The sequence below is a fragment of the Onychomys torridus genome, chromosome 1 (assembly GCF_903995425.1).
Source record: "Onychomys torridus chromosome 1, mOncTor1.1, whole genome shotgun sequence".
Taxonomy (NCBI): Eukaryota; Metazoa; Chordata; class Mammalia; order Rodentia; family Cricetidae; genus Onychomys; species Onychomys torridus.
In genome coordinates, this window is record NC_050443.1 from 79306117 (window position 1) to 79579397 (window position 273281).

A 273281-nucleotide genomic window follows, 5' to 3' on the forward strand; every position below is an offset into this window, starting at 1 on the left:
TCTAAATGGACAGAATACAAAATGTCTACTACACAGGAACTTGTGTGTAGCTGGTTCTTTTACTCTTTACTCTTTGAGGGCCTGCTACCAGCTCCCAACTAAATACACAGAGACTTATTCTTACTTATGAATGCCTGGCTTTAGCTTGGCTTGTTTCTAGCCAGCTTTTCCTATCTTAAATTATCCAGTCTAACTTTTGCCTCTTGGCTTTTACCTTTCTCTAGTCTATGTTTCTTTCTTTCTTACTTTGTGGCTGTTTGTGTAGCTGGGTGGCTGTCCCCTGGTGTCCTCTCTCCTCCACTCCCTTTTTTCTCCTCCTCTCTGTTTCTTCTTTTTATTCTCTCTGACTCACAGCCCTGCCTATCCCTCTCCTGCCTAGCTATTGGCCCTTCAGTTCTTTATTAGACCAATCAGGTGTTTTAGGCAGGCATAGTAACACAGCTTTACAGAGTTAAACAAATTTAACATAAAAGAATGCAACACATCTGTAAATGGAGGCTTTTCTCTGTCCCACCCTGTCTCTGCTTCCAAATAGTCACTCAGAGGCTTGTATTAATTATAAATGCTTGGCTGGTAGCTCAGGCTTATTACTAACTTGCTCTTATCCTTAAATTAACACATTCCTATTAATCTGTTTATTGCCACGTGGTCCATGGCTTACCAGTCCTCCAGCATCCTGCTTCTTGGGTGGCTCATTGCGTCTGTGTTGATTCCACTCCTCTTCCTCTGAGTCCTAGTTTGATTCTTTTACTTAACCTTATCCTGTCTTGCCATAGGCCGAAACAACTTTATTATCAACCAATGAGAGAAATACATATTCACAGTGTACAGAAGGACCATCTCATAGCACACATCTTTTCATCAGTAAACAATTATTCCACAGCATAAATAAATAGAACACATCTTAAACTAAATTCCACAGCACTTGTGCATGAGCATTTATGGTGGCAGCTTTTCATCACAGGGAAACATGTAGAAACACCCCAAATGGCTATCACCTGGTGAATTGACGGATGAACAATATAAGGTACACAATGAAATATTATTCAATATACCAGAAGAATAAATGAAATACAGATGCACGTTACAACATATATAGACCTTATAAACAAGCTAAATGAAATCAGCTAGCTATAATGACTCTTTGAACTACATGATTCTATTCATAAAAATCCAGAATAGGGAAATAGTGCAAACAGAAGTAGATCAACATTCAGTGGCTGCCCAGGGCTGAGGATACAGTGAGGAGGGGTGGGAAATGCTCTTTCAAGGGTGTAGATGGGGTTTCTAAAATGACCAAAATGTTTGAAAACTGACTATGACAAGTGTCAAAAATGTCTGTGACTAAATTAAATTGTTGAAATGGACACTTTAAATGGGCATATTATACAGCATGTAAAACTGTGATTCAATGGAATTTTCTAAAAATGGCACATACAAACACGGCAGCCTGTGGTGGTGCACACCTGTATTCCCAGCATTTAAGAGGCAGGAGGTTCTTCCCAAGTTTGCAGCCGGTCTAGACACCACAATGAGATCCTATCTAACAACAGCAACAGAAGTACAAACAAAAGAAGACAAAGCAGGTACAAAGCTAGCCTGGGTCATCTAGAACCAACTCAGGAAGGCAACCGCTGCCACCCCTAGCCTGGTCTAGAATACCCAACATAGACGCCACCTCTAATCTGCTGGTCTTACTGTACCCCAAACTAGAAATTACTGGCGCTTTCCCCGCCACTAATAAAAAGAACCCCACTCTTCCTGTTTCACTTTGGTTTTTATTTTAATTTCATCATGTCTTGTTATTGTTTTGTTTTGATTTAGTGCTGGAGACTGAACCTCTGGACCTCGAGCCTCACAAATGTTAACAAGCTTGAAGTCACCAAGCCACACACCCCCTCCCCCCACCCCGGCCTCCCGCTTACTCAAAGATCACCTACCACCACCGCCCCTGCTTCTCATTTTAGTTGTACAATAATTAATGAACAGCACTATTGATAAACATTACACACAGCCTAGAACCACTGAGGTACATCTTCAAAACACACTAAGTGGGGTTGGGGATTTAGCTCAGTGGTAGAGTGCTTGCCTAGCAAGCGCAAGGCCCTGGGTTCGATCCTTAGCTTCAAAAAACAAACAAACAAAACCACACTAAGCAGTGCTGGCTAGCAGGCAAACAACACATCATCATCATCACCATCATCATTATCATCATTATCATCATCATCATCACCGTCATCATTATCATCATCATCATCATCATCACCGTCATCATCATCACCATCATCATTATCATCATCATCATCACCATCATCATCGTCATCATCATCATCCCCCACCCCGCTCAATGTCAACCCACCTATTTACAAGATCATATTCCTTCCAGCCCTTCCACGGCCACAGTGGTAGCATTGCTCCTAATAACTTTCTGGAAAAGGAGCTTGGATGTCCTGATGAGCAATTTCCATGACCAACAGGATCTTGGAAAGCCCCTAACAGGTTCCCCCTAACTCTTCCATGAGGAGTCAGGTTTTTTAGTTCCCAAGCTTGGGAATCCAGTTCCTTATTGTCTTCCCTCCAGACCATGAGTATGCCAACCTGATAGGGGAAGTTAGAGGAAGCCAGGTGTGAAAGGGTAAGCTTGGCTCTTGCAGAGCACATCAGAAAATGGGGAAATTCATTCAAAAGAAGCCATTGAACACTAGCAACATAAAAACACAACTCTGGCAGCTAAAAATGAGGTTGTTTTCTCCAAAAGATAGCATGCATTTTTTTTAAAGCAAAAACACAGCTCTCACCTCAAGGGGGATAAAAGATAGTTTATTCTATAATCAAATATGAGTGGCCATGGCCTGGCAATGCAGACTTAGGTCTCCCTGAATTCCATGTTCCAACGTGCAAGTGGTTTCATAAAGTTTTGATAGGAACAGAACGAAGAAAACCGTAAATCAAGACTCTTTTCAAATACACTGGTGGGTGCGTCGGATCTGCAGGTCACAGGATGTTAGGTCTAACTCAGAGGTGGGCAGGGAAGGCTCTGGAAACTGAACCAAGATAAATTAGCATTAGGCTCTGGGCCACATGGCAGAAGCTCAGACACAGCTCCTTCCTTCCAGGAACTCTTGTTCACAAACTTAGAGCTCTGTTCCTGAAAGTCCAAGTTTTTAACCCAAAGGATTGATCTAAGTACATAAGCCATAGCTGCTGCGTCTTTTTGTGGTGTGTGTGTGTGTGTGTGTGTGTGTGTGTGTGTGTGTGTGTGCATGTGTGTGCATGCGTGCGTGTGTGCGTGTGTGTGTGTTTGTGTGTGTGTGTGTGTGTTGTTGTTGTTGTTGTTTGTTTGTTTGTTTGTTTGTTTGAGACAGGGTCTCTATATATAGCCCTGGCTGTCCTGGAACTCGCTCTGTAGACCAGGCTGGTCTCAAACTCATACCTGTCTTTGCCTCCCAAGTGCTGGGATTGAAGAAGTTGCACCACTATGTCTGGTCCATTAGATTTTCCTTCTTAAAAGAAAATGTTAAAAGCCAGGCATATGCTTTTAATCCCAGCACTTGGGAGGCAGAGCCAGGCAGATCTCTGTGAGTTCGAGGCCACCCTGGACTACAGAGGGAGATCCAGGAAAGGCGCAAAGCTACACAGAGAAACCCTGTCTCGAAAAACAAAGAAAGAAAGAAAGAAAGAAAGAAAGAAAGAAAGAAAGAAAAGGCGTTAGACAAAATACAAACTCTACTCAATCCCAGAGGCAAGAAGATGTTGTTATACTCAATCCCAGAGGCAAGAAGATGTTGTTATGTTAAAACCATGCACAAACTAAGGGTTTACATTGACACATGACAATTTTGAAACTCTGTTGGAATATTCCTGGCAAATCACACATAAGAATCGAAGGAATTAGGTTGGGTGCATTGGGACACATGCCTCCAGAGGCAGGAGAATTGCCACAAGCTTAGGAACCATGTGCTGAGTTCCAGGCCAGGCAGGGAGATTTTGACTCAAAAAGAGGAAAACAAAGCCAGATGGAACCCCAGCACTTGGGGGATAGAAGAAGAACACCAGGAGTTCAAGGCCAACCTCAGCTACAGAGGGAGTGAGTTTGAGGCCAGCCTGGAATACATAAAACCCTATCTCAAAAAATAAACAAACAAAAAATTCAAGCAATTATTTAGTATCAGGGGCCAAGTTCCAAAAAGTAAAGGTCGTGTGTCCTTATATTCTAGCTAACAGTTAGGTTAGATAAGGAGGGTGCCGACAGTTAAGGTACTTCCTGAATGCCAGGCCAGTTGACAGGCAGGGTTTTTAAAAGGCTCACTAAAGAAAAAGCTTCATTTCAGTTTAGTCTTTGTAACTGTAACAGGTCCAAGAAGGACAATTTGGGGAGACTTTTTTTGAATTTTGGTTTTTATTGAGACAGGTGCTTTCATATTCCCATGCTGGCCTGGAACTCCCGGTATATCTGAGGATGACCTTGAATTTAAGATCCTCGGGCCTTGACTTCTGGAGTGCTGGAATTACTGAACTTCATCACCAGACCTGGCTTTTCTTTTGCTTTTATGTGGCTCATGTTTCTTAAATTTCTGGGAAAATGTATTTGTTTGATTACGCCTGGATCATATGTCAAGACGTATGCTCATATGTATATGCATAATAATAGCTGTGAGGGGTTTGGGGAAACCAAATAGCTGTCTTTTTTCACTTCTACTAAGACAGACAAGATCTGGCACCTTCCAATCATCATATGGCAGAGAATTCTTCATGTAAGAAAGGGATTTAGAATAACAACCACAACTGACTGTTAAACCCTGCAGTCTACATCCATAAAACTCCAGTTCAAATGCAAATATTTAACTTGTCATTTAGACGCTCACCCAGCCGTGTTTGCCTACAGACACTGTGAGAATTTATTAAGCACCTACAAACTCCAGGCCCACCGCAAAGCCCCATAGAATCAGAAACAAAAGCCACTCTGTGAAGCCTTCTCTCCAGATACTCCCTCACTTACAGAGAGGCAGCTGAGGATTCAAAGCCGCACTTCGGGCCCAGGACAAAGTATGAAGAGCACAGAGGGGCAGCCTGTCAGCTTTGCTTAGGGGGTGGGGTTAGAAAGTTTTTTACAGAGATGATATTGAAGAGAGTCTTAAAAAACAGTACTGGTATTTTGCTAGGCATGAAAGAGTCAAGTGTGTTGGGGAGAACTATGTGGGCAGAGTGGGAAGAAGTTCTTAGAAAGAAGTCACACCTTATGCCAGAGGATTAATGACTGTGGGGAGGTAGGAATGTTGCCAGTCCAGAGCTTTAATTAATGTATCCTGGGCTGTCTTCAGGCCCCTTAATAGCCATTTCTTGCTCCACCTCTATGCGTGACCTAACTAACACCCTTGTGACTGACATATGAAACCTTTTGGAAGGTATCAACTTAGCAGACCACGGGCTTCCACCCAAAGCTTAAGAATGTCATCAGGTTTGGAGATTTAGCTCAGTGGTAGAGCGCTTGCCTAGCAAGCGCAAGGCCCTGGGTTCGATCCTCAGCTCCCAAAAAGAAGATAGTGTCTGAGACCTATAGCAGTGGTTTCTCACTCTGCGGTAACCTGCCCTCCTGATATTTCTACTGATGTGTTCAAAATGTCTGGATTGAAAACTTTCTTTGGTCCATTACCACAAAAGTTTCCTAAACTGTTACTATTTTGAAACTTGGTATTTGGGGCAACTTACATCCATCTTCCTGGGCCATGGTCACTCATATTTGGCTCTAAAATAATCACTTATCCCCTTTGAGGATAAGTGTTGACGTCATCCCCCATGCAGCTAAGGCGTGACATGTGCCAGGCTACAGTACTGAGAGCCACAAACCAGACACAGCTGTGCTAAGTGGATTCAGAACAGAAATAGAGGGGCAGGTCAGGTTGCAGAATTAATGTGGGGGTGGCTGGCAGTCGATTCTAGGGTCGCGTATCCCCACGCCGCAATCCATATGGTAATATATGCCAGAGCAGTGGCTGTCATGTGGGTGCTGGGCCAGTTCTAGATGGTAAATTCAGGAGCTGATTCCATGGTTCCAGGAGATGCTGAGCTGAGAAGGCTTTTCCTTCTCATCTTCAACTAGCCAGTTTCCGTTTCTGTTGCCTGCAGTAAAGAATGGAGCTTGATAGTGAAGTGATGTGAAGACGGACTAGAATGAAGAGAAGTTAAGATGGAGAATTTAGAACTGCAGAGATGCCTCAGTTAGTAACGTGCTTGCTAAGCAGGCATGTGGCCCAGTATCCGTGTAAAAGCCAAGTGGAGAACTCTGACCCTACAAATGTGCACCCACACTTGGACACACACATGCTCTTCCCACACAAACATGTTTACCACACACACAAATGAAGAAAACAGAAAAGTAAGAATGTGTTATGGCATGGCAGTCCTTCTTGAGCTCAGGAACCAAAGGACTTACATTTGTATCTTAGCCCCTTGCCTGTGACTTTACCAGCTTGAGCTGCTATAACAAAATACCACAGGCTGGGTAGCTTAAACGGCGAATATTTATTTCCCATAATTCTGGAGGATGAGTGGCCTAAGATCAGGATGCTGGTGGATTCGGTGTTTGCTGAGGGCTATCCTCCTAGCCTGGAGACAGTTGCTCTTTTAAAGTTTCCTCTCGTGGCAGAGACAGTGAACTCTGATCCTTCAGGCTCTGATTTCATCACGAGGGTGCCTCCCCCACCATGTCATCTAAACTGAATTCCCTCACAAAGTCTTCTCTTCCAAATGCCATCTTGTTGGGAGTTAAAGCAGTCTTCCATAGGCACTGGAGGATACAGTAGTGGACCCGGAGCAACACGTTAGCTGAGTGAGCACAAGTCTATCACTGCCAGGAGCCTCACCTATAAATTGTGGAGATCCAAATGGGGATTCCTCTGTCGGGCTGTTGTAAAGATTACATGAGATCATGGGCTTGAAAATACTTTGTACACTTGTGGTGGTTTGAATGAGACCCCCCGCCCCATATGTCTGCATGCTTGGTTCCCAGTTCGTGGACTGTCAGGAAGGAGGAGCAAGAGGTGTGGCCTTGCTGGAGTAGGTGTGTCACTGGGGATGGCTTTGATGTTTCAAAAGATCAGCACCACTGCCACTGCTCCTTCTCTGCCTTCCACTCGTGGATCAAGATTCTCTGCCCTCCGCATCCCCACCACACTCTCTCACCCCACCCCCACCCTCGTGAATCATGGTGTAAAGCTCTCAGCTACCTCTCCAGCACCTTCCTGATTGCCACCATGCTCCTAGCCGTGATGATCATGAACTAATCCTCTGAAACTGTAGGCAAGCTCCCAGTTAAATGTTTTCTTTGTGAGAGTTGCCTTGGTCACGATGTCTCCTCACAGCAGTCAAACAGTAAGCTCCATCTTAACAGTGCCCAACACCAACTATGGCAGACGGAACTGCTCCTTCAACACTGAGGCTAGAAGAAGAAAGAATAATCACTTTTGAAATAATGACTCTCTTCCAAGGACTGTGAGAATTGCTTTGTCAGCACGATCGTCCCAACAGCCTAAGGTGACAGCCATTGTCTGCCCCCTGCAAACCGCTGATAAGATGTGGTCCCCCAGGCAATTAGGAGGTGGTGGGACCTTTAAGAAGTCTTTGTTTAAGTGGTGGTTGGCGCATTAAGAGAGATCACACAGTTTCTGAGAGGTTAGATCAATTTCAAAAGGGTGAGTTGTTATGACCGTGAGTTTGGCTTCCGGCTCCTGGCTGCTCTCTCTTCTACTTGTGACTGTCTGTCTGTCCTTCCTGCTCTCCACCATGAGTCACAGCACAAGACCTTCATCAGAAGCAGAGCAGACAGCATTCAAATAACCTCTCTCCTTCATAAGTTACCCCGTCTTGGGTGTTTCATTAGGGCACTAGAAAACAGACTTACACCACCACCAGCGTTCCCAATTTGCCCCGCTCTATGAGCTGGTCCTGAGTCTCACACCTTGGCAGTCTCCTCAGATATGGGCAAAGGTCTGTGGTGCTTATCTCACAAAAGAAAAACAGGGCTGGGCAGTGGTGGCACACACCTTTGATCCCAGCACTCGGGAGGCAGAGGCAGGTGGAGCTTGGTGAGTTCGAGGCCAGCCTGGTCTACAAAGCAAGTTCCAGGAAAGGCGCAAAGCTACACAGAGAAACCCTGTCTCAAAAAACCATAAAAGAAAGAAAGAGAAAAACTGACACTTGGAGAGATCTTACAACATGCCACAAATAACATTTAGCAACAGAGTCCAAAATTAAACCTAAGTCCATCAAGATTAAACAACAAAACCCATAAGGGTGGAGAGTGAGAGACGCTGGCGTATGTGGAAACCCTGCTCTCTCAGCTTGGTCTGGGAAGCTCTTCTGGAAGACTGCCCAGAGGAAATCTCAGCACCCTAAGTCCCTCAAGGGCAAGTCCCTGGAAGGGCATGGTGCCTGCTTTTTGTGTTTATCCACAGAAACTGCCTTGTTTCTGTGGGGTGATTTAAGCCTCTCCTGCTTGATCCTGTTTATATTTTCCTTTGTGTTTTGTTTTCTTAAGCGTGGAGGAACAATTTAGCCTTTCTAGTTCCAACTGCCTGATCCCCAAAGCAGGTGGCTTTGAGTCTTGAACAATAGATTTCAATAACACCTTCGATGGAGATGTGTGAGGAAACTGCCCAGTCTGCATCAGAAACAAGTGCTTCTCAAATGCTAGTGTGTGAGTCCTGAGTAAAAGGACAATAGTTAGGAGAAAGAGAAAACCTGGCAGCTTCAGGATTGATCCACCTGATTCCTCAGTTCCCCCATCTAAACTGCCTCCCCCCTGCCCCCCCTCCAGTTTGCTCTCCTGCTATGTTGAGAAACTGGAGTCTGGAGGCTAGCCTGTGGTCCCCAACTCTGTTCCTCCCTCTCTGAGGTATAGTTTTCTCATCTGCCAAATGAAGGGGTCACGTGATTAGGTCACATGCTTCCCTAGCCGTCCTTGTGAGGGTGACACTCTAGGATTCTATAAAGGACGCCCATAACCCAGCTACTGCAGCAGGCCGGCCTGGGACTGGATGGCGTGTGTAAGTGGTTGTGAAGGTGAGAGAGTGTGAGCCAGGGTGTTCCATTGTGAATGTGGTGAGTGTGCCTATAGACCAAGGGTCTCTCTAGGCTCTCTTGAAATTCCTGCTGTGGCGCAGGCCCCCTCAGCCCCCACCCCTCCGACTCTCAACTGCCTTCCCACCTATGTTTCTCCTGGGTGGAAGAACAGACACTGACCGGAGAGGTGGTACTAAGTACAGGATTGGCAATAGCCCTGGAGTTGGGCTTTGGTTGGAATCCTGACTCAGTTCTGTACTCAGTACAGTGACCACAGCACATTATTTACATAACCCTAAATTTCCTCTGCGAGGTCAGGCTCCTAGCTCAGCACAGCTATGGGCTCAGCATGAGAAGAGAGTGTCCAACCAGCGGATGCTCAGTCAGGACCAGCCATTGTAGGGCACGGAGCAAAACAAGAACATAGGTTTTCTTTCTGAAAAAGATTTGAATTACATTTATTTATTCGTGTGTGTGTGTGTGTGTGTGTGTGTGTGTGTGTCCCAGAGCATGGGCTGGAAAGATGGCTCAGTTATTAAGACTGTACACTACTTTCCCAGAGGACCAAGTTCAGTTCCTAGCACCCACATCAGACAATTCACAACCACCTGTAATTCCAGCTCCAGGGGACTCAAGTTCCTCCTTTGGGTCCCACAGGCACCTGTATTCATATGTATATACCATGCACAGAGCTACACACCCATAAACATAAGTTAAAAGTATAATCTTGAAAAACAAAGGAAATTTTTATTTTTGTCCCCTCTCAGGCACCCTCAAACCCATGAGCTTCCTTCATTGACAGTCTGGGCCCCAAGTGTATCTGGCCAGTTTTGCTGTTCCAATAAATAAATAAAGTAAATGGTTTAGCTGTGGGACTGAGAGTGTAGCTTGGTGATACAATGTCCCCTTAGCATGCTCAGGTCCCTGGGCTCTAGTTCTGCACAGAATACGTTTACTTGTGAAAATGCTCTCCAGCTACTATGTGGACTGGAGAGCAGTTCCTTGCACAGAAATCCTAGTGGGAAGGTGAGAGAGGGAGGGAAGGAGGGAGGGGAAGGAGGGGGGGGGGGGGGGAGAAAGAGAGAGACACAGCGACAGAGAGAGAGCACACCTGTGGTGCCATGTGTACACACAGGAAGCTCTCTGCCACCAAGTCACATCCCAGGCGTTGTTTTCTTGGATTTTGTTTGTTTGTTGCTTTGTTTGGTTTGGTTTGACTTTCTACTCAGCATATTATTTATATTCTGCTGACTCTTTCAAGTAAGTTAACTATGCTATTAGAAGAAAGGTAATGGATAGAAGTGGGTGCCATGGGTAAGGGTCCCCGAGGAATTCAACAAACAAAACCTATTCCCAGCCCCTTTCCGAACCCACTGTGGCCCTGGGATGGCCAGTTGGAGGTCAGAGCAGCTGAGTCACTTGCTTCCTTAATACTCAATATTTTCCCACGCCGTTCATTCACCTTCCCTCCCTCCCAGGTGCCAAGGCGTAACCGAGGATGAGGACATCCTACATCCTTTCTCAGACTTAGTCATCTTTTCACCTACCTCTTCTGCGTCCCCTGAGTCCTCCTGGATCCCCAGGAAAGGAACTGAGGGCCTAGGGCCCAATGGCAAGGAAGGAGCTTCCGAGGAAGGTCCCTGTCATTGGGTGGAAGGGATGCTCTGGCCAGCCTGGCTGCATGCTTGGTGCTGGGAAGCCAGCCAGTATTTCATCTTTTGTTTTTTCCTCTTAGGGCTTCCTGTCTCGGAGGTAGCTGGAGAGGGGTCATGGGGACTTCCTGGCCCCTACAAACAAACCTTTCCGTTGTCGTTGGTAAGGCCACACTTCCAGGTCAGACAGACCAGGTTGGTGGGCAGTAGCGGACAGCAACGCAGCTCTCAGAGGAAGTGCCCCTCTCCAAAGGTCCCATCGAAGATTCCTGCATGAGGAGGCTAACCATCGCTGCCTCGGAAGATCAGAAATGACCGGCTTATTCTCTGATGAGTCCCAGTGCCTGCAATAGTCCCTGACCATAACTGGAGCTCCACACGCTTCTAAGTAAGTGGTAGCGATGCAGTCCAACACCAGCACTTCATTGAGCTTGGGGCGATAGACCCAGACTGAAAAAGTTTCTGAAGAACACACAATGAATTAGTGTCAGAACCCAGATGAGAGCTACATTTATTATTGCTTTTTCACTGCTTTAACAAAATACCTGACAAAATCAAGTTGGAGACAGAAGGAAGGCTTTAATTTGGCTCCCAGTCTGAGGTGACAGTCCTTCATGGCAGGGAAGACATGGCGGCAGTGTGAAGTAGCTGGTCACATTGAGCACAGGGTCAGAGCAGAGATAGATGAATACCAGCACTCAGCTGGCCTTTCCTTTTTTATTCAGTCCTGGACTCCAGCCTAAGGAATGGTGCCTCCCACAGTTGAAGTGGGTCTTCTGACCTCAGTTAACCTAATCTATATCTCAGTTAACCTGATCAAAGGCATTCCCAGAGGCTTGTCTCCTAAGGGAGTCTAGATGCTACTGTGTTAAGGATCCAACCTTAACTATCACAGGAGCTTATAGTTCCTAAATCCTGCACCAGTGTTCTTCGTACTTGATGATGACCCACGCATAGGAAGAGAAGTATTCTCTTTCTCTAAGCTAATAGAGTTAGGACACTTCCATGAAACCCCCAGAGAGCTTGACGTCTGAGGACACTGCTTAGGAATCACAAGCTCCACGGTAGTGAGCTGAGCATGTGCTTGGGGAATTTAAAGATGAGAGACTGGACGGAATTTTTAGGACAAGGGGTGAACTAGTTGTGCCAAGAGTGAACTCTTCTCCCAGGACTATGAGGCAATAAAGGGTGTTTTCTAGGGACTAGTGTGGACCTGGCTGAAGGGAACTGACTTACAGTCTTAAAAGGGACCCTCCACCAAGGTGCTTAGTCTTGATATGCCCTGCTTTGTTGATAATCATGGGGGGCCTGTCCCTTTCTGAACTGAAACGGGAAAAATGGATTGGGAGGGGGGCTCACGGAGAGGAGGGAGGGGAAACTGTGGTCAGGATGTAAAATAAATTAAAAAAAAAAAAAACTTTTTGAAAAAAGGTCACCCTTCATCAAGTGTGGTTGCACATAACTGTAACCCCAAGTCAATAAGAGAAAAAGCATACACATGATTTTTTTTTTTCTTTTTGAGACAGGGTTTCTCTGTGTAGCTTTGGAGGCTTTCCTGGAACTCACTCTCACTCTGTAGCCCAGGCTGACCTCAAACTCACAGAGATCCTCCTGCCTCTGCCTCTGCCTCTGCCTCTGCCTCCCGAGTGCTGGGATTAAAGGCATGAGACACCACCGCCCAGCTGCATACACATGATGTGATGTTAGGGCAGTGGTTCTCAACCTTCCTAATGTTGTGACCCTTTAATACAGTTCCTCATGTTGTGGTGACTCCAACCATAAAATTATTTTGTTGTTACTTTATAACTGTAATCTTGCTACTGTTATGAATTGTAATATAAATATCTGATATGCAGGACATCTGTGACCCTTGTGAAAGAGTTGTTTAACCCCCTAAGAGGGTCATGACGCATAGGTTGAGAACCACTGTATCAGAGTTTTCTTTAGGAAATGATACCCTCCCTCCCCTATATGCAAATCTATGTGTGTGTGTGTGTGTGTGTGTGTGTGTGTGTGTGTGTTAAGATTTATTTATTTATTATGTATACAGTGTTCTGCCTGCACACATCCCTGCAGGCCAGAAGAGGGCACCAGATCTCATTACAGATGGTTGTGAGCCACCATGTGGTTGCTGGGAATTGAACTCAGGACCTTTAGAAGAACAGCCAGTGCTCTTAACCTCTGAGCCAACTCTCCAGCCCCAAATCTATGTGGTTCTGATGCTAATGAAGAAGCAGATATTTATAGAGAAGTATTTGTGCATGAAAGTAATCATGGTAATATGCTGGGGGGGGGGGGAGGGGGTGTTGGCAAGACCCATTTGTTCAGACTCTCCTCTGTAGCCACAGAGATAAGGCCATTTGTCCTCTTTTCCCTTAGACATTGTAAGGAGGGCTCCTTTCAAGTGAGGATCTCAAGGCCTGCTTTAGAGAGAGGTCAGAGACTTTCTCCTACTTTAGAGAGAGGTCAGAGACTCTCTCCTGCTTTAGAGTGAGTCCAGAAACTCTCCTTTGCTTTAGAGTGAAGTCAGAAACTTTCTCCTAGTTTTCATGGCCGGGTTCTGAGAAGATGTCAAGGAAGCCCGTGAGAGAGCTGCCTCATTCCTGCTGTCTTCTCAAATGCAAGGTGCTGTGTTTGGAGGGGCATGTTCTGAACCCCACTATTGTTACGTGAAGAAATGAACAGCATTCCCCACTGTGGGTGAAGACATAGTGTGATACTATAATTGTCTAGAAAGTATTCTGGAACAATCATTTACATTTTAAAATACAAGTCCCTTTGGATCAGGCATATCTCCTTTAAGATACTAGAACAAAAGTGTCATTACCTAAAAGTACAGGTTCAAGGATATTTATGAGAACATTGCTTGTGGTGACAAAATTGGAAATAACCTGGGCTTCTGATAGCAGGAACACATTTGAATAGACTTCGGTGCATTTGTTTTACAGCATGGACGATGACCTAGCTATTCAAAAGGAAAATCAAATCTTCCTCAATGTGTCTGAAACAAGCTAAACATGCGGAACTCTAGGACCATAGCTGTGATGCTGTGGTAGGTAAAAGCAAACTGCCCAGTAATGTATTAGCAAAAGTGTGGGCAAGTCACAAAACACAGTGCTTACACTGTTTAGCTGGGGTTAAAATGGGAGCCGTGGCAAGAGAGGTGGAGGTGAAGAAAAGGGAAATGGCTAACATGTCCAATGTGCTAACTTTGTGTTGGACCTATTAAGAGACTATAGTACACTTGTAAGTTTGTAAAGTTGTGGTTTTATTTTATGTGTATGTGTTTGTGTTTGTGTACGCCACGTGTGTGTGCAGGTGGCCAAGGAGGTCAGAAGAGGGCATCTGATCTCCAGGAATTAAAATTATAGGCTATTGTGAGCCATCCGACATGGGTGCTGGGAACCAACCTCCGGTCTTCTGGGAAATTAGTGAGTGTTCACAAGCGCCCGTACTTCTAATCTTAAAAGTGTGCTGAAGAAATAAAAGGGGAGCAAAAAGGCACAGACAGATTCAACAGGAAAAAGCCAGCTTTGGACTCCAGTCCTATTGCTTACTAGCTGGGTAAGCACAAACTACTTATTCAAAAGCCTCTCAGTCCCAGGCTTTCTTATCTGACATCGCGGAGGTAACACCTAATCTTCTGAGTCATTGTAAAGATTAAATGAGGACTTGGGGTGTAACTCAGTGGTAGAGCACTCGCCTAGCGTGCACAGGGCACTGAGCTTGAACTCCAGTACAGAAATAAAGAAAATAAAAGAAATCTGTGAGCTGGGTATGGTAGGTAGCAAGTGCCTATAATTCTATCAGAAGGCAGAATCCCGAGTTTGAGGCCAGCCTGAACTACAAAACAAGACCTAGTCTCCATTTAATATAACAAAAGCCTGAGGGAGGCCCTGGGGACCCAGCCAAGGAGAAGGTGTGGGTGACTTCACTGGGTGGGAGCTCACAGCCAGGGAACACTCGTTTGCTCCTTAGATAGCTGGCAAGCCGTCCTCACTCCCAGTGGGTGTGGCCCGTAAAACCACTGTGAAAAAGCTGATACATTTCTATAGTCCCGGAGGCCAGACTCATTCTTACTAAGGATATCCTCACCAGAGCTAAGCTGTCTGCATTGCCCAGTGTACCCAGTCTAAGTTCTTTGTGAACTACACAGCAAGGCAAATGGCAAATAAAACCACCGACCTTATAAAACGTAAACATTTTCAGTGCCATGCATCAAAGGCATCGTTTTTAAACAATATTGTTTTCATTTTTAAATAGATGTGTAAGGGATGGGGAGTTACGGCTTTGGACACATGCATGCAGTGCCCATGGAAGCCCAAACCATCTTCTGGGATGGGGCCAGATACCCTGGGGCTGGAGTAGCAGGCAGTGATGAGCTGCCCATCATGGGTGCTAGAACCTGAACTTGGGTCCTTGGCTAGAGCAGTACAGGCTCCTAACCACTGAGCCATCACTTGGGCCCAAGAAGGCATTGTTTCGTTGAAAGAAAATTTTCTGAGTACAGACTGCTTTGGCCTGAGTATTTGGAAGTTTACACACCGATAGTTCTGTGTACAGCAGGAAGCTCCTACCAAGCTTCTCCGGCCAGATTCCTGAGAAATCTTCACTCTAAACACACAACTGCTGTTTGACTTTCACTTGGCACGTGAAAAGGGTCATACCAATCGTGCCCACCTCCTGAAGCTGTCCCGGTTAACAAGGCACCAAAATTATCTGTTATCTGGCACCAAAATGCTCACAAACACGAAGGTAATATCAAAGTGCCAGGGCAGGTGAGCATTTTCCCAGTGGCGTTAGCTTTCAGTTGGCATTATTATCAAAGTGGAATAGAACATTAAAACATTTGTATGGATAAGTTCAGGCCCCTACAGGAGTTTCTGTAAACCAGGCTTTGAGAAACTCTGCTCTAATCATTGCCCAAACCCAGGACTGTCTTCACCTGAAAAGCTATAAAGCTGGGCCCTGGTGCTGTGGGATTAGACTACAGCCACATGTGCTGGACTGCTGTTTCCCCTACTAACTGCTGGCAAACTTCTCCTTACCCTTTGAGTAGACTTTTCTGGAAACTGTTTTTGGCTCCCACAAGTTGAGCAGGTCTTAACCTCTTTTGCACCCCTATCTACATGACCTCAGTTCTTAGGCATGATTGTTTCACTTCCTGTCTGGTCCCACATCTCCTCTGTAGCCTAGACTGCGAGCTCCATGAAAGCCAGGTCAGAGTCTGTTCATTTCCAGGCCCCCACTTCCCTATGCAGGGGTAGGCTCAGGAAGGAATATGAATGAATGAATGAATGAATGAATGAATGAATGAATGAACGAACGAAGGGGTGAATGAATGAATGAGTGAGCTAGATGTCCCTCTAGATTCTCTGTCAGCTCTAGAATATTGGGCTCTGCCATCAAGCTTAGCATTTCCTTTCCTCTTTCCAACTTCCAGTTTGGTTTCTGCAAAGGCTTGAAAAGAGCACCTCCATAAACTGGCTCTTCATGGGCTCCCCCACAGGGCATGAGAGCACCCTCACTTTGCTCTCGAACAGAAATGCAAACAAGGAAAATCATTTGCCTTAGGGCACCCAGGTCAGATATAATTGCATCAACCCAGAAGCTGTGTGCTGGCTACTTCTGTTTCTTCCAGGACATTGTCTGTTTGTTGCTTATTCGTTTAGATGTTTTTGGTCAGCGCTGCCATAGGGAAAAGCAGTGTTCCCTGTGACCTCACCTCCCAGTGGCACTGTTATGAGAACAAACTGGATTCTCACGGTTCTCCCAATGGTGGCAGGGTGCCCACGCCAAGCAAGGTATTTTTTCATACTGAAAAGAAACAAAGATAGCGTCAGCCCTCATTTGTAATTTCCCCAGAGCAGCTGGAATCTAAAAATCTCTTTGTTTCCCTTCTCAGCTTATAATGCTGTCTTTTGTCCTTGGTAAAGGGGAGCAGAGAGGTGCAGGTGGGGGCAGGGGACTTAACTTACGTATATATTTATTTCTAGACACTTTTTTTTTTCAACATGGGCCAAAATGGACATCCTGAAATCCCCACCCCCCCTTACCTCCTTAATATAGATAGATACCTCATTTCTCTCCCTTGGGCAAAAACACTAGTGTCATCCCTAGCCCGGACATCCTTCTTCCTTCCAGACCGGGAGGCCACTCGCCTCCTCGTGCCTAGCCTTCCCAGTGGGCATCCTGGCTTAGACCTCACAACCACCAGACACTCGACATTTAATCACTTCCGCTCCCAACACGCGGCCAGCTCTCCCTCACCTTGTTTCTTGGCCACGGCCCTGGAACCCAGTGGGAGAGAACTCTAGAAGGGAAGAAGAGGAGAATGCAGCCCCATCGCTGAGTGTCATTTATGGACATACACCATAACAAACTACACATGGCGATATTGAAACATTGAAATAAATGTTTTGACAATTAAAAATACAGATGACAAATTTTAGTTTTCGCCTCCACTTTGTCTTTGTTAGGACTATTGCTGTGATAAAACACCGTGACCAGAAGTGACTTGGGGAGGGGAGACTGAGTAGTTTTAAGTATGATGGTGGTATAGCTTCATGTAAATGATGGTAAAGACCAACAACTTCTAAGTGACCTTTGGGGCTTTCCACGGTCTGGTCATTTCACAACAGCAGTAGGCACCTTTCTGTGTGTCTTCAGCCCGTCAATGCCCCAACCCTTCACACACGTTCTTCTCTCTGCCTGGAATGTTCCTTGGCCATCACCAGTTTGGCCTTCAGCCTCCTCAGAAAGACCTTTCTGTGGACATTGTCTCAGAATACTCTCCCATTTTCCTCTCAATCACTAACCCAACAGACTGATGAACTACCTGACTTAGCCAGAAAGACAGGGACTGCCATATTCATGAATCTGTCTTGTTGATTCTTTGGGGCAAAGTTCATGGCTCCCTATCTCTGTGTATTGCCTCGGCATTGTCTGTGGACATGTCTATCTCTGCCCTAAGATCGGCAGCTTCTTGAAGACAAGGACAAAAAACACACTTTCATTTACTTTATTTTGTGGATTTTTTTTTTTTGAGGCAGGTTTTCGTGTGGCTCAGGCTAGCCTTATCAAACTCGTTATGTAGCCCCAATTGACCTTGAGTTCCTGATTTTACTACCTGAATTTCCCAAGTGCTAAGATTACAGGTATGAGCCACCATATCTAGTAAAATCATGTTTTGAATTCCTGTCACCTATTATGGGATAGCGAAGTGTAGAGTAGGACGGTATTTCCTTGGATGGATGCACCCACATGCTAATGGGAAAGGCTGGGCTCAATAGGTACAAAAGAACGCAGGGCAACTCCATTCCCTTTAGACACTCGGCTTCCTGTAGTAACCTATTTATTCACTTACCCAGCAAACATTGTCTGCCTATCACATGCTAAACCAGGGATGTGTGTAAGAGGATCTGTAAAAATCAATCAGTAAGAGAGGGGTAAGGCAACGGATTCTGGCACCTGACCATCTAGATTGGAATCTTTTCCTTGCTATCTTCTAATAATCAATGATAAACAAGTAAGTCAGACACAAGAAACCTCAGTTTCTCCAGCTGTTATATGAGTACAAAATAGTATCTACTTTACTTATTATTTAAATGAATTATTAAATAAAAATTAAAATTAATGGAAACATATTTCCTGATCTTTTTGTACAAAGTTCATGGTTCCCTCTTCTGTGTATTACATTGTCATTGTCTGTGGACTTGTCTATCTCTGCCCTAAGACCGGCAGCTTCTTAAATATTAAATTAAATAATTAAATTAAATATTTAATTAAAAATTAAATGTTGCTAACATCAGACTGTGCTATTGTGGAATAATCCTATTATACACTGTGAAGAAGTATCACTCTGATTGGTTTAATAAAAAGCTGAACGGCCAGTGGCTAGGCAGGATTTCCAGGCACACAAAGATGCTGGGAAGAAGAAGGGCATAGATGCAAGGAGGCACAGAGGAAGCAGGAAAGCAGGATGGACAGTGCATGATAAGGTACATGAGCCTCGGGGCAGCACATAAATTAGTAGAAATAGGTTAATTTAAGTCATAAGGACTAGTTAGAAACAAGTCTAAGCTAACAACCAAGCTTTCACAATTATTAATAATTCTCCATGTCATGATTTGGGAGCTGGCTGGCAGGACAGAGGAAAGACTTGCTACAAATGGCACCCAATATAGGGCACGTATTTCCACACAAGACCTGAGAAAGCTTAAAAAAAGGTCCTAAACGCACAAAAATGGATCCTAATGCATCTTCCTAGTACTGCAGTCTCTCATGTGGGGCCACAGTACAGAGACATCTCCTGGCCACTGCCTCAGGCTTAAACTACCAGCACACGATGAGCTCAGCTGCATGGCAGTATAAGGTTTCACTCATGCAGACAGAAAAGGTTACAGATACACAATAAAGCAGGTTCAGACATTTAAAAAAACAACAACCCTCCAAACAGGTTACAGTGTGTTAAAAAATGTGCATAGGCTTTAAAAAGAAAATAAGGGATGGGGATTTAGCCCAGTGGTAGAGTGCTTGCCTAGCAAGCACAAGGCCCTGGGTTCAATCCTCAGCTCAAAATAAATAAATAGATAGATAGATAGATAAATAAAATGGATATAGAGAGTCATAGAAAAATAGTTTATAAATAATTAAGGTCTTTTTTTTCTAAGAAAAAGCAAAATAATATAAAAAGAATAAGCTGTGTAAAGATGGAAAATACACAGACAGTCTGGATCCTGTACAGCATTGCATTGAATTAAATTTTTTGATTGCTGATGAGCAAACAATAGCTGTTAAGAGACACTGGATTATGGAAACTGCCATTAAACCAACCTATATTTTTTTTTAAAAGTCTTACCTTCAAAATGGAAGTCCAAAAATAAGTTACATTGGGGGAAGAGGTTATGCTTTTGTTTCCACAGAAAACGAAAAGCTGTGTATTCATCCAAAGTTAATAGAGATCAGATTTGACTGGGGAAGACCCCCTGAAAATCCTGGTTACAGACATAAAGAAATAAATCTGAAATAACTACAAGACAGAACAAGGGGACCAGACACCAATATAAGTGTGATCCAGCCTCTCAGAGTGCCTCTGTTGCAGTTTCCTCAGAGTTCTGCATCCAGAATAGTTTCAGGTCTGCTGGCTGAGATGGTCCAGCCTCACAGACGACTACAGTCAGACTTCAGATAAGCTCTACATTTTCTCATCACACTGCAACTAGACAATAGCTAGCTTTCTTAGGACTTGAACATTGTCCCAATTTTCTCAGGGTCCCCTAAAGATGTCAGTGCCCCCAGATAACAGGAAGCAGTCTAGAGAACACAATGGTCACATTCCCAAGAGGTGGGGGGACCCTGATCTTCAAACACTTCAAATACCTACAGAATATGGCACTTAAAATGTTTTAATAAAATGAGGCTTTTCATGATCATGAGCCATGTCTGCTCCTGGCAGCACCAATTTACTTCAAAAATGGATGATGAGCATTGAAGAATTTCTATATGGAGTTTGCTTTCTTTGTAGCAAAAGTTAGCCACTGGGCAAAGAAAGTGCCATTGCCTCAACTGCTGACTGTATGCTGTCCAAACTGGACCAGCAGGACACAAAGGAAAGCATCTGTCAAACTTTGTCAAGACAAGGTAGGACAGTCCTTCAAAGTTACCGCTTCACAGAAAAGTCTGTCAGGTATTCTAGGTCTGTAGGCTGAAGATGGACGACCCAACATTACAGAGGAACCCTAGGGTGACTGTTCAGGCAGCCAGAAGTCTCTGCCATTCATAGTTTTGGAAGTTGCTTGCTCTGCACTTCCTGTTTACTCCGGTAATAATATATCCTTCTCAGGTCTCTGATGGAGTTGAAGACTAGATAGTTATAGTTGTAGTTTTCTTTCGTTATGAAAGAAAGTAAATTATGTACAAAACTTTGTACTCATCAAGAGAGGCTAGTTAATGAAGTATTTTCTTTGAATTTGCCAAATACAAATGGACTGGACATTATAAATGTAATTCTTACCTGATCATTGCTCTTATTATATATAGTTTTACTGTGTTAGATTTAAAGACTTTCCTTTTTATTTAGACAAGAGAGGAAATGTTGTGAAATAATCCTTTTGTGCACTGTGAAGAAGTGTCACTCTAATTGGTTTAATAAAAAGGTGAATGGGCAATAGTTAGGCAGGGTTTCCAAGCACAGAGGACACTGGGAAGAAGAAGAGCAGAGACAAAAGAAGACATGTAGGAAGCAGAAAATCAAGATGGACGGTATATTGATAAGGTAAATGAGCCTCAGAGCAGCACATAAATTAATAGAAATGGGTTCCTTTAAGTTATAAGAACTAGCTAGAAACAAGCCTAAGCTATTGGTTGAGCTTTCATAATTAATAATAATTCTCCATGTCATGATTTGGGAGCTGGCTGGTGGGACAAAGGAAGACTGGCTATATTTCCCCTACTCCATGATCTATATTATGTAAAATAGTCATTCTTCAGCCTGTTTCTAGGCCTCTGAGGCTCCATTTATAAGCAGCCTTTGACTCTATTTTGATTGCAAACACAGGCAGAATGACTCTACCCTTGTTAGGCATTTAAATAACACCATCTGTCTAATACCACCCACAAGTCACAGACAGATAAGTAACTTACTCCTAAAAGTAAAAAGGATGCTAATCCTGTAAACTTACCACAGTAAATTGGGGCTATTGGAGAATACAACATATTAAAATCATATCAGGAAACCCGACCCAAGAACGTAGCAAACACAAAGGAAAGGGTGCAACACCTTTACCTGGATCCCCCACCCCTGAAAAGGAAGGCATCTAACACTGTGATGGCAACCTGTCCTCTGACCACATGGTGTATGCATCGAAAGACCACAGAGAACTCCCAACTGTCCTGGGAACTTCCGTTTGAGTTGGTCCCCACTGACAGTTCTGTTCTGCCCATTCATCGTCTGACCTGACCCTTCTCGTCTCCTCTATGACCTCCGCAGTCCTACACCTTGCTGGATGGCTCAACCTGACCCTGAGGTTTGACATGACTCAGCTAACAGTGACGCGTGCTTTCAGCCGGCTTCATTAACACCTTATCTAAGGACCCTCAGTGATTCTCTTTGTATCTGACGTCTTCGGAACCGCTTGAACTCCACTACGGCCTCTTGAATCCTTTGTAGCCACTCAGTAACCCACATGTATACAGACGTACACAGTTATTTACTGTGTGATATGTAATGTGTGATCCGAGAACCAAGACTAGTGAAGATTGAAATGAAAGAACCTGTGTTTGCCTTGGCCAGCTATCAAGGGAAACTGGCAATGCCAGCAGCAGTCAAGGACACCAGTGTAGCTTAGAAACTTGTTGCTACTCAATAAATTCCAACATGTGGAGAGATACAGATGTGCCTGTCCACCTACATTTTTTTGAAGCTGAGGATCGAACCCAGGGCCTTGCTTGTGCTTGCTAGGCAATCACTCTACCACTGAGCTAAATCCCCAACCCCACCTACATTTTTGATATAGCATGCTCATGACAGCTAATAGTTGCACTGATGATTTAAAAGTTTTCAGAGTGTCCAACACATGACAAGTACTACTCAAGTACTAGCTATTAGTTTGTGCACTGGGGCCACGGGACTGGCAAGGTGGCAGTCCCAACTCAGGATAACCCTAGGTAGATTAGAGAGTCAACAAGGTTCCCACAAAGTGTTGAGGGAAAACATCAGGGGAGGCATGATGGAGGAGGGGCACTCTGAACTGAGCCTGGTGAGTGTAGATTGGATTTGGCGTGCTATGGTGTGAACACTTTTTACAGTGATGACAGCCATAAGTCCTGAATTTGGGGGATCATATATGGGCTTGGAGGCTGCCATGACCCCTAGTGAAAGGTCTCAGTTCATTGACAGGCACAGCAAATTATTTAACATTTTTGCAAACATTTCTAAGGCTCTATAGGTGCCAGACTTTAGGGTAGACGAGGACCCAAGAATCAAACACTGTATTACCTACCCCAAAGGAGCACAAATACAGAGTGACAGAGACAGAAGATGACCCCAGATCCTGGCCTTCCTGCTTATTCTACTTCACACCAGGACACTCCGTAGGCAGGACCTCACTGGGTTCATCTTCTCCAGGTTCATCACTGCCCTTGCTTTTCCCACCCTACAGGCAACTATGCAGGTACTCAGTACAGGGCCTTACCTAAGCCCATTTCCCGATTTCTCTTCTTCTCCAAGACCCTGGGGCTATCTAAATGTCATGTTTATTTTTTAAACCACATCCTCACCACTGATGACTCACAATAACTTTTGTCATCTGCTCTGAAAACTACTATTATGTATGTTTGCCCACTCCTGTCTGTCTGCCTGTTAACTTGGCATTGAGCCTCCCTCTGGCTGCAACTCTTATTCTGTCCTTCCTCTTTCCACTTCCTGCCCCACCCACACACAGTGTTACTGGAGCTATTAAGAGCACTGTGAGTTCGAGGCTAGCCTGATCCACATAGTGAGTTCTAGGATAGCCAGAGCAAAAGTGAAACTCTCAAAAAAGCAAAAAAAAAAAAAAAAAAAAAGCCAGGTGGTGCACGTCTTTACCCCAGCACTCAGGAGGCAGAGCCAGGTGGGTCTCTGTGAGTTCGAGGCCAGCCTGGTCTACAAAGCAAGATCCAGGACAGGTACCAAAACTACACAGAGAAACCCTGTCTCAGAAAAAAACAAAAAACAAAACAACAACAACAAAACAAAAACAAACTCAAAACCAACAACACACAGAGTCAAAGCCTGGGACCTGACAGCTCTGATATGCTAGGCTTGGCCATCCATGCTCTAGGCCAGTTAAACAGGTAAGTGTGAACGTGAAAAGCAGAGAAGAGATTTAACATTGTCACATGGGTAAGAAGAACAGAGAAGTCCTATGATCTCCCTTCACCTCCACACTCCCAAGTCCATCTCGCAGGTCCTGACATGAGACTTTGGTTTAAGCAAGCAGAGTGCAGTCCTGGGCAGGGTGTGGTCTCACCCATCACTGACCCATCCTTGTTTGGACTCAGTCTCCTGCTAGGTGGCCTGACAACAGACAGACTGTGTGAAATCTCTTGCAGGGAGACAAACGCCCCCATCAGCCTTTCCCCTCTCCCAGCATGAGACTCCTTGAGAAATCCTATTTCTTGGGGTCCACTATTCCAGTGGTCTGTTAGTCGAAGGGAAGGTGCAAATGTCTCTTTAGTGTATTTTCATTCCTGCCAAGGTAGTTACCCCAGGACCATGAGGATTCATAATTATGCTTGAGAGACTTCACCCTTAGCCCCACACACTGCACACTGACTCCAACCACACTGTGTACCAGACTGCTTCCTCCTCAAGAAAGGCAGCCAGAGGGAGCTCACTCACTTTCACTCTGTCTCTGTCTGTCTGTCTGTCTGTCTCTCTCTCATTACTCTCCCCACTCACAGAGCTCTTGTAGCCATCAGGCCCAGCATCTTAAGGTGACAAACTTTTCAAGAGCCCAGAAAAACCTGTTAACAACAGCCCCCTCGCCCTTCTCAGGGGCGTATTAGCTCCAGTTCACAGCATCTGCTGTGCTCTGGGTCCTTTCTTGGTGTTACCAGGGGGAATTGAGGTTCCTTCTTTTGGATTCTTAGTCTCCTTAATAAGATAATTTAGAAACAAATTGAGTAGTAGGAGTAAAACAAGCTGACTGAAAAATCTCCTTAGCTGCCGCGGGGGAGGTGGGGGGGGGGGGGGGGGAGGATAAAAGGGACAAAGCCAAGCCTTTCCAAGTGGAGGTGGGCACGGCAGAGGTGGGAGGCTTCCAAGAAAGAGTGAGAAAGCCCAGGGTGCCAGAGAACCAGGCTTTGCTTAAGGCCAATATCTGAAAGGGAAATGAAGAAAAGAGGAAAATATATGCTTAGTGGCCAGTGCACATCGGGGATTTCAATGTCCCAGGTCAGAGGACTGCACCAGAGACATGTGATGTGGTTAGAAACAGACATGAGTTATTAAGGAAAGAAAAACACTCCCAAAGAATGGGAGTGGGCGAGTGAGCCAAGTAAAAAGCCTTGGGGAGTGAGGCTCCGGACTCTTTATAGGACTTTTCCAGGACACCTGCCTCTCCAAATTGTAGTTCGGGGGGCTTTTCTGGCACATGCTCTGTTGTAGGAAGCTCCAGGTGGGAAGCGTTTCTGGGCCAACTGGCTTCTTTTCACAAATTAATCTTGACGTTCTGGCCTTCAGTCCCGTTCTTCCCTCAGCTTCTGCGAATGGGTTGCTCATGAGTCACACCTGAGTTCCCCTCAGAGCTCAGCCTGCCATAACAGAAGCAACCTCCACAAAGGTAACAGTGCCTTCCCAGGGGTAGCCTGTTTCTGAGATTCATCAATGCAGGACGCTCATTTCCGCCCAGTTGCTTTAATCTGGAATAATTCTAGCGTGTCAGGCCAGAGTCAGAGCATTCCTGGGAACAGCTAAGGAAGAACTCTAATGCAGCTGTTTCTCTGCTCAACTACAGCCTCTGCCTGCGTCTATCACGTCTTATAGCTTTTTTTTTTTTTTAAGTTCTACCTGTCCTGGAACTCACTCGGTAGACCAAGCTGGCCTCGAACCCCCGCACTCAGAGATTCCTCTGCCTCCCGGGTGCTGAGCTTAAAAGCGTGTGCCACCACCGCCCAGCTCGTACAACCCTCCTACATCCCACACCACCTCACAAAAAACCTCCTGGTACACTGGTCTTCCTTTCAGTTTCTGAGGAACTCAGAATGCTATTGAGTTCTGGGTTTTTCGGGTTTTCCCTAACACTATAAAACTTTACTACTGGCTTGTCAGTTGTGAACACCTAAGCTCCTAGGCCTGGAATTTCGTTTCTCGCACACTGTACTGCAGGGTCACGCTCCTGGGACCGGGTCTGCAGAATATATAAAGAATGACTACTGGCATGAATGGGAGGATAAGGCCGATCAGGCTGGGTCTCTGGTTACATAGGTGACATAGGTAGGCGGGATCTGGAATCCACTCTGGAGCTGCAGCCCATGGGCGTGGCCCTGAGTCCCCGCCCCGAGCACGACAGGAGGCGGGGCCCACGCACGCCGCTGCCCTCGCGATGCCGCTGCCCGCGGTCCGCCTAGTGTGGCTCGGGCGGGCTCGCTACTCCGAGCTGCTGGCCCTGCAGGAGCATTGGCTGCGGCAGCTGCAGGCTGACCCTCGCCCGGGGACCCCATCGGGGACGGAGGCGGGCGCGCTCTTGCTCTGCGAGCCAGCGGGGCCCGTGTACACGGGCGGGCTACGAGGCGGCCTGACGCCGGAGGAGATTACGCGGCTGAAGGCCTTGGGCGCCGAGGTGCGCGCCACCGGCCGCGGCGGCTTAGCCACTTTCCACGGCCCGGGCCAGCTGCTCTGCCACCCGGTGCTTGACCTGCGGCGCCTAGGCCTGCGCCTGCGCACCCACGTGGCGGCGCTGGAGGCGTGCGCCGTGCGCCTGTGCGAGCTCCGGGGCCTTCGGGGAGCTCGCGCGCGGCCGCCACCCTACACCGGTGTCTGGCTGGGCGAGCGCAAGATTTGCGCGATCGGTGAGCGCGCCAGGGCGGAACCGGGGCGGAGCCGGGGCAGGGCCAACCCCGGGGAACTCTGGGCTGGAAATGTCCCTGACCTGTCTTACGGATATTTTAATATTCCGAGACAGAAGAGTCCTCTAGTTCTGCACTCATGGATGGAGAAACACCAGGTTACTTCCTGTGACTCACAACGGGAGGACAGGATGCCAAATGTCAAACTTCCAATGCAACGTAATCCCTGTATTAAAGGAATCTCGAAAATAGTTAGAGCCGGCTGATGTGTAACCACAGTGCCCAACCCCGTAGACTTAGCCCCCTAACTCAGTCTGTGTTCAGTCCAGGCTCCCTGTCCAGGCCCACTTACCTTGCAGCACTAGTGGGATCCCGAGTCCCCATGGGAGGGACATTTGGCATTCTAAGACATTCTAAGACATTTGGCTTGCTTTGCAGGAGTCCGCTGTGGAAGGCACATCACATCCCACGGCCTGGCTCTGAACTGTTCTACAGACCTCACTTGGTTTGAACACATTGTGCCCTGTGGACTGGTTGGGACAGGAGTCACTTCCCTGAGTGAGGCACTCCAGAGACTCGTCACTGTGGATGAAGTAATGCCATCTTTCCTCGTGGCCTTCCAGGAGACTTTCAAGTGCACGTTAATCTCTGAGGACAGCCCCAGATGAAGGGTGCTCATTCACCTTAGCTGGGGGTTGATGGCCCTGCAATGAAAGTCCTAGTCTGACTTGAGTCCCCCAGAACGGGATTCTAGAACTGCTCTGTGATTTACTGACCATGACCGAGGACAGATCCCGAGCACTGAGCTGTTGCCTCCTGTATCTCTCCACCTACCTCAGGGCTCGATATGAGAACCCCGTGAAAAGTCACATGCTACATAAAGCATCCCTGTGACTATTGACACGTTTCTCCGCTTGGAGATACTCAAGTGTTAAAAACTGTCATTTCATAACTACTTGCTACTTAGTGCTGCGTCTAACAGCGATTTTGATCTGTAGGTCTTTTGAGATCTGTGGGAATCAGATCTGTGACCCAGGTGAAAGTGATTCAGTAAAGTTATTTCATTCTCAAAAGACCTGAGTCTGTCTGCAATAAAGGGATAAGCCTCTTCAAAAACTCAAATGAGATTTTTGCCTTTTTGAGTTGAATCCCTCAGGTTTGATAATTTGCCTGTTTTTTGTTTGTTTGTTTTTGTTTTGTTTTTGTTTTTTCCAGACAGGGTTTCTCTGTGTAGCTTTGCGCCTTTCCTGGAACTCGCTGGCCTCGAACTCACAGAGATCTGCCTGACTCTGCCTCCCAAGTGCTGGGATTAAAGGCGTGCGCCACCACTGCCCAGCTAATTTGCCTGTTTTTGCTTGGGGTCAACAGAGATGGGACAGAGGCTATGGAAAAGACAAGGGTTAATTGCTCATTGCATGCAAATACCATAGAGAAAAGATTTCCTATACAGGATTTCTGGGTCTGTTTGAATGTCAGCTCTTGCTAAGTAATAAAACAGAAACTGTGATTCAAGACAACGAGGACCACAGTACCTCGTGTCTTGTGGATCAGGAGTTTGGAAGAAATGTACCTAGGTGGGTTGGAGTCTTACCAGAGCTTGCATCAAAGGTGTCCGTTGTCATTGGAAGGCTTAACTGGTGCTGAAGGTCAGTTTCCAAGATGGGCGACCCCATGGTGCTGGCTTGGCTGCTTCTCGTTGCTGACAGAGGCCTCCGTTCCTTACCAGTGGACTCCACTGCAGAAGTGATGGCAGAAGGTGGCCCTTGTCTTTTGTGACCTCGCTGTGGAGTCACACAGTCCTTTCTGTACTCTCCCAAATGGGCCTTATTTGGGGTGGGAGGGACATCCCATTACATCCCATTAGTAACCATCTTGGAGACTGGTCCTTATAACTTGTGAAAAGTAGACAGCCTCAATGGAGACCCTGGTGCCACCACACTTGGCACTATGAAGGTTATTTTTTCTATTTCCTCTCTCTAGGCTTCAGTGCTATTCACTAGAAATGCAGTAAGAACTGTGCTGTAGTTGGACATTTTTTTTTTTCACTTTGGTTTTTTGAGACAGGGTTTCTCTGTGTAGCTTTGGAGCCTTTCCCGGAACTCACTCTGTAGTCCAGGCTGGCCTTAAACTCACAGAAATCCTCCTGCCTCTGCCTCCGGAGTGCTGGGATTAAAGGCGTGTTCCATCACAGCCCAGCTTTAAAAGTTTTTTTTTTTTTAAAGGTGATTAGTTTTAATACATTTGCCTCAGTTCATTAAAGAAATCTCTATGAAGTATATAACATTAATATTTTATAGCTATACTGTCATCAAAAATTTGGTGCATGCTTTGTACTTTTAAGGAGCCTCATCTGACTAACCACATTCTGTAGGTGCTCATCAGTCACATGGGGATAGCCTTAAAACTGACTTTTTAAAAAACACTTGATACATGCTCTTATGTAGTCCGGCTGGTCTTGAATTACTGATTCACCTGTCTCTACCTCCTAATTATAGAGATTATAAGTATGTGCCTGAAGCCATTCCTGTCTCCATTTGCTTTGTCCATGGTCTCTAGCCCAGGCTGACCTTCCACCTGACTTAGCAATCTCACTACTAGTTATTGTACTGGTTACTTTCCTATTGTCGTGGTAAAGTGCCACGCCCTAAGGCAGCGAATAGAGGAGTTTATTTGGGCTTATGGTTCCGGAGCGGTGAGAGTCCATCATGGTAGGAAGCATGGCAGCAAGCAGCAGGCCTGACAGCGGGACAAGAAGCTGAGAGCTCCCATCTCAGCCACAGACAGGAAACAGAGAGCTCGCTCACACTGGGAATGACTTAAGGCTTTGATCTCAAAACCTGACCCCAGAGACAGACTTCTTGTCTCATGGCCCACCTTCTAAACCTCCCCAAATATGTTCACCAACTGGGGACTGAGTGGGCTTCAACACTGGAGCCTATGGGTGACTTTTCTGATTCAAATCACCACATGTATGTATGCAAAATAAATTAGTACGCTGTAGAGCTGCTCACTCCCATGCTCACATCAGCACTGTTCACATGGAAAGGAGGGAAACCAAAGTGACCATCAGCTGATGAATGGATGAAGTAGATGTGATACCTGTACAATGGAATACTCTTCAGTCTTATAAAAGGAAAGGACCCTGTTATTTGAATGAACCTGGAGGCCATCCATGAGTGAAACAAATCAGATTCAGGAAATCAAACGCTGTGTGGTCTCGCTTATGTTTGTGTCTTAGCTAGGTTTCTATTGCAGTAATGAAACACCATGACCAAGGCAACTTGTAGAAATAAGGGTTTATTTTGGGCTTATGGTTCCAGAGGAGTAGGAGTCCATCACGGTTACCGCGGGGCTTCTGCAGCCAGCACCAGACATGGCGGCAGGAGCAGCTGAGGGCTCAGATCTGGAACGGAAAACAGGAAGCAGAGGGAGCCAACCCAAGTCTTAAAGCTCTCAAGACCCGCCTCAGTGACAGACCTCCTCCAGCAGGGCCACACCTCCTAAGCCTGCCCAAACAGCCACAAGCTGGGAACAAAGCAGTCAAATGCCCAAGAAGATGAGAGACATCTCATTCAAACCACAAGGCGGCGAGGAATCTTAAAAAGTCGATCTGGTAGAGGTTGAGACTGGAAATGGTTACCAGAGACAAGGGAAGGTGGCAGAAGGGAGGGTGAGGCCAGTCTCGGGGTGCAGGACGAGTAGGTTCTGGTGCTCTGTTTTCACATGGTAGAGTGATTACAGTTAACGTAGTGTATACTCCAAAATTGCTAGGAGAGGATTTTGGATGTTCTCACCACAGAGAAATAATGTTTAAGGTAATTAATGTTTTTCACCCTAATCTGACCAGTATAGAGTATATATGTGTGTGTGTGTGTGTGTGTGTGTGTGTGTGTGTGTGTGAAAGTATCACATAAAGAACTACAATTATTTTAGTCAAATACAAAGTTTATTATATATATCATATGACATGTAAATAAATTAATAAATAAACATAAGAAAATAAGAGGAGCATGATTTATTTATCCCTGGTCCCTAGCTCAGAGCCTGGTACAGAATAGATCACAGGATGCATATGATGGTTATTAATACTCACCCGTAGATTTGGCTCCCTGCCCTCTGGACGCAGGATAGGAATGTACTTCCTGACGCCCTCAAGTTGGGCAGAGCCAGGTGATTTGTTCTAATAAGTGAGTTATGAATAGGGGTGGCATCTCACATCTCAGCTGGAGCACTGAGTAGCTGGTGCCAGACTTCAAGGTTCTTTCCGTATAGAACAGGAACCAGTAACATTAAAGAGGATGGCTGCTTCCTGGGGGCTGCTGAGTGCAGACGGCCCACCTAAGTGGGGAGGTTGTCACTTAGCACAGCATAGACTCATCTATCCAACTACCGTTTATGTTACTCAGGGGCACTTGTATCTGCAAGTGTAGGAACCTACTGTAACATAAGCAAAAACAAAACAAAACATCTGGACGCAGTGGCCTACACATTTAATCGCAGCACTCGGGGGGGGGGGTGGGGCAGAGGGTTCTCTGTGAGTCCAAGGCCAGCCTGGCCTACATAGCTAGTGCCAGGCCAACCAGGGCTTTGTAGAGAGACCCTGTTCCTGGAAAAGGTTCCGGAATCTTAGCGGTCTAAGGGTGGTACAGCAGGGAAATGCAAGAAGAGGCCAGAGCAGAACATGAAGCCTTTGAGAATGAGAATTCCTGGGAAGAAGCCATGTCTGTAAAGGCCAAACAACTGATTAAATTCAACGATAGATAGAGGTTAGAATGTTGCAGGTCCAGAACCTGCTGACAGTTTGTCTGGAGTTAGCTTTAGCCCACTAAAGAGCCATTCCTTGCCCATCTCTGTGTTGGACATAACAACCTGTGAATTGCAGATAAAGCCAGACACAACGTCCTGACAAACAGGTACTAACCTAACAAAACCCCTTCTCCACTGACCAACCGAAAGGATAAGCATAGTACAGATCACTTCTGGGGCCTTTAGCTGTGTCACAGCAGCATGGTTGTGACCTAGCTCTCTGGGTTTTCTTGATTAGTGGCTTTCTTTGTTCTGTTGCCATAAAAATTTCATGAAACTACTTGCATGTTGGAACATAGAATTCAAGGTGACCTAAATCTATGTTCCCATGGTCATGGTCACTCATAGCTGGCCCCAGAATAAGCCCTCTCTTCTCCCCCTTGAGGTAGGAGCACCGACCCCCTTGAGGGAACCCAGGTAGCCTTTTCTCTGCTATTGTTTGCCGTGTGCTTCAGTCCAGCTTCCTCTCATGCCCAGTCCACATCCTAGGACTATGTGAATGATGGGTTGGAGTGAAGTGTTGAATAGGTAGGTCAGTGGGTGCCAGATTTCAAGGTTCTAGAGATACTGACGTGATGGAAGGCAGTGGATGAGAACCAAGTTTAGAGAGGAAAATGCTAAGTTATTGTTGTACTTGTTTTGTTTTGATTTTTTCCATGGAGAAAGGTTTATTGTGACTCACAGTTCAAAGGTACAAACTAATGTGATGGGTTAGTCAAGGTAGCAGAAGTGTAACACTGCTGTCCACATCACATCCACAATCAGGAAGCAGAAAAAGATGAAGGCATGCTGCTTGCTGCTCAACTGTTTATCTAGTGGGTAGATATATGATATCAATTCTCAATAAGACTGACTGATTGCATTCTTTCTATATGAACCAAGAATTAATTTTGTGATTAGAAACACTTACTGAACATGGTCTATGGCAATGGTTATAAACATTTCATTTGACTCTTACAATAACCCTGTAATTTTCAGTTCAGTTAATGCAAACCTAGGATATTTTGGTAGAAAAGTCATGAGTTAATTGAACTACTCAGCCAGTAGATCACACCTGTGGAGACTTATGATGGTTAGTGCTAATGGTCAAATAGACAGGATCAAGAATAATTTGGGAGAACGTGCTGAACTGAAGTTGGCATATTGGCCATAGGTGGTACTGGGACCCTGGACTTAACCAAGTTAAGTTGTTGATGGATCAAGTTTGAGACAGTCATGAGAGATGAACATGGAGAAAGCTCAGAGACAGCTGGATGTATGGATCTGACACATGGGTGCGGTGAGTGATAGTTTAGGTCTGTGAGCCCCAGGAGAGAGAGGAAGGCACATATATGAGGCACAGGCTGAGGAGGAGCAGGCCAAGGAGACTGACAAGCAGGTGGCCCGGAAATGGTACAAGGTGTAGAAGGAGGTAATGCTCTTTCATTTGCCCGGCAGCCTGTCAAGATAGGACTATTTTATGGGTGGGAAATAAAGATAGGCTGAGGCTGGACAGACGGCTCAGCAGTTAAGAGCACATGCTGCTCTTGTAGAGAACGTAGGTTCAGTTCCCAACACCTATAGGTGGTTCACAGCCATCTGTAACTCCAGTTCAGGGGATCCAACACCCTCTTCTGAGCTCTCTGGGCACCACACAAATGGGCACATGCACATATATGTAGGCAAAACACCTAGACACATAAAATAAAACAAGTAGCTCTTTTGAAAATGCCTCAGAGAGGCTAAATGACCTGAATGAGCTCATACAGTTGGTCAGGGGCAGAAGGCTGGACTCTGAAGGGAACTGGGCTAGCATCCTGAAGGAGAGAGTTCCAACAGTGGGTGGGCAGAGCCAGGGAGGATAGGGAGCAGAACACTAGAGTTTAGCTGAGGTTGGCCCTGTGGCATTATGTCAGGCCACCGGGGCAGATCCCTGGACTCTCCTTCCTGCCAGAAAACACCTCACCTTCGGTTTCCCACTGGGGACCTTCCTCCAGGAAGGAAGCTGAACAAGAGGAAGATATGTAGCACCCTGGCTTCCCCCTGGAGAAGGCCCCCTCTTGTTTGTACAGAAGCTTTTCCTCACACGTAAACCGATTGTCCAGGGTCTGTTGGGTCAGTCCTGAGGGTACGAACGTGACTGGCTGAAGTTGATGGTTTGGGATCTTGTTCCTTCAGTGAGGATGACCAGGAAACCACAGAACCAGCTCTGGGAGCGTGACCAGGTGTATCTGCTCCATACAAAAAGCCTCTCTAAAGTTTACTATAAGTTTTCCATGTTGTTATCTGGTCTTTACACTACATATATTTCTGTTTGTTTGTTTTGTTGTTGTTGTTTTTTGAGAAGATTTCAATACACAGCCTAGGCTGGTCTTAAACTCAGTGCAATTCTCTTGCCCTAGGCCCCCCACTATTGGGATTGTGAGTGTGTACAACCACATTTTGCATGTGATTATGTTTTTGAATGATTTAATTTTGTTTTACTAAAAACTTCTTTTAGTTTTTTGTTTGTCCAAGTTTGCTATGTAGCTGCAGATGACCTTGAACTCCTGACCTCCTGCTTTTACCTCCCAAGTGCTTGAGGGGTTATAGGAGTCCGCCACCAGGCCTGGACTTCACCAGCTTTTTAATAATGCATGTGCACAGAATACAAATTTAAATAATGCATGTGCACAGAATACAAATTTAAGGATACAGCATGTTGAAATGTAGGTATTGTTCCAGTCCCTCACCCCTGTAACCTTAGCTCCCTTCCCTGGAAGCTTACAGGACAGTATGTCTTGCTTATATGTTTTAGAGTATTTGTGCATATGTAAATGTATGCATATATGTGTATGTATGTGTAAATGAATGCTTGTGTGTTTGTGCACACCCTTTCTCACACAGAAACACATCATGCAATAGTCCTCTTGGCTGTCACTTCAGATCAGTACATGAAGAACAGTTTGCGCTTTGAAGGACCATTTAGTATTCCATTGAGTGATCTTCTGTGCCATTGTTTATTTAGCTAGTTCCTAGTGGAGACTTTGAGGTCATTGCTAACCTTTTGCTTTTAAAAACAAGGCTGTGGGGCTGGGGGATGACTCAGTTGGTAGATTGCTTGCCTGGAGTCAAAGCTCTGTGCTCATTACCCACCCTGCAGGAAACCAGGTGTGGTGGGGCATGCTTCTAATCCTGGCAGTGAAGAGGTGGAGGCAGGAGAATCAGAAGTTCAATATTATCCTCCAATACACAGCAAGTTCAAGGCCATCCTGGGCTACATGAGACCCTGTCTCAAAAGAACAGCGAAGAGTCACTAGACAAAGGCCATGGTGCTTAGTATTCCAAATTCCCCGAGCCATGAACTTCTCTGTGGGAGAGACTGATTCTGGTGCCTGGCTGGCTTGTTTATTTGAGCCGTGTTACTGTGAAGCTCTGCCTGCCTTTGCCTCCTGAATGCTGAGACTAAAGGTATGTGTCACCACACCACTGTCTTCTGTTTTGTTTTCGATCCATGTTGCTAGCGCAGAGGAGGAAGTGCTGGTTTAATAGCGTGAGGAGTCTTCCCATTAGTCCTTTTGCTGATAGACATGGGGCTGAGTCTGTGAAATGGGCTTCCCCGCCTTCCTCACAGACCTCCAGATGCAAGCAGTTCCTTCTGAGCCCGCCCTTTGACCTTCAGTTAGCACTGCATGGTGTCTAGGGCCTAAAGTGTGGTAAGCAAGCACTCTACCACCAAGCTCAATCCCAGCACCCTTTTCACCTTTCATTTTTGTCTCCTTCTTTTTGAGACAGGGTCTCATGTAGCCCAGGCCCAGACCTTGAATTGATCCTCTTGCCTTCATATCCCAGGTGCTGGATTACAGCCCAACACAATTATGCCTAGCCTCCCCCCCTTTTAAAAAAACATGTGTTATTTATTTATTTGTTTGTTTGTTTATTTGTTTGTTTGTTTATTTGTTTGTTTGTTTGTTTGGCTTCTCACTAAGTTGCCCATGCTGGCTTTCAACTCATTTTATAGCTCAAGCTGGCTTTGAACTTGGATTTTCTGACTTTGGTCTTCTGAGTGACTAGGATTAAGGGTTTATACCACTAGGCCAACTCATTTTTGCATGGTCTGATTGTTAGACAGTTAATCTTCAGAGCTGGAGAGATGACTTAGCAGTTAAGAGCAATTACTGCTCTTTCAAAAGACCCAGGTTTGGTTCCCAGCACCCAAATAATGGCTCAAGACTACCTGTAACTCTAGTTCCAGGGGATCTGATGCCTTCTGGCTCTGAGGGCTCCTGCATGTACAGGGTACACATGTACTCATGCAGGCTCCCACACATATACATAAATTTATATTATTACTCTTGTTGTTGTTGTTGTTGTTATTGCTTTTTGGAGACAGAAACTCATTATGTAGCCTTGGCTGGGCTGGAGCTTTTTATGTAGACCAGGCTTGCCTCCAACTCATAAAAGTGGCTTACCTCTGCCTCCCGAGTGCTGGGATTAAAGTTGTGAATCACCATGCCCAGCCAAACACATACATTTAAAAGTAATCTTTAAAAAAAGAAAGAAAGAAAGAAAGTTGGGGGGGCTGGAGAGATGGCTCAGAGGTTAAGAGCACTGACTGCTCTTCCAAAGGTCCTGAGTTCAATTCCCAGCAACCACATGGTGGCTCACAACCATCTGTAATAAGATCTGGTGCCCTCTTCTGGTGTGTAGGGATACGTGCAGACAGAACACTGTATACATAATAAATAAATAAATTTGCTTTTAAAAATAGTCATTTTTTAACCTAAACTGAAATCTGTTACCAACATTGTCATAACTGGGCCCTCCTGCAGCCTCTTCTCAGAGGTCTTCCCTGAGCAACCCTCATGCCCCTGGTGGTCCTGACTACACTGTGTCATAGTTCTTTATTTGTGTTTCCAACACCATCCAGACTGTGAGCTCTGCTGCTGGCATGGTAGCTGTGCACCCGTGGCTTCCCCATCCCTAGCCCAGGGCTTGTGCAGAGGAGATGCCCAGAAATGATCAGCAAGTGGATTGATTCTCAGACGGGTTCTCTCCAAGCAAAACACTCCTGACTCTTCTATTTTCATATAAGATGGTTCTTAGGCCCCATGACACCCCTCAGTAGGCTTCCATTGGCCAACGTGTCCTCCATCTGTGCTGCCTACAATTGACAATAATAAAGGCATATCAGCCTCTCCTGTACTACTCTGAGGGTACAGAGGTGGGTCAGTTCCAGCCCTTTCTAGGAGTCACAGCTTTGTAGCAGAGACACATCTGTAGACAAAATGAGCAATCAAGTGTTAAGTGGACTGCAAGCAGTGTGAAGAGAAACTGCCAGAACACAGAGGGAGTGATAAATCTAAAACGGCAAAAGTGGGTGAGAAAGCCTCAAGGTGAGACTTGATGGGTTAGGATTCTGGGTCGTGAAGTAAAAACAAACACTCTGCTCATAACAACACCAATCCAAGAGAATGTTTAAAGTGACCCGTGCTGCAATCTCAGCATCAAGAGGCAGGGGCCGGAGCGTTGCTACAAGTTTGCCTGGTCTACTAAGTGAGTTCAGGCTCAACCAGGGTTAAATAGTGAGACTATGTTGGGATACACCTTTAATATCAGCACTCAGAAGCATCGGCAAGTGGATCTCTGTGAGTTCAGGCCAGCCTGATCTACATAGTGAATTGAGACGCTGTCTCAAGAGAGAGAGAGAGAAGAAATAAGGATAGGAAGGAAGAGAGGAAGGAAGAGAGGGAGGAAGAGAGGGGGGGAGGAAGGAAGGAAGGAAGGAAGGAAGGAAGGAAGGAAGGAAGGAAGGAGAAAGGAGAAAGGAGAAAGGAAAAGAAAATAGTGAGACTGTCTTAAAAAAAAAAATGAAGTCTGGGTTGGGTGTCAGGCATAATTATCAGGGTCTCAAATAATGGATCAGGACTAGCTCTTCCTTCTACTCTTAGCTCAGCTTACCTTGCAACTGGCTTCACTCTGTCTTGCTAAGGGTACACCTTATATAACCTAATATTTGAGCCTCCACTTTCCTAATGCATCTCTTCATATATGACCCATTTGTGATCAGGTCCTTGTCTGAAAGCCTTTTTCTGGGAGACCCAAATTCACTTCTGACCCATCCATCAAGTAGGAAAACCTCAGTCAGGACTGATGTTTTGGTTTTTAGTGGCCTTCGTGTGGGTTTACAAATATTTAAAAACTCCAAGGCACTGCCCCTCCTTCCAGAAGCGGCTGGTCTGGTGGGGGAAACCCATAATAATGCCTCCATAATTAGGCTGGCTAATTTCATGTCAATTTGACTTAAGCTAGAGTCATCTGAGAGGAAGCAGCCTCAGTTGAAAAAATGTCTCCATAAGATGGACTGTAGGCCAGCCTGTAAGATATTTTCTTAATTAGTGATTGATGGCAGGAGGGCTCAGCCCACTGTGGGTGGGGCCATCCCTGGACTGGTGGTCCTGAATTCTATAAGAAAGCAGGCGAGCAAGCCATGAAGAGCAAGCCAGTAAGCAGCACCCCTCCATGGCCTCTGCATCAGCTCCTGCCTCCAGGTTCCTGCCCTGCGTGAGTCCTGTCCTGGCTTCCTTCAGTGATGAACAGTGATATGGACAGATAAGCTGAATAAACCCTCTCCTTCTCAAGTTGCTTTCATCATGGTGTTCCATCACAGCAACAATAATCCCAACTGAGGCAATAGCCTTTGGGGTGCTTTGCCAGCAGTGCCTTCATTTGCCCCTCAGAACCCTCCAGGATTTGCAGGACCAAGATTCCTGTTTGGCAGGTAATGATCCCGAGGCTTAAAGTACTGGGCCCAGAGCCGATGATGTCCTCAGCTGACTTTCCCTCCATTGCACCCAAGTCTTCACTGTCTAGGTGGCTTCCAGACTCGGAAGATTTAGGAGATTCTGCCTTTCTGTGTTCAGATGTGTTCCAGTAAAGACAGCCACATCTGTTACCTGTCTTCCAGATATCTGATGACGGTTGAGGTGGATGAGTTGAAGCACCAAAAAAACCAAACAGTGCACTTATGATCCAGGGGCTCCCACATCGCCGCCGCTCGTAGCCTGGAGGCTGCCACAGCTAGGGCATGTTTTCTATCAGTTTGGAGACTTGAGAAGTCAGGGCAAGTCTTCCCACGTCAAATGGCACTGTCCCTAAGAACAGGATTTTAATCAGAGCGATAGGCAAGGAAAGGGGAACTAGATGGGAATGGAACCTAGAAAGACAGAGAAGGACATCTAATTTAGTGCAGGGGACTTTCTGAGAGGAAGCACGTCCCGACGGAGAGAACAGCACAGGCAAAGAAGGCCTGGAGGGATGGAGAGTACATGGGTGCTTTTGAGACTGAAGGTTGTTGTTGTCGTCTTTCCGGGGGGATTCACACCCTCCCCCACATGCCTTAGTTCTCTTACGCCTCCCTACTGCACCCCCTCACCCCCAGACCCGGGCTGGAAGAGAACTGGAGAGCAACCCCTCGTCCTGGCTGTTGTCACTGCCTAAGCCAGACCCTTCTGCACGTCCCTCCGTGTGCGGACATCCTCTGCTCGGCACAGGCCTCGTTGCTCTGGAGTTTGGGTTGAGCCAGCAGGAGGCGGCGGTAGATCAATGGCAGGAGGAGAGAGAAAATGGTATTTATTCCAGCATGGCTGGTTGCAGCTCCAGCCTGGATGCTCTCCCCACCACTGTCCTTCACCAGATTCTTGGAATTCCCCATCCCTTCCACCTTCCAGCTGGTTCCCCTTCCTGCCACAGCTAGCCAGATGCACTGCCCTGCTCCTTGTTGATTTCCTAAGCCCTCATCATACTTTCTTCAAACTGCCCAGTGTCAGGTGGCACTGTTTTCTGCCGGGACTCCCCCCTCCCCCACGTAACACATGGCCCCAATCCATAGTCAGAGAATGGACAGAGAGCCCTGTGGCATGCTGGGTAAATGTCAAGAGTTGTTGATTTTCATTAACTGTTCACCCTTTCCCAGCCCAAAACATCAGAGCCCAGGATATCCAAGATACCTTGTACACAGAATTTTAAAAGCCCAAAGGTTATCGACCCTGTTTTGGCAGAGGAAATGGAGTCACACAAGTTGCCTAACCTCTACCCACAGGTTCCGCCTCTAGTTGGTTGGGGTCACAGACTGAAAATATTCAAGGAAAAAATATTCAGGGGAAAATAAAAAAGGCCTTTGTCCTGATTTTTTTCTTTTGTATTTTTATTTATTTATTTTGAGACAAGGTATCATGTATTCCAGTCTTACCTCAAATTTGCTATATAGGCAAGAATGACCTTGAACTTCTGGTTCTCCTGCCCCCAGCTTTCCAGCTGGGATGATAGGTATGTACTGCCATGCCCAGTTTACGTGATGCTGAGGATGAACTCGGAGCTTTGTGTATGCTATAAAAGCATTTTGCCAATTGAGTTACATCCCATTTGGCCCAACAACACACCAACTCTTTCTTGTCATATTCCCTAAATAATACAGTACAAAGACTCTTTACATAACATTTAAATTGTATTATGTATTGTAAATTATCTAGAGATGATTTAACATATATAGGAGGATGTGCACAGACTATAAAAATGCTACACCATCTTAATAACTTGAGATTTCTTGGTTTGCAGTGTTCACAGGGCTCCTGGAACCAGCCTTTCACAGACACTGGGGGCTGGCTGCAGTTAGAGGCAGGTCCACAGGTTAACTCAAGCCTGGACTCAGGAGGAATGGGTAACTTGATGTAATCACTAAATCTGATTCATTCTCCATTTCCCCTGGCCAAGCACCAGGCTTCTAAACTGTTGAGAGGTCCCATCCATGCTTACCCTATCTCTCCAGCCTTGTCTCCCACCTCCTAGCCACTCTGGGAACACTATGGTAAAAATACATATCTGGATTTTGCTCTGAGAGCTCATAGTCTAATGGGAAGGCAGAACCTAAGTCAACACACAGATCTACAGACAGGTGGGTGGAGGCCCATGAAAAAGGGATGTGGATGGGTAATGGCACCTTTACTGAGAGACAGAGATTGGGGGCAGCTGGAGTTCTGGAGCACGTGTCACTTAGGATGAGTGAGTTGTTAGACCTGGGGTCTGATGCCAGAGGATTTAGCCTAAAGGTTGAAAAGCACCCTGCTGTTCTCCTGGCTTTCTCCAGTTCGATCTTTTCTTGGAGAGTTTTCCTTCAGAACACAATGCCAAGAGATTTCCACAGCCATAACCATCATTCATTCATTCACTCATTCATTTGCTCAACAGATTCATCTTTCCATCTACTCTGTGCTAGATTTGGTTCTGAGATTGACTTGGTACCCTCCAAGAGTTCTGTTCCAGGGTTGGAGCCTACAAAGAAAGCAAATAATCATAACCCAGAATGGAAGGTGCTGGGCTAAAAGGAAGTAGTGCAGAAGCACCAAAATGGGCCTCAGAAGCAGACAGACTTAATACCAGTCACGGAGAAGGCTCTGTTTCAAGATGGTCAAGGGAGTGGACAACCATAAGGGGAGTTAGAGTATCCTGGGACTTGAAACTCTTGGGCATCATTGCCACCCTTAGACCTGATGGGAGAGAGAGAGTCAGGGAGAGTCAGTCAGAAGATGGTGCCTCAGCTGAGGATGTAGCCAGAACCCTAGCAACAGATTAGAAAATAAATGCAGGATGGTCAGTGAGATGGCTCAGCAGGTAAGGTCGGTCACTCATCACCAAATCTGCCAACCTGAGTTCAATGCCCAGAACCCACGTAATAGACAATGCTATTGACAAGCAAAACAGAGAAGGGTATTAGGGAGTATGAGAAGGAAGGGATTTGAACTGGAAAAAGGTGGTTAAGGAAGGACATCACAGGAGGGTGGCATTTAAGCTAAGACTTGAAGGTGGTGTATCTCTAGGAGAGTCTTTCCCCCATCCTAAAGTTAGCTCACTCTAGGCTCAGTCTCCTCTCTCTCTTCACACTCCCCAACTTAATGGAAGACCTTGCACCTGAGGATGAAGGAGCTTCTCTCTCACAGGCTCCTCGGGGACAGAAACTGTTGACTCCTGCTCTTTCTCATCTAACGAACAACGCCTTGACCACACACATCCCGAATGCCAAGCTCTGCATGCATGACCTTCATAGGAAACCTGCACAGCACAGTCAGGACATGAGGCAGTTAAAGCCGTGTTCCAACAGCTCCTTGGTCAGCTGCCTTCTCTAAAAGAAAGATTAGGCTTTCATGTTTCCAGTGCGTGCAAAAACCAAAGGGCAGAGGGAGGCAGCTTGAGATGTGAAGATATCCTGACAATCGGAGGCAAAGAGCTTCCTGATTCTAAAATGTTATTGAAACAGAAGATTATCTGTGTCCTCAGAGCATTAGCAGTCGAATTAACTGCCCAGCTCTCAGTAACTGTAACAAACAGTCCTAGGTCATGAATACAGGCTCTTCCCAAACTAGGGGAGGGAAGAGGACCTTGATGGAACCAAGGCTGCTTACCCAAGGATAGTCTTTTAAATTTTTTCAGATTTATTGATTTTTATTTTAGGTCTATGATTTTTGCCCACCTGTATGCCTGTATACCACATATATACCTGGTACCAGAGGAGGTCAGAAGAGGGCATTAGATCCTTTAAAACTAAATTGGGTTTACAGATGGTTGTGAGATATTGTGTGAGTACTGGAAACCTAACAGGGTCCCCTGCAAGAACAGCAGGTGTTCTTAGCTGTTGAACCATGTTTTTTCCACCCCTGTGGGTTTTGGTGTGTGTGTGTGTGTGTGTGTGTGTGTGTACCTGAGTGTTTTACCTGCATGTATGTCTGTGCACTCCTTGTATGCCTGGTGCTCTCAAGGCAAGTCTTAAGCATCACTGGGAGTCTTGTTTTTAAAAATGCTGGTTTCTGGGCCCCACTCCAGACCTTCTGACTCAGAGCCTCTGTGAGGACCCTGCAGTCTGCTTTACTGAAACAAGCACCTCCTTGTTTTGTGGATTGGGAACTGAGAGTGGGAACCTAGGTGGCCAGGATGGCTTCTCTGACAGGTGGTCTCCAGCTTAGGGAGAAATGACTGGATAGAAACCACATGGCAATGATGTGTTTGGAAGGAGATTAGAAATTATGTGCAAGATGCCCACCGCGTGGCAAGTATTCTTGTTCTCCCTGAGGCTTCTTAGATAATCATATCCTAAAGGTCTGGAATTGAAATTATGTGACTCAGAAACACTGCAGTAGATCTGAATGTGTTAATTGTGTGACCCTCCGCTGGTAAAGAGAGCTTGAGAAAGTGGTCCCTAAGTCCCTGAGAGGCTGGTCCCTGTTTCTGTCGTTTTCCTGTTGGTGGCCTCCCGGCCCTCCATTTCTCAGCTCCCCTTGGCTTCTTCTCTTACGTAGCCTGTAATATCATCAGAAACGATTTGAAGGAGGACCCAGTGTCTGGAGAACGAGTGATCTGGGGCAGACACCAATTAAGATGTGGCTGGACGCAAGTTGATCAGGAATGTGAGGGACTACGGAGGGAGAAGGCACCTGCTGGAGTGTAGTGGATTCTGAGTCTCAGGTCTGACACTAACTTGCTTGGTGAGTATAGACAAGTCACCTCCCCAATTTGGGCATCTGCAAACTGGAAAACAGGGTTTGTGTTAGAATCAGTTTTGGTTTTTTGTTTTTGTTTTTGTTTTTCCCTGGCTATTCCGGTTGTAGTTTTTGGGTTCTGAGAACACGTTTAACCCTACCATAAGCCTGTGAAGAACGCGTGTAAGAATGGTGGTACCCACTGTGAGGAAGCCAAGGCCCCAGTAGGGAGCTGCTCTGTGCCACACGGCCACACAGGTGCCACGCCCAACTCCATCAACCCCCAGCGCTTGGTCTGGGTTTCTGAAGAACAGCTTTTTGCTGGGTTGGCTGAGACATAGCGACACAAAAAATTCGGTCTCAGGTCCAGGAAGCGGGCGGTTCCCCACCACCGGGTGAGGCCAAGGAGCTGGGCGGAGGCACCCGTGGCTAGCCAGCGCTGAAACTGGTGTGCTAGGGCAGGGCGGGGCCGGAGGAGGGGACACGCGGGGAAGGGTAAAGAGAACCCAGAGCCAGTAGGAGTGCAGAGCAGTGAGGGCAGGGAGCGCTGCTGTGCATCACTGCCGCGCTCATCGGAGACAGACCCCAGAGGCAGGTAAGGAGCACCCACAGGGTTTGAAAAGTGCAGGCGTTTGCAGCTCCCTGGAGGGATCCAGGATGTGTTTTTCCTTGACAGGCAGGACCCGATTTGGGATGCTGGTAAAATACTGTGTAGATTCTCCCCAGGGAGAAGAGCGGGTTATGCCCAGGCAGCGCGAGGGAGACGAGAGCTTAGCTGCGCAAGGCCGTCGTGGGAGGCTCGCACACGTCCTGCCAGGACTCCCTCCAGGCAGCCAGAGCTCCTCCCCCTACAGATAGGCAAGAGAACAACAGGTCTGCTGGGGGCATTCGCGGAAACACCATTCCAGGAGTCAGTCTGGCCCGACCAAAGCTGCGGGCTCTGCAGAAGTGCCATGCCCACTCTACTCCACTGTACACTCTCTGCGACCAGTTCTAGGGAAGCCCGGGATTCCCAAAGCATCTTGGGCGGCTGGTAGCAGGTCTACGTTGGAAGGTTCTAGTTTTCAGTGTAAACCTGTGCCGGCCAACCTTGGCTCTGTGACTTGTGCTTTCTTCTCTTAGGTCACACCTGTAGAACGGGTCTCCTTCTCCAGCTGCCCCACATAAACCACATTAGGGCACGGGAGTATTTGAGAGGTCTCTTAGCCAGCGTGGGAGAACCCAGGGAGCGATTCCTCCTAATTCCTGCTTCCTGCTCCTCGTTCATTTGCATGTGAGGAAACTGAGGCCCTTATCTAGGGTCACACCAGGGGCCAAACTGAATGAGAGCCAGTGTCTCTTCACCCTAGCCCAGGACTCTATTTCACTTAAAGACATGGAATAAACCCATTCTCTCTGGCACTCAGCCACTTTGTCCATTCCAAATGGAGGGGTGCTATGCTGCAGGCATTAAAAATTGCCTTCCAAGTCTTGACTCCCTCAGATGAAAAGCAACAAGCAACTTTCTTCACTTCTCACTTCTCAAGGTGCATTTCTGTCTAATGCAGAGGTGCTTGAAGCACCTTCTGAGAGGGAAAGGTCAGACCTCCAGTCTACACATGGCTACACATACTGGCCCAGGAGGGGCAGAAACCCAGGTCTCCTCCATCTCATACTACAGAATGGCACTTCTAATGGCAAGGGCGACAGGGTTCATCAGAAAGCATGGGAAACAGTGACGGAGGCCAACATTTCTGAGATTCACAAAAAGTAGTAAGAAACCCCCGGTGTCTGTGGAGGGCCACAGCAGGCCGTGGCACATGGGTTACCGTTCTTGGTAATATGGGGTGAACTGAGTTGTGGAGAGCTAGGGGAACAATGTGAGCAGGCTTCCCAGTAATGTTCTCTTACATTTGCTGTTTCTAAGACACTTTCCCATCTATTGTCTCTTCCAGTTTTCACAAGGTAAGCTGGGCATGGGTAATTGCCTCCATCTTACAGATGGGGTTCTGAGAAAATAAACGCAGTATTCAAGGTCACACAGCCAGACACAGGCAGGACTGGGATCATGAAAGGCTCCCTTGAAAGGCAAGATCACAGGCTAGGCTGAGATTGGGGCTGTGTGTGTGTGCAGTTTGTGGGTGTGGGTGGCCACACCTTAAGTAGGTACACAGGGAAGAGCATTGCAAAACCATTTATTGGTGTTTGGGGGCCAAGAATGTTTGCCCTTTGGATAAATGGGTTTGGATCAGATGCAGGAAGTGTCTGGCTTCCAAAGGAGGCTTACAATTGCCCTTCCCTGCCCCATGCCACCTGATCCAGGAGCCTCCTCTTTCCCTAAGGCAGCCTGTCCTGATCTACTTAGTTTTTCTTTTAAAGCACTGAAAGCTGTTCCCATGAATCTGTTGGGAAGGAGTTAAGGTGGGGGGCTCTCTTATGGAAGAGGTATTCATTCACTAGTTCTCTTATTCTTCAGTGTTTGCTATGCAAATGGGCCTGGAAAATAAAGGAATGCATGAGGTCCAGGGCCCTGCCCTGAAACCTCCGAGCATAGAGCATATACGCATGAACACACTGGGCCCACAGGTATACTCACCCACAATGGCTGAACAGCAGGATTTTCTAATGAGGCTGTTTCCAAAGCCCTCTCGTAACAAATGAGAGAAACTAAGTAGTTGCTGAGTCTGGGAGGGGAGAGGAGTCTTGGGAAGGATGAATGCTGAGCAGAGGACAAGTGCAAAGGAATTCCTGCTTAAGAAAACAGCATGAGCAAAGGCAAGATTCACGGAAGTGGAGGCAGTGTCTGTCGGCTGAGTTCCCAGCCTGCAGCTCACTGTCATGGGCAGACTCTGGGAGAGCCTTAGGGAGATGGAGCCAGTACAGCTGTTAGTCTTCATTCCAAGCTAGCTCATTGCCTATTTCAAGGAAAGGCCTCTCTATGACAGGAACTCTGCCTCTTCCATCCTGGAAACTTGATAATCAATGACTCTCCAGGAGACAGAAGCCAGAGGCACGTCCTAGGAAACCAGGCTACTCCTTTTTCAGCTCTCTGCTTCTCCTTGCCCCAACAGTATGCCCAGTACCTGGCACCTTATCCCCACCCAGACCCAGCACCTGAGAGTATGTACTGTGGCCTCTTTGTTCCCCAGTCAGAACTCCAAAGGTCCCAAGAGACTCTGACTGGAGGGTCTGATGGGTGCTTGCCTCTCCACTCCACTCAGTGAATTCCAGCCTGCCCTTCACTTGCCTCTTACTCCCTTGTCCCACCCACACTATCTGTCTCTTCCCCTGGACAGACCACCCGTGCGGGTGAGGGGCTAGGAGGAAACGGGGACACGTCAACCAGTTGTCCCTCAGTTTACCTAGGCTGGAATGTCAGGTGTAAGTCGATCCAGAGACTCAGGAGTATCTTAACCTGCTAGGAAGACTGCCGCCCTCTCCATCTGGGGCTTTGAAGGCCTCTAGAAGGCTCCCAAAGGCTGCCTCCACTAGCCAAGCCAATCTCGCAAGATCTCACATGACTCTAATGATTCATAGTCACAGGATATTTGAGCTGACCCTGACCCCCTTCATTTTACAGATGCAGATAGAAGTTGAGATTTAAAAAAAAAAAAAAAAAAGGAAATCACAAAGTCACACAAGTAGCAGCTGGAGCACGACAGCTGTCTGGGCTCCCATTTCCTTTACTGTAAAATGAGGACAGTCAGCCTTCGTGAACACTGAAGGTCTTCCAGCTCCTGTACTACACCACCACCACCATCTGCAGCACTTCCAGCTCTGCCTTACAGAATGCGCTTTAATTTTCACAACAAAGCCATGCTACAGAGTTCATTCTGGGACATGTTCATTTTAATTATTTTATGGCATTTATTGGGAGTGTGTGCGTATATGGAGGTTAGAGGACAGCTTTCAGGAGTTGGTTAGTTCTCTCTTTCCACCATGTAGATTCCAGGATCAAACTCAGGCCATCCGAGTTAGCAGTAGGAACCTTTACTCACTGAGCCATCACGGTGGCCCGCTGGGGCACATCTGTATGCTGTCTGTCCAAATGGATTTGATTAGTAATGCTCCTTCTATTTCTAGGGAACTGCAGACTACCATTTCACAGCTCAGCTCACTCTCTTGGGTTCTAAAAGGCTTCTCCTAAGGTGCCAGCACCCTGGGGAAGGAGAAGGTTTTGAGTGTGTGCCGTTGGCTGGGCCACAAATTAAATTCAGGCTTCCCACAAAGTCACCCACTTAAGATGTTATGAACCTGGGACTGGGAGACAGCAATCAGATGTCCCTTGGCCACCACATAGTTCCTGTAGCTACAACTCTAGGCTGGCCTGGGCCAGCTGTTTCAGGAAGGGGAAAGGAATAGGGGTGGGGTCAGAACCCACAGAAAAATGATTGCACAACCTTTAGGAACTGACCTTGGGTGATCCACCCTTGGTTCTGAGGTTTGTGTGTCTGGTTCCTTTCTTTTCCTCCTCTTCTGCTTCCTCCCTAATTTCTAGCACTTGGCTTTCCTGTCAACGCCAAAACTCTGGCTGTATCCACATCCCTGGAGAGGCCAAGGAACTGAGGAGCCGTGGGACACCCACCAGGAGATTCTCAAAGATGTCTCGGAGCCATCAGAGTTCCTGTGCTATTTGGTGAGTTCTCCAGATCTGTGATGCCTTCCCTGTGCTCCATCAGTCAAAACCCCTTTCCAAGGAAGGATACCCAGGAAAGCTGACCAGGAACAGGGAGACTTCACCTCTGCTGTATGGATGCTTTGGGTCTTCAAAACTGAGTGTATTTGCTTCTCAAAATGAAAAGCATATCCACCCTCTTCAATGCAGTAAAAGAGTGAATACTTACAGAGGCTTTGGGAAGCACAACAGTCTTAGTTAGAGTTAAAAACGCTTACCCCTAAATCTGCCCTCTTAACCACCAGAGTGCATAACTAAGTAGTATTGCCTATCTTTACATTGCCGTGGTATAAATCTCTACATCTTTGTATCCTGCAATAGATACTTTACACTCATTGTTCAACAACTCCCACTGATGATCTTTTTTTGATAGATAAGGAAGCCATGTCCATCACAGAAACTAACCTCCCTCAGTGTGGGCTTGTCTAGATCCATGCTGTTTGTCTGTGTCTATCAATTCGTCTGGGGCTTTTCCTCCTTAGACATCATGTTAGTCATTCCCGCCCCCAAATCCCTCTCAGGTCTTACATCTGTCCTGCTCCCACTTTTTCATGCTTTCTACCTTGCTCCAGAACTCAACACCTGTTCCCAGACATCTTAAGATCCTTATCACCAGCCTGCCTCAGCTCTCTCCCCTGCCAGGTCACATAGCAGTTAGATCATTATTTCAAAGCACAGATCTGCACATTTTCCCTCTTAAAATGCAATGGTATCTTTAAAGCCAACTGTGGGGGCAAGTCTCAACACTCAGCATGGCACTCCAGTCCCCTGTGATTTAGCCCCACTGGTTTCTTCTGTCCCACATCCTGTCTTCTCCTTCTGCCCATCTTACATTCCAACTTCTTGAAGTCTTCTTCCATTCTTCTAGACATTTGTGTACTGTCTTGTTGATGTTCATCTCTCTCCCGTCCTTGCCTTCTCTACCTCTTAGAATGGTTCAAGATCCAGTTCAAATCACTCCATCCCAGTGAACATGCTCTAAGCCCTGATAAGTGTTAATCACCTTAAGTAGCTCTTTTACAGAGCTCCTGGGTTGTCACCTGCATCCTATTAGGCTGGCCTTGAGGATGAGGACTAGGTTTGAACTTTCTCAAGGCCCCAGCACAGACCCTAGTCCAGGAAAATGACCCATTGGGTCATTAATTTCACTGTGGTGTTCCTGCTTGCCAGCAGCCCATGTGGAGGAGAACTCAGGTTTCTTGCCTCTTACATCTTAATTCAGGAAGTCTGTGTTCTTTTCCTCCTTCATCCAGACAAGAGCACAAGTAATGGATGGCAGAGAACCGCAAAGGCCTTTCATGGAGTGTAGGCCAGTCCTGGTGGGCAGTAGGGTGCTGCTATAGTATTTAGATTCTGTTCCTCTAATTCTGCATAGAGCTGTCATGAGTATTTATCATGGCCAGAACTACCTTTTCTAGGGGAGAGACCGGTAGGTAATAATCATGTTTGGTACATACAGGGAATAATAATGTTTGCTGACAGTTCTACCTAGGTGAAAGAGAGCTTTGGAATCAGCCATTGAATTGTGGGTATTTAGACTATTAAAGAGTCCTGAAAATAGACACTGTTTACTACTCCCTGATCATGAATAAGCTACTTATTTGTTTGGGGACTCAGTTTTCCTGTGCATAAAATGGAAGGAGTTAGATGAGATAACCTCTGAAGTTTTTGTAACCTAGTCAATTTATGTAATCCAAGAAAAAGAGAGTAATGTGGCTTCAATGGCCGGGAAAGGCTCTATCCCACACGCCCTGTGGGATGTTTTCATGAGTGCTTATGTACCGCAGGGAGGGAAGCAGGTGTAGCACTTCCTGTCACTGAGCCTGAGGCCTAGTGGAGAAGACAGACAAGCAAAGAAGAGCAGAGAAGAGACATGGAATCGGGGCTCTAGCCTGGTCTGCAAAGTGGGGAGTCGTTCAAGCTGCGGATAACAGAGGCACCCTTTCCCTTTCTTCTCTCACCATCAGATCGCATTCCAGTTCTTCCTGTACCTCAATTGCTGTTGCTATGGAGACTTCCAATGGGACTGAGAGCTGGTACCAGAGCCTCCATGCTGTGCTGAAGGCTCTGAATGCCACCCTTCAGAGTCACTTGCTCTGCCGACCTGGGCCAGGGCCAGGACCTGGGCCAGACAACCAAACTGAAGAGCGTCAGGCTAGCCCTCCTGGCCGTGATGACAACTCCTACATGTATATTCTCTTTGTCATGTTCCTATTTGCTGTCACCGTGGGCAGTCTCATCCTGGGATATACCCGTTCACGCAAAGTGGACAAACGTAGTGACCCCTACCATGTGTACATCAAGAACCGCGTGTCTATGATCTGATGTGAGGTGCCTGAGGATGATGGAAGATTACAATGCCTGAGGATTGTCTTCTTGGGCCTCTAGAATTCAGCTCTGGACCCTATCAAGCTTCAGTGTCTCTATCTATATAAGAGCAACAAGAAACTGGTAAGAGATGTTGTCACTGGGACCAGAGAGGAGGGGCTGGTAGGTCTGGCCTTGTGGATAATACACTTTTTTTCCAGACAAGATAGGCATGATAAACCAGGAGCCCATGAACAAATATATAAAAGTATGGACTACTAGCAAGTAGGAAAAGAGGAAGGCAAAGGGAAATGGAGCAGAAGACGCTCTGGACACATACTCTTTCAATGTACGATCTTCAAACATGAGAAACTTTGATAAAATCGAGTAATGCTACTTATTTGTGTTTATATTTCTTTAAACATACCTAACATATATGGGTTTTGCCTCATCTGCCTACAAAGCAGAACAGGAACCATGACTGGAATCCAGGAACTCTGGTCCTTTTGTCTAGGACTTCTCAATGACACATGGGTAAGATCCTGGCCCAAAGAACTTGAGGCCGAGCTCAGTAGTGCATGCCTGTAATCCTAGTGCATAAGAGGCTGAGTAGGGAGGATCATTTGAGTTCAGGAGTTCAAGACTTGCCTGGGCAAGCCCTGTTTTGGTAGGGAGCTGGGGTGCGCAGGGAGGGGGGAGACAGTGAGAAATATCTTACTTTTACAAATATTACTAAAGACATGTCACTGTGTTAATGTATTGCTCAAGCACTTCTGGGAACTTAAGACAGAAACTGCAAAGCGTAGGGTCCTGAGCATTATATTCATTAGTGACATGGGCATGTACCTCTTAAGCCATGTCACCCGGTCCTTCCCAGTCACGTCTCCAATCCCAGGGACTTGGTTTAACGGGAGAACCAGTGAGCATCTTACTTTTAAAGTGGTGTATAACTTTAACTGGTTGTTCCGGTTGGAAGTTTTTCATTTTTGTTAACTTGATACAATATAGAATCATCTGAGAAGAGGGAAAGTCAGCTGAGAAAATGCCCCCATCAGACTGGCCTGTAGGTTATTTTCTTGATTGATGATTGGTGTGAAAGGTCCCAGGCCACTGGAGTAGTGTCATCCTTGGGAAATGGTCCTGGATATACAGGAATGGGAACTGAACAGGCCAGGATGAGGAAGCCGGTAGGTAACTTCCCCATTGATTCTGCTTCGGTTCCTGCCTCCAGGTTCCTGCTCTTACTGCTCTCAGTGATGGACTGTGACCTGAAAGATGTAAGATAAACAAACCCTTTCCTCCCCAAGTTTCTTTTGGTTATGATGTTTATCACCACACTAACAACCTTAAGTAAAAACAGCTGGTCCTTTTTTTCTCTGTAGTATAACGTTTAATAGCCTTATCAGTTCTGCTCTTACATTCACATGCATTAGATGGAAGCACATAAAATTGCTATTTGTAGGTCAAAAGCAGGTGAGTATCAGTCCTTTTGCATGAGTCTACCTAATTCGTATACCATGGTGAGTAAATTCTTCACCAGCTATTTGCTCCATGTCCCACACTGAAGCCAACCATTGCTGTGTCTGATTTCAATCTCAAGGATCCCTGTGTGTTTCCCAGAAGGCCCACTGAAACACACATACTTGTATTCAGCAACTGCTCAGAGGATTTTTGATAGCAGTTATCTCAATGGCTTGGATTATAGGTGGATTTTCCCTTTCCATTTCAGCAGTGCATGTGATACATGACATATAAGACCCAACATATGATGCTTGCATTATAAAGGGCACAAAAGCTGCTTCTCCCAGTAAAATCAAATATTTCTCAGTTAAAAGCCTGGGCTGCTCTTGCAGAAGACACAGGTTTGGTTTCCACCTCCATGTGGCTCACAACTCTCTGACTCCTGTTCTAAGGGGTCCAGTGCCCTCTTCCAGCCCCTGAGGGCACCAGGCATGCTGGTGATGCATGGACAGGCATGCAGGCAAACAGCCATACACATAAAATAAAAATGAATAAATCTTTAAGAACAATAAGATAAATGCTTCTGTGTTTCTTGAGTGGAGGCTCAAAAGAGCAGTTATGTTGGATCTCTGCAAAAGTACCAGAGCCAGTGTTTTGAGCTCTCTCTCTCTCTTTTTAAAAATCTCCTCTTGAGGGGGAAGGGATGACTTCCTTAAGGACACATGATAAGGCAAGACAGCAGATTCTAGAGTCTACAGCCGATGGGACTCTAGAGGCTATCTAAACACCCAAGTAAATGGTGGGCTGCAGTCAAGTAGAGCTTTGAGTGGCCAGGTGATAAAGGAGAGAGGTGTTTTTGAGAAACGAGATTCACTTGACCTGCAGGATTTGGAGAAAGGGAGAAATGGAGAACAGGAACTGAGTTCCGAAATGTAGAATAAACAGGCAGGGTGAATGGAGAAAATGGGAAGGGGAGCTTGAAGCAGAGACCTTCAAATCACCGTCCTTGGGAACTGGGGACAAGGAGCAGAGATTGCCCCTGTGTGACTCTGTGACTCTGTCCCCATCTGTGAAGAGGTCTCGGCACACACCTATACTCAGCAGGAGATTTAATTCTAATTCCTTTACTTGCAAGGTGCAGAAACCCAGACATATTAATATGAGTACAGGGGATTATGAGAAGCACAGCCCAGCTCATGGGTTCAAACAGGAGCTGCAGAGACTGAGGCAACCGTAGGGATCTCAGGACCAGGGACTCGTCCGAACTCACAAGAGAGGCGGGCAGTGTGTTCCACTATGAGACTTGGTAGTAGACATTCTAGAATTTCAAGTGGCAGATTTAACATCCTAATATGCTCAGATGAAGGCATTCCTCTCAGCCCTCTGTCAGATGGACCTCAGGCCAACTGTGAGGGAGCGGTGTCAGAACATCGCTCAGCCCATCACATTTTTGTCTGCATCTGTTTGCCCTCTGCTGGCCAAATCTCAGAACACAGTTTTGACTCTCAAAGCAAAATTTCAGCCTCATTTTTACAGCTGGTATTTGTTGTGTGCATACTTCACATAGGCACGACTGTCATATATAAGTAAAACAATGCCCAAGGGCATTTGCTATGCGTCAGGCAGTGGCCTACAAACTTATGCTTTTTAATTCAGATTTTAAAATTCTCATGATGATATAACATAGCGGGTACATCCTATAATTTTCAAAAAAGCTCACTTATTTTTGATCTAGTATCTTCAGAACAAACCATTCAGTCATACCTGTGGTGTGCACAGGCCAGATCTGAAGTTCCCTGGAACTAAATGGGAAAGTAATTTGGAAAAATGAGAGCAAAGTTTGACACCAGTGATGCTGAATTTACTAGAAAGAGCACCCGGGACAAATGTTTAGTGGTGAGGAATGCTTGGCAGGCAGAATGTGCAAGAAAAAATGAGGTAGACAGGGAAAGAAAAGAGCCGGACAAAGTGTGCCAGGTTATGTCTGGCCTTGGTCTGACGCACAGGGAGCTGTCCTGTGTGGCTGGGACATACACTGTATAGCAGAACACACACTCCTTTGAGGTAAGGGAACCTTTTGTACCCCTAGTCAGTCCATCATTGGGAAGACCAGAAGAGGAGGGAAGAGGTTCTGGTCAGTGGAGGACAGTTCTGTGGAGAAGGCCAGGCAGCCATGAGCTGTGGCAGGAGAGCACCATGAACACAAGCTAACCAGGATATTCTCTTGGTTGAATTAGCATCAGTTTGGTTCCTGGAGAAGGTTCTGAAGTTTGCCACTGAGTTGGTTCCACCTTTTGTGGCTCTCCTTTTATGGATGTTGGGCCTATGGTGATTAGAGGGGTACTGAACCCCTGCCTTCCCCCCAGGTATGCTTACGTTTGCCTGAGGCCCAGTCTGGGGAAGGTGCAACACTAAGCTAATGATAGCATCACTGCCCCCAGGTGAAGGGTTTTACATAGGACTGCATCAGCATCTACAACAGCAGTGCTAACTGAGAAACGAGCAGAATGCTCCCGCTAGAGAGAGCCTTAAGAAGTTTAAGAAATGAGATGGGAATTGGGCAGGATGGTACATGCTTGCAATCCCAGCACTTGGGAGGTAAGGTAGGAGGATCAGGAGTCCAAGGGCATCCTCAGCTACATAGTGAGTTCAAAGCTGGCCTTGGCTACAGGAATAGGGGTTCTCAAAAATCAGGGGTGAGGGGAAGAACATGAAATAAATAACAAAAACACAATGGCATTAAATAGAAGCAAATAATAAACAAAAAGTTAAGTACCAGAAGGCAGAGGGGACAGACATTAATGCAAAAGTCAAAAAGAGGAAAGGGACAGCAGGACGATGACCTTTACTAGAGGCTGGCATGCTGACTCATTTGCAATCTCAGCACTGGGAAAGTGGAGGCAGGTAGATCCCTGGGACTCACTGGCCATCCAGTCTAGCCTACTAGGAGAGTACCCAGCCAATGAGAGATCCTGTCTCACAAAATAAGATGGATGGTATCTGAGAGACATCAGCCAAAGCAGCCCTCTGGCTTCCACATGCACACATATATACATGTACCTACCTGCATGTAGAAGCATGTACACCACATACTAAAAAAGGAGGAAAAGGAAGTGTTTGTGGATGTTTGTGGAAGTGGACGTTTACTATGACTTGCTTAGGAGGTACAATAGAATGCGGTCCATGGACGGTGACCAAAGTAGGTTGATGGCTCTGCTGCATTGTCACTCAGTGACCCAGGACAATGACTCCAACTAACATGTGTTAGTCAGGGTCATTCCAGTTGAAGCATTTCTACCTAGTGAGGAGAAACAGAGAACAGCAGTCCAGGCCAGAGGTTTACTTGTAAGCACACTTGGCAAAAGCTGCATACATTTCATTTGCTCAGGTCCATTCAGGAAGGATCAGCCTACACAGGCTGCAAGGGAAGCTGGCACAGGAGGTCTGTCTGTCTGGCTACTCACATCCCAGCGAATGCCTGTTACTTTTGAACGAGGGAACAGAGCTTGGTGAACAGCTAATAGTGTTGAGTCCACCCTTCTCTCTCCCAACACAACTGGTCAAGATCCCAACGTTTATAATGCTGCTAGAAGGAAGAAATGTTGCTACTTTAATTGGATCTTCTCAGGAGGGTAATCATGGGAGCCTTAGGAGTATAACTAAGTCTGTCTTGTGAATGTGACTGTGTGACTTTTGATCTCCCCCGACTCCGCCCCCCCCCCCCCCATGGCACCATTGAGTCTGGCCTCTGTTCTCTTTGGGATGGTAATATTAACATATCAGTGTAAGCACAGGAGACACAGACAAAGCAGGGCTTTCAGAGCCAGCCCTCTGTAGAAAAAGGTTCTTCTTTCAAGTGCTACCGAGAATCCTGAACATGATCAGCCTGGTGAAATCAGAGAACCCATCTATAGCAGTGGTTAACCCGTGACAGAGTGTGCCCCTGTGGCTAAGCGAGTTAGAAGTTAGTCAAAAGGAAAGAAGGAGGAAGACAGCCAGTGTTCGATGAACAGATGCATCCTTTGCTACACACTGCCATGAGCCAAAGGTTTCATCTCTTCCTGGGGCTGCTGACAGCCAATGATGAACTAATGTAAACAAGATCTATCACTTCAGCTTCAGATAACTCTGAGCAACCATCTCAGTTCCAGAACTCCAGGGTCAGCTGAGGCTTCTACTGTAACCATACTATGAGTTAGCTTTTGTCCACTGCCCATCCTGCTCCCTTACTTCTTTATCCCCCATCTTCTCAAAGCCTCTCCCCCAAATCTTTTGTACCTAAATCCACTTCTGAGGAGTCAGTTTCTCCTTAAGAACTGCATTAACACTGAGCCCATTTGTGTGTCATAACAGATACAAACTTGGTGTCTGTTAGGACACAGGAATGGGATGATAAAAGAGAAGGAGGCGGTTACTGGTTCCAGCATACTAAAAGTGCTAACAGCCTTGCATCCATTGACTAAAAAGAACTAGCCACTAGGTGGTGCAGCACTACAGTTCTACAGCTCCTCCACAGCACAGACTATTGCCTTAAATATGGTAGTCAGCGTGATTGTCTCTAGGAGGAAAACGCTGGCTCATTCTTTCTTTCTTTCTTTCTTTCTTTCTTTCTTTCTTTCTTTCTTTCTTTCTTTCTTTCTTCTCCTCCTCCTCCTCCTTCCTCCTCCTCCTTCTTTTCCTCCTTCTCCTTCTCCTCCTCCTCCTCCTTTTCCACCTCCTCCTCCTCCTCCTTCTTTCTCCTTTTCCTTCTCCTTCTCCTCCTCCTCCTTCTTCTTCTTCCTTTCTTTTTCTTTTTTTTTTTTTTTAATATTCTAGAGACACGAGTGTCCTAAACCTTAGCATCACACTTTCTGGGCCATTACATATATTCACTGATCTCTACACAAGATTCCCAAGCTGCTATTCCTCCACCTGCCGCAGTCACTGTTGCCAAGGTGGGGCATGTGGGATTCCAAACAGTTGCTATGAGTCTCCCTAAAAATGAAGAGAACTGGCGACATAATCTGTGGAGTCCCCCTCCTTCCCCACCCTTCTCTGCTTCCCAGGGTGCATGAGAATAAGACATAACAGGATCAGTCGTGAAATATAGTGGCTCAGGGAAAGTCGTCATGGGAACCATCCCAGGAGATGGAGAGTTTGAGAAAATTATATAACAGAGTCAATCAGTTCTCTGTTGTGGAGTTCATAAAATGAAATATTCCCTATTTGGAAAAACACTTCGTCTTTGGGAGTCTGGAGGGCTTTCCTTACCCCAGGGGAAAATACCTGAGGATCTTTTTTCCATCGTATAAATTTCTAAAGGAATAGAGTCTGATTGTCCAGGGGAGGAACACCTCAAGAATTATAGGGAAGAGAGTTGGATTCTACAAACTGGGAGGGTACTGTGTTTGGCCTTCTCCCAGTACCCTCCCAGTTTCCCTGGCAGTGATGACTGTAAGATCTCCAGAGGAATGGCCAGCAAACCAAATGAGCAGCTGGAGGTTGGATACTTCTGACTGGTCCATAGCTTCTTAGACAATGAGTATCTTCAACGTAATTTTAGCGAACTGAAGACAGTCCTCCAAGTTTTCCAGGGGAAGCCCTGGAGAGTTTACATCCCCACAAGAACTCTGAAACTGGACACTCTATCTGGTTGATGGAGGTGAAGCTAAATTTAATTTCACCTCTAAATTAAAAAAAAAAAAGTAAATCAGATTTTCCCCTTTTTTTGAAAATGGATTTCTTTTTCACATAATATATCCTGATTATGGTTTCCCCTCCCTCTATTCCTCCCTACATCCCCTCCCATCTGGATCCTCTCCCTCTCCAGGGCGGTGGTGGCACATGCCTTTAATCCCAGCACTCAGGGAGGCAGAGTTAGAAAAGAACAGGATTTTAAAAACTAATATTAAAATATCACAAAACAAAATATAATAAAACAAACTATCACATCAGAATTGAACAAAACAATCAAAGAGAAGGAAAAGAGCCCAGGAGAAAGCACAAGAGACAGAGACCCACTCTTTCGAACACTCAGGAATCCCATAGAAACACTAAACTGGAAGCCACAGCACATACAAAGGACTGGTGGAGACCCCTGTGCATGCTGCTTCAGTCTCTGTGTCCGTGTGAGTTTTGATCATGCTGATTTAGAGGACCTAGTTTCTTGGTGTCCTCCATCCCCTCTGGCTCTTATACACTTACTACTTCCTCTTCCATAGGGTTTCCTGAGCCTAGAGGGCAAGGATTTGATGGAGACATCTCATTTAGGGGTGAATGTCCCAAGGTCTCTCACTCTCTGCATAATGTTTGGCTGAGGGTCTATGTATGTGTTCTCATCTGCTGCAGGAGGAAGCTTCTCTGATGATGGCTGGATAAGACACTAATCTATGACTACACCAGAATATCACTAAGCAGTCATTTTATGCTGTGGGCTTGTTTGTTTGTTCTTTTAGAACAGTTGTATTTCGTGTTCTCCTCGGTCCCTGGGTTATCTAGCCTTAGGTTCTTGGTCACCCAAGCAGTGTCAGATTTGAGTTCCATCTGTTGGAGTAGGCCTTAAATCAAACCAGACATTGGTTGGTTACTCCCACAAGCTTTGTGCCACCATTACACTAGCATATCTTACTGACAGGACACCATTGTATATCCAAGGGCTTTTGGCTGGGGTTAGTGTTTACGTTTATCTTTAGGTAGCATGTAGAGCACTTTCTTGTACCAAAGATACTAGAATGTAGGGGTGAAGGCTCCACATAGGCATCAGCTCGACTTCTCCATGCTCAATGAGTTGTGTAGGTGTTATCTTCAGCAATGGGAACTTGTTGTCAGTTTGTGGAGAGCAATCTATGTAGTCTTGGCAACAGCCTGGGTTAGTTATAACTCAATCTTGGTACTAGAAGCTTCGTCTGATATCAAGAGATGGCCAGTTTGGGCTCTGTCTCCCCTGTTTTTGGTGATTTCGTATATTAGATACCATATATTTATAATATATAATATATATTAGGAAGCTTACAGTGTATCAAGTTTCCATACTACTTCTCACATGTCCCTTAATTTTAGCTGTCTCTCCTGGCATTTTCTCTTTCTCATTCTTTCTCTTCTTCCCCTCACTACTTGATCCTCCCATTCTAAACCTCCACTACCATCCCATCCATCCACACTATCTATTGTATTTCCCTTTCCTAGGGGGATCTGTCTGTCCCCCCAGTCCCTTACTCTATACCTAACCTCTGTGGTTCTAAGGATTGTAGCTTGGTTAGAATTGACTGAACAGCTAATATCCACATATAAGAGAATACAAGCCATATTTGTCTTTCTGGGTCAGAGTTACCTCACTCAGGATAATTTTTCTTCTAGTTTCATCCACTTACCTATAAATTTTATGATTTCATTTTTTAAAAATGTGTAAATGCACCACATTTTCTTTATCCATTATTCTGTTGAAGGACATCGAGGTTGTTTCCAATTTATGATTATTATGAATATAGCAGCAGTGAACATGGTTGAGCAAGTCTCTTTGTGACAGGATAAAGTGTCCTTTAGGTATCTGCCCAAGAGTGGTAGAGCTGGATCTTGATATAGATTGATTCTCATCTTCCGGAGGAACTGCCATGCTGATTTCCATAGCGGCTGTACAATTTTGCACTCCCACCAGCGATGGATGAGTGTTCCTCATATTCTACATCCTTGCCAGCATGAACTGTCACTTGTTTTATTGATCTTAGCCATTCTGACAGGTGTAAGATGAAATCTCAAAGTAGCTTTGATTTGCATTTCCATGATGATTATGGATGTTAAACATTTCTTTAACTATTTCTCAGCCTCCTTCAAAAGCTCCTCTTTTGATCATTCCGTTTAAATCTTTACCTTATTTTTAAATTAGGTTGTCTTCTTTATATCTAGTTTCCTGAGTTCTTTATATATTTTGGATATTAGCCTTGTAATGGATGTGTAGTTGGTAAAAATCTTTTCCCATTTTATAGGTTGCCAATTTGTCTGAATTATGGTGCTCTTGGCTATGAAGAAGTTTTTCTGTTTCATGAGATTCCATTTAGTAATTGTTGATCTTAGTGCCTGTGCTAATGGTGTTCTGTTCAGAAAGTCTTTTCCTGTGCCAATGCATTCAAGGCTATTCCCCTCTTTCTCTTCTATCAGGTTCAGTGTACTTGGATTTATGTTGAGGTCTTTGATCCACTTGGACTTGAGTTTTGTGCAGGATGATAAATGTGGATATATTTGCATTTTTCTACATGCAGACATTAAGTCTGATCAGCACACATTTCCATTGTGTCATTCTGCTTATTTATTAAAACCAGGTGCCTATAGATGTGTGGATTTATGACTGGGTCTTCAATTCAATTCCATTGGTCAAAGTGTCTGTTTCTGTGCTAAAAACAAGTGTAGTTTTTATTACAGCTCTGTAGTGAAATCGAGAATGGCGATACTTCTAGCAGTTCTTTTATTCTTTGGATTTTCTGGGTTTTTGTTTTTCAGTATGAAGCTGAAATTGTCTTTTCAAGATAAGTGAAAAATTGTGTTGGAATTTTGATGGGGATTGCATTTAATCTATAGATTGCTTTTGATAGGATGGTAATTTCTACTATGTTAATCCTACTGATCCATGAGCATGGGAGATCTTCCCATCTTCTGATATCTTTTTCAATGTCTTAAGATTTTAAATCATACAAGTATTTCAATTGTTTGCTTAGAGTAACCACAGACATTTTCTATTCTTTGAGGCTATTGTGAAGGGTGTTGTTTCCCTGATTTCTTCTCAATCCATTTGTCATTTGTATAAAGGACAGCTATTGATTTTTGCAAGTTAATTTTGTATCCAGCTACTTTTCTGAAAAGTGTTTATTAGCTATAGGAGTTTCCCAGTGGACCTCTTAGGGTCACTTATGTCTACTACCATATCATCTGCAAACAAAAGATACTTCTTCCTTTCCAGCTTGTATCCCTTGATCTCCTTCAGTTGTCTTATTGCTCTAACTAAGACTTCAAATACTTTATTGAATAGGTATTGAGTGGACAACCTTACCTTGTTCCTGATTTTAGTGGAACTGCTTTGAGTTTCTCTCCATTTGAGTTGATGTTGGCTATGGACTTGCTGTCAACTGCCTTTATTATGTTGAGGTATGTCCCTTGTATCCCTAAGTTCTCTAGGACTTCCATCATGGAGGGGTGTTGGATTTTGTTAAAGGCCTTTTCTATATTTAGTGAGATGATTATGTAGCTTTTGTCTTTCAGCTCTGTTAATCTGTTTATATGATGGGTTACATTTACCAATATATATATATGTTGAGCCATCCTTGAATCTCTGGGATGAAGCCTACTTGACCATGGTGGATCTTTTTTTGATGTGTTCTTGAGTTAAGTTTTCAAGAGTTGTTTTGTTTTGTTTTGAGAATTTTTATATCTACGTTCACAAGGAAATTTGGTCTGTAACTCTTTCTTTATTGAGTCCCTATGTGGTTTGGGATAAGGGTGAACTGTGGCCTCACAAAATGAGTTGGGCAATGTTCCTTCTATTTTGTGGACATTATTGAGGAATATTGGCATTAACTCTCCTTTGAAAGTCTGGTAGAATTGTGCTCTAAAACCGTCTGGCCCTGGGTTTCTTTTTGTTTTTGAGACTTTTAATGATTGCTTCTATTTCACTAGGGGGGTCATAGGTCTGTTTAAATTGTTTACCTGATCTTGATTTAACTTTGGTAAGTGAGGTATATTGAGAAAACTGCCATTTCTTTTAGATTTTCCAATTTGCTTGGGTACAGATTTTTTAAAAGAATGTCCTTATGATTCCCTGGATTTCCTCAATATCCGTTGTCATGTCCTCCATTTCATCTCTAATTACGTTAATTTGGATATTCTCTCTCCCCCTTTTAGTTAGTTTGGATAAGCGTTTGTAAATCTTATTGACTTACAATTTTGTTTGTTTTACTTTATTAATTTCAGTCCTGAGTGTGATTATTTTTCATTGTCTACTCCTTCTGGGTGTGATTTCTTCTTGTTTTTCTAGAACTTTCAGGTATGCTATTAAGTTTCTAGTACGCAATCTCTCCATTTTTTTTTTTATGTAAGTACTTGTTATAAATTTGTCTCTTAGATCTACCTTCATTACATCCCATAAATTAGGAAATATTGTGTATTCATTTCCATTCAATTCTAAAATGTCTTTAATTTCTTTATTTCTATCTTGACCCATTTTCATTAAGTGATAAGTTGTTCGTTCAGTTTCCATGAGTTTGTAAGCTTTCTGTTGTTGTTGATATCCAGCTTTAATCCATGGTGGTTTGACAGGGTGTTATTTCAGTTTTCTTGTATCTGTTGAGACTTGCTTTGTGCCTGAATATGTAGTCAATTTTGGAGAAAGTTATGTGGGGTACTGAGAAGAAGGTATATTATTTTGTGTTTGGGTGAAATGTTCTGTAAATATCTGTTAGGTCCACTTGGTTTATAATGTCAGTACCTCCAACATTTCTCTGTTTATTTTTTGTCTGGATAACCTAAGTGTGGGGCATTGAAGTCTCCCACTCCCAGTGTGTGAGGGTCAATATGTGATTTAAGTAGTGGTAGTGTATCTTTTACGAACTTGGGTGCCATTGTATTTGTTGCATAGATGTGAAGAATTGCAATGTCCTCTTGGTGGGTTTTTCCTTTCAATATGTAGTATCCTTCCTCATCTCTTAGCCCTTCTAATTAGCTGTAGTTTGAAGTCTATTTTGTAAGATATTAAAATGGCTACACCAGCTTGTTTCTTAGGTCCATTTTCTTGGAATATCTTTTTCCATCCTTTTACCCTGAGGTGATGTCTATCCTTGATGTTAAGGTGTGTTTTTCGGACGCAGCAGAAGGATGGATCCTGGTTTTGGATCTGTTCTGTTAGTCTATGTCTTTTTATTGGGGCAATGAACAGTGTTTATTAATTCCTGTTATTATTCTTGCTGTTGTGTGTGTGTGTGTGTGTGTGCTTGTTTGTTTGTCTTTGTGTGTTGTATTGTGTTTCCTCTCTTTTCATTTGCTGGCCTGGGATAATTTATTCCTTATGTTTTCTTGGGTGTGGTTAACCTCTTTAGGTTGGAGTTTTCCTTCTTGCACCCCCCAATAGGCTGTATTTGTGGATGGATATTGCTTAAATTTGGTATTTATCATGGAATATCTTATTTTCTCCATCTATTGTGATTGAAAGTTTTTCTGGGCTGGCATCTATAGTCTCTTAGAGTTTGTAATACATCTTTCTGGCTTTTAGAGTCTCTGTTGAGAAGCTAGGTGTAATTCTAATAGTTCTGCCTTTATGTGTTACTTGGTCTTTTTCCCTTGCAGCTTTTAATATTCTTTCTTTGTTCTGTGTGTTTAATGTTTTGATTATCATGTGCCGAAGGAGCTTTATTTTCTGGTCCAATCTATTTGGTGTTCTGTGTGCTTCTTGTACTTTGATAGGCACCTCCTTCTTCAGGTTAGGAAAATTTCCTTCTATGATTTTGTTGAAAATATTTTCTGTGCCTTTGACCTGGGTTTCTTCTCCTTCCTTTATTCCTGTTGTTCTTAGGTTTGGTCTTTTCATAGTGTCTCAGATTTCCTGCAGGTTTTGTGCCAGAATTTTTTTAGATTTAATATTTTTTTGACAGATATATCCATTTCTTCTACCATGTCTTCAGTGCCTGAGATTCTCTCTTCCATCTCTTGTATTCTGTTGGTGAGGCTTGCCTCTGAGGTTCCTGTTCAAGTTCCTAAATTGTTCATTTCCTGATTTCCCTCAGTTTGGGTTTTCTTTAAGGATTCTCTTTCCACTTTCAGGTCTTGAACTGCTTTGTCATTTTCTTCCACTGTTTGTGTTTTCATAGATTTCTGTAAGGGATTTATTCATTCCCTCTTTAAGGACATCTATTATATCCATAAAGGCTTTTAATGTCTTTTTCTTGTGCTTCAGCTGTGTTGCAGTACTCTGGGTCTGCTGTGGTAGGGTTGCTGGGCTCTAATGGAGACATATTGTCCTGGCTGTTTGTTTGTTTGTTTTGTTTTTGTTTTTCAAGCAGGGTTTCTCTGTGTAGTTTTGATGCCTGTCCTGGATCTCACTCTGTAGACCAGGCTGGCCTCGAACTCACAGAGATCTGCCTGCCTCTGCCTCCCAAGTGCTGGGATTAAAGGCACCTGCCACTGCTGCTCTGCATCCTGACTGTTTTCTACTGTGTTTTTACACTGCCATCTAGGCATCTGGGTTTGGAAAGATTGTAATTCTGGGTGCTGATATCTGCTCTTGACTTTGTGTTGTCTGATAGGAAATTTTTCTGGGGTTCTGGTAAGTGTGGCCACTGCAGGTTCCAGGTAAAATATGTTTCTAGGTATTGGAAGCTGACACTTAGGAATGGGGATGGGCTGGGGGGAGGTGCTGAGGGGGTCCACAAGAGGGAGGAAAGTAGGGTGTTTCACCAGGATCTACTTAGTCCCCTGGGAATGGGCCAGAGTGAGGAGAGGCCTCAGCTGGTAGTCTGCTACAGAGCTGAGGATGAGACTGGAGAGTTGGGTTTGGAGGAATGGAGGGAGAGGTGAAGATCTGCAGTCAGCCTACCTGCTTCCCTGGCTGGAGTCAGTCTGTTGTTGTTTGTCTTTCTTTAAGTGAAGAAATGTGATGTTCTTGTATGGGTTATCAACAAATCAAATTATTTACAGTAGTTGAAGTCCTAAGATCACAGAAGCCGATCTAGTTTGGCTACATCAATGAAAGCACAGTAATGTCTATTAAGGGATTAAAATGTATTAGGCAATACATTGTTTTGTTTAATCCTCACAACATACCCATGAAGAAACACCAAGACTCAAAGAATTAAAGTGGGCTGGCCGAGGTCACGTGTTAGTAATGGTAGAATGAGGCATGCTGGACTTCATGGCTAACTTCTAGACCTGTCATTCTGATGCTTAGTCTATTACTCATTAATTCACTGAGCCGTCAAGTACTGAGACAGGAAATGGGGTCAATAAAACTATTTTGTCTAATAGACAGATCCAGTAGTTTACAGAACAAAAGATTCTTAGAATTGTAGAGTGTTTCCCCTTGCAGCTGGCGTAGTGGGAGAACAAAGGATTCAGAGGAGACAGAGGAGACTAGAACCCTGGCTCTGCTCATCACTTCTCTTGTGACCTTGAGCAATTTATTTAACAGTCAGATTCTTAACTTCCATATCCACATGCCACAGACATATACATCCATTCTCATTAAATTGATATAAGTATTAGATACAATGGCACATAGACAAACTGTATAATTTCCATGACCATTATAAAATAAAAATGTGGGCCCCCTTTTTGAAAATCATTGAGAAGGTGGTAACAGCCAAGTACCAAGCCAACAGTAGGGATTGGGGTGTACTGGTTCGGGTCTATCATACCAGCATTCTGAAGTGACGGCAGGAGGATCAAGGTTGAAGCCAGCCTGGGTTATAGAGCAAGACCCTGTCTCAAAAAGAAAGGGGCAAGTGCTTGCTGCATAAGCGTGAGGAGCTGAGTTCAGATTTCCAGACCCATATGCTGTGTGAGGCAGTGTGTACCTGTAATTCTGAGGCCAAAGCCAGGCAGATCCCAACAGCTGAATCAATAAGCCTTAGGCTCAGTGAGAGACCCTGTCCCTAAAAAGTTGGCAGAAAGAAGGGAGAGACCCATAGAGGCAAACTCCTGATGCTGATCTCTGGCATCTACATGCATATACTAAAATAACACCCCCCACACAGATAAAGCAGATAAACTAGTGCACAAATAAAGTATAGGGCTCTTACGGTCTGGTGGCATAACCATGTGTTGCCTGGAGCAGGTATGTATAAAGCATAATCATTTCCCCTCAATCATTGATTCTAATTCTCTTGTTTTGCAGATGAGGGAATGGAAGTTCAAAGAAAAGCCAAACTGCAAACTTCGGCAGAGTCAGGACCACCGCTGAGACCTGCTTTGTTCCAGCATTTCCCAAGTGTGTTGTGAGTGATGAGAATAGGTTTTATCTCAACGGAAGTTTCTATCAACAACCAAGTTTCCAAACTTGGGTAGGTGAAAGAGACAGCATTTTCAGAGTTTCAGAGATTTTTCTCTCTGCAGCTTGAATCCCAAAGTCAGATGGAACAGAGAACATTGCCCAAAGGGATTTGATAATATGGCCTTTTAAAGGAGTACAGTAAATGTCTCTTAGATATCTCTCACCAATTCTGTTCTGCAGATGGCTTTAGGGCAGTACAAGTTCCCATGGGCTTTGATCTGTGTGCTGAGGTTGTTCATGGCATAAGTTAGAAGCAAACAGATTCCTTCCATTAGGCAGTTCTCTTGGTATCCTCATCCCAGCTGACTTGTAAGCCTGAGGATATAAAAATAATGAAAACCGGGTTCTAGGAAAAGCTGACTTGTTTAGAGTCACCCAGTTGCATCCAAAAGGGCAAATTTAATATGCCATTCTCCCAGGAGTAAGACTTCAGAAACAAAACACGCATCCTGCCCCTCCCCCAAATTCTTTCCACCCTGGGTGTTCACAGGCACCTCACTAACTGCAGAAGTAACAGCTAAAATCCAGAATCAGGTACACAAGTCAGAAGATCAGGGTTTTCATCTTAGTTCCTACACTTACCAGCCATTTGACTCACGTTAATTCATCCGCTCACCCTTCACCCTCTGAAGTAAATTTAATCACTCCTCTCTTTGAACAACCTTCTGCCTCAGGCTCATGTAAACCTCTACGGAACACAGTTTGGAAAACAGTAGATTGGATCTCTGTGGATCCTTTTAGCTCCAGAGTCAAAACACCTTGCTGTGGCTTTTGTTTGTGTGTGCACACAAGTGCATTCATGCGTGAGTGAGTGAGTGAGTGAGTGTGTGTGTGTGTGTGTGTGTGTGTGTGTGTGTGTGTCCCTTCAGAGGCCAGAGGCATCACCACCTTCCCGGGAACTGGAATTACAGGCGAGCCACCTGACAAAGGTGCTTGAATGCAAGCCCTAGCCGTCTGAGCAGAGCAGCGTATGCTCCTAACTGCGTAGCTGGCTCTCAAGCCCGCTTTTACACCCGTTTGACAGTTTCCAGTAAAACAGCTCTTCTGCATTTCAATGATTTCTTACTCAGCTACAGTCCCCCTCCACAAAGTATTGAACACGAGTCATCGATGAGGTGGTTACAGCGACAGAAACTAAAAGCCAAACCTGCATGACAAACCTGTGATTCTGAGGCTTCAGGTTAGACCCGCATCACTTAGCCTTAGAATGAGTCCCCTCCCAGCAGAGGAAAGCCCCCACCAATTCTGTGTAAACCGGGCTTACTATCTTGGAGTGCCTGTTTGGATCCTCCAGGAAGCAGACACCCAGATGGAGTGAGAAAGTCAAGAAGTCTTACTGAGGGGACAAAAGATGTGGGAAGGGTCCAGGGATGAGGTGTCCAGAGTTGGTGGGAGAGCTTCAGAAGGTGATGTAGTTTTGGCACTCATTTAAAATGCAGAGAAGGAAAATCGGGTAGTGGGAGCCTAAGTCTGCCATACAGTCTAAGAAATCTTAGCGGTGATGATGATGGGGAGCGGTGATGATGATGGGGATCTGAGACTGCTTGTTTGAGGAGCCCCACACTGGGCATGTGTGTGGTGCTCAGTCAGCAGAGACAAAGCCAGGGAGACTGTAGTGAGAGCGGAGTAGGGCTGCTGCAGCAATACTGCAGCCGATTGCAGAAGGCACTGCAGCCAGAGGCCAGCAGCTAACACACTCCCCTCTCTCAGCAGCCGCTCCCTGTGATGGCCACACTGCACGTGCTGTGAATCCCCAAGGTGGACACCATTGAACTCACACTGAGAGGAGTCTCAGTAGTGATTGTGTGGAAAAAAGAAAACACCTAAGGCAGAAAGAACACTGTAAGTGATTTCAAAGCCCCACATCTTATTCCTGGGCTGCTTATGTCACTCAATGCCTCTTGGGGCTGTCTGTGCCCTTGGTTATAATCAGAAGCACTACACCAAATACCAAATACCCTCTAAGGTTCTTCCACTGAGCAGCCTAGCAGTATGTGTGTGTGTGTGTGTGTGTGTGTGTGTGTGTGTGTGTGTGTGTGTGTGTGTGTTTTGAGACGAGTCTCAAGTAGCCCAGACTGGCCTTGAACTCCTGATCTCCCTGTCTCTACCTCCTAAATGGTGGTGGGATTATAGATGTGTGCCACCATTGCCCCACCAACAGTATATTGCTTCTGCTGGGCGGTGGTGGCGTACGCCTTTAATCCCAGCACGGGAGGCTGAGCCTGGTGGATCTCTGTGAGTTTGAGGCCAGCCTGGTCTACAGAGAGAGTCCAGGACAGGAACCAAAGATACACAGAGAAACTCTGTCTCGAAAAACAAAAAAACAAAAAACAAACAATTTAACAGCTTCCTTAAAACAAGAGAGAGGGATGAAGAGGGAGGAGGAGGCGGGGAGGGAGACGAGAATGAAAGGGGTTTCCCGTGAAGCCAGAGTAGGATCTCATTTGTAGTATGATGCCGATCACAACCTAACACACTCAGCACAGCATTATAGTCTAAGCAGGCAGGCATCGTGCTAGGTGGTGGAGTCTGGGAATGAGGGACAGTAACATCCCTGAAGTGGACCTCATTCTGTGATCAAGATGCACAGGCGTTGAAAGAGGACTCTGTCCTATCTTCATCGAGCACGTGTACCAGCAACGTGACGAAGGCTTCTGTACTCCCCTTTAATCTGCATCTGCTGATTCTCCTCACCCCATAAGAATGCTGGGAGTGGAAAGTATGCCGTGGGATCCCCTCAGGCTTGATATTTTAGGATTTAAAAAACAAGCGGAGTTCATGCTCCCTTACTTATTTCTCCCATTGAGGAAAAAAAAGTCACAAAACAAAAAACTGCAGTCAAGGGCATTAAAATAATTAGTAGCCAATCACGAGAAGGCCATTCGGTCCTCAGGTTTCTGATACTCATCCTTGCAGGCGAGGCCCTCCCAGAGCGGATCAGGTTTTCCGTTTTCAATTAAACATCCTTGAGGGCTACAGATGAAAACACAAACTCTTGATCTGGTCCCTGATAAACAGACCTCAGGGGGGAGGAGAGACCAGCAGGGAGGGAGGGAGGGAGGGGGAGAGAGAGGGAGGGAGGGAGGGGGGGAGAGGGAGGGAGGGAGGGGAGAGAGAGATAGGAGAGAGAGGAGGGAGAGAGAGAGAGAGAGAGACAGAGACAGAGACAGGAGAGAGAGAGAGAGAGAGAGAGAGAGAGAGAGGGCTGCAGAGAGGGGAGAAGGGGTGATGGTGTCTGTGAATGACCCCCGAGCAGCTGCAGCAGGGTTGTGTCCAGATCAATAAATAATGGCACTTTGGGCAGCTCACCTAGTTCCTAGACATGCCTGAGGCCTACAGGTTATGGTCTGTTAACTCCTGGATCTCACTCTAAATGTTAGTCCGTCAGGAAGGCAGAGTAAACAAGCACACAGTTGTGCTGGCTACAGGCTGTACTCTGATGATGTGCGTACACCTTGTCTATGAAGCACAGAAGCCAGAGGGGCCATCAGATGCCCTGGAACTGAAGTTACAATGATTGTCAGCAACCATGTGGTGCTGGGAGCCAAGCACGGTCCTCTGGAAGAGCTGCCGGCATTCTTAACTGCCGAGCCATCTCTCCAGCCCCAATTCATACATTGTAAGAACAATTTAGACTTGGACCGCAAGGATACTGAGGAGAGGCAGTGGTCCTGCTGAGAATCCTTCCCTAACTTGTGCTCCCCTCCCAAATTTCCTTCAGAAGGACTTATTCTGCTACCCCTTCCTGTCATTGCCTGTCTACTAGCCATTTACACAGGCCTGAGTGTCAGCTTTGGGCAACCATCCCATTCAACACCACCTAAAATAGCATTTGGCCCTACACAGACGCAATGGTATTTGTTGACTGAGCGGACAAAACACCCTGAGCCACTGCAGTACTGGGGTGGACAAAGGACTGTACTTCCTGGAAACAGTAATAGCCATACCCTAGTTCAAGACCTTGCTTTGCCCACTATGTGACTTGGGATCCCAGGATTTTTTTTAAAGATTTATTTATTTATTATGTATACAGTATTCTGTCTGCACATATCCCTGCAGGTCAGAAGATGACACCAGAATTCATTACAGATGGTTGTGAGCCACCATGTGGTTGCTGGGAATTGAACTCAGGACCTTTGGAAGAGCAAGCAATGCTCTTAACCTCTGAACCATCTCTCCAGCCCGCCCCCAGGACTGATTTATTTATTTATTTATTTATTTATTTGTTTATTTATTTATTTATTTCTATTAATTTTTTATTTATGTACTTTGGGGGTGGGGGGGTATACACAAGCCATGGTACCTACATGGGAGTTGGAAGACAACTTTCAAGAGTCAGCTCTCCTCCTCTCTATGGGCATCATAGATGGAACTCAGATCATCAAGATTGCAAGGAGAGCACTTCACCCACCGAAGCATCTGGCCCCCAGGGTTCTGGATATAAACTAGAAACAACCCTGCCTTGTCTACCTCAGGAGGTCCTTGTGAGAAGCAACTCAGAGGAACCATGGTAGAGCTACCTCCAGCAGAAAATAAAGGACTTCTGGGTCAGTAAATCCTTTTATTTTTTTTGGGGGGGGGAAGCTCTAGAGAAAGAAAATTCAAAATGTGAAAGACAAACTTATTTTTCACATCAGCAAGGCAAAAGTTGTACCTGGAAAATACACACAACAATTTCATAAGGCAAACTTTTTGTTCTTGTTTTGAGATAAAGTCTCATAAATAGCTTAGGCCGGACTCAAACTTGCTATGGAGTCAAGGACATCTTGAACTCCAGATCCTCCTGCCTCAGCTTCCCAAGTCCTGGGGTTATAGGTGTGTGCCACTCTCAACAACTGGATTCCTACTCTTCCCTCCTTCCCACATGCCTGGCCTCTCAGTCTCAGTTTACAGTTACAGACCGGTTTCTTCAGTACACAAAGGGACATGGCCATTAGAAGCCTCTGGTTTCATCTTGAAGTTTTGCCACCTGAGAAAGATTGACTGCTTTATTTCCAAGTGACAAAATCTCCCTCCCTCCTGGTTTGAAGTGTTTCTCCTCTTGCCAAGAGTGAGGGAACGACAAGATTAGTGTGGGGGGATCAGTGTTATAAATGAAGGTAGGGTACTGTTGGAAGCAGAATAGATGGGCATTATGCTGCCATGATTAATGCTCACTACAGCATTCCTAAGATTGTTTTTCTAGCTGGTTACTGAAATGCCACCATTTATAATCAACTACCTTTGGCTAGGGCCCTGTGTCTACAAGATTCTTTCCCTCAGTCTATCTCCCCCAAGTTCCCGATGACAAAAGGCAGAAGGCAGACAGGAAACCAAGTGAATTCACACCATGCTGTCCTCCACAAGTCTTCACTGAGGTTCCCGTTCTAGAACTGGCAACTAGTGAGTTCCTCTGCTCCACATCAGCTACTGCGTTCCTCTGGGCTCTAGCCAGTCTTCGGCTCAAGTGCCAATGTTGCTGACCTGCAGGCCTAGGCTATTCGATGCTGTCATCTGCCTGCTTGGATTTCCAGGCCATAGTGCCTCTTTCTTGTCTTCTGGTCAACCCACACAGCTTACAGGTGGAGAGATCAGAGTCTCTGAGAGGGACAGTCTTACTCCAAATCACATTAAAAAAAAAAAAAAAAAAAGCGGGGGGAGGGAGCTTGGGCTTAGCCAAGATCAGATGCCAGGTTACAGGGAACTTGGTCTTCCCATCATCCTTCCCTTTGTTTTTCTGCACTCTTATGAACGGAGGGATGAACAAACCCTTAACCCACATGGTCCCATTCCTTTATCTCTCTGGGTCATTTTACAGTGTTACTGTTCATTCACCCCAGGCCTCTAGTCTACTAACCTTTGTCTTATTTTCTGTTGACAGGAATAAAATTCTAAACCAGAGGCCCCTTCCTACTTCTGCAGTGCTAATTATCACCCTTATACTGCAGCAAGGGCTCACTATTTAAGCAAACCAGTCTTGACTTGTAAACTAATTTCAGGCATCATCCTGACTAACTCCTACTTACTTCTCTGATATTCTGTAGTTCTTTATTTCAGGAGGAAAAGAATATTTGATTTGGTCTGGTTCCTCAGTTTGGGTCAAGAGTACTTCCTGCAAATTAGCCTACAGTGCCTTGTAGATTTTCCACCTTTTACAGGTCCTGCCCACTTGCTTTGTTTCTTTTCTTCACACTGCTGACATTTCTATTTCCTCTTACCACTACTTGCTCCAGGGCCCAGCAAAGAGTCAGGCACATGACAAATGTTGCATAACTATTTGTTGAATGAAAGACAAGGTCTTCGACTCCCCGGCTCCTGATTATTTACAGTAGTAGATCACAGTGGTATTCAAATAATAATAAAAATGTGAAGGACTTTACTGCTCAACATATAATGGAAGTGCTAAAGACTATTTTTCCTAAAGTAAGATAACCTTCTCAGCATCAAAGATGAAAGAAAATACTGTAGTGTAAGGAGAGAAGGAAGCCATGAATGAGTGAAGTCCTGAATAAATGTATACTTGTAGACATAAGCATTGCCCCAAAGCCTCAGGTCCACGAAGGAATGGTGAAGCCTTTCCCCAGAGTGTGGCTCAGAGGGGATTGGCAAAGCCGTCTCTGCTTGGTTCAGAAAATGGCAAAGCCTTCCTCTGGTCTGAGTGTAAATGTTGATAGTATATGCAGAAAATATCCACCACAGCTCTCTCCTAACATATTTATGGCCTGAAGACTACTTGCCTACAGAGACGGCTCCAATGGGATTAGCTAAATCTTCCTCATTTACTCAGCTGTACACTATAAAGCCCACCTCCTGCTTATCTGTATGTAATAACCCGCCTCCTTGTTCAGCTGTGTGCAGTAACCCAGCCTTCCTGTTCAACCGTGTATACGAAACACACTGCGTGTTCAAAGTGCTTCAGTTTCTCCGGCAGCTGACCCTGGTTTTTCTGTGTGCCCATGTATCCATCTGTCTGTCTTTTCTTCACCCTCTCACCAACCTAGTCAGGTCAAATCCCTGGAGGCCATACATGAGCACGGCATAGCAATCTATCCACAAAGGTTTCCAAACTGTTAAATATTTGTAAGATTTGTGCTTCTGACACAAGTAAATATCATTATCAGGAATGAACGTTGCCTTCTCTCTGGCAGGCTAGATTCTCTGCCCTGCTTCTTCCCAGTCTACAAAGGTGCCCATGTTTTGAGTAACTGTGAGTCTCTATGCTTCGATTTATTTGTATTGCCTTATCTTGTATCTTATATTGCCACTCTTTCTGAAAGGTTCTTTTTATTTTATTTATTTATTTATTTATTTATCTATCTATTTATTTATTTATTTTATACAGGGTTTCTCTGTGAAGCTTTAGCTGTCCTGGAACTCTATAAACTGGGCTGACCTCATGTTCAGAGATCCTCCTGTTTCTGCCTCCAAAGTGCTGGAATTAAAGGTGTGTGCCAACACCCCACCCCACCAAACTCGGAAGGGTCTATTTTTTTAATTACCATTTAGTACCAAGGTGCAGGAGGTCCTATGACTTGCCCAAAGTCACAGAGCTATTGAGTGCTGGGATTAGGGCTCAAAACTGTCTATTGTTCTGAGTCACTATACTATATGACTCTTCTTTCAACTATTTTTTTCTAGAAAAACCCTTTACTTTGTTTGGACTGGCTTACTTTTCTAGACATATCTTGGGACTTTCTCATTCCATGGATCTAGTTAATGTTATTAAGAATATTAATTTAGTTAATTTTATTAAGAATTCAAGGAGCCAGGTGTGGTAGTGCACACCATTAATCCCAGAATTTGGGAGGCAGAGGCAGGCAGAGGCAGGAAGAGGCAGGCAGATCTCAGTGAGTTCAAGGCTAGCCTGGTCCATATATGGAGTTCCAGGGCAGTTAGGGCTATATAGTGAGACTCTGTCTCAAAAAAAAAAAAAAGAAAGAAAGAAAGAAAGAAAGAAAGAAAGAGAGAGAGAAAGAAAGAGAGAAAGAAAGAAAGAGAGAAAGAAAGAAAGAAAGAGAGAAAGAAAGAAAGAAAGAAAGAAGGAAGGAAGGAAGGAAGGAAGGAAGGAAGAAGGAAGGAAGGAAGGGAGAGAGAAAGAAAGAAGAAAAGAAAGGAAGAAAAGAAAAAGAAAAAAAGAGAGAGAGAAAGAGGGAGAGAGAAAAGAAAAATAAAAAAATAAAAAAAGTTTAAAGGAGACTTAAATATTATCACATCTCATATTTAAAAAAATCTTAGATTTCTTTATTTTATTGTATGCGTATAAATGTTTTGCCAGCTGTATGTGAACCATGTGCACCCTGGTGCCTGTGGAGGTCAGAAGAGGGCATCAAATCCCCTGGAACTGGAGTTAAGGATGGTTGTGAGTCACCCACCACACAGGTGCTGGGACCTGTACCTGGTCCTCTGCAAGAGCAAGTGCTCTCACTTTAGAACTGCGGGGTCCAAGCTTATTTACTGGTTCTGAAGATGGAGACAGGGATATACTTACTAAAATGTTCTGGTTCTATGGGATAAGATATTGCATAAACATAAAGCGAGCCACTAGGTACTCAAAACATGTTCACCTAGGACAGTAGGTCAGTGTGTGTGTGTGTGTGTGTGTGTGTGTGTGTGTGTGTGTGTGTGTGTGTGTGTGTATTTTATCAAAATATGTAGGCTGGGTCCCTCCTCTACTTTTTGATCAGCTGCAGAATGGCACAGGGCTAAGCAGAAATATTTGGGAAATGTCCCAGATAGAATCACCACAGCCTCAGACTCTGGGATGATTTGGTGTAATTTGCAGCTGTATACAGACACAGGGAGGAAGCATCATTGTCCTTGTTTCCACATTATTCTGATTACTGAAAGCTTATTGTTATTAAATCAAACCTAATTAGCATTTTCTCAAAGTAAAAGGTGACATCAAAATTCAAATATGTCCTAAGCTCTCTACAGTCTACTTACAAATGCCACCTTGCCAAATTTCCTAACAATATTAAGACTTCCTCCAAGACCTTTGTCCTTCTTTACTGTAGCCAGTTGATAAAAGTCCTTCTTTCTTATTGGTAGGCGTGTGCACGATGCCTTGAAGATAGCGTGATAAATGTTACCACCTCTAGTTGCATCCAAGTCCAATATCCCATGATAATTCACACCAATGGTTTACTGTGTCTGGAACCAAAAGTGCTCACCAAGTACTTCTGGACTAACTTTATTAGAATTATTGTGTTTTTGGTTCTTCGCTAGGGATGTGGAGAAAACCTCAAGCCACTGTAACTCTGGCTCTCAGCAGCTCAGAGGGAAATCTCTTAAGGAAAGTGGCTAAAACCTTAGGGATGTTGTTAACAGTCTAATATTTTCAAATCAGCTGGGAGTATTTAATTTGTTCACTAAAAGGAGCAACACAGTCTCTAGAGTACGGTCCGAACAATGCTGCTTTGCTTATAGGTTACAACGCTGTATTGAACTCTTAACATCTCAAGTATTCTTAGCACAGTAAAACAAGGGTACTAGGAAGAGCGTCCAAAGTAGTAGTGCTTACTGGCCAGGGACGAGGATGTGAGCTCCATCCCCAGATCCTCAATAAGAATAAGCGGGGTGTGCTGGCTCCTGTCTGGAATCTCAGTGCTGGGCAGGCACAGGTGGGCAGATGCCTGTGATGTGTTGCCTGGTCAGCCAGCCTAGCTTACTTAATCAGTTCCAGGCCAATAAGGGGAGACCCTATTACAAAGACCAAGGTGAACAGCTTTGGTGAAACAATACCAGAGGTTTTCTTCTGGCCTCCACACTTGCACCTGCACACATGGGCACCCTTGTACACATGAACACATACATATACACATAAACCAAAAAGGAGCGTTTTCATGTATGTTATTCTTTATAGTTTACAAAATGTTCTCTTGTCTCTCATCTCACTTGAGCCTCCCCGTAATATTGTCAGGTGACAAACGGTATTAACACTAATTTTACAGAAGCTCAAATGGTACCTGGGTTCCATAAAAACAGCTTCCAATAACCAGAACTGTGTCCATGCCTAGGCTCACACAGATAATCAGCACAGAGCTATGATTAGTCCCATGATCCTCCAAGAGGGAAAGGAAAAATGACGTAACTAGTTTAAGCAGGAAATTCCTGGCTGGCTAAGCCACAGAAGACACAGTTATCTCCCTCCCATCCATTCCCTTGCCTGTTAGTAGTTCTCCTGATCTTCATTATCAGCCTCCCAGCTGCTTCCCTACTGTGAGCCCAGATGCTTCTGGGGATGGTAACTACACCCCTGACCGGAGCTCCAGAGCTCAGACTTATATTAATTGGCATAGTTCTACCTCCTTGACTTGGCTACCTGCTCAGGGATAGGCATATGATGCTATCTATGCCAGGGAAAAACAAGGGAAGTTAAGCCAAGGGTGCTGGGAAAGAACAGCCTGACAAAGTACCTGGAAATAAACAGTTACCTCCCACTAAACGTAAACGTGCTTTTGTGTACTTCAACAGAAAACACCCTTATAGTGAGATCTCTGATGGCACTTCTGGGTGAACTCAACTGTCTCAAGAACTCTACAGACTTCTTTTCCTTCTGACTTCCAGTGGGGGCGGAGGGTAGGAAGCCTGGGCATGAGTTCTGCCCAGTTCAGCCGTCTCTGAAGGTGTTATTCCAATCCCTATTTGCCATCTCTGGAGCTACTCAGTGCCTGTCTTACGTAGTTTTATAAGGCATGAAACGACTCTAGCACAGTTTTCTCTTGAGTAACAGAAAACTCAAGCATTAATGGGACTCCTGTTACTTGCCTGTATGCCACAGAGTGTGCAGTTCACAGTAATAAAATGACACTGCTATCTAATAAGGAAGGAAAAGTTGCAGAAACCAGGCCCCTGGGGACTGGCTTCTGAGTCTCCAAAATCAGGGACTTGCTCGCTCTTTTTGCCTGTACTCGTCATTCTCAACCTTTTTTTTTTCTTTTAGTTTTCTGAGACAGGGTTTCTCTGTATAACAGCCTTGGCTGTTCTGGAATGCACTCTAGACCAGGCTGGCCTTGAACCTCACAAAGATCCTCCTGCCTTTGCCTCTCCAGTGCTGGAATTAAAGGTGTGTGCCACCATGTCTGGCCTCTCCTCAACTTTTTGTTTGTTTGTTTTGTTTTGTTTTCGTTTTTGTTTTTCAAGACAGGGTTTCTCTGTGTAGCTTTGCGCCTTTTCCTGGAACTCGCTTTGGAGACCAGGCTGGCCTCAAACTCACAGAGATCTGCCTGGCTCTGCCTCCCAAGTGCTGGGATTAAAGGTGTGTGCCATCACCGCCCGGCTTCCTCAACCTTTTTTATTATCTGCAGGAATCTGATCTCCTGCCACTTCAGCATATTGACGGTGGGTCTCAATAGGAAATAGAGGCCTTTCAGACTGGATAGTATGAGGGGAGTCTAAAAAGGAGACAGTCTTTATATAAGGGTAAAAATACCATAAAGATCAGGGAAGTGTCCTAGGGCAAAAAAGAGCCTGGGTGGGTGAGGAGATATGATCATTTATGAACCTGAAGGGACGAGGGGAGGGAGCTATAGCTGGAACTAGAGATGGACAAGGCTTTATAAAGAGAGTCATCAGACAAGGGGAAAATGAATGAGAATCCAGCCTCTGTGTACACCTCACTCCCGTCACTGCTGGTATTCTCCAAGGCTCCACTACCACCAAAGGGAAGGGAGCTTGTGGGGGAATTCTACACACACCAACCTCCTGAGGCCAAGAGTGGCCTGGAGGATAGGTTTAAGGGTACAGGGGGAAGACAGCCAGTACACTGAGACTAGCAACCTCTGTAGAATGAGAGCATTTCTTTTCCAGAACAATTGAAATGTCAACACCTGAAAGGATTCTAGCCTGGTTTGGAGCAGTGGGTCACTTCTTAGACCAGCTGTATACATGTATAAGCAACTTCTTACTCAACAAATAGTCCATAGAATTGATCTGTGAAGTGTCTACTGCATGGAGGTTTATTATAGCACATGAATGTCATCAAAGAATGCTGAATATTTAGATATTACCTAGTTTTCCACTGACCCTTTTAACTTACAAATATAACACTAGGGCTACCAAAAAGCATAAGAGGTCAATGGGGCAGTGTTACAATGCACATATTTGGTTCTTAAAAATTAAATTATAGCCGGACAGTGGTGGCGCACACCTTTAATCCCAGCACTCGGGAGGCAGAGGCAGGCGGATCTCTGTGAGTTCGAGGCCAGTCTGAGCTACAGAGCGAGATCCAGGAAAGGCACAAAGCTACACAGAGAAACCCTGTCTCAAAAAACAAAAAACAAAAAAATTAAATTATAATTGCATTATGTTTATTGTAATAAATGCTAGATTATATAATTATTTTACTATTTCTTAAATGAAAACCAAGTACTTGAATTGTACGGTGCAGAAACCTTGGAGATGTGATTTCCCCCCTTTTCTGGAGATTTTCTGTGGCTAATAGTGGAGAACTGTAGCCATCTGTTCATTCAGTGCCATTTTCAAGCTATTTTTGTAGACTGTATTCATTACTATGTATGGTCAGGGAAGCCTCTGCTCAATTGCTTCAGTGCTTGACCAATGGAGAGGTCCTTAAATGTCTGCAGCCAAATAAAAAGAAAAGACCACTCTTCCCCTGGTCTAAACTAAAAACATGGCAGCAGAGTACAACACACTGTGCAGCCAAGGGTAGCCTCACGATGTTTTGAAGCAAGCTCTTCCCACATTGCCAAGGCTGGTCTCAATCTCATGATCCTCATGCCTCTACTTCTTAAGTTACTGGGATTGTAGTTTAGCTCACTTTGGCTCATTCATAATTTTAAAAAGTAATTTAAAAACAAATTAAAATGAAAAGCTTTTTTAAAAAGGTTTATTTCTAATCTTGGGTACATGTGTGTCTATGTGAGGGTATATGTGAGTGAGTGCAGGTTCCCACAGAGGCCAGAGGCATCTGACACCCCTGGAACCAGAGTTATAAGTGGTGGTGAGATGCCTGATTGTGGGTGTTGGGAACTGAATTTGGATCCTCTGGAAGAGCAGTACATGCTTTTAACCAGCTGAGCTTTCTCTCTAGTTCCATTAACAACCATTTAATAACAAATGGTACTGGTCAGGATTTGAGATGGAGGAAGGATGAGCTGACTGATGGGAGTGCTGAGACGCCAGTCCTTACAGATAATTATGAAACTCACAATCATTTGGGAGCAATAGGGTAACATGGTAGGAAAAAGCCTTGGATGAAGGGAAGATAACACGGGAGAGACAAAGATAAACTTTACCTAAAATTCACCTGTGTTTACAGACTCTCCTTCCTCCCAATTGCCTTATGACATATTGCCCATTATTTCCAGGGTCCATATCCTCCTTGACTACTTCCCACCTCCTCCATACAATACAAAATGGTTTTAAATGATAAAAAATCATGTGATATATTATATTTTAAAGTGTCTTACAATGTATACTGTACAATGTATACTGTACATATGAGATGTTTGGTCAATAAGTGAGTTTCTGTTAAAGACAGCATGTAGAATATGTAAGCAGTAGTGTTGCCACAAAATAAAACAGATGGGCTATGGGGGAGGAGACAGGGCAACAGATGACCTGGATGGTCGCCCATCCAAGACTTAAAATATTTGCATATTAATTGCAATGAAAATGAGTCATCATTACTAACTCAGCAAATATGAAATAATTTTAAATAGTCCATAATATAGTAAAAAGAAACAAGTAAATGTCACGAAGACAATCCAATAATGCATATCCATTTTTGTTTGATTAAATGAAAACAAAATATTAATAGGCAAAGCCATCAACACAATACAAGTATATCTTAATTATTAGCTAAATAAAAATATTGTTGAGTCAAAAATCACTCATTAGGTTTTTGGTGCCCTAGATTTAATTATCAGAAGCTGCTTCTGAGTGGAATGCATTCAGTCTTTCTGAAATAGAATACTTATCTCCAAGTCTACTACTATAATGCTGGAACAGGACATCCTTCTCTTAGTATGTCATAAAAGCAGCCTCTTTTGTGCATCCTTGCAATTCAAGAGCTTACAGAGCAGTCAAATGAAAAGCCGAGAACAAGTAGAAAAGAACAGAAGCCAAGCATCACAATGCTCAAATTACACAGCGCTGAGAGGCGCGGAACAAATGCACTTTTCAAGGGTTCCGCATCACCAATTCCCTTTCCGCCAATATGAGATTAGGGAAATGAAGGGAAACGGGACAAAAGGGCAGATTTATAATAAATAACTGACGTAATTCAAGTCCGTGATTCCTTAGGAAACAGTTCCTGAGCTTAAATGAGTCACCATCAGCTTTAAGCCGAACAAGTTTCCAGTTCTTATTTCAGGGAGCAAGTATGCTGCTTTTCTCTATTTAAGTCAGCATTGCTATCAGTAACACATAACAAAAATATATTTTGAAAAATACAGGCTGGCAAGGTGGCTCTGTGAGTAATGGTATTTGTTGCCAAGCTGACAGCCTGAGTTAGCTCCCTGGGAGTCACATAATGGGCAGTGAGAACTGACTCCCAAATGTTGTCCTCTGACATCCATACACATGCTGTGGCACACTGCTCCCCACTTCCAAAATTAAATACATTTCATAAAAAATGAAAAATATTTTTCAAAATATAAAATGAAAGCTGGTTCTTTCTTAGTGATGGGTACATACCAGAATCAATTCTAAAACTGCATATTTGCCAGCCAGTCCCCAGGAGGTGGCTGTGCCCAGGGCAGAATTGGATAGAATAAACTGCTAAGTGGGTGTTTGTCTGTATGTATGTCTGTGTGACAGTGTCAGATCTCCTGGGACAATTACAGACAGTTGTGAGCTGCCATGTGGGTGCTGGGAATTGAACCCAGCATCCTCTGGAAGAGCAGCCAGTGCTCTTAACTGCTGAGCCATCTCTCCAGCCTGGCCACAGCCCTCATCTAAGTCAGTCTCAGGTTGGCAGTTATTTCCTGACTCCAGGGCTGTGGAAGGTAAGCTAGTTTAACGTCCCTGGACTGACTACTCTGCAGGTTGGAGACTGCAACGTGACTTCCAGGAGGGCAAATACTGAAGCAGTCATATTCCTGTATTAAAGATACTCTGACGATAGGGAACAGGGTGCAATGGGAGATGCACTGGGTGGACCCAGTGCTCACATTCAGCAGACTAAGGACACTAAAACAGTGTGTGTGTGTGTGTGTGTGTGTGTGTGTGTGTGTGTGTGTGTGTGCGCGCGCGCGCGCGCTGAGGCTACACAGGACTTACCTACTCTGTCAAACATTAGGTTCTCCATGTCTTATTCATGTGATCTGCATTGTGTTATTTAGCATAATATCTGTCTTTTTTTACTTTCCTATAAAATAATGTGAAATGCTTAGCACAGATCTTAACTTTCACTGGTTCCAAGCCTAAAACCATTCTGTGTTTCTACACTTATACCCAAACCTTTCCTGTTGTTCTCGGTCCAGTATTGAAAACAACCCCTTTTCCCTAAGGCTTCTGGTTCCCAATGTAACCAAAAGACATGAACAACAAAGAGAAAAAAATAACAGAGCAAAGCTAGCTGCAGTCTGAGCTATCCCCAGCCGACTTGCTGAGACCATATCCCCTTTCATCTTGAATATATATAATAAATAAACCACACTCTTTGTGGTTGGTTTTAACTATTTAATGTTACAGTTTACAAGGGGAAAGGGAACTGGCTCAACATGTTTTAAAGGCTTATTGCCAATTGTTAGGGTCATTAGCTTTCTTTGTTAAAATTTATTTATTTCTATTTTATGTACATTGGTGTTTTGCCATGGGTGTCAGGTCCCCTGGAACTGGAATTCAGACAGTTGTCAGGTGCCATGTGGATGCTAGGAATTGAACTCGGGTCCTCCAGAAGAGCAGCCAGTGCTCTTAACCACTAAGCCATATCTCTAGCCCTTGAAGCTTTTATTGCTTCAAGTTTTTAATGAAACATTCATTATTATTTGTTTATTTATTTTTATTATTATCACTCTAGACAAATAATATCACCTTTCTAGACCACAGAGAATACTTTTTTAAAAGTAGGTAGTCCACAGAACTGTCTTGGCTAACCCTGCCCTGACTGAGACCAAACATTGAAATAATTTCTCCAAGTGTTTGGTGGGCACATAGCACAGAGGAGTGGGCAAAGTTTATAGCGATCATCTGAATAGGTACTTCATGAGGCCAATTATTTCCTCTGATGTAAGGGTCTGTGTACTCAGCCATAGGAAGAGAGTGATTGTTACCCTTTTCATAAGTTCACTTCCTCTTGAGTTTAAACCTATGGTGTTTTGATGTCTTCTCTAGGATCTTTCTTCCTTCCTTCCTCCCTCCCTCCATCCCTCCCTCCCTCCCTCCCTCCCTCTCTCTCTCTCTCTCTCTCTCTCTCTCTCTCTCTCTCTTTCTTTCTTTCTTTCTTTCTTTCTTTCTTTCTTTCTTCCTTTCTTTCTTTTGCAGTAATGGAGACTGACTCCACCATGTTAGGTAAGTACCCTACCACTGAGCTACATGGCCTCTTTTTATCTTGAGGCTACATCTCCCTGTGTGGCCCAAGCTGATACTGAACTTGCAATCTTTCTGCCCCAAGCTACAAAATAGCTAGGATTGCAGACATTTTGCCCCGCCTGGCCTCTCTGGGGTATTTTGGTGCTGCTGTGGCCTTTCTGTCTTTAGTTCTGCCTTTGGTGTGCTAGTCTCTGCCTCTCTCTCCTCTTTGTCCCATCATTCCCAGTCCTTAACAGACACTGCTGGAGCATCTCCATACACTACTTGTTCCTTTTCTCATGCTGGTAGAACTCCATGTTTATATAGGCTCCATCTTCCTGCCCAAGGCGCCTTAGTCCCAGCTCGCCAGAAGGGAAGCATGTTAAATCTAAGGCACTCATGTGGCTTCATGCGCCTTGCCATGGAGTCATTAAACAGGTGTGTACGTTTGCCAAGGACTTCTGCAGAAAGTTTCTCAGGCTAATAAAAACCACACATCATTCTTTTTGCCCTTGTAAATATTTGGGCTCAGAAATGATGCATGAGAATGGCATGGCTACCTGCATCTAGGGAGACAGAGGTAACAAAGAATTCTGAACCACTGACTAAGCTAATCCTGGTATGGGCTCAATGAAAAACTTCTTGTTTCTGAAAATACTGTCTACTCCTATATAAGCCATTGAGGTTCAGTTTGCATATGTTGCCAAGACAGCCTAACAAATTTTTCCAAGATGGCTAAGGAATTATCAGCTTTCCATCTAATTTGTAACAAACAAAATTGATAGAAGTCATTAACACTAGAATAAAACTGATAATTAAATTAAACATGGATCAGCTAAGCAACTTGACCTGAGAGGCTCAGCCATTTGAGTTTCCCGGGAAGCAGTCAGCTAGGCAGCCTGGCCCATTCCCTGAGGGCCTTAAGGACTCATGGGAAAGCAGTTTAAAGCAGGTCAGCAGGCATATGTAACATGAACCTTTTTCTCTTCACTTTCTTGCCTACAATGTCTACATAATGCTAAAGGTGACTGTGGTAGTTTGAATGTAATTGGTCCCCATGAGCTCATAGGGAATGGCACAATTTGGAGGTGTGGCTTTGTTGGAGTAGGTATGGCCTTGTTAGAGGAAGTGTGTCACTGTGGAGGTGGACTTCAAGGTTTCACACATGCTCAAGATACTGCCCAGTATGTCAGACCACTTCCTGTTGCCTGTGAGTCAAGATGCAGGACTCTCAGCTTCTTCTCTAGCACCATGTCTTCCTACATGCTGCCTTGCTTCCTGCTATGACAATAACAGACTAAACCTCTGAAAGTATAAACCAACCCTAATTAAATGTTTCCCTTGTAAGAGTTGCTGTGGTCCTGGTGTCTCTTCACAGCAATAGAAACCCAAACTAAGACAGTGATGATCATGTTTTGACTGTGAGGACGAGAACATGCCAGATAGAGCCAAAAGATAAAAGGAAACAGGCTTGCTTATGGCTTCTCTTACCATCTACATATGGCCACCCTTTCCAGAGACATCTTGTGTGGCTTAGAAAAGAAAACTGCACCTCTTTTGGGTAGCTCAGTTAGGTTGTTTTGTTTTATTCTAGTCTGATACAGTGGAATACAGCTATTGATGATAAATGTTTTTAGACTCATTGATGACTTTAATGAAAGGATGACCAGAAAGAGTAAAGATAAAACTCATGAGGCTGGAGAGATGGCTCAGTTGGTAAGCAGCTTGCTAGACAAGCATGAGGACCTGAGTTCAGTCTCCAGCAGCCATGTAAAAGCCAGGTGTGTGGTGTGCAATTGTAACCCCAGCTCTGGGGAGGTGAGGCAGGAGGATCCCTGGAGCTTGCTGACCATCCAATCTAGCTAAACCTGTGAGCTCCAAGTTCATTGAGGGACTCTGCCTCAAAAAATAAAGTGGAGCATAGTTGAGGAAGACACCTAATTTTAACTTCTAGCCTCCACATGCATATCCACCTGTACCCCCCATCCATGCATACACACAAATGCATATACACAAAAGATAAACTCCTAAGTATATGTATTACAGATACTATATAATATATATATAATATATATACTTATAATAATGTTTTTATATATGCATATAACTTATTCAAACTTATAATTTTGTGCATATACATACTTAATAGCTTTACAAACTTACAATTATGTACATAACTTATTGGTTTACAAAGACATTTTCAAACAATAAAATCAGCAGGAAATTATAGCTTTTATTCCTCACCTTAAGAGTAATACATAATATTTTTTCCTTCTGTTGAAAAGTAGTCATTTATCCAGGATATTTCAAGCTGAGGAAATACTAATATAAAATGATAGTCCCTAATCAAGAGCTGGCTCCAACAGATTCAATTATCCTTTGTGTACATGCACTACACTGTCCACATATTATAGTAGAAGCCGGATCTTATATTTCATTAGAAAAGGAACCATTGTTAGGGCTAGAAAATTAACTTCATGGATTTTCAAGTTCACACTGACAGATATATTAAAATGTTCTAGGTGAAGAATGCTAGCACAGCACTTCAAGAGGAATTAATTCTGAGATTTCAAATACAGCAGCCTTCTTGAACGTTTTCTTTCGCTAACCACAAAACTTTATTTACTTGTGGTATTTAGAACTGTCACAGTATGAAGCTGGCAAATGCCATCCATTGGGGGCAAACAATCCACGCAACAAGAGTATCGGGGAGCCTTTGGTTTGCTTATCACTGTGTTCCTAAGGTGTGTTCCAGAAGACTGTGTACAGTATAAATTAGGTACACAGTATAAAGAGAATGAACAAATAAGAGAGAATTGGAGTTTTTCAGGAAGAACTGAGAAAGGAGATTGACAGACGGTTAAACAGAAAGAAAGAAAGAGAGAGAGAAAGGGAGGAGGAAGGAAAGAAGGAAGGAAGGGAAAGAAAAGAAAAAGGTGTGTTAGGTCCAGGAAGATGAATCAAATCAGTATGGAAGACATCTGTTTCTGTTTTCGTCTCTTTCATCTGCTTGTTTCTTTCCTTTTCCTTATTCCAGCAACAGGCCTCTGAACTTTCCTGAGGAAAGGCTCCTGTTTCACTTTCCATTTTCTGTGAGTGCTGCAGCATGAGTCACATACAGTACGTCCTTCACCCCATCACCAGAGGAGCAGTGAGCACAAATTTCTTCTTCTGAAGCAGAGGCGATTCTCTTTATTTTATGGTTGCTAGTTGGGATGGCATTTCCTGGAGATGTATGTAGTCGTAAATGCCTTCTTCCGAAAATTAAGTAGGAAAGGCTGGGAGGAACATGAGCAGTGAACTGGAGGATGGAGAAGGACTCTTCTGTCAGGACACAGGCTGCCTGCAACCAGTTCTATCCCTGCCCTTCTCAAGCACATAGGCAAATACATTGGATCAGAAAAACTTGGAGCTGTATATAAAAATAATTATTTTAAAAACAAATGAAATGTAAAATTTACTCTATCTGACGTTTTAAGTGTTCAATGACATTTAAGTACATTTGCACTATGGTAAGAAATTCAGTTTTCTGTTTAAGCTAGGGTGTTTGATTTTGTCATTTACAATAAAAGATATGGCAGGTTTGTTTTTATCTTCATTACTATTATTTCCTGTTTTATTTTATTTTATTTATTTTTTTAAAGATTTATTTATTATGTATACAGAAGAGGGTGCCAGATGTCATTACAAATGGTTGTGAGCCACCATGTGGATGCTGGGTATTGAACTCAGGACCTCTGGAAGAGCAGTCAGTGCTCTTAACCTCTGAGCCATCTCTCCAGCCCCATTTTCTTCTAGAAGACTTCAGCTTCTTGATCTATTTAAAATTAATTTTTATATATGCTGTGAGGTAAAGGATTGAGGTGGATCTCCCAACCTTGACAGATATACAGTGATAGTGCATGGTAAAAACATTCCCCATTTTTCTTGGCTTGTTTTTGTGCTTTTGTTGAGAATCAAAGACCATGAGTCTTCTTGGGGACTCTTCAGTTTGTTACATTGATCTATTAATCTACCCCAATGCTGGCACCACATAGTCTTTTGATCAGTGTAGCTTACAGATAGCTTGATGCCCTTGCTCCCTGCAAAGAGTTTAAACTAACTCAGCATCTAGGTATTATTGTCACGTTATTAGATAAGTCTATCTCTACCCAACAAGATATTGTTATGTGTGCTCAATGTTAAGTATGATAGATTGGAATTAAAAAAAGAAGACTATGCCTTCCTCATTACATTTAGTCACTCAGCAACACTTCATCCATATCAGCCTGGAGGGACCTACAGCAGCTCCCAGCACTCAATGTCTTACCTACTTTGTTCCCTTTGTTTAGAACACCTTATCCCTTTTTGCCAATTCTAGTGTTCATCTAGACTAGAAAACAAAACCATTTATGTATGCATAAAAAGGGTAAAATATTGAAAAATACATTTAAGACTTATAAGACCTATACATTGAAAGCTATGACACTCTACTGAGCAAAATTAAGGAAAGTCTTTAAAAAACAAATATATCACTTTTATGAATTGGAAGACTCAGTGTTTGTATATGTTTGTGTATGTGTATGTATATATTGGTGTGCTCATGTGTGTCTGTGGGTACATATATATGTGCATGTATGTGTGGAGGCCAGAGGTTAACATACTGAACCTGGAACTCACCAATTCAGGCAAACTGGCTGGACAGAGAGCCCCGGGGTCCTCTGTCTTCACATCCCTACCACTAGAATTGCAGGTGCATGCTGCCGCGCTTAGGTTTTACATGGGTGCTGGAGACTCACTCAGATCCTCATGTATGTAAGGCAAGCACTTTAGGGACTGAACCATCTCCCTAGCCCCACCGACTTCGTATTTTTAAGATGTCATTTATCCCTAAATACACTTGAAGATTTAATGTAACTTCAGTCATAATCCTAGCAGCACCCCACCCCATTCTAGCCTTTAGATTCTCATCTTTCAAAAGACCTAGAAAATCCAAATAATCTTGAAAAACAGTGACAAAGTTGGAAAACCTAAGCTACTTGACTTCAAGCCTTACCAAGTTCAGTGGTCTATTCCTCCAGATGCCTTCTATGGCCCTTTACAGTTTGGAGTAAATGCCTGTCCCCTGCAGTCTCATAGTGTGACTGCTGTTATCAAAGGACTCATCGTATTGTTTCTCAATGAAGTCTGCTACCTAAAGCTTTAAAGGGCAGAGCCCAGGCTTGTCATGTTTATCTCTGCATACAGAAGGCCTAGAAAAGGATTGTAAACTTAAGATAAGCAGGTACTCATCATATTAAGTTAAACTTAAATAATTTATGTAAGAGTTAGTATTTTAGAAAGAAATTCAGAAAGATCCACCTTCTGCCTGAGAACTACTTATTCAGGTAGCCAAGATTAATTGACTCTATTTAGTTTAAAAAATATTATTACTTCTGTGACATGACTAAAAGGACTCAGTGGAAGGCCAGACATCCAGGAATACATGGACAGCACAAACTGGACTTGATGAAAATGTGTGTGTGTGTGTGTGTGTGTGTATGTGTGTGTGTGTGTGTGTGTGTGTATGTATGGAAGTGGGTAGATCTGGGAGTAGACAATGAAATTTAATTCCCAAGAAACTAGGTCAATTCTTTGAAATCAAGTTTCTGAATATTTTTAAAATATTGTCCTGTAACTAAACTCTTAATAATCTGGATAAATGCAATGATGCAGAAAACTAAAACAGCTTTATGCACAAAGCATCCGTTTTTGTTTTTTACTTATTGTAAGAGAAAAATGGAGGTAAGTAAAGAATCCTAAAAAATGAGAATCATAAAAAATACAGATCAACTTGACATAATGTTTTATGGCCATTAGTAATTATAAAAATATACTAACCAGCCCCATGAGGTTATTTGTGGTGACCATCCTGCTAATAAAAAGCTGAATAATGCTTTTTAAACTTCTTTAAAGTTATAAAGGAGACATGACAACCAAGCATGAAAAAGCCAGGCCAAAGGTGAAGGGAAAATGTTAGACCAGTGAAGGAATTGGACAAAATGTGGCTTTTGACCTAAAAGCATTCACCAGTTTTGAAAACTTGAACTTCAATTTTAGAACTTCAGTGGGCAAATAACAGACAAGAAAACCCATGGTTTTTGCAAAATTGGTAGTCAGACAGGAAAACCTATTTAAAAATGTCAGGACCCCAATACATGGAGGAGAAACTAGAAGACCAGCAATGTACATGGAATTACAGCTTCTAGAAACGCATGAAAATCCCAGAGAATTTCAAGCCTCAACATGGCTGAACTCCCAGGAATGTGGCAAATCCTCCTGAGAGCTGAGAACATTCACTGAAAGTCTAGATTTACTCCCACAAATGATTTTTCAAATATAATGTCCAACATATACATATACACAAAACAAGACTCACACTCACAAAAACTAAATTTTATAATTAAAGACTAAGAAAAACAATAGGTAAGGAAAAAAACGAAAGCATGGGTATTTTAGATAACAAACAACTATACTAACTATACATATATATTTTTGAAGTTTGAAGATCTCTGCAGAGACTAGGAAGCCATGGAAAATATGATTCCAAATTTGCAAGTCTAAAGTAACTCTATAAATAGAAATATAGTAACTAAAATAAAAAACCTAAAGGTAGAGTTTCTGGGTTGGTGACTATGTCAAGGCATTATGAAGGTGGTGTGTCCTGAAAAGTCATGGAAGCATGATGTCACATTTTCCATCTATCTTAGTTAGGATTTCAGTTGCTGCAATGAATCACTATGCCCAAAAAGTAAGCTGGGGAGGAAAAGTGTTATTTGGCTTACACTTTCATATTCTGTTCATCATGAAAGGGAAGTCAGAACAGGAACTCAAACAAAGCAGTAACTTGGAGGCAGAAGCTGATGCAGAGGCCATGGAGGGGTGCTGCTTACTGTCTTGCTCCCCATGTCTTGCTCAGCCTACTTTCTTGTAGAACTCAAGACCACCAGTCCAGTGATGGCCCCACCCATCAATCACTAACTAAGAATCTTATGGAGACATTTTCTCAATTGAGTTCCCTCTGTTCAGATGACTCTAGTTTGTCTGTCAAGTTGACATAAGACTAGCCAGAATACCATCTAAGTAAGGATTAACATCAACTTTTTGCAAATTATTTCAAAAATCAAAAGAGGAGGGCACATTTTCAAGTCATTTTATGATGATAGTATTGCTTTGAACACAAGCAAATACATCACAAGAAAATATTTTTAAAATCTCATAAATATGGCCACAAAAGTCAACCATAACTAGCAAACAGAAACATACAAAAATACTATGATAAAATGGAAGGAAGGCAAGACATAACTCATAAAATTTTATCTTCACATCAATATTTGAACATGGGATTTTGTTCAGTCATAAACCATTAATATTTTTAACGGTGTTTAGTGGTTTTCAGAATACATGTCTTGTGCTTATTTCATTAAATATATTACTACATTTCATTCTTTTTTTTGTTTTGCTTTGTTTTTTCCAGACATGGTTTCTCTGTGTGGCTTTGCACCTTTCCTAGAACTAGCTTTGTAGACCAGGCTGGCCTCGAACTCACAGAGTTCTGCCTGCCTCTGCCTCCCAAGTGCTGAGATTAAAGGCATGCACCACCAACACCCGGCATTTTTTTTTTTTTTTTTTTTTTTACACATTTCATTCCTTTTGATGCTACTGAAAATTGTTTTTTTAATTCTATTTCCACATAGTTCAAGTGCATAGATTTGATTTTATATGTTCTTTTATCTTGAAACCCTGTAGTACCCATTTATTGATTATATTAAAATTTTATATCTACAAATCATTTCACCTCTGAATAAAGATGGTTTTACTTCTTCTAATGAGGATGATACCCAGTCTTGCATTGTTAAGTAGAGTGTTTTTAACTGTAGATTTCTTGTGGATGCCCTATATCAGAATGGACAAGTTGTTTCCACTGTATTGAATGGTTTTTATCATGAAAGAGTACTAGAGTCTATAAAATACTTTTCTGTATTTATTGAGATACCAACTGAAAAAGAAAGACTTGATCATGCTACAGGACGGACAGACCCTTCTTTTCTTGGCCTGGAACTCAGTGTGTAGCCCAGGCTAGCCTTAAACTCACAGCAATCCGCCTACCTTAGCCTCCAAAGTGCTGGAATTACAGGCGTGAGCCACCATGCCCAGCTAAAATGGGCAAGCCTTAGAAAATCACACCAGTGAGAAGAAACCAACCACAGGAGCCTGTGCATGACATGACTCCATGTAAAGGCAATGTTTAGAATAGGGCAATCTCTACAGAGCTAGGAAATGGAATTGTGGTTGCTTAGACCTGTGGGTGGAGACTTGAGTGGTAAGGGGACTGACAGAGAAGGCACAGGGTTTGTGGGATGGAAAATGTTCTCAAATTGTTCTAAAATTCGTGTGTGTGTGTATGTGTGTGTGTGTGTGTGTGTGTGTGTGTGTATCTGTGAATGAATTTTTTAAAACATTTAATTATATCATTTAATATATTATATGGTATGTGAATCATATCTATATAGATGCTGAAAGTAGAATGAGGTGCGTACACGCATGCACCAACTCTGCACTTCCACAAACATGAGAGCAAGGGCCTCCTTAAAATTTGCATCCTGGGTTTATCACTTTGCTTCTCTGTAGCCCTGCTGGGTCTGCAGCCATTCTCCTTACACAAAGATCCCTTTTATTTGTTGTTATGTCCTAAAAGGAGAACATTGCTTACATAATTCTTCCTTTTTACACACACACACACACACACACACACACACACTTTCTTTTCATTTCTCTTTTTCTTTCTTTCTTTTTTTTTCTGTTTCTTTTTCTTTTTCTGATAGGATTTCTCTGTGTAGCCCTGGCTGTCCTGGAACTGGAACTCACAGAGATCCACCTGACTCTGCCTCCCAAGTGCCGGGATTAAAGGCATGTGCCACAACCACCTGGAATCACACACACACTTCCTTAATGTAAAGCTAACTAGGGTTTATGACACATATCTCTGTAAGCAACAAGAAGAAAATACCCTCTTTTCATAGTGGTCACAGGATGAAATGATGATTTTGTCAAGATTTAATGTCTTGGTTGGTAGGCGAGATGGCTCAGCATGTAAAGGTACTTGCTTGCCAACTAGCCTGATGACCCAGGTTCCATCCCAAGACCCACATGGTGGAAGGAGAGAATTGACTCCTGCTGTTGTATGTTGACCTTTACACATATGCTGTCACACCCCTTCACACATACATACACACACCAGGCACATACACACAATAATAAGCATATAATTTAAATTTTTTGTTTGTTTTTGGAGACAGGATTTCTCTGTGTAGCTTTGGCGCCTTTTCTGGAACTCACTCTGTAGCCCAGACTGGCCTCGAACTCACAGAGATCCACCTGCCTCTGCCTCCTGAATGCTGGGATTAAAGGTGTGTGACACAACCGTCCGGCTATAATTTAAAATTTAAAAGGATTTAATGTCTTGTTTCTGAGTTGTATTTTCTGGTACCACCTCCAAGACCTGTTGAGGTTTTAGAGGGGATGGTTGTGATAGCTCATCATCAACTTGACTGCATCTGGAGTCCAATAAAACATAAGGCACTGGGCACTTCTGTGAGAAATCTCCTAGATTAGATGATCTGAAGCAGAAAAACCCAGCCTAAACATGGCCAGCCCAGACAAAAGGACATGGAAGGAAACTTTTTTTCTTGTTTGCCATCATACTCACTGGGAAGTTCATCTATCCTGTAGCTGGTACATTCCTTCACTAGTATCAGGAGAAACTTCCATTGTATACCGAAGACAAGCCATTCTCCAGGAACCCTCGAGGCCTTCGGTGCTATCCTGGGGCTGCTGAGACATTCAGTTGTGTGAACTGAGCAATTACAGGATCCTCTGCCTCTCGAGTGTGAAACAACCAATGCTGGACAGTTTTAGCTGCAACCTATAGGCCAATCTAATAAATAAATAAATAAATAAACAAGAATTATCAATACTCATTCTATTGTTCTATTTCTTTAGAGAACCCTGACTAATACAACAGATTTGTGGTAAACCTAGATGGAAGCGACAGGTTCATGACCACAACCAGATTTTCTGGTAACTGTTGATGAAGAGCAGTCAGAGAAACCGACAGACCTCCAGTGTTGTCAGTAACCAGTATGGCTCTAGACAGTGTGTATGTCAGCACACACCTCCATGAACTACAGCTATAGACTCTTTGTGCCCCCCCTACACACACCCAAGCACACATAAAACTGGGGAAGATGGACCTTCTGATGCTGATGAAACTTCCTCTTATTGATCCAGGGCCTCAATGCACTAGGCAACATACTCTACTACTGAATTACACCCTTTAGCCCCAAAATTTAATTCTTGCTACTGTAACAGAATGAGAGCTTCCAGTATTTTAATCAGATTTTTCAAAATGACAAGTCATAAAAACAGCACGAGGAATAGCCACATTTGTTTTACCCAGATTTATTAGTAACATTTTACCTGTTTGCTTTGTCATTTACTATTTCCCTAATTATAAGATATGCTTCATACATATATAAATATATATATATAATAAATGTATGTATACAGACAGTATTTTTGAACCATTTAGGTTTTTTTTTTTATTTTGAGACAGGGATGAAAAGAGTGTCTCATGTAGTCTAGGCTGGCAATGAGCTCTGTGTAGCCAAGGATCACCATAAATTCCAAATCCTCCTGCCTCCACCTCCCATGTGCTGTGATTATGTAGCCACCATATCTGGCTCTTAAGGATAAGTTTTATAAACTTACATATTATGACCTATCACATATATATTGCTATATAATATATGCTAGTATATAAATATATATCATAATATAGATGTCTTTACTATTCTACAAAGACTAGACCCCAGTCTGTTGTAGGTTGTGAAACCTTTAGGAGACGGGTCTATAGGTAGGAAATTAGGTCTCTGGGACATGTTCTTGAAGGGCATACTGACACCCCCGAGCCTTTTCCTAGCTCTCACTTCCTGGCCACCTTGAGGTGAGCAGTTTTGCACTACATTGTACTCTCTGCTGTAATACTGCCTTTTCACATGTCTAAAAACAACAGAGCCAAATGACCATAGACTGAAGTCTATTAAGTTGGAGACCTAAATTAACCTTTCTTTCTGATAAGTTGATTTATTTTAAGCATTTTGTCACAGTAATGGGAAGCTGAATAATGCAATGCCTCAACCATAATTACAATTGCTATATGCATACATCACAATCAAAAGGTACACATATTAATTATATTATACAGTTATGTACAATGTCATATTTGTGCCAATGGAGGAGTCCTATATAACAGTGATCCCACACAATTTTATCACATAGTGACATTATAGCCACTCTGTGATGGTCACCTAATGATAAAATTGTCCAACAATTCATTTCTCAGAATGCATTTCCATTCTGAGAACCAAGAACCCACTTTCATAATCACAAGGTTGACAAACTTACCAAATAAAAACACAGGAAAGATACAGGATGCTTTGGACAAACCCCAATAGAAAGGATAGCTTTTGAGTTTTTCCCGGCCCCACCCTTCTGGACACACTTAAACAATGTTCTTAGAGTTGATGTTTTGTGTCTAAACAATAAGCCTGACCCGCTGGGTAAGAGTCAGGTAACCAGTTAATATGTCAGGATTTTACTGATGAAAGTAAGAGAAGGCTGGTTAGAAAAGATAGTAAATTACAGCCTGTATTCCTCCTGTCTTTACTACATGTCCTATATCATTTCATCTCTTGAAAGTTGTTGATGCAGCACTATTACTTGGTATTTAAAAAGAATTTGTCTCAGCTGGGTGGTGGTGGCACACGCCTTTAATCCCAGCACTTGGGAGGCAGAGCCAGGCAGATCTCTGTGAGTTCGAGACCAGCCTGGGCTACCAAGTGAGTTCCAGGAATGGCACAAAGCTACACAGAGAAACCCTGTCTCGAAAAACAAAAACAACAAAAAAGAATTTGTCTCATAAGAACTATTACTTACAATATTTAAATATAAATTACTAGACTTGTTAAAATGTAAATCTGCCCTAGTAGAACTTTATTGAGTACTGAAAATTTGCATTTCTTAATGTGTTCCCAGGGGATGCTAACACATTAAATTATGACCACCTAGGTCACAATCAATAGATATTTTTATGGAGCTACCGAGGCCTTCTCCAAATTCAGAACCTCTGGGAATTATGTCCACTAGTCTAAGGTATAATTTAAACAATCTCCAAGTAGGACTTGAGAATCACTGATGAGTGGGGTTGAAATGCCCTCTGCTTTTTTCTTGACTTACTTTCTGTTCTTGAGATCCCAGGGCAGGTCCCTCCTGCCTGGTCCTTCCACTGATCACTTCAGACAAATGGACTCCCGCTCTTCACAGCAAGCACCTGCTCTTTATCCCAGACCAAACACCCTTGCACACATCCTCTCTCTCTAGATTTCATCTCTTGGCATTTTGGTTGTTAGCCTAGCTTTAACAACTGAAACATCACTCTGACCCCAGATTTTATTTCTTGAATACAAGTATTCTTGTAGCATCAGCTCCTACAATAATTCTTGTCTTGTTGATTGTGAGCCTAGTCCCTAATAGCTGAGCCATCTTTTTAGCCCAACTATCATAATTCTTAACACACAGTAAATGTTTAATATTTGCTATGAATAATAATTCTGATTATAGTGGACAAGTAATTTCTTCCTGGGACACATGGTCGTTTCCCAGGTCTTGTGGGGTTAAAAGAGCCCTATCCCCTTAAAATTAGCACTCGATTTTTAAGGCAAAAACTGCAACTTGCAACTAGGGCATACTATTTTTCAGAAACTGTACAATTTTTTATGATAGTACTCTGAAATGTATTTTAGCAAATGGCACTTTAATAGGATGAAAGGAATACTTTAGACCTATTATGCCTTTTATCTGTGAGCCTCAATACACTCTAAAAGCACTCTTAAATTACTATACTGTCATCCCAGCACTTGGGAGATAGAGGCAGGCAGATCTTTGTGAGTTCGAGGCCAGCGTGGTCTACAGACAGCCAGGGCTACACAGAGAAACTCTGTCTTGAAAAACAAACAAAAAGAATTACTATACTGTCATACTATAAATATTACATGCTCCTTACAAGAGCAAAAAGCTGATGAGGGTCTTAAATCACTCTGGAGGCAGAGCAGATGATCTCTGTGAGATACAGAGTGAGATCCATGACAGCCAGAGGAACACAGATAAACCCTTCCTCAAAACAACAACAACAGTAAGAAAAATGCTGATGAGGGAGAGTTGTAACAGCCTTGATCTAATCACGTGCATCCCAAGAATGCCACACCAACTAAGTCAGGGTAAATGGTAGGGTGTGATGGTGTACAACTTTAATCCCAGCATTCTGGGGAGAGAGGCAGGTGGATCTCTATGAGTTCAGTGTCAGCCTCCTGTACATCAAGTTCCAGGCTAGCCAGAGCTACAGAGGAAGACCCTGTCTCAAAAATAAAGAAAATTGGGGTTGGGGATTTAGCTCAGTGGTACAGCGCTTGCCTAGCAAGCGCAAGGCCCTGGGTTCGATCCTCAGCTCCACATACAAAAATAAAAAATAAAAATAAAAGAAAGAAAGAAAGAAAATTGAGTGGTCCATAGGTAAGTCTTCTTGGGCCTCAAGTTACGTGACCTGAAATATGAACATTTTATTGAAGAAAGGAGGCCACGATGAGAAGAAATTATTTCCATCTGGGGGAGTCCATTTCTTTTTTCCTCTGTATCCCTACTTCTATTGGTTTATGTATTTTATGTTTGTTCATTCTTAAAATAGGGTTAAATGCCGACCCATCCTTCTGACGACATTCTTACCTACTTTCCAGACATTTTGTTCTCCCTACCTACCCCTCTATTCTGCTGCTGCAGACAGGCAAAAGCAACTGCCAGCTGAGGTGCTGTGACAGGTTGGAACCCCCACTCATTTCTCCAGAACACTATTGCTGAGAAAATTCGGTTCTCCTCTTAGTTCCCTCTGTGTAAACTGGAATGGAATATACATACCACCTCGCTCACAGGATAGATGAAATGACAGAAAACGACTCGTAAACTGTCAAGCACCAAACAGGTACACGTTGTTCCTCTCGACATTCCTTGTTTACCTTAATGCAGGGAACTACCACGGCGCAGCACAATTAAGAAGCAAAGGGACGGGGCATCAGGGAACAACCAGCCTTGGGGAGGTGCTTTTCCAAGGGATTGCAACCGGCGTTCCGAGCTGGGGAAAGGGGAAAAACTACAACTCCCGTGAGGCTTCACGCGCCACCTTGGTCTGCCAAGCAAGACGGAGCCTCCAGGCGAAGAGGGTGGGGCCTGTGCGCGCCGGGGGGTTGTGGGGGGGACTCTCCTGGTGAGCGCAGAGGCGGGCTGCTCGAGGCGACTGGGACACCAGGTGGAGACCCACGTGCGAGTGTGGGGCGGCTAACGAGGGAAAGACAGCTGGGGAACAGCGTAAAAAAAAAAAAATTAAAGCCGGCCGTGCACCATTGCCTCCGCGGATAGTACGCGCCGCTGCGGAGGCTCGGGGGCGCGCGCGCTCCCGGGCTCGCGCCTCATGCCTCGGGCACTGGGCTCGGCAGCGGCGGGCGGGGGCGGGGCCTAAAGCGGCGCGGGGGCGGGGCCTAAGGCGGCGCGGGCGAAGGCGGCGACCCAGACATCTGGGACTGTTGTTGTTCCCTCGCCCCACGCCCGCCTCAGTCAGCTCGAGCTGAGATCCGGAGCTGGTCTACTGGGGAGGCTGGCGGCAGTCTCCGCCCTCTCTCCCGGTTCGCTGAAGCTGCGGCAGGAGCTGGTGCTGACTGAACGGCTCCCGGTGGGTGTCCGATGCCCTTCGGCAAGGAGGGGGCGTCTGGACCCTGGTGAGCGCACCCAGAGCCCCCCCGACTCAGTGTCTTCACCCGCCCCTCGGGCCGGCACACCCGTGTGTCTGCCATGGCTGAGAACGCAGATGGGGACCTGAACTCTAACCTGCTCCACGCCCCCTACCTCACCGGGGACCCCCAGCTGGACACGGCCATCGAGCAGTGGCTGCGTTGGGACAAGGTGGGTACCTGGACAGCCGGGCATCCGTCCCCCTCTTCCTGCCCACCCTCTCTCTCACAATCCGCCTTTTCCGGTACCCACCCTGGGCTGTGCAGGCTCCGGGGGAGATGGCTCGGGCCACACCGCAGGGCTGGCGGAGTTGGGCGATGCCTCTCACCTATGCAGGGGCTGCCTCCCTCGGGAGGGCTGGGCTGGGCAGGGACATCTGCAGTAGCTTTCTTTTGCAATAGGCTACGCTGCAACCCATTCCCGTGTCACATCTCTCCTTCTCAAAAATACTCCATCCCCATGATCTTCATCTTTCTAAGTTGTACTCCGCATATTCCGCATGCATTTCCTTTCCCCTTTCTCCCTTGACTTCCTTCTTTGCAGAACCTGCAAGTGGCTTCTGGTACGTTTCGTGGACGTTTTACTAACCACTGTCTGCTGTGGTGTTGGTCTGCTGGTGTGTTTCCACCCTCTGTCGCTAGGTAATCGCTGGCCTGTTTCACTCTATTTTCTGGTACCACCTTTTGCTCTTGAAAATGACAAGGGTTCTCCTCTTATTTCAGTCCTCTGCTGGCCGCTATTTTCCGAAGTGTTCTGTTCAAAGAATCGTGGTCACACACATCGTGAATAGCCTACTTTCTTCTAGAGCCTACACCATTACTTCTCAAACCATAACGTTCCAGCAGATCATCTGGGAATCTTAAAAGGCACATCCTGACCAGATATTTAGACATTCAGAATTGGTGTTGCCCTGCCCTGCCGTCTTCCCTGCTCTCTCCCACTCTTTCTGCAGGCATGTAGGGTGGATGCGTGAAAACTAGAATTAAAAGGTAGCCTTTTCACCTGGACAGGAGGCCCCTGGGGGCTCTCGCAGAGGACAAGATGGTGATCAAGTGTTTGCTTTGTCAAGTGCATATGATAACAGCTGCTGAGACAAAGAAAGCAGCGCTCTTTAAAACTGGGTGATAACTGAATTAAGGGGTTTGTATGGCAACCTGTGAGACTGTGTTATGCAGGAACTACCCAAATTAGCTTTCTGAAACAGTTTCTTTTCCTTCTTTCTTCTTTTCCCCAGTCATTTTTGCATTCAAGAAGGAGAAAACAAAGAAATACTGAGTGTTCTAGGCCGGTCAGGGAACACTGGTGTCGAGAAAGATAGAAGGAATTCTTGCCCTCAGCACGCCTTCAGTTAGTAGATAAGGAAGCCCAACAAATAAGCAATTACAGTGAAGCATTTGGTGTTACTGGGGATATATATATATATCTTAAATGTCCTAATCAGTCTTCTAGAGTCTGAACAAGAGTTTCTCAAACCTAAAAGTGCTAACAGATCATCTGGGAATCCTAAAAGGCAGTTTCTGACCAGATGGCTAGGGTGGGGCCTGACAGACAGCCTTAGTGAGCTTCCAGGGGATTGATATCAGTATTGCTGATCTGTGGACCACACTAAAAATAGACTCTTTTCTCCTTCAGTATCAGCTTTGACTATGTTTTTCCTAATGAATGTCCCTGTTGAATGAAATGAATTAATACTTATTGTCTGTGCTATGCCCAGATACTGCTGAGATATAGAAATATTTAAATTTAAGAACTGAAAAATGCATATAAAATAATATAACAGTTACAGTAGAAATAAGAGGTTACAGGCATTCAGTTCTTATTGGAGTTCAAAAGTGAGAGCGTGGAGTGGGATGGTCAGAGAAACCTTTTTTTTTTTTAATTTTTTTGATTTTTGATTTTTCATGACAGGTTTTCTCTGTGTAGTCCTGGCTGTCCTGGAACTCACTCTGTAGACCAAGCTGGCTTTGAACTTACAGAGATCCTCCTGCCTCAGCCTCTTGAGTGCTGGAATCAAAGGCATGTGCCACCACCTCCTGGCTTCAAAGAAGACTTTATGAGAACATGGAATGCACATAAAAAGAACAGGAAAGGCCTGCAGGAGAAAGATGGAACAAATGTAGACCTCAGTGAACACGAAAGAGGAGATAAAACAAAGGCTCCCAAATAAAATATAAAGAACAAGTATTAAGTGCCTTAACAGAAGAACAGATTTAAATAATTTTATTGATTATGTATTATTGATCTCTTTTCTAATGGGGAATAATGCTTTTATCTGAGAAACAAAGGTTTATCTTCTATAGATTTATCAATCTATAAGTAAGCTAGGCTAAGTCCTAGGCCACTGAAATTTAGAGTACAAAATGAAATTTAAGTATTTCTTTGCACATTGACAGTACATATAGTCTTTTAATGCAGAGAGTCTGAGCTCAATTCCTGATTAATATCAATTAAGGAACCCTGATAATGCTGCTAATTCTTAAAAGACTGATCAGGCATGAAATGAGTTATAAATTGGTCTTAGGGTAATTTGCTATTTGCCATAGTCACCAACATTATTAATTTTAGCCTTGGTGGCTTAGTGTATATTGAAAAAAAAAGTATTATTCGTGTTGAACTTTCTCAATTAGTTAACATTCAGATTTGCCAAGAAGGAAGACTAAGAATTGGAAAGATGGAAGCTTGAATGTATATAGTTAATACATTTGTGTCTGCCAGAGCTTAGGGTACATAGAGAGAAATCTTTGGAAAGGTATGTGAAGACCAGATTGTAGAAGAGCTTTAGTATATCTTTAGTGGCCTTCAGCAAGTAAGAGTGTCTGTAATTGCCAAAAAGAAAATAGTGCAAGAAGGTAGGCCTAGCATGGTGCCTCTTACCTATGCTCTCAGCACTTGGGAGGCTGACACAGGAGGAGCAGTTAGAGTTTGAGGCCAGCCTGGGCTGCATACTGAGTTTATGTCAGCCTAAAGAGAGTGAGACGCTTGGTTTGTTTTGTTTTTTGTTTGTTTGTTTTTGTTTTGTTTTGAGACAGGGTTTCTCTGTGTAGCCATGGCTGTCCTGGAACTCACTCTGTAGACCAGGCTGGACTTGAACTCACAGCGATCTGCCTGCCTCTGCCTCCTAAGTGCTGGGATTAAAGACGTGCACCACCACCGCCTGGCTCTTGGTTTGTTTTTAACCAGATTTACTGGGGCTAGGGTACTCTTGTGTGGCCACAGTGGGGACTTGGATCTGACTTCTTCCTTGTATCCAGGCCTTTGTTTAGTGTGTGAGCTTCTCTACTCACTCAGCTCAAGGTCATAAAAACTGATGGCTGACTTAAGAACCCAGTTTTATTAACTTACGGTTTATGATATAGATGCAAGAGTCAAGTAGATTTGTTTCTAATCCAGGCATTTGGTAGATACACCATAGGAAAGCCAAATAACCCAAAGATTTTTGGTGATCATGAAGCCAAATCACAGGGAGTCAAATATATAATATCAACCACATCAGCTTGTAACATGTAAATGCATACCTACGTGTATGGGGCTGTACTACTAGTCAGATATATAAGATTAACCACATCAGCTTGTAATGTGCAAGTGCGTGCATCCCTGTATGGGGCTGTACTACTACTATAACCCACTAGGTCCATGGCTCAAGGAGTCCTCCTGTCAGCTGTGTACAGATAACTCTACCACCACTGTGCTCTCCTCTACTCTAGGTAAGGCTCATACCTCCTTCCTGTTTCTTTCATTCAGTACTTTCATGCATTGTCAAGTTACAGACAAGCAGTCCTGGCCTAAAATCAAGGTTCTTTAACCTCACAACTGTCTGTTGATTCTGTTCCAATGTGAATTTTAACTCTGTAAGCAATTATATATCTAAGATATTAAACAGTGGTAAAGCATGGATGAGTAGATAGGATTTTTTTTTTTTTTTTTTTTTTTAAAGAACGGGGACACAGGGCAGAGGTGCTCTGCTGATTGTAACAGCAACAGCAGAGGTCTTATATATTGACAGTAATGTGGAGGCAGGAATTAGCAATGGCAATTTAAGAACTAGTGAGTAGAACATTCTGGTCTCCGAATGTAGATCTGTATTAAGAACGGGTAGAATATGAAGCTGAAGATAGGTTATATATAAGTCTATAAAGAGACTGGAAAAGGAAAGAAATAAAGGACATTAATCTAAGCTGGAAATTTTCAGAATATGTTTCAACAAATTGACCAGAACAAAGACTGAATTAATTTTCCATGCCTCCTTTATTCAGTCTTATATTGCTATAGTAAGTACCTGAGCCTGGGTAATGTTTAAAGAAAGGAGGTTTTCTTAGCTCGGTTTATGAGATCAGCAGCCACATTTGTTTGGCCTCTAGTTAGAGTCTCATGGCTGATGGAATCCTGACAGAAGCATATGTAAAAAGGATTACATAGTGAGGCAGGAAGCCAGAGAGCAGGGAGGGGTAAACCTTGCTTTTTAAATTTTCTCCTCTCCTCTTAACCTCTTCTCCTGTAAACTACAGCTTTTTCTTGTTAGAACTCATACACAGAACCCTTAGGGAAATGCCTCTGGTGGTGACCCAGTTACCTTCCACTAGGACCCAACCCTTGAAAGGTTCTGCTACCTCAGTACCTCCACACTGAGGGCCAAGCCTTTGATATGGGAAGCCTTGAGGTACAAGCCACATTTAGACTGTAGCACATTCCAATGTTTGATAGTTATATTATTAGCTCTTTATTCTTTTGAAAAATTAAATAATGTAATCTGTGTAAATAAAATCCACAGAACAATAACTTGCAGACATAGAAATCCCAACTGACCATTCTAGTTAAGAAGATGTTGGCAGAAAACATACTGTGTATACAAAACAGAGAAAATCATGTCAATGTCCCAGGAAAAATCTGTGGCTATTAATAACTAAGTACCAATCTCTATGAAGAAAACAGTTTGTAAAACAAAAAGATAAAGCAGTAGGTACATATATTAAAAAGAGATACAATGGAGAAGATAAAAACCTCAAAATGATAAATTAAAAATAGAGAACTATTTCATCATCAAATAAGAAAAGATAATGTGAAAAATCAACAAGAAACAAGAATGAGCTCTAGGAAATGAAAGGAAAAAAAGTGATCTCCCCTCTACGAAATCATACACACACACACACACACACACACACACACACACACACATGCATACACACACACATACACACACACACATGCATACACACACATACATACACACACATGCAACACACATGCATACACACACATACATACACACACACACACATGCATACACACACACACACACACACAGTGAAGAAACAAAAAAATAAGAGAAATGTTTGACATGGAATAAGAAATCCTGGCTGGTAAGTTACGCACTAGATACACAGTGTGCATCAAGAAATAATAGAATGTAATGTGTCATCAGTGGTGTTTTTTCATTTTGTTTTTTTAAGGTATTAGTGATGTGAAAATGGCTTGACATTTCTATCAGTGTCAGAAAAGCTATTAAGCAGTCACCTATGAAGAAAGGAAGGAAGGGAAAGAGGCAGAGTGGGAGGGCTGGCAAAAGCAAGAAGGAAGGAAGTAGGGCTGAGGGTGTAGCTCAGTGGTCTGGTGCTTGCCTAGCCAGCCTGACCTCAGTAAGTAAATTATTGACCAAAAATGAAACAAGTTAAAACATGTCCTGATCTTGAATAATTAATTGATGAAGCTTAAGTAAGAAACTGTTTGGATTCTTTTCAGATAGCACAGGGGTGTGTCAAAAGAGACTAAAGTAAGCATTATTTAGAGCATCTTAACCTAGTAATTATATTATTTTCTCTTTTGATGATCAACCAGAAGATAGAACATAGCATTTAATTTTTATAATTATGGTGGAATATGCATACAAGTAACCATAAAAAATATTCACATTCTTGTAGAACAGACCTTCAGAATTTTTCATCTTGTTAGGCTGAAACTATGCCCATTAAATAACTTGTTTCTTCCTCTTTCCCCTGAAAACCACCATTCTCCTTTCTGTTTCTAGAATTTGACTACTCCGGGTACCTCATATAAGTGGAGTCCTAGTGTTTGTCTTTTGTGACTGGCTTCTATCAGCACAGTGCCCTCATTATCCATCCATGTTGTGGATAGGATTTCATTTTGACAGCACAACAAAGTGTAGAGGTGTTGTGTGGCAAAACTTCCTGGGGAGAAAAAACACACAAGGTTTAGAGTAGACCCCTGACTCTATTAGAGAGATACCCCAGATAGGAGTCCCATTACAGACCAAAGTACAGATACCATCGAAGTCCAACGTGGCGAACCCATGGGTTTCACTGGGGTTACTTATAGGAGTAGAAATGATTCAAAAGACAGCTGCATCACCAAGCCCGTTGCAGCTCACAAATCTGGGAACCTGAAGTACTCCGCACAGCCTGCACCCTACCTGTTGGAGAGTGTTCTTTCTTGGTGCCTCAGTTCCTCTAAACCTCTTCCAGGGAGCTTGGCTGGTTTCTGCTTCTTCCAGACAGCTGGCCTGGTCTCAGAGTCTTCTTGGGAAAGTCTTCTTTGCAGCCAGGCTCTGCTTACTGTGGCAGGGAGGGGCCTAGGAAATCTAGTCAGTTTCATAGAATGTTTTTAAATTTTTTACCTACCTGCTTGAGGAGCTTCCTTACAGGGTGGAATGTTTCAGTCTCAGAGAAAACTGTTACACATCAAGGGGTCACACAGTGACTTTGTGTTTTGGCCTATGTGCTCTGTTTCATGATGCTTTCCGCCTTCCTGATGGCTGTTGAAATTGCCAGTTAGTACTGAGGCTGCTGCCCTCTGGTGTTGGAGTTAACAGACAGCGATTTATTCTCATGCAAAGAGCTAGAGATCCCGCATGAGCCTCGCCACCAATCCTGTATAGGATCTTTTCAACTAAATAATTGAAGAAGCACTTATATTAGTTACTTTTCTCATTGTGACAAGATAAGTGTCAACAGGAACTTAAGGGAGGAGAGCTTATGTTGACATTTCTCTGAGGTATAGTCCATCGTGACAAGGAAGGCACAGTATCATCGGGAACATGAGACAGCTGGCATGTCACGTTTGTGGACAGATGAATGCTTAACTTGCCTCTTCCTTTTTATTTAGTCTTAGACTCCAGCCTGTGGATGATACCCACATTCGGAATGGAAGGTCTTCCTACCTTACCTTAGTTACATCTCTCAGGAAATGCCTGTATAGACACAAACTAAAGATCCCAAACCCCATCAAGACTAGACATCACAGTATCTTACCAAAGTATGAAAATGATCGTATTTAATGCCCCAAAGAGTACAGGGACCATAATATTGTAAATGAAAAATATTTTCTCAGGTACAAATGCACTTTAGTTTTCAGCTAACCTGCGCTTACCTTCTTAAAAAATCTCTTGATGTAAGTGGTTTTTCTCTGCTACAGAATTTTCTTATATAATTTTTCTCTTTGGGATGTTTCACTTTTATGCAGTAATAAATGTAAAACTCTGAATTGTGATAGTTTTACATCATGATGACAAATTGCTATGGTTGCTCATCTTATAAAGCAAAAAGGACTTATTTGGGTTCACAGTTTTGGAGAGTGTCTTAGTCAGGGTTTCTGTTGCTGTGAAGAGACATCATGACTACAGCAACTCTGTCTTTTTTTTTTTTTTTTTTTTTTTTTTGAGCTGAGGATCGAACCCAGGGTCTTGGGCTTGCTAGGCGAGTGTTCTACCACTGAGCTAAATCCCCAACCCTTTTTTTTTTTTTTTAAAGATGTATTTATTATGTATACAGTGTTCTGCCTGCAGGCCAGAAGAGGGCGTCAGATCTCATTACAGATGGTTGTGAGCCACCATGTGGTTGCTGGGAATTGAACTCAGGGCCTCTGGAAGAAGAATCAGTGCTCTTAACCTCTGAGCCATCTCTCCAGCCCCCTACTACAGAAACTCTTACAAAGAAAACATTTAATTGAGGTGGTGACTTATCATTTCAGAGGTTCAGTCCATTATCACATGGCAGGGAGTATGGCAGCATGTAGGAAGACATGGTACTTGCTACATCTTGATCAGAAGGCAACAGGAAGTGGACTCCTCCCTGGTATGGCTTAAGCATATATGAGATCTCAAAGCCCACCTCCATAGTGACACATTTCTTCCTGTAAGACCACACCTGTTCCAACAAGGCCACACCTCCTAATAGTGTCACTAGCTATGAGCTTATGGGAACCAATTGCGTTCAAACTACCACAGAGATCTAGTTTACAATTAGTTGGCCTTGCTTCTTTGGTAAGACAGCAGATGGAGCAAAACTTCTCACCTCATGGACAAGAAGCAAAAGAAAGGGGTCAGAGCCCCTCTCTAAAGGAAAACCTCAGTGACTCTAAGAACTCTTACTGGGCTCCACCTCTTAACATTTGTACAACCTCTCAAAAGTGCCATATTGGAAACCAAGCCTTGAGCACACAGACGTTTGGAGGGCATTCAAGTTCTATACTTTCTTTTTTCCCCCCGAGACAGGGTTTTTCCATGTAGTTTTGGTGCCTGTCCTACATCTTGCTCTGTAGACCAGGCTGGCCTCAAACTCACAGAGATCTGCCTGGCTCTGCCTCCCGAGTGCTGGGATTAAAGGCATGCACCACTGCCGTCCAGCTATAAGTTCTATACTTTAAAATCTATCAGTAGGTGTCTTAGGGTTTTTTTTTTTTTTTTTTTTTTTTTAATTGCTGTGAAGAGACACCATGACTATGGCAACTCTTACAAAGAAAACATTTGATGTGGTGGCTTACAGTTTCAGAGGTTCAGTCCATTATCATCATGACGGAGCATGGCAGCATGCAGGTAGACATGGTACTGGCTACATCTTGACTAAAAGGCAGCAGGAAGTTGCCAGTCACACTGAGGGAAGCTTGAGCAAAAGAAACCTCAAAGCCCACCTCCACGGTGACACACTTCCTGCAACAAGGTCACACCTCCTAATAGTGCCACTCCCTTTGGGGGCCATCTTCTTTCAAAACACCACAATAGAGTTGTGGCTAACTTTGACACTTGAAAGTGGAAAGAATAGCACAAATTTACATCTATTAAAAGGACCTCTGCATAAGATATAAACACATTGGTGTATACATCTAATTTATTTTTTTTACTTTGTTGTGCCAATGACTTTTAATGTGAGATCTATGGTAGTTGTATATTTTGTGATCAATATAGTATTGTTATTTATAAGTGCTACACTATAGTGTAATATTGGTTGTGTGACTTTATATACTTGTTTAAATTGAACCCTTAAAAGGACAAATTTACTGTTAGTTGTGTAAGTGTAAAGTATATCTCAGTAAGCCCAACTTATAATAAAAAGTATACAGAAAAGTTCTGAAACTAATGTTGAGGAAACACGGATAAATCCAGATGGATATGGATCATGTTTTGCCCTATTATTTATTTGTTTGTTTATTCATTCATTCATTCATTCATTCATTCATTCATTCATTTTTGTGGAGCTGAGGATCGAACCCCAGGCCTTGTGCTTGCTAGGCAAGCGCTCTACCACTGAGCTAAATCCCCAACCCCTATTTTTTTTATATAATTTATTTTTATTTTATTTGCATTGGTGTTTTGCTGCATGTATGATTGTGTGAGGATGTCAGATCTCGAGTTATAGACAGTTGTGAGCTGCCATGTGGGTGCTGGGATTTGAACCCAGGTCCTCTGGAAGAGCAGTCAGTGCTCTTAACCACTAAGCCATCTCTCTAGCCCCCAAAATCTTTTCTTTCTCTTTTCTTTTTCTTTTTTTTCTTTTTTTTTTTTTTTTTTTTTTTTTTTGAGACAGGGTTTCTCTGTGTTGTTTTGATGCCTGTCCTGGATCTCGCTCTGTAGACCAGGCTGGCCTCGAACAGAGATCTGCCTGGCTCTGCCTCCCGAGTGCTGGGATTAAAGGCGTGCACTGCCGCCTCCTTGTTTTGCCCTATTATGTATGAATCAGTGGTATAAAATGCTTGATAGTATAAAATATTTGGAAAATATAACAATGTTAAAGATTCAGTACTTAGAAAATTCTTGCATTCTCAGTGGCTTTATAAAGCATATTTTTCCCAATAAAGATTCAGTACTTAGAAAATTCTTGCATTCTCAGTGGCTTTATAAAGCTTATTTTTCCCATGACATGCAAAGTACAAAAATAGATTGAATGCTGGGAGTATAGCTCAGTGTAGAGCCTGTTAGTTTAGCATGCACACCCCAGATTCAGTCCCCAGCACCAAAAGCCAACAGTGAGTTCATGTTTATCTGACTTGTAGTGCACTATTAGCTCTCTTATTTGAAAATTTTTGCTTACAATTTTGTAATAGTTCTTTGATACTTGGGGTGACAAGATTAGATCACTTGTATAAATATGAATCAAATTTTATACAAATTACAGATGTAACAACTCTTGTAAAGTATGAGATAACTACTTAGAGAGCATGATAAAGCTATATTTGCCATATTGTATTGACTGTGCTTTGTGAAGAAATTATAACTTCTGAAAATCTTGTATGCTATTTAGCATTCAGATAATAGGTACCTACATTTTCAAAAATTATATATTAACCACTGACATTAGAAATTAATATTTTGTTTGATTTGTTTTCTGGCATTGAAATAATTTAAAACGATTTTTAAAAAGAATTGGATTATTTTTAAGTTAAAACAACAACAGCAAAAATTTAACTAAGGAAATTCAGAGAAAATCCTACTCTTCCTAGATATGTACTGGAAAAAGAGTATAGAATATGATCAGAGGAGTTTAAAAATGCACCTGTAATTTGTTTATTTAAAAAGATCTGATTTAAATTTAACAAGATTTTGTTGTTCAACAAGATTGAAGCTGTTTAGCATTTTCTGTCTTTTAAAAACAAAGAGAAATAATTTGTTAATAAACCTCATGACTTAATTTTCCTAAAAAGTTCCATGAGCATATTAATGTAAAAATTTGATAACCACCTTTCTGAGTCTCAGGGACTACTTTCCACAACTCCAATCTTTTTCATCATAATTACACACCACAGTGAGATTAATCAGCCAAGGATCAATAGTAAATGGAGTGTAATTCCAGCTAAATCCGGTTAGAGAAGGGGGATTGCCTTTAAAAGGCACAGCAATTCAAGCCTATTGTAGATTCAAAATACTGGCTCTACTCTCAGCCTGAGTTTGTATATAGGTTAAAAAGAATTTTCAAAAGGAGAGTAACTACCTCAAGCAAGTAACTACCTCTTGTGTTGATTAAAACTTGAAAAATTAACATTGAATTCTTTTCTTGCATTGTCTATTTCTCTTCTGAGATGGCTCCTCTTTTCCTTATGTCATTGAGTGATAATATAAGCTACATTAAAATCCTTGTTAGTATGCTACTGCTAACATTTGAATATCTTGGTGTTGGCCACTCTAGGTTATCTTTGTTTTTAGTTATTAGTTAATTATAGACTATATTGTTGTCAGTCAGCTGAGGGTTCTTTTGCTTCAAATGGAAATCGGTATAATTCCCTCAGAGCCAGCAACTCTGAGCTAGAGTGTTGCTACTCTCAGATCATTTGCTCTCAGGATTTGTGACCCCTTTGCATGTCACATATCAGATATTAAATTATGATCCATAACACTAGCAAAATTATAGTTATGAAATAGCAAAGAAAATGATTTTGTGGTTAGGGGGGTCACCATAACACAAGGAACTATATTAAAGGGTTGCAGCATTAGGAAGGTTGAGAACCACCCTAGACTCTTAAGTGCTGCTAGCCCAGAACCCAACAGTTGGTGCTATAACCTTGAGCTTAGTGCATCAGCATTCAGGGCTCCCTAATGTTTAGCTCCTTTGCAGCCAGAGCTAGTAACTGCAACTTTCTACAACTTTTCTAGTATTGGGGTCTTGCGATTCTTCCCTGGGCTTGCCTCTTCACAGTCCTTGACCTTCTGCAGTCTCAGCTCTAATGGTCTCTTGCCTTCTTAGCACCTCTGTAGTCAATCTCGACTCTAAGTAGTCTCTGGACTTCTTCAGGCACTGTCTAGCTGCTGCTGTTGGGTATGTCTGGGACTGAGAGCCCAGGAGTTGCCTGCTCTTGCTCTTTACAAGCTCAGCCTGTGGTATAGATCAAAAGTAGGCAGCACCAGTCGGATGAGGCTGGAGCCAGAGCTGAAGGATCAGCTACTAAGTGGACAAGATAGAGAGAGATTCTGGGCCGCTTAGAGGAGAACGAAAGGAGCATTGCGTATACAGCCAGACACACATGTGCATGCATTGCCTGCCTTGGGAGATGCTCCTTCCAGATTTAGGACATCTGGGAGGAGGTGGGGCAACTGTGGGTAAAGTTATGTAGAGTAACTGTAGAAACTTACCTGAAGCCAACATGGATGAAAGGAAGTCTCCCAAAGAAAAGTCACAGTTATGGTGGTTGCCATGGCAATATCAGTGGGTCCTGCCATTGAAATAAAGTCTATTTGAGGCATCTGTGTCTGGTTGGTGGCAGGATGGGAGTCTCCCTGAGCGGCTTTGAAGTTTTTAGGACAGGTGGGCCTGAACCTGGTCATAGTGGTACATGTCTGTAATCCCAGCACTTGGGAGATGGAAATAGGAGGGTCAGGATTTGAAGGTCATACTCAACATGTAGCAAGTTTGAGACTAGACCGAGCTAATCAGATATGGCTGGAGTTTACTTGGCCTTATAGAAAGTTAATGGTACATGATTTTTTTTTTAATGACATTTAAAATTTCTCTTGCTGAAATACAGAAATGTGATTAGCCTTTATATATTGATCCAGAAGCTCAACACCAATTCCAGATTTTCTAGATTTGTATGTATGACAAATCATTTCATCTTAAAAAATGCTATAATTTTTGTGTCTTTTTTTCTTGCTTTATACCTTAACTAGGGTTGTTTTTTTTTTTCTTCTGTTTTTTTTCTTTTCTGTTTTTAATTATAGCCATCCATTAGAGAACCAGGAAGTTCTTTTCTATTCTTTGTAGTCTAAGATATATGCATATATGTATATATATATATATATATATATATGTACATATACAAAAATATATGTATATTTCATTGGCTGTAGATTTCTTGTCATCTGGTATTACATTATGAGAAGTCTATCTCTTTTTGTCCCTGGTTCTTAGCACTATGTTCCTAAAACCTTTGGAATTTCCTGAGTTATTGAAGTGTCCTTTGTTATTCATAACAACGACCCCTTTGATTACATCTGAGTTTATGATTAGATGGAGCCCCCAGACAGCCTTAGAATAGGCAGCCACCAGAATGACCAGGTGGACTTTCCGCCTCTCACTAACTGCTGACCTCTGGTGAAGAAGGTTGAGGGCTAGAAACTGGGCTCTGAAACAACTCTTGAACTGGATCTAAAGTGCTGGGAGAACTACTAGCTAGAGAATGGGTGCCCAATCCTCCTCCTCCCCCCACATCTGGCCTTATTCATCTCTTTCATTTGGCTGTTCCAGAGTTGTCTTATAATAAGCTGGTGAACTAAACTATTCTCTTGAGTTTTGTGAGGCATTCTAGAAAAGTTTTGAACATGAGGAGCTGGTCAATGAGAATTCCCTTTTATGGTTCTATAATCCTTCCTTTAGAAGTATGAGTAGCCCAGAATTTGCACTGGGCATTCCAAAGTGAGGCAGTACTGTGGACTAAACTCCTTAACTTTTAAGATCTGACCTCAAGCTGAGTAGATAATGGCAGAGTTAAATTAAATCATGAATACTCAGTGTAGAGACAGAGAAGTGGATGGCTATTGGGAAAGATACTGTAAACTGGAACTTTAGGCAAAAGCCCTGGCTTTGGTAGTTCTACCAGACTAAACTACTACCTGTCTGAGTTCACCAGTTAAAGAGACAAATGATGCTGGAAAACAGAGATTTCAGTCAGTCCACGTGGCATTGGCTGCTTTTCTATTGCTGTGGTAAACCACAGCCAATGTAACTTTAAGGAGTTTAATTTGGGCATACAGGGTTAGTCAGTGACCTTATTGGTGAGAAGTATGGCAGCAGGCATGCATGGCGCCGAACAGTAGATGAGAGCTTACTACACCTTAACACATAACTAGAGAAAGAGGCACTAGGAATGCTGTGGGCTTTGAAACCTGCCCCTGGTGGCACGGCTCTTACTACAAGGCCACACACCTCCTAATCCTTTGCACAGAGTTCTACCAATTGGGACCAAGTATTCCACAGATGAACCCATGGGGGTGGGGATGGGGTATTCTCATTCATACCACCATACAAAAGGAACAGATCAAATCAAAGTACTAATAGTAGTTTAGGTGTAAGTAGGGACAGAATTATGCATAAGGAAAATATGCATAATGCAGCAGTCTGGTCAAGGTGTGGTCCTGCTGGTTATTGTCCAATACATTGTAGCAAAAGCAGCTTCTAAGTGCCTGTTACGACACCACATATTTGGTGTCAGAAATTAAAAAAACAAAACAAAACCCACAAATATTTTTACATATGAGTTATTTTATTTTGTCCTTAAGGTCATTAGATATTTTAATTTTTATACAACTAACTTCATAACGCTGTCATAAAACCCATTATTTAATTAAGAATACTCAGTAAACACTTGACTGTTAGATTTTTATCCCTGATGTTTAATATTTAAATGAATATTAAAACTGTACATTTTTTTTAATGAAATATAGGCAAAGATCTGAGATCCTGTGAGTCATCTTACTTTAGTATAGAAATTTCAAAACTGGTCACAGTTTGATTTCTGTGCTCCATATTTTCATGGTAGAGCTTAGTAAGTACTCTGCTTTTTATGCAGTCAGGTCTTAGTGTTCTACAAAAGTAAGTTTTATTTCAGTATGATCCTAGTTAGTAGTACTCATTTGGATGTTGGAGGGCTTCCACTGCCTTATGACAGATGGTTAGGTTCATATTCCAGATACAGTCTGCACCTGAACCCACCAGCATCTTTGAAAAGTTTAAAAAGAAAGCAGTTATTGTAGTGTAATGCCTAGAATGCTGTCTAGTACTAAATGCTCTTCAAATGTTGACAATTCAGACCTGTGCAGAAAACCTGTAGATGTCCTGGAGGCGCCTCTGGACTTTACTCCATGGAGCTACTTTAGAAAGGCTAATGCCAGTTGTGATTTTGTTGTTTTTTGCTTTTGAGACAGGGTCTCACTGGGTAGCTCTGGCTGGACTCAGAGATCTGTCTGTCTCTGCCTCTGGGTGCTGGGGTTGAAAGTATGAGTCACTATGCCTAGCAGCAATTGTGATCTTGACCTTTATCCCTTAAATAGTTGTGAAGGTATAGGAGAAGTTACTAGATAGTATTTGGCTCCAGTTAGTAGTCAAATCTTTAATGTCTATAATTATATTCACAAAATTAATGTAAATAATTTAAATTATAATCTGATATACTTAATATTTTTCTCTTTTCCCATTTAGGATTTGTCAGTATGTCTGTCTTATTTTTCTTTGCCTTATGCTTCCTTGCCATACACTTGATTTTTTTTCTTTTTACCGCATTTCTGTACTTATAGCATTTTTCATCCTACATAGTTTTTTTTTTTTTTTTTTTTTTTGGAGACAGGATTTTTCCACCTGGCCCAGGCTGCCCTTGAACTTGCTATGTAACCCAGGATGCCCTTGAACTAGAGGTCCTCTTTCCTCAGCCTCCACAGTGTTGAGATTATAGATGTGTGCCACCACACCCAGCTTTCCATTCTGTAAATCTATTAGTAACTTAGAACAGGCCATTTACACAGAGATATGTGAGGTACTTGACTGTTTACTGTCTCTTTTGGCTTCCTATAACTGGCTTTCTTTTGAATCCAGAAACATTAGGCAGTATTTGTATATATTTTCCTAGAACCTTAGCCTGTACCCGACTGGTGTTTCACCCTTTGCTTTTTCCCACTTAAAATACTTTTCATCAGTGTACATGTAGAAGTGCTCCATTCACTTAAGAGCTGGGTAGAATTTTAGGTGTGTGTCACCACTGCCTGGTTCTGTTTCTCTCATGTAGCCCAGTGTGGCCTTGAACTCACAGAGATCCAGATGGATCTCTGCTTCCTGAGTGATAGGATTTAAGGTGTGTGCTACCACTGCCTGACCTCTATGTTTAATTTAGTGGCTCTGTCCTCTGATCCCCAGGTAAGTTTTATTGGGGTACATAGTATATCACCACATTTTATTCCACATTTTTCCTCTCAGATCAGCTTTTAAATTCATATAATTTTTATCACGGAAGATATAATTCTAACTTTACCAATAATGTAATATTTTATTTGGTAAAACACTATTTTCCATTGGCCATCTTAAAAATATTTCTGATTTAAAACCAAAAACTAAAAAACAAAACAAAACTATTTTGATGCTAGGCCTGGTGGTTCATGCCTGTACTCGTAGCTACTTAGGAGGCTGAGACAGGAGGAGCTGAAGTTCAAGGCCAGCTAGGGCAACTTAGTGAAATCCTTCTTAAAATAAAAGTTTTTAGTGGGGGGACAGATAGAGCTCAATAGTAGAGCAATAGTAGTAAACTTGGTTTAATCCCTAGTACTGCTACCCCCCCCCCATACTACCAGCAATAACCCTAATTTCAATGCTACTCGAATACATTTGAGTACAGCTTTCATCTAGGCTCCTCCCCGTTCGTTCTCTGTTTTAGAAATGTTTTGTTAGTTCTTTGAGGGTTTATACAATGTATTTTGATCACAGTCACTCCTCCCCTGACTCTTCCCAGATCCACCCCCAGCTCAACACCCTTCCTACTTTGTGACTTTGTGTCCTTTATTTTTAATTTATTTTTTAAAACACATCAAGACCCATTTGTGTTGCCCAAATGTTCTCGGATATTTGGGCTTCCTCAGGAGAGTGGTCTACTTATCAGGGGCTATACTTTTAAAGAAAACTCTTCCCTCCCGGCATCTAACAACTGCCAGCGGTTCCAAAGCGAGGAGTGGGATTTGTGCCCAACTCCCATCTCCATGCTGGGATTTGGTCTGGCCTGAACTTTCATAGGTTCGTGTATGTTGTTGGAACTGCTATGAGTCAATTGAGTGGCCTGAAAATTAGGCTAAAATGAGTTTACATTGCTGTTGATTTTAGGTGTCCATGAAAAGAGGAGAAAAAAATCTATACAAGGGTTTGTACCTTCATTTTGTTCTTGTTGTTTTGTCTCATATAGCCCAGGGTAGCTTTAAACTTTCTCTGTAGCCAAAAATGACCTTGAAGTGCTGATCATTCTGCCTCTATCTCTCCTGTGCTTGGATTGCAGCTACAGTACTTGGCTTCAGTAGGAAATACTTCAGCACAGGCCTCAATTTGTTCCTATTAATAACACTGCAAATATAATATCCAGTGTAGAGTCAGTTAACCAGACCCATACAGAAACAGGTCAACATAAACAATTACCCACAGAAACAAATGTACTACAAACTGACTCACAGAGGTACTTTATGCTAATTATGATGTAAAAACTTTAAAATAACTGATTGCCAGTTCCAAGAGGTCAAAAAGAGAAAATTAAAAATTAGACAGAGAAGTGAAGATAATGCAAAAGCTTATATTGTTCTAGAATATAAATTCTGACTCTGAAATAATACAATAATCAAAACTAAGAATTCAGTGCACAAATTTAGTAACATTCAGATTAAAGAGAGAAGTAGTAATCTACAAGACAGGGCAATGGGAAGTACTCAGGATGAAGCAGGTAGTGATAGAATGGCAAGAGGAAAGACTAGAGAGAAAGTATGGGCATGAGGCCTGAGATAATATAATGGGAAGTCCTCACATCGGTTTGTTTGAAGTCACCCAAGCGAGGAAAGAGAGGGTGGGCCAGCCGCAGTATTGGAAGAGATGGTAACTGAAATTTTCTAAACTGATGAATAATAACAGTCCATAGATTAACTTTGGCATTAATGTAAGCTCTCTCCCCAATTATACCTAATTACATTACCTGAAACAAGGAAAGAAAAGAATAAGACCTTTAATAAAGAACAGTCCAATTTAGTTTAGTATTTTTGGCATATATGTATATTTTAGAAACCTGGAATCATTACACATGGCTTGTGAATATTTCTCATATATCATTAAAATTTAATGATTTCAGATATGATATTTGAATGTACTATTATACCTTTTATTTATTTATTTATTTTATTTATGTATGTGAATATATATGCTTGTTTATATTTATAGGTACATGCGTGTTTTGGGGTGTTGTGGGTGCATGTGCATTGTCACCTTGGGTGACATCGTCAGTAGTTATCCACTAGCCTCTCATTGGCCTAGAGCTCACCTGTTAGGCTGGTTGGCCATTGAGCCCCAGTGATTCTCCTGTCTCCACCTCCCTATCTCTGGAATTAAAAGTACATGCTACCAAGACCAGCTTTTTACATTGATGCCCGGGATCAAACTAAGATCCTCATGCCTGGGGGGAAAAAGCACTTTAATCACTAAGCTATCTCTCTAGCCCCTTGTGTTATACTTTTATTTTAACCAATTTTCTGTAGAAATGTAATGTAAATGTAATTACATTTAGCTAATAGTCTCAACATTATTTTTAGTAAGTATACGTGGTAAAGCTTTGGTATGTTTGTGTTGTAGGAATTTTATGTGTTATGGTCTGACATTCAGTGAAGTCAGGTATTTATTTGAGAGGCTGGATGGATCAGAGAGAAAGAGGCCTCCCATGAAGAGGAGGTGGGTCTGGAAGGTTGCATGGGCCCTTTCAAGCTGAGAAGTGGACAGTGACTGTGTGTCTCAGTCATTGTTATTTGCCTCAGGTTTATCCTTACATTTGTCCCTGAGTTTTATTATATGATAAACAGTAAAAGAAATCACATTATGTTTTGTTTTGTTTTGTTTTATTTTTGAGACAAGAATTGCATGTATTCCAAACTGGCCCTGAATGAGAACAGCTATGTCATTGAGGACACATAACTAAGTCTTAACATGTATCCCTGATTAATTATACTTCTCTTTGGGGATAAATTTCTAGAAATAGAACAACTAGATTGTGGTAGTTTGAATGTAGTTGGCCTCCATAAGCTCATAAGGAGTGGCATTATTAGAAGATGTGGTCTTGTTGAAGTAGGTATGGCTTTGTTGGAGGAAGTGTGTCACTGTGGGGGTGGGCTTTAAGGCCTCCTATGCTCAAGCTATGCTAGTTCAGTTCACTTCCTGTTGCCTGTGGATCAAGATGTAGCTCCTTCTCCAGCACCATGTCTGCCTGCATGCTGCCGTGTCCCACCAGGATGATAATGGACTAACCACTGAAACTGTAGCCACCCAATTAAATGTTTTCCTTTATAAGAGTTGCCATGGTGTCTCTTCCCAGCAATAGAAACCCTAACTAAGACATGGATCAAGACTATTTAATATTTGAGCTACTGGCTAAGTATACTTTACTCCAAATTCTTGGAACAAGCAGTATTTCAGATTTTTAAGTTTGGGATTTTTATAGTCCTTTTGCACAAGTTGTATCTTTCAAAAATAGCTGGTGTTATTTACTTACTTTGTCTCACATTCTTTGTCTTTCTGCGTGACTTTGACACTCCTCCACTGAAAGTTAGGATCTGTGTTCCCTCTCCCAGAACCTTTGTCACAGCCTCAAGAAATAAGAGGAGCAGTGGAAGTACAGCCCTTGACTTCAGGTCTAGGCAGGAAAGGTAGTACAACCGCTACCTGGCTGGCTGGCTTTTAGGACACTTGCCGTTAGAACCCAGCATCGGGAGGAAGCCCAGGCTACAAGGAGTGCCTCCTGCAGAGGTTCCCTATGACAGCCCACTGGGTCCTGGAGCAGCTAGCATCACTGCCAGATCCATGACAAGCAAGCCTGGAGGTGATTCCAGCAGCTGACCGTGGAGTCTTTCAACAGAAGCCTCACACTTCTGCCCACAGACACTGCGAAGGACAATAAATGATTCTGGCCTGTGAGTTGCAGTGAGTTATTAGCCAGCCATAGTAAATTCCCTCTTCCTCCCTAGCACTGCTCTTCAAACTCCAAAAATGAAATCAAGAAGCCATTTTCATCTAAAAATTCAGAAGTTTTTACTTCAGATGGAAATGCTATCTTCATTTAATTGCATTTTCTGAGTTACTGTGAAGAGCCAGTTTAGTAGGGAGATAGTGATTAGTGTGCTGAGTGTGGCTATCACTTCAAACTCAGGAAATCTAATACTGAAATCGTATTTCTACTCCCAGCTTGTTCCTCCTCCTCCTCCTCCCCATCCTCCTCCACCTCCACCAATTCAGTTCATATTCCCTTTTCACTTACAGATCAGATATTACTTCCTTCAGTTTCCTTTCCTCGGTTCACCCTAGCTTAATAACCTAGGTCAATACTGCTGCATCACCCAGAACTTACGCATAGTCTGTGGAAACTGTCTTTTTACTTACCTTTTTACTGCACTACATACTGAGCTTTATAAAGTCCTCAGACTGCCAATAGTAGAGGCCAGAAGAGGACACCAGATTCCCTGGAACTGGAGTTACAGATGATTGTGAACTGTCGTGTGGATGCTGGGAATTGAACCTGGGTCCTCTGCAAGAGCAGCCAGTACTCTTAACCACAGAGCCATCTCTCTAGTCCTGTTCTTGTTTTTTACACTGGTAGGGATCAAACCTGGGACTTGAGCATTAAGCAAGCACCCTGCCAGTGAGCTACATCCCCAGGAAGGCTTAGTTTTAAAGTACAGTAGTTGACATTTTTAACTTTTCACATTAATCTTTCCTTATCCATTGTTATACTTAAGTGATAACAAAAGTTGTATTTTGAAACTTACTTTCCAATCTTGGTCATTTCCTGGATTTATTTTTCCTAGTAAATTATTTATCAAGTAAATTTTGTTTTATATGATGAATATTGCCATCTAAGCTTTTTATCTAAGCCAACTTAATAATGCTAATTTGGGTGAAATTTTTTAAGATGGGTAAATTAAATTTAGGATTACACAATGATTCTTTACATAGGAAATAATCCTTTAACATGATTATATTTTGAAGTTAATAAGAAATCATCTGACTGGATTCCTGCTCTGCTCCAGGGCTCTGGAAATGGATCTCCAAGCTGGCTGACCCTCAGAAGTAAATGTCAGCAGTGTTCACCCTTCAGGTTTTCAGATTGCAGTTTCCTATTTCAATTTCCATTTAGACATAAACTTAAAAATTCTTTATTGTTTTATTAACCTGGTATTTGTTGTTCAAACACAAATTTCTGACAGTAATATTTAAGAATAGCATTTAAAGTTTTGTAACTTTAGACATTAAATTATGGAAGAGTTTTTGTGTGTGGGCTCTCTTTAATGAATAACAATATCAAGATTTGGGATTGTTAATTTTGATATTATGTTCTTTAATATCTATCTTCTCTAATCTAAATGATACAGTGCATGGTCTAGGTTGTTCTCAAGCTGTTAGATCTACTACTAGAATAGTCTTAAGTAGATTCACGTTGTTAGGAATCATGAAATAGGCGGTATACTAATCACTTTCCTCATTGCTGCAACCATACTTGATAAGTAGCAACTTAAGGAAGACTTGTTGCAGCTTACAGTTTGAGGAGACCATTCATCGTGCAGAGGAGGCATGGAGGCAGGAGAAAGGGGTGACTGACTGTATTGCATCCACAGTCAGGAAGCAGAGAAATCCTGACAGAGATGTTCCTTGACATTTTATTCATAGCTCTTAAATTTAAGATTATAAACCAGGTGGCACTCGGAAGGCAGAGGCAGGCAGAGCTCTGTGAGTTCGAGGCCAGCGTGGTCTACAGAACGACTTCCAGGACAGCCAGAGCTACATGGAGAAACCCTTCCTCAAAAAACAAAAACAAAACAAAACAAAATTATAGAAAAATAAGTATATGTAAATCACTCTAAGTAGGTCCTGGTTCTTTTAGGAACTCAGTAATTGGAATGATTTTTAATTAAAAAATACATACATTTAAAATATATATGTATATATTAGTATAGGTATAGCATGAATCTTAAGTGGTCTTATTAATAAAATCAAACTGAAGCCAGACATTGGGGTGAATGCTGGAAGATCAGAGAAGCAAAACAAGCCACAGCCACCTCTCCTTGCCAATTCCTCAGCTGATCTGTTTCCTCAGACTGGAAGCCTCTGAGTCCTCATCCAAATGGATCTCAGCTGAACTGCTTCTTGAAAGCCTGAAAGCTTAACCAGCCTAAAGTTCCTGGTTTTCACGCCTTATATACCTTTCTGCTTTCTGCCATCACTTCCTGGGATTAAAGGCATGAGTCACCATGCCTGGCTGTTTCCAGTGTGGCTTTAAACTCACAGAGATCTGTATGGATCTCTGCCTCCCCAGCGATAGGATTAAAGGCATGTGTGCCACCATTTTCTGGCTTCTCTGTCTAGTGGCTGTTCTGTTCTCTGACCCCAGATAAATTTATTAGGATACACAATGTTTTGGGGAACACAATATCACCATATATAGGCAATATTGTATTTTTGTAGTACACATGCATTTTAATAAGAAACCTTGGAATCTAATGAACCAGGCTTAAGAGTCTACATTTTGGGCCCTCAGACAGGCTTAGTACTAACATTTTATGTTCCTGATTAGATCTACTTTATTTATTTATTTTTTTTAACAGAATCCCAAAACGAAAGAGCAAATTGAAAATCTCTTGCGGAATGGGATGAACAAAGAATTGCGTGATCGACTTTGTTGCCGGATGACTTTTGGGACTGCAGGACTTCGATCTGCCATGGGAGCAGGGTTTTGCTACATTAATGATCTTACAGTAATACAGTCAACACAGGCAAGTATTACAAACTTGTACTTTTCTCACTCTGTTATTTTACTTTATAAATAAGGTAGTACCCTTCTTTTAAGAAGAAGGTATTCTTATAAACAAAAAGGGGGAACTAATTTTGATTTTTTGTTTTGTCCTAAGATTTACATTGGAAATCATTTGTGTATCTACAACAGCAGTTTTCTACCAGTGGGTCATGGACCCCCTTGGGGATCGAGTAACACTTTCACAGGGGCCATGTATCAGATATCCTGCATATCAGATATTCATATTACGATTCATAACAGTAGCAAAATTACAGTTATGAAGTAGCAATGAAATCATTTTATGGCTGGGGGTTATGCTGGGGGTCACCACACCATGAGGAACTATAGTAAATAGTCACAGCATTAGGAAGGTTAAGAACCATTGATCTACAAGGTCACAGTCCTTCTCATGAAGAGTTCTTTTGTCTGGGTGTGGTGCACACCTTTAGTTCCAACACTCAGGGGAGGGGAGACTGGAGCTGATGGAACTCTGAGTTTGAGGCCAGCCTGGTCTACATAGCAAGTTCCAGACCAGTCAGGGCTACACAGTGAAATAGTAAAAATTCTGTCCTCTGGAGCCCTGAAGTAAGAAACAATCACCCTGGTTTGTTCTGAATGTTCTTTCTGACCTCCCTGCCTTCCCTTACTGACCTTCACTTCCTACCTTTTTTTTCTCTCTCTCATGTTTTATGTATTGGATTGGAGTTGTGATTACTAAATTGGTATTTCTGTAGTACTAAATATGTTCGAAAATCTGAGAAATGGTTGTTACCTCACATTTGTGGATGGAGCAGTATTGCTCCCACATTAGTAAGCATGGCTATAAAGACCAAAGCCAGTTTGGAATCAATTAGCAGCAAACTAAACATAAAAACAGGAGACTTTTAAGTTGTGAAATGCAGACATTGAGGCCGGGATGCAGCTCAGTGGTAATGCACTTCCTGTTTGAGGCCCTCAGTTCATCCTCAGCATGAAAAGTGGGTGCGTAGGGTTGGAGGGAGAGGGGCACTTACAGGGGAAGCTTGCATGAGGAGCTAATCTTCTGTTTATTTGCTGTAGGGGATGTACAAATACCTGGAGAGGTGTTTTTCAGACTTCAAGCAGCGAGGCTTTGTTGTTGGGTATGACACTCGGGGTCAAGTAACTAGCAGCTGCAGCAGCCACAGGTACAGTTTTAATTATTGCAAAGGTTACATTGGAATGGGGGTAAAATATTCAATTTTTTTCTAATGGCAAGAGTTCTGAAACAAGAGACTTTCATATAGAAACATGACCTCATGCTAATGCTTGTTGTACGTTTTCTGAAGCTTGAGAACAATTTTAGCTGAAATAGAAGTAAAGCTCTTCAGAGATAAGGTTTAGATTTATAGAAGTATAAAAATAATCTTAGAATATTACAAATTCACAGGATGTCAGTCTATACATTTTTTTGCATAGTCATTGAGTAGGAGTGATTATGAAGTTTCTGTTCTCTTGGAATCCTGCCTTGGTATCTTTTTATAAATTGGTAATCATGGTACTGTTTAAGGAGGATAATCGTACATATGGAGTTTGTTTGCTTCACTGTCCTCCAATCTTGTCAGGGTGTTTATGCTTTTGTGTGTGTGTGTCTGGAGATGAAGCTAGGGCCTTGTATACTAAGCCAGTGTGCTACCATTAAACAACATCCCTAGCTCCTTAAACAAACAGACAAACCTTACTTGACAGTTTCAAGTTGGCGTAGCAAGCTGAAGTAATCGGTGATGGTAAGAATAGGTTGGGTGGGCATGGTGGCACATTAGGGAGACTGAGGCAGGATTGTGAGTTTGAGATAAACCTAGGTAACAGTTCCAACCAGCTTTGGCTTCTACCGAAGATCTTGTTTCAAAATTTAAAGTAATTCCATTATGAAACAGTTGTTATATGGAAGATTGGTTTATTAAAATTAATGGGAAGGACTAAGTGAAATCTCTTCTTCTAGGCTTGCTAAACTCACTGCTGCAGTGTTGCTTGCTAAAGATGTTCCTGTTTACCTTTTTTCAAGATACGTTCCTACACCTTTCGTAGTAAGTATGTTGTGATAGTGATTACTCAGCTGGCTGCCCTTCAGGGGCTTTCTTAAGACAATTAGGATTCAAATCTTTGCCATACATATGGTTCTAAGTACTGAATGTCCAATCCAGTGAAAATCTAACCAAAGGAAGGAAAACAGTTTTGCTTTGAGTATGATCTATTACAAGTTGACCAACCCATAGTCACGGTGAGATGTTTTTAACCGGAAATTGATTTGTCAGGACAAAAATGACACAGTGATTTGAATATACTACTAATAGTTTTGTGTGCATTTCCATCTGAGATCTGAAAAACAGACAGTGACCAATTACCAACAGATTTTTCACTGACAGACTTTTAAAGGATTGATGTGATTGGTCACTGACCTGATGGATTATTATATACATAGTGATATGAGCTAAAGATCCACCAACCACGTTATATTTAGTTCATTTAATAGATCATGTCCTTCCAGGTGGTGGTGGCAGCAAGCTTTTAATCCTAGCACTCAGAGGCAGACGCAGGCTGATCTCTGTGAGGTGGAGGTCAGCCTGGTCTTCAGAATTCCCAGGACAGCCAGGTCTGTTATATAGAGAAACTTTGTCTCAGAAAACAAAAAACAAAAACAAACAAACAAAATAGATCATGTCCTAGTTACTATGTTATGGTTATAATTGATGTACATGGTCTCAAATTTGAACGTTAGGAGGCTGGTGCCTCTTGACAAAAATGTGGTAGTGGAAATGTGAGCGTATTGACAGTGCAAAACAAGACTAGCTATCTTTAAAACTGAACAGCAATGAGACCAGCAAACAGAAAAACTTAGGAGGTAGAACTAAGCCCTGCTTTGCGGCAGGGAAATTTGTAAGTTTAAGGAATGCAGTAGCAAAAAAAAAAAAAAAAAGAAGTTAAGGTACTGAGCTTCTGCTATGTTTGTGCTAAAGTAGAGTAAAAAGAACAAAGTCATAAAAATATGAGGAAGAAATAAGTACGTAAACTTAAATAGTAACAGAAGTCAAGACTGGGCTGGAGAGATGACTCCAGATGCCGAGCTTGACAACATGAGTGCAGTCTCTGGGGCCCACATGGTAGAGTAGAGAGCCAACTCCTACAAGCTGTCCTCTGCCCTCACACATGGGCCATGGCATGAATTATCCCACCCCAAATAAATAAACAAATGTAATAAAAATTTATTAATAAAACTGTGGAAAGAGTGCTAAATATACAAAACACAAACAAAAGGACTGTGTAATAAATACAGTAGAAACTAAGATAATCATAGTATTTCTAACTGTAAGTAAATGTGCAAACTTAGATGAATTAGCCAGCCTCTTAGAATAACAGTTGATACGTCAAACTCAGGAGAAATAGTAAACTTGAATAATGGTAAGTATCAATAAGTTGAATTGGTATTTTTTTAAGTAGTCTCAAATTTAAAATAGTAAGTCTAGATGATTTTATATGCAAGCTTTATCAAATATTTAAGGAATGAATAATATCTATAGATTATTCTATTGAGTTTTTGGAAATTTATTGAGCAACTCAAAGAATTGAAGGAATTGCTTTTTTTTAAAAAAAAGAATATATCAATAAAGTTAGCACCAGTGAATAATAGAAACTAGAAAGGAGCTAGGGCTGTAGCCCAGTGGTAGAGTATTTGTCTCACAGGCATCTATATGGTCAACTTCAGTAACAGAGACTTCAGAAATCTAAGATTGTGCCATCCAGTTGCCAGTTCCAGCTAACATCCCAGTGTGTTGGCTTTCCTATCTTATCAAGGTAGATTTTTGGTAGTTAATGAGGAAGGTATTTTTAGCATTCCCAGATTCACACCCTTTTATCACCATGACTTCAGATCAAAGGTTGTCTTACTTGACACATGTAGCCAGAATATATTGGGGGAAGGACCTCTGATAGGGTGTGGATTTTGAAACGCTTTCTGGAATCGTGTCAAGGGACTAGACTAGTGTGATTGTGATTAGACCTAGAACATCTATCTACCCACACCCTTCCCTTCCCCTCTCACCCCTACCTTCTGTGGTCTGGAGAGTAGTCCATGTGATGGTGGAAGCTGTAGGGAAGCATCCAAGGAAGAGAAATAATAGTCACTACAGAGGGAAAGAGAACCTGAGAGAGAGAGGGAGAGAAAGGGAGAGGGGAGAGAGAGAAGAGAGAGTGGGAGGAGAAGGGAGAAGGGTGAGTTGGCACTTTATGTGACAAGGAGACACAGAGTATACATAAAGATCTTCAGAGTAGAGGGCAAAAGACTTGTGTTACACCTGTGAATCTTCTACCTAATGACTATGTAATGTCAGATAAAACGCATGTAAAATGTGATGGATTAGATGCTTCCTAAATTTATTTCCATCTCCAACTTTATATGATTGTATTGGCCGTTCATATCTCTAGTCCAGTAAAGTGTCTGTCATGTAGTATTTTATTATTGTATAATAAAAGATAGGAAATTGTTATACCAACAAGCAAAATGAGATTGGTAGGATAGGCTATTCAAGGTGATAATTGGATGATTGTTGAACTGTGTATGTTAGAATGGACTTTACTCATCAAATCTGAAGCTGATGAGATCTTACATTATTGATGTCTGAGTGTCTTTGTGCATTACTGAGGCAAGTAATGTCCATGCAAAATGTATGAATATCTGGCAAGCAAAGTGGAAGAATGCTGCTGTGATATGTTTTTTTCTTTTTTCAGCCATATGCAGTCCAGGAGCTCAGAGCAGTTGCAGGTGTGATGATTACTGCATCGCACAACCGCAAAGAGGACAATGGATACAAGGTGAGCCTGGGATGCCTAACCTTTGCCTAGTTTATAACTTTTAGTTTATTCAAATAATATTTGCTAGGTGTATTTTCCACACTGAGGAACAAAACCAGGCACTGGAAACAGATTCAGAACTCTGGCTCTCACAGGATGTGTACCTCCAGTGGCGTTTTACTGGTTCCCGGGGTGTGCACGTTACAGTGGTCTCTTCACTGGGGTTTTACTTCTGTCTTCCTTGACTTCTCCATCCTATCCCAATATATCCCCTCTATAATTCAGAAATCAAGTCATGTTTTGTATACCAAGAATGTGAAGAATGAATGGGAAGAGTCTGGGAGATAGTACCTTGCCCTCACTTACCCCTCTTCTCAGTGGCCACAGGATCTGTTTGCTACATTAGCCTCTGACAAAATGACAGAAGCAGAGCGCAGAGGTGAAACGCAGCCTGAGAGGTGCACATGGAAAGTATTTAGCACAGTGCTGAGCCTACATTTTAGGCTTCTGGGAAACCATGCTCTTACATTTTTCTTCTTGTTTGAGAGGACTCCAGACACAGTGAGTTCCATTTTAAGTAGGAGAACGATGTAATAGCGATTTAAGATTTGGGGCCTGGCCCATTCCTAGAGTCAGGGAAGAAAGATAATACAGTTTAGGACATGTAAATTCCAGGTATTGTGAGTTAACCAGGTAAGCAAATGTGCTGTGAGCAGTTGGATGTGGAGTTCTGTAACTTAAGGAAGAAAATGGGCTGAATTTACAGATTTTAGGGGTACCATATCTATTAGAGCATATAGGATTATTTGGGAGTCCTTGACTTGGATGTACAGCTAGGAGATAAGAGAAGAGAGAGGGGAAGGTCAAGAATGGATCCTAGAAAATATTAACTTTAAGGGAAATGGACGGAAGAGAAAAAAAGATACCAGAAATAGGAGACAAGCTAGAAGAAATTGGGACCCTTAAAGCGTAAAAGATTGAGAGTTGCAAGGTTTAGAAGGCAGCTGTCAGCGAGAGCAAAGGACAGAACCCAAGCACCTACTACATCTCTATTGGGGTGTCTGGCAGACATTTCAGGACTAGTGTCTCTAACAGAGTTCTTGGTTTCCCACAACTACCACACATGCCCCGAGTTAGTCCTCCCTCGGTCTTCCCGTTTCTGTCAGTTAACATTACCATTCACCTAAACCGAAGTGAAAACCTGTTCTTGACTGCTTCCTTTCCCTGTTATCTCATCTGCTAACAAGTTCATCTAAAATATATGCAAACTGTGTTACATCTGCTTACATCCTCCACTGTTACCATTCTAAACCACCGTCGTTCTCCCTCTGAAATGCTGTGGGGCATCCACAGAGGAACTGCTCAGACATGACTTTAAGCCAATAGAAAGTCTTTATTAGCCAGCTTGCGACTACACTAGGTGTTCAGGATCCCAGTGAGGTACTAAGCCTTTGTCAGTGTGAGCTTTTAAGCACAAAAACCATGTTCTGGATTGACATACTTTCAAGTAACAAGTACAGTTAACCAGAAGCAGAACTACAGAAGCCAAAAAGCAAGGTTAGTAAATTTAGAGACTTTCCCAGGACTGTGGATGTTGATAGATCAGGTCTTTGTTTCAGTTTTGTCAGGTGGTGCTGTTACCTGCTGAGTTTTATGGTCTGTATAGTACTTTCATCATGTTATGCTAAGGTCTGGGAACCTACTAAGGTCTTGGGGCCCTGATCTCATCTCTGCTTCCATGGTTACCCCACAAACTTTTCTCCACAAAACCAGTTAGGTGGCCATTTAAAATGTATACATATCCAAGTCACGCGGTGACCCAAGCCTATAGTTCCATTTGAGGAAGGAGGGTTGCTTGAGCCCAGGAGTTTAAAACCAGCCATGTAGCATAGCAAGTCCCTAATCTCAGAACAAACAAAAGGCCAACAAAAACTCTTCTACCTAAGGTTCTTCATTGGCTTCCTATTCTTTTATAAAACCCTCAGTTCTAACTTATGAAGCCAATCCTCTGCTGATGGACATTCCATTGGTTCTGATCTTCTGCTTTGTATTGGTAGTGCTACAATGTCCTACACTTGCCTTTGTTCACATATGCCGCTTTTGAGACAGTGCAGTGTCTGACCTCTGCCACTCAGAAGCTTTGTGATCTCAGGCAGGTTAATTAAATCCTTTGTGCTTTAGTTTTATCCTTTGCAAACTGAGGATATAGAACCAATATGATAGACTGAAAGTGAAGATCCAAAGTCATAAAATTCCTACCACAGTGTCTGGCCCCGACACATTCTCAGTAAATGTTAGCTGTTGTTTTTATTCTTAGTATCTCTACCTCCTCTATATAATGTAGCCATGGCTCCTAAACACTTCAAGTATAGCTAGGCTGGATTGAGATGTTAGAAATGCAGAATAGTAGCTGATTTTAATGATTTAGTATGAAAAAATGTAAAACAGTCTAATAATTTTAATCACATTGTATTTGGAGTTATAATGTTTTTAATACATTGAGTTATAGAAAATATATTAAATTCATTTAATATTTATCTTTGTTTTATATTCCATCTATTTATTTTAAACTTTTAATCATAAAAAACATATAATTTACCATCTTTGTTCTGAATCTTTTTTTATTTTTATTTTTATTTTTTTATTTTTTGTTTCCAAGATAGGGTTCCTTTGTGTAGCCTTGGCTTTCCTGGAACTCGCTCTGTAAACCAGGCTGGCTTTGAACTTACAGAGATCTGCTTGAGGCAGGCAAGACTTTGTGAGTTCAAAGCCGCCCAGCTACTCTGAATCTTTTTGATGTAACTGCTAGAAAAATTTAAATAACCTATGTGGCTTTCACTTGTTGATCACATTGTGTTTTTATTAGATAATTACCGTTTCATGGGATACTTTTTTGAATTTTATCTGTGTGTGTGTGTGAGGGGCGGGGGAGGAAGGGAGAGAAATGTGTGGAGATCAAAGAATAACTTTGTGTAGTCAGCTTTCTTTCACCTTCATGTGGAAGAAGATAATTTTTATTATAAGATAAATTTTTAAAAGAAAAAATTTTGAGCCAAAGGAATATGCAAAAAGAGTGGAGAGTGAATGCCTTTATGATCTGGGGAAAAACACTCCCATATTCTAAGATTCACACACAAAAAAAGACTGTAAGTTCTGGATGCTTCCAGTGAAATTTTATTTTAAAATTTACAAAATACAAAGGCCTTACCATATATATGTATGTATTTTACATGTACATAGTATGTATAGTAAGCAGTATACCAGTTGAGCTTTATTTTCAGATGGAAAAGTACTGCTGTAACACCATGCAAAGGTGGTGGGGCGGGTGGGTATGGGAGGATGGATACTTGCGAATAGATAAGTAAGAGCTACTTTTTTACAGGTAACAAATTTCCACAAATAAATAAGAAAAAAAAAATCAAAAGAAAGCCCTTTAACAGATGTAAGGAGAAGAAGTGGAGGAAATCCCAATAACCTCCCATTTGGTGAAAAATGTTAGTTGTAGCACCAGAGCCATAATCCATGGGCTCCAGAATTGACTGGGTAGACTTCACTGATACTAAAGATTTCTGTTCTGTGAAAGACGAAGACAACCATAGACTTGTGAGGAAATGCTTGTAAAAGATATGTCTGATAACGTTCTCTTTTCTAAAATATTCAAGCCAGGTGGTGTTGACATATGCCTTTAATCCCAATACTTGGGAAGCAGAGGCATGGTACAGCCTGGTCTACAGAGCAAATTCCAAGACAGCTAGGGCTACACAGAGAAACCCTATCACAGAAAAACAAAAACAAAATAAAATAAATAAAATATTCAAAGAATTCTTTAAAACTCTACCATAAGAAAACAAAAGTCATCTAAGGCCAGCCTGGGCTACAGAGTGAGTTCCAGGACAGGCTCCAAAGCTACACAGAGAAACCCTGTCTCCAAAAAAAAAAAAGACATCCAAATGCTCTAATATAAACTTCACCAAAGATACACAGATGACATGAGTGTATGAAAGGGAGCTCCACAAGGAAATACAAGTTGAAAACATATTCAGCCAGAGACCTTTAGAATAACCAAAATTCAGAGCACTTACAACATCAAATATTGGCACAAATTTTAACAATGAAATTAAAAGTGCACACATTTCTGGTGGGAATTCAAAATGGTACAGCCATGTTAGAGACAGTTTGGCGATATCTTACAAAACTACATAAATCTACTTTTGCCGAATGATTCCGTATTCAGACTTGGTATTTACTCAGAGTAGTTGAAGACTTTGTCCACACAGAAGCCTGTTCCCAGAGGTTTTTGTAAATGCTAAAACTTAGGCGAAGCCAAGATATTCTCCAGTAGGGTACAGGCAGGTCCAGTCCCCTCCTTCCAGGCTGAGCAAAGTGTCCCTATGTAAGCCCAAGGTTCCAAACAGCCAGCTCATGCACTAAGGACAGATCCTGGTCCCACAGCCTGGATGCCTCCCAAACAGATCAAGCTATTCAATTGTCTCACTTATCCAGAGGGCCTGATCCAGCTGGGGGCTCCACAGCCTTTGGTTCATAATTCATGTGCTTCCATTCGTTTGGCTATTTGTCCCTGTGCTTTTTGCAATCTTGGTCTCAACAATTCACACTCTTACAATCCCTCCTCTTTCTCGACAGTTGGACACCTGGAGCTCCACCTGGGGCCTGGCTGAGGATCTCTGCATCCACTTCCATCAGTTACTGTATTTTAATGTTAGTAAATTAGTCTAATATTGACATTTTTACTTCATTTGATATTCTTCTTCAACAAGCCAGAGATCTCTACTATAGCTAAGAAAGAGCCTAACAAGCATTTTTAACTAATTATGGCTATATTTATGTATCATATAGGTTTATTGGGAAACTGGTGCTCAAATCACATCTCCACATGATAAAGAAATTCTGAAATGTATAGAAGAGTGTGTGGAGCCCTGGAATGGTTCCTGGAATGATAATTTAGTAGACACCAGCCCACTGAAGAAAGATCCTCTCCAGGACATTTGTAAGAGATACATGGAAGATCTGAAAAAGATCTGTTTTCACAGGTATCCAAGTGGGACTGTAGGGTAACCTTAGAATGACGTGTAACCATGCCTGGTACAGAAAATGTCCTAAATGAGCTTGGTCTCAGAATCATTCAATCAATCAATCAATCTCAATCTCTCTCTCTCTCTCTCTCTCTCTCTCTCTCTCTCTCTCTCTCTCTCTCTCTCTCTCTTCCCTCCCCTCCCCTCCCCTCCCCTCCCCTCCCCTCCCCTCTCCCCCTCTCTCTCCCCTCTAACATATTAGGAGATACTTAGGTCATATCAAAAGCATAAAAGAACCAATATGAGGGGCCTGCCACTGCCTGAAAACTAGAGAGTCTTCAAATGAAGAATCACCGTAATTGATAGAAAGCCAGTGACTGTTGGGAATAGTAGAAAAGCACATTCTTGGTCACATTTGTGTGTCTAGACTGAAAATTCAGGACTTTTAAGGAATTATGAATTCATTTTTTAAATTGATTAATGCTTTAATCTTTCTGATAATTTTTTCCCGTGTGTAAATTCCATTTCAGAGTTAAAGAGTTGGCTGAAAGAGGAACATTTTTTTCCTGTGGTAGATTGAACTCTCAGGGCTTTATATATGCTGGGCAGCACTCTACCACTGATCTAGCTTCCCAAAGTTCAACTATTAAATGCAGAAAGAAAAACAGAATTAAAACATCACAATTTTGTGACCTTGATAATGAACCTTAGCAGCCATTCTCAGAGTTTATAATAGGCAATAAATTGATAGAAAATTGCAGATGGATGGATGAGGATGACAGGACACAGATAAATATTAACTGTGAAATTGGCATTATGGGCTTCCTCTTGTGACTGGGTAGAAAATATACAGCATCTATTCTTGCCAAGAGAATTGGAATTGAATCTCTTGTTGCCCCTAAATTCAATGACCCTTTCATTGTAGAAACGGGCCAGAGATACATACTAATATAAACAAGGGCTGAAATGTAGCTCGGTTAGTAGAGTGCTTGCCTTGTGTGAGCAAAGCACTCCCTGGGTTGAATCTTTCATAACACACGAACTAGGCACAATGACATACCACATGAAATCCCAGTACTTGGGACTCAGAAGCAGGAGGAACAGTTCACAGTCATCAGCTACATAGTGAATTTGAAGCCAGCTGGAGACATTTAAAAGATTTTGTCTCAGATTGGAAGAGAGGAAGGGAAGGAGGAGAAGAAAAACAGGAAACTGTGGAAAGGATGCCTAATTTATATACCAAAATATGGGACATTCTCTGGGGGAGAATAAGGATTGGAGGCATACGGAAAGAACATTTACAAATTAAAAGACTTGAGAGACATAGCAACCAGATGTTATTTTTTAGGCACTTGGAGAAAATGTGGATACAGATATTAGACAGCATTAAAAAATTATTGTTCAGTTTGTTAGATATGATAATGGGGGTATGATTGTTTTAAAGTATTTTATGCAAAATAATATGTTTTGAAAAAATAAAGCCAGGCTGATGGAATTGATAGATATTGAAACAAAGTACCAAGTATATACAGATATTGGGTGTTCTCTATGTATATTTTGAAAGTTGTTACGAAATATTTATTATTTATTTTATAAATTTTGTTTACTATAGGAAGTGGTTAGTAAATGGTAAGTAAAGATGTGTGTGATTTTTTTCTTTACAGGGACTTAAATTCAAAGACCACCTTGAAATTTGTACACACCTCCTTTCACGGAGTTGGACATGACTATGTGCAGTTGGCTTTCCAAGCATTTGGTTTTAAGCCTCCAATTCCAGTCCCAGAACAGAAAGATCCAGATCCAGACTTTTCTACTGTTAAATGCCCAAACCCTGAAGAAGGAGAATCTGTGCTGGTACTGTTTTTAACATTTAAATCATTCTTAGCTTATTACCCATCAGGCTAGACGGGACTGAGTGACATGTCACAGATGGCCTACATGCTTCCCTTGTGCCCTGCAGCAAGCATATAGTGTGACCTTTTAATTACATCACAGCCATGAGGATTTGTTTGAAATCCCTGCAGAAAGTGGCCCTAGTTCTGTCCCTCCAGACTGCACACTTTCTGAAATTCCTATCTCGGACATAGGTTCTTTAGTACAATCTATCCTTTTTGGATCACTGTTTTAGGAACTATCCCTGAGACTGGCAGAGAAAGAAAATGCCCGGATAGTGCTAGCCACAGATCCTGATGCAGACCGGCTGGCAGTGGCAGAACTTCAGGAGAAGTAAGTGGTTTGGGCTTCACCCCTAAATGGGACAACTCCATCACCTCCTCTTCCCAAGAATCAAGGATTCTTGCAGAAGAGGGTGTGCACAGATTCTAAGAGCCAGAGTCAGTAGATGACCATAGCACAACTGTTTTCAAGTCAGCAGGTCAGCTGCACTTAAGAACTCAGCACTGGTGGGGACAGATACAGGACTCCCGGAGTTCACTGGCTAGTCAGCCCAGCTGAATTGATGATCTCCAAGTTTAGTGAGAGACCCTGTCTCAAAAAATAAGGTGGAGAGCTGAGAGATGGCTTAGTGATGAAGAGCACATGCTTCTCTTTCTGCAGTCCTGGGTTTGGTTCCCAGCACTCACATCAGGTGGCTCACAGCTGTATATACTCTACTTCCAGGGGATCCACCACCCTCTACTGGTCTCCACAGGCAGTACACACATGCACACACACACACACACACACACACACACAGGCAAACAAGGGCACACATGTACATAAATGAAATGTAAGCTATATTTAAAAACAAGATGAATAGTAATAGAGGAAGTACTCAATGTTCACTTCTGGCTTCCCTGCATAGGCACACACATGTGTACACACAAGTAGGTACACATGTGTATACAACACACCAAAATGGAATAAATGTTTTGTCATATAGTAACTTTTGGGGTTTCCAAAAAAGAAAAGAAAGGGCAGTGTGGGGATGGTGATTTGAAGGTCTGAGCCAGAAAGTTTTCATAAGAAGCTACAAAGGTCTTGACTTTGAATTTTCATTCTTTCTCCAGCGGTCACTGGAAAGTTTTCACAGGGAATGAGTTGGCGGCTTTGTTTGGGTGGTGGATGTTTGATTGCTGGAAGAAAAACAAACCCAATGCTGACGTGAAGAATGTTTACATGCTAGCCACCACTGTCTCTTCTAAAATCTTAAAGGCCATTGCACTAAAAGAAGGATTTCATTTTGAGGTGAGAATGAAGCAGACCTCATTTGAAGTCTGCATACTACTTTTCTAAACATTTCTATAAAGGCAGCTCTGCACCAAACTGACTTTTCATTGAGCTCATTTATAACTCCTCCAATTTTCTAACTCTGTTCACACTTGCTTAATATTTTTGGTAATTTGGACACCTGAGCCAAAGTCATTTAGTATGTGCATTTCTGAGATGAAATGTTCTTCCAGACATACATTAATGCTTTTTACTCTATGTAGTATTATCCGGGAATGTTGTATGGGAACATAGAACATTTTAGATTGGGGAAATCTGGCTTATCAGTAATACAGACTTCAGAGAATTACAGATCTCACTGAATTTTTGCTTATATTCCTCAAGTACAGAATCAACTTAAACTTAACTCTAAATTGCAAGCTAGGATCCAGTGACTCTCTGTTGAGAAAACTGATTTCTATGAACCTCGGGCAGTTAGTGACCCTTTTCACAGCTGCTTGGACTTGGGTCAGTTAAGTTCTCTGTCTTCTGTCTACTTTGCCAAGTGTCAGTAGACGTGGACATTTTACATGAGTCATCAAGCCGTGGATCTTAATACTAATTGGATAAGTAAAAGAGTATTGTGGGCTGGGGAGATGCTTAGTGGGTCAAGTTTTGCCCTGCCCTCTTGAGGACCTGAATTTGAAGCCCCAAAACCCATGTCAAGTTGGATGCAGTATCGCATACTTGTAATTCTAGTCCTCCTGTGACAAGATGAGCTGCAGGGACGCTTCTAGAACTCACAGGCCAGCTGTTCCGTGGAATGCAGTGGCAAACAGTGAAGAGACCCTGTTTTAAATAAGGTTGGAAGATGAGGAGCAACTTCCAAGATTGTCCTTCAAAGTCCACATGTGGACTGGCACATATAGGCCCTCATTTGTGTGAACACATGTGTTCACATGTGAACACATACACACCCATCATACAAACAAAAAAAGAGAAAAATGAATATTGTGCTTGTTACATACAAAAAATTAGAAGATAATTTATTCAAGCCTAAGATTCTGAATTATGATGTTAACGTTTTCCTTGTTTATGGCGAAGAATATATCCTGAGCATAAAAGAGAAACTTGATTCTAAAAAGCAATATTATAAATTTGTTTGTTTTTACTGAGGGTGGTGTTAGGTTTTCTATTTCTTTTTCTTTTTTTTAAGAGGAAGTAGAAAAGTGAATTAGGAGACAGATTAGTGATGCTGAGCTCTAGAATTAGTGTACATGATGTGCTTTCTCAGTTGACAGTAAAGTGGAGCATGTCTTTAAAGTGGACAGTAGCTCATCAGATGAAAAGCCCTCAAGTCTAATTACAAAAAGAGCTTGGTGAAGGCTTTATGTACACTACAGCATTGTGGAACAATACACACAGTTCAAGCATGTGGTGTGCTTATGCTGCATCAGTAAAAATTTAGAGGCTTTGATTCCCCGAGAGAGCTAAATCACATCCTCCATGAATGCTTAAAGGACAGTTTCAGGAAAGCAATATAATTGGACTTTGCCTCCATCACTTATGTGCAGTCTTTGTAACAGTAACCTCTGAGCCTCTACTATGGCAGCCATGTTTGTGAGTATTAGAAAGGATGATACAAAGCACCCACTACAATACTTAACAAGCAGTAGATGACCGAAGCATATGTATGCACACACACTTGGCATTTATATTCTTCATCCCATAAACATATTATATTGATGGAAATCACCTGTTCCTCTGCTGGTGGGTCATTAATTGTGTTTATGGTAGTTGTGACTATATATCTACCACTATATAAACCTTTATGGACCAAGGACCAAGACAGAAACTCACTACTCAGGGGTTGTGTGCATTTAGAAATAAGCTCTTTAATATGTGTTCATCAGAGTCTGGAGTGGCTTCCTCTACATTTCAGGAAACATTACCAGGCTTTAAATGGATTGGAAGTAGGATAAAAGATCTCCTAGGACATGGGAAAGAAGTCCTTTTTGCATTTGAAGAGTCTATCGGTATGTAGTGAATACTAATAATCTTTTCTTTTGGTTGAAAGCATTTCAAAATATGGCAATTCTGTAAAGAGGAGACATTTACCTTCTGGCTATAATTTTGAGTTGTGAAAATGCAAAGATGTATGCCTATCAGTGTATATGTCTTCCAAGTGGACAGTAGCTCATCAGATGAAAAACCCTCAAATCTGATTATAAGAAGGACTTGGTAAAGGCTTTATGTAGGTCACAGTGTTATGGGAAGATAATTTTAAGCCTGTGGTGTGCTTACATTGTGCTTGAAAACTTAAAGGCTTTGATTACCTAAGAAGACTAAATCACAATATGTAGGTGCGTTTTCCATCAGAGAAGAACTTAAAGGTCCCTGAATACATTCTGTTACTATACTCCTATGGAGTTGGATTTTTTCTTGTTGCCACTGTATTTTGTTGTTAATGTTAGGATTTTTGTTTGTTTGTTTGTTTTTATTTTGAGACAAAATCTTAGCTATTACAGGTTAGGCTGGCCTTGAACTCCCAATTCAGCCCCTTGGGCACTGAGATATAGTCATACATTACCACACCTGGCTTGATACTGTGCTCTTCAATTCACTTGGTCGGGGAAGAAACAAAACTGTGGCAAGTGTAGGCCAAAGTTTTCCCCTTTTCTAAAGACACCATGTAACCCTCAGGCTTCTTGTGTGGAACCTCAGTGCTGGACAAAGATGGAGTAAGCGCGGCTGTGGTTGTTGCTGAGATGGCCTCTTTCCTGGAAACCAGGAAGGTAACACTGACAGAGCAGCTGGCCAAAGTTTATGGAAAGTAAGTCCTCGTATGAATCTCATGTGCCCGATTTGCCTTGCTTGCTTTTCTGCTTGTTTGGTTGGTTTGGTCCTTTTCTTAGTTTGTTTTTGAGGAACAGTTAGATTTCTTTACTATTAAAATTACCAATATCATTTTCTATAAAATATTATTATGTTGGCTTATCTTTAATATGCACATGTCCCAAAAGTTACCTAGCATCTGACTTCAGCTTTAAATCTTTGCACAGATACGGTTATCACATGTCAAAAACTTCCTATTTCTTGTGTTATGACCCACCTACCATCAAAACTATATTTGAAAGGATTCGCAATTTTGAGTCTCCAAAGGAATACCCAAAGTTCTGTGGGACATTTGCTATCTTGCATGTACGGGACATAACCACTGGATATGACAGCAGCCAGCCTAGTAAGAAGTCAGTAAGTACCTTTTCTTTTTTTAAACAATGAAGACAATTTAATGACTCGAATAACAAAAAAAAATCTCCAGATGGAACACGTTTCTCATAAGATTCAAGCCAGTGTGCTCATGTTCACTAGTTTGCAGTGGTCACAGTTTAGAAGCAGCCAGATGGAAGAGACTCACAGTGAGGCTCTACAGGTGGAGGCCTGGCAAGACCGCCTAAGGTCTTATACCACCTTCCCAGCAGTCTTTGTATTCAGCTGAAAGTTGAAGCTCCTGAAAAACCACATCTTTTGAAAAGAAAACTTCTTTTAAACTGTTTGTCGTAATTCATGCTATAGTAAAAGGGTGGCCTCTAGTTTCATGAGAGTCAGACCTGTTGTTTGGTGCCAGGGTAGCTGAATGTGCAGACTGGTCTAATCTAATCGTCTGTACCACCCTGGTGCAAAGAGGAGTGGGCTTGAAGAAGAAAGACCAAGGAAGAGGAGAAAGTGCAGTGAGAGAAGGCGTGTGCAGTGGAGATAAATGTTGTGAAAAAGCGAAGTCTAAAAGCTTCTGCTTTCAAAGCCCTGCATCTTACTAATTTTAACATGTTTCCATACTGACTCCTGTACCTTTAGACAAGTAGAGGAACTGATTTCTTAAACACATGCCTTTTCAAGTTTAGCCATGTTTTGGGTCAGCTTGTTTGCCTTAGTTTATCTTTTCTCCTTTCTGCTGTCGGCTCATCCCTCACCATTACTTAAGGCTTAAGGCAAGGGCTGATGGTGATAGGGTACCTACTAGAATGCATGAGGCTTAAGAGTTAAGGCAAATGCTACATCCTCCTTATGACTTCCAGGTCCCATAACCCTCCCGTGCTTTATGTAATAGTGTCTTTATTGACATCTACTTTTGTTATCCTTGTATGGCGGGTCCATTTCCTCTGTGCCTCTCAAAGCTCCTACCTGTGTGGTCGGTGCTCAGTAGATAAGTTCTTATAGTCATTTTATTGTTACAGTGATAACTGTTAACTTAAGTTTCCATTTGTAATATTCAGATGTTGTTTCAATATTCTAATAATGTATTTAACACATTTGTATCTTATCCAATTTTAATAAGTTTATTCTGTGAAAATTTCATACATGTGTTTAATGTATTTTGATCTTATATACCCTCATACCACTCTCCAACTCCCTCTGGGAGACTCCATGTCCTCTTTTTAAATCTTGCCAGTTTTAGAACATGCAGTTTGGTAATGTTAAATATGTTTATATTACAACAGTTTTCTAGAACTTTTTAACTTTGGTAAATTGAAATTCTGTACTCATTAAACAACTTTCCACCTCTCCCAACTCTTGGCAACCAGGAGTCTACTTTATTTCTATGCATTAGGACCACCTTAGATGCTTCGTGTGAGTGCAATGTAGTTTACAGTTTTTGAAATAAAGATACAGGTGTAAACTGTTGCATTTTGCATAGGCACTGCCTGCAAGTAAAAACAGCCAAATGATTACATTTACTTTTCAAAATGGCTGTGTTGCTACTCTTCGAACAAGTGGGACAGAACCAAAGATAAAGTATTATGCAGAGATGTGTGCATCACCTGGCCAGAGGTAAGAATGGATTCTTTTAGATATATATGTAAAGACTTTATTGGGATGTAACTTTATACCATAAAATTCACACATATCAACATACAATTGAGTAGTTTTTAATATATCTAGGTATATATGTGTAGCCATCACTACAGTCAACTTCAGAACATTTTTGTAACTCCGGAAAGAAGCCTCTGTACCCTTTAGAAATCCTTCACAGCCCTAAGCAATCGCTAACCTACTGTCCTTTTCTATAGATATATTTACAAGGGACATGGGTTACACTTTCTTGTTGTTCTCAACACTTGAAAAACGGGAGAAAGATTCATTTGGGGCCATGCTTTTCGAGGTTTCTTACATTCTACCCCAAATAGCACCAATGTCTGAAGACAAAGCGTTTATAATTCTGAGTTTATAAGGGACATGTTATAGAAATGAAATGCAGTATGTGGTCCTTAGTGGCTGAAATCATCCTTAGTCCCCAAATATTCCATTGTATGGATATATACCATGATCTTAAATCCACTCATCCATGCACATTCAGACTATTTACACTTTTCAAGTTATCAGGAACGGAGCAGTGATGAGCGTTTGTGAATGTGTTGGTGTAGCATGCACTTTTCATTTTTCTTGGATATATATGTAGGAGTAGTATTACTGGGCCCTAAGGTAACTGTGCTTTACCTTTTGAGAAACTGCCAGACTCTTTTCCAAAGAAGTTTCATCATTGGGAATTGAATTTCAGAATTGTGGTGAATTTCTGTTCTTGGGAAGTCTCTGAGATCTAGTATAAAGAAATGATCAACACATACTCTGTACATTACCAAATACTTGTTTTCTCTGTCTGCCGTGATTTTGCATAATCTGCCCAATTCATTTTCTAAAAGTGCGAGTTGTTGGTCGCAGATTGTCAGTCTTTTAAACAAACACATCCTGTTATATAAAAGTCTTAGAAATACTTCTTTTAATCAAAAGACCATTGCCCAATGAATTTGGGGGAAGGAGATTTTTTTTGTCTTCAGAACACAAGTAGGGTGTATTATTTTGTTTTTCCCCATGACCATGTCCTAAAATTGTATTTCCATAGGAGAGGGAAAAGTCCTCTTTATGTTCAGAGCAAAGTTTATAGTTTACCCAAATAAGGTGATTTTAGGTTAAAATAAATTATTAAGTACTAAAAATGGATTTGTTACCTAGCTTGTAAAATGACTATGAAAGCAGTTACTGGAAGCTTCTCTAGAAATGTTTTGAGCTGCATCAGTGCTTCTGTGACATTTCAGAAGGAACTGCTTGTAAGTGTATAGTTATGTTTTAATAAACACTTCATTTTTTTTTCTACTTTTTTGAGATAGGCTCTCACTGTTGTTCCACTGGCTGGTCTGGAACTGTTTATGTAGACTAGGTTGGCCTCAAACTCACAGTGATCACCTGTCTTTGTCTCCCCAATGAATGCTGGGACTTTTCTGCTACCTGAAAGTTAGGAGGTATTATTATTATTATTTTTGTTTTGTTTTGTTTTGTTTTTTTCAAGACAGGGTTTCTCTGTGTAGCTTTGCACCTTTCCTGGAACTCACTCTGTAGACCAGGCTGGCCTTGAACTCAAAGAGATCCACCTGGCTCTGCCTCCCAAGTGCTGGGATTAAAGGCATACGCCACCATTGCCCAGCCAGGTAGTATTATTTTTTATCACCTGTATTGAATGTCCTTCAATACCTCAGGAAGCCATCTCATAATAATACTTGGTATTGGCATTCTGAGCTATTCAGTTACCTAGCCTAGGAGAATTAATTGGCCATAAGTAACTCATACTTACTCTTTTTTTGGAAAATAAGTTTGTAATTATATTTATGAACAGAAAACTTAGCAGTGTACATTTAACCCAATTTAGTGGTGAGTTCTTTGGCCTTTGCTTTTTTCAGCTTGGCAATCCAAGCCACAGATTTAGGACCCAGGACACTGCCTCCCCAGTGGCGGCAGATCTCATCATATCTGTCATTGTAACTGGTCCTAATAGCTTCCACCAGCTTAGCCAGAGCACTCTTGTCTTCTGAGTTAGCCTGTGTGAAGGCAACAGTGGTGCATGTCTCCCTGTGGACCAGCCGCCCCAGCCTGGCCTTTCCCTTGATGATGCAGTAGGGGACCCCCATCTTTCGACACAGGTCAGGCAGGGAGACTACCAGCTCAATGGGGTCTACATGGTGGGCAATCACCACCAGGTGAGCCTTCTTATTCTCCACCAAGGTGGTGACTGTATTGACACCACCCCCCCAAGGACAGGCGGTCTCTTACTTGGGACGTCCCCCTTTGCCAGCAGCTCTCTTCCCAGCACGGGCCAGCAGCCTTTGCCTCTTCTCCTGCTTTGTCTCTGGCCTGTACTTGTGGGCAAGCTTGAGCAGTTGGGTAGCTGTTTGCCGGTCCAGGGCCTGGGGGAACTGGTTAATGGCAGGAGGTACTTTGAGCCGCTTATAGAGGATGGCTCTTTGCCGCTGCAGCCTAATGTAGCGAGGCCATTTGATGAAGCGGGTGAGGTCTCTTTTGGGCTGGATGTCCTGCCCAATGCTGAAGTTCTTAGGCCTTTTCTCAAACAAAGGATTCACCACCTTTTTGGCTTCCTATGTCTTCACAACGGCGGGAGCTGGGGCCACCTTCTTTCCCTTGGGTGTCTTGCTCGGCTGGAGGAGAGAGCAACTCATACCTTCTCATGGGCCAGAAGATACCTAGTAATGCAATTCAGTTTTAGTTTACAATTATTGTTGTGAGAGAGTCTTGTTTTATTTTTACTGAATTTTTTTTGCTTGCCAATTATTTAATTGTCTCATTAGATATATGCCTTCCTTAAGAGTGAAAATAATTTGAATAAATGTTAAGGCTGTGAAAAGAAGAAGTTTAAAGCTCTTTGTCTTTTTCCCTCAGTGACACTGCCTTACTGGAGGAAGAATTAAAGAAGCTCATTGACGCTCTGATAGAGAATTTTCTTGAGCCCAGTAAGAATGGACTGATCTGGCGTTCTGTGTAGGGCACATCAGTACGTTACAACTTTGCACTGACATGGAATGAAGAACTCGTCACAGTGAACCTCGTGTTGGAATTCTGTCATCTGCCAAGTTACCTTTCCCCTTCCCCTTCCTTCCTTAGTTCAGCCGGCTAAATAGATGCTATACATTTGAAATGGGAATGTTTGGAGGATATGAGTCAAATGTTTTCCTAATCTTAAGTAACAGTCATTACATTGAAAGTGTTCAGTGACACAGCATTCCTCCCATGTCACAAACAGTACAAAAGTGAGTTTTCTTATTAAACTGTGGTTAAGCTTAGTTACGTATCTTGTAATTGTGTATAGCATGGTTTAAAAGAAACATACAACTATAGGGTTAGTTAAGGAAATTATTTCGTAAAGGTGTGTGTGTTGCTGAGGGTACTGTTCCTACCCATTGTAGAAAAGTATCATGTCATGATGTAAGTATTGATTTTCCAGTTAGAAACCCAGCTTGTGGAACATTCCTGTAATTATAACCCCCAGGAGGCTGAGGCAGGAGGATCATTAGTTAGTTTATGGCCAGCCTGGGCTGCACAGTAGGACTCTGTCTTAAAAAAAAAAAAAAAATGTTTATAGGTTATTTAGGTTTTCTGATTGAGGACAGATGTTAGAGTCTGCGGTTTGCACTTCTGTTCCAGGTGCCCCTGTTGTGGTGTGTATTTACTGTGTGTATTTAAGAGTGACGTTTCCCAAACATAAAACAGTAGTGGCAGCACTCCCAGTGGTTTGTTCCCGTCAAATTCCCAGTGCGTTCATCCTCAGGGTCTAGTGTGAACTAAACAGTGTTCCTGCATTGGATAGGATTTCATCAGTCCATTTTCAGATGGTTAAGGGACGTCTTCCAAGGATAAGTGCTTCCTCTGCAGAAAACAGGTTTTGTTGGCTCTAAAAATGGTTGTAGAAAAAGATCTTAATAAAATCTGGCTTAATGTAACTGTAGTTGAGTCTTCGTGCTAGGAATCAGTTATCATAGCCTATAAGTGAAAAAATCTGTACTGTGGAATGAGTGGCAGTTATTTGACAGTCTCTTTGAATTACATTTTTATAAGTAGATTTATTTATTCTTTTATTTGATAAAGTAATGCTAATTTTACTAAGAAGTGAAACATCAAGATTTAAGTATTTTCTTCCACCTTGATTCAGTACCCAGTCTCATTTGATCTCAGAAGTTAAACAAGGTTAAGCGTGGTTGATGCTTAAGTGGGAAATTGTAGGTATTATGAAACACTGGAAGTGATATTTAAGAAGAAGGTCAATTTATTTCAGTGTGTTGCTGGCTTTGGAATGTCTGATAATATAAATAATATAAATACTCTATCTTTTCCAGTATTAAAACAGTTTTCAGGAAAGTCATTTGTGGCTGATTCTCTAGCCTTCTGAAAAGCCCTAATAGAGAAATATTATCTAAGCTTTTCAAATTGTTTGTCTCCCTATATAGTTTACAGAATACATGCTGTAGTTAGGATAACAGTAATAAGGCCTTAGGGTATAATCATTGAAACAAAGTTGCCTATAGGAGACAGCACTGACACTAATATAATACTGTGAAGCCTAAACAGATTAGAATGTTAATGAAATCATGGTTTAGCTTGTTGCAGCGTTGAGTTCATTCTGGTTGAGCTTGTGTAATTCAAACATAGTTTTCACATTATGTTGCCACTATTGTTGGTTTGTTCCTTCCGTGCTGTCTTAGAGCTGGGTCCTGTATGACTGTAGATCATAGCTAGTTAATGTGCAGTGCCACTTTTCTGTATGGGTCTATCTTAAAGGCTTTGCATTAGAGAAGAAGTATATAGACTGTTTTGTTTTATTCTTAAAATGTATAAAACATTTTTGTTTTATTGGCTTTTAGGAGTATCAACTGTAATTTAGGAAATGGCATGTATTCTACAAAGTGGTATAATCAAAGCTATATATATGGAAAAACATACACATTCAGTTTTAGTGTCTGTGTTCCAGTGACCCAAGAACAAAATGAAACTAAAGTGATGTGATAGCCTATTCCTAATCACAAAAGCCATGTCGTGATTGTCATCCGCTTATGAAGAGAACATTTTTGTTTGAATGCTTTAACATATACAAGATAGAAGTCATCTTAAAGGGAAGTTACTGACATTTGAGCTCTTACCTTAAAAAGCTAAATTCCAGTTATGTATAAAGGTTCCCAAAGTGTATAGGTTGAGGAAACTATGTGATTTTGTCCAAATTCTTGAATCTGTTTGAGCGTGTTTAACGTGAAAATGGGTGCATAGTTCCCTAACAGGAAAGGATGTCAGCCAGTGGCCCTCAGCTTCAGCATCATGTTGTTCATCTCCTTTCTATTTTCAGTAATAGTGTGGGAATGAATGTGTTTTCTTTAAGCAAATAAATCAAAATAGGCATGTTCTGGAGCACTGAGGTAAAGACTTGGGCTGAGACGGAGCCAAGTGGTAATGCACTTTTCTAGCATGAAGGTAAAGCAAAGATAGTTACAAGGCTTGCAGCTGATCTCTGGCAATACAAGGGAGGCTGTGGGAAGAAGTTTATTATTGATGGAGGAAAATAAAAAAATACAGTGGAAATAACAGTAGAGACTGACAGACAATATATAGAAGCCAGTAGTGGCAGCATGAGAAATGCTTCTTGTGAAGCACAACCGAGCACTGTTAACAGTGGGGTAAACTGTGAAAGGCTGTTGACTTGTGTTTGTTAGGGTGAGCAGACAGCAAGCCCACCATTTTCCTTCAGTAGTGATCACTGAAAAGAAGCCCAGTTCTAGGAGGTGAAGAAAGAACATTCTTATTACAGATTCCATCCCTACTGGGATGTTCTTTCAGAATCCCATGAGAACCAGAGAAGAACAAAATTATAAGAAATGAAACTAAGGGCTGTAAAGTATAACCTCTAAGAAAAAGTTCAAGGAGTTCAGAGTGTTGAAATCTGAGCCTGAACGCTGCTGAGCTCGCTTAAACCAAGTCGTAAGTTATTCATTGGGGTTTTACCAAGGGTATCAAAGTCAGAAACGCTAATGGCATTCTGATGATCTGTAGTGAGGACACCACAGGGAAGGAGGACGGAAAAGGAAGAGACAAGGCCTGTTCTAAAAACAAGGAAAGAAGACATGGTGGATAGAAGGGAGCCAGCAGGAGTAGGAGAGGGTTAAGAGAAGGGTAATGGGGTGGTTATAGTCGTAATACATTTTATGTATGTAACTGTCAGAAATGAATAGACAACATGAAATGTTTAAGAGGTGAGAATTTCTTGGGGGGAATGATCATAAAACCTATTTGAAACCTTATTTAAAGATTCTTTCATACACACTTGTAAGAATCAGGTTGGAACAAGACTTAAGTATGGAGCACTAATGGTGACTTTTCTGTGTCACTCCGTATCTAGAATTTGGCTCACAGATAGCTTGTGTATATTTTGAATCGTAGGTGCGTGAGTACAGTGATGGGTGTTCTTTCTAATTTGCAAAGTGTATGAGACTTGAACATAACGTGTTCATCTGGATAACGCACAGCTTTATAAGATATTGAGATCTATTGCAAATACAAAGTATCAACCTTTGAATGTAGTAACTTAAGACAGATTCCAAGAGATTGGATATTTTGTGATGTCTGCGTATAGCAAGTAGCCCCCCTCCATTTCTTTATCAAGATGCTTCTGGAACTGCTGAAACAGAAACATTAAGTGGGAGTCTCCTAGAGAAGTCAACAAATGCTGCTATTTATCCAGATTTTTCCACTGGTACTTCAAAAGCTTGAAAAATACAAATTCCAGTTGGATACCTTTAATTTCACGCCTTTCTTGCTCTACCTCCCTCTTCCCTAGGCATCCTTCTACCTTCTGTTACTGTGAAATACTATTACTCTGTTACCTCACTGATAAGAATCTTAACTGTGTTCATTCGATGGCTTTAAACTTGCTCGTGAATTGTTTGTTTATAGACTTGTTTTATTGTTGTCAGAATATTTGAAACATACTGTATGAAGTAACTTTAATGTCTTTCAATGCCTGTTTTTGGTTGCCTGTAGATGGTATGGCTGTGGCCTTTATAATGCATTTGTTTTCTGAATTTGTTCTAGAAACTGATGAGGAAACAGTTATACCATCCAAAATGATCAATTGGTCTAGCATTTTATGGGGGGGGGGGTTCCCAGGCTTTAGACAGCCAGAGCACAAAAATTCAAGGAAATATTTTTGTCACATTTGTCCAAAGCATTTTATCATAAGCTGAAAGAAGTCTGAAGAGAAAGCTGCTTGTGTAATTACAGCCCTGGAGAGACTAACGCAGGAGAATTGCTGTGAGTTCAAAGTTAGTTTAGGCTGCATGGAGAGCTCCAGGCCTCTCCCTCCCCCCCCCCAAAAAAAAAAAAAAACCTCAGAAGAGAATGGCACATTGTCTGACTCTTCGCAAAGCATTGGTTTAGTACCAGTCAGAAACAGCGAAATCAATGTTGATTATTATTTCTCCCTATTCATCGGATTAGTACACCCAACAAGCCTAGAACCCTAAATCAGAGGAGCATGAAAAGGATGGCTAATGGGACCTCCAGAGCAAAACCCAGAGAAGCCAAGCTCTGACGATGTGAGAGCCCATGTTCTGGTTCTGAGTCACAAGGGAATTCTGAGTTCTCTACAGTATAATATAAGGATGAAGTTTACACAGGGGGCTGGGGATGTAGCTCAGTGGTAGTGTGTTTACCTGACATGCCAAAGGTCCTAGATACAATATTCCCCAGCACCATAAAAAAAAAAAAAAAAGGAAAATGTCAGAAAGGAACACAAATTTATCGTGTGCCCCTCAATACCCAGCTCCCCCACCTGCAATTGCTGCTTTTCCTGGAAAGACACAATGACCTTTTATAATAAATACACATTCTAGGATAGTCTCTGCCCTTCTAACCTATACCTGTTCCAAAGTATTAATGCCAGGTTAATTGACCTGCAATGGCTATGTTACCCTTGAACCTTATAATACTGTCTGATGTATTAGTCAGTTTATTCTGTTGACTTACTGACACTCCTTAACACCTGTCAGGTGCCTGAGAGCAAAGATCATGGTTCATTGTTTTTAATATCTACTCTGCTTAATTCAGTATCTCCTGTTAATGCAGTATTTAACTGGTGATAATATTAAGAGGTTTTACTTTAAAGTAATAACAATTTAAAAGATAATAAAACAATATTTTTCAAGTCAGTTTTAAAGATACGCATTATTACTGAAATATTCAGTAAGCTATGTTTACTAAGCCCGCACACCTTTAAATACTTAGTGTCTTAGTTAGGGTTTCGGTTTTTGTGATAAACACCATGAGCAAAAGCAACTGGGAAGAAAATGGTTTATTTCACCTCAGAGCTTAGGTGGCCATCAGTGAGGGAAATCAGGGCAGGAACTCAGGACAAGTGCTTGGCTGGAACTGAAGGAGGGGCCATGGAGGGGTGCTGCTTACTGGCTTGCTCTCATGGCTTGCCTGCTTTGTGACAACATCCAGGACCACCAGCCCCAGGGGTCCCACATCAGTCATCAAGAAAATGTCTTGCAGGCCAATCTGTGGGGACATTTTCTCAGTTGAGGTTCCCTCTTCTACAAGGACTAGTGTCACGTTGACATAAACCTATGCAGCGTACGCAGTGTCTTTGGGGATTGTAAAGCATCTTTCCACATGAAAACTATATATAATATATAGTATTGGCTCACAAAACAAGGTTTTGGCCAAGAAGGCTAAGAATGTATCTTATAGGGGTTGAATATTACTGATCTGGTTGCCATTTTTTGAACCCATAACCCCACTTTTCAAGTGAGTCCCATCTGATTTGATACTACTTGATGCATTTTGTCCAATATTAGGACTTATCATGTGTGTTATCAGAATCACTCAGGCAAAAAAAAAAAAAAAGGGAAGGGGGCTATGCATTTATATATGGTGAGACCTTGTTATAGGCTACAGTAAGCTCTTGGTATACATCGTTGACTATGACAGATAAAACAGACTTAAGAATGGATTAATTTTTTAATAGTAGCTCAGAATCATGCCCTTGTTTTTAACAGTTTCTGTCAATATCCCATCTTTCCCTGTAAAACTAACAGGGTATATTGTTAGCCTGTGAGAATTTGCACTTTATGTATTTGTGTATGAATTTCTGTGGTTTTAACCAAATGAGATATCCTCAGTAATAAACAGGTCTCTTCATAGGCATGAGTGTCTATGTAATTTTTATTGTCTCAGATACTATATAGTTCATAGTTTGCTGTCCAAACTGATGTTCTTAAAATGTGGGCATAACTTACCCTAGAGTCTGCTTGCAGTCTGAATTCATGTTTTGACCCAGCACTCTGTGCATTATTTCTCGGTTGGCTCATCTGGAAGTTACAGGGGTTGAGAACTCATACAAAAATAATAGCCTGAGGCTACAAGGGACCCTGGGGAGGAGATGAGGTTGAACTGAGTGGAGATTTTCCAGTTGCCCTCCTTTCCCATATGTGAATGCTGTTCACTGGTGGACAGAACTTTAGAATCTGGGGATAGGAGCCCAAATTTAGTCCTAACATTTCTCCGTACAGCCAGGGAAGTCTCTATACAACTCAGGGACCCTTGAGTACACAATGATAGGACCAAGGCATCTTCCTCTGCTGCTTCCTCCCGGTTGTGGTTTGAATGTGAAATGCCCTCATGGACTTGTGTGATTAAACACTTGACCCTCATCTGATGGCTCTGTGTGAGGAGGCTGTGGAACCCTTAGAAGGCAGATAGAGCCCTCACTGAAGGAAAGGCTGACTGAGGGCGGGCCACTTCAGTTCCCTCTGCATCCTGACTGCCAGCGAGCATCCTGCCCCCATGTCTTCCCACTGTGGTGGAATATAGTCCCTGGAACTGGAAACCAGTATAAACCAGTAAATCGCTTTTGTCAGGGCACTTTTTTGTTTGTTTGTTTTTTGAGACAGGGTTTCTCTGTAGCTTTTAGAGCCTGTCCTGGAACTAGCTCTGTAGACCAGGCTGGCCTCGAACTCACAGAGATCCACCTGCCTCTGCCTCCCGAGTGCTGGGATTACAGGCGTGGGCCACCACTGCCCGACATCAGGGCGCTTTATTACAACAGGGAAAGTAATACACTCCAGCAGGGACCTGAGAATGGCTCTTCAATGTTTACTCAATGAATCTTAGGAGAACACTGAGGCAAGTGAGCACTGAGATTACAGAGGCAACTGGAACTGATGTTTAGATCCCTTTAAACTGTGTGTGTGTGTGTGTGTGTGTGTGTGTGTGTGTGTGTGTGTGTGTGTGTGTGTCCATGAACGTTTATAGGAAGGTCAAAGGAAGTCATTGGAGGTTCACTGTTACTCTTTACCTTGTTCTCTAGAGATGGAGTCTCAGTAAACCCAGAGCTTGTGGTTTACAACACCCTCCTCTCCCCCATTACACTAGATCCACACTACACTAAACAAACCCAGTGATCCTCCTGTCTCCCCACCTCAGTGCTGCGGTTACAGGCACTATGGCAGCTTTTTACATGTGTGCTGTGGATGCAAATTCAGGGCCATTACTTGTACAACAAGCACTCAGCCTCAGCCATCTGTCCCGCCCAACTTTTATTTTTTAACCTAGTAAATCCTGCCCTCCCTGGCTACTGTTCTGAATTCCATTTGCAAACAGGCAAGCTTCCTGCAGTCTAGTGTTTGCCGACTCCTCTTATGAAGTTGTTATATACAACCAGGAGCATCCATCTGACACTTGACATTCTATCTAGAGAGCTTAGTCAGACGAAGTCTCTAAAATGCCTTTCCCCCAACTTCCAGGTCACCATGAGCAACAGGTTTGCCTATTGTATCAACAGTTTCCCATCTCTCTGGCCTCTTGAAATAATTTCCTCATGCTCCCAAACTTCACTGCTTGCCATTTCTCCAATGTCCCTGACCCCAATGCCTTGAATTTTAGGGTTTTGTTAAAGGTAGCATTTTTCTTTCAGGCACCAATTTCTGATTCAGTCAACTTTTAGCTTTTTGAGACAGGATTTCACTCTGTAGCCTTGGCTGTCCTGAAACTTGCTCTGTAGACCAGGCTGGTCTCAGACTCAGATCTCCCTGCCTCTGTGTCCTGGGGAGTGGTGGGATCAAAGGTGTGGGCCACCACCGCCTGGTTGATTCAGTCCACTCTTAAACACCTGAAAACTTTGGGGGCTTAAAATAGCTATTTCTTACAGTTGTATGGATAGGCAATTTTAACCAAGGTCAGGTGGGTGGTTCTTCAGGTCCTGGCTAAGTTCCTTTATCTGTCAGGTCAATTTGGCAGTTTAATTTGGGTTAATTTAGGATGACTTCAGCTCTGCCCCACATGCTCTCATATTGCAACAGGCTAACCTAGGCCTATTATGGCATATCTGTGCATGGTCTGAAGACACACCAAAGTAGGCAGAGTCTGTAGAGGCCTGTGTTCACAGTTGGTACCTATGCTTCCTGTTGCAAAGTATTGACCAAGAAGAGTCATAAGGCCTTCCCAGATACAAGGGGAAAAGAAATAGACTCCACTTTTTAAAAAGTTATTTTTGAAGTTTTAATGTGCTATAATTGTTAGTATATAAATTTCATATATCAGACCTAATTTGGTACATTTTCTGTGTTGTGTCTTGTATGTATATGAGGTGGCATATGTACTTACTAGTGTGTCCTGTGCATGGGTGGGTATGGTTGCTCATTGCATGTCTGTATGTTCGGTCAAAGATGGACATTGGGTGTCTTTTCTTGGTCACTTTCCATCTTTCCTAGCTTTTTTTTTTTTTTTTTTTTTTTTTGAGACATGGTCTCTAACTGAACTTGAAAGCTCATGTATTTAGTTAGACTGGCTGGCCAGTGAGCTTGAGGGGTCCACCAGTCTCTACCCTCCTCTCTCCAAACTCTAATCCTCATGCTTGTGTGGCAGATACCTTACTGACTGATCCATGTCCCCAAGCCTATGTAACTGATACATTTTAAATATTTATTTATTGTGTGTACAGTGTTCTGCCTGCATGTATGACTGCAGGCCAGAAAAGGGCATCAGATCTCATTATGGATGGTTGTGAGCCACTAAGTGGGTGCTGGGAATTGAACCCAGGTCCTCTGGAAGAGCAGCCAGTGCTCTCAACTGCTGAGCCATCTCTCCAGCACTGTAAACTGATACATTTTGTCATATATGGAGGACAGTGAAGGCACGCTCATAAGATAATGAACAAACTGCCACCCCAGTGTTTTCTGTACCCCTCATGACATCTTTTTCATTGTCTCCCAACACTACTTTTACACAGATCCTCAAATAGCCACTGACCTGTTTGGGGCCACTGTAGATTCATTAGCTTCTATAAATGGAACCACATAGAATGTACCCTTCTCTTTCAATTTTGTGAAATTTATTTAGTTGTCTCTGTATGTATGTGCTTGTTGAGTATGTGTTTCACAGGGATTCAGTGCCCACAGAAGCCAGAAGATGACATTAGATACCCTGGAACTGGAGTTACTGGTTATGAGCTGCAATGTGGGTTCCAGGAACCCCGGTCCTCTGAAATTGCAGTAAGTACTCTTAATCACTGAACCATCTCTCCAGTCCTAGCCTCAAACTCTTAAAGGTGTGGACACAGAGTCAAGACACAATAAAGCACATGGATATTGGGGAGGAATGGAGACCATGGCTATTTTTACAGACTGCTGTGTGTGCTATGAGACCACCCTCAGGGTGGGCATTTTTCACTCCCAGATTTTTACATTTATATGACATAGGTGATAGATGATAGAGTCTTTTTCTTTGAGTATTATGAATTAAATTGAAATATTTCACATATGTTCTAAAATATGTGGTCTCAGTCATGGTAGCTCATGCTTGTAATCCCAGCATTTAGGGGGAAAATGTAAGGATTGCCATGGTGCAGGGCACTCTGGGCTATAAAGTGAGAAGACCCTGTGTCAAATTAAAAAAAAAAAAAAAAAGGTACAGATGTTTGTCCCTCAAATACAGTCACCACGTTTTTCAGTGTTTCCAGTACTCCACTAAAGCTGCAGATGCAGATGTCAAGGACTGGGAAGTCTGGCTGTAAAGAGAAATTGATCTTTTTCGCTAAGTCACTCATAGCAAATACCAAGGACAGAGAATGTGTGTTGACTTCTAACTCCCACTAGAGGGCAATGTGAGAATGTCTCTGCTCTTCTGAACCACTTTGGAAAGAGCCTGACAACTTTGAAAGAAAATATGACTTGAGGTCTATTGATTGTTATTCCATATTATGTTTTCATAGATTTGCTGTTCAGGTTCTGGGGAGAGCTGTATCTGAGCTTCCTGTAAGCCCAAAAGTTGAGTTCACCCTGACAGCATCCACTTCCTCCTGTGGACCGAGTTCACCCTGACAGCATCTACTTCCTCCTGTAGACTGACTTCACCCTGACAGCATCCACTTCCTCCTGTGGACCGAGTTCACCCTGACAGCATCCACTTCCTCCTGTAGACTGACTTCACCCTGACAGCATCCACTTCCTCCTGTAGACTGACTTCACCCTGACAGCATCCACTTCCTCCTGTGGACCGAGTTCACCCTGACAGCATCCACTTCCTCCTGTGGACCGACTTCACCCTGACAGCATCCTTCCTCCTGTGGACCGAGTTCACCCTGACAGCATCCACTTCCTTTGTGGACCGAGTTCACCCTGACAGCATCCACTTCCTCCTGTAGACTGACTTCACCCTGACAGCATCCACTTCCTCCTGTGGACCGAGTTCACCCTGACAGCATCCACTTCCTCCTGTGGACTGACTTCACCCTGACAGCATCCACTTCCTCCTGTGGACTGACTTCACCCTGACAGCATCCACTTCCTCCTGTAGACTGACTTCACCCTGACAGCATCCACTTTCTCCTGTAGACTTGAGTTCACCCTGACAGCATCCACTTCCTCCTGTAGACTGACTTCACCCTGACAGCATCCACTTCCTCCTGTAGACTGACTTCACCCTGACAGCATCCACTTCCTCCTGTAGACTGACTTCACCCTGACAGCATCCACTTCCTCCTGTAGACTTGAGTTCACCCTGACAGCATCCACTTCCTCCTGTAGACTTGAGTTCACCCTGACAGCATCCACTTCCTCCTGTAGACTGACTTCACCCTGACAGCATCCACTTTCTCCTGTAGACTTGAGTTCACCCTGAAAGCATCTACTTCCTCCTGTAGACTGACTTCACCCTGACAGCATCCACTTCCTCCTGTAGACTGACTTCACCCTGACAGCATCCACTTCCTCCTGTGGACCGAGTTCACCCTGACAGCATCCACTTCCTCCTGTGGACCGAGTTCACCCTGACAGCATCCACTTCCTCCTGTAGACTTGAGTTCACCCTGACAGCATCCACTTCCTCCTGTAGACTGACTTCACCCTGACAGCATCCACTTCCTCCTGTGGACCAAGTTCACCCTGACAGCATCCACTTCCTCCTGTAGACTGACTTCACCCTGACAGCATCTACTTCCTCCTGTGGATCGACTTCACCCTGACAGCATCCACTTCCTCCTGTGGACCGAGTTCACCCTGACAGCATCCACTTCCTCCTGTGGACCCAGTTCACCATGACAGCATCCACTTCCTCCTGTGGACCCAGTTCACCATGACAGCATCCACTTCCTCCTGTAGCAGCACTTCACTTGAAATCATCTTAAGAAACTTTCACAAGGTGACTGACTTGGCCGTGTTGGCCTCTGGGAGCAGGATAGAGATTGTGTTTCCTTTTGTAATGTAGAGAAGAGAGATGTGAGTTGAGGTCAGCTCCCAGAAACTCTCCTTGGCTATAGAAGGAGGCTAACCCATGAACTGATGAGCGACCTAAGGGGGCCGGAGAGGTGGTTCAGCAGTTAACAGTACTGGCTGCTTTTCCAGCTGACCTAGGTTCAATTCCCAGCATCCACATGGTAGCTCACAATCACCTGTAACTCCAGTTCCAAAGGATCTGCACCCTCTTCTGGCCTCTATGGGCACTGGCTGTGCATGTAGTGCATATACCTACATGCAGGTAAAACACCCATAAACATTAAAATAATAAAGTTTCTGGGGCCGGAGGTATGGCACCAGTTATTCTTTTAGAGGATCTGGGATCAATTCCCACACCCATCTAGCAAATTACAATTTAACTCCATTTCCAGAGGATCTATCTCTGGCCTCCAAGGGTACCAGGTACCTATGGACAAACATGCTAGCAAAACACCCATGCACATGAAATAAATGATGCTATAGAAAGAGCAAGCCTCACACACTGTCCATGTTCAGACTTTATTCTTGCAGCTGAGCCCCTTCCTGTCACAGTGTTCTCAAGTACAAAGTACACTACATATTTAATGATATGTAATTTAAATTTTTTAGCTTTATTACTTTTTAAATTTTATGGGTATGAACGCTTTGCCTACATATATGTATGTACACCACCATGAGTGCCTGGTACCCACAGAGGCCAGAAAGGGCATAGATCCCCTGGCACTGGGGTTATGTATTGGTTGTGAGCTGCCCTGTGGGTGCTGGAAATCAAACCCAGGTCCCCTGCAAGAGCAACAAGTGCTCTTGAGGGCTGAGCATCTCTCCAGCCCTGTGATGGAGAGTCTAGAGTCACCATGGAAACAAAACCCATGGATCTGTAAGGGAGTATCTAGATGAGGTGAAATGAGTCAGGAAGGTCCATCTTAACTCTGGGCGGTACCTGAGCCAAATAAAAAGAAGACAATGAGCTGAGCCCAGAGAACGTGTGGGAGACTGGCCCTGATGGATTGTATGTTTCCCCTGAGACTGTAAGCCAAGCCCTCCTTTCTTAGTTGCCTTTGTATGTTGTTGCAGCATTGAGACAGCTGACTAATACATGTTTCGTGGATTTGTTGTCAAAAATGGAGGTAAGTATCATAAAAGGTGTGGCAGAAGACTGGGAGAGTGAACCTTCCATGAAGAAAGACTGACGGGATCGTCCTGAATGGCTCTCCTTCACTGTTCTTTCCTTTTGAGGGCGTGCTGATTACTGTTAAGCACAGTCCTGCCTCCCTGAAGCTTGTGACCCAGTAGTGGCAGACAGCTATTTCTCACACAAATAAGAAATTTATGATTGCGATGAATTCTTCTGATGGAAAATATAGGATGTGTTTTGAATAATACAGGGACTTTAACTTAGCCTGCAGACAAAATGTCCCCGAGGAGATGACTCAAAGGATGGAAAGGAGGTAGTCAGAAATTACCCATGAGTCAGGAAAGAGCTTAGCAGGAGCCAGAAACGACCAGACCAAAAGGCAACACACTGGGCGGGAGAGGGGGAGGGGCACAAGATGAGCTCAGGGATGGCTGCTTTTGAAGACTCAGCTCCCTTTGCCTGCCTTCAGACTCCTGAAAATCTTGATCTTTCCTTGAGCCTTTGGTTTCTATCTCAATTTTTCCCTTTTTTCTAAAAAGCCTAACTATAGCAACATTTCCTCAAAGCTAAAAGCACTTTTCACTTTATGACCTTCAGAAATAGGGATGGCCTAATAATACTGCTCTACAAAATAAGGTCCGAATAAGAAACCCTACCAGCTTGCTGAATACCAATAGGACTTAGAACTTACCTATGCTTGGGAAATACCTTTTTTACTTTTTAAGATAGGATTTCATGTGGATCAGGCTGGCTTGTGTAGCCTAGACTGCTTTAACTGATCCTCTACTCCTACCTCCCAATTGCTGTAATATGAGGTGTGTACAATGAGGCCTGGCAAAAAAAAATACCTATTCCAACACCACATGATGCTTGTACTTGTAGCATACTTTAGTTTAGTTTGCTTTGGCTATAGTTGATCTGGGCCTTCGGATATGACTTAGAATGACTCCAAAAAAAATCTTTCCTAATAAAGGAATTAAAATGAACTCCTTTGCTGTATGAAGTTCTTGTAGGGAACATGAAGCATGTAGTTTACTCTGTCTTGTCCACTGTGTGCAGCTATTAAAAACCTGGACAAAATGCATGAAGCAGGGGTGTTTGAGGACTTTGGACTGCTAATACTTGGCTCAGGATAGATCCAGTTCTGAGAAATAAATGGCATGGTGGATTAACCAAAGACCCAGATTTCTGTCCAGAGAACCAAAAGGGTGGTGGTGGTGGCAAGCTCAAAGACAACTATCAGGTCATAGTGGGAAAGGCCTCCAGAGTGAAGTTCTGTAATTCATGGGCCCACTGTTAAGCTGTATGGTTACAGATGTGATGCTTAAGAGCATGGCATAGCCGGGTGGCGGTAGCGCATGCCTTTAATCCCAGCACTCGGGAGGCAGAGCCAGCCGGATCTCTTGTGAGTTCGAGGCCAGCCTGGGCTACAGAGTGAGTTCCAGGACAGGCTCCAAAGCTACGCAGAGAAACCCTGTCTCGAAAAACAAACAAAAAAAGGGCATAGCATAGACTTGAGTACTGAGATATAGGGTAGACTACTCTTCATATCCCAAACTGGCCAGTTGTTGTGTGCACGGTTTGGATGCATCTGAATGTCATTGCAGCTGAACTAACATTGCTGCTACAGCCACAAAGACAAGTCAGCACATCTGACCTGAATCAGTTAGACCAATGGCATGCCAAGTGGAAAGAAGAGCAAGACATTTAGGACATAAAATTCCAGTTGTCTAGTGTTTAATCCAGATGACCTAGCATACAAAGAGTAAAGAAAATCTCAATTAACATGAACAGACAATAAAAATAAAGCCAAAACAAAAAAGGCAACTGATAAATGTTGATGAAGACAAAACCTAAATGTTGAAGTTATTGAAAACAGAATGTTGGAAAATGCTCTACAAAGCAAAAAAAGCGAGCATTCTTGAAGTGAGTGAAAAGGTGAGAAATGACATGACCTGAGGAGGGACCAAGAAGACACGCTAGAACCGAGAGCAGAACAGTGGTGACAGAGGAGACGGTGGACTTAAACACTGATTCATAGAAATTACGTAAGAGGAAGGAGAGGAAAGATAGCTTTTAAAAAAATGATTTGAGCCTCAAAAACCTGGTGGAAAACATCAAATTCATGTCAAGAAAATTCAGAAACCAAGAAATAATGTAGGACTCATTCCCAAATTTGACAAAAGGAACAACTTACAGAAGTACGAAATCGAGTGACCTCTAAACAGGCTAACCTCACATCTGTGCCCATTCACTAGGCCACTGGAAAATAAAAGCAAAGAAAATATGAGAAAGAAAACACTTTGGAACTAACTAGAGAAAACGATGCGTTACTTATAAGAGAACGATCGAAATAGCTGTAGGTTTTCACAGAGGACAGAACATTTTAGTGCTGAAAGAAAAGAAATGTTAACATGAAATTTTATAGGCAAAGAAGATAAACCTCAGAACTAAAACATCCTCAGGTGACATAGAATGGCCATCCAACTTGCTATGAGGATTTAATCAAAACTCAAAAAATCCTCAAAAGAAAGCTTAGAATGAACTGATTTTAATGGTGAATTATTCCAAATACTCCAAGAACAAATTTCAATCCTTTACAAACTCCTCTAAAAATGTAAGAAAGGAGGGGACACTTCCCAATGTATTCTCTGAAACTAGTATTACACTAGTATGAAGACCAGACAATATGAGAAAACTATAGACTATAGTTTTCCCTTATAATACAGATATTTAAAAAATCCACAACAAAATATTACCAAACAAAATCCAGCAACAAGTCAAGAAGAATGTGCATCGTAACAAAAGAGGATCTATCTTAGCATGCAAGGTTGGTCTAACATACAATAACTTATATAACACACCATATTAAGAAAAAAAAAAAAAAAGCTGGACAGTCATCTTAGTCGGATCCCCTGGAGCTGAAGTTACAGGTGGTTGTAAGCCGCCTGACATTGACGTGGTGCTGGAAACCAAATTCAGATCTTCCACAAGAGCAGTATGCACCCTTAACTGCTGAGCCAGCTCACCAACCACAGGTTCCCATTGCTTGAACAATTGATCACAAACTCTAATAAACAAACTCTTAGTTTATAACAACTCAAATTTGTTATCTCACTGTCTCAGAATGCAGGAGTCTGAAGTGATATACTAGGTATTTTTTCATCCTTGTGACCAAACATCTAACAGAATCAATGTAAGGGAGACACCGGGCCCATCAGGAAGAGGAAGGTATGGTGACGGGATCTGCTCCATGGTGGTGGCTAGAACATGTGGCAGGTGCGCACATCACTCAGCAGACAAGGATCTGATGGCTCAGGCGGGAAGTGAAGCCTGGCTGTAACCCTGAAGGCCTACCCTAGTGGACTGTCATCCCCAAAGTTCCACAGCTCGCTTTCAACCAAGTAGTCAAGAGAATGAACCCGTGAGGGTACAGTTCAGATTCAATCCATAACTAATAAAATGAAGGTGTCACTGAACTAAAATTAAGGTGTTACCAGGTACCTGTTCCTTCTGCAGACTGGGAAACATCTGTCCTCTAAACCTTGTAGCCTTGTAGAAGCTTCCTGCAATCCTTTACTCACAGACCATTTATCCATTTTTCAAAATTAGCAACATAGCATCTTCAAATATGTCTAACTTTGCTCTTATTGGCCTGTATCTTTCTTTGCCTTATTAAAAAAGTATCTTGGCAATTGGATAGAGACCACCAGGATAATCCAGGATGACCTAAAGTCGATATCCTGTTAGAACTACACACATGAGCTTCGTGAAGCCCTCTCCCTGTCAACGCATGCCAGGGGGGTCCCCTCCTCAGTGTCCTCACCCATTGCACCGTGTTTACCCATAACGTGTTTTTGTGGTGGTTTACATCGTCATCTCCCCTTCTGAGTGGAGGGCTGTATCTGCACTTACTGTGGCACAGACGTTACTGAACACTTTTGTGAATGAGTAAATGAATGAACACTGCCTGGCAAATGAGCGCCGGGTCAAAGACACAAGCAGCCTGGTAGAATGTAATGCCTATACTTGTGTGTGACTGTGTAGTGACTCGCTCCCGGAGTTTCCGCTTCTGTGAGTCCAAGACCCTGTCCTCTCTGAAGCGTTCTCCTCCGCTCCTGCCACCGCGCTGCTGTCACCAGGCTCTCTCTGTCCCCCTGCGGGAGTTCCCCTCAGGATCCAGTGGTTTTTGTGATGTTTGCCCCTGCCCCGTGAGATAGTTCGCTGATGGCGCAGCACGGCTTTAACTGGAGAATTCACTGCGCACCCTCTCTGCCTCGGTTTCCCCAGGCGTGACAGGCGTGGTGGCATCAGTGTGCTGTTGGCAGTGGAGGGGCGGGCAGCGGCGGAGGGAGGGCTAGAGGGCGGGCGAGGCGGAGGGCGGACCCGCGGGAGAGCGGGCTGGCCCGGGGCGTGGCCGGCGGGCGGGAGGGCAGGGGAGGGCGGGCAGGGGAGGGACGCGCGACCCCGCGATGGGCCGAGGGCCGCGGCTGGCGGCGCTGCTGGCGCTGCTGGCGCTCGGGGCCGGGGACCCCGCGGCGGGCACGGCGCGGGAGGACACCTTCTCGGCGCTGACCAGCGTGGCGCGCGCCCTGGCGCCCGAGCGCCGGCTGCTGGGGACACTGAGGCGCTACCTGCGCAGGGAGGAGGCGCGGCTGCGCGACCTGACCAGGTGAGGACGGCGAGGGGGCCCCGGTGGGAGGCCCGAGGCTCCGCGGGGTCAGGCAAGGGGTGGCGGAGGCCCCGTGTGACTTCCAGACCCACTGTCACGGTGTTGGGGACCCTGAGACAGTTGGTGCGGGAATGGGGAGGTCTGTGTCATACCTGTGGGAGAGAGTCTCTCTGTGTCTGTGTCTCTGTCTCTCGCTCTCTCTCCCTCCCTTCCTCTCCCTTTCCCCCCCTACCAACACATGCACACGCCAGGGTGTGCCTCCACCCCCCCAGCTCTAACAAGTCCAAGTTGGTACACTGTGAAAAAGTGTATGTAGCATGGTGATTATGGAATCCAGTTGAATCCCACAAATGCTGAGGCAAGCTGTGAGTGACCCCAGACTTCCTGTCACCTTACTGCGGACACAATAGGACACACGGTGACCTTTCAAGCTCTCTGAGTGTAAGCAGTAGCTGAAGGTCATATGTGTGTGAAAATATCTGACTCCAACAGGGTGAAAAGCCATTTCATGCCAGGCAATACTGAGGGTAGGCTGCACAAATGCACAGCCAACATCATTTTCTATGCAGTCAGCAAAGTAGTGCTAAACACTGGGAGGTAAACTGTGGTAAGATGTGGGACATGCTGGGTGGTGGTGGCGCACGCCTTTAATCCCAACAGTCAGGAGGCAGAGGCAGGCAGATCTCTGAGTTAGAGTCCAGCCTGGTCTACAGAGTGAGTGACAGGACAGCCAGGACTACACAGAGAAACCCCATCTCAAAACCCATTCACCCCCAAAAATGATGTGGAACACAGGACACTGAGTGTCAAAAACAAAGAGGAATGTTTACACACAATGTCTCACGTTTTGTGCCTTCTTTGCTTCCGACACTGAGAAGCCCCCAGACTGTAAGAGGCAGTTGTTTCCACATAATCCAATCGGTCCTACAGCCTGTCTAGACAGAGCACAAGCAAATCATTTGATTTCTAGCTTTAACTTTGAACTTCAAATTCATCCCCATGCCAACACCCGAACCCTCCCCGCTCCATTCACACAAATGTTTATAAGAAGTTGGTCCTTAAGGACAGTCAGTGTCGTAAGAGTTGGCTTAAACTTTCAGCTTGCCCTTCAAACAGCCATTGGTGGGAGCTGATGACTTGTGTGTGAACAAGCATATGTCTGGGTTGCATTATCCAAATTGGTTTGTCAAAAACTCCAGGTCACATTCTTACACTAGGAAAGAACATTCTATAAACATGACACACGTTTAGGAAGAGCTAATGAAAGAGACCTGTCTGCACTAAAGGGAGGGGTTATTTGGATTAATCTCCAAGGTCCACGCCATTACTTTCTGATGCCACCCCCACTTGCACTGTCTGATATGTCAGGATCCAAACAGAGCCCCACAACTATGCTGGGTTTTGTCAGTGGCTGGAATGCAGAGCAGCTCAGAGTCTAGATTCAGGAGCTCAACAGACCTCTGTTTGAATACTTGACTCTGTCCTTGTTACATCTTTAAGCTTTGGTTTCCTAATCTACATAATGATTTTTTTTTTTTTTTAGTAGCACTTATTCCCACACGGTTCTTGGAACAGTTGAGTTCCAGGTAAAGTTATTTATCATTTGTGCTTAGTGTGTAGTAAATTGCTGGACAAATGTTAACTTCTTATGGCTATGTAAGACTGGCTGAGCACCAGGCGTTGGTGGCGCACGCCTTTAATCCCAGCACTTAGGCAGAGGCAGGAGGATCTCTGTGAGTTTGAGGCCAGCCTGGTCTATACAGAGCCAGTTCCAGAACAGCCAGGACTGTTACACAGAGAAGCTCTGTCTCAAAAAACAAAAAGAAAAAAGAAACAAGCAAACGTATAGGTATAACCCCAGTACCAGGGAGGCCAAGGCAGGAAGACTGCTGTGACTTTGAGGCCAGCCTAGGCCACAATGAGGCCCTGTCTCAGAGAATGCTTTTGAAACTGCTATCCTATCTACTGTACACACTAACTGGGACTCTAAAATAATTGAAAAAGAATTTAAAAAATCCTAAATTCTTTTCTCAGATGATTATGGACATTTAATCTCATCAAGCTCAATTTGATGTATTAGAAGCTATGATTCAGCTAGGCAGTGGTGGTACACGCCTTTAATCCCAGCACTCTGGAGGCAGAGCCAGGAGGATCTCCGTGAGTTCGAGTCCAGCCTGGTCTTCAGATCGAGATCCAGGACAGGCTCCGAAGCTACACAGAGAAACCCTGCCTCAAAAAAGAAAAAGAAAAAAAAAAAAGGAAGAAGAAGCAGCAGCAGCTATGATTCTGTCCTAGGCATACTCTAAAGCCCCAGCAAAACGTTTGCTGTTAAAAATGAGGATTTGGGCAGTTTCAGCTGATTTTTCCATAGTCTCAAGCTAGTGATTTTGTATAAGTTGAAATGTTATTTCTTAGGCCCTGAGCTTATATTCTTTGAATTTCCAAATCAGGAAATGAGGTGGCTTTGGCTGCTGACGTTACCCCGACCCACTAAGGCATAGAAAGTGTGCTAGGGAGAGCCCCCGTCCCGCTCTAGTCAAGCACACAGTCGCCATGTGTGTGTAGCCTATCTCTAGCATATTTGTGTTGCTATCATTTAAAAACTACACAGAGTGGGATTACTTCTGGGCTCGGAATGAAGCATTCAGAGTGTCTCAGGAGAAGGATGACAAAGCCACTTCGCAATTTCAAAGGAGAAACATATTGAATTGACATAGCTCATGTATTGCGGTTGAATAACTTACCCAGGAAGCTTATTGCAGGGATCGGGTTGCAAATTTTATGTGCAGATTCTTGAAGGAAAGGATCTGATTTTCCACTCTCAGCAGCATTGTTAGCAAAAGGCCATTTAGGAAAGTCTGAGGTTTGCCTTCAGCATCCCGTAACTCCGTCTCTGGAAAGGAGCTATTTGCTCAGAGGCTGGGCGTGCAGCCAAGTTTTGCATTCCTAGCCAGCCTCGGATATCAGTCTATAGATTTTCCTCCCTTTCTTTCCTGTGTGGAAGAAAAAAAACCATCATTTTGACCACTGAATTACTTGGTGTGCTGCAGTAAGAGTGAACCCCTGGTCTAAAACAAATCGGAATGTGATGTGGGATGCAAGGAAAACAAGGTGTAGACGGTACTTTGATATGATGACTAATGTGGAATAATCGTCACCCCTTTGTGCCTCTGTTAGTTTGGATGCCTATTAAACATCTGCCCTTGCCCTAATAGGGAGTCTGTTTATTCCACTGTGGGAAAGGTGATGGGAAGAAATAGCGGAATGTGAAGTAAAGGACCCAAAGAGATCTTCTAGAGTACAGCAGCTTTTCTGCCTCCCAGGGCAGAGAGTTGGTTGGTGGCTGGGGCAGAATAAGTCTTAGACCTCCTCCCAACTCCTCCCTGTCCAACTGTCTTGTAAAAATCACTCTGTGTTCAGCCTCAATTGTTCCTGGACACTTTACTTTTCAGGCTGGACTTGGCTGGGGCCCACACTTGTGTGTGTTTTTTTTCTGTCTAGCGGTTCACTAAGTAGTTCCATCTGGAGCCCAAGCAGGAAGGAATGGGCAATAAAACAATCCCGACACCCTGCAGGCTGGTTTGGATTTGGAATCCCAGGAGCAGCTCACAAGCAGCCCCATCTTTGGCATCAGAGGCACCACGGGACTTGACAGGCTTCTGTGTCCTGTTTGTTAGTTTATATTGAATGTTTGACTTCTTGCAAGCTTTGGAGCCAGTTGTATCTGTTTCGGACTTCCTTTCTCAGCTGAGAGCCTCACTCTTTGCAAATCCTCAGGTTACACTGCATCAGAGCAATGACCTTCCCCTGTTGCTTCCTCATTCTCCTTCCTCACACCATTCCGTCGACAAAGTCCTCACTTTCCCCCAAAGACCCGGTGTCCAGTGAGCTCTTGTACAAAGTCCTCACTTTCCCCCAAACACCCAGTACCCCTTGAGCTCTTGTACACATTCATGCATTCTACTTCTGTTTGTGGTTGTTATATTGATTTTGAAATTAATTTGGAGTAAGGAGAAAAGACTCTTAGAGATAAGAGGTGCCCTATTCAACAAGATCGATAAATTTCAATAATAAAAGTCCCATCAGCGTGTTAGACATGGAGCAGCCACAGTGTAGCAGGAAAGGGAGCAGCATCTTTTGCCTGTATGAACACTCTTGTAGAACACCCAGGAAGAAATTAATTGGAAAGATGATCTCTCTAGGTCCCAACACTTCTAACCTTTTCTTATAATGTCACCGAGTTGGAAGAATGGAACAGCCTACCTCTCTGTCCTGCTTATTGCCACCAATTTCTCTATTGATTCCTGAATTTGCTCCCTTGGATCCGTCCCGTTCCCTTCCCCGTGGCCACTATGGTGGCTTAAATTCTTCTCGTCTGTGGTGACTTCATCCTTAGCCTTTTTGCTTCAGTTGCTTCCATTTCTGAATAGTCTTCCCTGCTCTCTCACAAACTCATTTATGTGAACAGGTCCTAGCAATTCCACTGTCTCTTGCCTAGGCCAAACTGACCACCCCATGTTGTCTTCTGGTCTTGTTATCTAGTCTAGTATTGCATCTATGACATAACTGTGTCTAGCTCACTCACAGGACTTTGAGTCACTGGGACCCATCACACTGTCTTATTCAAGGTTTGGCTCCTGGCTTCTAGAAGAATGTATTTCATTCATGATTTCATAGAGACGAGTATTGAAGCTGAGTCTGATGTCACAGGCCTGCCTGGAACTTGGGAGGCTAAGTTGGGAGGATCACAAGTTCAAGGCCTCCATGGGCTACCAAGTGAGTTCATGGTCATCCAGGCAACTTAGTGAGACTCTTTCTCATTAATGAGAAAGATGTAATGCAGGGGCAAGGTACTTGCCTCATACACAGGGCCCTAGGTGAAATCCCCAGGACCACACATATATACACAAAAAGGTATTAAACTTAGAAAAACTATGGTGATTTGAGTGAGAATGCCCCCATAGGTTCATAAATGTGAAGGCTTGGTCCCCAGTTGATGGAACTGTTTGGAAAGGATTAGGAGGTGTGGCCTTATTTGAGGAGGTGAGTCACTGGGGACAGACTTTGAAGTGTTCCCAGTGTGCTCTCTCTCCACCTCAAGCTTGTGGATCAAGATATAAGCTCTCAGCTGTCCTGCTGCTGTGCCGTCATGCTGGATGTCCCGTTGCTCTGCCGTCATGGACTCTGACCCTCTCAAACTGTAAGCCCGATTAAACACTTTATTTAGTAAGTTCCCTTGGTCATGGTGTTTTATCTCAACAATGGAAAAGTAATTAATACAGGTACAAAGTGATGAGAGCAAGCTCCTTTTGGTCCATGAACTTAATGTGCAATCTTTCCTTCATATATCAGTACCTAGCATGGAGTCCAACATCCAGAAAGTGATGGATGTATGTTAACCCATTGAATGAGTAATTATATGTCAGGCTTTTGTATATTTGAATACATTGGTCCCTTTTAGCTCAAAACCCACTCTTCTTCCCTCTTGTTCATTACCATGGGAACTATGGCAAAATCAACCCAGAACCCATTCTTTTTTTTTTTTTTTAAAGATTTATTATGTATACAGTGTCCTGCCTGCCTGCATGCCTTCACACCAGAAGAGGGCCCAGATGTCATAGATGGTTGTGAGCCACCATGTGGTTGCTGGGAATTGAACTCAGAACCTCTGGAAGAGCAGTCAGTGCTCTTAACCTCTGAGCCACCTCTCCAGCCCGAACCCAGTCTTCTGAATGGAATGGCTTTGGTTTTGGTGTTGGCTTTGCTATTTACTAACAGTGCAGCCTCATTTTTTCCCACTTCAAAAAGGACAAAATAAAATGTACATTAAATGGGCTGGAGATATAGCTCTGTAATTAATAGCAGTTGCTACTTTCCAGAGGACCCAGATTTGGTTCTCCCCACCCACATGGTTCACAACTATCCATAACTCCAGTTCCAGAGGACCCAATGCCCTCTTCTGGCCTCTACCAGCACTGCACACATGTGGTGCATAGACACACAAGCAGGCAAAACACCCATATACTTACAATAAAAATACAATTTTTTAAATCTACACTAAGGGTTATTGTGGGCAATAACTCTTAAGTGAGGTGATATATTCAAAGTACTCAGTAGAATGCCCAATACATGGTAAAGATCCAGTAGGTAGCAGTCATCAAAATATTCAAACATCCTTCAAGAAGCAGATCAGGAGCTACCTCTTCTGGAAACCTACCCCTTACCTCTTCTGACTGTCACAGCTTTGTATGTTCAAGGCTCTCTTAGCATATATCACATTGGCTGCTATTTGCTCCATGCTTTTGAGTCCCTTCCAGGCACTAACTATCGGGTGTAGGCTGGATAACAGAAGAAAAGAACTTGGTGCCTGTAAACCCTTTGAGCTGGACCATGCCTTACCTTTGTCTCTTTAACCTTCAGGATAGTGCCAGACATACTGCCACTAAACAGTCTACACCAACTCATTCAGTGAACAGATGAATGGACCCACTTTTAAGTACTTACAGTTTTCGTGTCTTTTATGCTTACCTGACTTTTTTAGCTGAACAGGAGTTGCAAGCGGTTCAGCATTTCTATTTGAGGACTACAGCAGGTACCACTGTACCCAGCTCTCAGTGTTGGCTGTTCTCATGCCAGCCTTCCTGGGGTGTGACAGTCGTGTCGAGAGGTGAGCTATTCTCTGTCATTTCTTTCAGATTTTATGACAAGGTGCTTTCTTTGCATGAGGACCCGACAATCCCTGTAGTGAACCCACTACTTGCCTTTACTCTCATTAATCGTCTGCAGTCTGGCTGGAGGAACGTGGTGCATAGTCTGGAGGCCACTGAGAACATCCGAGGTAATGGGGGGCGGCGTGAAATATGGGAGACGCTTCTAGCTCCTGACTCAGTGTAAGGAGAGAGATTCTGTTTGGTGACAATGAGGAATAACAGAGTGGGCAGGAATTTCTGGGGCTCTCAAGCCCTTTAAAGTCTATAGAGTTGGTCCCCTTGCTGATAGGCTTATGATTTTAGATTAGAAAATGCCTCCCCATCTATTACCTCACTTGATCTCCACTACAGTCAAGTGAAGAAGTGTGTATCTACCCAGTTAGGTATGTGTATTTATATATTTATTTATGTGTAGAAAGTTGTGGCTTTCTAGTAGTTTCTATTTCAAGTTTTTAAACTTGAAAATGAGAATCATATATCTTGATCTGTAACAAGTCATTTTCCTAATTCATTTTACCTTGCACTATAAGAAGTATGGTAGCTTGGGGCAGTTAAGAGTTAGTTGCCTCTCAATAAAGGGCAATACTTTTAGAGACATAGGATAGGATGAAGCTGTGCACTTTATTTCATTTTAATCCCTCCATGTCATTATTCTGAATGTCTTTCACCCAGAGAGTCATTTTAAGAATCCACTCTGGAGGGCTGGAGAGATGCCTCAGTGGTCAAGAGCACTTGCTGCTCTTCCAAGAGGATGCAATTCAGATGCCAGTGTCTACATCCCAACAGCTCACAACTACCTCTAATGCCAGCTCCAGGGGGTCTGATATGCTCTTCTGGCCTCTGTGGTCACCTGCATGCATACACACACACACACACACACACACACACACACACACACACACACACACACACACCTTTAACAAAAAAGAATCCACTTCATGTTGGGAACTGAGCTTGCTGCTGGGGGCTCTTTGAGCAGGGGATCAGATGGAATAAATGCCCATTGCCCATGTTTGGAGGCTGCATTACAGTCTTACTACTTTTACAGCTCTGAAGGATGGTTATGAGAAGGTAGAACAAGACCTTCCTGTCTTTGAGGACCTCGAGGGAGCAGCGAGGGCCCTGATGCGGCTGCAGGATGTGTACATGCTCAACGTGAAGGGCCTGGCCCAGGGTGTCTTCCAGAGGGTCTCAGGCTCCTCCATCACTGACCTGTACAGTCCCAGGCAGCTCTTCCCCCTCACAGCAGATGACTGCTTCCAAGTAGGCAAGGTGACATGCAGAGGGCCAACGGCTCAGTTCTGGTTTCTTACAGATGAACTGTGTCCTACTGTCTTTATGTATTCCCTGTGCTTGTGGTAAACATTTGATTTGTTCCAGTTTTCAGAGTAGGAAACCAAGGTTCAGACATGGTAGACCACTAGCATAATGCAAAGAAACAGGACCAAAGTTGAGCCTCAGCTTTCAGCTCTAAACCCATGCTCTTGCCATGGGAAAGTGAAGTCATCAGCTATTAAGATGTTCTTGAACATGAGTAGCTTTCCTTTATTTCCTACAGGGTATTGTGTATCCCCAGACTGATGTTAAGCTTGCCAGGGCCTTCCTGCCTCTACCTCTCCAGTGCTGGGGTCACACCATGCCCAGTTTCTGCAGTGCTGGGATCAAACCAGGGTCTCACGCATGCTAGCCAAGCACTCAACTAACTGAGCTACATCCTTCACATATGAAATGGTTTAATTAGACATAACTTGATGATAGGCATAAACTAGGCGAAAATCATCTTTTTCTTTCTATCCACGATAACTATAGACCCTGTCAGTATATGAATCAGTGGGTGGAAAGCAGAGGGATGAGTGAAGAGGGATTTCCAGATGGTGATGTGATGGTAAGATCACAGAAATGGCCTCCCAAGATGCTCTGGAGTCCTTTGCAATGTTCCCCCAGTATTTAGAAATACTGGGGTAAGTTAGTGTAAAACAACAACCAAGGCTGTGCACGTTATTACTTGAGGAAATAGACCTCAGGAATCTCCCATGGGTGTGTTTAGCTAATTTTTGGTTATGCTGAGTTGTTTTATAATACACTCTTTGCCAGTCTTTGCCTTCAAAAGGCACGGGGTGAATTATTTTTCCCCCTTTTGAGGATGCTCACTGCAGGAAAGGGTTGTTTTTTCCTGCCCGCCCCCACCCATTTCATTAGCGGATCCTACTAGTGGGCTTCATGGGTCCTGGTTTCAAGCTTGGGGAATCAGCCTCCCAGATCTACACACAGCGAGCCTCTCTGCTTCTGTTTCTCCCTCTGTGGTCCTGAGCAGAAGCAGGGTCCAGTCGTGCACATGCCTAGTTCAAGAAGCCGGGTGCACAGTACAGTAAATGCTTGCTCATGAAGCCTCTCGGCCATATATTGAAAACCGTAAGCCCTGAAAGTCCTGCTGGAAATCTTCATTTCTCTACTTATTTGAAAGGCAATGCATTTCAAATGTAATGGTGGTACATAGGATGGCATCAAAAGCAGTTATAGCTGTAAATGAGATGAAATACATTTTCAAATTTGGCTGCATTTATTTATAAGTTTTTCCCGCTCACTCCTACCACCTTACCGCTACCCAGGTCACCAGTGTCCTCCAACAAGCAGGGCGTTATCTTTTGAGGTTGGCTTCTTACTCTGCAGCTGCACTATAGAATGCATGTGGTTCATTTTCAAAGATGGTTTATTTCATGTGTGAGTGTCTTGCTCACATGTATGTCTGTGCACCATGCGCATACCTGGTGCCTTCAGAGGTCAGAAGAGGACATCAGATCCCCTGGAACTGGAGTTATGAATAATTGTGAGCCTCCATATGAGTAATGGTAGCTCAACTCAAGTCCTCTGCAAGAGAAGCCCGTGTTTTAACTGCTGAGCCATCTCTCCAGTCTCCTGTTGACAGATGCTCAGACCACTTCCTGTTTGAGCTACTGTGAGGAAGGCTGATGCTAGCATTCTTGCTGTGTCCTGTGGCTGCTTGTCCTTGTTGCTCATTTTTCTTTTTGTCTCACACTGTAGCCCAGGCTGGCCCCAGCCTCCCACATCCTACACAGCATAAGCCTCTGCTAATGTGCTCACTGCTTAAGTTTTCAGCTAAATTTTTGTTTCTACCACCTGGCATTTAAAATTTTTTTCTTTGAAAACATGTAACCTCATGCTTTTTGTATTTTATTTAAATGTCTAAATATTTATGTTTGAAAGAATTCTAGTTATGTCTACCCACCATATTGCTAGAACTTGAAATTCCCCATGAAAATATCAGCTAAATGGTTAGGATTGGGATGTAGCTCCTTAGCATGCATGAAACTCTGGGTTCAATCTCCAGCATCACATACATACATACACAACACATATATATACATACACACTATACACATACCACACACACATCACACATATACACACGCATCACACAAACACATATACATACTACACACACAAACTACATATACACACATACCACACATACATGTATATGTACTACACACCCCACACATACACTGCCCCCACATACTTACACAGCACACACCACATACACATATACCACATATACATCCCATATATATATACACACACCACACATACACATACATGTATATACTACACATACCATATATACAAACCACACACATACAAATATACACACCACACATACATACGTCACACACAGAGATATAAATACACACACCATGCATACCACACACATGTACATATACACACAACACACACAATAAATTTAACAGAAAAAAGTTTAGGTTATTATTATTATTCAGTTCAACATTTTTTACAAATAAGAAATGTGTAAAGGACCAGCAAGACAACACACAGGCTAAAGGTAGACCTGAGATGGGAACTGCTCTATTATTTTGCTGCAGATTGGCAGCATCTCTAGGTCCTGCCCCTCCATGAGATCATTTTGTAAGAGTTGTTCCAACTCAGTGACTTTGTAATTCTATGTTGCTTCAATACTGACTTCCAGGAAATTCTCCCCACAGGTCTGGTGTTCTACTTAACTGTAAGCTGGTAGGTAGGAGACAGGAGCTATGTCTGGTACATGCTGCCATGTTGCCCCGCTCTCCAGCATTTAATCAGAACTGACCTGCTCAGCCACCACAGCATTCCCAATGTCTGCCATCATTACAGGGTTGGACGTGTTGTGCTGTAGTGATTGGTCTGTTCACAAGCCTTTATTGATTCAGTACTTTAAGGATGAGAAGCAGGACCGAAAAAATTCAATGGATTTTGTTCCTCACAGAGCTTCCAACAATATCCTTCTAAGAACACATTCAAGACTGCAGCAGGCTAGGTGCACACTCTCCGTGCTCACTTTCTGTTTCTCTTCAAGCCAGACCCCAGGGAATTATGGGAACAGAATGTCGATCTTGCCACTCTGTCATCTTAAGAGGCACTTCCTCACAACCTCTGCTCTTTGAATTCCTCCTCTTTCTTCGAGAAAGGTCTGTCTTGGATGCCACTCTGTAAACCTGCTGAGACCCCAAGCCTCTTCCTTCGCTAGCCTCCACAGTGCATTACACATTGTCCTTACAGCCCTGGCACCATTTTGCCCCATGATGTACATACTTGAATTCATCTCTCTGCCTCCTAGATCATAAACTCCTTAATGCAAGAAGCCTGTCTTCTCTCCATCGGCACAATGCCTTATAATATTATTAGATAATAGGTATTAAACTAAATCAAAATGGATCTGAAAGTAAAGCTAGCCTTCTGGGGTCCTCCTACTCTGAATAATCAGATGACTTCTTTTCTGTCTGTGGACTAAAGCCGTGATGGTTTGTGCTCCCCGCAGGTGGCCTACGACATGGGGGATTATTACCATGCCATCCCATGGCTGGAGGAAGCCGTCAGTCTCTTCCGAAGGTCTTACGGAGAGTGGAAGACAGAGGATGAGGCCAGTCTGGAAGACGCCCTGGATTACTTGGCCTTTGCCTGTTTCCAGGTGAGGGGGCAAGGAAGCTTATTTTTATCTCAGACAGTACAATGTTCTACATCACTTTCTGATTTGCTTCATCTTCCCGGGGGGACCAAATGCAAGGCTGTTCTTTTGTTAGCACCATAGATTTAATGTAAGTAAATCAAGCTCCTAGAAAGTTCTTAAAGTGCCAAGAAGCTCATAGAGGTGGGCTTAGAAGGCACATCTGAACCTAAGTCTAGAGTGCCAACCAATGCATGGACCACTTTACAGTCCTCATCTCTCTCTTGCCTGCTCCAGCAGCAGCACATAGGTCTTTGATGGAGCCACAGTCATGGAGGACACTGTGTACTCTCCCTAACTCGTGGTTCATCACTGATAACATACCATAGTGTTGCTATGAAGGGAGAAATTTGATTACCCTCTCCCACCTGACCCTGAATCTGGCTCTCACGTGGCCATTGGCTGCAGAGCTGACATTTTCACTCCACTGCACCAATCTGAGGACCCCCTGCAGCTCCCATCTTTCCTAGGTACTGTTGATCTGCTGCCTGCTGCATCACACATGACATCCCTTGCCCTAAATATAGCGGCTTCCATCTTTCTGCGTGACTAACCTCATTTCTCACCAATTGTATAGTCTTCAAGAATAGTCTGCAGGGGGGGGGGGCGGGGGAGGGAGCACCATCTAGAAGGTTCCCTGGAGGTCCCAAAGTTAATAATCCAGGCTGTTCCCTGTTGTTATTTTGGGGGAGTTGAACCTAGGGTGAGGGTAGGCAAGTGCTCTACCACAGAGCTACACCCCAGCCCCATGTGTACATTTTCTCTCTCCTTTCCTGAGGACAAAAGGAGCATGTGGCTGATCAAAACCCACAAGCTGCTGAGAAAACAGACTCCTCCTCAGAGCAGCTGACAGTCTCCTCCCTTCATGGCCGTCTTGGTCCGTGGGTCTTAGCTACACATCCGTGTGTTCCTCCTACCTCTCCTGGACAGTTGCTATGTGTTAAAATGATTGACTAGCAAAGGGCAAGGAGTGCTTGGGTTTCAGTAGAGCAAGAAGACCAAACCAGCGGAGACACTCAGAGAAAACAGACCAGGGCAGTTTACCCCGAGGAAGGGATTACAGATGCAGTGCCCAGTCATTAGCTGGATTGATTCCCTGTGAGTCTGGGGACAGGCTTCCCCTTTCCTTTATCCTCTTTGTCTGGTGAAATTCTGTCCACCTGGCAGGCTCAGCTCAGCTTACCTACCCTATGAAATCATCCTTACCTCTTCTCACCCCCCAGCTTGCCCTGTGGACTCTCACTTCAGATTCGTAAAAGTGCCAACACGTAGATGACTTCATCTCTGAAATGACTTATGCCCCCCACTTCTCCCCAGGAAATCTGATAGCTGTCCCTTCTCCCCGACCTTTGATTACCATAGAAAATGTGTTTTGTTTGTTTGTTTGTTTTTTGAGCTGAGGACCAAACCCAGGGCCTTGCACTTGCTAGGCAAGCACTCTACCACTGAGCTAAATCCCCAACCCATAAAATGTGGTTTTAATTAAAAAATTTAGTAACAATTAAATCAGCCATTAAGCCAGAGACCCTGGAGTCACACAAAGTTGAAATTCTGTGGCAACTTGACTTGAGCTGCCGAGCCTCAGTTTCCCTACCTGTAAGGATAAAATTGATGCTTGTTTAAAAAGCTGTGGCTTTAAGTTGGTATCTGGCAGTACAGAATACTCCTAGTTACTCAACTGTTCCTGTTAGTATAGAGCAGAATAATTCGCGGTAATAAATGAGGAGGAACCATCTGAATTTCCAACAGCACTGAAACGTTGGTCTTCTAGTGTTGTTGTTTGTTTGTTGCCCTTTTTGAGGGGCCCGCCACCCAGCTCCCAAATAAATCACACATGGAGGCTTAGTCTTAATTATGAATGCCCGGCCTTAGCTTGGCTTAGTTTCTTAAATTATCCCCACCCACCTTTTGCCTCAGGGCTTTTCCCATTCTCTTACTTCCATAAATCTTACTCTTACTCCGTGGCTTGCTGTGTTGCTGGGTGGCTGGCCCCTGGAGTCCTCCTCCTTCTCTGATTGCTTCTCCTTGATCTCCTCGCTCTAGTTTTCTCCTTCTATATATACTCTGCCCGCCAGCCCCACCTATCCTCTCTCCTGCCTTGCTATTGGCCAGTTCTTTATTAGACCATCAGGGGTTTTAGCAGGCACAGTAACACAGCTTCACAGAGTTAAACGAATGAAACATAAACAAAAGTAACACACTTAAAATATCCTACTGCATTCTAGAATGTTGTTTCTGGGTGGAATTAAATGCAGCCATTAAAGTTATTTCTATGAAGACTGTGCAATAATAAAAAATATTGCTGATGCAAAATTAGAAGGAAACTAATGATATGAAAAAATATGATTGTGACTACATAAAAAACTACATACAGTCAAAAGTGCTAGAAGTGGCTGGGTTTGGGTAGTGATTTTTTAAGATCTCCTTCCACACGTATTTTACAATGTGAGTATTATTGCTTTTATCACTAGAATGACATTTTAGCATACTAAAAGTTCAAGGAATTCTGTTTCTGTGCATCCCTGTCAGCTAGCCATCATTCTGCATCACCCAGAGGCAGCCTGCAGCCTGCCTGTGTGGGATTCTCTTTCTCAGACTTACATACTTTGGCCATGATGAGGCCAAGGCTGGATGGCTATAGACAGCTAATTCTTACTATACTATACTTTTGCTAGAATTTCTCTCTCAACCTTTCCTCCTCCTCTCCCTCCTCCTCTCCTTCCTCTTCTCCCCCTCCTTTTTCCTTTGGTGGTGGTGTGGGTTAAACTCAGGCACATACTAGGCAAGCAATTCACCACTGGGCTGTGCACCAGCCCATTCAAACTTACCCTGCATTTTCTTTCTACCTTTCTACCTGGTAACAATAATGTATTTGTTAATGAGGAGACTTGAGAGCCCATTTGCTTTTCTCATTATTATCTGCTGTGATAAGAATATTTTATAGTTTTTAAAACTACTCAGTGATTTGAGTAGAGGATATATCCTCATTTCGGTTGACATTTTCTTTCTTTTCTTTTTCAACAAGGCAGGGAATGTTTCATGTGCCCTCAGCCTCTCCCGAGAGTTCCTTCTCTACAGTAAGTGACCTAAGACATAAGTTGACCATCTCACCTCTGCCCCAACCTTTAATTCCTCTTGCAAGTGAAGTAGTGTGTGTGTGTGTGTGTGTGTGTGTGTGTGTGTGTGTGTGTGTGTACACATGCCCATGTTCATGCATGCAGAGACCAAGGAAAGACACTGGGTGTCTTCCTTTACCGATGTCTTTTTTAAATTAACGTGTATTTTTACTTTATGTTTATGTGTATGACTCTTTTGTCGGTCTGCATGAGCACCACTTGCAATGACTGGTCCCTGGGGAAGTCAGAAGAGAGCAGATTCTCTGAACCTGGAGTTACAGATAGTTGTGAGCTGCGGTGTGGATGCTGAGACTAGAACCCAGATCCCCTAGGAGAGCAGTCAGGGCTCTTAACCACTGAGCCAACTCTGCAGTCCCTCCACCTCGTTTTTTAAAGATAAGGTCTGAACCTTCATGAAATTCACTGCTTTGTCTAAGCTGTCTGACTAGCTAGCTCCCAAGCTCCCACAATCTGCCTGTCTTATCCCCCAAAGCTGGGATTTCAAGTGCTGGTGGGTGGCCATGTCCAGCTCTGTAGGTGAGTGGGGGATTTGAACTCGGGCTCCCTTGCTTTCACAGCAAACACTCTGTGAGCCACCTCCCCAGGTTCCTGCTGTCCATTTTTATTATTCTAATTTCATTTTATTTATACATGGATCATTGAAAGGGGGAAATTCATGAGTTAGTTGAAAAAGTGCTTAGAAGATGTCAACCTGCCCCTTCCCGACTTGTTCTTTCAACGGGAACAAGTCCAGGCTCGGAGCCAGGTTCTCTAGAGGCGGTTTGAAGAGCCAGGTTTTGGAAGGAAACCCAGGAATGAATAAAGTCAATGTGCACTGTGTATGTGAGAAGGGAGCGACTCAGAGGGCTATTCACTTCTTCAGACTGTTTACTGAGAGCTATCAGTTCTTCCCCTGAAAAGCAGAGCTCACTTGGCTATGCAGGCATCCTGCCCGCTCCAGCTTCAGCCCCTCCAGGGAATGCCTGTGTCAACAGCGAAGGAGGAGATGCTGCAAAGCTCAACTCCAAGATTTCGACTTCAAATCTTGGTGGTGGACAGCTTCCTGGATTGTCCTCCAAGTATTTAGCTACTAAAATAAGATGTAAAATCACTACTATCACCAAGTGTTTGAGGGCTTCTTTTTAAAATTGTATTTCATTTTATGTGTGTGGGTATTTTGCCCACATGTATGTCTATTCACATGTGCATGCTTGGTGCTCATGGAGACCAGAGAGAGTGTCATGTCCTCTGGAACTGGAGCTACAGATGGTTGGGAGCCACCATGTGGGTGCTGGGAACTGAACCCACATGCAAGAGCCTCTATGGGGTGCTTTTAAACTGCAATTATTCATAAATTTCAAATGACTCCATCAAGTGTGGCCAGCCCTCCATATCTATCTCTGGGTTCTGTATCCATGGATGCAATCTACTTTGTATAAAACAAACAAACAAACAAAAAAACCACATAGAAAAACACTGTGTTGGGCCGAAACAATAGCCTTTTCTCTCATCAGTATATACCCTACGAGGGCAGTGTAACAGCCACCTCCATACCTGTGTCTAATAGAGCATTTACATTATGTTAGTAATTATCGATCAACTGGAGGTGATTTAAAGTCTGTTGGTGGATGTGCATAAGCTGTCTGCAAACACTATAATTTCATAAACAAGACTTGAGCCTCTGTGGATTTGGGTATCTAAAGGAATCCTGGAACCATTGGCTGTGGACACTGAGGAAGGGCTCTAACACTATTCCTTTCTGATACCTTGACAAAGAATAGGAGAGGGAAGTCACCAGGTGGCCTGGAAATGCAAGAGCAATTAGTAGTATAAAGAAAATTAAGGGGCTGGGCTGATGGCTCTTAGTAAAGCATTTACCTTGCAAGAGTGACGAGCAGAATTCAGATCAACAGGAACTCACCTAAAATGCTGGGTGTGTGCGAGGCTCACCTGTAATCCAGCCATCAGAGGCAGCGGCAAGGGATCTCCAGAACAAGGTCACTAGCAAAACTAGCCAAATCCAGCAGCTCTGAGTTCAACTGAGAGGCCCTGCCTCAGTGAGGAAGGTGGAAGAGCAACAGAGGCTGTCTTGACAATAGCATCAGGGCTCCAATGCATGCGCACCCTTCCATGTGCATTTACAAGTGTGCAGGAGCATGAATACACACACACACACACACAACATACATGGAAAAAAGTAAAGTCAACATTCCTTTATTTCTTTGTCCTCGATCCATTAAAACCTCTACCTCTTCATGACCTGACCTGTGCTCTGCCATTGGTGGGTAAATAGGGTGTGGCCACAGAAGAGCCTCATTCATGTCTGGCTTTGCAGTATTTCCGCTGGTGTTTGGGCTCATCATTTCCACTCCCCAGAGCTTCGTTTCTCCATCATTAGAGTAGTCACGTGTGCTCTCCCTTCCTCCTTAGCTAGGAGCGGCGCTGGACACCGTGAAAAGCGCAGTGGGCTCCTCAGGTTCTGTGGCAGCATTAGAACAATTCTGAGATCCATCCACAGAGGTCAGCAGGTCACAGGTAGCAGGTCACAGGTCACCAGTCCATGGGGCATCTTGCAGTCAAAGAAGGAAGAAAAAGGAAGGCATGGCAAGGCACAGGTTTCCAGGGGACTGTGGCTAGGGCAAAGCCGAGCTCTCTTTTGACCCATACTGCTCTACTCATACTGGTAGGCCAGTAGGATTTAAAAAATTATTTATATTTAGTTTTTAATTATGTGTGTATGTTGTGTGTGGGAATGTGCATGGGTGAGTGCCAGAGGAATCTAGAAGAGGTTCCAGATGCCCCGGAACTGGAGTTTCCAGGTGATTGTGAGCTGCCTGATGTGGGTGACGGGCACTGATCTGTGGTCCTCTGAAAGAGTAGGAAGCACTCTTAACAACTGAGCCGCCACTCAGCCCTCTGGGAGGAGTTCTGAAGGACCATTCCTGAGGATCTAGTGGAGCTGAGAATGAATAGGCTTCTGGTTTACAAAGACCAGGGAGCTGGGGGATTGCCCTGTGGAAAGAGCACTTGCCTCCCTCACAAGTGTGAGATCCCAAGTTTGGATCCTCGGCACCCACGTAAAAGCTGGGCATGACCCACACACACCCTACACACACACACACACACACACACACACATACACACTGCCTATAAAATCAGAGCTGGGCTTGGAAAGGGTGGCTACAAAGACAGGTAGCTTGGAAGCTTTCTGGGGCCTGCCTAGATGAAAACCCAGTAACTCCAGGTTCAGTGAGAGATCATGTCTCAAAGGAATAAGGTGGACAGGAACTGAGGAAGACTCCAACATCCTCTCTCTCTGGCCTCCAAAAGCACACAGAAGGGCTCACACTCTGACACACACACACACACACACACACACACACACACACACACCCACACACACATATGTTCACATACATATAAAGCCCCATTCTGCGTGCACACAGCCAAGTGACTATAGTAGATAAGAACAGGTTGGGCCTGTACTTTGGGTGATGGCCCAGCTTCCTTCCACTGCTCATACTTGCTATGTCCCTCCCACGAAGTTATTGGGCACTGTGCTGTAGTCAGCCTAGCACAGTCTCTGGCTTAGAACTTCGATTAAGGGAACTGGTAAGTGAGTGTGAGTGGATGAACGGGTGAAGCTTCTTTTCTAACAGAAATCTGACCATTGTGGTCCCCTGCCTAAGAATGCTAGGAACCATCCCTCTCTCTGGTCCAGCAGGCCCAGGCCAGTCTTTTTCTAATGCCAGACGCTCTTTCAGGAGGAAGGACACTGATGTGAGATGTTATTTAAGGTGTCCAGGTGTCAGTCCTGTGTGACAATGAAGCTCCAGAATTTCTCTCTCTCTCCTCTCTCTCTCTCTCTCTCTCTCTCTCTCTCTCTCTCCTTTCTTTTTTTTTTTTTTTTTTTTTGAGACCGGCTCTCATATTGTAGCCCTGGCTGGCCTGGAACTCACAGAAGTCTTCCTGCCTCTGCCTCCTGCCAGCTGTGGTTAAAGGCGTGTGCCAGCACACTCCGCTGCAGGAAATCTTAAGCGTTCTTCTCGAGGCCAGTATTTGTTCATCTGTGTTATTTCCTGTTTGGATTTCCCGCAGACCCAGATAATAAGAGGATGGCCAGGAATGTGTTGAAATATGAAAGGCTCTTGGCAGAGAATGCTCACCAGGCGGTGGCTGAAACTGTCATCCAGAGGCCCAACGTGCCTCACCTGCAGACCAGAGACACGTACGAGGGGCTATGCCAGACTCTGGGCTCCCAGGTGGGATTCCTCCCAGAAGAAAGGGAAGGATTGGCTGGAGTTGGGGTCATTTGTGGGAAAACTGATGCCTTAAGACAATACAACTCACCAATCAACCCCGAGCGACTCCATCTTCTATTACCCTCAGATTCCAATTTTGAGCCATGGCTCCCAGGAGCCTTGACCCTTCTTTTCTTACATCAACTCTACTCTTTCCTTCTAGCCCACACACTACCAAATCCCCAGCCTCCACTGCTCCTACGAGACCAATTCCAGCCCCTACCTGCTGCTCCAGCCTGCCCGCAAGGAGGTCATTCACCTGCGACCCTCTGTCGTTCTCTATCATGACTTTATTAGTGACACAGAAGCTCAGAAAATCCGAGAGCTTGCAGAACCATGGGTGAGCATCTTCAGATCCCCTTTGTGTCCCCACATGCCTGGAGAACAGATAGCTGGCGTGGCAAGACTCTTTCTTAGTCCAGGAGTTCAAAATGCTGACCATTTTGTAAGGCCAGTCAGCAGTGGAGAAAATCATGGCTGTACTTGCCTCTAGTGGGAAAGGATGAGGTGCCAGGGGGTTTAAGAGATGTTCAGATTGTGCTGGCAATATCTTCTTAGGGATGTGGGATACATAGCTATAAGCAGTTGTCAAAATCTGGCCAATCATGTGCTTGAGATCTGGGCATATCATGATGTATTAAAGGGATCTCAGAAAATATAAAGGAGACTTCCCCAGTGTCAACTTTCCCTTAGAATTAGCAGAAAGAAAGCACTTGACAGGGATGAAGACTGAAATACTAGTGCATATTTACAGACAGGGTAGATGTGGACAACCTGACCCAACATGAGCCTGTTAAAGGGGAAACTGAGTCAGGACTGGAGTTGAGTGTGTGCCGATTGTCACTCTGTTGTTCTTTCTATTAGTAAGCTCAGGCTAAGTTATGCTTGGTAATAAGTGACCCCTGGCCCTTGGTGACAGGGACAGTTTGCCATATGACACGTTTGGGTGGTGTTGGCTGGAGTTCTGCCGCAGCTGGTCTCCAATCTGGAACCCAGCCTGGCAGAGTGGTCTCCCTTGGGGACTTTACCAGCCTCACAGAAGGGGGGATAAGGCAGAAATGGCAAGTGTGAGCTGGCTTTTGTAGCTTCCCTTGGGAAGTGCAAATGTACTTCCGCCCACGTGACTCTGGTAAAGACAAAGGCAGAGGCAGGAGGATCTCTATGAGTTCAAAGACAGCCTGGTCTGCATAGTGAGTGCCAGAACAGCCAGAAATACATAGTGAGACCCTGCCTCAAAAAGCCGAGACCATAGGGAAGGAAGGCATAGCGAGTGACTGAGCCGAGCTGGTGCCAGTGGGAAGGATGTGTCATCGACCCTGCTAGGAAATGTGGCAGATAATGGGAAAAGATAGTCCATCTCACTTCTATAAGCCTGCTGTACTTTCTTTAAAGGTACAGTTATTTGGTGCAGAATTATTTATTTCTAACCAGACATCATGTCCTTAAGTTGATGCCCATCCAATGAGACATTTAGTAACCCATTACCAGAACACAACCTGCCCAGACCCTTTGCATTTACAAAGAGATGAGGAACTTTTCCTCCATGTAAAGCAGTAGTTCTCAACCTGTGGGTCATGACCCCTCGGGAATCAAATGACCTTTTCACAAGGGTCGCCTAAGACCATCAGAAAACACAGATATTTACATTCTGATTCATAACAGTAGCAAAATGACAGTTATGAAGGAGCAACAAAAATGATTTTGTGGTTGGGGGCGGGGGTCACCACAACATGAGGAACTGCATTAAAGGGTCGCAGCATCAGGAAGGTCAAGAACCACTGGTGTAAGGGGAAAAGTGCTGTGATCACATGTGCCATGTGAGGTGACCTGACTGGAAGGCGGGTGGGAGGGAGCTCTGGAGAGGAGAGGAGGAGCAGGCTTCTTTCACTGAGAGTAAAGGCCAGGACGTTCTGGGAAGACAACACCACATATCACAGGCGCCTGGTGAGTGACATGCTCAGGGAACAGAGAGAAGCTTGGTGGCTGACGTGTACAAAGGACAGGACAGAAGATGATCCCTGATGAGGACAGGCAATGAGACTCCACTCACAGAGGCCACATTGCAGAGCGTCGGCTTTATCCCATAGGCCGGTGAGGAGCTGGGGGCGAGGCGGTAAACAGAAGAGGGCCATGGCTGGGTCTGTGGTTTGAAGGAAAACTCTGAGAGCAGAAATGGACTGGCATGAGAACAGCAATCACTGTTTCGTGCAGAAGGTCCTCCAGGCCAGTCCAGAGTCTGCTGTGGTTGTGGCTGTGGTTGTGGTTGTTGTTGTGGTTGTGATTGTTGTTGTGGCTGTGGTTGTGGTTGTGGCTGTGGTTGTGGTTGTGGTTGTTGTTGTTGTGGTTGTGGTTGTTGTGGTTGTGGCTGTGGTTGTGGTTGTGGTTGTTGTGGTTGTGGTTGTGGTTGTTGTGGCTGTGGTTGTGGCTGTGGCTGTGGCTGTGGCTGTGGTTGTGGTGGCTGTGGCTGTGGTTGTGGCTGTGGTTGTGGTTGTGGTTGTGGTTGTGGCTGTGGTTGTGGCTGTGGTTGTGGCTGTGGTTGTGGCTGTGGTTGTGGTTGTGGTTGTGGCTGTGGCTGTGGCTGTGGTTGTGGCTGTGGTTGTGGCTGTGGTTGTGGCTGTGGTTGTGGCTGTGGTTGTGGTTGTGGTTGTGGCTGTGGCTGTGGTTGTGGCTGTGGTTGTGGCTGTGGTTGTGGCTGTGGCTGTGGCTGTGGTTGTGGTTGTGGTGGCTGTGGCTGTGGCTGTGGTTGTGGCTGTGGCTGTGGTTGTGGTTGTGGTGGCTGTGGCTGTGGTTGTGGCTGTGGTTGTGGCTGTGGTTGTGGTTGTAGTTGTGTTTGTGGCTGTGGTTGTGGCTGTGGCTGTGGTTGTGGTTGTGGCTGTGGCTGTGGCTGTGGCTGTGGCTGTGGTTGTGGCTGTGGTTGTGGCTGTGGCTGTGGCTGTGGCTGTGGTTGTGGTGGCTGTGGCTGTGGCTGTGGTTGTGGCTGTGGTTGTGGTTGTTGTGGTTGTGGCTGTGGCTGTGGCTGTGGCTGTGGTTGTGGTTGTGGTTGTGGCTGTGGCTGTGGCTGTGGTTGTGGTTGTTGTGGCTGTGGCTGTGGCTGTGGCTGTGGTTGTGGTGGCTGTGGCTGTGGCTGTGGTTGTGGCTGTGGCTGTGGTTGTGGCTGTGGTTGTGGCTGTGGCTGTGGCTGTGGTTGTGGCTGTGGTTGTGGTTGTGGTTGTGGTTGTGGCTGTGGTTGTGGCTGTGGCTGTGGCTGTGGGTGTGGCTTGTGGTGTGGTGTGGTTGTGGTTGTTGTGGCTGTGGCTGTGGCTGTGGCTGTGGCTGTGGTTGTGGTTGTAGTTATGGCTGTGGCTGTGGCTGTGGTTGTGGTGGCTGTGGCTGTGGCTGTGGTTGTGGCTGTGGCTGTGGTTGTGGCTGTGGTTGTGGCTGTGGTTGTGGCTGTGGCTGTGGCTGTGGCTGTGGCTGTGGCTGTGGTTGTGGTGGCTGTGGTTGTGGCTGTGGTTGTGGCTGTGGCTGTGGCTGTGGCTGTGGTTGTGGCTGTGGCTGTGGCTGTGGCTGTGGCTGTGGCTGTGGCTGTGGGTGTGGTTGTGGTGGCTGTGGTTAGCTCTGATGGGGATGATAATGACACACTGTCTGTGGCATCGGCTTCTTGGGGAGCCACAAGTTGTGTTGCATCAGGCCTGCAGCAGCCTTTCCCTTAGAACAGCTCTGTTGTCATGGTGACGGAACTGGTGACCCCTCCAGAGATGTTCACGGAATCCTTCACAGCAAGGTCATCTATTTGGCATGCACAGACCTTGCCACACTCCCTTCTCCAACAACCTCTCAGTGGACTTGTTCGTGCCTGGCTGGCCTGTGACTGTTCCAGGAATAAGCTGAGAGCTGGGGGGAGGATGGTCCCCATGGGCCACCATGGCTCTCTGCCTCCTCCTCACTCTTCCTCTCCCGAAGCCTCCTCTCCCATCACTTCCATCTACCCCCTGCCCATCCTCCTCAAGGACTCAGTGGAAACCATGTACCTCCCATGCCTCCCCCCAGAGCTGACTGAAGCTCCAGCCTGCTTTGGTTGGTTCTCTGAATGACTGTGCCTTCAGGGCACTTTTACAGGGTCACATGAGCTAAACTGTCCCTTCTCTGAAATCAAAGCTTCTGATTCCAGCTGTATAGCACTTAAACGTTTTGTATTAATTATGCCATTTATATAGTGGCTGGTATCACTGGGCATTTTGTGGGTTAATGTCCTGTCTTCCCACCCATGTTATGCTATTGCTCCCAGAGTATTATGATTTATCTCATGTCTGTGATGTTTATACTTGTTTATATGTATACACTCATTTGTATGATGCCAGATTGAATTTGAAGGTTTCTCTTATCAACCTCCTACCTTACATTTTGAGACAGTCTCTCACTGAACCTGTAGCTCATCAATCCAGCTAAGCTGGCTAGCCAAATGAGCTCCAAGGATCCACCTGTCTCCACCTCCCTAACCAGTAGGATTACAGACTCACGGCTACACCTGGCTTTTTTATGTGAATGCCAGAGATCCAAACACATCCTCCTCCTTGCCCAGCAACCCTTTACTAACTGAACTAGCTCCCAACCCCTTATGTTTATACTTTGAGAAAGGTTTTGCTGTGTTGCCCTAACTGGCCTCAAATTCCTGGGTTTGGGGGTCCTCCATCTCAGCCTCCTGACTCTTGGGTCTACAGGCAAGTGCCACTCTGCCTGCCCAAACTAATCTTTGAAGGTCAGAACTGACTTTCTAAATCTCTTGCTTAAACTCTTGAGTGTTGACCCAGCTCTGTAGCCTGGCTGTTGCTCAGCCCTTCCACTTTGCACTCAACCATCCCGCTGTTTCTTTTCTGTAAATAGATATCTCCCCCCCCCCTCTCTCTCTCTCTCTCTCTCTGTCTCTCTCACCTATGTATCTACCTACCTACCTATCTCTCGCTTTCTCCCTTCCTTCCCTCTGTCCTTTCTGTCTGGAATGTGTGGAACATTCTACTCTTGACTTGTTTCAATCTGTATAATTGCAGTATGAATGTGGGCATTCTGGGAAGGTTTCCGGCCCCTCAGAAGAAGAGACTAGAGGCCTGTCTCTGTCTATCCATAGCAGCCCATGCTTGCCATTGCACACCATCAGTCTATGAACAGAGACTCTGTGTGTATGTGTGTGTGTGTGTGTGTGTGTGTGTATATAGAGAAAGACATATATATATATATATATATATATATATATATATATATATAGTTCATCACAGTGCTTAACATCATAAATACAATAAATATTTGCTCTCAAAATAAATGATTTGTTTGTAACAATAATGAAATAACTGTGAAAGGTTTTTTTTTGTTTTTGTTTTTTTGTGGGATTTTTTTTTTTTTTTTTTTGTAAGCTGGGCAGTTGCAGCTTAGCAGTGAGCTCTGTAAGGAAGGGCTTTGATTAGGATTCTTCAGAAGGAGCAGGCTGCTCCTGAGAGCACCCTTTTGTGATTGGAGGTGTTCATTTAATTTGAGAACCATCAAGTTTACCCTGCACAAGACCCAGGCCTGACTCTGATACAAGTCAAGATGAGAGATGGCTATGTGGTTCCCCAACTCAGTCTTGCAGGCACAAAAGGAATCCTTTGAAACATTTTCATGGCACACATGAAATTGGCTTTATGGAGTAAGGAGCTGGTGATGGTTAAGCTTTAGAGAGAGGCGTGTCTGTGGCATGATGGGCCATCCCTTTGCACCAGAAACCACCTGGTCTTTCTCTTTTGCTTCCTCCCAGCTCCAGAGATCAGTGGTGGCTTCGGGGGAAAAGCAGTTACCAGTGGAGTACCGCATCAGCAAAAGGTAGGAAGGCCCACTCCAACCTGGGGCTGAGGACACAGCTGATGGCTAGGTCAGTGACAACCTTTCTTGGATGGCTAGAGAGCGTGTAGTTCAAGTTGTGGGAAAGTATTATGAGAGATATTACCACCCTGTCACTCTAGTGCCTGCACCAGACTGCAATGTTATCTGGAGGTTAACTAAGAAGTCACCAGAAAAAGGCTTGGAGAAAACTCCACCTTAGAGCAGAAAGTGTGCATCTGGTGTCTTCTCAGAGTGCATTCCTACACGCATCTATAACGGGTGTTCCTTCACACATCTGTAATTTGACTTTGCAGACTCCACCCCTACCTCCTGACTCCTAAACAAAGCCTTCCAAGCAACAGGCAGGAATGGACTCCCTGGGCCTGCTGGCTTCTCAAGGAGCAGGCTCCAATGTGGCCTCCAGACCTACCCTCCCCATCTCTTCCCTCCATTCCTGCCCTCCCCTCAACTGTTTATTTGCACAGTGAATACAGGACTGGGGAGAGAGCGAGAGAAGGCAATGACCATCACAGCCACATGAGCAAGTGGCGCCAGCCTCCCAGAGAAAAGCTAGACCTCGAGGCCTGTGTTGTCCTCCGGGAGGGGACGTGAGAGACAGAGGCTTTGGTTCAGGATTATTTGGGCTTAATTGATTTTGTCTGGTACATCTAGGGACTGTGTGCACTACATATTGCTGGGAGCAAGAAGCAGCTGAAGAGAAGGGTTTGCTTTCCTGATTGGTTTGAGGGGACACAGTTCGTCATGGTGGGGAAAGTGTCGTGGCTGGGGGTTCCATGGTGGCAGGAGTGGGCAGTGGAACCTCTTCAACTTCTTACATCTCTGTGGAGCAGAGACAGAGGCTGGGGCTGGACTATGATCCTCAAGACCCATCCCTAGGTTCTACAACCTCCTAGAGCAGCATCACTGTCTGGAGACCAAGTGTTCAGACACATGTCCTTGTGGGGAGCATTCTCCATCCAAACCATTAGCAGGGACATTGGCATTAAAAGTTGTTCTCTAAACCTTTAGACTATGTGCTTATCTGTATGTGCACCATATGTGTGCATTGAACTCAGAAGCCAGAAGAAGGCATTGTAATCCCCAGAAGGTCCAGACAGTTGTGAGTTGCTCAGTGTAGATGCTAGGAACTGAACCCCAGTCCTCTGCAAGAGCAGCAAGTGCTCTTATCCACTGAGCCACTCTCCAGCCTCTGTGTTTTCCTTCTTTGAAAACAGTGGCTAATTTTGTCCTGGGTATCTTTGCAAATCCAAGAGCATGTAGCTTAATAAATAATCTGAGTGTAAAGTATGTGAAACAAATTAACCTATCAGGGTGTCACTGGCTTTGCTTAGAGAACATGGCCTCATTTTTCTAGGGCCTCGATTCTCAATAAGACACTCAGGAAGAGTCTGAATTGGGCTTTGACTGATCCTGGTTTGCCCAGAGCTGAAACAGTTGTGACTCTCTTGGGAACATCTCCATGGTGTTTCTCTCAGTTTTCTAAGATCTGGGAGTCGATATACTCATCACTCCCCTTTACTGAGGAGCACACCGGCCCTCAGCGAGGTTAAAGGTTAAGCACTAACAGCATCTTGCAGCGATGAAGAACTGTTACTACTACTTTTGTTTCTTCCTCCTCCGTTCCTCCTTCCTTTCCTGGTCCCCCACGTTCCTGAGGGCGGGGTGCATACCACCACATCCGACAGCCATCGCTTTAGGTCCCGGCTGTCTCCCAGCACTCTGCTTCCTCTGCAGGAGATCTTCAGAGCAGAGCAGTTTCAAGGACGGGGTTTGCCATCTTTAGCTCTGAGTCACGGTCCTGGGTTCTGTGAGCTTCCACTCTGCTCAGCTTGGCACTAGCCTCAGAGAATGTTAGCTATGTTAATGTTGAAATAGTAGGCCAAGCACACTGGGCTGACCTGACATGAGGGAGGAGGAGGTGGTTAGGCTCATGGCTCCTTCCCTCTCCAACTGACTTGACTCATTTGCTTATTCATACATTCATTCATTCATCCATGTGTTTAGGGTTTCTACTGCTGTGAGGAGACACCATGACCACGGCAGCTCTTACAAAGGAAAGCATTTAATTGGGCGGCTTACAGTTCCAGAGGTTTAGTTCATTATCATCATGGTGGGACATGGCAGCCTGCAGCCAGATATGGTGCTGGAGAAGGAGCTGAGAGTTATACATATTGACCCACAGGCAACAGGAAGTGAGCTGTGTACCACACTGAGCATAGCTTGAGCAAAGAAGACCTCAAAACCCATCCCCATAGTGGCACACTTCCTCCAACAAGGCCACACCTACTCCAACAAAGCCACACCTCCTAATAGTACCTCTCCCTTTGGGGGCCATTTCCTTTCAAACCACCACACCATCCATTCATTCACAGACATCATGTGGTCATTTCCAATACCAGATCACTGTTGTTCCATTCCTTGCTGTGTTTTAGTGCCTGGCTGAAGGACACAGTTGACCCAATGCTGGTGACCCTTGACCACCGAATTGCTGCCCTCACAGGCCTTGACATCCGGCCTCCCTATGCAGAGTATCTCCAGGTGGTGAACTATGGAATCGGAGGGCACTATGAACCTCACTTTGACCACGCTACGGTAAGAATGGGATCAGTGGGCAGTCTTCTGGGGTAGGGAGCCAATGTGTTCTTCCTCAGAGGCAGAGGTCTGAAGGGGCTCTCAGAAACTACTAAGGAAGGGACTTGAACAAAGTCTTTGTTTCCAGAATATTTGAAAGCTTTGGTTTCAGCTGATTACTGGATTCATTTTCTTGTCTGCCCCCACCTTCCTCTTCCCCAGAATTTGTGAGTGGGAAAAGAATACAGCAAGTAATAAAATTGTCTCCTTGGGTACTTTTTCATGAGGATTGTCCTCAAATCTCCCTCCTTTCTTTATAATCTCAACTGCTCTCCATATTACCAGTAGCAAATATTTTTGAGGAGTAAAAGCTCCCCAAGGGGTCAGCATGGTCAAATCATGGAATTACCACAGTGAACCCTATGAATATAATTAATATGTTGATGATTTTAAAATGAGCAAAACACATGGAATATACAGGTGATCAATAAGCAAATGAAAACAGTCACATCATGAAGGAAAAAAAAAAAAAGACCTCCCTACAATTCATCCATGGCGCCAACTTTATCAAGATCCCAAGAACTTTAAAAGTTCTTTTTAAAAAAACTTTTAAAGATGGTTCAGTAGGTGAAGTGTTTGCCATACAAGTGTGAGGACCTGGGTTTGAATCCCTAGAACCCACAATAAGAAGTAATTGGGGCACAGTAAACACACCTGTAACTCCAGTACTTTTAGGGCAAATGGGAGGCGGGGACAGATGAGTCCCCAGAAGACCTTACCCAGCTAGCCTGGCATCTGCAGCAGGCAAACAACAGAGAGCCTGTCTCAAACAAGATGGAAAAGGAGAACCTATGCCCAAGATTGTTCTCAGACCTCCACATGTGCTATGTGGCCTACACTTAGGCACACACACACACACACACGCACACACACACGCACACACACGCACACACACGCACACACACGTCATATATGTGCAGAGTACACAGTTAAGGAAGGAAGCCACTCACAAGAGGTTTCATATTTTATGATTCTATTTACATAACTTTCTAGAAAAGACAAAACACGGAGACAGAAAGTAGATAACCAGGTTTTATGGGGACAGGGTTGACTGTAAACCTTCATCTGCATGTGGAAAGTTCTGAAACTAGATTGTAGGCAAGGTTGGGCAACTGTTAACATTTGCTAAAATTCAGCTAATAGCATTTACAGTGAGTAAATTCTATGGTATATAAGTTATATTTCAGATTGTTTCTTGATTAAAGAATGAGTATGTGCCTTGGGCAAATAATTTGGAACAGCATCTTATGATTCAATATTTCTATAAGGTGATTATCTTCTATAATATATATTTTCTTTGTTTTGTGGAGAACCTAAAGTGCAGAACCTCTTGTCTGATTTTTCGCCGTGACAAATCATTTGTTTGATTTGTATAGAATTCACTCCTGTGCATATCCAAAAAATGAATGTCCAATTAAACAGTCTATCGAGTACCTGGCAGAAAAGATGGACACACATTCGACTTGGTGTAGTCCAGGGTTGTGTGCTGTCCTTGACACCCTCATTTTATCCCTTTCTGCACTGATGGGAAATGCTGGCTGTCTCTCTGGGATCATTTACACAAAATAACCATCCGTTCTATTTCTGTCTCAGTCTCCAAGCAGCCCCCTGTACAGGATGAAGTCCGGGAACCGAGCTGCAACATTTATGATCTATGTGAGTCTCGCTCTAGGGGAACCAGGGCTTCTCACTTATGTGGCTAAGTAGACTATTTTATCATATGGATTTTCAAAGTGATTTCATATATTGGTTTTGTCTGGTACTGAACACAAAAATCTCTAGGAATTTTTAAACTTCAGACATCATTCTTTTGTTAGGCATAGACATAAGACAGATTTCTGTCCTTGGAGAGTTTGCAGTGTGAAAGTCTAAATATGACCTTGCCTAGGCAGTGGATCAGGATGGGGGAAAGCTAGGAGACCATGGGACTTGAACTACACAGGAAGAGGATACAGTTGTCTCCCACCTTAAGGTCTAGAAGCCTAGTTGGTACCAAAAAGCATAGACCCATCAGTGAGCCTGTGGACTTGTAGGAAAAAGAGAAGGGAAAGGAGCAGTTTAGACTCCAAGAGGAGACAGTGAGAAGATAAAAGTCGGTAAGAACCTCTGATAAGCAGTGGAAATCCTCCTCCTGTCTCCAGTAGAGTCCACACTTTAAATAAAACACTAATGTGCTCAATTGACCTCCTCTCAGAATCCCTAGCCTGGTCCCGCAGGTTCAGTCACAGCCTTCACCAACCTTATTAGCCTTCAGACTATGAAGTTTTGCTTTCATCTGCACAAACCAGTCATATTCCAATCATCTAGAAGCAATCATTTACTAAGGGAGATTTATTAATGCTTCTTGGTCTTCTGGCTAAGGTCACATGTAGATGAGACTCACTACTGTTAGTGGAAGGGTCAACATACCAACTACAAGAGCTCTGAATGGCACTCCAAGACAAAGGCCTGCCTTTATGCTCCCTATAAGAACAGAAACTCCCTCTTCCCTGAGGGCTGATCTGGTCTCCACAGCACAGCCAGGAAGGGCGCTCAAAGGCTGGCATTCAATATCATCTCTATGTTCATGATTCCAATGTGTTGCCCGGTGGCCCAGCATACTTCCCATAGCAAGAGAATGCCCTCTAGAAAGTGTCATAGAACTCTGCCTGTCAATTTGCATCTTACCAAGCAAGTGTGGGGAAAAAACCATCATAAGGCCAATCAGTGTTGTAGGGACCTAAGATGGGCCCAGGTATCTCCAGTGCTTGCATCTCTACATTGGAATAGACATCAGAAATTTCCCAAGACATTTGTTGAGGTTTGTGGGAAGCACAAGCAATATGGTAGGGAGGGAATAATCTTTAAGAAGTTCAGAAAGAGGATTAAGCTGAAAGCCAACCAGGTAGTGATTTTTCTGCTTAGACTGGACATAAGATCAGTGTGGATATGACAGTCTTAACTCACAGGACTATTGTCTGGACCAAGTGAGACCATATATTTGTAGAGACTTGGAATAATGCTTGCTTTAAATGCCAACTATTACTCAATGAGAACTAGGAGTATGTATATTTTTCTAGATGATGACAGAGACTATTGTTTTTTAACTTTCATATATTAAAAATGTTTATATTCTATTTTATTATTTCTTTGAAAGTCAGAAGGAAAAAATCCCTTTATACTAAGAAAATACATCCAGAGCTGAGATTGTTCTGTCAATAGAATGTTTGCCTTGCAAACTTGGATGACAGAACTGATGTGAAAATTCAGGCTTGGAGACCAGGGCTGGGAAGACAGAGACAGGCAGATCCATGGGGCTCAGGGGCAAGCTAGCCAACCCCTTGGGCAAGTTCCAAGCCAGAGAGAGACACTGTCTCAAAAAACAAGGTGGACAGCATCTGAAAATTGACATCTGAGGTTGACTTTTGGCACATTCATGCAAGTGCACACACAGGGATGGCAGATATAACACCCAATTTTTCCTCAGCGTCTTAGGGTTACTATTGCTGTGGTGGAGCACCAAGACAAAACAACTTGGGAGGAAAGGGTTTATTTGGCTTACTCGTCCACATCACTGTCCATCATCAAAGGAAGCCAGGATAGGAACCTGGAGGCAGGAGCTGATGCAGGGGCCATGGAGGGGTGCAGCTTACTGGTTTGTTCCTCATAGCTTACCCCAGCCTGCTTTCTTCTAGAACTCAGGACCACCACCCCTGGGGTGGCTCCACCCACAGTGGGCGGGGCACTCCCCCATCAATCACTAGTTAAGAAAATGACCTATAGGCTTGCCTACAGCCCCATCTTATGAGGCCTTTTCTTAATCCCAGTCCCCTCCTCTCGGATGACTTTAGCTTGTGTCAAGTTGACACAGAACTAGTCAGCACACTTAGCTTAGGTAACCAAGAAGGAACCTGAGTGATCTGAGGACAGCAGTGGGGCAAGTAAACAGCTCTTATGATGCCCACCCTGTCCTGATTGAGATCTTACAGAGAAAAGTATTTGAGGAGCGGGAGAGATGTCTCAGCAATGAAGAGCAGGTGCTGCTCTTGCAGAGAGCCAGAGTTTGTTCCTAGCACCTGCATCAGGCACTGTACAACTGCCCGTGGCTCCAACTTTTCTGAACTCCAAGGCACGTGCATACACACACACACACACACACACACACACACACACACGCACACACGCATACACACACGCACGCACACACACACACGCATACACACACACAAACACACGCACGCACACACGCACACACACGCGTGCATACACACACAAACACACACGCGCGCGTGCACACACACGCATACACACACACAAACACACGCACACATACATGCATACACACACACACACATACACACAGAGGCATACACATAATTTTTATTTGTGTGTATAAATGCTTTGCTTGCATGTATGTTTGTGTGCCTGGTGCCCAAAGAGGCCAGAAGAGGATTTTGGATCCCCTGGAACTGGAATTACAGGTGAGTGTGAGCTGCCACATGAGTGCTGGGAACCAAACCTCATCCTCAGCAAGAATAGATGCTTTGACCAATGAGCTATCTCACCACCCCGACACGTAAGTTTTAAAAAGTAAATAAATCTTTTTAAAAAGTTTGAATCTACTTATTATAGCCCTCCATCAAGATGGTAGCCAGATGCAAAACTAAGGGGGGAGTTCCAGAATCTCTTCTAGTGGTGAGAAGCTCCATGGGCAAGTAGCAGCGCCCTCGCAGAGGTTCACTGAATTTGGAAGTTGGATGAGTGACTTCTAAGAATTTCTACCCTAGGGGGCTGGAGAGATGGCTCAGCAGTTAAGAGCACTGACTGCTCTTCCAGAGGTTCTGAGCTCAATTCCCAGCACCCACATGGTGGCTCACAACCATCTACAGTAAGATCTGGTGCCCTCTTCTGGCCTGTAAGCATACATGCAGACAGAACACTGTATAATAAAAAAATAAAATTAAAAATAAAAAAAAGAATTTCTACCCTAACTGAAACAGGAGAGCCCTGCACACAGTCTGTGCAGAAATGACCTCTGAGTTCACAAGTACATGACAGAGGACTGTCAGCAGCTGCAGCTATTTTTAACTCTGGCTTCTTCCTCTTACATGATAGCTGAGTGCAGTAGAAGCTGGAGGAGCCACAGCCTTCATTTATGCCAACTTCAGCGTGCCTGTGGTCAAGGTGAGTGGGGTCTCACCCTAGAGGATGTGTTGTGATGGTGTGTGATGGCGAAGAACTCACCCCTCTCCTGCAAGCTGATGCTTGGGAGATGGATAAAAAGAGATCTTTCTGGAATCCCAAAGGCTGTCTCCCATTGTCTTAGTTAGAGTTCCTATTGCTATGAAGAGACACCATGACCATGACACCTCTAATAAAGGAAATCATTTAATGGCATGGCTTACAGTTTCAGAGCTTTAGTCCATTGTCATCATGGTGGGACATGATGGTGTACAGACAGACATAATACTGAAGAAGGAGCTGAGAGTCCTACATTTTGACCCGCAGGCAACAGGAAGTAGTCTGTCTCACTGTGTATGGCTTGAGCATATATGCCCGCCCCCACAGGACACATTTCCTCCAACAAGACCACACCTACACCAACAAGGCCACACCTCCTAATAGTGCGACTCCCTTTGGGGACCATTTTCTTTCAAACCACCACACATTCCTATCATTACAACTTGTTCTTGTGGTTGTTACAGTAGATGATGACAGGCCTGTCCTCCTTGTCACTGTGGGTTCCTCAGAGGTTAAGAACTCAGAGTCATCCCCAGGATCTCCACAGTAACTAGTTCCCCACAGAGCTAAGGCACTAGGGTCTCAGAGCCAGGCTCAGAACCCTGTCCTAGAGCTCACAGAGAATTGCAGCCATGACAACACACAGCAGTGACAGCCGTGGCTCTCCGGAGAGCCAGTGCTGAAAGGTTTGTTTCGTGGGTGACTATTTCCTCCATGTTTCAGAAGGATCAAACATGCCCTTAGTAACTCGGGAAGGAGCTGAATTAGACAGGCTGAGCTCAAGCCCTGAGCACAGTGCCTGGTGCATCCTGAGTGGGGCATGGCCATGTTTCCAGTGCTTCTTCCTGGCTCCATCTAGTATGATGGCCATGGTTAAAGGGAATGGCTAAGAAAACAGTGCAGAGAAGGAGAACATAGGCTTTGGGGTAAGAGCACAGGGGCTTGAGGCTTTTTTTTTTTTTTTTTTTTTTTTTGAGACAAGGTTTCTCTGTGTAGCTTTGCGCCTTTCCTGGAACTCACTGTGTAGCCCAGGCTGGCCTCGAACTCACAGAGATCCACCTGCCTCTGCCTCCCGAGTGCTGGGATTAAAGGCATGTACCACCACCGCCTAGCAAGGGGCTTGAGTTTTAACTTTGTTTCTTAGTTGAATGATTTCAAGGCCCCAGTGGGTAGAGGATGGTGGTACACTTGCTTTCAGCTGTGTGTGGGATAGCTCCCATCCCGTGGGTCATCTCCCACCCTGTGGGTCATCTCCCACCCCGTGGAGCATCTCCCACTCCGTGGGTCTTGTTGGGTATCTGTCTGCAGTGACCCTATGAGCCTGTGCTTGTCTGGCTCCCAGCACTGGGCCACATTGTCCTATGCTGCTTTCATCTCTGTCTCTCTTGGGCTCTCCAAGAGCAGAGCCAGCTGTGGCCTGTCTCCACATGCCCAGGCCTGGAGCAGAGAAGGCCATGAGGCAGTGACCCCCACCTGAGTGGCAGCTTCCACCCTCTTGTGCCTTTCAGTGCCTGCTTGCTCCAAACTGCATGGAGGTAAAGGAGTTTCCGTATTTAATGGTAGAAATCCTGTGTCCTTATTCACCCAAAGTTGAGGATTCTGGGCTGACCCAGGGGGGCTGGGCCCTCTCATTTTCAGAACGCTGCACTGTTTTGGTGGAACCTGCACAGGAGTGGAGAGGGAGATGGAGACACACTTCATGCTGGCTGTCCTGTCCTGGTGGGAGATAAGTGGGGTAAGGCCTGTCTTTGGGGGTGAGAAAATGGGGTGAGGAGGCGTGGAAAAGTGAAATGGGGAGGGAGTGGAGACGGCAGAGCCCCCTTCTGGAGGCTTCGTGGTACTGCTGAGTACCAGTGACATGGATAGGTGAGCAGTCAGGTGTCCCAGCAGATTCAGAGCCTGGGAAGAGGAGGTGTCAGCAAAGGGTCACAGGCCTGGTCATGATGTTTCATCTGAGCACACATGAGACACCAGAGCGCCATCCAAACCTCAGCATCAAGGCAAACACTGTCACACCCACTGCCTCCATTTAGCTCTGCCCCAAAGGAGTGATTAGGCAAGAAGCCATAACAGCAGGGATGAATGGACTCCTTCATGGTAGACAGACCTGTTTACTGGCAGGTGTGGCCAAGAGCACCTCGCTCTGAAGCTAGAAAGGAAAATGTCTGTTACATTGACAGGGACCCCAGGAGAAGCGAGCGCTTTCTTCCCTGTTACCCAGGAGTGGCTTCAATTTCACTGGGGCTTTTAGAATGGGGAAGGACCAGGTGCCATACATGTGAAAATCAGTACTCCATTAGCAAGATCTGCCGGAGAATTCCTGGAGGGCGATGTACTTGCTATGTGGGGAGCAGCAGATTGTGCACAGTTGGACGGGGACTAGCCTAGGCAAACAGCAGGATTTTAGGCTGTGCTCCTGTGCCCTGTGATGAAGCACACAGCCTGTGGCCATCTCCTGCTGAGCCCCCTCTCCCTCCCTGCCCTCCTCAGTGGCCAACAAGTGGATTCACGAGTGTGGACAGGAATTCCGAAGACCCTGCAGCACCAACCCTGAAGACTGAGCACTGGCAGATGGCAGCTTGTCACCGGTGAAGAGCAGCTCAGCCTCCTGAAGGAAGGCCTCACAGCAAGGCCTGTGAGTGGGAGTCCAGGGAGGGTCTCTACCAGGAACTCCTCTCACCCCCAAGAATTTACATTTGGTCTACTGCAGCTGTGATACTTAGAATAGAATGAGTAACACAAGAGGTCTACGTGGTTTCTAGTGCTCAGACGCCCTTGGGAATGAAAGGGTGAGCTCAGTATAGAACACTTGTTTAGCATGTGCAAATACATACCTAGGTTCTGTTCACTAGCACGAACATATACTGCACATACATACACTACATATACACATATACTACACACATTACTCCTCACACACACAAACACACACACACAGACACACAGACTCTCTCTCTCTCTCTCTCTCTCTCTCTCTCTCTCTCTCTCTCTCTCTCTCTCTGGAAACACCAGGCTGCTCCAGCAGGACCACCTGACCCAGAGGTCTCCATTCCCATCACGAGTGGGTATTATCATGTGATGATTTTTTTTTAAAGTGGGAAGCAATTTTGTTTTCCTTTTTTATGAGTTTTGATTGTCATTAAAATGTTTTTAAATCAACTCTTCTAACAGAATATTCTTCCCTGATGTTGAAGGAGAAAAACCAAAGTAGTGCTATTGATGTATGTGCCTGTGGCCCGGCCCCTCCCCACTTCCATTGCCCTGTTCTGGACTTGCTGACACTCTGTTCTTCTATAGCACCACCTCTCCCCCCTCTCAGGCCTCCCCTTCCTCAGGGAGCCTCCCTCATTCCACAGGGTCCCTTTGAGAGGCTTCCCCTGACCACTCTTTCCAGTCCTCTGCTGTGCCCCTGTATGTCCCTGCTGAAGCTCCTGTGACCTGAGCAGATGTCATGCCTGTGTTGATGTGGGCCACTTGCTTTCCTGGTCCCCTGTTCTCCAGAGATGCCTCTGCTGGAGCTGCATCTCCTGCATCTCCACACTTGCCTGGACTCTCAGAACCCCCAAGGCACTTGCCTGGATTCTTAGATACCCCCACCCCCCAAGGGGCAGGTTTGAAATAAGCAGGCAGAAGCAGAAGTTTTACAGGCAAGGCCTGCCGAGGCCCTCACTGCAGATGGCCAAGTGAACAGCAGTAAAGGGGATGGTGGTGACTGAATGTTGGTGCCAGTACTGAAGCTGCTTGGCCAGGCTCCTCCCCGGATGTGCATGTGCTTTGCTCAGAAGTCACCAGTGAAAGGACTGGCAGTTAGACTCTCTGCTCCTCACACCTCGCCTCTGCCCTCCCCCATGCTCTGCTGACACGAGCTCTCTCCCTTCCAGTGAGGTCTCTGATGTTCTGATATCCGGCTTCAGAACGTGGGATGTATTTCCAGGAGCGTGCCAGGAAATCACCAAACCCGGCACCCTGCCTCTTCTGGTCCCACAGGAATTGGTCTGAGAGAAAGCTCCACTGCAGTGGGAGCACCCCACTGCTCTCAGCTCAGGCTTCTCTCCCAGTTACTGTTTAGTCTGAGTGAATCGTAGCAATGGTGCACATCATGAGCTTACTCTGATGACGGGATTCCAGAGACCATGGGTTGTGAGATGGCTCACGGGTAAAAACGCTTCCTGTGCAATTCTGACAGCCTTGGTCACTGCCCAGTGAGAGAGAGGCTGTGTTGAGCGGGGAGTGTGACTTTGGTCACCAAGCCTGTCACAGTTCCTTCTCTGTTGCTGTGTTAGGACACCGTGACCAAGGCATACAGAAGGAAGTGTCTTGGGGGCTTATGGGTTCAGAAGGTGAGTTCATGACCACTGTGGCGGGGAGCGTGCCAGGAGGCAGGCATGACACTGCAGCAGTAGCTGAGGGCTCACATCTCCAGACTCAAGCATGAGGAACGGCACAAGTCTATTAAAACCTCAAGTCGGCTCCTGGGTGATGAACCTCCTTCAACAAGGCCATGTCCTAATCCTTCCCGAACAGTCCACCAGCTGGGGTTAAGTATTCAAAAACATGAGTCTGTGGGGGCCACTCTCATCCAAACCACCACAGGACCGTCCACACAGTCCCCCCTGCCCAGGTCTCTGCTGTGGCTCAGGCTAGTCAGTACACTGGGCTGGGAGTTGTCCTGATCCAGGACACTGCTATGTAGCCTTGGGGCAATCACTTCTGGGTCAGAGCTGCCTCTCACCTGCAGAAGTCACTGCCAACTCGCCTGCCTTCCTGTTCCTCAGAGGGTGGGGTCTCCCAGGTTGTAAGTGACATCTGTTATCCTATGCTTAGGCTTCCCGGTCCTCAGAAGGTGGCATCTTCACTGACCATCCGAAACACCCCTTCTCACCCTCAGTTAGTGGCTCAGGCCACCCACCTTGGGAGATGCTTGCTGATAGGCTAGTCTCAGGCTCCAAGGTTCTGCCTGGCTACAAGCTGGGCTTTCCAGCAAACTGTGGGGAGAGGAAGCAGCTGGAGAACTGAGGGTGCCTCGATGGCCTCACTTGCCGAGCCTACACCCAGGCTACGGTGTGTTAGATTCTGGTTGCTGATGTAGTGGACGGCTAGACAAGACTGCAGTTGGCTCCAAGACCATAGATGTGTGTGTAAGGATTCTGTATACGCCCAGCTCGGGGGTCTGGCACCTTATTGCGTCATTAGGAGGTGACTGCTTCCCAGCCTAAAAGCCGGATGTGCACCCCCACACTCCCTCCGTCTCTGTCTCTCTCTCTGCACCCCTCTGTTTCCTCTCTGCCAGGCCTGGCTTCTCCTGTCCTATCCTTCTTCTCTCTAATAAAGCTCATTCTAACTCTGGTAACCATGGCTCATGACTCCTCCACTGCCAACAAAACCAGCGCCAGCCACCAGCACCACTGTATACCCTTTCAATGTGTACCAACAAGGGAGGAGGGGATGCCCTGGGTGTCCCCTGATGCCATCTTAGCCTCTTAATGCTTTTTTTTTTTTTTTTTTTTGGCTTTTTGAGACAGGGTTTCTCTGTAGTTTTGGATCCTGGATCCTGTCCTGGACTAGCTCTGTAGACCAGGCTGGCCTCAAACTCACAGAGATCCACCTGCCTCTGCCTCCCGAGTGCTGGGATTATAGGCATGCACCACCACCACCTGGCAATGCTTTCCTTTTTAAATTTTATTTGAGCTGAGGATCGTACCCAGGGCCTTGAGCTCTACCACTGAGCTAAATCCCCAACCCTATTTTTTATTTTTATTTGTGTACATTGTGTGTGTGTGTGTGTGTGTGTGTGTGTGTGTGTGTGTGTGTGTTAGTATGTGCACATGCATATAGGTGACTGCAGATGCCACAAAAAGGGCATTAAGTCCCCTGGAGCTGGACTTACAGGCAGTTGTGAGCACCCTGATGTGAGTGCTAGAAACTGAACCCAGGTCCTGTGCATGAGCAGCAAGTGCTCTGAACCACGGAGCCATCTCTCCTGACCTGTGTCTTCCTTTCTAGTGTCTTGAGCTCTAGCCTCCTAGCCCCAGCGGTCAGCAGGCCTCTCAGTCCAGCAGTGGTCTCCTGACTTCTCTTTCCGACCCAGTTTGTTTGTTTTGTCCCACCTCCAAAAGACCGGCCCAATTTCTCCCATCACTGTCACCCTCTTTAATTTGGTACATCCTTTTTTCATGGACCACAGCTGCCCTTTTAAAAAAAATTCCTTTTAGGAGTGTCATATAACCACATCATTTCACCTTTCCCTGCCCTCCTTCCAACCCCCCTTGTTCTTGTTTGAAAGCATGGCCTATTTTTTCACTAGTTGTTACACACGCACACACACACACACACACACACACACACACACACAATCTGCTCGGTCTATATAATATTACTGTGTGTTTTCAGGGCTGATCACTTGTTACTGGATAACCAATTGGTGTGCTCCTCCCTGGGGCAGGGACCGATTCTCCAATTCTCAGTCTTCCGCAGCTGCCTGCAGTTCTTTGTGTAGGTCTGAGGCCTCGTGGTCTTTTTTCACATCCACTTTGGCTTGTCTATTGGTGTCATCCTTGTTCAGCTCATGTTTAGGCAGTCATGATGGTGAGACTTTGGGAGTGTAGCTTCTGATATTACTAAGAGACACAATCTCGCAGCAAATTCCCTGATCCTCTGATTCTTACAAACTTTCTGCCCCTTCTGCAATGTTCCCTGAGTCCTTTTGGGTAAGAGTTGCATTGTAGATATATCAGTTGGGACTGGGCTCCATGACAATGCATTTTGATTGGCTGTGGTCTTCTGTAGTGTCTGTCTGATGCAAAGAGAAGTTTCTTTCTTTCTTTCCTGCTTTTATTTATTTATTTTAAATTTTATTTATTTATTATGTATACAGTGAGTGTTCAGCTTGTTTGGTTTTTTGGGATAGGGTTTCTCTGTGTAACAGTTCTGACTGTCCTGGAACTTGCTTTGTAGACCAGGCTGGCCTCGAACTCAGAGATCTGCCTGGCTCTGCCTCCAAAGTGCTGGGATTAAAGGCGTGTGCCACCACCTCCCAGATCCATTTGACTTTTGGGATAGAACAGTCTTTGGTTTGACTCAGGTGTGTTTTTTTCTTTTGTTGAGTGGATCGGAAGTCCACTTAGAGAGCTTTTGGGTATCACAAAGGTATGTGTGTCACTTGCCAAAGGGTGGTTGTGGTTCATAGGCATAGCTGGGGAGGACTGTTGGTTGCCTTTCACCTTTGGAAACTTGTATGATGCACTCTGGTGCCATGAAAGCTAGTCCTCATGGAGGGGGCTTTCAGGTCAGTTGTAGCTCAGGGCTCTGAAGTACGTGTTGTCTTCAGCAATGGGGACTTACTTGCATCTTTGGGAGTCAACCAAAGGCGATAGCAATAGCCTGGATATTTTGGGAGTCTTTTGGACAACCCTGACCAACAATTCAAAAAAGGCTTCTCATGATTGGTGTTGGGGTTTTTGCTAGGTGGCCTTTGGCTCTCGGAGGGAATGTTGTCAACCCAGAAGAGTTCATTTAAACTATAGGGGCTAGAGAGATGGCTTAGTGGCTAAGAGCACTGGCTGCTCTTTCAGAGGTCCTGAGTTCAATTCCTAGCAACCATATGGTGGTTCACAGCCATCCACAATGAGATCAGGTGCCCTCTTCTGGCTTGCAGGCAGACTTACAGACAGAACACTGTATACATAATAAATAAATCTTTTAAAAAAATAAACTATATATGTATATTTACACAGAGACTTAGGTTCAGGTATATTTGTTATGTTAGTCAGATATGTTAGTTGGGGTTGCTATTGCTGTGATGAAACACCATGAGCAAAGCAACTTGGGGAGGAAAGGGTTGATTTGGCTTCCACTTCCACATCCCCATTCATCATGAGGAAGGAAGTCAGGACAAGAAGTCAAACAGGGCAGGAGCCTGGAGGCAGGAGCTGATGCAGAGGCCATGGAGGGCTGCTGCTTATTGGCTTGGTCATCATGGAGTGCTCAGCCTGCTTTCTTTTGGAACCCAGGACCACCAGCCCAGGGTGGTACCACCCACAGTGGGCTGGGCCCTCCCCCATCAACCACTAAGAAAATACCCCACCGGCCCATCTTATGGAGGCATTTTCTCAATTGAGTTCCCTCCTTTCAGCTACCTCTAGCTTGTATCAAGCTGACGTAAGACCAGGCAGCACAGAACTTGAGGTTGGTTTGGTTTTTGTAAATGGTTAGCAATCTGATTCCTTATGACATTCTCAGACATCCTTACTGTATCTCACCCTACAGCTGCTTCTACTGACTGACACTAGTCTGGGGCCCACTCACCCATCAACACAGGTTACTACGGTGACTTTCTTCTGGGGAAAAAGAAGACCTACTGTTGTCTTGTGCCTGGCTTTTTACATGGAAGCTGGGAACCTGAACTTAACTCTTCATATCTGTATGGGAGGCACTTGGCCGAGTGAGCCAGCTCCCCTGCCCATTTGACTTTCTTTAGGGATAGAACAACTTTTGGTTTGACTCAACTATGTTGTTTTTATGCCTGCAGCAATCAATCCCTCACTCAAATCCCTCCTCACTGGGATCTCCTTCTGGATTGTCTATAGGATATGATGGGTATTCTTAATGGCTAGCACAGTAGGTGCTCAATAGACATCAGGAGTGGACATACGATCCTTGGAACTCACCCTAGTTGTGGCTGTGGGCAAGCCAATTCCTTATCTCTGAACCTCAGTCAGCTTGCCTTTAATTGGAGAGGATGCCTACACTACAGGTCACATACAACACATCTATTTACAGTCCCTAACAGAGCTCAACCGATACTTCATTCTCAGCCTCCACGCACCAGATAACCAGGCCTCATTTCTTCGGTCATCCTCCTCCTGTTCTTCTGGGGCTGATGTTCCTCTGAGCAAAACAGCTGCCATCTTCAGTTCAGCTGTGCTTGCTTGCAAAGGATCACCACAGCTGGGTTTGTTGACTGACGTCCCCGATGGGAAGAAGTAGGAAGACACTGGCCCCTCACCTGAGTACCAGCATCCATGCTTTGTGAAGACTCTCCAGTGTGGCTGCTGTGGAGTCCCCCAGGCTCCTGTCAGTGACTCCTCTGACCCATGCTCTATAGCTAGCCCAATAAACTCATTAGTTCCCAGGGAGAACTTCCTTAGAATTAAGTTTTAGTTTGTCACTGGGACCTTCAGGGGTGGGTAAATAATGCATAGTCCCATGCCCAGGGAACTTCTGCCAAGGGTCCTTTCTACTACTCAGGAGGCAGCATGCTATAGAAACCACTTGGGTTTGGGCTCTGACACTGTCACTTCTGAGCCATATAAAACATTTACATGTCTCCATACCTGTGGAATGAATGTAACAACTATCCTACAGGTTCTTTTGAGGATTCAACGTCAAGTAAATTCGATGATGTTCAAAATGAGTAATCCTAGCTTTCTTTGCCTCATGAACAAAACCATAGTGACCATGCTGCCCCCTGCAGGCAACAGGGCACGCAGCCCAAAGGCAATTGCAAAAGATTGGTTGCAGAAATCCGATCTCATGGAAGGAGGGTCCTTCTCTGCCAGGGTGCCCCTGCTCTATCTGGTCACAGGTGAGCATTCAGTCTCCAGCTTCTCTGGCTTCTCCAGGATGGGAGTACTTGACAAAGCAGATCAGTTCTGACTTAGCAAGAATGGAGTAAGGACAAAACCTGCATCAAACCTCCAGGCGAGGCTGGCACTAGTGGAGCTTGGCCAGCTTTCTACTCTAACTAACATACATGGTCCTCCCCGTCCCGGGCGTGGGTGCCTACTGCAGTTTGCAGATGAGGAAACAGAAGCCTTTAAAGTAGGTATGTGGAGAGCGACCCCGGGGCAGGGGCAGCAGCAGGAAACCTACAAGGGTAAGGTAGTAATTTAGATGAGAGATGAGGAGGCCCGGTCAGGGAGTAGCTGGGATGGAAAGAGGGCACAAAGAAGGCACAGGGCGTGGCAGCAAACAATGTGAGAATAAAGGGAAGAGGCCAGAACTCTGAGTGTGGTCTGGGCAACCTGCACCTGCTTTGCTCCTGCCTCCTGCTCAGGTGGAACTGGCTCCTGGTCACCTGGGAGAGACCTTCAGAACAGATGGAGATGACAGGGCCTAAGTGAAGCCATGAGTAATGGAAGTCACAGAGGCAGACCGTCCTTTTCTCCACCAGCTGAGCTGAGACCAGACTCCAGGTTTCCTGGGCTGCAGTAGAGACAGGTTCTGTCTATTTTCTGAAATCAGATCTGAGGAAGACACTGACAGGCTGAGGGAAAAGAGCCTATCATTTTTGCCTCCACTTGTACCCCTCACCTCCCTGATAACCCTCCTCCTGGCACCCCACTGCCCATCCCAGAGTTTCACCAGGGTTCTCCCCAGGAACACAGGTGATTATTATCTGCTTACAGGAGCACGGACCGACACTGGCAGAGTATGGAGAAAGAGGCATTGTTCCTAGCCAGATCAACAAAAATAAGGACAATTCCTCAGATGAATAAAGGTTGGGAGATATTTATTTTCTTTAAACAAGATCATAAATAACAAAGAAACAAAGTCGGTCCCAGACTCTGGACCGTGCAGCAGGACAGGGTAGGAAGTTGTTGGGTGAAGACGGGAGAGGGCTACACATCACCTAAGACAGTCACAGAAAGATGGGCTTCGGGGGCTGCCCCTCCCTGCCCGTGGAAATGGCGTGCCTGGGCAGCAGGGGAGGCCGCAGTGCTGGGAGGAGGCAGCTGGATGAGGGCGAAGACTGGGGATGCTAGTCCATGATGTTTCTACATGGGAACATGGACGCCACAAGTGGGGCAGAAGCTGTGGGTCTGGAAGAGGCAAGCGGTACTTGGCACACCTTCAGGAACCAACTATGAAAATGGTTAAATTCGATCATTAGAAACAATTCCACAGGATTTAGCCTGTGGCTTTGTGCGTGGGCTGTGTTTAACCTGGGCTGTGGCAGATGAGGGCTCACGAGGCTCTTGGAGCAGCCTGGCCTCAGCCCAGGGCAGGTGCCCAGACATGTGGGAGTGGGACAGTGGGCTCACCCAGACGGGAAGCTATGTGCTTGGACTGGCTGGACCTGGCTTACAGGCGGGTTTCTTGGGATGCTTGCTATCATCTACCACCTCTCCCTGAACCGAAGGTCGGAATCCTGGTCACTCTGACTCTTCCAGACCTGGAACAGTTAAGACCGGGATAAAGGTACCTGACTGGTGTTTTATTTGAAAGGGAAAAATAAGGGCCAGTGTGTGCATTGCCCATCCCATGAGGTAGGGCAGGACCATGCCAAGAATATCCTCAAGGAATGGAGATCCCTGAGCCTGGGGAGACATATGGACCCAGGTACATTGCCGGATGCCAGGAACAGGGGCCCAGGGAGGGAAGGCTTCACCCTAGGTAAGGCAGGGAGCACAAGGGGAGGGGAAGAGCTGTAGACCCCAGACTGCGCAGGCCACTGTTGGACAAGGGCCCTGGAAAACAATGCTTTTGACAGGTATACAGAAAGGGTTTGTACATCTGGGGATGCCCCTCTATAGGGAGCCGGTGTCACGTGGCTAGGTGGGATGGTAGGAGACGGCGTCGTCGTCACAGTGGCCTCTGGTGCGATGTATTTACAACAGAGTTCAATGGAGAGGGAGGGTGGACAGCAGGTCACTAACAGCCAGGAAACACGCTGTCAAGGGTAGAAAGGGGAACCATTACAGATGTGACCATCACAGCCCACATGGGGCCAGACAGGGGTGCTGCCCTCAGTGGATGGTTCATCTGACCAAGACACCGAAGGTCGGAAGCCCGCAGACACTTTATTGAGAAGTTACATCTTCATGTTGATTCCTGGGGTCCATGGACGGCCAGTTAAGAGAGGGCCAGGCAGCACAAACCATCACTCTCCCGCTCCACTATACCAGGTCCATCATGTCTGCCGCCCCCACTCCTATCTTTCCTCTCCCATGGCCTGGCAATGAGACTGTCTAAGGTAGAAGACATCTCCTCTTCAAACTTTCTGTGGTAAGGCACAAGTTCCCCCAAACAACTCACCAAAATCTGAGAGGAGGCTAACAGGAGTGATAACTCATGTGACACACAGGCTGAGAAGCTAGGGCCACCTCCAAGTGCAGAACAGACACTCCTGAGATAGGCCAGAACCCCCTAATGTGTGGGTCAGCGTGTCTCTCTTTCAGCCCAACTCATCTCCCTAGTAAGACGCAGCTTGTCAGGATGAGGGCTTGCCCACTCTCCCTCTAGACAAGCCATTGTTTCACTTTTACCTCCCCTGATACATGGTACCGCCTGAAGCATTTCTGGTTGGCAGAATTATGTTTAGGAGGTGTTCCTGGAAGATAGCGGGCAGAGGCCAGGGTGCTACTGTAGTGCATAGGATACCTCCTGACACCAACAAAGGATCACCTCCCCCATCTAGACTTCTATTCTATCTCCATGGCCTGCCCAGCTCTGCTCAGCAGGGGGCAAAACACTGACATTCCAGCCTCCTCAGAGAACAGACACCTCATTGCAGCAGATAAGGCATGACTCAAAGCAAGACCCCACTGGACCCACATCCAACCAAGAAAACCACAGAGCACTTTGGTGATGCAGACCAGATAGGGTTAAGGGAGTGATACGCAGAGGCAGCCAGCTAGACTCCTGTGCCTTTAGGTACTCACCACTGGAATCCTCCGATAGGCTCTGCGAACCTGTGCCGAATCAGGAAAGTGGCAACAGCTTCAGCTACCTGGAAAGGAAGAGGCATTCTAGCCCTGTGGAGGACGTGCTGGGCTCACGCTGCAAGCCCTAGGTGCTTCTGCCAGAAGGTTCAGCTCACTGCTCTCCTCACGAGCACTACTGTCTGGGGAGCTGAAGAGCAAAAGGACCTGGACCAGGGGCTCTCACAAGGGGTGGTTCCAGGGAGGTGAAGGGGAACAGGGCCTTTTAATCTTGGAAGAGCCCCTATTAAGCTCTGACTGTAACTGGAATTTAGGGTGCAGTGCCTGCTCCAATTACCCTTGTCTGGTTTTAGCGGTAACAAAGAAGCAGATCTTTGCCACAGGGCCCTGGATGAAACAGAGGATGCTAATGGCTCCTCGGCCTAGACATACAAAGCCAAGACCACAGATGCTCACCCAGGGGTTGGGGAGCTGGCAGCCCACAAAGGTCTACAAGCAGCAGCTTCAGACAAGCCCTGAGATACGGGCTAGCCTACTTTCTGTGAAATGCCACAACCCCAGTTGTCCTCTCTAGGCACCAACCTTGTCAGGGGCATCCTCATGGACTGCATGGCCACACTGCGGTAAGACCTGCATCTGGAACTTCCCTAGAGAGAGACAAGCAGGCAACCTCAGGGACGAAAAGCCCTCAGGACACTCTGGACACAGGTCCCAGTCTGCTGAGTGTAACTGTAACCTTGTTCATGGTCCTTCACTTTCCCCCTCTCCTTCTGTGTCCACTTTGGTGTAAATTTACTTTGGGGAGAAAACTCAGCTCCTGTACTCACAGGAGTCAGTCCAGTAGGAGAGTAAAACACAGCAAGCACTACTGGAGATGTAGTCCCAAAGGTGAAATTGGGCACAGAGGCTGATAAGTGTGGTAAAAGAGGTTCCTGAGCCAGCAGGTACCCAGACAGGCTTCTGCACAGAAAGCATGGCCACCTACAGAAGAAAGGCTTGAAGTAGCAGTTAGCCATGGAAATATAGAAGCTTGGCATGGTGCTGATTTGAGTGGCTTGCAATGGGGCTGGGTCGGAAAACTGGAGGCCATTGGGGCTCCATAAGCTATGTTAACAATGTTGAAATTGGGGGGGGGGGGGTTGGGGATTTAGCTCAGTGGTAGAGCGCTTGCCTAGACAAGGCCCTGGGTTCGGTCCTCAGCTCTGGAAAAAAAAAAAAAAAAAAGAATGTTGAGCCCGAGAACCAGGTAACTTCCTGGAATGCTGGGAGTTGTAGTCGTAAACTCCACATTGCCAAGGCCCAGGTGACTAACTTCCTGGGATGCTGGGAGTTGTAGTTCTTGGAAAAATAACAGTAAAGCTTCAGAAGAAAGTAAAAAGAAAAAAAGAAATGGATTATTGTAAAAGACAGCAGATGAGTATGAAACAGTGTGCCAGGCACTGTGAGATGTGCTTCCTCACACTGCTTTCCAGCACATGGCAAGCTCACAAACTTATGGTAAACCTTGGTGGGGGGTGGCTTTAGGATTGAAAGTTGGCCCCAAGCATACTACTCGAACACTACCTAACTCACACCCAACCCCTAATATGGCAGTTATTAAGAGTGAACAGCAGCTGGGCATGCAGCTTTCCTGGTGTGTGTTGGTCCAAGGGTTTGGTGTCCAGCAATGAGAAAAAGAAAAAAAGGAGGGACTGGAGCTGAACTGGCTAAGCACAGGGGCAGGTGCTTGCCCGGCACCCAAAGACTCCAGTTCAATGCTAAGGACAGGGGCGGGGTGGGGGCTGATTAACTCCCCGAGACCCAGTTTTTCCATTTACAACGTAAGAACGTTGGAGATGTCTTTGTGGCTCTCATGCAAGCTGCACAGTAGTCCATGTTTTCAGTATATGTTCTGCCCTCTGCTAAAGCCGAGTCTACAGTCACACAGGTAACGAAACTGGCCAGGAGTAAGGCAATGAGAAGGAACTGAGGCCACACCATTCATTCAGCCTGTTAATGGCCCTTCTCCTGCAGGAGGTGCTTCTCCTTCAGATCTCTTATATTATTAATGCATATGATTCTAACATAGAGCACCCACTGTTATCCATGTTATAGCATGTAAGATCCACGGCTGCACAGCCCTCACATTTGTGCTCATGGGTGTGCTCAGACCCACTACACTTCGTACTCCCTTTGAGGCTGGCATCAATGCTCTCATTTCACACATTCAGAGCATTCCAGCTGATACAGGTTACCAGGAAAGCAGTGAGTGTCTAAACCTCACCCCCACGATGAAGCTCCCTCTTCTCCCTCCTCACCATGTCTTCTAACAGACCTTACACCACTTAGTACCTACACTATTTCTCTTTTCTAAAAACTCTGAACGTAAGAAAACTATGTCTGTTCATAATGTTAGACGCCTATGTAAAACTGAATAATTTTAAGGTGCATGACCTCACTTGCATCCTTCCACCCTGGAAACACAGCTAGAGTAATAACTCTCATTTTTAGTTGGGGGGCAGTGAGAAACACTCTTCAGAAAAGGGAAGATATTTGCCCATAATCACTGGTGGTTGGAAGAGGTGGCGGTCCAATGGAGGTCGACTCTAACACCCATGCTCTCCCCACTGTACCTCACTATTTCATATGGCTGCCCATTTCCCCGCCCTCAGAAAAGGATCCATGGGCACAATTTCCAGGTGACTTACCCTGCATCTGGCCTATGGTCAGATCTTTATCCAATCTATCAACACCTAGAACAAAACAGGAGAATCTGTGAGAAGCTCTCTAGAAGAGGCCTTGTGAAATAGGTCTCACTGAGCACTGAGCAAACATTGCCTGAGAACTATAAACACCACTGTGCCCTCAATCCAGACTGACATGTTCCTGATTCCCACAGGCACATTCTCACCAGACGAAATTTTTCAGGTTGAGATTTCTGGGTAATAATGTTCTTCTTCTTTTTAAGATTTATTTATTTTATTTATGTATTTGAGTATTTTGCCTACATGTATATATGTGTACCGCATATGGGCCTGGCACCTATAGAGGTCAGAAAAGGGTGTTGGATCCCCTAGAACTGGTTAGACAGTTGTGAACCACAATGTGGGTAGTGGGAACCAATTTCGGGTTTTCTGCAAGAATAACAAATATTCTTAATTCCAGTCCCAATCATGTTCATTTAAAGATTTTATATGAAAATAAGGTTTTACTGTCTCAAAGCACTATCTGTAGCTCTAGGAGTCGGGTTTGACCAGGTAAAGGCTAGGCCAACACCATGTACCACGGGAGGGTGTTTGCACCCTGTTAGGTGTAGGTCTGATCGGGTTTGACCAGGTAAAGGCTAGGCCAACACCATGTACCACGGGAGGGTGTTTGCACCCTGTTAGGTGTAGGTCTGATCGGGTTTGACCAGGTAAAGGCTAGGCCAACACCATGTACCACGGGAGGGTGTTTGCACCCCGTTAGGTGTAGGTCTGAATATGGGGAAGCTAGGAGACCAAGGATAATTCTCTACTTTAGAAGTCACTACCGCTTTGGTTAATATTACTAGTTCTAATATGGTCACATCTAGGTGACAGTACTCACTTCTATGGCCTGAACTGCCCCCCACCATTCATGGTGAAGCCCTAGCCCCCAGTGTATTTGAAGATGGTGTCTACAAAAGGCAAAATAAGGTTGTGAGGGTGGGGGTCCCTGATGCAATAAGAGTAGTGTCCTTGCAAAAGACACCAGAAACGGTCTTGCTTTCTCTCAGCCGTGTGAAAGCACAGAGGAAGGTCTGCGGACCAGGAAAGAGCTCTGAGAACATAACCCGACTCCTACCCTCAACTTATACATTCGGCCCCCAGACTCCAAGAAAAAAGGCTTTAGTTCTTTAAGCCATCCAACCTCCGATATTTGATTATTCCAGCCAAGCAGACACACACATGCACACGCACATGCACACACTTACCAGCCAAGAGCAGCAGTTTAGGAATAGGACAACTAAGAAAGAGGTTGGATAAGCCCCGGAACCAGCCATCCCAGTACTTTTCTGTTTTTGCCAGTTCAATTCTCCAGGTGTATGGATGGTCCTTCTTGGTCTGCAGGAATAAAAGCAAAATGAGGCTGTGGGCAAGCCCTGAGGAGCAGGCAGAAAGCAGGTCTGTGGGGGAAGGAGAAACTAGTACTTCTCAAGGACCCACTGGAGCCTGAAGCTCTTCCGCACTGCTGCACGCTGGTGTAAGCTCTCCTTCAGATAACCTGACCTTCTCTTTCTCACTCCTGTTTGGTTTCTCCTGGCTCACATGTGAGTCTCCTGCCTCAACTTCCCAAATGGCTGGTACTCCAGACTTGGTCCAATATGCCAACAACTTCTATTACTTTAGGAAACTTTGTAAAGATCACAAAGGCAGTTAATTATTGATCCAAAATGGAGCTTTTCCTATACCAGTGAGTAAAAAGGACACATCAACAAAAGAACATATACAAAGACCACACTGTAGTAAAACAAAAGAAATAAACTAAGTGAAAGAAAAAGCAGAAAGTGACATTCCAGCTGGCATTACTGAGACAAGCATGACAGACCACGGGAAAGAACAGCTGACATGTGAGGAGAGTACTTCTTCCCATTTCAGATTTGTGATGATGACCAGTAACGGTCATCTAAGGCAATATGGCAAATATGAAAAAGTCAACATCTGTCTTCTCTTGACAACTGGATGAGCACACATTGTGCTACCAAATATTGGGTGAACTAAAAAGTGAGTTCCATTCTTTCCTGTGACATGGAAATAAGTTAAATATCATAACCAAAATAAGTGATTAGGAGATTACATCAACTACAACATGAAAACCTAGATGTAGACATGAGATGACACAGTATGCTGAAGATCAGAGTGACTAAGGTGTCCACACCACCCAAAGTGACCCACAGAGTCAGTGAAATCCCTATCTAAGGTTAAATTGTGTTTTGTAAAGATATTTTTAAAGATCCTAAAATTGTCTAAGATTATGTATGATTCTGAATAACCAACCAACTTTGCAACAGAGGAAGGAAACTGGAGAACTCATACTTCTTGACTTCAAAACTGTTGCAAGCTGCAGTAATTAAAAGTTTGGGACTTAGGGGTATAGCTCAGTGGCAGAGGTTTGGCATGTGTGAGGCCTTAAGAACCAAAAAAAGCCAAGAAAGTTTGGTACTGCCATCAAAGACAGACAAAGCAAAGAGAGGTCTCAGAAAGGACCACTGAGACACACGGTCAAGAGGATTGTAGGGGACACACAACCTCCTTAACAGTGATGAGATAATTAAACACACACATAGTCACATGCAGGAGAATGCAGACCCAGACCCAGATGGGCAATAAGTGCTGCAAAGATGCCCAACAGCACAGGCACACTGTAAACAGCAGCTTGGTGTGGCGGTATCTGCTCATAGTCCAAGCATTCCAGAGCTGAGGCAGGAGAAGTGCTAGTTTGAGGCCAGCTTGGAATAAATAGTATCTTACACAACCCAAACCAAACAAACCCAGAACTCCCACAATGCGATGCTACTTCATGGCCTCCAGGACCCCCCAATAGGAATGAAAAGTGTCCCAGCCTTCTGAAAACAGTTCTCCCAGAGTTCCCAGTTCCCACCTCATCTAGCAATTCCCTGCTCACATACACACATCTGAAAAAAAAAACAAAATCCAATGTCTACACACAAAGTTGAAATAAATATTCACAGCAGCATTATTCCTAATAGAAAAGCCATAGAAAAATCTACATGTCCATCAATTGATGAACATATTAAAATGTAGCACTATCCATACAATGGAATATTTTTCAGACATATAAATAAAGAAAACACTAACGTATGATGAATGCAACAACATGGATGAACCTTGAAAAGCATGCATTTATACGTAATGCTCAGATTAAGCAATCTACAGATTAGTGATTGTCTTGGCTAGGAGAACTAAGAGAAATGGGAAGTGACTGCTTATGGTGCTTATTTTAAAACATTGCCAAGAACAAAGAACAGGCATTAAAAGTCAGGTGGATCTCTGTGAGTTTGAGTCCAGCCTGGACTACAAAGCAAGTTCCAGGACAGCCAGAGCTGTTACACAGAGAATCCTATCTTGAAAACAAAAAATTCTTTCAAAAAATGTACTCTTCTTGCTAATAGTAACACCCCCAAAGGCAAGAGAGTGTGTGGTAATACCAATATTACCGACCACTAAGAAGATGCTTACCATGTGCCTTAGAAAGTCACTAACCCACCCCACAAAGCTGCACTTCCCATCACTAGCCTCAAACAGACTGCTCCACCAGAACTCACTACTTACACAGACATGAACTAAACAATCTGCTTGCTTGGGAAATGGTTTCTATATAATTAGAGACAACAGGAGTCAGCATTGACTGTCAGAGGAATCTACAGCTCCTTTAAATGTGGCTCAGTTATAGGACTTAAACTGCACAACTCCAAGAGTTACACTGCACCGTATCACTGCGAGTCCACAACGCAGATGGACTGACAGAGATGCATGTCAGAGACGGTAAGAGCGGGGCAGCCACAGGATACAGCTTGGAACTGATTTCTTTTCCCCTAAGAGAAACCACAGGCACACCTTCACAGAGCGAGAAGGAGCCTGGTGAGGAAGTGACTGATGGGAACACATGGGATGAGTTCTGTGTTCTAACTGGAGCCCAGCGTAGTGCCCTCACCTGATGACCTCTTGGCATAGCGCCTCCACTACAGGTGGTAACCTGACAGAGACACCAAGGCTGTCTCTGCTGCCCCCCTCTCCTTCCCCAGGATGAGGCCTTCACTCACTTCCATGTCATCTTCCTTTTTCCTCTTGTTTACCGACTCACTTCCTTCTTCCTCTTCCTCTTCCTCCTCTATGATCCCCTCTACTATGGATTTGGAGCCTTCTGGACTGGTAATACCTTCACACCTAGATTGAAAAAACACTCTCATGAATGTCTCATCAAATTATCTTAGATATCCCTTTGCCAATAAGGACCCATAAAAAGTGAAGGGCATTTTCCAAGACAAGACAGTTGAGGTTTCCCTGGATTATTCATATAACCCTCATGGTGATTCTATGAAGTAGTCCTGAAGAGTTAAGACAAAGTTGTGAGTGAGTAAGGCTGGATATAAATTCGGCCCCAACAACCCCCAAAGCAAAGCAGCTCCCTCTCACAAAAGAACAAGGCCCAAAGAGCACAGTAAAAAGTTCTGTGTTACAGCCGCCATATAGAAACTGGCAAGTACAATGACCATGGCTGGCAGAACCCTGCACATTGGAACATCGGATCCAAACAATTTTCTTCTTCTTTCTTCTTCTTCTTCTTCTTCTTCTTGTTCTTCCTCCTCCTCCTCCTCCTCCTCCTCCTCCTCCTCCTCCTCCTCCTTTTGTTGTTTCTTTTGAGACAGGGTTTCTGTGTTGTTCTAGTGCCTGTCCTGGACTAGCTCTGTAGACCAGGCTGGCCTTGAACTCAGAGATCCACCTGGCTCTGCCTCCTGAGTGCTGGGGTTAAAGGCGTGTGCCACCACAGCCCAGCTCATTTTCTTTTTTAAAAACAGTATCTACACAAACAAGACATGACAGCATAAAAAGAGACTTGTTGGCAAAAAGGGGATGAGAGTGGGTAAATAGGGGTGAGAAATGACATAATCTTTATTTACATGTATGCAACTGTCAAATCTAAAAAATTAAACAAGCAAACAATCACAAAAATGGAACCTCTTTACTATATAATTAGGGAGAAAAATCACTTTATATGAACAGCTGGTACCATGATTCCTTTTAGAGAAAACTCAATGGAAAAAGTATATAGAAAGGTATTAATGTGGGTTCTAAGGCCTGGAGGTAGCTAGAGGCGGGGTTTGCCATGCATGAGAGACAGTTGATTTTGACAAGAGAAACAGAGACTAGGAAGGGTGGGGGAGGGAGAGACAGACGGGTCAACTCTAGTCCAGCACTGTCCGGTGGCGGATCTCTGTTATTTGCCATCTACTGCAGGCAGGCGCTTCTCACTGAGGGCTGAGCATGGCACTGAACTATGGGAATAGCAGTGAGCCATTAGGAGAGATCGACTGCTCTGTTCCTTTAACAGACAGCAGTAGTAGTCTTCCCGTAGGCCTTTCACAAAATGCACTCCGTGGTTTTCATGCGCTTTTTTTGTTGTTTTGTTTTTTGTCTTTTTTTTAGTTTGTGTGTGGTTTGAAGGAAAGTGGCCCCACAGGGAATGGCACTATCAGGAGGTGTGGCCTTGTTGGAGGAGTGTGTCACTGTGGAGGCGGGCTTTGAGCTCTCTTTTGCTCAAGCTTCCCTCAGTGTGACACAGTCAGCTGACTTCCTGTTGCCCGCAAGATGTAGCACTCTCAGCCCCAGCAACACATCTGCGTGCACACCAACTTACTCCCCACCATGATAACAGACTGAACCTCTGAAACTGTAAGCAAGCCACCTCAATTAAATGTTTTCTTTGTAACCGTGGCCATGGTGTCTCTTCACAGCAATGAAAACCCTAACCAAGACATTTTGTCTGTTTTGGTTTTAGTTTTTTGTTGTTTTTCCTTTTTGAAACAAAGAGAAATAACATAACGTTGGGTGGGTAGAGAGTTAGAAGTCAGGGAGAAGAAAGAGTATGATCAAGGCAGACTGTCTAAAAATTATTTCTAAAATAAATTTTTTTTTTAAATTGAAGGGAAAGTAGCGGATTTTTATGAGCAGCAACTTTCCTTTTCTAGCATTAAAACAGGGTAAAGTGTGTGCACAATGTTAAGCACTCACTAACAATCCTATTAAACTTGAGATGAGCCAAATTTCACATTAAGTAAAATTATTATAACAAAAACCATGTACTTTGATGTCCAAAGCCCATGGATAAGAAAGCTCAAGGCCATGTCGCCATGATTAAAAAGAGCAGAAAGGCCACAGAAGCATGCGCAGCCACACACACACACTCACACCTAGGCAGGCCGACAGCATAGTGTGGAAGTCACTTGCCACAGATGCCTGAGGACCTGTATTCCATCCCAGGTAATCCAGCCAAGGAACCCATGTAAAGACGGAAGCAACCAACCTAAGAACCAAGCTAAGTTGTTCTGTGACCTCCACAACATGCCCTTCCCACACAGCCTTTTTTTTATTTGGTGAAAAAGGGAAATAGGACTTGAAATAAAACTTAAAACCACTGGACTTCTATATACAACCTGTGCAGCTTCTTCCCAAAATGCTTTACCACTGTTCACATGTATCAGATTTCAAAATATTAGGCATTGAAAGAGACAATCTCATTCCTGCACCACTTTTACATTCTCTCTCCCTAACATTACTACTGAAATTACCTTCTGTAGGCATGAACTCTACACCACAGGCCTTGACGTCAAACACACCAGTTTAAATCTCAGCTCTATCCTCTTATGTCTCAGATCTCCATTTTCTCACCCGTAAGACAATATTGAATACAGTGGAAGGATTTGTTTGACAAGTCTGGATTGTGGGAAATTCCACATGGCCAACTAGTTTCCTCAAAACTCTACTTGGCAGTGTGGCAGAAGAGGGAGGAGGGAGAGAATGCAGAACCTGCACGTTTAGACCCTCAAGAAGTACATCAGCAGACTGCTCATGCCTATTTTGATGTTCACTTTTCACTTATGAATTAAACAGCAGGGCAACTAAGTCTAACAGTAATGTAGCACACATTTCCAAAAGGCCAGAAAAGATTTTGAGTGATTTCACCATGAGATGAACATTCAAGGTGATAGATATGCTAATTACTCTGAATTAATCATTATAAAATATGCACACACAATTATTATCTGTAAATCAAAAAATTTACAAAAATTTGAGACAATATTACTGCTTAGAGTACTTAATTAATGCTATTAGATTCTGAATTTAGGTGTGATAATGTCATTATTATTATGTTTACTATTTTCTTCCAGTGCATAAGGAATTCTTACAGGAGGAATCGGATCTGGCTGGAGTCTACCTCGCGATATTTGAGATTAGGGGAATAAACAGGCATGCAGACTAAACGAGACTGGCTACAAGTTAAAGCACTACAAATGGGCACCAACCACACGACGTTCCTTGAGTTACACTAAGATGTAGTTTTTCAGAATTCAAGATCTCATAAACAAGACTGTGCACATTAAATACGCTGCATAGTCCCTAGCAATGAGCAGTACATGATGCTGTTATCTAACTCCAGCACTCCTGTCTGGCCTAGTGGATAATGTTTTCTCAATTAACGTTTATTTTGTGGCTATTACACAAAGGACTCCTGCAAATCCATCAAGAAAGATCAATTAGGCTGATTAACTTTAGCTCAGCCTTTGAGTCTGGCTTTTATTCTGGCTCTGCCAGAATTTTCATACTCGGGTTTGGGTTTCATCCAGAATTCGGCTCACTGACACCATAATGGTTAACACAGGACCACTAGAGTGGATACTTAGTTTAAATGTTTCCTCACTGGAATTTGCCCACTCTAACAACAGGAGCTGTGCTAATGTAATCCAGTAGTTAAAGAAAACACTACCAGGCTTCAGCGTTTCTAAAAACAAAACAGAAAAAACAGCTAGGAAGATCATCTCCATGGCTAGCCTAACAGAACTCATCTGTGATTTGATCTAAACTAGTGAAGACATAAGAATAAGTGTAGGGACAAAGGAGCCCCAATTCTCCCCTGTCTGTCATCCTCTAACCAGACAAAGAGATAATAAAGGACTTACTGTTTGACTTGGCCGACCATTGAGACTCGGGCAGACTCTAGGTTTCGAATCTGACCACTCTTCACACTAGGAAAGGAGGAAAGGAGAGAGGTTCCTCAGCACTCATCTCAGCACAACCCCAGGAAGGGTCATTTAGATTTTGTGGGATCTGACAGAAAGCAGCAGTCACCATGTGCAGACAACTGCCACTCTTTCCCTGGCTATTTCAACCATAAGTAAAGAAACCGCAGCATCTCAGAGGGTTCATGAACAGCACTGAAGAGGACACACAGATAGCACTGATACGATAGAACAGGTTCAGGAAGTGCTTTATTTCCCATTTATATTCCAACTGAAAAAGTCTGCCCAGGTTCACAGCACTGAGCACTGAATGGAAGGGAGAAGTTAGCCACAAAAGGACAGCACAGCAGAGCACTGTGGACAGCTGGACAGCCAGACAGCCGGCTCGATGTGAAGCTGAAGGCACTGGGAATGAGTTAGCAGGAGGAGGATTCTGAGAGCACTGAGTGCGAGGAACAGAGTGATGCAAACACCCAGGAGGACTGGGACAGAGCAGGGCTGGCAGCAGCCCAGACAGCCTCCAGGGAGGGCCCTGTAAGCTGCTCTAGTTGGAATGGGCGCCCAAAGCTCATTCCCTAGGAACCGGATTCTTACTGCATTAGTAGAGATGGGGCCTTGAAGACATCATCAGGTTAGGCTCTTCCTTCAGGAACAGGCTAAGATCTTTATCACAGAAACAGTTCACTGGGCTGGAGGGATGGCTCAGAGGTTAAACAGTGCTTGCTGTACTCCAAGGGACCAGAGCACCCATGTCAGGCAGCTCACATGTTTAACTCTAGCTCCAGGGGATCTGATCCCTCTTCGGGCCTCTGTGGGTACCCACACACAATTCTTTACTGGCAATTGTGTATCTGTGTGACACACACATATCCATAAATGAAAAAATAAATCTTAAAAAAAAAAAGAGGAGGTTTGCTATAAAGTAAGTTTGAGGTTGAAGAGATGGCTCCGTGAGTCCAGGTGCTTTCACACCAAGATTTACTTCTGCAGAGAGCAGCAGAAATGTCCCACTCATCTGTGAATCTTCATCTTCTAGCATGAAGTAAATTTCATACAAACTTATAAAATTATCAGTTGGACTAATGAATATATTCAGTGATGACACCCTTTAACAGAAGCCACAGGCAATTCTGTCAACAATTTTTATAAAAACTACTTAAGGTTCTTTCGGTTTGTTTTCCCCACAAATCCAAATAATTCTAGAGAACAGAACCTGCACCTGTCCTGTCATTCTAGAGAACAGAACCTGCACCTGTCCTGTAATTCTGGAGAACAGAACCCGCACCTGTCCTGTCTTTGTGGAGAACAGAACCTGCACCTGTCCTGCTCATTCTGGAGAACAGAACCTGCACCTGTCCTGTAATTCTGGAGAACAGAACCTGCACCTGTCCTGTAATTCTGGAGAACAGAACCTGCACCTGTCCTGTCTTTGTGGAGAACAGAACCTGCACCTGCCTGTCATTCTGGAGAACAGAACCCGCACCTGTCCTGTCTTTGTGGAGAACAGAACCTGCACCTGCCTGTCATTCTGGAGAACAGAACCCGCACCTGTCCTGTCTTTGTGGAGAACAGAACCTGCACCTGCCTGTCATTCTGGAGAACAGAACCCGCACCTGTCCTGTCTTTGTGGAGAACAGAACCTGCACCTGCACCTGCCTGTCATTCTGGAGAACAGAACCCGCACCTGTCCTGTCATTCTGGAGAACAGAACCCGCACCTGTCCTGTCTTTGTGGAGAACAGAACCTGCACCTGCCTGTCATTCTGGAGAACAGAACCTGCACCTGTCCTGTTCATTCTAGAGGACAGAACCCGCACCTGTCCTGTCATTCTAGAGAACAGAACCTGCATCTGTCCTGTTATTCTAGAAACAGAACCTGCACCTGTCCTGTCATTCTAGAGAACAGAACCAGAACCTGTCCTGTAATTGTGGAGAACAGAACCCGAACCTGTCCTGTTCATTCTAGAGAACAGAACCTGCACCTGTCCTGTTCATTCAAGAGAACAGAACCTGCACCTGTCCTGTCATTCAAGAGAACAGAACCTGCACCTGTCCTGTAATTGTGGAGAACAGAATCCGTACCTGTCCTGTCATTCTAGAGAACAGAACCTGCACCTGTCCTGCCATTCTAGAGAACAGAACTTGTACCTGTCCTGTCATTCTAGAGAACAGAACCTGCACCTGTCCTGTTCATTCAAGAGAACAGAACCTGCACCTGTCCTGTCATTCTAGAGAACAGAACCCGCACCTGTCCTGCCATTCTAGAGAACAGAACCCACACCTGTCCTGTCATTCTAGAGAACAGAACCTGCACCTGTCCTGTTATTCTAGAGAACAGAACCCACACCTGTCCTGTCATTCTAGAGAACAGAACCAGAACCTGTCCTGTAATTGTGGAGAACAGAACCCGAACCTGTCCTGTTCATTCTAGAGAACAGAACCCGTACGTGTCCTGCTCATTCTAGAGAACAGAATCTTCATCTGCCCTGTAAATTCTAGAGAACAGAACCTGCCCCTGTCCTGTCATTCTAGAGAACAGAACCTCCACTTGCTGTTTCTTCACCATTTTATGTAAAATACAAAAAATAAATGTAGAACCAGGAGCTTCAGATGTGGAGAAGGCCTTGGAGACCACCTGGTCCAAGTTCTCACCTTTGGGGCAAAAATCTGCTAGAGAGCAGGTGGCCTATTAGTACTAATATCCTAGGAGATGCTATATCAATCAGGAATGTACACTTTGCAGATGACCAAGTTAAAATACTCTGCTTTAAAACTATTTCCTTACATGCTATCATACAAAGGCTTAGAAAGTCACCTTCTGTTTATCTTAGTACTTGAGCTGAGAGAGAGAGAGAGAGACAGACAGAGAGAGAGAGAGAGACAGAGAGAGAGACAGAGAGAGAGAGAGAGAAATGCTACAACACAACATTTAAAATTGAAACAGCTTAGATTTGTGGGTTACCTCCATTCAATAGCGTTCTCCAGAGACTTGAAGGTTTTAGGACGACCACGCAAGAAATTCTGCATGCTATTAAGTGCATCCATGGCTGTACCTGATGTTAAACAAAAATTTTAACCACATCAATATACTTTTTTGTTTTCTTGCCATGTAATTCTACAAAGTACTTATTTTTCCTTTTTAGGTTAGTGCACAAAATTCTGGTTTTCACCATGTCTATGTCATTACACTTTGTTCTCTATTGCTTCCTCCCTGGCTCCCCTTTCATGCCCCACTCCAGATGGTTCTTTCTCCCCCGAGTTAAGTCCACTCTTGCTCTCCTATCATATGTATTCCAGGTTACCTCTCTCACTCCCTGTAAGATTTCATTCTCTCTCTCTCTGTCTCTCTGCCTCTCTGTCTCTGTCTGTCTCTGTCTGTCTCTCTCTCTCTCTCTCTCTCTCTCACACACACACACACACACACACACACACACTATTTTAAATTTAGTTTCCACATATGAGGGAAAACATGGTATTTCTCTGAGTTTGGCTTATTTTGCTTAACATAGTGATTTCCAGTTACATCTGTTTTCCTGCAAATGTCATTACTTTATTTTTCTTATGGCTGCATAACATTTTATTGTGCATATGTACCACATTTTCTTTATCTATCATCTATCGTGGACATCTAGGCTAGTTCCATTTTCTGGCTACTGAGAACACAGAAGCTATAAACATAGATGTGCAAGTCTCTGGGATGCTGACTTAAGAGTCTTTCAGGTATATATCCAAAAAAAGTAGAGCTGGGTTAGAGGATAGATCTATTTTTTGAGGAACCTCCATTTTGATTTCCAATGTGGCTACACAAATTTACATTTCAGTCAGCAACGAATAAAAGTCTCTCTTTCCCCATATCCTTAACAGCATGTAATCAATTATTTTATTGATAACAAGCATCATCCCTGAGTGGGGTGAGTGGAATCTCAAAATAGTTTTAAATTGCAACACAAACCAGCTTCCACTATGGCTCTCAGTAATTCTTGACTACTGGTATCTACTCCTTGTGTGGCACACCCCAGTGAATATAAGCTGGCCTGTACAAGCAGCAGTGAGATTCTCAGGGTAAGTCAGAAAATAAAAAGCAGTTTCTTTCTAAACAGTTAAATAAAACTAAAAGACATGATTAGAAATACCATACAGCCGCCAGGCGGTGGTGGCACACGCCTTTAATCCCAGCACTTGGGAGGCAGAGGCAGGCGGATCTTTGTGAGTTCGAGGCCAGCCTGGTCTACAAAGTGAGTTCCAGGAAAGGCGCAAAACTACACAGAGAAACCTTGTCTCAAAAAACCAAAAAAGAAAGAAAGAAAGAAAGAAAGAAAGAAAGAAAGAAAGAAAGAAAGAAAGGATATATCATACAGCCATAAAAAGGTGTTAATGAAGCGTTTCTGATAACATAAGAACATGGATGTATAACTTTATAAAGGTACAAAGACATAGGGACATACTTCAAGATGAGTGAAATTGAGAATAAATATGGCTAAGGTAATAATGTGCCAGAGATGTCTCTTCTAAATTACTGAATCTGATTTGGTCAGTATTAAGAAAACTTACCTTCCACAACATCAATCATACAGAGGCCCAAGAGGCTTGGCACCAGGTTAGCTGATGCTGTGTGTACTGCTATGGCACCGCCCATGCTGTGCCCAATCAGCATGACAGGAGGAGGGAGGTCCCCGTACATGGCTTCAACCACATTGCCAACATCTCTGCAAAGAGAGAAAAATCTTAAGAGTGCTGGAGGACACCAAAAATAGCTTTCTTTCTCAATTCCTTCTTTTGGACGGTAAATAATAGTTGTGGGAAATGGTAAAGATCTACAGAGCCACCCTACAAACACACCTATGTGAGTCTGCTTACATGGTTCCTAGTGTCTATGCAGATAGCCACACACCCAGTTCTTCAGAAAAATGGAAGGTTAAGGACTAAGAACCCCAATTTCTGATCTTTCTTTATATCAACCTTTTATCACCCTACACATCTAGTACATTCATATAAACATATAACTGTATGTTTAACCTAAGCTTGGCATTCTGGAGACATAATTTACTCTAAGCCTCTGTTTTCCCATATATGATACAACAAAGCTTGGAGTAATAAGATAACTATCAGCCTCAGTTTATGTATGTTACACTTGTGTATGTGTGCATGAGTGTGTGTATGTGTGCATGTGTGTGTGTGTGCGTGTGTGCGTGCGTTTTGTGTGTGTGTGTGTGTGTGTGTGTGTGTGTATCATGGCACACATGGAAGTCAGAGGACAATTTGCAAGAGTTACTTTGAGCAATGAGTGAGAAGTGAATGTAAAACTGTTATCCAAAAATTAAAGGACTATTCAAAAGAAAAGACTCAGAAAAAAGAAAAAGAAATCAAAGCTTCCTTCACAGCAGCATTGCTTCTAAAGACAAGACACCCTGTGAAAGACAAAGTGATATTAGTGGAAGAAAAAACTGTAATTTATTCAGTGTTGCTATGATCACTGAATGTCTCTCTCAAATTCAGATATTATTATTATTTGAAAGTTTGCAGTGTATGTGTTGGAAGAACAAACATGGATAAAAATTCAGCATTGCATTCAGAACTAAAAGGATACTCAGTATTCATTCTTACTGGCTTTTGTTCTAGTTAATAGTAGTTAAAGGCAGGACATACAAAAGTGACTGGGTCATAAGGGGCTTGCCTCATGAGTGGATTAACCCCTTTACAGATTAATGAGTGAATCACCTGTTATAAAGAGTGTTCTCTCTGGCTCACTGCTGTCTCACCATGTAAAATCCTCCACCATGGTATAATTCAATACTAGCATCAGGCTCTAGACTTTCCAGCCTCTAGAACTTGGAGCCTAAATAAACCACCATTCTTTATGACTCCACCAAATTTGTGGTCTCAGTGATGCAGCAATGGAAGGCAAGTACCCATCATGCACTATGAGCTTTCTGTGTCATCTAATGTAATTCTTCAACAGCCTTGTCTGAAAGGGTCCTTACGACTATTCTACAAGGAAGAAACTCAGATGCATTTACCAGCTGCAGACAAAGCCAAGGCAATTAAGCTTACTGGGTCTACCAAAATGTCATTGCATTTACACCAAAGTAAAAAAATAAAAATAAATTAAAAAGCTGCTGATTTCTGCTACCACATTTAGTATATTTAAAGCCCTTTCCCTTGGAATCCAGCACTGTGGATCCAGAGTGACTCCATGAAGTCAACCCCATGATGCCTTGGCTCAGAGACTACTAGTAAATTTCAGGAACAGAGATGACTTAGAGAAGGAATAGTCTCTGGAACAAGTAATGTAGGAGATTTATACAGTTTCAGAAAAGTAAAATCAAGTAGTATTCCTATACATCAATATGACAAAACAGAAAAAAAAAAAACCTGTAGACTCATTCTCATGTAAAGATATATATATATGTACTTACACAGACAGACATGGACTAGAGAGTCAATTAATTAATCTCAAGCCATTTATGTTATGATTCTTTTATTTGGGGGGCAAATCTTTTTTTTAAAAAAAAGGTTAAAATTTAGAGCAAATATCAATATATACATTCCAGAATACTTCACAATTCTAACAAAAGTTTAGCTGCTATGGATAAAATGAATAAAATAAAATGTTCTGGAAGGCATCAAATTCCACATCTTAAAATATGCATTAACTGAGTTAGACATTCTCTATGAAAGTTGTTAACATATGAGGGTAGACAGGGTTTAAAATGCATTAACAACTGGGGCTGGATAGATGGCTGCAACCAGGCAGTGGTGAGTATATCTTTAATCCCAGCACTGGGGATGCAAAGACATGCGGATCTCTGAGTTTGAGGCCAGCTTGGTCAAAAGAGAGAGTTCTAGGACAGCCAGAGCTACACAGAGAAAGCCCGTTTTTAAAAAAAAACAAAACAAAATAAAAGAGCACTGGCTGTTCTTCCTGAGGTCCTGAGTTCATTCCCAGCAATCACATGGGGCTATAACCATTTTTACTGGGATCTGATGCCTCTTCTGGTATAAAGGAGTACATGCAGACAAAGTGATCCTCTACATAAAAATACAAAAATGTATCAACAACATCATGTCTAAGCTTAGGAAAGGTGTGTTTACCCAAGCTAAAGGTGACTGATCAATCACTAGGAACTTATTCTTATGAAAGGCAATGGTTCTCAAATACCATTTACAGGACTGACTATATCAGATTCCTTGACAGAGTATTTTAAGAATATAAATACCAGGGCTGGAGAGAGAGTTCAGCAGTTAAGAGCACTGGTTTCTCTTCCAGAAGACACAGGTTCAATTCCCAGCACCTACAGCTCATAACTTTCTGAAACTCCAATTCTAGGGCATCTGGCACCCTCTTCTGGCCCCTGCAGGCACCAGGAAAAATATGGCAAAACATTCATACTCATAAATAATAAAAATAATTTTAAGTAACTTTAAATTTAAGTCTAGATCTAAGTGCTAAAAATGCTGATTCAGCAGGCCTCAGGTAGGCCGAAGGCCCTGCATTTTTTGCTAATTCCCATGTGAGCGGATACACTGAGAGCTCTGGCAGAGACAACACTTGACTCAGAGGCCCAGTTTCTAAGTAGGTATTCTTCATACCCTGCCCTCAGCTTCCTGTGATACTAGACAAGAAATGCATACAGGCTACCTTAGTGTGCGTCCAAGGCTTCTTGTACTAAAATATTTTTCTAAGTATGAGTCCATAAAAGATACCCCCATTCCATTCAGCTCTACCAACAGAAGGAATTTTTCAAAATCCTGCACAAACTAAACAATTTTCAAGTGTTTTAAGTGATGACTCCCAGACTGGATACACCAAGAAAGATGGAGGTGGTCTTTGAGTTAAATAGTGAGGATAAACTGAGAAGAGAGAAGAGAGTGAATCTGTGTGTTAACGACTGTCAGACAATTTACCAGCAGCATGATAAAACTGTACCACCATTTACAGTGGTGACAAGACTTAGGGAATCTATCAGTGTTTGTGCCTTACTTTGCCATCGTTTCTGCTGACAGGTCTTCAGAATTCTTGACTTTAGTTTCTCCTAAAAAGAAAATATTTTTAAGATAAATTTTCAGTGATAGGAATCACAAAACCAAGAGTAATGGAATGGGGACTTTATATATTTTAAAGATAGATTTAGCAAGGATGTTCTATATTCCAGATAAATCTTTATGGTTAGCTATTCTAAAGAGGATAATTATAGCAGTCTACCTCCAAGCTAGGATTTCTTCCAAAAGACCCAAACAGGGTACACAAGGTTCATTTGTTGCCAACTAACATTGTGACCATTTGGGCTTCTTTAAGGGGCTGGGTGACCGCATGGGTCAGTGGCCACGAGCGCTGGACTCACCGTGACTCCGAAGATCCAGAGCTACGATCCTGCACTGCACTCTACTGATGATTGCTGCCTGGAAGGAAAAGAACAAAGAGGGAAGATACAGGTTTTGCCCAGTTACCATGACTTTGTTAAGTGAACTGCGGTCATAATTCAAGAGAACTAAAAACTTGTCGTATCACAAAGGCTTCCTTTCCAGCATAACAAAAGAACAATGATTTTCTGTGTTTCTGAAAACACTGTAGTCTGTCTCCAACTTAAAAATAAACTTATCCAAACCCTCCTTAAATCGTCCCTCTTCCTAGGCTTCCTCACACAGTATGAGCACTTCCAGACACTGCCTAACGTTTTCATCCACACCCTGCACAGCTTGTCTTTATTTTAGAGCCTTGCCTAGGGGTAGATAAGGACCGTGAATCAGCTGAAATACTATTTTGGCTTAGGAATTACATGAACATGACACTTGAGTCATGAAATTACACTAAAATCAGAGAGTCATGAAATCTGATATTTACCTAAGATAGGCACAGCAGCTACTGTTTATATAAAAATGAGTATCACGGGAAAGATACAATGTTAGAGATTTAAAGAAATTTGAAATACTTCCTTCCTCAGCAAACCAGGTTTTCTGAAAGTCATGCATCACAGTGAGCAAATGTCATCTCTATCTTTTAAGAATAAAGTCACCGTCTAGTCTAACCTTCACATTTTAAGAATAAGAAAACTGAGACCAAGAAAAAGGAACTCATTTGTTTGTGGTCATATAACAAGTTGGTAGTAAAACCCAAATTATCATCATGGTAAGTTACCAACGTAAAGTAAACACATATCAGAAAACAAACCGGAGTACACTTAAAAAAAGCAGCCTCTCTCCTTCTGTTACTCCTAGTGAGCATCTCTTCCGAGTCAACAGAGCTCTGACACCCTACCATACCGTGCTGTTTGTCCCTGCGAGGTGGCTGGTATTACGGAGTTATCGGATGCACTGTGATGGTGGTAAAACCTTCCAGGCCAAAACCAATCTACAGTTTGAATATAGTTAGGGACAAAATTTTGTCAAATCTGTTTAACTGCTCCACATTTTAAAAAGTTATTACAAACAAGCAAAAGATAGGTCTGAGGTCAGTAACAGTCAATTCCGGCCTTTGGCTTGAAGGCAAAGATTTATAATCATTATGTGCCCATCAGAAAACTATGACAAGACTATTAAAAGCAGCTCCTTGTTTAGTTGTTTAAATAAATCTTTTAAAACGACATCCAAAAACTGCCACAAACCAGTAATGGGGTCACAGCAGTGACCAACACAGACAATGGCCCTGCACTCATGCTATTGACATTTTTGTATGGTTAAAAACAGACGAGAAAATAAATGAGTGCAAAGCAAATTCACAGAATACGACATGCTTTATAGACAAAGTGTGAGAGCATGCCTGTAAGTGATCTTTGGTCTTGTTTCAAACAGCACAATTTTGTTATTTATGAAGTAAGTGAAAAACAGTTGTAGTGATATATTGTTTGTAGTCTAGGAAATAAAGCTTGCCTGAAGATCAGAGGACAGAGCCAGCCACAGACTTAACCATAGACATCAGGCAGCAGTGGCACACACCTTTAATCCTACAGGAGGCAGAGGCAGAGATCCATCTGCAGTTCTGTGAGTTCAAGGCCACACTGTGCTACACGAGAGAAACAGAGCCAGTCAGTGATGGCACACACCTTTAATTCCAGCACTTGGGATCACACACCTTTAATCTCAGTGCTAGGAAGGTTGAGACAGGAAGTGATATGACTGGGCAGAGAAAGGAACATAAGGCAGGAGAAGACAGGAACTTGCTCTTTTTCAGGCTGAGGAGGTGGTGAGGTAAGAAGGTGGTGGCTGTGGCTTGCTCTGCTTCTCTGATCTTTCACCTTTCACCCTGATATCTCTAGGTTTTTATTATAAGACCAATTAAGATTCGTGCAACAAACAGCAAGAACCAGACTCACAACCGTTTCCTCAGTGGGATCTGTGCTATCAACACTATATCAATAGTAGCTAATATTTACCGAAACTGCCAAGGCTACCATTCACCTCTAAGTGCTTCCAGTGTATTACCTTCCTCCTCAGAACTCTTCAGACACAATTCTCATCATTTTACAGGGGACAAGAGTTTACAAGGAGTTAGTATCTCCCCGGGCCAGAGAGCCAATAAATGGCAGCGCCACAGCAGTCCTCAACCTTGCTGCCTAACACAAGTACCTAAGGAGCTCTGAGAAATTCTGAAAGTACAGGATAAACCCACTAAAAATTCTGATTTAAGGGAACCAGAGGAAGGGACAAGCTTATCTCAATTAGTAAGTTTTGGAACTCTGTGGGTAGCCTAAAGTATAGAGAATTAGAGATAAGATTGGAAGAAAGATCTGGGTAAGGAGGCAGGGCAGCACATTCCAGGAATTCCAGCAGTGGGGAAGCTGAAGAAGGAGGATCTAGAGCTCAAGGCCAGCCCGAGCTAAACAGCAAGACATAGTCTCCAAGGTGTGTATGTGGAGGAATCAGATCACTTTGATATCTATAAATCATCTCAGATAATTTCAGCCTGGAGAAGTAGGCTGAAAAAATAGAACACGGTACTTGTAACTGACAAATATTGAAGATGGGGAGAACATGTGCATGCTCTACATGAATAACTTCTCGTCTGGACTCAGAAAGAGGTGTGCTTGTATTCTGTTGCTGCCACAGCTGAGGGATCTCTCTAAATTTCAGTATTTTCACCTGCCCAAACTAAAGGATCACAGGAAAATTAAGCAAGACCATAGTCACTGAGGCACTGAGCAGGTGTGTAGCACAAGGCAAAGGAGATGAGGCTGCGTATTTTTCTTATTGTGGTTGATCCCTGTGGCTCACTGGTCCCAAATTCTAGAGGCATGTGAAGATGACATAAAACGATATGATGGAGAACAACCTCACGGAGAAATATCTTCATTAGTAGTTAGTGTGATTCACTAAAAGTATCATTCTGGTCTGTCAGATTCCTTATATTTAGCAAAAGTACTAGACATTTTCAAACACTGTTGGTGTCATAAATCAGTAGAACACTTTTGTACTGATTCAATTATCAAAATATTTCTACCATTTAACGGAAGAAATTGCATATTTAGAGAACCTAAGCTGAGAGGGAAATTTGTCTAGAACTAACGATCTAAGCATCTAAAATAAAAATGGCCATGTGAAAGCCAGTTCTCTAGTAAGTGACTTGACTGCAAAGCAGAATTCCTCTAGCTTTGGAGTATGTCTGTGAATACAAAAACAGTTAAAAGTGAACAGGAACTACAGCAAATACCAGAAACAGAGCCAAGTACTTTACAACATGAGAGGCATGGCTGATGACATGATTGATGCTAAGTGATCACATAAACAGGATATATCCACAAGACAGAATATGGTACAACTCTGTGAAATAATTTTCCTAGATAGTGGAAGCAGAAGGCATGCAAAATTGAGTAAGGTAGTCTGTGCTCAAGGATCTGAATGTCTAGCAGCACACCCCAATCACAGTACTCACCTCTTCCTCTGACCCTTTATGTCACTGGCCACGTGTTACAGAGTTTGGGGTTTTTCTAACCACACTATGCAACTTCTTTGCCAATGACTTGGTAAAGACTAAATAAATGACTTATTTAATGAAGATATAGGGGCTAGACATGGTGATGCAGGTCTTTAACCCCAGTATGTGGGAGGCAAGGGCAGGCAGATTTCTATGAATTCGAGGCCAGACTGGTCTAAATAGTAAGATCCAGTCTTGAAAAAAATCATATGAAAATTAAATGAACACAAAGATATATTCCTGCTTTCTTAAATAGAGTATAGCAACCAACATTTATCCTCTTCTCAACTGTTTGGGAATGATACCAACATATTTAAAGAAGGAGTACTAAACATTGACTCCCTAAAAGGCATTATATGAAGACATTCCAGAATGATAAAGCAGTGTCTGCTCTCCAGGGTCCTATGACCTAACTTATTGATCACACATCCTGATCATATCTGTGCAGCTGCATTACAACACACACCAGTTCTGTTACTAACTCAAGAACAAAACATTCCTTAAGTATAATATACCAGACATAAATAAGCTCTGACTTTTGCCTCCAGTGAGGCGTGCTCTGTAAACCACATACTGGATTTAAAAGATAGTATAACAAGGAATGTAATACATGTTGCTATGGCTCAGATGTGGTTTGAGGGTTCCCTGTAGCTGGAGATCGTCTCTCCAGGTGCCACCAAGCCCCGGCGGTCCCATAACCCACATATAAAATAATCACTCAGACGTTTATATTACTTATAAACTGTATGGCCGTGGCAGGCTTCTTGTTATCTACTTCTTTTATCTTAAATTAACCCATTTCTGTTAGTCTATAAGTTGCCATGTAGCTTGTGGCTTACCAGTACCTTACATCTTCCTTGTCATGGCAGCAGCTGGCAGTCTCTCTACCCAGCCTTCCACTTCCCACAGTTCTCCTCCTCCTTGTCCCGCCTACCCTAACCTTCTTGCCTGGCTACTGGCCAATCAGCACTTTATTTATTTTAACCAATCAGAGCAACACATTTGACATATAGACCATCCCACAGCACTTCCCCTCCCCACAAAGCTTCACAGGTCAAAATTTAATCTCTATAGTGAAGAATTAGGAAGCTAAAACTTAATCTGCTGATGTTGACAGTGTTTAGAGGCATGTGTAAAATGAATCCTAAAGGGTCTTATTAATAAAAGCAAACCTGGAGCCAGGTAGTGGAGTGAATGCTGGAAGATCAGAGAAGCAGAACAAGCCACAGCCACCTCACCTTGCCAGTTCCTCAGCTGATCCTGTTTCCTTAGACTGGAGGCCTCTGGGTCCTCATCCAAATGAATCTCAGCTGAATTGTTGCTCAAAAGCTTAAAAGCTTAACCAAGCTGTAGTTCCTCATCCTCACCCCTTAAATACCTTGCTGCCTCCTGCCATTACTTCCTGGGATTAAAGGTGTGAGTCACCAAGCTTGGCTGTTTCCAGTGTGGCCTTGAATTCACAGAGATCCCGGTGGATCTCTGCCTCTGGAATGCTAGGATTAAAAGCGTGTGCTACCACTGTCTAACATCTATATTTAATATTGTGGCTGTTCTGGTCTCTGACCCCAGGTAAGTTTATTAGGTTGCACAATAGTTTGGGGAACACAATACCACCACATTTCCCCCTTTTTTTTAAATTATAAAATTAAAAAGCTTATAACTAATACAAGAAGAACTATATCCAATAAGTATATACAATATATACAGTCAAGAATTACTTTAATGATGTCTAGTCCATTAACAATTGATGGATTCAGATGAAAAATTCCATTAATATATAACTATGTCCAGTCCATTAACATTTAACAAATTCAGAAAAAAAATTTCATTACTTATCCTATTTAAAACAAGTAGTTCCTTTTTAAAAGTAGATTCAATAATCTCTCTTTTTATCTTATTATAACCAAGCATGTCCCTTAGAAAATGATTAGGAAAAGATTCAATATCTTGAGAGAGGAGCCTGAGGACTGAATTATGTAGCTTTATTCATTTGGAAGAGACAGGGTCTTGCTAAGTAAACCAGACTCTCAAACTCATGATCTTCCTGTTGTACTATAAAACTATAGTAATAAAAATATCATGGCATTGGCATAAAAGCAGACACACTGATCAATGGAATCAAACTGAAGAACCAGACATGTGTAAATATATCTGTAAACACCCAGTTTTGTGAAGCCAAAAACACACACTGGAGAAAAGATAGCATCTTCAACAAATGGTGCAGGTCAAACTGGATTTCTGCATGAAGAAGAATGCAGACAGATCCCTGCACAAAACTCAAGTCTAAATGGATAAAGGACTTCAACATAAGGCCAGATGCCCTGAATATGAGAGAAGAGAAGTGGGGTATAGGCTTGGACTCACTGGCACAGTAAAGCACTTTCTCAATAGAACACCAATAGTGCAGGCACTAAGACCAACAATCAATAAATGGAACCTCATGAAGCTGCAAAGCTTCTGTACAGTAAAGAACACTGTCACTCAGAGGAACAGCCACAGGATGGGTAAAGGTCTTTACCAATTATACATCTGACAGGATTAGCATCTATAACTAAAAAACATGAACACTAAGAAAACAAACACCCACTTGAAAATGGGGCACAGACTAAGTAGACAGTTCTCAAAAGACAGAACACAAATGGCTAAGAACACTTAAATGTTCAACATCCTCAGCCATCAGAGAAGTGAAAATTAAAATTACTTTGAGATTTCATCTTACTCCAGGCAGACTAGCCAAGATCAATAAAAAAAAAAAAAAAATGACGAGAGCACATGCTGATGAGGATGAGGGAAAGGAACTACTTACTCATAGCTATTGACAGAGTGAACTGGTATAACCTCTATGGAGTCAGTGTGGTGTTTTTTCAGGAAGCTGGGAATCTATCTACCTTAAGATGCAACTATATCACTCTTGAGCATATATCCATTTTATTACAGAGACATCTGCTCAACCATGTTCACTGCTGCTCTATTCATAATAGCCAGAAATTGGAAACAGCCTAGATGTCCATCAACAGATGAATGGAAAATGACAACGTGGCACATTTGCATAATGGAATATTATTCAACTGTTAAGAAAAAAGAAATTATGAAATTCACAGGTAGCTGGGCAGTAGTGGCATACACTTTTAATCCCAGTACTCAGGACGCAGAGGTAGGCAGATCTCCGAGTTAGAGGCCAGCCTGGTCTATAGAGAGTGTTCCAGGGCACTTAAGGCTACACAGAGAAACCCTGTCTCAAAATGAGAAAAGAAAAAGAGAGAGAGAAAGAGAGAGAGAGAGAGAGAGAGAGAGAGAGAGAGAGAGAGAGAGGGAGAGAGAAAGGGAGGGAGGAGGGAGGAAGGAAGGAAGGAAGGAAGGAAGGAAGGAAGGAAGGAAGGAAGGAAGGAATTCACAGGTAAATGGATAGAGCTAGGGGGAGAAAATCACCATGAATGAGATAACCAGACAAATTTTATGTTTTCTTTTATATGTGGATGTTAAATTTTAAGCTTTTAATATGTGTGCTACAGTCCAAATAACCACAGAGGTTAAGTACTTAGTAAAGGACTAGCGGGGAGGAGAGGGTCTCCCAGGGAAGAGGAAATGGACTACGGTGCTAAAGAGAGACAAAGGGGGAAAATGGGAGGGTAAGCTAGGGAGGGGTGGGAGGGAAGGCTAAAGGGGGACTATGGGAGGGGCAACTAACACGAAGAGCATTTGGAAAGCCAGACGGAAACCTCCTACTGTAGAAGCTCCGAAAACATATACCTATAAGAAAGGAATCCAAATGGAGTCACCAAGTAATAGGGGAAGACAAGGTCCTAACTAGACATCTTATGCCACCCCGTAAAACCTCCAGTGCCAGGAATGCGTTACATCTTGTTAAGCCGTTGGCCAAAGAGGCTCCAGGGAAACTCCCAAACAGCAAGGAGGCTATTGATTGTTCTTCACAACCTGATGATAAGGCCCTGTTGCTGAAGATAACACTTACTATGTCATTGAACAGGGACAAGGTGATCTTGTGCCTAACTAGAAGCTTCATCCCTACTGACTAGCATGCATGGTACTGGAAGGTACTCTCTGCACAATACTAGAGGAAAAAGGTAATCATCAATATCTCCCAGCTACAAACCCTGTGACCTACAACAGTGACCTCCCCACTAGATATAGTGGTACAATAGTAGCACAAATGTTACAGGAGCAATCAACCACTTTCTGATTGGATCTAAGGCCTACTCCATGAGATGGAACCCAGATATGGCATTGCCAAAGTGGCCAAGAACCTGGGAGACTAGAGAAGTCCTGGGCCTAGGGAAAACCTACTACTATTACTCTGCTAAAGGAACACACAATAAACTGACTCCTAATGGCATACTGCTACCCATAGGTCAGTGCTTCCCTGCTCAGCCCACATCAGAGAAGTTGCTTCTGTAGTAGATGGGAATTAACACAAGGACCCACAACTGAACAATGTGAAGAGAGTGAGAGACTTCAGAAGACTTAGTCCTAAGTGGGATATCTTCATCAAAGCCCTCCCAGCAAGGCTCAGAGATTTATACGGAAGAGGAGGTGAAAAGACTCTAAAAGCCAGAGGGATGGATGACTCCAAGGAAACAGTGTCTTCCAGACATCACAGGACTAATGCACACACACAAGCTCACAGAGACTGTGGCAGTGTGCACAGGACTGACTGATGGGGTCCTAGCACTGACGGGGGGAAATGGACATGGGGTTTCATACCTAACCAAGAAGCTATCTATAATTGATACCCTCTGGCAATGGGAAAAATCACTTTTCTCCAATGGAATCTCACGGAATATATCAGCCACACTTTAGGGCAAACCCCATGTCCAGGAGTAGTTAGCCAACACAAAACAAACTCAATGGTATTTTTGTAGACTTTCTGTTTAATTTTGCTTTGTTTGGGCTTTTATTTTTTGGGGGGGGTCTTATTGGTCTTTTGTTTGTTTTGATTTTTTTTCATTTTTGTGAGTTTTTGTTTTGTTTTAATTTCATGTTTTTTATTTTGAAAGAGAGAAAGAAAAGAAACATAAAATTGGATCATTAGGGAGGTAGGGAGGATATGAGAGGAATTAGGAGAAGTTAAAAATAGGATCAAAATATATTGTATGAGAAAAAATTATCAATTAAAAAAGGAACCACCAGATAAAATAATTATGAGCCACAATAAACCTTTTATAAACCACCTCATATGTGGTACTGAGTTATTGGTAATAACAAAAAAAGGACTGAGCCATGTCAATAATTTTTATATTGATTGCCTGTTGAGATGATCAAGATGTATCATTTTGGATACAATGATTCAAACAATTTTTTTTTTTTTTTTTTTTTTAAGATTTTTGAGACAGAGTTTCTCTGTGTACTTTTGGTGCCTGTCCTGAATCTCACTCTGTAGACCAGGCTGGCCTCGAACTCACAGAGATCTGCCTGGCTCTGCCTCCTGAGTGCTGGGATTAAAAGTGTGCACCACGGCTGCCTGGCAAACAAACAAAACATTCTTAAAGATAATTTCACTTAGCAGTATATCTACTAGAAAAAATTATTTACACTAGATCTATTTGGCAGCAGTGGTCTAGAGACATGAGCGCTTGGTGCCATCAGGTAAATGATAAGCTTAGTCTACAGTAAGAGAAGGAAACAGCAAACAAAAGTCAAATCCTTTAGTGCCAAGGATTTAATACTGAATCCCAACTGTGTGCCTCCAGGAACAAAGTGAAACACTTAGGGTTGTGATTCATGACCATTTAGCTCCAGGTACCCAGTTCTTTGTCCTTTGGTGGTAATCAGAGAAAGCATGTATATTTTCCCGACACACAAGAAGAGAGCGCTTCATTTTATACACAGGTGTTGCTAGTATCTTTCTTAGAAGTATCTCCTTGCACGTAGGCTGCCTTACCCTCTAGTCAAAGATGTGATCAAGACTTACAAAGGGTAATATTCATATTAGCCCACAGCTGTACTGTAGACCTGAGCACCACAAGCCAAGAATTATTTCTCAAGAGTTCAGAGGTACAAATGTGCATACACACATACAAATTGTTTCTTAAAGCAAAATAAAATAAAGCATTACTTTAAAAAGAAGACAGTTACTATTACAGCATGGATGAGAGAGGAGTTCATGAAGATCCACCCCTAGCTGAGGCGCTATTGGCAACTGATGGCAGTTAGGGAGGGAGTCTTTTCTTCTGGGACATGGCCACTATTAGGTTGCATAGGTTCTTGTAGATGGCCCCACTTCCACGCACACACAAGCTGCGCTAACTAGACTCAATGGGTTACTTAAAAAGACATGAAGGTAGAAGTATTGGAAGGGTTGAAGAAGTAAGAGGAGGGATCTGGGTTGAATATGACCAAGATACATTGCATTCATGTATGAAATTGCCAAATGATAAAAATATTTGAAAAATAAGAAATATTTTCCAACTATTTGTAAAACATCACCATGTGCAAGGTACCATGGGAGCTCTGAAGAAAACAAAGTGAGAGGCATATTTAAAACATCTGAAATAGAATGTCTACTCATCTAATATTTAAATTACTGAGATAAAGACCCCTCTTTTGACAGGGCACAAATCCATCCATACCCCTGGCCCCAGTGTGCATATATATACAAAATGTTACAAGAACCTCTAGCTTCAAGAACAGGGGCCTTGAGCACACAATGCTAAAGCTTTGCAATCTACTTTCTCCTAGCCTTCTTCCGAAGCAACGAATGAGCATGGAAAGAACCAGGCAAGTCTACCCGAGAGAAACTAATCATACACAACACCAGTTTCTAGTATCAACGACTTACCGTGAACACTGCCCAGGAAAGGGCAGAATGGCCTCCTCCATGGAGAAGCAGCAGGACCGGACCCTCGGAACCACTCTTGTAAACTCGAAAAGTGTATGAACAGTTAAAGATAACAGATTTAAGGTTCTTATTAATCATAATATACTGATTTAAAAAGCAAACAGGCAACAACCTTATGAACACTGCAGACATAGAGGAACTTGAGCAGATGGTCCTGAGCCGTCAGGACTGTTTTGAAGCACACTGCCAGGATGCCTTCTCTCTTTTTCTCTGAAGAGGACTCAGGACTTGGTTTCTAGAAACTCAGTCACTTCAGCGTGCGAGACTGAGTATGACTTTCAGGAATTTAATCCTTAATCCCTTCCCATGTGTCAGACAACTACAGCCAAAAAAGATTCTGCAAAAGGCTCACAGGTAACAATCCATGCTACGTAAAGGACTGGTGGGGGATAGAGAGATGGACATTTACAGCACCCACGTCTGACTTAGCACCTTGCCCTTGGACTGAAGCAGTCTCTTTGAGAGGATATATCCTTGCCAGTTTCATTCTCCACTTCCACATCTTCCATTGACTCAAAGTACTGACTCCAGGGGACAGGGGAAAAGTCCCGCTTCCGTCCAGGGCTAAGGAGAGGAAGAAGAGAGAGCGGTTTCAAATAACAGGTATTATGCACAAGGCGGCGGCAAAATCTTGGTCAATAGATACTAACTGTAAATCCAAACTGAAAATAGCAAAAGTGTTTTCTCATAAAGACACAAAGAATTCATAAAGCACCATATACAATATTTAAGTAGGCCCAAACAGGTTTAAGAGTAAACATTAAGATTTTATACAATGCTAGGTGTGGTAGTGCATGCCTCTGATCCCAGCACTCGGGAGGCAGAGGCAGGTGGATCTCTGTGAGTTTGAGGCCAGCCTGGTCTACAAAGTGAGATCCAGGACAGCCAGAGATACATAGTAAGACCCTACCACCAAAACAAAATAAAACAAAAAGATTTTATACAATGAAGTCATTGATTACCTATGTATATCACAAAACCTACTTTTATCAGTGACCCTAATACACAGGCTCACTCCTCTAACTTCACTCCTATTCTAATTATTCTTAGTCACTACTATTGTCCCACACCTCTAATCTCACACTCTTCCATGTTCCCAACCAGCCAAAGGACCACCTTCACAGACACTAACTGATGATAGCAGTGTCTAGAGCTGCTTACACCGCAGTGCAATGGCTCTCTAGTCAATGGAGTACGGGTCATCATCAGAAAGCTGTAAAGAACTTAAATACCATCCACAGGGGTCAATCTGCGGCAAACAGAAGTAATCCGTAATTCTAACAAGGGACTACTGAATAGTAAAATCGTTTACATATGGATATATAGTATTTCCAAGAGTCAGGTGTGACCGTGAAAGCTTGTGATCCCAAAACTTGAGAGGTGAAGGCATGCGGACCAGGAGGAGTTCAAGGTCATTTTTGGCTACATAGGGAGTTAGAGTCCAGCCTGGGCTACATGAGGCCCTGTCAAAAGTACAAACCAAGATACACCACTAAATAAAAAGGCAAACACCATATACATCTTACTACTGGTCAAACTAATCAAGCTCTTTCTGTTGTAGAGACTAAGTAAAATAATAATTTTTTATTGGTTCTCTGAGAATTTTAAACTATTTTTTGAATACATTCATCCCTTCCCCTAGTCCTCCAAGATCTCTCCAGCTTCCCTAACTCACCCAACCTGTATGTATCCTGCCCCCCTTTTTTTCTTAACCCTGAGCACAGCTGGTGCTGCCCATGTGTTCCTGGATGTGCGCTCTTCCACTAGCATAGAGACAACTCCACAGGGATAACATCCTTAAGAACACTGACTCTCCCTCTCTCCAGCCGTCAACTGCCAGTAGCTCCTTTTACATATCCAGCAGTTGGTAGTTGCTGAGCAAATGGATAGGTCTATCTTTTAACGGAATGCGAGCCTCGGTTGAAGTTATTAATTTCAGCCCTGGCCAGTTTGTTTTATTTGGGGTTCTGCAGGAATTCCCATTGGAACCCTAGAAGCAGAACATCTAATTCCACTTGCTCCTTAGTCACTCACAAACACAAGGATGCATATGCTAATTTCACAACCACAACACAGCCTACCAAACTTATCACAGGTAACAGATTGTACAGCTCCAGTGTAAGCTGTGATACCTGTAACAAAGAAGTAGAAGCGCTACCATTGTAGCAAAAGCACCCAACATTTTCACTGTGCACAACGGTGAGCCACCAAGCCAAATACTTTATTGGATGATTCTATTTAATCCTTACAGACATAGTTGTTTTTATCCGATTTCACAGCTCAAAAAAAGGTTTAGAGATGTAAAGTGACCAAGGTCACATGGCTAGAAAGCAATCGTGGCAGTGTTAAAATCCAGTTTCTTTATTCTCCGACTCTCTCAAGCCACCCAATGCTACATGTGTGACTCGGCTTTCTTGGTTTCTCTTCCTACTCTCTCTGCACTATGAAAGCAATAAGGACTTAGAGCACATTACCAGAGGCTTCATTTTCAGCATGCAAATATGGTCAGTTGTGCCAATGCCATTGGAACTTCTTGAGTTGGCCAAGAATCAGTCAAAGAGAACCCACTGTGTAAAATTACAAGTTATCCTAGGACTCTTCACTCCTGATTTCCTCTATTTAAAAAAAGGCACAAACAAAGCAAGGTTCCAGCTTCTACCAACTCCACGAGCCTACCTGGTTCTGGAGTCAGTGGCCCTAGACTGCTAAAGGCTGCTCTTACACATGGAGATGTCCTAGCACATCTTTGGTGTCTACTTGTGAACACATAATTATTTACATACTCCAAGACCTCAGCTGACACGAAATAGTGTCAAGGAACTTTTTTAATCTTTGTTTTCTAGTTAGACCAGAACACCTTGCATTTGAGAAATGTAGTTTGGGTTCTTGTTAAAAGTAGTTTTAGGTTTGGGGAGATGGCTCAGTAGGTAAACTGCTTGCTGGGTAAGCATGATGACCTGAGTTCATGTGATGGCTGGAACAGCGGTGCACATCTGTAGCCCCAGCAACAGTGGGCGGTAACGGTGGATGATAAGGGCCCGCTGGCCCACCAGCCTAACTGAAACAGTGAGCTCCAGGTTTGGAAAGAGACACTGTCTCAAAATAAGGTGGACAGAAGTTAAGGAAAACACCTGACACCAACCTCTGGCTTCCACACATGTGTGCATGCACACACACACAGTTCTAGATTCTTATTTTATGTATAGCTACTTTATGGCCATTATAGCCCATACAGGCCTTTTTAGCTATAATTTTAAAAATGAATTGCTGAGGTTTTTTATAATGAATAAATTTAAGAATTCTGAAGTAATAAAAGTTTTCAAAAGTATAACAAGGTTAAACTATACTTTAAAATAAAATGGTGTTCATTCAATAAAAATTTGCCAAGACTTGTACTTAAAGTTGGATCTGAAGTGAGGTGTAGGGAAATACTGGCATAGTTATAAAATCAGGAATCCTGTCTCTATTCTTAAGAAAGTACAGAGTACGTAAGTATCTAATACAACATAAAGAGTTAAAAACCCTGAGGGTTCAGCTAAAGTGCTACGGACGCTCACAAAGGGAAAGAAGATGACTTCCAGCTTGGGAAATAAAAGAGAGGTTTCAAAGAAAAACTACTCTTAGGGGACTGAAGGGCAGAATGTGGACCGTGGAAAGGAGGAGTGAGCAACAGAAAACAGGGAACAGGAGCCACCACAGACAGAGTCTGCAGCAAGAGGCACAGGAGACAAAACTGCTCACCGGGAGGAAGTGGGGACAGCTACCACAGTTTTGGGAAGCTAAGAGAAGCCAATACAATTCAAAGCACATAGCAGGGGAAAGACAGAACGTTGGCTCTAATGAAGTAGAGAATGTATGTATGTTCTTGGTGGGGTGTGCGTGTGTCTGTGTCTATGTTCATTTGTCTGTGTGTTTTTGGTGGGACTCCAAAAGTCAAAGAGGTGTTGGATAGTACAGGAAGTTAGAGGCCAATAAAATGTACAGATAAAATTCCATATGATAAAAGTGCAAGATGACATTAATTCTGGAAGAAAATATGTTTGTAACTACCTGGTTAGGAAGGGGTAAGAGCCTTGACTGGCAATGGAATTAAAAAGAAAGAACTGACCTTTGAAAAGGTAACCAACAAAACTCAGGAGTGTCTATAACATGAGGAATTTCTGACAGAATCAGAAGCAATTCTAAAGTCAAATTATTACGTCTTATTTTAAGATAACTACTTTGATAGGTTAGTGCATACAAAATTACTTTGTGTCAAAATAAAATTTATTTTAAGCCTAATAAAATGAATAAACAATTTCTATTTCCTGCTACTCTCTTGGCAGAGAGGAACCAAGTGTGGTGTGAGACACAAAGCAAATCTGACTTCTGTCTAATTCATGGACCCTTCACTGTGATCACAGACCACATTCAGAATCTTTTAAGAGCTGTGGACACTCCATGAAAATCACACATGCAGGTCCAGTGCTTACACAGTTCTCCTGCTTCAGGAATCCCATTTGCAACTGTATTAAGAGCCACAGACTGCCAACAACCTATTTCTAGAGAAAAGAAGGAAAAAAGAAAATGACAAGATAATGTACTTTTTAAAAATAGTTGTTAAACCTGCAATCATTTTTCATTTGTTACCTAATAAGTTTATTTTTAAAACCCAATTCTGTGTTTCCTGTGTGACATACACATATCACTTAATTTCTACAAGGCAAGCCTCTCCATGTCTGATGGGACTGTATCATCAACTTTACACAGGTTGGCATGAGGATTAAAGTAGCCTCCTCACTACTCATTGCTCTCAAACTAGCTTGCTCTGTTTTAGACCTTTCTAAAAAGATTTTACTTCTATATTTGCCATAGTTCTACAGCTGGTGCAACTTGGCACCAATGTGAGATCCCTGAGAGGAATACCATTCCCCCAGGTGTTCACAGAATCTGGCACATCAATAATTAACATCTGTTAACACAATTAAATGAGCCAATGAGAATATAACGCTAAGCTTGGTGTCTAAGTATATATCTATTATTACTACTATTAAATGGCTTGGAGGCTAATAAATACAATCCCCCTTACTTAAACCTAGTAAGGTTTCCAGTAAAAGAAAATGAGACACTACAAAACTATACTAACCAAGCCTGTAGTACAAGAATAAGGATAACAATCAACTCAGTCCAGAAACAAACTCTAACATTACCTGATTTTCAAAACAGAGATCAAGACAATTCAACGGAGGTCATTCACCCCACAGATGTGGGATTACTGAACACCTAAAAGCAGTTTCTACACAACTATTGCTTTCAGAAGGATCGTTAAATATATTTCATGGACAATAGCCTGGCTCTGAAGTCAAGTTATTTTGTTTACATTTCACTCCCAATAATCACATGATTTTTGAGTCACTGTAGCATCAATCTGTCACAATTTCCTCAGCAACAAGCTCCAAGAAGTGAATAGGTAACCTTCATTCCAGGACCCAGAGACAGAGAGAAACTGCCAAAGCAAAGGGCTACCTCACAGCAAAAAAGCATAAAACATACGAGGAAACAAATGGATAAAGGTTTCACATACTGAAACTACCAAAATACAGGCTGTCTTGTATATTTAAATAACTAGTAGAAGTCTAAACAAATACGACATCAAAAATGAAATAATGACAAACAAATGGTCTATTTCTAACAGATTGAGCAGAGCTAATGGAAATGCTACGTATGTGGTCATGCTGCACGGAAGGGGCTTCAGGACTCTGGCTGAAGTCTCCCTACAGCTGTCTCTGTGTGAGAAACCATCCTGTCCCACTCTTACTGTCTGGAGCTTGCATTTGACAGGGGCTTGTATGTTATTCTCTCTGCAGTTCTTTGCTGCTATTCTTTGTTTCTACACTGTTTTCTAGATATATCCAAATGAACGACAGCTGGTTGTTCACGCCTGTGGGGGTCTTGACTGACTTCAGTTACAGGTGCTTCTGATATTTAGGGAAACAATTTCTTGTCATCCCCTTACAGAGCAACATTGACCACATCTATAGCATTTCTACTGTATTAGGTGTTACAGTGACTAAGAAATACGTCAAAATGTTTAGCAACCATAGCAATTAGGCAAATGCGAATCAAAACAACTTGGGACATCATCTAGTCCCAGTCAGAATGGCAAAGATCAAAACTGACAATAAATGATGGAGGAAGGATGTGAGGAAATTCTCATTCATTGATGGTGGGCTGCAAACTGGCATAGCCTCTGGAATACAGTGTGGAGAATCCTCACAAAGGTACAAATGAATCTACCATATAACCCAGCTATAAGATCCCTGGTCATATGCCCCAAGGACTCAACATCCTCACTGCTGCTCTACTCACAACAGATAGGAAATGGAAACACAGCCCTTCAACTGACAAATGGTACCGAAAATGTGGTATCTGTGGACTATGGAATACTATTCAGCCCTACAGAAAAATGAAATAATGAAATTTACAGCTTACAGTGGATGGAACTAGAAAATACTATATTGAATGAGGTAACCCAGACCCAGAAAGACAAATGTGATATGTTCTTTCTCATCTGAGGCGCCTTGGTCCCAATCTTCAGATGTGGGTATACAGCATGAAACAGCCATGGAAACCAGGAAAATAAATATAAAGGAATTATAGGGAGAGGTCATTAGGGACAGCAAGATATGAATGGTTTGAAAGGAGAAATAGAAAAATGGGGTAGGGGCTTCAATTGGGGAGGGAGAGAGGAGGCTAAAATAACATTAAGCATGTCTGAAAAAGCCATAATGAACCCTATTATTTATTTACCTAAATTACATATAATACATCTAAGTCTATATGTATACATATACATATATAATTTGAATGAAGCTTTCCCATTTGGGCTGACAATGCTCCTCTCAAGAGCCAGAGACTATCTAATAAAAACTAATACCAGACCTGAAAAGCCCCTTTTAGTTGTTCGTCAGGGGAGTCTAAGAGACTTTCAAAACAATATAGGCTACTGCTTTTGTGCTGGTTTGCCTCCCAGAAATTGAAGTTAAGTCTGTATTGCTGAAGACACCATGCTGTGGATATCACTCTGTATAAATAAAGTGCTGATTGGCCAGTAGCCAGGCAGGAAGTATAGGGTAGGAGGGACAAGGAAGAGGAGAAGGCTGGGAACAGGAAGGCTGGGAAAGAGACTGCCAGCTGCCGCCATGACAAGCAACATGTAAAGACACTGGTAAGCCACAAGCCATGTGGCAAAGTATAGATTAATAGAAATGGGTTAATTTAAGATAGAAGAAGTAGATAACAGGAAACCTACCACGACCATACAGTTTGTAAGCAATATAAGTTTCTGTGTGTTTACTTGGTTCTGAGCATCTATGGGCCTGGTGGGTGAGAGAGATTTGTCCTGACTGTGGGCCAGGCAGGAAAACTCTAACTACAAATGGCGCCCTACGTGTTGGCTAGAGTTTCCACCTAAAACCTGAGAAAAAAGATTCTAAAACGGAGCTAAAACCAGCTTCCTAGTTGTCTCTCTCAAGTTAGCGGCAGCCTGCTAGTTTGAGCTACTATGGCGGGTTCCTGGCGTGTGCATCTGACCTGCAGTGTGGCCAGAATGAGGAATCTACAAGCAGCACTTTACTCTGCTGCATGTTGGATTTAGCCTTTGCTAGTTAAAAAAAAAAAAAAAAAGGTTTCTGGGCTATGCACTGCTTTGATAGAACTGCTTCTGACTGATAGTTGATGGTACACATGGCTCCAGACCCAGAGCTGGCAGTAAACTGTACCACCGCCATGTTGGGAAGCTGACGTGGGCAGAGCCAGCAGCCACAGCGGTGTTTCAGTCTTACAAAGATGGATATTACACAGAGAATTTGGTTTGTGTTGTCTTTGGGATTTTTAACTGCAGAAAAAGATTTGATCATAAAAGCTGCTGAGTTAAACAAATATGTAAATTTTAAAGGTACCTTGACTTCAAAATTTGTATATAAGGATATGTTGCTTTGGAAAAGAGTCTCTGCTTTTGTTTCCACAGAAAGCCAGAGGCTGTGGATTTGTCCCAGATTAAGATACATCAGGTTTGATCATCCAAGACCACCTGAAAGGTCTCCAATGACACAATGGCCCAGATGATCTGACATCCAAAATGGTTTCAAGGCAACTGGCTCAGAGGTTTACCCTCATGGACTACTCCATAATCCTAAAATTTTCTTTGTGTCCCCATAAGATACAGCGCCCCCATCCAGCAGGAAATAGTAAGAGAAACTACGCCCAAATTCCCAGCTGGCTTTGGAGATGGAATTGGCTCACTCCTTCTCTAAACCCAGACATATTGCTAAAAGAAAAGGTTAAGAGATTTTTATGTCCCAAATCAGAAGAGCCCTCTGATGTGGGACAGAAAAAAAAAACAAAAAACAGTATTTTTATTTAAAGCAGGTTGATTATAAATGTGATCTCTTTCTAAAGAAAAAAAGGGATATGATATAGATATAATAGGATGAAAGGGTAGATTAAGGAACTTACTTCTAAAGAGCAACAACTTGTTTAAAATGTTTTACATTGGTATAGATTTTAGTCTATTGATACAAACTTAAAGTTAATTTTGTTATACTGTGTGTATATTTCTACTCTTGTTTAAGATATTATGTTTGTACAGCTCATTTAAAATTGTAATGGATAATTAAAATTAGATTAATAATTGATCATCTGTGATAATCATACTCATAGCCATGTTAGTTAAGTCTTCTAGGTATACATAGAGATATTTCAGATAGATAGGTAATCTTCAAATACTTCAAAGACCTTCAGAATATGGCATTTAAAATATTTTTAAAATTTAGACTTTCTGGACAGTGAGACATGTCTGCTCCTGGCAGCACCGATTTACTTCAGAGAGGAGGATGGGCATTAAAGCCACTTCATATGGAGTTTATCTTCACCTTGGCAAAAATAGCCATTTGGGCAAGAAACTGTTCTTGCCTGGACTGCTTGATCAACTGGACATACAGGACTCATAGAAAGGTGACCACTGAACTTTGCTTGACAAAATGGTCCTTCAGGTTCCTGCTTCACAGAGGAAACTGCCAGACATTCTACAGGACACTAAGAAAAGTGACCGAGAGACTCTAGCCCTGTGGGCTGAAGACAAATGCCCCAACTTTACAAAGGAACAATAGGTGACTGTCCAGGCTGTCAGCTGTCTCTGTCTACCCTGCAAAACTCCGAAAGTTGCTTGCATCCTTCTCAGGTAACATTATATCCTTCTGAGGTCTTTGATGTAGTTGAAGACTAGATAGATATAATTTCCTCAGTTATGCTAAATGATAAGTTAGATATAAAACCTTAAACTCACAAATATAAGATATATAGGATATCTTCTTTAATATTGTAACTATAATTCTTGCTTGATAATTGTTTTGTTATCTGTAATTTTACTATGTAAAAGTTAACCCTCCTTTTTTAACAAAAAAGAAAAGGGGAAGTGCTGTGGATATCACTCTGTATAAATAAAGTGCTGATTGGCCAGTAGCCAGGCAGGAAGGATAGGGTAGGCAGGACAAGGAAGAGGAGAAGGCTGGGAACAGGAAGGCTGGGAGAGAGACTGCCAGCCGCCACATGACAAGCAACATGTAAAGACACTGGTAAGCCACAAGCCATGTGGCAAAGTATAGATGAATAGAAATGGGTTAATTTAAGATAGAAGAAGTAGATAACAAGAAACCTGCCACGACCATACAGTTTGTAAGCAATATAAGTTTCTGTGTGTTTACTTGGTGCTGAGCATCTATGGGTCTGGTGGGTGAGAGAGATTTGTCCTGACTGTGGGCCAGGCAGGAAAACTCTAACTACAACACCATGCACTTTGGATATAGGACCTCAAGAATCTGAACTAGAGCTGACCTGAAAGTCTCCTCCCCCAAGGACTAGCTTTCATATTTCATAGTACTGTATGGTGCCATGCAAGCTTTCAAGCAGGGAAGCAACCAGTAGTTGTATCCACCTGTGACACCTATTACCACAATGATGACCAGAGTAAGATATCCCAAGGGTGGCACTCTTTATTTTGGTTACCACCAGATAAAGCAGCTCTCTAATTGAACTTAAGGCCTGTGCAACTGGAGGGAAATCATACCTGATACTGGAACCTAGCCAACTGAGGCTAGTGAGGTCATGGATCTTAGAGGACCTACTCCACCACTTTACTAGACCAGCAGAACACCTAACTGCATTCTCAGGGTTTATCCTCATGCCCACAAATAAGTGTAGCTCTCACCACTTACCAAAGAAACTTCTCTTTGCAACCCTCAGAGACCATTACAGAAAACCACTGAGAACAACTGACTGTGGGGAGCTCAGTTCCAACTGATACATCCACAACACTCCTGCACCTCTGGCTCAAGGAACATCATGAATGAGGGGGCAGAAAGAATAGGAGCCAGAGGACCAGAAAATCTGCAATAAAGTGTTTACTAGAAATGGCAGGGAAGCTTCTCCCATGACACTTCTACAATATGGCTGCCTAAACATGACCTGAACAAGTACAGAAGGGGTAAATCTCACATGGTCCCACCCCTAAACAAAGAACTACAGGCAACGAAGGAATGCTAAATGCTGGAGAAATAGTCTTCTCCAAGGATGAGACCCCCTATTTATTGTTCAATACAAAAAGGCTATGAATTCAAGAAGGAGCAAGGGAAAGTACATGGTGGAGGTTGGAGGAGGAAAGGGAAAAATGATGTAATTATACCTTACCTCAAAAATCTTTTTTCTAAATCAGATGGTAGAGGTAGAGACATGGGTCAGTGGGTAAAAGCCACTCCAACACCAAAAGTGGAAAGCCATCTCTCCAAGTTGTTCTCTGATCTCTCCACACCCTGCGGCACAACCATGCCCACACATACACACATACATGATGTGTTGGCTAATCTTGGCTATCAAGTTGATCGCTACTTTGCTGAAAGTGATTTTAAGAGCTATGAATTTTGTGAAGTAGTCTTCAAATACACAGGATCATATTGTCTTCAAAAAGGGTTAACCTGACTTCTTTTCTACTTGTATCCCTTTGATTTTTTTTCTTACCACTAGGGATTCAAGCATAAGAACAGGAGTGGAGAGAGTCAACACCATTGTCATGTACTGACTTAAGAAGAAATGCTTCATTGTAAAGCAGGCTATCATTCTGCATAAATAGCCTTTACCAGGTTGAAGTAAGTTCCTTCTATTCCTGGTTTCTTCAGAACTTTTCATCACACAGGGAAGTTGAACTTACTGAAAGCCCTATTTGCGAAAGTTGAGCTAATCATGTGATTTTTGTCCTTGATTCTATTTATGTGAAGGATTATGTTTATTGATTTGCATATGCAAAGTCATCTTCACGTACTTGGAATGAAACCAATTTGATCATGATGTATGATCTTTTCATTGGTTGTGAAATATCATGTGCAAATATTTTACTCAGAATTTCCATACCGACATTTTATCAATGAGAGTGGTGTGTGGTTTTCAACTTTTGTTATTTTTTTAACCTTTTGAGGTAGTGTCTCACACTGCAGTCCTCCTACCAGAGTCTCCTGAGTGCTAGGGTTACAGCCTGTAGCACCATGCCCTGCCCTCAATTTTTGTTTTGCAAACATTAGTTTATAAAAACCAAATGCCTCCTTCAAAAATAAGAAGCAAATTAATAATATATTAGAAAAATTTCCAAATGATGTCAAAACAATTATTTACTGTACATCTCTGGTAAGACATACTTTAAGGAAAAACAGAACTAGAAAGACATTCTAGAAAGTATGTGTTAATATTACTGGTTATTTTTAATGGTTTTAATTTTGTTATACTGAATATTCCTAATCTTGATTTCAAAGTAGAGAGAGCTATGAGTGTGCTCATGATTCCTTTTGTCTCTATTACTGCTAGTTATGTCTACTGCCTTGCAAAGGCCTTCACACAATAATCAAATTAGTAGTGGTGAGTTTTTCTGGTGCCCAGGATGTGACAACTAACACCACTCACTAGCAGTATTTACTGACCTTGTGTGTCTTTCCTCTGTCTTCAAAAACAGCAAGTAATGCGGGGCTCAAACCTCCCTCACACTCTAATCCAGTCTGCCTCTTCCTCCTCCTCCTCTTCCTCCTCCTCCCCCCACTCTAATCCAGTCTGCCTGCTCCTCTCAGAGCTGTCTGTAAGTACTCTGGGCCTAGATCATTCAAGGCACTCTTTCTATTTTGAAGTCAACTTATTACTAATTTTCTCTGCCATGTAAAAATTATATTCCCAGGTTTCATGACTGTGGATGCTGTCACTCTACCTGGTACAGGTTCCTACACTCTTTGTACCACATTAGAAGAACAACACAGAGTGGTTTAACTCCAACTTTTCTACTCAGTTACAACACCTATGGCAAAACCCTAAATAATACACTGAAAAACTTTAGTTTTAGTATGGTTGCTAAAGACAAAACCAACATTAATGAGTTATATTTCTATATAGTTATAGTTAAAAAAAAAAGAACCCTAAAACAAAATTAATAGAACAATCCTATTAAAGCATCATTGTTAAGAATACTAGAGGGCAGGGTGGGGGTGAGATGGCTCAGTAGATAAAGGAACTTATTTCAATATTCGACTGCAGTTCAATCTCCGGAGCCCATGTACAGGTGGAAGGAGAAGACTGACTCCACGAAGCTGTCCTCTGGCCTCCACAGGCACATCCCACCCCCATAACAATAGTAAATACTCATTTTTTTTTTATTTTTAAAGAGTAAACAACACTGAGGAGATGGTTCAGGTGGCAAAATGCTTGTCATACAAGTAGGAAGATCTGAGTTTGGATCCCAGCACCCAAGCAAAAGCCAGGCACAGCAGTGTGCATTTGTAACCCTAGTGCTGAGGAAGAGATGGGTGGATGTCTGGAGCTTACTGACCAGCTAGCCTTGACAAATCAGCGAGTTCCAGATTCAGTGAGAGACCCTATCTCAAAATAAGGTAGAGGCTGGAGAGCTGGCTCAGCCATTAAGAGCACTTGTTATTCTTGAGAAGGACCCAGATTCAATTCCTAGCACCTACATGGTGACTCATAACCATCTCTAACTCTAGTCCCAGGGGTCCCACACCTTCTGACCTCTTTGGGCACCAGGCAAGTATGTGGTGTGCATGTGGGCAAAGCACTTGTACACATAAACTAATAAAATAAAGAAATCTTAAAAAAATGAGGTGAAGAGTGATTGAAGACACCCAACATCGACTTATGGCTTCCATATCTACACACATGTGCATATACACATATGAACATGTACATAAACATACATCAGACACATCCATGCACACAAATACTTAGAATAAATAACCAAAGAAGAAATGTATACAACATCACTAAACAACTAAAAGGAGAAACATCTACATCCATAGATACAAAGACAAGTATTAAGAGGCAATACTCTCCAAATTAATCTACAGTCAAAGGAATGACTGTGAAGATTGCAGCCAGCTCCTCTGCAGAATCAGACTAGCTGGTCCCAAAATTCACATGGAAATGAAAGAGATCCAGAAGACTAGTTTTGTCGGTTTGAAAAGCAAGGAAGTTGTTGTAGAAATTGATGTGTGTTTATCTTTGTTGCCTCCTCCCCAACCTGTCAAAATCTCACTCAATTGTAGTAATGTGGAAAAAAGAATAAAATCAAAAGTCAAGGAAGATAGGATACAACAAGATTTAGGAAGAGAGAAAATGAACTGAATAATAAGCTGTTTTTAGAAGAGAAAAACTGAAGACTGAAGACCGTTTGTAGGCAAATGAAAGTACAAGCTAATTTGTATTGCAGCCCCATGAAGTGGAGACTCAGAGGCCCCCAAGGAGTGGGAAAATAACTGAAAAGAATTTTGCTCTGCAGCTGTAAGCAAGCCACTCTCAAATTAATGTTTTCCTTTATAAGAGTTGTCATGGTCACGGTGTCTCTTCAAGCATAAAAACTTGAGCTAAGACAGATGGCATACATGTGGAATCACTATAAACAGTGTAAAGCAATCTAACAGAAAAATCTTTATTCCAACAATTCTGGAACATCCCTTTTCATATTTAAGATAGTAATATATTGGAAATGCAGGTGGCCAAGAAACAGGCCTAACTGGACTATAACTGCCTACATGAGAGTGAACAGCAAAACTGGAAATTTCAAGATAGATGTTGACAGCTTGGGAGAAAAGCTTGGAGACTAATGTCGAGTGCTCTCTGACCACTAAGAACCGGATGGTTTGAAGGAGAGATGTGCAGTCAAATGAGGCCAGCAACAGACGGCAAAGGTAAGATGGTTTTACATAAGCATGATGCTGGTGTGTGGGCTGCTGTTTGGTTTTAAGAAACGCTCCATGGCCAATGTTCCTGCAAGGTGCAGAGAACTATATTGGTCAGAGTGATTCACAAGAGTGAAGACTAAATATGAAAATGTGTCAGGAGCACTGTGTTTTATTTTGTTCCCTTTCCCTTTCTGTATGCACTCATAAGTGAAATATGATCACTCCAACGGAGCTCACAAAAAATATGAAATTTTTATATCCAAATAGAAAATGAACTCTAAGTGATAAAGTATTATGCCATGATTTAATTGGTAGGCCTTTTTTTTTTTTTTCAAAAAAAAGGATTGATTTATTTATGTATTTTATGTATATGAGTACTCTGTCTACATGTATGCCTGCACACCAGAAGAGGGAATCTGATCTCATTATCGATGGCTATGAGCCACCATCTGGTTGCTGGGAATTGAACTCAGGACCTCTGTGAGAGTAACCAGTGCTATTAACTGTTAGGTCATCTCTCCAGCCCAAATAGGTCTTTTTCTTAATGGTTCATTTGACAACTGATGGTGCTTTGTATATGCGATATTTTCTTTATTCTCCTAATAACAAAATTGTGACTGATTTGCCTATTTAAGTCTAAACTCCCTTTGTATTTTCTTTACTCGCTTCAAAGTGGCTAGGTAATTGGAACTCACATTTGTTGGTGGAGCGAGTAACACTCAGAGACAATGAAAACATGGCGTTTCCCCAACAGTTTAGCACTTGTCCACTCTAAATTTAAATGGGCAGGAGGGGCAATAGACTTAACAGAAATGAGATTTAAAACTGACTACTGAACCAGACGTGATGGTGCACACCTGTGGTTACAGCACTGGGAGGCTGAGGCAGGAGGATCATCAGTATACAATAAACAAAGTCCTAATAAACTGTGTTATACCTGGAATAATGAGTCTGCATATACAGAATCCTATTTCTCCTCAAAACTGAGTACAACTAGTCTTATACATTTTTAGGAAATAAAGTGAAGACTGTGGTAATTATTGCTAATTAGTAAACCTAAGAAGAAAATCGTACTTTGCTTTTTAAAACCTATCTTCTTCTACAGGACAGTAGTAGTGAACCAACAGTACTGAAATAGAGTTGAAAATCATGTCTGTGGGCAAGTCCAAGCCAATCCTTCTATTTCTGTATGGCTCATGAGTTGAAAGTGATGTCTGAAAGGTAGGAAGAGAGAGAGACTGCTTAATGACATATGAAAACATTATGGTCAAGGTAGGAAGCTGCTTTGGATTCCAATTCAAACAGCTGTTTTAAAGTAATAAGAGCAAAGAACAGCTATTGATATTCAAACCTAGGTGTCTACAAATCAAGTACTATTGGAGCACAAATCCATTCACTGACTGGCTCCTTCACCCTACAACAGCAGAACTCAAGGTCTGTGACAGCCAGTCTATGAGGCCCTTCACGGAAACATTGCTGATCCTGTGTATAAAGGCAGGTGCCACAAAGGTACAACAGGAGGCTGCACTGACCAGGCCAAGCTTTAGGAGAACGTTATGTATTCACCAAATCAAATTATAAAAGTATTTCTCTAACTTGCCACTACAGAAGGAACAAAGACAGAAAACCCTTTGCACTCCAGAAGTTTGAATTTTATAAAGGGAAGCAATCAATTTGCATTAATTTACCACACGTAAGTCTGACATAGTAACAATGAAAAAGAATAAAACCAACTAGCAACACACAAAAAATTAACCAGTGAGCGGAAATGGCAGAACATGTTATGGGTGCTCAGGTGACAGGGAGAGAAAAAGAAAGGGCTGGAGCAGCCTCAAAAAGCTGCACAGGAGTGGGACTTCAGAATGTGAAGAAAAAGGGACCACAAGCAAAATAAAGGTAGCAGTTGGCACATACAAAAAGCCTTCAGTGGACTGGTCATGTTGCTCAGTGGTAAGGAACATAATGGCATTCATGCAACCTGAGTTCAAAACTCATCATCAACCAATAAATAAAATGCTAACGCCACTGTCTGAGACCTAATTACAGGGAGCTTCTGATGCTTGCACTTAAAAGTGAACAGCTTGATCTAGTCCCTAAACTTGGCAGAGTCACCAGTATGTAGGTAGAATCTCCTTACAAAATAGTTTTCAGTCAGAGAAAAAGAGATGAACAGGACAAGAGCAGAAAAAAAAAAAAAAAAGATCCTATAAAACGAAGCTGGTATAGAAATAACTGCTAATAGATATTATTCTACTATATGGACTTGCTTTCCGGTTAGGGGAATTAAAGAAGAAAAGATATTTCAGAGGCAGAGGCAGGCAACTCTGAATTTGAGGCCAGCCTAGTCTATAGAGCCAGTTCTAGGACAGATAGGACTACACAGAGAAACCCTGTCTCAAAAAAAAAAAAAAAAAAAAAAAAAATCAGGAATGGATCCTTACAATAAAGAGACCAGTAACAAGTATGATCTAGTTTTAAGTCTTATAGACACCCCTACTGTATCCACAATTTGGTGAACTAAAGTATAAATCTTATTACTCTGTAAAGTTTAATGAACTTTCACAGGAAAGGAAATACAGCTCTGATTATGCTATCTTCAAGGCACCAGTGGGGAAAAAGGTCTCTATCAGTGGTCAGCACTTAGTTTCAGAAAGGGCTGGTGATGGCTCACCAGAGAACAGTGCCATCCCCTCACTCAGCCTGATGACCTGAGTCCATCCCCAGGACCCACAGGCTGGAAGGGCAGATCAGATGCCTGCAAGTTGTCCTCTGACCTCCCACATGCGTGCTCACACAAACTAAATAAATGCAAAACTAATTTTTTAAAGGCATCAAAAACAAAAAACCAAAACCAAAACCAAAAACCTGGAAAAAATTCTATCTTAAAGAAGCTCTTGAGGAAGAGAGAGATTAGCAATGGTATGTCAGATGCATAAGTGTCTATCTACAAGGGCCAAACAGCTACAGGGGTGCAGTTCCTACTAGGAGATGCCAAAAGAAGAAAACTATACAATCTACTAAGGCAAGGGGGGAGGGGGGGGGGACTTTTATCCTGAGAGAACAAGAAAAAAGAAACATAAGTTGCAAATTTTAAGCAAATGGCTCAACTATAAATAGGCCTAATAGACCTGAAGATCTGTTTAGAGAGTTACTGATGAGGCATGACGACTTCACAGGAGCCGTCCCAGACACTCTCCACAAATGCTCTAGACCAGGAATTACAGCAGAGGCTAATACTGAAGTTTAATTGCAGCCAGCCACTTCAATCAAGGCAGTGCTGCTTTTAAGATGTCCTCAGTAGCAGTACTTTAAAGAGAACAGAAAAAAGCAACCAGATGGCTGGCTGGGAGTTGTAGTAGGATTGGAATGCCCATTACTAGTGAAAAGGATACACTCTTAAAGTGGAGGTTGCAATTCAAAAAACTATATACGATTTGAGTCAAACCATTAGAAATCATCTAACTCAAATCTTGCATTAAGGAGGAAACCGCATAGATTCTGTTATGTATCCAGCTTGGTTTTAAATTCTGCAATAATAGCATTTCCATTTTAAAGATGGCTCAGAGAGGCACTTTTTGGTAACATTGGAGATTGGATATACTCAAGCATATCTGGTGCCAGAACATTCTTCTATGATACCATGATGGTTGAGGTCCAGCCAGAGAAAAAAAATAACCAACCAGAGCTACATGGCTTTCTAATCACAGGTTTCTATTTACACCCCTAAAGGTCTGTGGTTGAGGATATGCACAGATACATGTTGTAAAAAGACTTGACAGGAAGCAACATCAGTTTTTCTGATGGGATTTGAAATAGCTGGAATTTTCTACAAATTCTCTTAGTCAATCTTCAAAATATAGTGATAGCATGTGCCGAAGATAGTAGTCGACACTGCATCTGGAACATCTAAGTGTAGCATCTAACCTTTTAATGGCTTTATTAATTAACAGCTTTTTCTTGGGATGGAAAGTGGGTCAGCAGGTAAGTGGCTGCCACCAAGTCTGACAGCCCAAGTTTGATTCCAGACTCACATGGTGGAAGGAAAGAACCACTCTGGCAAGCTGTCCTCTGACCTCCACATGTAAACTGTGGGATACCACAAACTAAAATAATTTTTAAAAAGTTTCTTTTTGGGGCTGGAGAGATTGCTCAGTTGTTAAGAGCACTGGCTGCTCTTTCAGGACCCAGGTTCAATTTCCAGCACCCACACAGCAGCTCACAACTGTCTGTAGCTCCAGTTCCAGGGAATCCAACACCCTCACACATAAATACATGCAGGCAAAAGACCAATGTCATGAAATAAAATTAAATTAAAAAAAAAAAAGAAAAAGGGAAAAAAGTTTATTTTCTAAAAGAAACTATTTCATAGCCTTAAAGGACTTTTCTTCCCCCATTCCTGCCAAATCTGCCTTCAAGTTATCACTATCACAATCAAGTTATAACTACCACTGAAGTTATGGCGAGCTCACTAGGTTTAAAAATCAAAAAACAAAAGCTAATTACTCTTTTGGAAATATAAAACTAGGTTTGCTTATAGTAGGCAATAACAGACCTTTTGTCAGAAGATCCAAGGTGAATTTTAAGTGGCTTAAATGTGGCAATTAAGAGGATGGCAGCGGGAATCACCTCCTTTACCCATGGTGTAAAGAGAAAGAGGGAATTTGTAGTTAAAACAAAATTCAAGCCAGGTGGTAGTGGCATATGCCTTTATCATAGCACTCAGGAGGCAGAGGCAAGCAGATCTCTGTGAGTTCAAGTCTAGCCTGGTCTACTGAGTGAGTTCTAGGACAGTCAGGGCTACACAGAGAAATCTTATCTTGAAAAAAAAAAAAAAAAGTCCAGGCTCTTACACTTGTTACCACTGGAACACGGGGTGGGAGTCATTGACTACCACAGACATGTCTACTTGCACGGCTCTCTCATTCTTTTCCTGACGGCAATGAATCAGAATTGGTCTGAACAAATCATAATAATCACATTCCCATGCCACTGATTTGGAAAAATAAAGATGGAATAGGCAGAATTGCAACAGCCATCACAATCACACTGTTAATAAGCAAGAGAAGAAAAGCCAAGTTGTAAGAACAGCAAAAGGAAAGTCAAATCAAGTCTGGGAACTGAATGGGAACATAATGAGGGAATCAACTCCGGACCATTCTATGAATAACAACTATCCACCCCAGGAGTGGTAGCACACACCTACAATCCTGTCATTCAGGAGGCTGAAGCCTAGTCTAAGCTACATAGTCAAGAGCCTGTCTCTGAAACAACAACAAAAGTTTATTCTGTTAGAATTAAATAAGAGAAATGTGAATGAGGGGAAAGCTAACTTTTCTATCTGTTAAAACAGATTACTAAATCTCCTCTCATGAAAAAATACAGCAATGACACAAATAATCCAACAGAAAAGGAGAAACACTTCATAAAAAATACAAATCTATGTGGAAATGTGTCACATAATTAAAATATCACTGTAATGAATGAGGAGAGAACAATTTCTTTACTAATATAAAATTTACATAATGGGAAAAGGACTTCAAAGAAATAGTATTACAAAAACCAGGCAACCTGTAGACAGCTAAAATTAGGCCTGTTCCTCACTTAACCCAACACAGTATATTTAACACAGATGTAAATGAAGCCACAAAGGCAGTAGGAAAAAACATATAGGAATTCCTTTACAACCTGAATGAGAAAGGGCTTTTATGTGACTTAAAATACAAAAGCAAGATATTCCAGATAATACATCAAAATATTTTTTTCTTTTTTTTTCTTTTTTTTTCTTTTTTTTCAGATGAACCCAGGGCCTTGTGCTTGCTAGGCAAGCACTCTACCACTGAGCTAAATCCTCAACCCTATCAAAATAATTTTAAAACAACTTTTCATGGGAAAAAGATATGCAAAATAAAAGGCAACTGGGAAACTATTTCTGATATCAATAACAAGAAAATATCCCTAATACATGAAAAGCTGTAAAGAACTATTAGCAAACTGCTTGGCAATTTCTTCAAAAGTTCAACCTAATTTACATATGACCTTATAATTCCAACCTTAGATAGCTACACAAGATAAATGTAATCATATTTCTACACAAAGATCTCTATGTAGATATTCATGATATCATTATTCCTAAGAATAATAAAGTAAAACAACCCAAGTATCCATCAACTAATTGAAAAGGGAGTATATATCCATACTATAGGATAAATTGAGTCATAGAAAGAAATGGTGATACATGCAATAACATGGATGTATCTTAAAAACATCGTGCTAAATGAAAAAACCTAGTTACCAAAGATCACAATGTCCAGAGTGGGTAAATTCATAGAAACAAAAGTAGATGAGTAGTTGCGAGGGGTTTGGAGAAGAGAGATAGCTCTAGATAGTTTCTTTATGCACAATGAAAATGGTTAGGGTTGGGGATTTAGCTCAGTGGTAGAGTGTTTGCCTAGCAAGCGCAAGGCCCTGGGTTCGATCCTCAGCTCCCCCCCCCCCAAAAAAGGGAAAGAAAATGGTTTAAAATTAGTGGGAATCATTGTGCAGCCTGGTAGTCAGAATAAAACCAATTAATTTCATCTATTTATTCATTGTGGTGCTGGGGATCAAACTCAGGGTCTCCAGCTTGCTAAACACATGGTCTACCAGCAACCTTTATCACTAGCCCAAACTGCACACATTAAAAGTATGAATTTTGCATTATTAAAATATAATTTCTGCTGGGCAGTGGTAGCACACACTTTAAATCCCATCACTTAGGAGGCAGAGGCAGGTGGATCTCTGAGTTTGAGTAAAGCCTGATCTAGAGAGCAAGTTTCAGGATAGCCAGGGGACACAGTGAACCCCTGTTTTGAAAAACAAACAAGCCAGGCGGTGGTGGTGGTGGTTCATGCCTTTAATCCCAGCACTTGGGAGGCAGAGGCAGGAGGATCTTTGTGAGTTCGAGGCCAGCCTGGTCTACAAAGCTAGTTCCAGGAAAGGTGCAAAGCTACACAGAGAAACCCTGTCTCGAAAAACTAAAAAAAAGAAAGAAAAGAAAAATAAGCAATATATAAAATCTATTTTAATATAATAATTATATTAAAATAAATTATATATGTATATGTATTATGTATGTGCATATAATCTATTTTAATATAATTTAATTTAAAAAGAAACAAGAGGGATTTAGTTTTTTAGAACTCAATCTGTGACCTCCAGCAAACCATTTTACAGTACTACTTCTTTCCTTCTGGCTGAATTAAAACCTTCCTAAGACACCTGGTGTCCATAACATTTTAAAAGTTGGACGAGAGACTACCAGAAATGAATAAACACATAGCTTGAGAGGAAAGTAGCTTGCATGGCCATAGTCTCAGCTACCAAAGGTGAGAGCATACCTAAAGACCAGAAGCTGGTGACTGGCCTGGGCAGTGTAGTGAGACCCTATAACAGAAAACCAAAGCAGCTAATAATGTAAGAATTTTATTTCACAAAATAAAAAGCCCTTCCCACAGTTCTCCAAGTGTAACATCCACTAGCTCTCAAGAGCTTACAGGTCAGGAACCTTGTATGTGTTCTCAGGTCTTAGCCCATGCTCATAGCCGTCTGAAGTCAGAAGAACTTCCAGGGTTAGACAAGAGGACACTTGAAGAGGACAAGTGACTGACGGATGGAAACGCTCAAGCTCGGTGCTAGACTTTATTTGTCTTATTCTCAATACCACACTCTTTGGTCTAAGAAGATCAGTCAACTAAAAAATCTGGAGTCCTGGGTTTGAATGCTGTTTCTGCCACTGATTCTGTGATATTAGGCAAGTCAATAGACATTTGTTAAAAGAAAATGTTACCTGAGCATATGATGCATGACTATAATCCCAGTGTTTTGTCAATTAGGAGAATTAAGGGTTTACAAGATATTGTCTCAAAAAGAAAGCGTGGGCATGGGGGAAGAAAGCAAATTAACCCTCCATCTTGCCCTGGTTTAATTCACTGGACACAAAAAAGCACTGATTTCATTATCTTAAATCATTATGGAATCATAAAATTTTTTTAAAAAAATAGTATTGGGGCTAGAGAGATAACGCAGTTAAGAGCACTCCCTGCTCTTGTGGAAGACCAGAGTTCAGATCCCAGCATCCACTTTGGGTAGCCCACAACCACCTGTAACTCCAGCTCCAGGGGATCTGACGCCCTCCTCTGCCATCACAGGGACCTGCATTCACATGTATACCCACACACGCAAAGTAATCTTTTGTTTGTTTGGTTGGTTGGTTGGTTGGTTTTGGTTTTTCGAGACAGGGTTTCTCTGTATAGCTTTGCATCTTTCCTGGAACTCGCTTTGGAGACCAGGCTGGCCTCGAACTCACAGAGATCCGCCTGCCTCTGTCTCCCAAGTGCTGGGATTAAAGGCGTGCGCCACCACCGCCCAGCCAAAGTAATCTTTTTGAAAAGTGAAACTATTGATAAACCATAAACAAGTTGAGTAATGAAGAGCTTTACTACCCTGTAGTCTTTCCAACAGTAATGGTATGCACTCAAGCAGAAGTGTTTAAGAGGTTCTCCCTGAATTTAAGCCTTTCAGAGGTGCAAGGCAAGTAAGGACCCAATCCAAAATGAGAATAGCTTCAAAAGCTGTAATAAATTCACAACTATAGGACTGTGTTATCCAAGAACATCTATCAAGGAATTATGCCCAGGATTTCAGGTCTACCCAAGAGCAGCACTGGTATACTTGAAAAGGAAATGGATCCCAACAATTAAAGCTAGTTCTACCACACACTAGTTGGATGACTTTTGATCAGGTACAAAATTCCCTTACCCATAAATGGGGGCGGAAATCTATTTCGTAGGGCTGTAAATAGACTAAACCAAATAACATAATAAAGTTGCAGTGACAATACAAAACATTTTTTAAATTAAGTGTTATTACTATATTATCCATGAATACATTGGAATTTCTAAATACAATTTGAAAAACCAAATGATGGAAACTCAAGAAAATTTATAAACTTGGAATTCATAAAATTAAAATAAACAAATGTACATAAAGTTTGGTGAAAATGAGGCAAATGCAGGAGAATCCTTCAAGTTCAAGATCAGCCTAGTCTACAATATAGTGAGTTCCAGGCCAGCCAGGACTATGAAGTAAAACTGTGTGTCCATCAAACAAAGGCAGGGAGGAAGTGGTAAGTAAAAAGCAAGTAGAAGGAGAAATAAATGGATGCTTTGAAACTGACAGAAATGTGATTTGTCAAATCAGGACTAAGAAAAATGAATCTGAGAGTGACAATATGCACAACTCAAGTTAAGTATCAGCAAGGTGATACCCATGAATCAAATCAATAGGTCTCTGTCTAGACACCTAATCATACTACGTAGAGCCATACCAATTAACTTTTAAGTGCATCTTACTTAGTAGCAGGAATATTTGAGTCTTGGTTTTCACATTTACTTGAAAATTAAAAAAAAAAAAAAAAATTCCTCTGTCTTTGAGTCTACCTTACAGTGAAAACACAGACTTCTAGGACTCTCAGGTTCCTCAACCACAAGTCACAGTAGTTAAATGGGACAGTTTCTAAGTTTTCTTTCAGCTTTATGATTCTAAGAGGAAGAGTCTCTTTTACTACTAGCATGAGACTTCTTAGAAAGCTTAGAACCAATATGGAAGCAGAAAAGGAAAATAACACTCGAGGACCACATACACATCTGCTCCTCTCTTCATCCTCTCTTCATAACACTATGACAACAAAGCATTTTTCTGCAGGTTTGGTGGCATACACCTGTAATCTTAATACATAGGTGGTCAAGGCAGGAGGATCAATTCCAAACCAACCTGGACTTCAAGCAAGACCCATATCAAAGAAAAGAAAAGAAAAGAGAAAGAGAGAGAGAGAGAGAGAGAGAGAGAGAAGAAAGAAACAAACAGCATCTTTCTAAAGCATTATCTTTTTTTTTTTTGAATAAGCAATGACCTAAATCAATAAAACCAAAACGGATAAAGTACCAGCAACTATAAAATCTTTTAATGAACAGATTTTCTCTTGGTATTGTCCCCCAATTCTTCATTTTCAGAAAACTTATTTTGATAAAGTAAGGTGCTGAGGTCTACTTAAACTTACCCCAAGCATATAGAATTGTTTTTAAAGACTAGCATTTAGATATATTTGTACAGATGAGTACCAGTATACTGAAAGTTGGAATTGTAGTTAAAAAAAAAATCAAGAATAATCATTAATTTTATATTAATTTTAAGGATATTTTCCAAAATAATGGTATAACTCAACTTCCAAATTATCTTTATTCATGTTAAAAGCTCAATCTTTATGTCTTTTCATGACCTCTCTTTATCTTATAACAAGCTTTCCATTCCCCTTCTATTATGCATCCATCAATCTATCTTCAGTCAAAGTATCTTCCACTTTTCTACTTATAGATCATAGGTCTCTTGGATTCTGACTTTTCCAATCATTTTCACCACCCCTCCCCCCCCCCCCCGTTTTTACTTTGCAGGATTCTCTGTCTCTCCATTCCTAGGTTAATCTTCACAGTATGACATCTTTGTGATCTTTTGGACATACTACCTCTTTGGAACTGCATGTATCTCTTTGGCAATCCTTTCCCCAGGAACATCTACCAGCTGATCTCTTGAATCCCAAATCCATCACATCCCTCTTTTCTCTTGATAATCAGCAATCTTCTAAACCCAATGACTATTCAATTCTCTCTACCTTCTAGCAACTCTCTTTAGGGTGTTCAACTATCGTGCTTTCTCCAGCAGCCAAGTATGCTGTAACTGGGCACAAGTCTGGCAAGGACCTAAACTTCCAAAGCGTCTCTCAGGAACTCAGCTGGTAAGCTGGGAGTGTAGCTCAGTGATATGGCATTTGTCTAGTTCTGGGCTCCATTCTCAAAACCACAAATATGAATAAATGTTTTTAAACATCTCTCTCTCTCTCTCTCTCTCTCTCTCTCTCTCTCTCTCTCTCTCTCTCTCACACACACACACACACACACACACACACACACACACACCTCCCTTTCCAGCAAACAGCTTGCCCCCATCCTATGGTTAAGTGCCTACTCTCAGTGCTTCGCTAATTCGTAACCTTGAGACCAGCACAGAGCTTCCCTCAGGCCCCCTTTGCCTGGAAAAAACAACAACAAACAATTGCCCAAATCTTTCTGTTAGCTTCCCAGATTTTACCTCCCCAGTGCTTCCATTGAACAATCCTGCTCCTCGTTATTTCTGTCTCTGGACATCAATGGTCACTGTTCCAAATTCAGCTGTCTTCCTCATCACATCCCACCTATTTCCCTAGCCTCTTGGCTCATTCCCTTTAACAGTCTCCTGGCCATGTTCTCCACCTTTCTTTAGGCCTGTTCTCCAAGCTTTTCAGGTCACTCTCTCATTCTCTGAACCCAACTCTTACATTTCTGGAAACTTTTTTTTATACCCCTCGGGTGAAAGTCTTCTTGCTCCTGGACAACTTGCTTGATCCACCAATTCCCCTCCACTTTTCTCTCAGTCACTCCCTATGCCCCTCAGCTGTGGCAGATTTCCCCTCATCTCACTGCTTCACTCCATCTCCAATCTCTCACTTCTGGAGTTGCTTCCCGTCGTCTCTTAAGTTATCCTTTCATCCTTCTCCACCTTGTCCTTATTCCTCTCTCTCTCCAACAATGTTATCCGTCCTCCGATTTCTATTCCCTTAGCGCCTCACCTAGTCCCCGAATCTGCCTTCTACTCCATCTAAACATCTCCAGGCCAACGCCAGCATTATCTCCAATTCACAGCGTCCTTTCCCATGGTACTCTGAACGCCCAGACACCATTCCCCACTGGCCTGGGCCTGGCCTCCTGGGAGAGAGGTACAAGTCACGTACCCCATCCGCATCTTGGCTCCGCTCTGACTGCCCCCGCTGCCGGGCAGAGGAGGGCGAGAGGGTAGGCGGCCGAGGTGCATGCTTTTTTCGAGGGCCGACATCAAGGAGAGGCCGCACGTCGACAACAGTGGCCGAAGCTCTGTCCCACGATACGTGCAGTCCAAGCAGTCACAGCTCACTCCTCTAACGACGCCCAGTCGCCTTTGGACAGCACCCAGACACCGGCAGCGCCGCCTACCGCCCACTGGATCAGTAAACCCCGCCCCCTCGACTCGGCGCTTCCACCGGAAGTGCGCAACAGCTTCGCACAAAGGAAACTGGGTAACGGAGTCTGCGGTTCCCTCAGACTCTTATCAGAGAACTCGACAACCCTCGACGGAAGAAGGAGTCCTCCTGAAGGCAATGCATTGTGGACAATGGAGTCCTCAAATGGTGTACCACTTTGCGCTTGCGCAGCTGCAGGTGCCCTGCCGCAACCTCGAAAAGGTAGGGAGGCAAAGCATTCTGGGTGTTGTAGTCTACACGCCGGAAAACGTATTGGCGCCTTCTCTTGGCACCGCTTTCCGGGAACTGTTGGAGGAGAGTTGCTTCTTCCTGCGTCCCAGGCTTCCCAGCGGCGCCCGTTGCCGGGGAACGCAGGCGCCGTGGGAAGGGATGGCGGGAGCACACAGCTTAGGAGCTGACACCTGCGTTGAGTTGGTCTCGAAGGGCCCGGGCTCGGCATGAAACAACGGAAAGGCCAAGGGCCTGGAGGCGGCCGTGGGCGCAAGAAGAGAGGTAACCTATCTGTCGAAAAGTTGAGGAAAGCATAAAAGGGCGAAAGGAATTCTGAAACCTCCATCCGCTCCGGTTAAACAAAACAAAAGAGGACGGAACAGAGAATATCTAGGCGACTAGAAAGTTAAAAGACAAAACTTTTTTTAAAGAACAGAAAGGAAATAGTGCCTGTGGGTCGATAAATGAGGCAATGAGGATTAGTCGGTATGGATAGGAGAACAAGAAAATTAAGAGTGTCTCTTAGGATAAGGATAAGTGTATGTGTGATAGTATGATTTGGAGCTGGGGAAATGATATCGCCCGAAGAGCCTGAGATGATGAAAGGGTGTGTGGCATAGAACTTCTTTAAATCAGTAACCCAAACTGACCAGAAGAATAGGGATTGTTGGTCGTAGTGACAGCAGTTACTGTAGGAACTCAGAGCAGATCATGAAACTGAAAACTCAATATGTGACTATCTTCATTGGGTGACCCTGACTTTTGAGATTATAATTGTCCCTTTAGTGAGGAGAACGCTGTTGAGAACAGTGATGGTTAGGGACTGAACTGAAGCCACAGTCTGGGAAAGAATCTTGTGCAGGCTATCTAAAAATCAATAAGGCAGTTTTAAGGCAAAGCCTTTCCTGCCAGGAATGATGGAGGTTCTGAGAAGATGTCCAGTGCTGATGTTCCCTGTGTCAAACCAGTCAAGCATTGGTTGATAAGAAGAAAGTCAAAGTAGAAATGCAGTGGAAGTATAGAATGACCTTGCTATGGCATTTGCATATACAGGTACACTTATTATATGCATGTATATGCATCTACTTTTATATCTCAACAGATTATCCCTGCGCTTTGTGGTGGGTCTTTTCTCCACTATACAGAGCACAAATTATTTGTTTTAGTTGAAAGAACTATTCTTATTTATTACTAATCAGATAGATTTCAGTATATTTTCTTCTTATGATATATGACCACTCCCCAAAGAAAAAGAGATAGAAAGATGTATACATAAATGTTTTTGTTGAGACAGAATCTCCCTGTGGACCCCAGGCTGGCCTTGAACTTGAGATCCTTCTGCCATAGCCTTGCAAGTATTTTTTTCTTTTAAAGGCTTCTCTAAATCTTTCAGGAAAGGTACTAATTGAAAGGAAAACCAGGGTTGCAATTAAGTGTTTCATTTGCGTTTTGATTCATCATCTTTTTGAAATCTAGTAAGATCGAAGTTAATGTAATAAACCCGGAACTAAAAAAATAGCAGCAAATCTAAAGATGTTAGTCTCCATCCTTCTTGATTGTGTGATCTTGGTAGCAAAGATGGTCTTTGCTGAAATTCTAAGTTGTGTTGATTCACACTAAATTGTGTGTCAGGGGAGCTACTGTTTCATGTTTAATGTCAGTTTTAAAATAAGAATGAGATAAAGATAATATATCGTAACTGTGGATTTGCAGCAGTATTTAACAAAACTTCCAACTGTTGTCCAACTGAATAATTATGTTTGTGTTTTTCAAGTAATATCTTTCAATTAAGGCAAAGTTTGGACTAACGTGCCTCACATGGACTGTCCCTTACTTAAAATAACCTGAATGCAACCTAAATACTTAGTTCTCCAACTCTTATAAATGACCAGGTAGGCCTGTTTTTCTAGTTACTTCTCAGTATTAGAACAGGTAAGAAAAGCCTTCTCTGTAGACACGAAGTAGTTTTGTTTATTTTCCATTCAAAGAGCATATTATGGTGTGATGGTACACACCTTTATCCCAGCTCTCAGGAGGCAGAAGTAGGTGGATTTCTGTGAATCTGAGGCTAGCCTGGTCTATGTATATGAGTTCCAGATAGACTAAGACTACCTAATGAGACCCTGTCTCAAAAAAAAAAAAAAAAAAAAAAAAAAAAAAATCCATAGTTAGTCTAGATTTTAACTCAGTTGTGTTGTATTCCTCCATAGGTTTGAGTGACATTTTGCCATCCACAAGCCTGCCACCTCTGGTTGAAGGGCAGTTACGCTGCTTTCTCAAACTTACTATTAACAAAGTTGTCTGGAAGATTGCGAAGCCTCCCACTTGTGTGCTTGTCCGAGTAAGATGGTGGGGAGAGACTTCAGATGGAACCCTCTTTTGTCCCAGGGATGCGTTGCAGACTGAACCAAAAGCTGTGAGAACGACTACCCGTTATGCTATCCGTTGTGGTCCAAAGCAGTTCACCTCGTATCTAACAGGTATGGTCTTGTTTTGTTGTCTTCACTGTAAACCTGATAGGAAACCTGCTTGCCGTCAGCAGTCTGTTATTTCAACGAAGACCGTACAGTCAAGGACAGAGACCAATGTCTTTAGATTTTGCCACTCTTTTTTAGTGCTGGGTTCATAATACTAACTTTGAATCTTACCAGATTTCAGAAAGATGATAAATCTAAATGTAAATGGTATTTATTTATAAAACTTAAATCTTCAAATGAGAAAGGTTAATGGTCAGTAAGAAAAAAGGTGTCTTTTAATACAGGAATCAACAGTCATACATTCATTTGTACATCCTGTGAGATATCTATACTTCATCTAAACATTTAAGTTGGTGTTAGGAACTGTAGGATTTGGGGAATGTACTTTCACATTTCTGACCCTCTTTCCTCTGCTATAAAGTGACATTAAATAGCTATCCTTTGACCATCTGGGTATTTTCATGAAGAAGCAAACTGGATGAGTAGAAAGAACACAGGTTTGAAGTCTAGACAGTGAAGTTTGAACTCTAGATTCAGACCTGGATTGTTGTGTGATGCTAGGAGGTTTTTGTTTGGGTTCATTTTGTTGTTGTGGTGGTGGTTGGTTTTTCAAGACGGTTTCTCAGTGTAGCCCTGGTGGTCCTTAAACTCACTCTGTAGACCAGGCTGGCCTCGAACTCAGAAATCCTCCTACCTCTGCCTACCAAATGCTGGGATTAAAGGTGTGAACCATTCAGCCAGGCTAGGAGGTTTCTTAAGAACATAGAGTCTCAGTTTCCTGTTGTGGGGAGAATAGTATGTTCCCATTAGGAATTATCATGGAACTTGATTGAAAAAATATAAAGTGATCAGTCCAGTTCCTGCTACATTGTAGGTGTGAGGTCTACAGAGATAGTACTCAAGAAACTGGGGGACAAAGTTTTCAAGTATTGTCTGTATCAAGAAGAACTCACATGAAGCATTAATGAGTGATACCAGGCAGTGTGTGAGTAAATATGCCATTACTCCATACATAGAGAATTGTGACTCTTCTAGGTTGTCAATAAAGGGCAATCGTGCAAATTATTAGGAAACCAGAATCCCACTTCTGCTTTTTATTCTTTCTACTTTATAGTGAATGAGCCATTTCATCTTTCTGATCTTTAATTTTCCTACCAGTAATTTGAAGGAGCCTAACACAGAATAATATTTCCATGCCCAAATTTCATTTTTCTAGTTAGAAATCATGGGAAAGGTAGTGTTTGAATAGGACACAGATGGGGTGAACCTTGTAAGAGATGAGCCAGCTGTCAACATAACCATGGTATGTTTTCTGGAAAATAGAGAGCTCAGATAGAGCTCAGATAGAGGGCTGGTGAGCTGGCTCAAAGGGCAGAGACACAGAGCCTGAGCACCAGAATTTGAGGCAAAGGTCCCACACGGCACAGGAAGAAAACTGGCTCCCACGGAGGTCCTGACGCCACTTGTGCACTGTGGCAGTGTCCCCTCCAACAGATAGATAAACGCAGTAGATGAACAGGAGGAGCCAAGACGTCTATACTTCTTCCATAGGAATGTCCACTATAACTGAAAACTTGGGGAGTATGACTATTTCTGAATCTGTGCGGGGGGGGGGGGGGGGGGGGGCATCAGTGCTTTTGTTCCTGTCTGTTCCCTCCTCTCTCCTGTTCCTTCTCTCCTGTTCCCTCCCCTCTCCTGTCCCCTCCTCTCTCCTGTTCCCTCCTCTCTCCTGTCCCCTCCTCTCTCCTGTCCCCTCCCCTCTCCTGTCCCCTCCTCTCTCCTGTCCCCTCCTCTCTCCTGTCCCCTCCTCTCTCCTGTCCCCTCCCCTCTCCTGTCCCCTCCCCTCTCCTGTCCCCTCCTCTCTCCTGTCCCCTCCCCTCTCCTCTCTCCTCTCTCCTGTCCCCTCCTCTCTCCTGTTCCCTCCTCTCTCCTGTTCCCTCCTCTCTCCTGTTCCCTCCTCTCTCCTGTTCCCTCCTCTCTCCTGTCCCCTCCTCTCTCCTGTTCCCTCCTCTCTCCTGTCCCCTCCTCTCTCCTGTCCCCTCCTCTCTCCTGTCCCCTCCTCTCTCCTGTTCCCTCCTCTCTCCTGTTCCCTCCTCTCTCCTGTTCCCTCCTCTCTCCTGTTCCCTCCTCTCTCCTGTTCCTTCTCTCCTGTTCTCTCCTCTCCTGTCCCCTCCTCTCTTCTGTTCCCTCTCTCTCTGTTCCCTCCTCTCTCCTGTCCCCTCCTCTCTTCTGTTCCCTCTCTCTCTGTTCCCTCCTCTCTCTCCTGTCCCCTCCTCTCTCCTGTTCCCTCCTCTCTCCTGTTCCCTCCTCTCTCCTGTCCCCTCCTCTCTCCTGTCCCCTCCTCTCTTCTGTTCCCTCTCTCTCTGTTCCCTCCTCTCTCCTGTCCCCTCCTCTCTTCTGTTCCCTCTCTCTCTGTTCCCTCCTCTCTCCTGTGCCCCTTTCTTGCATGTCACAATTAAGATGCAAAGGTAAGCTAATGAGTAGTTTCTAGATTAGCATGAGACAAAGAGTCCATGGGGAGAGGAAACAGCGAACCAGTGAGTTCAGGGAAAAAAGAAACACAGGGAGCCATCGTGTGTCTTAGAGTTTATGAAATGCTTTCAAGTCTGTCATCTCAGGCCAGCCATCCTGTGATGCAGTGAGGTGACTGCTTGTTTGCTCCTTCAGTCCTGTCTTATCTTACTCTGAAAAGATGTTAATACAGTCGCTAAACACTATAGATAGCCAATTTTGTTGAAGGAAAGTGGAAATACAGTTGAAGGATTAAGCTGAAGCCTCTGGGGAGCCCTAGAACACTTGTTGTGAGGCCCTGTCTACTTGCTGGGGTATTAGACTCATTTTCTAGATGGTGGGTTTGACATTTAATTTTGTTGTTGTTGTTTTGTTTTGTTTTGTTTTGTTTTATTTTTTGTTTTTCAAGACAAGGTTTCTCTGTAGCTTTGAAGCCTGTCCTGGAACTTGCTCTGTAGACGAGGCTGGCCTCAAATTCACGGAGATCTGCCTGCCTCTGCCTCCCGAGTGCTGGGATTAAAGGCATGTGCCACCACGGTCCAGTGACATATAATTTTTTTTAAAAAAAAATTTAACCCAAGGTCACCATAACTCTAGCCCTAATTTTAGGAAGACTCTTGACTCCAGGATCACTAGCATTTCCTTTTTTTTTTATGCTGCCTCAAAAGGTAGAGAGCTTGGAGCTGAAGAGAAGTCTCAGAGGTTAAGAGTACTGTCTACTCTTCCAGAAGATCTGGCTTCGGTTCCCAGCACTCATATGGCAGCTGTCAACTGGCTGTACCTCCAATTCCAGGGGATCCTTCTGGCCCTCAAGGGGTACCAGGCACAAAAGTGGTGCATAGACATACATCCTGGCAAATTCCCATACACATTATTTTTTAAGGAGAGAAGGCTTGATAACCCCCATTGTTTCTTTTATGTCTTTTTTTCTTTGCCCTTTATTCTTTTGCCAGAAATAGTGTCCATAAACATTCTGAAACATACTTCAGTGGCCCTCAACCATCAGTCTTCACCACTATTTAATCTGAGAAGATTCAGTTGGAATGAGTGATATGGGAATGTGAATATACTGAGTGATAGCAAAGCAAGAATAAGGATAAAGATCACTGATCTGTTAAGAACAAAGCATCTTCTCCTTTAAGCAATAGATAGTAAAGTAACATAGTATAGTCAATTTTAGAATTGAAGAGAACTAAGTTTTAGCCCATTTTGATGACTTTAATACTTACTGAACCTAGCACTGTTATGTGACCTCTCTGATCTTGTTCAACCCCAACCTAGAGCTAGAACACCCACACCAGAGTATTGTAAAGAAAGGGCCAAGGGTTGGGGGCTCAGTGGTGGAGTGCTTGGTGGAAGGCCTTGTGTTTGGTCCTCTGCTCTGGGAAAAAAAAGAAAGGCCAGTGAAGTGACTCACATAAAGACACCTGCCACCAAGCCGGATGACCTGAGTTTGATCCCCAGGCTCCACATGGTGGGAGGAGAGAACCAACTCCTGCAAGTTGCCTGTGGCCTCTACCTGTATGCTGTGATATGCTCACACACACAACACAAAAATAAATAAAGAGAAAGGTGATTTTAAAAACGAATTCTAAAGAGGCATGAAAGAATCTAGTTATTAGTAAGTGACCGATAGATGTTGGTCCACTTCCCTTATTCCACATGTGGATATCATTTGCAGCCTACAGAGTGCTTTTGATATATTTATATAATTTTTTGAGATAAGCACCAGGAAAAGGGCTGTGGTATGTTAAGTGATTTGTTTAAAGTCATGTAATAGTCATTCAGTAACTGCTATGTGGGAAGACACTGTCCTGCGTAAGCTATATGCAGTATCCTCAGTTCCCCCACACAGATGTTAAGATGCCTATTTTATAGATAGTTCCACCAAAACAGCTCATGACTTAGAACCAAGAAAAACCCACATGGATCTTCTAATTATAAGTCCTACATACTTTTTATTTAATGGTTGAACAAATAGTAATAATGAACCATTTCTCGACTTCGATAAGAAAATATTCAGAATTTGTACTGTCTTGACATATTAAATTCCATTTGTGTACACTTTATTCTCTTCCTATGAATCCTGAAGGGATGAGAGATAAATTGTAGAATGTAGTTAATGTGTTTCTGTTTGTCTTGGTTTCAAGTGTTTTTTTGGTACCTCAATATTCCAAGTATAGCTTAGGAATAAGCAGTTAGCTTCTGGGAGGTCAGGACCAACCCTGCAGTCATGCAGGAGCAGCCTTTTCTCTACGTCAGAGCTGAAAGAATGAAGTAATTAGGAGTTGTTGCATTTATAGTTGTTGTTTTAGGACCAGTGCTGGAGTTCTTGGCAAATATATTTACTAGTGCTTTTTTCTTTGTTTTTTTAATGAGACAGGGTCTTACTGTGTGGCTATGGCTGGCCTGGAATTTACTGTATAGTCCAGGCTGGCTTCCAACTCATAGAAGTCAATCACTCTGTCTCTACCTCCACAGTGCTGAGATTAAAGGTTTATGTTCCTGGTTGATACACTTACTAGTACTCTTAAAGGTATGTGTGTGTGTGTGTGTGTGTGTGTGTGTGTGTGTGTGTGTGTATAGAACAACCACAGATGTTGTTTCTCAGGCTCTGTCACTTTTTTTGTGTGTGTATGACCCAAGAGTCACTGTGTGGCACTTGCTAGGTTGACTAGATGGCAAACTCCAGGTATCTACCTGTCTCCACTTCCTCCATGCTGGGATTGCAAGTACATACCACCTTGCCTGACTTTTTACATAGATTCTGGGGATTGGACTCAGATCCTTGAGCTTGTAAGACAAACACTTTACCCACAAAACCATCCTTGCTAGCCAATGAAAGTTTTTTTTTTCTTACCACATACTTAATATACACTAAATATACAATATAATCCCCCTATAATATACTGTACCTGTCCTTCCTCTCTAAAGCTCTTGTTCTTTTGACGTTGGGCTCACTTCTCCTTAGATGGTATCGAAGTCAGCGCCTGATTTACTTCAATTTAAAGGTTTTCACCATATACCTTATGACCTACTTCCAAAAACCAAAATGGTGGAAGCTATCTGAATATGTTGTAATTGTTTCTGATTAGATATGGCCGTGCTGGTGTTGGAAGTCATCACCAAACTTGACCATCTTCCGGTTGGCAGAGTTCAGATCAATGGACTTGCCCAGCTTTCTCCAACCCATCAAATCAATGGATTCTTTACCATTGTTTCACCGGCATCTAAGAAACTTGGAGACCTTCAGGTAAAAATGTAATTCTTCACTGCCGTGTTATCCCTTTTCTCATTACTGGGGCCAAATTCCTGATAGGAAGCAACCTGAGGGTTTATTCTGATTCCCAGTTTGAGGGTACGGTCACTTATGGGAAAGGTTCGGCAGCAGGAGCTTGAGGCTGCTTGCTCACATTTGGGAAGATCAGAAGGCAAAGACAGGACAGGACCCTATAAACCTCAAGTCCACCTCATGCCTCACTTCTGTTAGCGAGGCTCCATCTCCTAAAGGTTCCACAACTTTCCAAAGCAGCCTCACCAGCTGGGGACCAAGTGTTCAAATACAGGAGCCTACAGGGCCATTTCCTGTCTGACCACCCAGTGACAGCTGCAAAGAATAGAGTCTGGGGGCAGAAGTCAAGTCTTCTAGATTGCGTAGGTCTGATTCCTGTGTCTCTGCAAAGTCCTACCTTGTGCCTTACTCTGCACTTGACTTTGTTTCCCCTTTCCTAAGTCCACCATCATCAGGAGGCTTTCACACGACCTGCTCTGTATTGAATTCACAGGAGCATTGACTGTGTCGTCACTGCCCTAGTACAGTGTCCAGAATTGTTTATTGATGGGGTCCCCATGCAGAGTCTAGACTAAAAGATGAGACTCTGTTTTCTTCCTTGGTTTCCCCCAGTTCCTAGTATAGTGCCAAGAAGCCGTTGTTGACTCCTGTACGTGCTGTCCTTAATATTGTCACTCGTTGACCCACTTTCATGTACCACTAATACAGAGATAAGACACGGCTCTCATATAGTTTTCTAGAACACTGTATGACACATACTGTACTGTAGGTATGAGACGGTGCTGTGAAGAACATAGGATTCCTTTCTGAGGGGACTCTGGGAGAGCTTCAGAGTAAACACTTAACATCACATTTTACAAATTCAAGCAATGAATGAATTCTCCCAGGAGCCCTCATGCTTCTTCCTGTAAGCAGCCTGAGGTGAACTGTGAAGATGGTTCGCAACTCTCTTGACCCAGAAAGCCCCCAAAAAACATGCAAATATCCGTGTTCACTTTAAGAACACTGAAACTGCCCAGACCATCAAGAGTATGCATGTCCAAAAAGCCACCAAGAATATGGAAGATGTCACTTTGAAAAAGTCCTGTGTGCTGTTCCCACATTATAATGCTAGAGTCGGTAGGTGCACCCAGGCCGTGTCCAGTGGGGCTGGACACGGGTCAGTGGCCCAAACGAGTACTGAATTTTTGCTGCACACCCTTAAGAATGGATAGAGTGATGTTGAACTTAGGAGTTTAGATGTGGACTCTCGTCACTGGACAAAGTGCACAAAGCTCCTGAGATGTTCCATTGAATTGACAGAGCTCATGGCTCGATTAACCCATACGTGAGCTCACTGCCACAGTGAGATGATCCTCACTGAAAAAGAACAAATTGTTCCAAAGCTGGAAGAGGAGGTTCCTCAGAAGAAAAAGGTATCCCAGAAGAAACTTTTTTTCAAACTAAAACTTAGATAGAGCATGGGAATAAATTCAGCATGAAATAAATGCAAATAAAAGTTTAAAGTTTTCAGTTGGTTTTACACCTTGCTAAATTTGCCCTAAAGTTAATACATAAAATGAAATAAATTGAAGAAGAAACCAAGCAAAAGTAGAGGTACAAGAATGACCACAGAGGCACACATGTCACTCTGTCAGCACAACAGAATAGCAACTCCGAAATGCCTGCAGTGAAGTGGAGGCGCTCAAGGACCTGTCACTGGATGTGTGTCACGTTCATTTAGAAAGCAGTGCCACCTTCCGTTGATGACTACGGTCAAGTGAGGCTTGTTTACTCGTGTGTTTCTGCTGCTGTAGGGTTTGCATCAGGCCTGCAAGATGCTGAACTTTGTTTCAAAAGCCATAAAGACAATCAGCTTCATTTACCTCAGTCTTACAGAAATACCCCCAAAAGAAGAGAATGCTCTGCATCCTTAGGGTTAGTTAGGGCAATGTCTTTTCAGTACTAGAGAAAGGAAAACAGTTTGTTCAACAGAAGTAATTGTAGTTTGATGATGACCAAAAAAATTAAGATGATACTACATGTACACATGTGATTTGATGCCTAGGGAAAAATAAGGAACAATAGTAGCAGTAGGAATATAGGATTCTATGTGGCCTTTTATGGTGGTGGTGTGTTATTTATGATCAAGATATAATTTGAAAATATGAAATCCACCCTTTTAAAGTGTACAGTTCAGTTTTTGTTTTCCAAGTATAGTCAGCAGATTATCCATGCTTTACTATTTTCTCATTCTAGGATATTTCTTTTATTCCAAAACCCAATGCTGTACTCAATATCAGCCACTATTCCATGATCTCCATCCCCAACCCCCGGCATATCATTCTACTTTCTGTCCTTATATATTTTCTACTCCTGACGTTTCAAATATATAGAATATTGTGTGCTCTTTTGAAACTGGCTTCTTTCATTTAGCATAATGTTTTTAAGATTTAAATATGGCATAGCATATCTTCCTTTTTGTGGGTAAAACATTCGATTTTTATAGATAGACCTCATTTGATCTGTTTTTCAGTTAGTGGACACTGGGTTTTTCAGCTTTCATGAACATCTCTGCTTAAGCCCTTTTGTGAACATGTGCTTTCATTTCCCTTGGGCACACACGTAGGAGTAGAATCGGTGGGTGATATGGCACTCTGTTTAACTTTTTGAGGAACTACCAGAGTTTTCCAAAGTAGCTATACTATTTTTTGACCATATTTAAATGTAATTTATGTAATGAGATTTGTATTTTTAACTTTAAAGGTCATTGGATTTGAAATGTTTTTAATGGAAGATTGAGAGAGAAGTCAGATTCTGAAAGATAAGGAGTTTGGAAATAAGGAGCAATTACAGTGAAGTAGAAGCAACAGTTAAAATTTCCCATTTTCCAGGGCTGGAAATATAGTTTAGTGGTTAAAAGTACTTGCTGATTTTCCAAAGGACCAGAATTCAGTTCCCAGCACGCATGTTGGGCAGCTCATAACTGCCTATAACTCTAGCTCCAGGGGATCCAACACCTCTGACATCTACAAGCACCTTCATTCACAATCACATAGCCACACACACAATTTTAAATTTTTATATATATATATAAAACTTTTTTAAGAAGTATTTTTAAAAATTCCTTCTTCCCAGATAAGCGACAGTGAAGGAGAGGTGTAGTATGATATAATGGAAACTGCACAGCTGGAGAGAGCTCAGCAAACTGCTTACTGTGCAAGCATGAGGACACCTGTAACCCCAGGACTGGGATGGAGAGTCAGGCAGATCCTGGCCAGTCTAGCTGAAATAGAGAGCACCAGGTTCAGGAACTGGCTCTCCCAAAGAATATGGATTTTTTTAAAAATGTGCTTGAGGAAGACATCCGTGGGTCAGTCTTATCCTCCACATTGCTGGCACACAGGCAAGGTGTGCTTGGACACACATGTACACACATGCTCAACACAAGCAACTAGATGTGGACAAAGAGAACTTGGTTACCAAAATAATTTTATGTTTACTAGCTATCATTTATAGTTGCTGAGCTTCAGTGCTCCATTTGTAAATGGCTCTAAAGCACTGTTGCCAGCATTAAATGAGAAGAAGCTACAGAAACACTGTGTTGGGCTAGCCTGCAGTAGCAGCACAGCAAACCACATGTATTCGAGAGGAGCCAAGCACAGTGAGTAACAGGATTGAGAAATTTAGATAAGGCAGAAAATGACCAGCATAATGCCCAGTGGTTCCCATTTAGTGTTTGAGCTACAAAGGCTTCTTATATCTTTAAATGTAAAAGAAAAATATGGAATTTAGCCTAAAATATTGTAGGGGACCTAGTGCGTTCAAAGAAGAAAGCAATAGGAGATAGAAAATAAGATCATTGAGCCAGTAAGATTCTGAAGAGAATTTGATGGGGATAGTCTTATCATGGGCACGTGCAACATTACCACTGGCTATACTTACATATGTAAGTAGTGTTTGCTACACACAAATCCAGGTGCCTTTGGTGGGAGTCCTTTAAAAATTTACCATTCTCAGTAGGCTTTGGTTCTCTCTCGCTTATCTGTTTATATGACTTCTAGTTATAGAACTGCCTTTATGTTTCAGTTTTTAAAAATCTCCTTTAAACTTCTAAAATTCCTCTATTTATTCCATTTTTATCATGCATCTTCTCTACAGAATGGCTATAGTTTGTTTCATAATGGTATTGACATAATGGTTTTGACATCACATTTTGTTCATATATTACCCATTAGAAACATTTTCTTTTCCATAATGAAGGATACCTGTTCCCATTCATTTTAAATGTCCTAAGTCTCTTTTTTCTTCCTTCATGGACACAGAAGTATTCCACTTTCTTTGCATTCACTCCCAAACAAGGTGGAAGGCAAAGACCAGACCCAACATTGTCCTCTGACTTCAATGTAACACCATGCACACCCATGCCTGCTCTCACACATGCACACAAAGATTGTTTAAGATGTCATTATGAAAACCATGAGTATATACTCATTTGAAAAAGAAACATTCCACTTTCCTCTTATCTCTACTATAAGAAAGACAGCAGATTACAGAACCCACAGACACTAAAGGAATGTCACAAGTAACCCTGCATGTTGAAATTTGATCACTTAAATGAAATGGCCTGATTCTTCCCAAACTGAACTATGAGAACTCCCTGAAGTATAAGACGAAATAGCCTGAATAGACCTGGGACTGTTTGTAAAAACTGAATTTGTAGTTTCAGATCTGCCCAAAAAAATAATCAAATCTCTAGGCCTGGATCACTTTATTAGCAAATTCTTCCAAACATTTAAGGGAAGAAAAAAAATACCACCAATCTTACTGTCTTTTGCAGAAACATTGAAAAGAAAAAAACACTATTCTGAGGCATGTCATACTTTGATGCCAAAACTAGAGAAGAAAAATATAAGAAAACTACAGAGCAGTATCCCTCATGAACCTAGACCTCAAAATCCCCAAGAAAATACCAGCAAACTGGGGCCAGCACTCCAGAAAGGATAGTCCTGTTCCCCAAGAGCTTACCTCAGGAATGCAAAGCTGCTTCAGTATTTACAGAGTAATTAGGGTGATAAGACACCAGTCATGGTGTGCTAGCCACTAAGAAACAGAAACACTTGCAGCACCACAGTAGAATACTCTCCAAAGCTTATACACTAAATGATGGCATTTATAGGAGAGTCTTAAGAACCATGATGAGTAGATGGTAGAGGTTCACAGTAAGGAGGGCATAACTACAAAAGGATAACACAAGGCAATTATTGGGATACTAGAACTGTTCCCTTTCTTGATTATGGCAGTTACAGTTACATGTTCATATATATAGGAAAAAGTCACGAAATTACAGTTATAAAATTGTTGTTTTACTATAAGGAAATTAAAAAAAAATAACTGCTGTGGGATGTCTTTCTGTATGCTGTGAATATGTGTGGCTCCTATTGTATAATAAATAAAGCTATTTTGGCCTGTGGCAAGAAAGCTTACAGCCAGGTGGGAAGTCCCAGCAGAGGTACAGAGAGAAGAAGGGTAGAGTCAGGAGAGACTCAAGCCCACTGCCAAAGGAGATATAAGATGCCAGCAGACCGGTAATGCCATGACCATGTAGCAACATATAGATTAATAGGAATGGGTTAATTTAAGATGAAAGAGCTAGCTAGCCAGAAGCTCGAGCCATAGGCCATACAGTTTATAATTAATTAAGCCTCTGAGTGGCTGCAGGACCAAAGAAACTTAACATTACATTTGGCACCCAACATGGGGCGCCAAAATGTAGCCAGAAGTTTCTCTGGTCCTGCCCAGCCTACGTGTGGGAGAGATTCATCCCAACCATGGGGCTGGGCAGGACTGGAGAAACTTCTGGCTACA

General features: G+C 43.2%; 6 protein-coding genes, 1 long non-coding RNA gene and 1 pseudogene across 8 annotated transcripts in view; 5 read left to right on the forward strand and 3 right to left on the reverse strand.

The window, feature by feature from the left end:
• The first annotated feature begins 25794 nt into the window (after positions 1-25794).
• Lipt2 (lipoyl(octanoyl) transferase 2) lies at positions 25795-27416 on the forward strand. The gene is made up of 2 exons (XM_036200655.1): positions 25795-26264; positions 26700-27416. The coding sequence occupies exons 1-2, from the start codon at positions 25799-25801 to the stop codon at positions 26927-26929; spliced, it is 696 nt and encodes a 231-aa protein (XP_036056548.1). The 5' UTR covers positions 25795-25798; the 3' UTR covers positions 26930-27416.
• Positions 27417-43088: 15672 nt separating this feature from the next.
• Kcne3 (potassium voltage-gated channel subfamily E regulatory subunit 3) lies at positions 43089-49862 on the forward strand. Its single transcript, XM_036187100.1, has 3 exons — positions 43089-43148; positions 47031-47168; positions 49175-49862. Exon 3 carries the CDS (start codon positions 49215-49217, stop codon positions 49530-49532), a length of 318 nt encoding a protein of 105 aa, XP_036042993.1. The 5' UTR covers positions 43089-43148; positions 47031-47168; positions 49175-49214; the 3' UTR covers positions 49533-49862.
• Positions 49863-64416: 14554 nt separating this feature from the next.
• Positions 64417-95964, reverse strand: LOC118583628. The gene is made up of 3 exons (XR_004944971.1): positions 95479-95964; positions 91160-91387; positions 64417-65292 (listed from the first exon to the last, which is right to left on the reverse strand). It is a non-coding gene; the product is annotated as an uncharacterized LOC118583628 (long non-coding RNA).
• Positions 95965-96093: 129 nt separating this feature from the next.
• On the forward strand, positions 96094-140482 carry Pgm2l1 (phosphoglucomutase 2 like 1). The gene is made up of 14 exons (XM_036187087.1): positions 96094-96516; positions 118931-119098; positions 120178-120284; positions 121079-121163; positions 123862-123945; positions 128782-128975; positions 130622-130811; positions 131086-131183; positions 131966-132143; positions 134047-134140; positions 134808-134937; positions 135167-135356; positions 136801-136934; positions 139830-140482. Exons 1-14 carry the CDS (start codon positions 96406-96408, stop codon positions 139930-139932), a joined length of 1866 nt encoding a protein of 621 aa, XP_036042980.1. The 5' UTR covers positions 96094-96405; the 3' UTR covers positions 139933-140482.
• Positions 138791-139609, reverse strand: LOC118586561 (annotated as a pseudogene).
• Positions 140483-157288: 16806 nt separating the features above from the next.
• P4ha3 (prolyl 4-hydroxylase subunit alpha 3) lies at positions 157289-193218 on the forward strand. Its single transcript, XM_036208717.1, has 13 exons — positions 157289-157506; positions 164202-164344; positions 165265-165488; positions 169048-169197; positions 172259-172310; positions 176448-176611; positions 176814-176990; positions 182418-182482; positions 184936-185095; positions 186728-186790; positions 190229-190297; positions 191993-192089; positions 192845-193218. The coding sequence occupies exons 1-13, from the start codon at positions 157307-157309 to the stop codon at positions 192913-192915; spliced, it is 1635 nt and encodes a 544-aa protein (XP_036064610.1). The 5' UTR covers positions 157289-157306; the 3' UTR covers positions 192916-193218.
• A 7620-nt stretch (positions 193219-200838) lies between these two features.
• Ppme1 (protein phosphatase methylesterase 1) lies at positions 200839-258926 on the reverse strand. Its single transcript, XM_036201617.1, has 14 exons — positions 258660-258926; positions 233009-233102; positions 232479-232571; positions 222117-222174; positions 221756-221807; positions 218326-218480; positions 216737-216827; positions 213716-213781; positions 209801-209924; positions 206951-207080; positions 205704-205748; positions 203599-203663; positions 203017-203084; positions 200839-202025 (listed from the first exon to the last, which is right to left on the reverse strand). Exons 1-14 carry the CDS (start codon positions 258758-258760, stop codon positions 202007-202009), a joined length of 1161 nt encoding a protein of 386 aa, XP_036057510.1. The 5' UTR covers positions 258761-258926; the 3' UTR covers positions 200839-202006.
• Positions 258927-259191: 265 nt separating this feature from the next.
• The window catches only part of C2cd3 (C2 domain containing 3 centriole elongation regulator), a 126162-nt gene continuing 112072 nt past the window's right edge, over positions 259192-273281 (forward strand). For both annotated transcript variants that reach the window (XM_036187331.1, XM_036187338.1), the window contains exons 1-3: positions 259192-259436; positions 261365-261634; positions 267238-267395. In XM_036187331.1, coding sequence (XP_036043224.1) covers positions 259382-259436; positions 261365-261634; positions 267238-267395 — 483 coding nt within the window. In that variant the 5' untranslated portion in view covers positions 259192-259381. The remainder of the gene's footprint in view (positions 259437-261364; positions 261635-267237; positions 267396-273281) is intronic.

What these genes read in the sequence shown, in the direction of transcription:
- Lipt2 (XM_036200655.1), top strand. Translation starts at nt 25,799, where the DNA reads ATGCCGCTGCCCGCGGTCCGCCTAGTGTGGCTCGGGCGGGCTCGCTAC. An exon ending in GCGCAAGATTTGCGCGATCG is followed by an intron (nt 26,265 to 26,699) that starts GTGAGCGCGCCA and finishes CTTGCTTTGCAG; the next exon opens with GAGTCCGCTGTGGAAGGCAC.
- Kcne3 (XM_036187100.1), top strand. Translation starts at nt 49,215, where the DNA reads ATGGAGACTTCCAATGGGACTGAGAGCTGGTACCAGAGCCTCCATGCT.
- Pgm2l1 (XM_036187087.1), top strand. Translation starts at nt 96,406, where the DNA reads ATGGCTGAGAACGCAGATGGGGACCTGAACTCTAACCTGCTCCACGCC. An exon ending in AAAAAGATCTGTTTTCACAG is followed by an intron (nt 128,976 to 130,621) that starts GTATCCAAGTGG and finishes TTTTCTTTACAG; the next exon opens with GGACTTAAATTCAAAGACCA. An exon ending in TGTGCATCACCTGGCCAGAG is followed by an intron (nt 136,935 to 139,829) that starts GTAAGAATGGAT and finishes TTTTTCCCTCAG; the next exon opens with TGACACTGCCTTACTGGAGG.
- P4ha3 (XM_036208717.1), top strand. Translation starts at nt 157,307, where the DNA reads ATGGGCCGAGGGCCGCGGCTGGCGGCGCTGCTGGCGCTGCTGGCGCTC. An exon ending in ACTGCTTCCAAGTAGGCAAG is followed by an intron (nt 165,489 to 169,047) that starts GTGACATGCAGA and finishes TGCTCCCCGCAG; the next exon opens with GTGGCCTACGACATGGGGGA. An exon ending in GAGTACCGCATCAGCAAAAG is followed by an intron (nt 182,483 to 184,935) that starts GTAGGAAGGCCC and finishes GCTGTGTTTTAG; the next exon opens with TGCCTGGCTGAAGGACACAG.
- Ppme1 (XM_036201617.1), bottom strand. Translation starts at nt 258,760, where the DNA reads ATGTCGGCCCTCGAAAAAAGCATGCACCTCGGCCGCCTACCCTCTCGC. An exon ending in AAAAGGAAGATGACATGGAA is followed by an intron (nt 207,081 to 209,800) that starts GTGAGTGAAGGC and finishes TTATTCCTGCAG; the next exon opens with ACCAAGAAGGACCATCCATA. An exon ending in ATGAGGATGCCCCTGACAAG is followed by an intron (nt 203,085 to 203,598) that starts GTTGGTGCCTAG and finishes CTTCCTTTCCAG; the next exon opens with GTAGCTGAAGCTGTTGCCAC.